General features: G+C 41.5%; 15 protein-coding genes across 15 annotated transcripts; 5 read left to right on the forward strand and 10 right to left on the reverse strand.

Annotated features, from left to right (window-relative positions):
- Positions 1–1409: 1409 nt before the first annotated feature.
- LOC121607630 (cyclic nucleotide-gated cation channel beta-1-like) lies at positions 1410–24350 on the reverse strand. Its single transcript, XM_041938541.1, has 40 exons — positions 24290–24350; positions 22393–22477; positions 22155–22176; positions 22012–22057; positions 21797–21902; positions 21280–21299; positions 21098–21197; positions 20752–20776; positions 20549–20642; positions 20140–20246; positions 19844–19907; positions 19304–19376; positions 19103–19127; positions 18696–18770; positions 16899–17244; positions 16058–16207; positions 15888–15940; positions 15129–15183; positions 12918–12985; positions 12449–12574; positions 11230–11606; positions 10883–11084; positions 9856–10039; positions 8189–8287; positions 7793–7947; positions 6022–6089; positions 5862–5931; positions 5062–5270; positions 4779–4829; positions 4570–4656; positions 4378–4442; positions 4101–4223; positions 3628–3769; positions 3309–3468; positions 3123–3220; positions 2839–2922; positions 2600–2718; positions 2199–2345; positions 1767–1965; positions 1410–1658 (listed from the first exon to the last, which is right to left on the reverse strand). Exons 2-40 carry the CDS (start codon positions 22474–22476, stop codon positions 1410–1412), a joined length of 4527 nt encoding a protein of 1508 aa, XP_041794475.1. The 5' UTR covers position 22477; positions 24290–24350.
- Positions 24351–28367: 4017 nt separating this feature from the next.
- Positions 28368–42753, reverse strand: mmp15a (matrix metallopeptidase 15a). The gene is made up of 10 exons (XM_041938515.1): positions 41950–42753; positions 40603–40751; positions 39384–39506; positions 38978–39294; positions 38076–38237; positions 34964–35376; positions 34630–34768; positions 32983–33133; positions 32770–32885; positions 28368–30977 (listed from the first exon to the last, which is right to left on the reverse strand). The coding sequence occupies exons 1-10, from the start codon at positions 42073–42075 to the stop codon at positions 30499–30501; spliced, it is 2175 nt and encodes a 724-aa protein (XP_041794449.1). The 5' UTR covers positions 42076–42753; the 3' UTR covers positions 28368–30498.
- An 886-nt stretch (positions 42754–43639) lies between these two features.
- zpd (zona pellucida glycoprotein d) lies at positions 43640–46817 on the reverse strand. Its single transcript, XM_041938542.1, has 10 exons — positions 46797–46817; positions 46590–46641; positions 46401–46508; positions 45413–45621; positions 45136–45293; positions 44732–44846; positions 44498–44625; positions 44212–44395; positions 43888–43993; positions 43640–43761 (listed from the first exon to the last, which is right to left on the reverse strand). Exons 1-10 carry the CDS (start codon positions 46815–46817, stop codon positions 43640–43642), a joined length of 1203 nt encoding a protein of 400 aa, XP_041794476.1.
- Positions 46818–51992: 5175 nt separating this feature from the next.
- nup93 (nucleoporin 93) lies at positions 51993–78884 on the reverse strand. The gene is made up of 22 exons (XM_041939068.1): positions 78761–78884; positions 77249–77431; positions 76404–76521; positions 65330–65392; positions 63268–63396; positions 62066–62140; positions 61108–61200; positions 60783–60922; positions 60478–60610; positions 59716–59873; positions 59430–59595; positions 59093–59186; positions 56555–56746; positions 56339–56465; positions 56166–56238; positions 55878–55922; positions 54529–54645; positions 54305–54423; positions 54056–54173; positions 53726–53809; positions 53487–53615; positions 51993–52360 (listed from the first exon to the last, which is right to left on the reverse strand). Exons 2-22 carry the CDS (start codon positions 77425–77427, stop codon positions 52250–52252), a joined length of 2463 nt encoding a protein of 820 aa, XP_041795002.1. The 5' UTR covers positions 77428–77431; positions 78761–78884; the 3' UTR covers positions 51993–52249.
- Positions 78885–81039: 2155 nt separating this feature from the next.
- steep1 (STING1 ER exit protein 1) lies at positions 81040–82674 on the reverse strand. Its single transcript, XM_041939328.1, has one exon. It carries the CDS (start codon positions 82573–82575, stop codon positions 81898–81900), a length of 678 nt encoding a protein of 225 aa, XP_041795262.1. The 5' UTR covers positions 82576–82674; the 3' UTR covers positions 81040–81897.
- A 7633-nt stretch (positions 82675–90307) lies between these two features.
- LOC121608157 (lathosterol oxidase-like) lies at positions 90308–94060 on the forward strand. The gene is made up of 6 exons (XM_041939323.1): positions 90308–90430; positions 91276–91493; positions 91659–91791; positions 91953–92053; positions 92307–92435; positions 92703–94060. The coding sequence occupies exons 2-6, from the start codon at positions 91284–91286 to the stop codon at positions 92928–92930; spliced, it is 801 nt and encodes a 266-aa protein (XP_041795257.1). The 5' UTR covers positions 90308–90430; positions 91276–91283; the 3' UTR covers positions 92931–94060.
- anapc13 (anaphase promoting complex subunit 13) lies at positions 92765–95465 on the reverse strand. The gene is made up of 2 exons (XM_041939325.1): positions 95151–95465; positions 92765–94281 (listed from the first exon to the last, which is right to left on the reverse strand). The coding sequence occupies exons 1-2, from the start codon at positions 95247–95249 to the stop codon at positions 94156–94158; spliced, it is 225 nt and encodes a 74-aa protein (XP_041795259.1). The 5' UTR covers positions 95250–95465; the 3' UTR covers positions 92765–94155.
- Positions 95466–101797: 6332 nt separating this feature from the next.
- On the forward strand, positions 101798–120969 carry rspry1 (ring finger and SPRY domain containing 1). Its single transcript, XM_041939773.1, has 15 exons — positions 101798–102170; positions 102685–103307; positions 106520–106572; positions 109064–109176; positions 111448–111574; positions 112758–112816; positions 113992–114058; positions 114518–114649; positions 114800–114915; positions 116019–116162; positions 116247–116358; positions 116677–116779; positions 117007–117159; positions 118230–118334; positions 118541–120969. The coding sequence occupies exons 2-15, from the start codon at positions 102910–102912 to the stop codon at positions 118635–118637; spliced, it is 1779 nt and encodes a 592-aa protein (XP_041795707.1). The 5' UTR covers positions 101798–102170; positions 102685–102909; the 3' UTR covers positions 118638–120969.
- A 354-nt stretch (positions 120970–121323) lies between these two features.
- Positions 121324–125699, forward strand: LOC121608337 (ADP-ribosylation factor-like 2 binding protein). The gene is made up of 7 exons (XM_041939592.1): positions 121324–121395; positions 121742–121811; positions 122046–122107; positions 122599–122705; positions 124267–124352; positions 124545–124641; positions 124931–125699. Exons 1-7 carry the CDS (start codon positions 121377–121379, stop codon positions 125027–125029), a joined length of 540 nt encoding a protein of 179 aa, XP_041795526.1. The 5' UTR covers positions 121324–121376; the 3' UTR covers positions 125030–125699.
- A 99-nt stretch (positions 125700–125798) lies between these two features.
- LOC121608292 (plasmolipin) lies at positions 125799–134402 on the reverse strand. Its single transcript, XM_041939515.1, has 4 exons — positions 133903–134402; positions 129813–129986; positions 129338–129454; positions 125799–128549 (listed from the first exon to the last, which is right to left on the reverse strand). The coding sequence occupies exons 1-4, from the start codon at positions 134056–134058 to the stop codon at positions 128442–128444; spliced, it is 555 nt and encodes a 184-aa protein (XP_041795449.1). The 5' UTR covers positions 134059–134402; the 3' UTR covers positions 125799–128441.
- An 8531-nt stretch (positions 134403–142933) lies between these two features.
- tgm2l (transglutaminase 2, like) lies at positions 142934–150009 on the reverse strand. The gene is made up of 15 exons (XM_041939484.1): positions 149994–150009; positions 149060–149230; positions 148316–148546; positions 147649–147767; positions 147097–147225; positions 146593–146770; positions 146365–146506; positions 146094–146197; positions 145595–145737; positions 145409–145508; positions 144937–145082; positions 144661–144790; positions 144340–144500; positions 143451–143587; positions 142934–143081 (listed from the first exon to the last, which is right to left on the reverse strand). Exons 1-15 carry the CDS (start codon positions 150007–150009, stop codon positions 142934–142936), a joined length of 2055 nt encoding a protein of 684 aa, XP_041795418.1.
- An 8205-nt stretch (positions 150010–158214) lies between these two features.
- Positions 158215–160360, reverse strand: exosc6 (exosome component 6). The gene is made up of 2 exons (XM_041939491.1): positions 160051–160360; positions 158215–159409 (listed from the first exon to the last, which is right to left on the reverse strand). Exons 1-2 carry the CDS (start codon positions 160326–160328, stop codon positions 158863–158865), a joined length of 825 nt encoding a protein of 274 aa, XP_041795425.1. The 5' UTR covers positions 160329–160360; the 3' UTR covers positions 158215–158862.
- A 528-nt stretch (positions 160361–160888) lies between these two features.
- Positions 160889–179287, forward strand: LOC121607698 (alanine--tRNA ligase, cytoplasmic-like). Its single transcript, XM_041938636.1, has 20 exons — positions 160889–160984; positions 163936–164091; positions 164276–164464; positions 165121–165266; positions 167486–167677; positions 168663–168807; positions 169590–169735; positions 170108–170216; positions 170445–170595; positions 171506–171630; positions 172714–172858; positions 172948–173126; positions 174025–174138; positions 174292–174498; positions 174659–174843; positions 176332–176440; positions 177001–177114; positions 177198–177404; positions 177874–177987; positions 178078–179287. Exons 2-20 carry the CDS (start codon positions 163948–163950, stop codon positions 178255–178257), a joined length of 2901 nt encoding a protein of 966 aa, XP_041794570.1. The 5' UTR covers positions 160889–160984; positions 163936–163947; the 3' UTR covers positions 178258–179287.
- Positions 179288–180964: 1677 nt separating this feature from the next.
- On the reverse strand, positions 180965–200731 carry st3gal2 (ST3 beta-galactoside alpha-2,3-sialyltransferase 2). Its single transcript, XM_041938544.1, has 10 exons — positions 200658–200731; positions 200549–200558; positions 199451–199579; positions 197986–198657; positions 192319–192378; positions 190798–190931; positions 188352–188531; positions 188011–188056; positions 187183–187302; positions 180965–187068 (listed from the first exon to the last, which is right to left on the reverse strand). The coding sequence occupies exons 1-10, from the start codon at positions 200729–200731 to the stop codon at positions 186895–186897; spliced, it is 1599 nt and encodes a 532-aa protein (XP_041794478.1). The 3' UTR covers positions 180965–186894.
- Positions 200732–236962: 36231 nt separating this feature from the next.
- On the forward strand, positions 236963–265077 carry sf3b3 (splicing factor 3b, subunit 3). Its single transcript, XM_041939397.1, has 27 exons — positions 236963–237074; positions 237686–237827; positions 238694–238849; positions 239011–239181; positions 239832–240004; positions 240750–240891; positions 241742–241854; positions 242190–242327; positions 242419–242522; positions 242733–242898; positions 242988–243083; positions 244557–244629; positions 245670–245821; positions 246029–246184; positions 247468–247623; positions 248364–248507; positions 248968–249090; positions 249310–249464; positions 249738–249912; positions 251636–251841; positions 253167–253323; positions 255491–255616; positions 256871–257083; positions 258539–258637; positions 261657–261800; positions 262030–262134; positions 263765–265077. The coding sequence occupies exons 2-27, from the start codon at positions 237758–237760 to the stop codon at positions 263903–263905; spliced, it is 3654 nt and encodes a 1217-aa protein (XP_041795331.1). The 5' UTR covers positions 236963–237074; positions 237686–237757; the 3' UTR covers positions 263906–265077.
- The last annotated feature ends 23281 nt before the right edge of the window (positions 265078–288358 follow it).

The raw sequence follows: 288358 nt of genomic DNA on the forward strand, positions 1-288358 counted from the left end.
GTTAGCTGGTTTATGGGCCCATCTTCTGTATCAGTACACAAACTATCCATACGAAACCTTTAATCCTTAAACCCTCACTGAGTCCTAAACACATTTACAGTACAAATGAAACATTCAGCATTATCAGAATGCATTCACATGTCTTAACACTGCAAAGCAATACAGTGATTTTACATTAACGGGACAAAGCAAGTATATTATGGTACAAAACAAAAACAGAAGAAAACATGAACATGATAGCTGTAAAACATGTACTGCAATAGTATTACATCAATGGGTAAATATTCAAGTTAGTGATTAGTGATATATTGATGGACAACATATTCAGTATGTATTAGTATGTAAAATGCAGCATTGAGGTAATTAGAGGCTATATGATGTTTGGGCTTGCTATGCTTAATGTTGTGATGGTCAAACATAGATTGAAAATCTATATCAAGTAATCTGGGATGACTTTACACTGACCTGTCAACATTGTAACATATGTAACATATATATGTATCGTATAGAAGTATAGATGATCATGTTGTTACAACCTTGAAAACAGCTGTTCTTGGTTTGTAGTGTTTTTCAAACCAAAAACATCTGCAGTGCAAGCTACTCACACCAACACAACATGAAGGTAAATGACAAAGCATGAAAGGCAAAAGAATCTGTAAACAGTTAGCAGACAACAACAGCAAAAACATTTCTGGATGTTTTACAAAGACAAGAAGCTCAGTTATGTAGAAACAATTATGAACAGCTAGCTAACTGTGATGGCTTAACTACGCCATCCCACCCACAATTCACTCACCCTCATAGCTACATTGAATTCAGGCACGTAAACTCAGTGTCAATGATGGAAATGTGCTTGAGTTCTGAGAACGTGACTAGGCGAGGAATGGCTTGCTCCTACATTAGATGATCCAATAATGAGATTACCAACGATGAATACAGAGGGTGGGGGCTGACAGAAGACTGCAAAGCAAAATGAGTAGAGAATCAGGACTTTCCACTGGTCCGCTTTGAAAAAAACAAGGACACCTACAAGACGTCAAGCTTCTAATGTAGATATTTGACTCAAAAGTGACAAAATAAAACAGCTTTTTAAGTGTGTGGGTCCATTACAGCTGCACAGCATGAAGTAGACAGTGTGTCATACAGTATTACTTTTATAGTTTTTGCAGTGAAGCTGTTCCACACAACTTTAGTAGATCAGGACATGACAGTTTTTGTACATGTTCATTCACACCTCCTGTCTGTTTCATGACATCATCCAACCAATTTATAGCAAATACCCTCAGCGTTGTTTAGTTAGTGAATGTTTCTTTATTCCCTTTGATCAATCCAATTTCCCCTCTCCTCTGCGGGATTGCCACTTGTTTTCTCTTCATGTTTCCCTCCTTCTTTTGCCCTTTATAGAGTTATCACAACTTCTTTTCCTTCCTCTTCAGACCCTCGCTCGCCTCCACCTCACTGAAGCTCTCCTCTCTTCGGTCCATGGCAGGCATCTGTGAAGCAGAGTGCGGCATCACGGAGTTGCTGTTGCTGCGCCAACGGGAAGCAGAGCGAAACGTTGCGGAGCTGGCAGACATGGGTGATGGTGTGTCCACATCTCTGTCAGGTCCAGAGCTGGAGGTGGGAGATGGAGGAGGGAGGGAGGAGGATATGGAGGGCTGGAAGAGAAGAGATCTCATATATAAAGGACATCCTCTGCCACATGTCACTGCTTCGTGTGCATATGTTTATTCTCTGGTTTGCTCAGATTTTTTGTGTATGTTCACCTGTAATGAGATACTGGACTTGTTGGTCTTTTCTTTGACTTTAGCCAGAACTCCTTTAAGTCCAGAGGATCTCTCTGTCATCTCCAGGGCTGCTCTCAGCAGTCTGGGGGTCTCTGCCCTAACAGGGGCTGATGGGACCTGAGGGGGATCCTTAGTCTCTTCTTTGGGCTCAGGTTTCTTTCCCTTATTAAGCATCTTCCTGTGGTTGAGACAGCAACTTCTATCAGACTTAAATAAGAATTGCATGCAGACAAAGCTGCAAAGCTCTTGTATAAGTCCATTTTTGGTCTGGTGGCCTCACCACAACCACACACCCACAACAGTGACATTATTTCATCACTAATACAGGACAGATACAAACCAGAGACTACGGTCATGGTTACAGTAATGGTTGTTAATGTTTGCTCATGTGTAGTGCCACTGATGTTTCACCTGGCCTTCTTGCGGAGCAGTTTCTTGGACTCGGGGTAGTGGACCAGAATCTCATTCAGGTCTTTCTTGTCCAGGATGAATAGATTGGCAAATCCATGGGCAATTACATTTGCTGTCCGCCTGTTTCCCCCGCCTACTGCAAGCAAACTGCCAATCAGAGACATTGGGGTTTAAACTCACATTTTCCACCACATTTGACAGTTCAGTTTCAGATCAGTCAGTTACAACTTTCCATACAATGTTTTTTTGGATTTCTTGCAAAATCACAATACAATGTGGAACAGATTAAGAACCAAACCTCAACCTGTGACAATCACATCACATTTTTGTCCTGTTCTGAGACATTTGTCTCAGCTTAGTTCCTAAGTGTCATTCAACAGCACCAGTAAAAATCTCTTCACCTGATCTCTCCAAAGACTGATCCTGCTCTGAGAGTGACAAACACCGTCTTCCCATCTGGTCCTCCAACCACCTGCACCTCCCCTGCCTTTATGATGTACATCTCCCGACCCACCTCACCCTGAGCGAGACAGAAGAGGGAGGCAGAGGCAGAGAATAAGAGGGAGAGAGCAACACCGACGGCAAAGACCGAAATCACAAACAGTCCTCGACAAACTCTTCCACAAATACATCTGCATACCTTTTTACAGACATAATCCCCAGGTAAGTACACAACAGAGCGTAGGCTTTTCAGCATGTCAAAGATCATCTGTCTGTCACAACCCTGTCAAGAGAGAGGACAAGGAAAGCTGTGTTTCTAAAAGTATGGTTTATGTCAACCTCTTGCTGATCTTTATATGGGGAGTGCACTAGCTATAAAACACTGACTGAATTCAGATGGGACTGACCAATGTCTGACTTTCTGCATTGAAGGAAGTCAAGTCTACTGTGCTATTCTTTTCTTGTGTTTTTAGGACTCCCTACCTGAAAAAGAGGGACTTTGCTGACGATAGAGTAGTTGACGTCTATAGCAATGTCCAGCCGCATTTTATCTGGCAACTGAGTCAGCAGCTCCTGCTCATCTGGAAGGCAGAAAATAAGAACTACAGTATGAATGAAAGGTCAGATTTATAAAATACATACAAACATTACACATAATGCCCTACTTACCCAGCATGCCCTGTGATTGCCAGGTGTAGTTGTACCAGGTTTTGACACGGTTCTGGACATCTTTGGGGATACGATAGGAGGACATGTATTTAATAGTGTTGTCCATACATGTGCGGTAGTAGGTCTGACCTGCCGTGGCTGCACCAACCACATCACGCATCTGAGAGAGAAATAAGCAAAATCAGCCAATTGAAACATGTTGTTAAAAGTTTGTTAATCTTTGCTGCATGAAAAGCCATAAGAATAATAACACACTGGAGCTTTTAATGTTAAATATCTGTGGAAGGCAAAAATGTGTGCATTGTATATATACACATACCTGTCCAATCATGATAGAGAAGGCAAAGACTCCAACGAAGTAGTTGATGAGTTGGAAGACGATCTCAAACAGGGTGGTGGGGTCTGGCAGACCACCGATGGTGATTAGGGTCTTCACAGCAAAGTAGTAACAGCGAATATAACTGAGCAGAGACAAAGACAGGAGGGATTGGAAAGAGGCAGAACAAGGAAACAGATCCAAATGAACATGATGGGCAAGAGTTAAGTAAAATGAAAGGTGCAGCTAGAATAGACCAGTGGAGATATACTAGACGGTTTGTGTGAGCAAAAGAGTACAAAATGATTTAATATCACTGGGCAGAGTGGACCTTTCTACATGGCTTGACATCTTCCTCATTTGTCCTCACTTTTCTTCTTCCCGTGTTTATCTGCAACTTATGCAATATCTCATGTGTGTGTTTTTTTTGTGTGTTTATGCATGTCTGTGTGTGTGTGCGTGTTTATCCCACCAACCTGTTGCCCTCGCCATTGTACACCCACTTGGTTGATCCTAGTCCATTGAAGGCAGAGCCCCAGTAGTATAGACAGGCGTTGCAGTGGAGACAGTAGAGGAGATAGGTGGTGGTGCGGATCACCCTGAGAGACAGACATTTGTATAAAATGAACACCTGGAACCTTCATCTGTCACTGTGGGGCATCTCAAGGAAGAAAGACAAACGAGGAGGAGGACACACTGAGAGAGACAAGAGAGAACTGCAGGGCAGGAAGATACCATCAGGTTGCAGCTGACCTGTAGATGTAGGCTTTGGTCAAGATAGCTTCAAGACGCTCGTTGAACTCAAAGAAGGAGTTGATCTGGGGAGGCATTGATAGAGAAAGGAAAAATATCTAAAGCACTGGCATGTGTTGGCTGCCAGAATGCTGATACTGGAGAAGGTTGTAATGGATTGTAAAAGGGAAATGTTTGAGTAATAAGCCTTACCTTCAGCAGCCTGGGTAAACGAAGCAGAGGGTTGATGCCAGTTTTAAGATAGAAGAGCTCCAGGGGAACAAGGCTGGCTACATCAAACTGAAAAACAGGAAGGTAGCACCTCATTGACTGAGCTGCTTCAATGACTTCCTCAACAATTAATATGTGAAACCCAAAAAAGACACTCAAAAATGGACTTTTATTCCTTTCTAGTTACTAACCTTGAAGCGAGTGGTTTTCATGTAATTCTTTCTCATTTCTTTTTTGTCACACTGTAATAAAAACCAAACAACAAACAATGGTAGGTTGAGCTTAATATACAGTATACTAATGTGATAAATGTCACTTCAGCAACTATGGCGCTTCGTTATTTTTTGTTCATATTAAACAGAGTTTCCTGTGATTTTAGCAGCCCACGTCTCCTGACGAGAGAATTTCTGTGGTTTCAGATTCTCACATGAGACAGCACTCAGTTACAGTAACGGCTTCCAGGGTCCCACTCACCACTATGTCCCCTCCACGGACAAACTGCAGCCGCGGCTGGAAGATGGTGATGTCCAGAATGTAAATGAGGTCACACAGGTAGTCGGTCAGCAGCCAGTAATAAATGTTGTCTGGAGTCTGGTAGGGGAAGGCCCAGCGGACTGGGATGAACCATGCATTCCAGTTCCAGGCCAGAGAGACCAGTAACATCCACAGCACGTACATTAGGTCTGGAAAAAGAGACAAAGATGAGAGGATGAAGGGCGATAGAGAGGTTTATGGAATTAGAGGGTAGGAGAATTGAGAGAGGTCAGAAGAAATACTGTCAGTCATTCAGTATTCACAGAACAAGCGATGGCTGCTAAGCAAGCACCAACTACCATGAAGCTGTTAACTAGAGACAGATGAGAATAGGAGCATGGCAAATAAGTAGGATCTAATCTGTATCATTAAACTAAGTTAGAGCTTGGTTTTATTCTAAAGGAGAAAGAATGCAACGGAAAATGGACTGGCTCACAAAGTCCTTATGAATGTGAAACAAAGAGAAGAGAAAAGGGGAAATATCACATGATTAGGGGACAGGTGTCTGTATTGTAACAGGATAGTACAGTAGATTCACCTTTACCAAAACCTCACAGTACTTCTCACTACTTTCATTTTGGTTGCATATAAACACAATAAGTCCAAAAATATTTGAAGAGCCCCAAGATCAGACTCTGGGTGTCTGTCGTTCATTTCTGAGTAGTTTAGGTAAAGAGGACTCTACTGTACAGAGCGGTGCTGTAGTTGGCAGTGGGTGGCGTATTCGACTGGGTTCTCACTGGTGAAAGGGTCGATGCTGGCGGGGAAGCGGTAGCGCATACAGGCTCCTATCCACCGAGGAGATTTCACCTTGCTGCAGCAGCTAGACTGCTCCTCCTCTGCCCCACTCTCCACTCCTCCTCCTTCTCCTCCTCCTCCTCCTGATGGACCGGCTTCTGCCTCTGTCTCTCCTCTGACCACTGGTGGAGCTCCAGGAGCAGGCTGAGCAGCTGGAGCATGAGGAGGAGCTGAAGGGAGGTGAGAGGGGAAGGCACAGATTTACTCAAGGTTTAGAAACTGGCGTCACCACATGGTGTGGACAAGGTGTCTCTTCAAGTCCCACATCCACTTCATTTTTGCTCCTCAGAGCAAATTCAATTATGTTTACTACTGAGGTCATAGTTAAAGGTTATATTAGAGGTGTTTCTCATTTTTTTTCCTCGCAATTTACCTGAGGGGGGCAGAACATTAGAAACACAACTCTGAATATAATGCAGCTCACTACAAACCACACCCATAATTAAATCAGCGCCTTTATGACAGCTTAACCTCTGACTCTTGATGGTGAGGAACACAGCCTTTGTCTACAACGTCTGAACCCTTGTATTTGGATGAAGGATTGAGTTTAGGTGTTTAGGCAAACCTACAGGTGTTTAAAGTGCAGGAGTTCAGCTTTAGTATGAGAGTATTTATAATTTGGTCATCAAATTCAATGAATCTGAAACTAAGTATTTAATGTGACCCAAGTCCATAATCATTATTCAATTTTGGATTCAGTTCTAGAGTACAGAGACAAAATACCAGAAATCATGCCAATGTGTAAATACATATGGACCCAACTGTAGGTGTGTATTCTCACTTCTGGAATCTCACCCTCATGAAAATACATTGGCCTTCAGTGTGTATTTACGTCCTTCAATATATTAACCTCAGCTCTGTTTCATCTTTCTTTACCCCTCCCAGTTCTCTCCAGCAGCGACAGGCTGGACTCGACTAAGGACCTGGTCTCCTCTGGGCTCTATGACATGGTCTGCTTCAAGCAGCAAAATACTTCACCAAAAATTCAAGTAACTGTAGTGTTACATGTGGTGTGGAGTTGTTTTTGCTATCACTGTCTGGATAAGAATTTGACTCTGTGATACTTGTGTATGTTTTGAGTTCATTGAGGTGTCCAGATCTCCTTTTCTGCTTACTGTTGAGGTAACAGAATGAAATGGCTAGTCTGAACAAGCTTTCTGCCATCGTTCTCTCCTGTAGGAGGTTGAGTGAGTTCTTGTCCATTTAAGAGAAAACTGCAAATGTTTCCTGGTATTTCATATGACAAGAGGACATCTAAAATGCACTGGAAAGTGTAATGAACACCCTTGACCCATGATTAATGCACCCACTTTCAACTCAGGTTGAAACCTGGGGAAAAGCTACTACAGTTACTTCTCACCTGTGTGCCGGTCATTAAATGAGTCAACATGTTCTTGGCTCAAAAAGGCTGACTCTTTTAACCTGGAAATAAGATAAACTATAACACACAGCTGCTACCAATCTAAGACCACTGTCTGCCTGTATATTTCTGACTTGTCCCATCGCCGTATGTTAAAATGGAAGGTTTTGTGCTGTATGTCCATTGTAGCCTCTCTCTCTCTGCCTTTCTCTCTCTATCTCTCTCTCTCACCTAACCGGTCGAAGCAGATGGCCGCCCACTAAAAAAACTTCCTTGTAGCAGGCAGAAACCTCAAGCAGAAGGAAGTTTTTCCTTGCCACTGTTGCCACCAAGTGCTCGCTCATGAGGGAATTGTTGGCTCTCTGTAGATAAAGAGCTTGGTCTGTACCTGCTCTATATGGAAAGTGTCCTGAGACAACTTCGCTTGTGATTTGGTAATATATAAATAAAACTGAATAGAATTAAAGACCAGGTCATTGTATGTGTGCATTGGTGAAAAAGAGAAAAACTCACAGGGGATGATGCTGTCTTCGTCTGAGCTGTCAGGGTCAACGAGTTTCTCCTTTGCCTTCTCCGTTCTCTCTTTAAACATGCGGACCAGCTCCTGAAGACGCTCATTGACCACTGTGCTGGTCTGACTGGCTGACGATGCCGGACGTTCTTTCAGTCTTTGACAAGAGTTAGAAATAAAATTAGACGATGCTGATTATTATTATTGTGAATGTCCATATATTACTACATGCTCATGCTTTCATTATCTTTGTGTATGTGTGTGTGTGTGCGTGTGTGTGTGTGTGCGTGCGTGTGTGTGTGTGTGTGTGTGTGTGTGTGTGTGTGTGTGTGCGGTCGTGTGTGCGTGTGTGTGTGTGTGTGTGTGTGTGTGTGTGTGTGTGTGCGCACAGTGCTCACATATCATCCGTGCCGTACAGGCTGGACTGGCTGGGCCAGGCTCTGACAGGGGTGTTTCCTTCATCATCGTCATCTTCACTTTGGGAGTGCAGCCTCCTACTGTCAGAAGAGACACAGCAACATCACTGGTTCAACTTTGAGACAGCGCAGACACTTATTTTTTGTTCTTCTCAAACAAAAATCTAAACTGACAACATGCTGCTACCTGCTTTCATGCTTACAGTATATTTATAAGTGTGAGGAATTAAAATAAATGAGCACTGATAATGATGATTTAATGAGTAAATGAGCAATGACTGGTCATTTAAAAGGATTAATGAATTGTGGTGGCTAAACTATGGACTGGACAGCAAGATGTGTGGATAAAGAGACAGATGGATATTAGATGACTGAATAAAGTATTTAATAAGGTTGGTTGTCTTACATCTTTGTCCAGACAGAGCTACGATCCCTTCCACTACTGTCATGGATGTCAGTGTGTGTGTTTACGAGGGAGGGATGGGGAGACAGAGGGTTTGTGTGTGGTGTGTGTGCCAAGGAAAACACAATATTAGTCCAAGATAAATAAATTATAACAAGTGAAGATAGGTGACACAGTGATGATACAAGATTGTGATCTGTTTATTGACTTTTCCTATGATATGACAATATCCATACAGCAGCCAAACTCACAAAAATGTGAAAGCAATGGAAAAGTGAACAGCACATTCACACTTGACAAAAGAGCACCACAACACAGAACGACACAAAACAAGAAACTCTCAGTAACTTTAGCTCCACAATTATTTGTGTAACAAATTGTCTGCATTCTGCATAAACACTATGTGTTGGTTTGCTGGTTTGTGGGTCATTTTGAAATTTCCCAAGCAACACACATGGTTTCTGCAGGACACTATACAGACAGACCAACATTATGCTTCTACCGACTGTGACTGTACAGCAGAGAGGAGAGGGCAGCAGATCCATTTCAAACAGCACTAAACAGAGATAAGTGAAGCATTTTACTCCAAAATTAAAACTTAAACTGAATTAAAACCATGAGTGATGATAAAACATAATTCTGCCACAGATTTTTTTTTTTTTTTTTTTTGTATTTTATCAGCAAATGTTTTATACTATAGGATCTTTGAAATTTGCCAGCTACCAATGCTTAATATGATCTCATTTTGGACAAAAACACTCCACTTGCCAACAGAGAAGTTTTGCAGCTTGGCATAACCAAAATAACATATCCTGGTGATGTTACTTTGTATTTCACGCTTGTGAAATGCTTTGCCATGAGTGCATGTAATCTATTCACATGCACTGCTTACTGCTGAAAGAAAATGAAAAGCATTATAACTATAACTGAAACCATCCATGCGACTTCCTTACTCTTTATCTCCTTTACTGTGGATGAAAAGCATGACGGGAGAGTAACACATGAAAATTACTGTAATGCACACCCAGAAAACATGGAGTATCTACACTGAGCCTCTCAAAAACATTTACAATATGATATCAATTATCTACTGCTGGTGTTTACTTATCATTCAGCATCAACCTCTTGGCAAAACATTAGACGTGAAGAAAAAGTAAAAGTAAAGTATGTCATGTAATGTAAATTATAAAATCAGTTGCTGTCCTAATAGCAGATTACAGAAACTACCAGGAGCTGCATTTCTCACCTTTGACGACCTCCAGAAGGGGTCACAGGGACAGTAAGGGTTGTAAGTTTGGGGTCCTGGGGGGTGAGGATTTGGGGGATACTGCTCTGTCCCTCCCCTCCCCCTCCACCATCCCCTCCTCTCTCATGGTCTGAGTCGACATCCTCGACATTGACCGCTGGACGAAGGCTAAGACTAGAGCTCTCTGGAGAGGCACAAAATGTTTGTAGATTAATGAAGAGCGTCACAAATAATGTGACTGTGTTGGGACAAAGTACAAGCAGCACAGCACTGCAAGGGGCAAAAGCTGGTCACAATTAAAAAGCAGAGGGAGGGAGGCACACTGTGAGAAGGAAGCAGATTCACCAGGATCCACATCTGGCTAATGTAGGAGGATCCACCTGTAAACTAGGCCATGTAAAAGAGTGCCCTGACAGCTGAGAGGACTAGCTTACTCCTATGGCAATCCATTCAGTCTGGCTAATCTGGCCCATGGTGCACTGGCACACTTCTGTCTTCTTCATTAAACACAAGAAGTGTCAGCAGTCAGTATGTGGAAATGGAGGGCATTTCTACATAGTTTTTAAACTTTTCTCTTTTTTAAAAACACTTCCTTTATCATGTTTTTCCTTGACAAAATAATGGAATAATTTGAGGATGTGCATGCACACCGCTTTTTCTTGCTTAGCAAGAGAAATTATGTCTAAGCTTACATGTGAAATGACAGAATGAGACAACACACAAACACACAGAAATACACAACCAAAACACCAAACCGCTACGTTTTTCCTGACAGCGTGTTCATGATCCTGAACACGCTGTCAGTGCATTTGCATCTGTGACATCTGAACTCAGCTGATCATTTACTGCCTGCAAATGTCTTAGTGTATGATTATTGAAAACAAAGTTAGTCGCAATCAGCTGTTTTTTTCATTTTAGTTTAATCTGATGCCACATTATGAGATAACTGTTCATTATGACTGAGTTCAGATATCTACAAGGAGTCTCACGATGGAATACTGTTAACTTTCCACAGCTGCAGATTCACCTGCGGGCCTTATTGCTGAAATATCTGAGTCATCTTCAATGAAGAATGCCGGGTTAGAGAGACCTGACAGCTGGCGGGACAGAGAGTTGAGCTGCTTTGAAGGGGGGCTGACAATAGGCGGCAGGCGTGGGTAGGATGGCACATTGGGCAATTCGAGGGTGCCACCATTGGGGGAGGATGGAGACGGGGAGCGAGAACGGAGCTGAGAATGGTGCGGAGGAGGGAGAGGGGAGTGTTGGACGAGCCGGTTAAGTTCAACATCTTGCTGATTCTTGTCTTGCTTCTGTTTTTGCTGTTGTTGTTTCTTAGGCATCTTGAGGCATAAGGCTGTTGAGGCGGTTCCGGACGTTGAGGAAGTACTGCTGCGTCCGGCTGGGGAACTGGGAGAGCTTCTGCGGGATGTCTGAAAAGCTCTGGGAAAGACTGGACAAACTGGGACCAACTGAACCCTCTGAGCTTTTGGGCAAAAGCTCAGTCAGAGTCTGGGCAAAATTTCGGGGGACCTGCGTGAGTCGGATTTGGGACAGCTCTTGGCGCAATTCAGGGGGTAGGGATGGTAAGTACTTGGTAACGTCAGACAGCTGGGTGGGTAGCTTAGGCATGGAAGGTATTTTGGGAGGGGAGATGCCGTTCTCTTTGAAGAAGGCGTTGATGTTGCCGAGGCACTCGGAGGTGTGAGGAATGCGCATCAGGCAGCTCTTAAATGCATCACAGCTGACTGGAGCTACAGAGGAGACAGGTGGATAGGCAGATTTACTGTCAGGCAGAATATAAGCAAGGTGGGAGACAGGTTCAGTAGACAGTCAGACAGCAATGTAGTCAGTCTGAATAGTAGTGTCTGTAATGGCTTCTTCTTGATGACATGACTGATGATGATCAAGGCCTACAGTCACCAGGCGACATGTTCAGTAACAGTCAGAGGTTGACAGACAGCCACTCTAACGTACATAGAGGTACTGTAATGAATGCCATGCATAGTTAGAAATGTCTGCACGTCGACAAGCACATAAAACAACAGTCAGTTTAGCAGCTTTTGAGTTCAACACAACACCATCAGTCAGTCAGGCATACAGGAATGCTGATTAGAGTGGTATGAAACAGTTTTAACCACAGTCACATGTATGGGCTGTAATTTTCCCAAGGCAAAAAAAAACAAACATAACAAAATAGAATAGTACATACCACCACAGCCATCCCCAGTCGCTTCCTCCTCCTACAAAAAACACAAAGCGTATGAACAACTGGCAGGGGCATGGTGAGCATTAGTGGGTGGGGGATGTGGATTGGTTAGAAAAAAGAACATTTCTTCACCGGAAAAGTTGCAAATATGTCTAATTTCTGACTAGAACTTGTCAGTGATGTAAGAAAATTCAGTTTGGAGTTCTTTTGATTCAAGCTTGTTTTTAAAGCAAGGACAGGACAGGCAGGAGAGGAAACAAAACTTAATGAAAGAAATCAGCAACTGGGGAAGAAGAAAGTTACCATGAGGTGAAACATTCATCACTGTGCATGTTCAACCTGTGGACATTACTTTGTCAGGAGCTTTGTCAGCTTTGGTGCTCTGACCGTCCTCCTCTGTTTTCTGTGGCTGCTGGGTTATAGGCTTTGCTTCTGCATTGGTTTCCTGGGTCTCTGGCTCTGGTTCTGGTTCTGGTGCTGGTTCGGGCTCCGGCTCCGGTTCAGAGGTCTTAACTGGTTCAGGACATGGAGGTGGAGAGGGGGAGGTCTTCGGTGGTACTGCTTCCTCCTTTAACTCTAGATTTTTTAAAATTTTATATTTTATGTGATTTTAGTTATTAGAATACCCAGTGGTCATAAACATACACCTGCCTCACGCTCATGTTACAGATATATACTATGATGGTTGGTTAAGATGTAGGGGCTTAAGAAATTTTGAAATTGTTTGTACTTGTTTGGGCTAGAGCGTGTTATGCCATCTGCTTATGGGACTCTTTCCAACTTCAATCTTTCAAGGGGACATCACAGTCAATTCAAAAGTGCATGCAGTGGTGGGTGTCTGGATTCTGATCTTTACCTGGTTCCTGAGTGATAAGTTCCTCAGTCTCTTCCTTCTGTTCCTCCTCAGCAAAGTGCTGTTCCTCTCTGTAGAACAGGACAGTAGACAAAATAGTTAGACAATTCATGTACTGTATGAGACTGTGTGCCAGTGTGCGGGTCGCCGTGTTGAGCCCACCATTCAGTCGCTCAATGTAATTAGTTCAAGTAAATGAAAGTTGTCTGCAGTAAAAGAGTACTACAGTCAGGATGGACATGCTGATATTTTTAGGGAAAACCCACCTTAACACAGAATTTACATAGAACCCTACCAAAGAGCTGCACTTAACAATGAGCATAGAATTAGGCCTGCACAATATGAGAAAACCTGCAATGTGCAAAAACATTGTTCAATACTATGATGACAACGTGACTTATGATAAATAAGTAAATGATGATGTGTGCATATTAGCTATAAAGATCTTTTAAGCCAAAATGTATGCGTATTGGGAATGACTTTCAAAAGATTCTGCAGTAATACAAGTTGAAAATGACCACAGAGGTAGTTGAGTTTGCAGATAACAATTTGATTTTTAAGTATAATTTAATTGTTAATGGTCAATCAATTGTATTGATATAGCCCTTTCTAGTATGACGACCACTCAAAGCACTTTTACAACACAAGTCTGCATTCACCCATTCACACACACATTGATACGATGGCGGCTAGGCCATCTACTCATTTCAAGCTTTTTAACCATTCACACACATTCACACACTGATGGCACAGCACAGCAATTTGGGGTTCAGTATCTTGACCAAGGATACTTTAACATGTAGCTCTACCTCCTGAACCACAGCCGCCCAATATGTAGAAATGAATAATTACGAGATATTATTGTGAGTAGCATCAAATTATTAAGAATGCTGTAATGAGAAAACAAGAGGGCAACGACAGATGTAGGCCTATGTATTTCAAAAAGGAAAAGGAGAATTTTTTTTTTTTCAATTTTAAATAACCTTTGTGACCATTTCAGTATAGATTTCTGATTTATATTAAACAGGAGGACAGTGGGGAAAAAGGGCAAAGTAAAGGAAAAACGGGATGATTGACATGTCTGGCCGGACCCCCAGGCGGGCAGTGCTCAGCTGGTGGGCTGCTATCTACGCTCTGTTGTTAGTAGGGTTCAAACTTTGTGGTTTGGGCCCAGTGGAGTACATTTCATCCCTACGGCCTTCACATTAGGTTTAAACCAACAAAGTGAGCGTGTACAAAATAGAAATAGTAGTTCCTTGAATGTGACACTAACCACTAGCCCAGCTGGCCCTGGCAGACTGTTGATGAGTTTCAATGCACTGGGTTTTATAGGGGGGGTGGTACCCTTTAATGGGCAGTGAGTACAAAATTCACTCTAGTGGGTAAACCACTAGCAAAGCCCATTAGAGAGCTACACAGCTACTCACAAAACCTGGAGTTACATCTAGGTAACTAATCACAGTGGCGATGAACATGTGATTTACTGGTTGGCACTTAATATTAATCAAATTGTATTCTCTCCTCTTCACCTATTCTTAACTGAATGAAGACAATGAAAAACAAAACACAGATGAACTGAACATCCATACATTTCACTTGATACTGCAAAATGTGGAGACATGAATATTACTCAGTATTAGTTAGTGTTTTCTCTCTGTCAGCATAAAACGACTCACTCGGTGACCACCTGTAGCAGGCAAGCTTATTTAACGCTTGCCTACCGTTATCTGTATACAGCAGGATGGTGATAAAGTTAGGGTTAAATAACGGGATACATTTATTCATTTAATCACGTATAGTAGTCCATTACCCAATCACGATGTTATCACAACATACTCACTTTATCTGTCAGCGTTCACGTGCGTTAATCGTTAACAGTCCGACGGAAAATGTCCACGAGCATCGAGACACAACAAGTCTGTCGAACTCGGCTGTGGGGTCGTATGAGCCAGATCAGGAGATTTTAGACATTTTAGAAAAACAACACGGAAAATATTCCATTAGGCTTCCGTCCATCATTTTCCAGCGTCTCCAGAAGTGAAACAGCAGCAGCAGGTGCGCGCTGTTACCGGGGGAACCGCTAAGAGGGGAGAAAGGGGGCGGGGGCGTTTGTGTGTATGTGCGTATCTGTTCCTGAGGGAAGCTGTGGTTGCTATGGCACAGCAAAATGATGCTGAGGCAGAACGCGGCAGAGATCACATAACAAGAACCCACGGGACCCGGAACCTGACAGCCAAGTGACTGTGCTGGATCAGCACGAGACTGGGAACTGGATTCACACCACAGCACTAGACTTTGGATAAAAGGGTTACTGAGGCTGTGGGGTCTGCTCGGTGATGAAGAGTTTACATTTAGGCAGGAAGTGCACTGGACAGTTTCAGGAACTTGTACTTTACGTCTTTCCATTTAATTTAATTCAATTCTAAAGTAAATACTCCAATACATCTTAGAGAGGAAAATTGTGCTTTTTCCTCCACTGGTTTTATCTGAGATATAAATAATATAAAAATATTATATTCAGATTGAACATAGAAAAAACGATGACCATATTATTCCAGTTGATGCTTTGAACTCCCCAATAGTTTATAAAGCAGTTTAAATCAGCTCTGCCTCGACCAGCATTAAAATGCTGCTTACATGTAAAAGCATACGTAACATTAAAATAATAGTATAATGCTCTCCATAATAAGGTACAAAATGAAAGCAGGTGTTTTGCTTGTAATTAAGGATATTTTACATTGTGATCATCATCAGTTCAATAAGATGCTGCAGACATTGACAACATGTGGAAACTTTTTCTTGAAATAGATCGCAGTAGTCATCAGGATCATTTCGAAGTTTAGAACATTATAAACCCTCTGTGGAATGTAATCAGCACAGCACAAGAGCAGCTAGACACAGGTGAAAGGCTAAGTGGGTTGAGGGTCCTACAAAGGATTTCAAGTAAGGAGAAGCGTCCATATTTGCATTCTTACTGTGCGTCTCTGTGGTCCACTTCACTCTCCTCTTCTTGTGGCACTGGCAGCCTGGTCACAGTGAACACACAGTGTCACATCACTTCACCAGGATGCTCCCAAAATACAGAAACCCCCAAACACAGACACACTCTCTCTTTTTCTCTCTAGTTGATCATAAAGTCTTACTCAGCTTCAGGCTCCTCCAGCAGTTCTTGACTCCCCAGTGAGAGTTTGATGGACTGCCCTTCACTGGCCATCTGTCTAATGGCCATCTCAGCTGTCTGCCTGGCCACCTCTTCAGCCATACGTGCCATCTCCATGCGCTCCTGCAGCAGACTAAAGAGAAACAGGACACACTAATATCACTGTGCGGAGATGTGGTAGATCAAATTTTGGATGTGACCAGTGTATCCTTGCTTATTGCCGAGACTTCAGATCCCAACACCAAATCAGGTTAATTTAGCCTTATCACTATGTTTCAACCACTATGTACAGGTGTGTATCTATGGCTCCAGCCAACTGAATATATCTCACATCACTCTTAAATCAAACCAAGAACACAAAGCAAGACAATCCATTCAAAGAAGGCAGAAATAACAAGTTAAAGCAAGTGAGGATGTCCTGAGTAAGACTTTGGTTTTGAATACTTTGAGCCCTGGTCTCCACATTATTTTAGTTTAACAGGGTGACTATACTCGATGACGCTATGTGACAGAGCTCTTTAATATGATGATTATGATAGAGGAATATTTCAAAATGACATTTGTTTAGGTTTGCAGTATTTGTTGCTGATAAGCATCCAGCCCAATGGCTTAACTGACAAACTCATTGAGGTTAGCCGGGGTCCAGTATTTAAACTACTCTTTTGGACTTTATAAAGTTTTTTAAATAAATAAATTAACATAGCTATTATTTGAACTATTATTTGATTTGATAAGGGACATTTACATCCAGTGGAGGTGATTTAAAAATGGCTAAGTATTGCAGCTCTGACCACTTCCACCCTCTTCTTCTCCACCCCTCTTACCGTTCCTCCATGGTAGCCAAAGCTACATCTTCAGCCTCCCTCTTGATGCTTTCAATGAACGGCGTCCAGCGGCCTGTCTGTGTCTCCGCATCTTCTTGAGATGATTTTGTCACACTCTCTAATGGCTCTACATGTAGGCTGGTGTCACTGCACTTGTGAGCCTGCAGTGAATTGGACTGTGCCTGCTGTGTGGCTTCCTGCTCTTGGTTTGCTGTTGGTGATGGTGGAATCGATGGTGTGGATGCTGGTGCTGGTGCAGCTTTGGACCGATCATCACGTTTCTGCTGGCCCTCGTTGTCTGACTCCACGTCTTCTAGTACCATGTCAGGTTTGAGTTTGGATGAAACTACGAGGGGGTAACACGAGCCCATTTGTGTGTAAGACATGTTTTTAACATTTGACATGTTGGTGATATGCAAGTATGCAAGTATACGTATGTACACACATTACAAGCTGGGGTTGCTCTAATGACAGGATTGATAAATCTACTGTTTGTACTATACTGGGTTTCAAGACAGTGTATAACATAGGTAGACAGGTGTGCCTCAAGTTTCTACATGGGGGGTTTGTCTCATGTTGGAGATTTTTGAGAGGTGGAAAACGTTCACTAAGTTTTCTATATTTAATTCATCTTTATGAGTAGAGGATGCATGGAGGTAATGGAAAGTGTTCCAGATGAGGAAAGGTCCTGGCGGGATTAAGCTGTTCTTTATATTTATAAGACCACCACATAAATAGTGTCACACAGAATCTTTATTAGTCCTGCAGTAACCTTACATTACAGTATGTAATCATGTGTACCACCACCCTGAGCAAAGGATGGTTCTGTCAATTCAAGTCAAACCCTCTGAAACAACACCACAACATTTCCCCAGGCCACATTTCACAGTTCAAGACTACAGACAAACTGTAGATCAAGTGGATCACAATTACACTGTATGTTGGACTGTTACATCTGTGTTGTGCAACCTCACTTAAACCTGTGAAAAAGCTTACATCAACTGTAACACGGTCAAGACCACGACTGGAATACTAATTAACAGATTCTTAAGGAGAAGGACTTACATGTGAAAAATAAACTATTATTATAATGTCCTTTAAATGTCAAGTACAAATACAGATATAAGTTTACTTTGTCAATAAACAAGTCAATACTGAATGAACATAGCTGCCATTTAATTATTAGTTTTGGATTTCTGTGAATTGGGAAAGGAAGATTTGACATTTTATACTGAAATTTTACTAAGCAGAAATACATTTGTGATTAGAGTAATGACCACTACATCAACTTCTATTTCAGGATAAGAAAATGGCAACATGAATATCGTGGACATTGCCATTGCCATAGGTCAAAGCACAATAAAATAGCAGAAAAACATCCTGTCTGCAATCTTTTGTGCATGAAACCTACAGGAGTTTCAAATTAATGGCAATTACTAAATGTTTCTGTGTGAAACAGAAAATGTGCAAATTCAAATCACGAAGACAAAACACATCTATTTAGCTATGAATTTACAGTACAGTACATGTCTTAGTTGCATCAGCGAACACATTTTAAGTTGTAATACATTCATATGAAACTGTACGGAGTACAGTCAGGTGAGTTGAATATATCTATATTCTTGTAGTATTTTACAGCTGCCTAGTTTCTTTACTGAGCTGCACGCTGCATAGCTCCTGTAGCTCTGCCAACAGTACAATATGTGTATTGGCATATGTCTGTCTGTCTGTCTGTCTGTGTGGGAATCAGAGCGTCCCCCAGTCGTCTCCTCCTGCTGTTTAAGGGGCTCGCAGCACCTTCCCCCCTGAAACAGAAGGAGAAGAGGTACTGAGTTAGGCTCTGGTCGTCTGACCAAAACTCCTCTTCGAAAACTATGGTGGGGAAGAACAGGAGGGAGCTTCAGCAGAAAACACATGTGCAGTGCTTTCCAAATACATAAAGATCTACAGAAGTTACTCAGAGGGCGAAATGACCGGAATATTTCACCGATAAATTAATAACAAACGCACACTATGTTATTCAAGAGATATTTTTTGCTAGTTGTAGGCATTACTCTCTGGTGACTTAGCACTTTGTGACATAAATCCATTTGATTGAACTGTGAATTGTGGCGCTCAGGAACACTGCTACTGGCAACAAAATGGCAAGCGAAGGGTTTTTTGGTTACAGGAAAGTATAATTAGTGAATAAAACCTAAACTCACCTTTCTGCAGAACTTCAGCTGCACCCTAAGAGCAAAAAAGTATTTTTAAAAAAGTTGTATAAGTTGCATTGCTCTCAATACATATATATAAGATAAGAACGTACATATAAGAAAAGACGGATGGTAAAGGAAAGACTGATCGTTTGAAAGGTGAGAGAAGGAGAAGGAAGAAATAAGCATTTATTGATTCCCAAAAGTTACCTCAACATCACTGGGTGGAATGGCAGGCTGAGGCAGCTTCAGGCCCAGCCCGGACATGAACCAGCCAACCATGCTGTCAACAGACAAACGTATGATCTGTGTGCACTTAACATTTTAGATTACATTCAAGAGGTAATTTGAAATAAAACATGAATAAAAATCTGCTGGTGTAAGACGTCTTCATATCCACGCACAGTTGAAAGACGGATGGATGGATGGATGACAAATTCACCCAGTTAAGACACTCATCTCTGAGGCTTCATGTGCTCCAGCTGGCCAGGTTGTGCACACAGTTTCTGACAATATGTTGCAGCATGTTTTGATGCTTTGCTCCACAAGCACAGGGAGGCCAAACAGCAGAGATTTATACACGGCACAGGTGTAAATCAGAAAAATGAATGGCTGAATTCCATTTAGCTTCAGTTTGAGGACCATGTATTGTGCATGCTGGCTCACTGTCACACAAATTCCACTTTTTTCCCTTAGATCATTAGTGTCATTCTGGTTTTTAGCTTGTCTCAGTGAGGGTTCAAAACATACCCTGAGGCCTTGCTATCAGTGTCCAGAGAGATTCCACTCAGAGATTCAGGTGGTGGAGACAAAACTGGGGAAAAGAGAAATACATGAAGTTCATTTTTCAAAATACTGCACAAAACAACTACACATCCAATGAAGTCAAAATATGTCCTAAGTCTAATGGAGATTTTAAGACTTGAAGGGTAAATTATGTGTTGTGAGTGTGCCAGTTTAGGTTCATTTACATGTACAATGTACACCCACTGGTGTGCATTGGGACAAATATACTTTTGTGTGTGTTTGTGAGTGTATGTATGTACTTTTGTCCAGAGAGGAGCGGGAGGACTTGGTTGGTGGTTCTACAGGTACGGCACCAGGGGGCAGTAAAACTGGCTGAGGGACCATCTGCTTGATCCAGTTCACCACGCTGCAGCAGAAAAGGACAAGGTCAGCCGCTCACATGTGTCCAGGTCATTTAATTATCTGTGTTAATGTATGCATGTGTGTGTGTGTGTGTGTGTGTGTGTGTGTGTGTGTGTGTGTGTGTGTGTGTGTGTGTTTGACTCAGACTGGCCAGCAAAAATCCAGCCGATCCTCCTACTGTACTTTGGACTGTTAAGACAAAGGAATCTATCAAATGTCAGCTGCTGCTGCTGTTTGGTATGTGTTGCTGTGTCAGTGTCAGCTTTAATCACTGTGAATGTGTAGTAAAGGGTGGTTAATACTCACTTGGGAGGGAAGTTCTGGGTCACACTCTCTACCTCTGACACCTCATCATCTGACACCATCTCCACCACTGGGATGTGTGGAAGGGGATCAAAATCTGGACAGACAGACAGACAGACCAATCAGAGGGCAACAATCAGCAGTTGGTGTGGTGAATTACTGATATTTCATTTCAAAACACATAGACAAATGATCAAGAAACACACCTGGCATTGTTGCCACTTCATACACCTAGGACAAAAGAAATGAAATGCATGTCAAGTCAAGCCAACAGAGGATGGATGATTTTCTTATGTTTCTTACATTATTCTTAGAGCACAGTAGGGAATTATGTTATTAATGAATATGTGATCAAGATACATGATCTCTTCTACTTTATATCCATTAGGTCATTTTGACCCCACACAGGTTACTGATGGTCCGTTATTTGTTCAGCACCACACAGCATAGGCCACATGTGTGTCTCCCCATGCAAGCCACCAGTGGGGTCAGGGAGGGATAGTAGTAGCAGTCTGCTGGCTAAAGCAACATAATGAAGTCCTCATCGCTCACCTCAGTGTGTTCTTCATTGTCGGCAATCTCTTTGTACTTCTCATCGGGCTGAGGCAACACCTTGGTCAGACCCTGAGTGACCCAGCCAATCACCCCAGACCTGGGAAGACAAACAGAGTGGAATTAACCTCTGAAGAATGTATTCAGCAGGAAACATTCACTCCCATATTACCACACTGTACCTGTCGCCATCCTCTCCTGACTGGTGGACAGCAAAGAAAGAAAAACAAAATTTAGATGCCAAAAAAGTCTCCTATAAATCTGAATTCCAAGTCATACTGTTGTTTACTTATTGTCATACTAATACTACACATTCAGATGCAGTAGTTCCTTTGATAAAATGGCTTCTCCTGAGAGTTTATTGCATTCATAAGGCATGTTGACCCAGGCTTTATGACCCGGCACACCTATGCAATGGCAAAATGCCAAAATATGTATTATAACATAGCAAATGTGATCACCTCTGTCTAACATCCTGGTGTTTTGACTTCATCAATTCAAAGACTGGCATGTGCAAGACAGGTTCATCTAAATTTTCACATTGAAGTTTTGCTTTGAAGTAGGATATGACTGGCTGACATCTGGCTTTTATTAAAAGCCAAATATTGGCCATCTTGGCACACCAATTTACCAATCCGATCCTGCATAGATTTATTTCTCGACCTGTCCAGTACATGTCCACTACATCTACACGCCCACCCTGGTGTCGGAGTTGGCCCTGCTGGGTCGAGGGGAGCCAGAAGGTTGAGGCAGGGCGCTGACGAACCCATTAGACAGCCAGCCTAAAACTCCAGTCTGGGCCTGGCTGGAGAGGGGGTGGAGAAAGGTGGCAAGATGTCAGTATGTTTACACAGCCACACACACACACTCAGACAATAATTCATACAGTGAAACTAGTGGACAGAGAGTTTTACCTGTCCTCTGAAACCTCGTCTGTGTTTTTCAGCGGAGGACTCTTCACTGTGGGATGAGTTAAAAACAAAATATACTCATGTTTTAAATGCATTGTTACCCATCAGCAGACAAGTAATATTAAGCAAATGGAAACAATCCTCACCCTCTCTGTGTTTGGGCTGGCCCTGCAAGGTCAGAGAGAGACAGAAAAGAGTGAGAAGTAATACTCAGAAATTGCACTGTATGTATATGTGTGTGTGTGTGTGTGTGCGTGTGTGTGCGTGTGTGCCTGTGTGTGTGTGTGTGTGTGTGTGTGTGTGTGTGTGTGTGTGTGCGTGTGTGTGTGTGTGTGCGTGTATGTGTGTGTGTATGTGTGTGTGTTTGTGTGTGTGTTGTCGTACAGCAGTAGCTACAGTAGTAGCAGCTTCATCTGTCCCGGGAGCTTCGGGGGGCTGGGGGACCACTTTCACCACCCAGTTAAACATCCTGCTGAACACACACACATAGTCAGCCCTTCAAAAGCCCTTCATCAAACATTGTTGGAAATGCTGATAACTGCTAATAACTCGACCCTCATGCCTTCATTAAAGCAGCCACTTCATCTGTCAGAGCCCTCAACCGGAGCTCATGAGGTCTGATGAAGGACATAGGCCTGCTTCGTCTTTGCTTTCATCTCAGACACATTTTTGATCCTCCCTGAAATTTCTCTCCTGTCTTTAGCTTCTCTTCAGTTACAAACTTCTACATTGGTAAGTGGTGCTTGGAATATGAATGATAATCTCTATTTCTAGCTTCTTTCATTAAAACATTAGTCAAGTACAGTTATAATCTAATATAAATTAGATTGCACTGTGCAATGTAGACTTGCCTTTTCAATCCACCAACTAACTAAAGACAAGAGACAGAAATCAGGGTCCTGTGTTTCATGCTCCTTCCATGCTCTTTCTACTCATGCACAGGAGTCAAGAGTCAGAGGAGACTAAAGGCAGAGGGGCAGAGGTCAACCTCACTCAGGCTGCAGGGCACCATACAGTAAGCTGCTTTGCCAACAGCCGTCAAAGGTGACAGAGGGCTAAATCAGTTAAATCAGTTAGACAGGGAGAATCACTCAGGAAGAAGACATTTAAACTGGTGCAGCACACTGGTTCAAAATAGAGGCTGACGGAGCCAGTAGGAGGGCCACTGGTCTGCCTTAAGATCAAATGTGAGTACTAGTCACAGTGAGTTTATTAGCCCGTTGAGATAATCCACTTCAGTGACACAAGAGCTGCTGAACCTGCAAGATGTCCTGCTAACTGACCACAGCAGACAGGTCAGGGGCAACCAGGACGGCTGGCTTAGCTGTCCTGACGAATGCAATGAATTGCAAACTGTAAATTCCCCATTGTGCAACCAAAAAGAGTCCAGGGAAGCCTATCTCAAAGGCATCAAAATCCATGCTTCTGTCTGTCCAGTGTTTTCCATTGTGTCTCATTTCATATACAATTCACTTTGAAAAGAAACCCAGACTGTCACAGTTCTCTCCAACAATCCACTGTTTTGTTATTGGATTGAACCTAAACTTCAGACCTGAAGTCTGTTGGAGCTAAATGTACATTCTGGACACAGTGATGCTCCATCATAGAGGACAAAATGATGGCTTGGAAGAGGTTTCACAGCTCTCATAAATGCCTCATTTCTCAGCTATGGGAATGTAATATAAAATCCACATACAAGGCCTCTTTAAAAGCTGTACGAGCTGTTGTTATGATTGCAGTGTGTGATTCCTGACACAATGTCCCAATCAGCAGAGATCAGAGGGGCCTCTCCTCAGGCCTAATCTCAAATTCGTAGCACTGGATTAAATCGTGCAGCTCTACTCCACAACTAATCTGCAGCCTTCCTTGCTGCTCAAGGCCTGTATCAATGCATGCCTTCATCACACTAGGTCACACTTAGCCAGCAAAAGAGCATAAATCAGAGGAAGACACCCCAAAGATATAATTATCTGTCAAGCGATCTTTGTAATCTAGGAAGGCTTTGTCCATTAAAGCCTCTCTGATATCAGATCAGATCTGGCAGCACAGACTTTGACAACAGCAAATCAGAAGCTCTAAAAAAAACATCCAATCACAACATCAACATTTCGACTCATTTAAACTTCTGCACCAGTTTCACCCACTGTCTCTTTAATACACAGATCACCACCGCACTCACCTCAAATCAGCACTCAGGTATTCATTTTACCACCCAAGTTATCTATATGTTAAATTATTGTGCATATTATCTCCATAGAGAATAACAAAGACTTTTCCTTACCTCCGTGTCTACAGGTGGCTCTGCATGCCGGTGGCGTAGAGATCCACAGTGTGGCACAGCCGGCACGGGTCTGCTGGGATTGCCCCAGCAGCTGCCTGGGGCTAACGGGATTAACCAGCACCACCTGAAGGTTAAGACACAATCCTGGACTGTGAGCCATCGCAGATTAACGGCAGAGAAAGGCATCGTCAGGACATCATACTTGTAACCTATAAACTGTTGCCACCACCCCCCCACCACAGAAGACAGCAACTAGCAGCAAGGGGTGATTTCCATCTCAGCTTACCACGCACTCCAGGGATTTGTGATAGAAAGCACACTCTTTTTTTCCACCAGTTGCAGACAAATAAAGTGCGAGATGCAAAAACAACAGTTTGCAACATCATGTGTTTCCTCATCTGGATCATGGAGAGCTTTTTATGTGTCTCAAAAAGGAGATCATTTGTTTTCACTTTCTCTTTGGGTATAATCAAGTTATAAAGTAGAACTAAAAATTCAATTAAAATTTTCCAAACATTTCTCTTTTTGATACAATATACACAATGCACCTGATGCATGTGGCAACTACACCTGCTCTCTTCTTCACCTTGTCATCTTTGTTCCCTATTATCTCCTGTCCCTTGCTAATTACAGTTTCATCCCCAGCAAGTGACGCAGGGCCACTTGCTGCCTGCTCAGCAATGAGCTTATTGAAGGCAGCCTTTTGACTAAATAGTCATAGACAGTCAGGCGAGCAGAAGAAGGAAAAGCTTATTAGTCAGTGTCAGTGTCAGGGTCTGGCCAGGACTCTGATGAGCTACTTCCTATCTTGTTCCTACGGCCATATGAAGACCACAGCTCCATCAGGAACATCAGAAAAAAAAGCTGTTCTTGCAGTCAACCACATGTGCTAACTTGTGGAAAAAAATAATACATTTGTCATTTTTTAAATATTATATCAGGTAAATGGCACAGATAACCATCAGGAGCTTGTAGTGGTAGAGCTCAAGCACACGAAAAACAATAATTATGGATGGATTATTCAGGCACGTTTTAATTTCAAGTTTTAAGTTCACTTTCCTCATAAATAACAATCTGAGCCTGTCAGTGACAAAAACAAGGGCTTTCAGTGGATGATACTGTGATGGATGCAGTTGCTGCAAATGATTATGCTGCAGCCACTGTAAACTGTTTTTCAGCTGATGACTGAGGGGATCTATTGGACCAATGTCACAACTTTTTTGTACCTATTAGTCATTCAGACCTCAAAATATGTAAAAATTGGGCTCAGGTATTAAAATTTGACATTTATTGAAATTACAGATTATTAAACACATCCATTCCAACTGAGAGGCACATATACTTATAATATAGTTGCATTTATGATATATATATATTTTTCTTTTACATAGTCCTTTGTATAAAATGTACATATATATATAGTCAGCTTTTGTTTTGCATTTTGTGTTTTTCTATTCTGCTGCTATTTTTTTCCTACTGCTATTGCTGCCTGTAACACCCACAAGTCTTATCTTATCTCTTATCTTACCACAGAATGTACAAAATACAACATTATAAAAGATCCTTTGGTTGCTCTGGGATCCTTCTTTTTGTTTCCGAGAACAGAGTGCGTTATAGTAATTGAGTCAGCTTGAAATAAAAACATGAATCAGTTTTCAACAACTTTGCAATTTATAAATGGTCCTTTATATATATTTCTAAAGTGAAAAATTAAGTTTCTGTCACCATGTTGATGTGGGAGATTTTAACTTTTTTTAATATTTATACAAATATAAAGGTACATGTTACTAAAAAGACCTAAATCTCTAATAAAGGTTACTTCCTGTAGCCAGGAATAATCAAGCTAAGGCTGATGGAAGTGCCATTAATTTCGCAGGTATTTGTTCATAAATAAAACAACTGGATGCATTATGCTACACTTTTGACCTTACTAGAGGAAGAATTAAAGAACCAACAATGCCAACACAATTCATCTGGAGGGTAACATGATTGTCTGTACAAAATTTCAATTTAATCTCTTCAACAGATTTTCAGTCTGGAGCAAAGTGATGGACAGATCTATAATCAACATCCCACATTTATCTTGTGACCCTTTGGAGGGCCCTGACCACTAAGTTGGTAACCAACCAGCTATAACAATGCTTGTGCATTGGTGCTTTAGCAATATAGTAATCAAATATATAAAAAAGTGCCAATGTGACATTTTTCTACATAATGAGTACTTTTACTTTTGATGCTTTAAGTACATTTGATTTTTAATACTGCAGTTTTTAGTTATGTAGGTATTCTTACATTGTTGCATTTGTAATTCGGTATAAGATCTTCCACAGCTGTTTAACAGTGAACACGGAGGTAGAAAGTAGTAGGGTGGATCAAAGAGCGACAAACAGTATGGAAAAGGGAGGGGGAAAAAGGGAAAATTCAAGGTAAAGATGGTCAGAGGAGAGGAAATGGGGTGAAGAGGAGGAGAGAAAGCGTGGCATGATGGCTGACAGTGATTTCCAAGGATCCAGGACTGCCCAGGATGTACCGACAGGTAAACAAGACATAGCACATTTGTTGTTATGGGATTTACTATAACAGTGAAAGAACAACTGCTGTGATGGACAAGTTTATAGGGATCCAAACAAACAACCTGTACCAGTATCAGCCATGGTAGACAAACAGCTATCAGAAAACCACAGACAAACAGAAAACTATTCACTAGGTAGGTCAGGTGGATAGGTCACCACACCCAGGGAGGCCTGTTGTTGTACTTGAGAATGGGAACTACAGATCAATTTATGGCGCTGAGGCAGGCGGCAGTGGGAAGATCCCATTATCAGCTCAGCAGAGGATAAGCTGGGAGAACAGGTCAATGACACAGACCCTTGGCTGGAATATAGCAGCACCACAGTGGCATAAATTCTGTTGAACATCTGGATAAGACACGAAACTAAGGTTTGGGAAAAGACTGGGGGGAGAGGAGGAGTGTAAAGGTGAGGGAATATAAACTGAACAAGGGTCACTAATTGGGGGGAAAGTTTGTAGGAAACCATAATTGGTCACATTATTCATATTTCTTTGAATTTGGTCATGTTCAAGCAATTGTAAAAGAGACTGAATAGAACAGTGGATATTAATGGCATAAGGAGAGAGAGAGAGGTGGAAGAAAAACAGAGGGAGGAAGAATGCGATGAAAGAGAAAGCGGCTGCAGAGGTAAAGCTGGTGGATGATCTGTGATGAAGATAATCCTGATTACCTCTGACATAAAGACATGCTGGAAGTTGCTCTCACTCACTCGCACGGACCTCATGTACAAACACACTCTTACAAACATCTGTTTATTGGTGGAAAAAGTCCTCTCAAAGCTGTGATACCACAATGTAAAAGTATTCCACTACAAAAGAAGTGCAGAAGAATGATTATAGGTGTATTTAAGTAAGTAAACATTCATATTAAGCTAAATTTGACCAGTTGGAGCGTACAATAACCTATATTATTCTATGGTTAGTGTTGCACCTGGTCCAAGTGGCTAGTTTCAATTAATTCATATTCTGTTTGGTAATGTAATCTACAAACATGCATCATTGATCACTGTATCATGTTTTTGATGAAAAAAACAACACAACACACTGCAACACAACAAATTAATGCAGATGTAAATAAGATATGAAATATATTAATTGTATTAAACATCATAAAAAAGAATGAAAGTAAAATGCATAAATTAAGTAGCATTAAATGGAAAAACTATGCAAGTAGTTACCCCAACTTGTACCTTCAGTGCACATTCAGTGAGTAAATGTACTTTAACATCATCTTTAATTTCCAGCATTGTATCTGCATATAAGCACACATACACAGACATGGTTTTGTAAAAGCTTTTTTTTGTCTTGCTGTACTTCGTGTATCATCGGTGTGTGTGTGTGTGTATTGTGCTGAAAGAGATCAACATTGTTGAGATTTAGTTTCCAACATTTTAGAAGCAATGGTTCCCTCTTGTGGCCAAAAGTAGAATCATCTCCTTGAACTTGAAATCTTTCACAGTCAGTTAAAGATGCAACATTACAAGAACATGAAGTCAAAAACTGCTTGTGTTGCTTTTACCAGTGAGGTTTATTGTGAAATCCTTAACGTACTCTACACAGGAGTGCACAGGCCTTACAGAACATGCCCTGCATGCATCAACATTGTCGTAATAATCTACTGCTGTTATTAAAGAAAACTTGAACAGAAACAAAATTTACAAAACTATGATTGATAAGTAGAGTAAAAACATTTAAAAAACCTTCCCTCATGCTGATTATAGTAAAAAAAAAAACAACAAAAACCTAATATTCACAGGAAATAGGCACAATGAAACATGTCGGACAGAATATAGGCACAATGCAAAGGCACAAAGCTTAAGTGATGACAGCATGTGAATAGTGGCTTTACGCACAGACAGGTAGATAGTGGGAGGCTCAACGGACACATTAAGATCAGAATCACCTTCTGCAGATGTTTCTGTGCGTTAACTATCTTTTAAATGCTTGAGCTAACTTTCTGGAAGAGTGGGAAAGAAAATGAATACACGTGGGAGCGCAGAAGTGGGGTAAATACAGCAATGAAACAAAACAGAGACAAAAAGTGGAGAGAAAGATACAAGGGGGGAGGGAGGAGGGGTCACAGAGGAAGTCATCTTCAGCTCATGACAGCAAGCCGAGCAAAAACAAGACTGGAAGAGGAGTGGACTTAGCGTCCCAATCTAGGTCAAGAGGCGCAACGCCAGCGCTGCCCCTCCCCGACATCCTTCCTCTCGCTCTCCCTCACTCCTCCTTTCCCACAGAAAACTGGAGAGGAAATGCTGGCAGAGCCCTCCCTCTCCCCTCCTCAATCTGTGCCTCCCCAGGTTTCTTTCTTTCTTTCTTTCTTCCCCTCACCATCTCATTCTCTCTCATTTCCCTTTTCTCCTTACTCCCCCCCACCATTTTTTATACCTCTTTCATTTTGAACCCTCCCCCCAGTGCCTGACACTACTAAATCAGCAGCATGTGGGCTTAATGGAAACCAGACCCTGACCCATTCCTCTCTCGCCGGCAGGCTTCCTTGTACACTTAATTAGCTTCATCAGCCTCTTCAGCTGTAGCGTGACAGAAGGAGACACAGGGAGACGGACACTGCAGCTACGGTTTTACTCTTAGGTTGAGTTAAGATGGTCAGAATCTGAATCTGATCCCAGCCCAGCGTTGTATATCTATATGTTTCCACTTGGATTGTGTTTTTAGCGCTGCAGTCTAAACAGTTATCGTGGCTGTGGTGGGAGGAGGGGAGGCTGGAGCCCATGTGTCTGTGTGCAAAAACCAGTATGTGCCTTTGTTTGGGCGAGTGATCCCTTTGCCTTGGTGTGTGTGTGTCTGCATATGTGGACACGCATTCACAAATGAGTGCATTTAGGGTTTTTTTTTTTTTGAGACTGTGGCATCGGTGCATGTGTGTGTGAGCAGAGATAACAAGGTGGGAGGCGGGAAGTCATGGATGCACACAGCTGTCTTTGTCTGTGTGTCTGTGTGTTTAATAACCACAGCGAGTTCTGCTTTATGCAAACTCACACACATACAGCATCTACAGAGTCAAAAGTGCAAATAAAGAAAACTGTCAAGATTGGCTGAGGCACCACAGTCAAACATATGTGTGTCTTTGTTTTAATAGCTACAAGCTGATGTTTGTGTGAATGTACAGTATGTGTGCTTCTGTTTAATGTATGTGCATTATCAACTTTGTCTGCATTTACACTACAAATAAATCAGCTGTCCCTCCTCTGTACAACTAGAATTGGTAGAAATGGGCATTCCTAGAGTGTCATGTGTCTTCTACAGTCCACATTTGATGGCTGACACATCATTTTTAATGTTGTGATGGAATAAAAGCGATTTTTTTTAAAGAATAGAGGTACTTCTGCAGATATCTGGATCGCACAAAGGGAGCCACAGGAGAAAGACTTTGAGGCCAGTAGAGGGAAACTGTAGCTCCACAGGCGCCGACTTTAACCACTTTTGTATTATTTCACATAAGCAATAAAAGTTCTCACAATGAATGGGGCCCAAAACGGTGACGCATCCCCCACTTTCTTAGACTAGTACTGTGTCAAACCTTCTTTCCACCGCGCCATAAGTAAAATCTGTGAGGGCAACGACTGTGCCAGGCAAACGATGAATACCCGTTCTATCTCTTCTAGTTCTGTACCTCACACCCAGTCCTGCAGCGAACGTTTGCAGTGCACCAAGGCCCTCGGCGTCTCTTTGTTCTGCAGAGTCCTGAGGATGGCGTAGATTAGGATGAGGATGCACAGGATGAGCACCAGAGGGACAATCACCATGATCAGGGTCATGACCTTTGATTCATTGTCAGCCACCGTCACGACCACGTTCACCTCTTTGTCCTCCTCTTCCTCTGTGCTGTCGGGTTTAGAGGTCTGGTCTTCCTCTGGGTCTGTGTCTTTGTCCCAGCCCCTGTCCGGCTCTTTCCGCTCGTCTTTGCCTCGGTCTGAAGGCTTGACCGGTTTGTCTTTTGGCTCCTGGTCGGTGTCTGTGTCAGGCTTCGGGTCAGGGACTCCCACGCAGCCCATGAAGTCCTTCAGGATGGAGCGAGGGTACCCTTTGTCTGCCTCTGTCTTGCGATTGTCAAACCTCCAGTAACTGGTGCCTTTGTAGAAATAGGTGTAAACTGCATGGGAGGAAAATAAGAGTCAGCCAACTCACGTGCAATGGATTTTATGTGAATATACTGTAGATTACGTACAGTGTTGATATTTGGCGTCCCAGACCTGACTCACTGCTGTACTGTACTGCTGTTTCCTTGTGAGGAGTGACAAAAATAACTTTCAAATAGTGGATGGTAGATTGCTAAATTACACGACCATGATTGACAGGGTGCATTTCATATCTGTTGCAGTGACAGGGGTGTGCCATGTGAGTGTGTGGCTGCCAAACTGGAGCTGACTACCTGAACCAGCACAAAGGCTTTATTTTCTTATTTCTAAAGTGAATAAAATTGTGTTTTGCTTTTGATCCTGTCCTGTATGTATTAAATCCTATTTTCAAAGGAATTGTTTAACATTTTGAGAATTGAGCTTGTTCACTTTCTCAGTGGGAGTTGGATGAGAAGATTGATACCACTCTCAAATCTGTACAGTAAAATATGCAACTACCACCAGCAGCCAGCTAACTTAGCTTAGCATAAAGACTTGAAACAGGGGGTACCAGGTCTGGCTCTGCCCAAAGGTTAAAGAAAGACCTACCAGCTTCTCTAAAGCTCACTAGTTACACAAACAAGATAAAGGGGTTAATACGTCTATAAGTGTGCAAATTACAAATGTGCAGCTTATCGGGTGTTTTTGTGTTGGACTACTTCTTTTAGCAGGAGCAACTGCCAGGCGACCAGCGGAGATTCATGACGTTTCTATATTTGGTTTTTATACATTCTGAAAAAATGACGTTGTGGTAGGTTTGTTACCTTTAGACACTACCAGGGCTGGCTGTTTCCCACTAATTCCAGTCTTTATGCTAAGCTAACCCTTGGCTGTAGCTTTGTGTTCACTATACAACTGAAAAAATGCATTTCCCTAACTGCCGAGCTATTCCTTTAATCTTTTTGGAGAAGAAGTGTTGGGCTAACGGGAGAACAGGGTTTTCCAGGGTAGTTTTCTTCTGTTTAGTTAATGAATCTTTCAGTACTTCAGTCATTGCCCATAAAACTGACATATGTGTACTGATCCTACAACATTTGTAAAGACCCCCTCATCCATTTGTTTCGACAAGTTAAATCAAGTTCAATTTTTGTGCAAACAAGGAGCAGACTCAGGAATGTTTCTTTGGGGACCAGTTGAGCCTCTTTCTTACATTCCAGTATTTGGCACTGAATGGACTTGTTCAGGGCCAGGGCTGACTGATAAGTACAGCACCAGACTATGCAAAAAATGTGTTCATATCGAACTACAAGAAAACAATACATCAGTGAGACGTGTTGCTCAGATGCACTAAGAATTGGCAATGGGATGTTTTCTTTGTCTTCTTGAGATCTTTTTCTGGGTGCAAATAAAGCTCTGTAGTGGGAACCCAGCTTGCAGAGACATTAGAGCAGTTTGGGTGGAGATGAGATTGGACTGTTACAGAGTGCATTTAGCAGCTCTGCCACAAATCTAATTTCCAAAGGAAGGACGGGCCAACCCTCAAACCAGAGCTCTAATTCCTCCCTCCTCTCTCTCCCTCATCCCCTCACCCTTCTCTCTGCTCGCTCCAGCCTACCTCGTCTGTAAAAATTTAATTTTTTCCCTCCACTCTTACACACCCCATTTCACCCCTCTAACCTTTCATTCTTTTCTTTCCCTCCACTTCATCTCACTCCTGCTGTTCTCCCACTTTCATGGCTGTATACACAGTTTTTGCTGTCAGTTGTAATTCCCATAAACAGAAGCTGTACCCTTCCTCCAAATTGAGGCCGTATTTGCTATATTTACCGGCATCATCACTGAGGAAGGCTCCTTTGGGTGAGTGAGGGATCCTGCCCCATCTGCTGTTTGGCTTGGGGAAGTCACGGTCTGTAGTCCGGGTCTCCTCATTGTATCGCCAGTATCTGCACACAGACAGTAAGATATGTAAAGACGTGTAGAAAACCAGTTTTAAACATGGACATTATTTTGAAATGTGTCTGTGTGTGTGGTATACTGTACCTGTCTCCAGAAAAGAAATATGTGTACCCGTTGGGCTCCCACCAGATTGCCGTGTCTATCTTGTGTGCAGGGACTCCTTGTCCATACTCATGCAACGGCTGTGGGTAACCTGGCAGCACATCAGCCTCCCTGAACACCCAGTATCTATCATCTGCAGGGACAAAAGGATATTTATTTCTCCGAAGAGATAGTAACACCTCCAGTACAACCTTCCAGCACAGGTAACATTTGTTACCTGGATAAAAGGGGGGAAATGAGGGAAAAGCAATGAGGGAGAGAAGGGAGAAAAGGCAGCGGCATATAGAGTGAAAGCCACAGCCAGAACATTTGGCATATTTCATGGAGTTTTTTCACTCCAGAAGAAAAGTAGAAAGGACAGGCAAGGTAGAAGTGGTAGGCACAACACTTATTTTCCAAGATTTCCTATGTGGCAGCCAATTCTTCTCTGAACCTAACCTTTGGGCACACTTTTCAGCCACTTTCCGCCTCCGCTGCCAGGACACTGCTGCAGTGTGACGTAGTAGACTCAACTATAACAGCTAAGTTTGTGCACTGGGGCTTATATTAATTGGTGCACATTTATTTTGAACATTTTGACCTGATGTTTTGTCTAATACTGTAGTTACATTATTTTGGATTCATATGGCCAACATCTCTGCAGGTTTGGATATTTGGCATATACTGTGCAGCCTACCACCTATGCAGCTCGGCTTATACCCGTCACTCTCAGTGATGTGCACAAAAAACAAGAACAACAACAGAAATCAACATTAACAGGAATTTCTTATGATGTCAGTGCCAGTAAATCCAGGATCAAACGCTCAGAAATCCTTAAAATGCATGACAAATCATCACAGGGCCTGACTGTAAAAGTGAAGCCTCCGCAGCTGTTAACATCTGGAGCAGTGCACAGCAGAGAAGGCTGATGCAATCCTCTGCCTCTCTCATGAGGCCTTTTGGGGCTCAGCTGGAGCTGAGTCTTACTGGGCCAGCAACAGCTGCCACACTGCACAGACCTCTTTTGAGACACACACACCGAAATCAGCAATACACAGTAACAGACACAAACTATGACATATGCAGAGACACAGGAACTTTACTCTCAACACTCTCTATCTGCAGCCATATTGTCAGAAAGTTTCAACAGTGAATCATTTGGATGGAGGACTTACTTTCTATTACACATAACTTCTAGCATTTGAAATATTTCTGTTTGTGTGTATGAGTGTGAGTGTGTCTGCCAGATACAGAGAGTTATTGCTGTGTTGAATTATTACCATATCCTCGTAAATCACATTATGTGAGGGACAAATATGCTGAGCTTGCACTGTTTCCTTTCAGTCTGAAGAACTCAAATCAAAGCACAGATCAGATTTGTGTTTCACTCCCCATTTTGCGTTTATAGAACACACTCTTAAATAGCTCCATGTTGGCTTCTGCTTCGCTTGGGGAAAAATAGCTGAGAAACAATGCGGAAACTGACCAGTCGTCTGTTGTGCCTTTAAGCAAGGAGATTTAACTGCACACGAGCTCAGTGTAGTCTTCCAAGAAAGCTTTGACGTAACACATGGCACAGTCTGCGCAGCATGGGGGTGCTGTGCACACAAAAATGACACCTTTTATTGCTTATAAACAGCCTTGACATACCTTTAAAGAAGACAAATTTGCCGTCGTGGCGCTCATAGGCTGCATCGATGTCGCTCGGCAGGCCGATCCAGAAGACAGATATCGGCATCGGATAGTTATCCAAGACCCGGTTCCTCCGCACACGCCAGAACCAGCGACCCTGAACAATCAAGCAAAATAATGATGCTCATCTTTGATCAAAATTAGAAGGTCATGTTAGTTAATCAATGTCCTAACATAACAACATCAGTGACCACTGACGAGCTCCTTCATCCACAAAATGTGGAGAATTAGAGATAGACGTCCAGTCTGAAGCAAACCCAAATGATTTGTTCAATGATTCTTAACTTCTCACCTTGAAAACAAACATCTCCCCCCTCAGCATGGTCACCGTGTCAAAGTTCCCGTCACAGATATTGGGGGCCTGGTGGTCCGGCAGCTTGGGAGGTCGGGGAGGAGCAGGGGGTGGTGGAGGAGGAGGAGGAGGGAGGTCGTCTTTTCTAATGTTTGGGGTGACCGGTTCAGGTTCTGGGCTGGGCTGGGAATCAGTGGGGGCGGAGGTGGGGAGGACAGGACGTGACGTAAGACTGGGGCTCGGGGGATGTGGGCTGTCGTCTGTCGGGTAGGGTGGTGCAGGTGGGGGGTCGGTGAGAGAAGTGAAGGTGGGTTCATCTTCAGGAGAAGAAGTGGGGGTGGGGAAGCCATCGTTGGGTTCATCGTCAGGGGCGGGAGGAGAGGTGGGTGGAGCATCAGTGATGAGAGGAGGACCTGGCGAAAAGATGAAGAGGTCGGTTCAGAACTAGACAGAGAAACTTCTCTGCTCTCATTTTTTCAGATTCCTTCTGAAATGAAATAAATTCCTCCAGCTGCCTGTGTGGCATTAGACATCAATAACTTCTTTTATACTCTCTCCCTTCCCCTTCACAATATCCTCTCCAATTCTCCCTCACACAAAGAAAATGTCATTTTCCATTTTGTGCAGCGGTATAAGCTCATTCAATTGGCTGCTCTTTGGAAAAATCGGTCCTGCTGGTTGCTAAGAGGAAAAAACACACAGATGCAGCCATTATGTAATATGCAACGACAGCTGATGGGCTTGAAGATGTATTAAGTTACGCCGAGCCATAAATATTGCTAGGAATATATGAAGGCTAATGCTGGCCAGAGACTCAGCTATCAGTGTGAGGAGAAATTCAGCGTCTGCAGCCTTTTCACCTGCAATGTAGTCCACAGACAGCGAAGTCTCAGTTTGTTTCTGAGGCTCTGCATTTACCAGACTTCAAACAGTATGAGAGGCAGTATGACAGTTTATTAGGCTCTTTTTCTAATCTGCGTTTTGAAATCTGTGTCTTCACATGATGCACTTCCTTATTTTCTAGTATACTTTATTTTAGAGCCTTGACAAACTCATAAGCTGATGGCTATTAGTTGACTATTTACATCACAGGCCAAAAAGGGGCTGTTCAGCTGCACAGAGTGGACCTGTATCTATGAAGGGGACGCCCCTGTACACTGGAAGGCAGTTCTGCTGCATTAACTGACTTGTTTTTGTCACTTGAAAGCAGCAGAGCAAGCAGTAAACACAACACTGACACATTATCACCTTATAAAGCCGTGTCAGCCTTTGCACACCAGCAGCAGACATGGAGCAACGTCAGCCTTCATTTGGAGCTGTGTTTCCGGCCACCTGATGAATGTTCACCCTCCTCATACTGTAAATCTGTTTCAGTCTCCAGCGAGGGAGGGGAGTTATCTCTTATTATCAGTAGCTGCTAGATGCTCCACTCAGCTCACCAGCTAGCCTTCTTTGAAAACAGGTTGATGAGAGCGAACCAGAACAGTGCAGCCACGGTCTGGAAAACCAAAACAATGTGCTGATGGAGGCCAAAATGCTCAGTACAGCTGAAAGGAACTGCAGAGCTGGTAATAATTCTCTGTGTATAGATCATCACTGCTGTATAGATCAGTAAACTAATACAGACTTTCTCTTGTTTTGTTTCACGCTGCACCTGAACACACTTAGACTGATAAACTGAAAACTGCCGGGCTGCAGAAATCCTGTACAAAGGAACCCAATGTTTATTTTTATCAACAAAGTTTATACTTTGTTAATGTCTATTTAAGCTCCACAGGTCCAATTTCTCATCCAATCAGAGCTTTTCTCTAGCTTGATCCTTAAGATCTTAGTTTAGTAAAGAAGCTACTGTACAGATTTCAGTCAAAACATCTGCCATACAGTATTTACAGCACAAAACCTGCAAGATTCTTCACATCTAGTTTGTCTATAGTTCACTGTGGAGCAGATGTCTAGTGTAGGCGCATCAATAGGCCAGAAGAGTGTGGGTATGGAAAGATTTGGGGTTTGCTGGGCAAACTAAAACCATAGACAACATTCCCCAACTGAATCAGATTTTGTTTTTATCTCTTGTATGTTGAAGAGAAGTGACGAGGGCAAAACAATAGATATGCAGGAAAAAAAGGAAGCACAAACCTTGTTTTTGTCTAAAGCAAAACAAATCACAAGTCAGTCATTCAGTGTAAATAATGTCTATAATGACTTTACATCTGCAGTTTAAGAGACAAATGAGAATTTTCTTCTGTAATTACAGCTCTTATTACAGGGCTAAAGTAGAAACACGCCAACACATACAAACACAGTACTCTAACACACACCAGCGTTTCTCTAACCAACACGCACACACACACATCGACACACACACAAAGATGTCATCTGTCAAGTAACAATGGCATCCATTCAGGCAGGGAAAGGATGAGAACATCATAACGGTATGCATGATATGCCGTTTGAGTGCGCTTACACTGGTGTTGTGTGTGTCTGTGCACATATGCACAAAGCTTCTCTCCAAGGCTTCTTGTCCTCTTTAAATAAGGGTCCAGATGTGACGCCAGTGTGATATAACCTCAAATTACAGCCTCATTCTGCACCTCAGCCCCACAGTGACTGCAGAGCCAAAGCAGTTCAAGTATGAAGCCAAAACATCAAAAATATGGAGTTCCCCGTTTTGTTTGTGTGTCCCCTCAGGTGTGGATTCAGTTCAGATTTTAATCAGTTTAGTCAGAGCTCATGAGCTAGATGTCACCGGCTCTCTTTCAGTATCATGTTTTTCATCTTAACCAAAGCTTAGCGTCGCTTGTTAACCAAACTGCTTTGTTAGCATTGCTAAGAATTGATAAATGATTTCATTAACATGCTGTGAGCGTCATATCACAGCATCTGCATCGTAGCATTTTCACATCATCTCTTTTTGCGTAAACAGACCGACGACATGTCTCTTTGCAGTTTGCACATAATGAGATCTTTGCAACAGCTCATTAGCTGAATATTGCCAGTAAAGTACTAACTGAGCCTCAAGTCATTATGGCCAAATTGTGCTGGTAAATTTAAATGAGTGCATCATGGAGGACAAAGTGATTTAAACAGGTGGATCAGTTCAGTGTTTGCTCACCGTATATGTACTGTATTCCTTTGATGTCGTCCTCGTGTAGTGTGAAGTTGTGTGTGTGAATCCACTGGTAGAAAGGAGCCATTATGGCACTGGGGTTATCTGAGTGCTCCAGGCCCAAAGCATGACCAAGCTCATGGACCGCCACCAGGAAGAGGTCTATACCTGCAAGACAGACAGTGACAAACATACAGTTTGCACATAGCAATACTGAACTTAGATCATACGTTTGTGCAAAATAACATGCAACACAGAAATGTTGTGATAACACATATGACATATTGTCATGTAGAAAAAAAGTACATTTGAGTTACTGCAAATGGAACAAAGACATTGAAAATAGAGTGGCGCTGTGCTCTCATGCTGAAAAACACCTCTGTTCACTGAAAACCACCAACTACCAGCCTCAGTGGTCTACTTCCAGACAGAGTTCATTAGCAGCTTTTGAAAAACTAGTCCCTAAACTCAAACATTGCAAGTGCTCACACAACCCCAGCTAATGATACTTACATAAAGTACCATGTAAATCCCACCTAAATGAATCGAGGGGGAATCATGGAGCACTAATCCACGAATATCTGTTGTCCGTGTGATATGCTCTCGTAATGTTGCTGAAAAAACATTTCTGAAACACACAATTTGGGCTGTTCCAGTTCCACTACAAAGATGTTGTTTACTTAGCCCAAGCTGAGGGAAACATTTTGATTAAATCAAGCTGATAAGTTATTATAAGAATAAAATTTGTTAGCATCATAGTGAGGAAATTCTGACAAATTCTTTGTCATTGACATGGACCCAGTGACCAGGAGGGACAAGACCATACACCACCAGCTAATGGTTGGAGAGATGATCCCTCCAACGGGACGTCACAGGTTCAGACCCCACAAGACAAATGAACCACAAACCTTGTGGGTTTTGGTTGTCCAGTGACCACGGCTCGTCAGCATCAAAGTGTGTGTCCCCACCTACTCCTGGTCCGGGGTAGAAAGCGTGGGCCAGTGATCCCCCCTCACCATCAAACAATGACATATCACCATGGAAACCAGAGGCAAACAACAACAGAATGTCAGCGAGCTCCGCCTGGCTGCTGTTGATGTTGTTTTCAGCAGGTAACTCTTCAAAGGTGAGCGGTGTGACCCGCCGCCACACATCAAAGGCCTTGCGGATTGCGGTGAAAGCCCGCTCCTCGCCCAGTGAGGAGGGGACGTGCTGGTTCATTATACTGGAGCCAGGAGAGAAAGCATATTGGAGTTGCTACGTTCAATATTCTGCTTTATTGTTGTCTTATTTTCATATTTCAGTGCTATGAACCTGTAGGTGATGTGGTCTTTGTCCCACTGCTGTCCAGTGAGAGCGTAGCGTTTCTTTCGTGCGCCATCATCCATCTCCACCGCCTTCCTGTCTGGGAGGCCACAGCGAGGCCGATGCATGGCCCTGCACAGCCAAACACACACACACACACAGAGCACATTATCAACTGTTAGCTGTAAATCGTGGCTGCAGAATTTCCTCAGTTCTACAAAATGCAGTTTGCACAGCTTGAATGATGATGTTTTTCTCACGGCCATAAACTCAACCTTCATACTGTAGCTTTGCTTAGTGTTACTGTGTTTTAAAAAAACAATTCCAGACTGAGGCTGAAAAGGATTTTTCTGAGCTAAGAGAAGGGAAATACACACACGTAAGATTTATACCACTCTCATTTCTGTATTGCAAATATGAGGCTACAGCCAGTAGCTGCTTAGCTTAGCACAAACACTGGAAACGGGGGAAACAGCTAGCCTGGCTCCGTCCAAAGGCACAAAAAAACCTTTCAATGTGTCTTTTTTGCACTTTGATTTTTGTACAGGTTAAACACGCAAGATACTATGAGTTAATCAGTGGTGTTGGTATGCAGATTTTGTTTCCTTGGCACAGAGGCAGGCTAGCTGTTTCCCTGTTTGTGTCACCAGTGTACAGACAGTGATGTGCTATCAAACTTCTCCTCTAACTCTGCAAGAAACTGTCAAATGATTCTTGTAAGATCTGTGATGTTTTCATAAACCTCACACACACACGCGCGAACACGCACACACACACACAGCATACACTCTGAGAACAAAGGCCTAATACAATGAATGAAGGCCACAGCTGAATGTGGGGATATGACACAACAGCTTGACCAGCCTCATTAGTCAGGATGTGATATAAGTGAAATGACACTGTAGTTCAAAAAAACCATAAACAGTTATTAAAAGCTGGCGCTGTTTCAGAAGCCGCTGATAATATTATTATGTGATGGGGGAATAGCCTCCTGAAAAAAAAGTCCTCTGAAACTAATCGCTTCAGGATGCTTGGTTGTTGAGGTTTTGAAATTTGTGACCATCATTCCATCTATACCATAAGAATGCATAAAAAATTAGAAACTTCATTATATAATAATCCCCATGTGCTTTAAAACATGCCCCAAGATCCTGGATTCAGTTTGCACATCTTTGAGGACAACACCCTGCAGAATAAAAGCACAGCTTCACAACAATCTGGAGCTTACGTGACAGTAGCAGGGTCCATCTCTCCAGTCACCTCTAGGCCATAGAAGCGCTGCATGTCGCTGATGGCTTTGGACAGAATCTGAGCCGACTGCATGGTGGACATCTGTCTGCTCGCCTGGGACAGGTAGCCGAACTTACGAAGCCACGCCTGTTGAGGAGAAAGCGACGAGTCGGTTTCACTTAGACTCGCTTGGGAGAAGTTGCTGAACACGTGTGCCTGTGTTGGTGTGTGCGATGCATGGTGTATGCTGTATATGCACATGACAGCTCCGGCTGGTGAGGAGGCACTGTGCTAATCCAGGAACAAGCCTCGGTCTAATGAGTGGAGAGAGCATCTGAGGAGTTAAAAGAAAAGAGAAAGTACAGATAGACACCAGATGGCTTCCATTAACATTACAACATTCCTGCTCTCTCATTCCTGCCCATTCTCCTCACTGACAGCCAGGATGAGGAGAGGAGAGGAAGAACTGAAAGCAGGAACACTAAAAGGACAATAGTTAAAGTCTATATCACCACTGTAGTACACAAGATACACAAAACTCTTTGTGTGTATGTCAAATGATGGTAAAAGACCATCTGGCTGACAGTCTAGTGACACACCATGAATTTTCCCTCTTTCTTTCATGTTTGCTGACATAGAAATTGAGCGTGCAGAGCCACGTAGCCAGGCAAACAGGATGATGGGTCCTGGGGGAAAAACCTCTGTCAAGATTGAAGTTCTGCCCTTTAAAAAGCCTCACCAGCACCACAGGGCCCCCTCTCACAGTTGGATCACGGGACTCATACCTTCACACATGCACAGTGTGAACGCAGGCCAGGGGCCACAAGCATGCAACATACAACCTCATCACGCCTGCACACAGAGAGCAAAAAAAATCCTCTGATAATCTCTGCAAAACGTGACAAGTCCCATCCAATGCAATGTTAGAACAGATGTGTTCACATTGGATCATCTTCATCATCATCATGAAAGAAGAGAGGCAAAGTCTCTCATACAGCAGGGCTGCAGGACACAGCTGATGATCAACATAATCATATTCTGACATTTTCATACTGAGCACTATATGGAAAATACAGACAGATGAGGAAAACTGGCGTTCACATAGACACTTAATAACACTGTAAGCAGATAGAGGGAGGGCTGAACACGTGTCAACTATTCTAACCTGCATTTATCTGTAAGCAGTGCATCAACAGTTGAAGAATGACTGTATCTTCTCAAACTCTACAATAAATTACACACAGAATTTCCTCAGAAGCTTAAACCGTGACTTCATAAAGTCTTTTCAGATGTATAATGGGACACTGTGGGCATGGACACAACCTGCTGTGTGCTGTGACTGTACCTCAGCGCTGAAGCTCTCCTCCTCTGGGACATTTTCCGCTGTGCTGCACAGGATCAGGGACAGTAAGGACGACAGTGTGATGATGATCTGAGTCCGGGGCTGTTTGGATGCCATCTTCTTCATCATGTGCTGCCCGTGCTCCCCAAATGGACGAAGTTGTGGCGTGATGAAGGTGACGGAAAACAGCCAAACAAGTTCCTCCGGCAGGCAGCAATACAGGTGCTGTACGGTTTACTCTCTTCTCTTACATTTAATTACAAATCTCCGCAACTAGTGAGCGATCTGGTCATTCTGGAGTTGGCACATCTGAAATAACAAAGTAGATACGCAAACAAAGGCGTATTTACGAACCATCGGAAAAACATGAATCGGGACACTAATCCATTCCCGGTGGGAGGCAGTCGGATTTCCCCGGAGCCAGCAGCCTCATGGCTCATCCAAGTGTTCATCAGCAGCTTCTTTCATGCAAACAGCTCAGGCTGCAGCCGGCGGCCAGATGAACTAGACCTTGCCCCCTCCCCGACGTCGACTATGGCTGATCAGCAGTCCCAAGTCCCGCAACAAGTCCCCGTCCCCCTCCTGCAAACCGAAGCGTCCGGGCCCAGAAATTAGCCCGAGAAAAGTGTCTCTGAAGTTACGCAGTTTCTCAACTTGCTGCTAAACACTGCTCACGACAAACACAACCTTCAGAAAGTCAGATTTCACCTGCACCGTTTGCACCAGCGGACCTCCTCAGCTCAGCTCTGCGCTCGGAGCTGAAACGCGTTTGGCAAATATCTGCAACACCGCCATCAAACAGTTGTGTGTCTGATAAAAGATTAGTAATGATTTCAATGTGAACAGAGGGCCCTCCTCCCTCCTCATACAGCAGACCCACAGCAAGCACAGGTCAGTGCGCCACCTGCTGCTGAAGAGCGGAGCTACAGCGAAGCGTCAGCTGCTGCTCCACAGGACCACACTGACATGGAGGAAGAGGAGAGCTTTTTAATGTGTGGAGACCTTTCATTTGATCCAGCAGCTCCTCTACAGCACAATTCACTGGAAAAAATAAAGTGTTTAATTGAACTAGTTGAAAAAGAACAGAAAAACCTTTCATTCTGAGCACAGCACGGCACGGCATGGCACTGCAGACTGAGCGATAGCTCAGGTTAATGAAGTGTGACAGAGCCAGCATGCACGATAAGCAGCACAGCAGAAGTGCAGATGCTTGCAGTCTTCATTAACGAGCTCCACCTGCAATGCTCCTGCTCTAACATGTCAGATGTCTTCTGTGAAATACGCCTATTATTCCAGCTGTTGTGTTAAATTCACCGTCTCCAGGAATGCTGTTACCTTCATTACCGGTTTTATTTGCAGAGAGGAAGGAGTGACTAAGTGGAAAAAGTCATCTCTCAGATCTCCACATGGTCTTTCCTGGGTCACACCCTGATCTTTACTGACCTTCAGTACATTCACTCACAACCCAGAACAAAATGGATTAAGCCAACATGAAGCTTACTGAGCAAGTTTAAGGAATTTCAATTACAGAATATAAAGTGTTTTTGTTGTGTCTGACACAAAACTTGAATTTTCTCGACACTTGTTTGGGGAATCATATGACGGGAAAAAAACTCCTATGTTTTATGGGTTTATTTGTTTGTTTTTTTTAATCACAGTTTTATTTAAGCCACCAACAGCAGCGATGCTATTGTCAGCGCTCCTCTATTTGTGTGAGCCTCCGGCTGCCCGCCTTGGCCACAATGATGAGGATGATGAAGAAGAAGCCGACAGTCCAGACGGCAGCTACAGGCAGCACCACCATCGTCAGTATGTCTGAAACAAACACCAAGGAGATAAAATGTGACTTCCAGTGAGACCTGCAGAGAAAACTAAAGGCAGCTGGGAGGTCCAGCACAGCATTAATCATACGGTGACAGTGACAAAGACACATGAGCTTACTGGACTGAGCTCTGTCTGGCATTTCTATCCTGATGGGTCCATACGACAGCAGGCCCTGGGACGGGTCTGCTCTCACGGCTTCTCTCTTACTGATTGAATTACAGTTCTGCACGGAAAAACAGGAGAAACGAGAGGCCGCAAAGTGAAGCCATCAAAGACAATAAATGATACACATCCTTTTGTGGGTAAGGAAGTATTTTACGTTAACTTTCACCGTATTTTCTGTGAGACTCAACCAATGTTAGGACCGATGTAGAAACAAATGAGGCCTACTGTCACTTAAGTCTCTTAAGACTACCAAGTATAAGAGTAAGACGAGCTCACAGGCGCGCAGGACTCGTGGTCGTCTGGCTCACACAGCTGCACGGAGCAGTGCAGATAGAGGTCGTGAGGCTCGGCCGTGAAGCGAAACATGTCAAAGCTGTAGCGAATGGTGGAGCTTTCTCCGTTACGGCCCGACTGTCCCGCGCTCGTGTTAAGAAAGGAAACAGTTTGGTCGTTCACACACCTGGATGAAGAGATGGAAACGACAAGTAGGAGTGAGAGGAGCGGAGTTTATAGTGAAAGGATAAAACAGAGATGAACTGTGGATGTCAGGAGCTGTTCTGACCCGTTCAGAAGCAGAAAGTGAAAGGATCCCTCTGCAGTGTTCGGCTGGGGAGTCTGTGTGGCCCAACACTCGTTGATGCGGAGCAGGAAGAAATCTGCAGGCTCCACGACCTTCACCTCCACATACACCTGGACTCAGTTTAGAGGTCATTTCAAAGCAATCATTGAAATGATACGAGCAAAAATACAAATTTGATTCCTATTTGGCTCAACTGGTGTACGAACGCTGACCCACCTTGTCTCGGAGTTCAATGGTGGGGGCGCTGGAGTAGGCCTCGGTGTAGGAGTGATCTGTGTACAACATCATCTGTATCGTGGCATCGAGTTCATCCACGCGCATCACCGTCTCGCTGACCGTGAACGGGGAAGAAGGGAAACAACACAAGATTTGTTTGGTGACACAAGGCTTAAACACTATAGCAGCAAATTCAGTCTGTGCTAAATATTGTTTTCAGATTGCAGAGCACACAGTAAAATCAGTATCAGAAGGTCATCAGGGAGCTTTCTGGTGTGGCACAACCCCTTAAATCTGCTGAAGAAAATCATTTGGGAGTCCTCGTCACAGGAGCATGCTCATGAACGGATAAGCTCTCTCTTTAACACTTGTCAGGGTATTGCTGAGTCCTTTCATTTCCTCACCTGGAGAAGGGGATGACTGGGAAAGGCAGGCTGACTGTCCTGACGTATGGATAGACACATCTGTAGTCCATCTTAATGATGGGATTTCTGATGATGTTTCCAGTAACCTGGGGGTCTGACAACAGACTCAGGGAATATGAGATGTGAGTAAAGTTTTTCTGTGTGAAGGGGAAAAAGAAGAAAATTAGCATGAGGATAACTGTTCGAATGTCCTTTTTTATGCTGAACCACAGTGACGGGTTCGTGCTCAGCATTTAAAGTGCTGCTCCTGTTGTACCTCCAGCGGTTTGCCTCCACAGGTTAGATATTTGTCTTTGGATATCTTGGACACGTAGTACGACACACCACCGACGACCGCTCTCTGACCGCGACAAGATTTGTTGGGCAAGTGCAAGGACTCCAGTGGCACGTTGTGATACTTGAAGAAATCTTCTATCACTCTGATCGCTATGTAGTTTCTGCCGCACACAACTTTGATGTGTGCATCTGTAAAAAACACAAAGGAAGAGCGTAACTTTAAGTGAGTGCTTGAGATCCATGAGGGGACAAGTGTACTGTTGTGTTAAAAACAGTAACCAGTACATGACAATGGATTTAAAGCTTTTGTCATCAGTTTCCTTCTGTCTTGTTTGTGACAATTCATCTGAGCTCGAGCAGGAGAGCCGACACTTCATCAACATGCACTGAGGTTGCAGTAGGATGTGCAGCTACACTGAAGCTTTCTGTATGACTAATGCATGTGTGAAATGTCATATGGACAAAACGACCTGTCATGTAATGACCTGCAGTCACGTGTCAAAATGTACCAAAGGGGCACTTTACATGTGATGGTCAGTGGTGGTCATGTGGAGCACAGTGCTGCTGCTCAGCCTCTCCGGAGGGGACGTCCTGAATGTTATTTATCATATTGTGATGTGATACAGGTGAGGTGATGAGGTCATAATGTCACCAGAAGAGGTCAAATGAAATGATTTGCTACTGGGTGAATTACGGGGAATGTAGGATCTGATGTTTCTGGAGCCTGACCCTCACTTGGGGCTAAACATTAAAATATCTGGGCCCTTTTGCATCAGTTTTAACAATACTAAAGGTGCTGAAGTGCCCATTTAAGCTGTTTATTAACAGTTTTCTTCTTGGATAACTCGATAGACTATTCATTGTTTCATGGTGAGACATGGCTTTTTGTGACATAATGATGCTTCAAACGTGCAGAGTGATTCATAAGAAGATCATTAAAGTACAAAAGCAGTGAGAAATGTGCCTACCTTTGTCACACTGGTCACCATAATATCCAGTGGCACATTTACAGCCTCTTTGGTCTTTGGACAGGACACATCTTGTGCGGTCAGTGCAATGCTCCACACTGCACGCTCCTGCACGGCAAAGACATCCCGCTTAATACTCCACCAAGCTACAAATACACCTTACATCTCTGTACAGGTGGACGTCATTACCGTCAACACGGTGGCGCGTGAAGCCCAGGAGTAGCACGAGGAGCCCGCTCAGCTGCGTTCAAGAACGGACATGAATCAACTTTAACTGTGCAAGCTGCTGAATGACTGTTCACCGAGTAACTGGGCTGTTTCTTCACTTCAGCCTGTCTACAGAAGCAGCCCTCTCATCACATCAATAATGTTTAGCATCCTTCACTCTGCACCCACCTTCAAGCCGGTTAGGATCATCGCTGCAGGCGACTGGCTTTGCGTTGCTTTAAACTAGGCTTTGAGTTAGTCTGCTTTATAAATGCGGTATTTAGTCTGTTCTCTGTTGTTCTCCGTCGTTTTCAATCCCTGCTGCTCTCCAATTATCAACACCTGTCTATTTGGGCGGGTGTGTGCGCCAGTAGCGCGATGACACCCAACAGGAGACTGAATTCCGCCAGTTATACTTTCTATTATTCGACTTGATGCATTACTTTTAGTGAATTGTGGTCATTGGTGAATTGAAACTATTTCAGCTGTTTGTATTACAGAAAACATTTTATAAAAGTCATATAAAACTGAAACATTTAGAATAAAACCTCCACTGAACAACATTTCACAGTAGACAGTAGTGAGTCAATTACAGGTCATGTTTAGCCTCGTTTCATCACTAAGTTTTGTCTTAAACAAAAATTAAATCCAGGGCTCTCCACTAGATGTCACTATTCTCGACAAAGTGGGTTCAGTGCTTTGCAAAGTTCAGCCCATCACCTCTTTCTGCATGTGAAACAGAAAGAAAAGCAACATAACTGTCAGGAATTACGTGCAAATATTCACTACAGCAAAAACTGAAAATCTATACTCAACTGGGACATTTTTAAGCTGACTTACTATGGATCAGTTGATACACCATACAATTAAGGTGGAGGTGCTGATCAGTCATCTGTCCCTCCAACGTCCAGTCCGCCTTGCTGCAACCCCCAACGTCTGCTGCTCCACAACCAACTATAGCTCACAGCCACCCTGTACATCCACTGCATTTCCTGCACCATACCCTACCCCACCACCCACAACCACCAACATGTGCTCACTCCTAGCTCCCTGCTTCAATCTGGCCCTTACAACAAACCAGCTAAGGAAAGAACTCAGGAGGATTGTGTGAAGAAAGTCTGTGGGGCCCAAGGACCTCAACAGCTACTGTCCAGTGGTGCTGTCACCACACCCGATAAAGACCCCGAAGAGGCTGGTCCTTATCCAGCTCCGTCCCTTGCTGAGGTCATCAACGCACCCTGGCATTGGGGTGGATGATGTTTTTCCATCTACCTCCTACATACCTCACCTGGAAAAGGCTGGGAGCACTCTGAGAATCATGTTCCTTGACTTCAGTACCATACAGCCCACACCTCAGGGGGACAAGCTGAAGCTCACGGGCTTGACCACCACCTCACAACATGGATCATGCAACGACCTCACCAGCTGACCACAGTGCAGGAAGACACAGGACTGTGAATCCAACATGGCCGTCCGCAGCATGGGCCCCCCCGCTGAGCCTGTAGACTTCATGCACAAATCAGCTAACTGAAACCTGCAAACGTTCTCTGACAACTCTGCAATCGTTAGTCACTGATGAGGATGACAGAGAATACAGAGAGCTGACACAGGGATTTATGGACAGGGGCCAGCAAAACCTCTTCAACATCAGGGCAGGGAAAACCAAAGTACTGGTGGACTTCTGCAGGTGCAAATACTCTCCTTTTACACAAGCGAACATCCAGGGAACGGACATTGAGATGGTGGAATCTTACAAGTACCTAGGTGTTCACCTGAATAGTAAACTGGACTGGACTGACAATACAAATGCACTGTATAAGAAAGGCTGCAGCCTGCTGAGCAGACCTGGGTCTTTTGGAGTGCAGGGGGCACCAACCGTCTACTATGGAGTGGTCTGCTGGGGCAGCAACATCTTAACTGCTTACAAGAAGTGACCTAACAGACTGGTTAAGTAGGCCAGCCCTGTCCTGGGATCCCCCTTCAGCCCAGTGGAGGTGGTGGGAGAAAGGAGACGGATGGCTAAGCTATCCTCCCTGATGGAGAACATGTCCCACCTCATGCAGGGCACTCCGTCACTGGCCAGCTCCTTCAGTGACCGGCTGCTTCACCCGCGGTGTGTGAAGAAGAGATACTGCAGGTCCTTCCTTCCTGCTGCTGTCAGACTTTACAATCTACACCGCTGCCAGTAGACCACACACACCCAAACTGACACTTCACTTGTATGTGTGATGACATGTAACTCAGCTATGGCAGTGTCTTACTTATATTTACTTACTTTGTTTTCTCATGTGTTATATTTTGCTTTTCTTCTCACTGATGGTTCTTACTATTACACTATCCCCTCTGCTTCCAAAACACTCCCTGCTGTAGTTCTAACCACAGATTGTTTTATTCAAAGATTTTGGTATGAGAGGAACAGAAATCAGGATTTTGTTGTCAGCAGGTCAAAACAGTGGGAGACTGTGCCATGATGGGTCTGTGGGAGGAAACTTAGCGTCTCACGGGAAATCATAAGTGGGTCACTGTATTTCATACAGTGCCAACTCAGCACGCCGAAGGCTGGACTCCATATTCTCAAGACATTTGGGTGCAGACCATCTGTTTTTGATGGGACAAATCACAGCGAGAATACGTTTTTGATGAGTGAGGCAGCATGATTGATGAGGCAGGTTTGCAGCAGTCCATCTCTGGTGGCAGATCAGACAGACGGACCAGGTTACTAATATGTGTTGTATTTTTCTTCAGAACTCTTGAAAACAGCAACTTCAGTCAGACATGAATGATGTCGTACCAGTGGAGAGTCATGAACCATGGTGCCGTGTTTCCACACTTTAAGTATTTGTCACGTACAATACTTTGACAATCTCTGCCAAAACAGGATTTGTGTGAACTGAAGTCAGTGAAAACTGGAAAAAGGAGGCTTTGTGACAATTTTTTGTTAAACGTTTCAAATACATGTGACATGTTTTTTTAAAAATCCTAATCGCTGCCCTATTCAGCTGTGTATGAGGTCAGTAAGAAGCTGAGGCAGAGGATGCAAGTGCAGATGTTGCAGTTGCAGTCAGCTTGAAATTGTGTCTTAAAATACAATCTTTAATTCTTTAAAAAATCTGGCATCTGTTCAAAAGCATTTATTATACACAAGAAAAGCATATGATGAGGAGGGCTTCTGTTCATACACCCCAACACTCCAGACTGCCACAGGATTTCATCATATCAGACAGTGAAATGACTCCATGGAAACCTCAAGACACACATTTTTGACCTTGCCCAGTGAATTTTATTTTACTGATCATTAAGTTTTTCTTTTGAAGTCTTTTTCTGAAATTAAAATTGTCTGTTAATTGTTATTTTGTTGTGCCACTACAACCTCAAGTTCACACATAATTTGGACCCAAACAGCAACAGAACAAACCTATGGAGAAAATATCAGCAATGTTATTAACAGACCAAGGGGGTTAGAAAGATTATACAAATTATTGGATGCAGATTTACAAAACATGTCAGTGTAGCACCTTTGAATGTAGCTTGATTGTTGTCTTAATGGGAATAATGTGTCTTCACGTAATTTCATTCAGAATGTAGAGTCCAAATCATGAGTTGGGGGGAAAAAAACCCAAAAATGACATTATGCATGGGTGGAAAATCCACTAAGTCAGCACAGAACATTCATGTCAGAACCAAATACCAGTATCTGTTTACAGGCGTTTTACAGTAGGCGCGTGTATTCATGTAAATATAAGACTTTTTCTCGCAGCCCTTGCATCATCATGCGGTGGTTCTTCATCTCGTCGGCAGTGGTGCGGTGCCACCCTGGTGTTGTGAAATAGCCGGCTTATAGGAGGTGTCTGTCATCGGCCTGATTCACAACACCAGCTGCAGCACCCACACCTGAGAGGAAAGTGCTGCTGCCCTGCTGCTGGACATATTAAAACACACACACACCCACTCACACACACACAATGACAGGAAAAACCAACTCCTTCCATTTACTAAAGCCTGAAGACTGGCTCACCCAACTGCGAGTGTTTAATCAGCATCCGATTTTAGTTTAGGCTAGCTAATCTGATGTATTGTATATGCCAGGAGATTTTCAGATAGCCAGACATATTAAGTGTTGGAGGGCAGTGGTGTGTCTCTGCTCCTTGCGTTGGGTAGGAGTACAACAGCATGGCTCAGCTCTGTCTGTGGCCATGAATGAACTCAATATCTCTGCAGTTATGTGGAGCAGCCAAGACAGAATGAGCCTCCATCTGTGTTCTCTCAGGCCAGACTGAAGGACAGGGAGTGTGGGCACAAATTCAACGGAGGATGTGGTGGGAGACTGTTTCTGAAGATTTGCATGAGTTTGGTGTCCAGTAAACCTCAGCTGAAATCAGAATTTGCTGCTAAAATGGGTTGATTTTCTTAGAGAATGTGTAAAAGTCACTCCTTTTTTCATACAGCAAGTTATTGTGAACACTAATGGGACTGATCAAGAAGAGTTTGTTGCTGCTTGTGTTGAAAAACTCCCTCCTGTTACCCCAGAAATCACCCCTCTGATACAGAGACAAACTGAAATTTCCCTGCAGGGAGTCCCTGTGGTCAAGTTGAAGCCAACCAACCATCTGCCAGGGGACAGGATGTGCCACAGATCTACACTACAGCCTGTGGAAGCAAGATCGCCACTTCCTGCAACACTTGCTATCAGGAATAGTAGACAGTAACTTGGTCATGTTTAACCAGAGGGAATTCAAATAAGAAAACATGACAGTCCTTAATTACATGTCAACACTTCATTCTGTGGATAGATGAACTCAAGAGGTCTCAGACAATGTCAGGAGTTTGCTGCTTGCATCATATTGACCCGAGTGCTTTCCAGTTTACGAATAATCAAATACAAAATCACTTTCAAAACAGCTGCACTCTAAATATAATGTCAGCTGTTTTAAAAAAAAAACACTGGAAGGTGTGTTCAAGTTAATGAAAACGTAACACCTTTTTTATGAGATGTTGTATAAGAAGATCACTCTCAGGACATGTGTTACTCCACAGAGCAGAGGAGCAAAATGTCTGTCCAGAGTTAATGATTAAGTGTCTAAAAGGTGGAGTGAATTGACCACTGAAGCAACCTGGGCGGAGAAAACAAGCTTCAACAGCTGCACGACAGTGTGGATAAGTGTAGAATTGAAAACTGATTTATAAATGACGGTTACAACTGTCCAATTTCAAAGATACATGGATTGGAAATTTACAACACTTTGAATTAAAAGTAGTTACAGAGCTGCTGTGTTGTCCTTCAGCACTCTATCTGATTAAAATCAAAGACTTGACTAGCTCGTCTGCACATGCAACAACTACTGTGAAAACATAATGGATATTAAAACTGAAGCTAAATGAGAAAAAGAAAATGTAATGGACATTTAAGTGATACAAAATAAAAAGACAACTGAAAAGTAAACTTATTTTTTATTCCAAATCATCAAAGATACAAATATGAAGGTTCTGTTTGTCAGAAAAGTAGTTTGTGTGTGTGTGTGTGTGTGACTTGGTTTTAAGGGTTAAGTTAAGGTTTTAAGGGAATGCGTGATGTCAATGAGGATACTCATACTGATACAAAAGTGAGTGTGTGTGTGTGTGTGTGTGTGTGTGTTGACGCTGTCTCAGTTCATCAGTAATTCCATCTGCACCAGTCTTGCGTTGGTGTCCCCGGCCATGTTGTAGGGAATCATACCAGCAAAGGTGATGAGGGCTCTGGCCTGGCTGCGGAGTTGCTGTTTGAAAAAGAAGGCGGCAGCATGTTGAGCATTAACAAACTGACTGTACATCTCAACGTGCCTCAAAATGAGCTGGACAGACACGATGGTAGAAGCTGTGGGTGCGTATAATAAGCTGCAAATGTACTAATAATAGCACCAGCTACCAGATCAAAAGACAGGTTGCCTTATCCTACACATAACATAACTACTCTTTGGTACCATGGATGTTCTGAAGACAACAGATATTGAAAACATCAATGTAAGTTATTCAGGAAGTAACGCAGGGCTCCACTAGTAGCACTGGTGCTCAATACTAAAAATTTTAGGAGCACCACTAAAATCGACATGCAAATCATTCATATTTTAACCATCTTAACTGTATTATTAAGTGTGTTGGTGATAAATAGACAACATAAAGAAATAACAATGTTCCGCTTTATTTCAAAGGAAAAAGTCACAAAGTGAAATCATGTGTTTTATGACTTTTTAAAGGAGGGCTACTGCACCCTGAACACTGGATCCAGGGTGTATTATAAAAAAAAACATACATTTGCATTATAAAAAAGGTTTAACCTGTGTTAAGATAGTGTTAAAACTATAGTGTTACCAGTGAAAATGCTGATCCTGGTGTTTCACACTTGGTATATGATGAGGATTCAAAAAAAAGAAGGAAAAAATTAGTGTATGAATTCCTGAATAATGGCCAAAAGTGTGTTGTGTGTCTAATCAATCTAATCAGTTCATCCTTAAGTCCAAGTGAATATTTGTACTAAATTTAAAGAACTTCCCTCCAGGCGTTCATGAGAATGGGACGTACGTTCATACAATCTGAACACATAATACCTCCAGCCAACAAGGAGGCATAAAAATGAAAAAATAATCAATGGTCGGCATATCTGAAAAGTGGTACTGGTGCTTCCAGTCATAACATTTAGGAGCACTGTCTCCAAAAATGGCTGCAAAAATGCGACTAAATGGATTCGGGAGCCCTGCAATGTCAAGCTTTTTTACGATGTTAGCTTACTTTTTAATTTGATGATTTGATGTTTTTGTAACAAAGTACCAATATCTATGCCAGCCTTACAAATCCAGTACTTATCATGTTCTCATCTAATATTTATCTCTGACAGAGTCTTCTCACCATGTCTCTGTCCTCTGCGGTCCTCTGCGGTCGCCCTGGTGTGCCTGCTGGCGCCCCCTTCAGGCGTTTGTGCTGAGTGAACAGGATGTTCATGGTGGCCAACAGCACTTCAGACAGGTTGTGGCGCACCTGGGGGCACAGAGGAAATTTACTAAACCTCCTCTTTTAGAAAGAATAATGTTGGTTTTGTCAGAAAGTGTGAGAGTGCCTTTCTTCAAGTGTTCAGATCCTGATCTCACCTCATCACTGAAGTTCCTAAAAGCAGCCACTCTCTCCTCCACACTGTCCTGACTGAGAGGAAGAAGCTTTAAACGCTCCATCACCTGTGACAGACACACAGAGAGGGACACACAGGAGCTTCACACATCCATTATGACCCCAATACAATAATCATCACATCACAGAGTTTGTGACAAAATCTGACTGAATGGAATTACTGGGTTACAGATTGTATTGCTGTATCTTTTTAATGGCCCTATCTCTTAGGAAGTGAATAGCATTTAAGTGGCACAACCTGTTCTAAACTGAGGGACTCTGAGACAGATCACTCCTCTCAGAGCTGTACTCACGTCGTAAGCCCTGTCAACGTGACCTGCGTGGTACTCATCAAAGAACGTCATCAGGTCTAACAGCAGGTAGAAAGTGCTATCGACGGACTTTTCTCCTGCTACACCCTGAGAACGATACCTGCAGTGGAAAAAGGACATTATTCAGTTTTAGGCATTTATATGATCCTCCTGATTAGATTTAAGCTAGTTCATACTGTGTGTGTTGGTGTGTGTGTGTGTGTGTGTGTGTGTGTGTGTGTGTGTCCTTACCTCTCTGCAATAGCCACTGCAGTGTTTTTTAGCCTCTCCTTGTTGGACTGAGGAGCGCTGACCTGGGCAATGACTGGACTCAGCAGCCTGTTCATCAACTCTAGCACCTTATCTGGATTCTACACAGACAAGTGGAAAGAGATGGAGAGACAGTGAGAGGACTCAAAGACAGCAGCTTTGCAGAAATACTGTAATGAAATGAGATCACAGAGGGTTCTGCTCACCTTGGCCAGCTCGTACAGTTTGACCGCCTCCTCAAACAAGCCCTTGTTCTCTGCCTCTAAAGCCACTTTACTGATGATAGCTCTGGTGTCCCCGGCAAACTTATCTATGACTCCTGGCTGGAGGGCAGAGGAGAGGAGATCGGTGTGAGACTGTGGGTGCTTTTCTCCATGCTTACTCTCTGGAAAACGTGAGCAATGGCCTCGTGCTGTAGCTTCTTACCACCAACAAGAGCCACTGCAAAAGTGTTAAAACATTTTTCTGCCAAACAACTAAAAACGTGCCACTGCTACGTTTTTTCTGACATACAGTGGCTGGACCCGAATGGCCAATTTTTCAGTTAAAAGCTTTCGCTGATCAGGTTATTTTCCAATAATGCTTTATACTCTTACAGTCCCATCACGGCAAGAGACTTGTATTGTCAATGTTCCTCGTTTTCTAAACACTAATTCTGACTAAATCTGACTGCTGGCATTATAAATCTAGGTTGGACCCAGTGACGTTTTAATTTCCTTCAAGTCTGAGCTACATGACCAGCATACTGGTGTTAAGCTTATGCATTTGGAAAGGTCTCATGTTCAGTATATTCTTTGTGTGAAATCTACTAAATAAAAGAATTTGGATTTGCGCTGGTAAAAACCACCTGTATTGTTAAACATGGCCACCCTGCAATCATATATAGCCTGTCCCAATTATGACATGATCATATATATAATATACGAAATATGTAATATTTCCATGTTTGAGGTTTGACTGGCGCTCGTTATGATGGCGTCTCATTGTGCCCCCACCTTCTGCAACGGTTTAAGGCACATGAGTGGAGAAAATTTGGGCAACATGCGGATGGAAACCTGGCTAATGTTAGAAATGTTGCAACAAATAGACACATGCTGGTTGAGGCTAACAAAGTACCTGAGCATAAGGTTCCAATGTCAGGAAAAAAACATTGTGGGTGGGGAAAGAGCTATTAATGTACAGCATGATATACCATGAGCCCAATGGTTAATATAGTGTAACAAGAAAAATGTGGAAGTGAAGGCTACAATGAAGCACTGTGAAGAGTTTTTGATCCATGACAGTTCCAGTGTCAACACATGTCAGAGACGTGTTGAAGGAAGGCGTCTGTCCTTGTCTGACTGACTGAAACCCCCACATAGAAAGAGACAAAGAGTTACAGAAGAAAACTGTGATGCAGTGAAAGAAGAAGAAAAAGGCACAGCTAGAGAACAGGTGTGAGAACAGAAAAAAAACAACCACAGAGGAGATAAGAGGGGGACACAGAGGGGGAGACAGAGAGATAACACACACACACACGCACGCACGCACGCACACACACACACAATCTTCCTACCTTCCTACTGCCGTCCTTTTCTAATCTCCCCAACAGCATGTCAAACTGTAAAAAAGACAAAGTCAAAAATACCACATCAAAAACATGGAAACTGTAAACCCAGAGAAATACTGTAGGTACACCTTTATAATCAGGTGTACTTCAGGTGAGAGAGGTGTAATCCATGTCCATTTCAAGTGTCCGAAACCAAGGGAAAGGGACAGTTTTTTGAATTGGTATTTTTATTGTGTGCAACAGCTGTGCAGGTGTTCTTTCCCGAGGGTCTCTATGTAAATGTGAGTCACTCACCTCTCGACTCTCGATAACGAGTTCACTGACACAGCGCATGAACATGTTTTCTCCCTGGCTGTCTTTCTCATTGCTGCAGAAAGACACACAGAATAATCATTAGAAACAGAGGCAACAGTTACATCCTCCCCTCCCTTCAGCAGCTATCAGCGTTACCCTGTGAATGTACTGACCGTAAGAAGTAGAAGTACTGCAGGGCTTCGCGTGGATCAGTGGACTCAAACTTGCGAGTGTACAGCATGAGCAGACGGATGAAGTTGAGGCGTCGTGCCATGGGAGGGTCACCGGGCTCCTGACTCACTGCAGAGACGGGTCAGACGTTCTGTTCAACTAAAATTTCTCTCTCGAGTGGACACACCCTACAAAATAATGGCGACTGTTACACTCACACAGCTGAGCGCTTTGGCCAGACGACTTCAGCAACAGCCGCAGCTCATACAGGACCAGTGCCACGTGGACAGCGTGACTCCGAAGCCTCTCGACACGAAACAAGAACGCCACCGCCGCCTCAAACTGAGCTGTCAGGAACAACACCTGGAAATACAGGAAAGGCTGCTGGCTCGCGGAGAAATGGGACTCTCCTGTTGGAAAGAAGATCAGAGATACAGTTGGTTTGGATGAGACGGTAAAAAATACTTTCTACCTGCATGTTATGTCAGGAGGAAAGAGGTCACACCTCTACTGGCAGATGTGTCCCAACACACTTCACGTGTGAGAGTCATTTTAGACTCTGGTGTCTTATCATGCTCATCTTTGACTACCAAGCGCAAACATTTATTTTGTTGTTTTGCATAATTGAGAAACTGAAACTACTGTTTCGAATGCAACCGTGACAAACAAACTAAAAACAGCACTCCTTTTAGAGAAAAGACAAAGCAAAGTGTCTGATTAGTCACAAAGGGAAACGGAAGTGATGTTTTAATTTAATTTCATGCCTTAATTAGCGTGGTCACAAGCTATCACAATGGCCATACCATCAATATTTCTTTAATTCTGTAATAAATTAGCTATTAACTTCCGTAAATATTCAATACTTTCACAAAATTAATGCTGATGAAATGGAGGGAGACGGGAAATAAGGGGGAGAAAGAGGAAGGTTGACTTCCAGCAAGGGTAATCAGCCGAACTGGGATCTTACATCTTACATCCCAAGACCACCAGGACACTCCTCTAATAAAAAGATAATAATAAGAAGAGAGAAAGAGAGACAGGGGAGAGGGAGAGAGAGAGAGAGACAGATAAAGACAGAGTGGCAAAGAAAGAGGAGGAAGCTGTCAATCAAGCACTTCATAGAATTACACTCCTGAGTGGAGCTTTCCTTTAGGAAAATGACTGAAGTTACCTCTGTGGATGTCTCAGTGTTCATGACTATGTGACAGATACTAAAGGGACTCTTCCACTGTCATTACTGAGTTTATTTTAACGGTTTAAACAGTAACAGTCAGTTTAACTCTGGATCTATATGTGCAAAGTCAAGGTTTACAGTTGCTATGGCAACTAACGTAAGAATTGAATTTGAAGTTGAATTCGAAAACATTTTGTCAAGCGCAGATTCTTAGTCATCAAGTTTACTTTTTAATTAGAATCCTTAATCCCCTCGCTGGCTAAAATGTTAAGGAACAGAACAGGGTGGACCATGTCAGGCACTTTATAGCCTTATCTCAGACTTACAGCACTTTAGTTCAAAAAGCATAAGAGCATGAGAGATGAAGAGAGAGAGAGAGTGATGAAGGGAAAAAAAGGAAGAGATATAAGAGCGTGGGTGGGGGTGGGGCTGCAGCAGAGTGTGCAAACAAGAAATGAGAAAGAGCAAATGCACATGCAAGGAGACTACATGTGACAGAGGAAACTCAGTGGGAGGACAGAGGGAAGTGCAGTGCAGGTGTAAGGAATGAGAGAGAGAGGGATGAAGGACAACAGGAGAGGACGGAGACGCAGTGAATGAAGGACGGAGAAGCAGAGAGCAGACGAGGCTGGCGAGCGCCGGCACTATGTGAGAGAAATGAAGAGAGGCTTTGGGTTTTACATCCCGCTGTGAAGCAAGATGGAGGACAACAAGGAACGCTGTGCCAGACAACCGAGGGAGCCGAGCGACACAGAGAGAACAGAATGAGGCTTCAGGCTGTACTTCGAGCAGGGGGGGTGGGAGAAGGGAAACGGTGAGGGTGATGGCTACTGAGAGAGGAAAGGGCTGCAGCGTTATCTGAGCGGAGCAGGATCGGCCCGTGGAAAAGGCAGCACCCAGGGGAGAAAACTGAGCTTTCTCAATCTGTGAAGTGAAGGCCTAATGCCCTTATACTCCCCTTTCTGTGGATCAGGGGCATGTGGTTGTTTTAAGAGGGCTGTTTTATTGTGAAATGAGTTTGGTTGGAAAATCAAAGTCAAAGTCTAATAGATCGTGGCTTCAGTTGAGTTTACAGATATTTTAATCTTCTATTTGCAGCCTCCTTTAACATAAAGTCTAATGATAAACACTATTAGTAAGATTAGAAGAACAACAGTTCTGTATGCATATTGAAAGCACAGGTGAAAAGAGGAGACATTAAAAAATACAGTTCAGAATGTCTAAAGTTGGTAATATGGAAAGAAAATAAGAGATCAAAATGTTCGGAAAACAGATATACATCAATCCATCAGTACTGGCAACAACACTGACCTAATTAAGTGAATCAGGTTATGAGCTACGATGTGGCTGATCCACAGTAATACAGTTTCTAGTACCGTCAATATAAAATTCAGTGTTTCCGTTGCATTCCTTCAGTCATGGCGGGCCACCAACGCGTGCCACAGATATCCCTGGTCTAATGTTACTTTACATGACAATGATTCAACATACTAAGGTACTCAGATTTTATAGTTGAGAAAAAGAGAGGCCTCATTTCAGAGAGCTTTTCTTGAGCTGATATACAAATGTGAAAGTTTCATACCATAGTCCTCCAGCAGCTGTTTCTGTAGCTGTGGCAGGGTCAGTCTGTCCTGAGGAGAGCTGCTGCTGTCGTCATCAAAACACACCTGGTTCAGCTGCAGGAACAACACATGCACAACACCGTGTGGAAAAATGTTTGCTTCAAGGAGGACTGCTTTACAAAAAATGACAACAAAAAAAACAGTAAATGACCACAGAAGTCCAAGGAGTGAAGCTTTGGAACTAACTATGCCTTTAATGATGTTCATTAACTGGTTGGCCTCTGCTCCCACTGTGCTAATGTTTGAACTTCACAATATAAACCAAAAGGAAAAACAGCAAAATGAAGTACACGATACCTTCAGCCAGAGGTAGTCTTCAGTCTTGTCTGCCACCTCTCCGTGGTTATCAGTGATGTCACATTTCCCGATCAGGCAGTAGACAGCTCTCTTGTAGGGGTCAGCGCTGTTCCTCAGCACTCTGCGGTAGTGGAGGCGAAGCTTGTTCTCTGATGTCGGGGAGAGGCTGCAGCGCAGGGATGAAAGGACAGGGGGAGAGATTACTATACAAACTGACTTTCCTTGATCTATGTGGGCATCCAATCATATAGAAATCCATGAAGACAAGGAGCTGAGATGTCCTCACCGTCTGTCAGGGCTGTTCATGTACTCCTGAAACCAGGTCTTGAAGTCTCCTAGCTGATGTTGCACTCTGTTCACAACCTGCATGGCTGCATTCAGATCTCCACAACGCAGACAGTAGTAAATCACAGCCCACACTGGGTGGCCCTCTATCTCACCATCCTATTGCACAAACACACATTTAATATCATCCACTGACTCATTTCTTAGTTTTTCAACATGAATTTCAAGTAAAGATTCTGTCCACTTAGTGTGCTTTAGGCTGTTTGACAAGGATTATCAGTTACACAATTTGTCCAATTACTGGCCTCCACAGGGATTCAGCAGGAAGATGCAAGCAACTATGCCTTGGTAAACCACATGACCATATGACCAAAATACAGACACCTAAAGTGACTTTTTCCAGTAGCTGTCGATCAGTCACTGAACACGCCAGAAGAGGCCATGTGAAAAACTGGGCCCCACAGTCTGCTGCTGATTTCTACATTTCTACCCATTGTAACGCAGCAGAGGTTGAATACATTTTGGACATTATCAGTGTACATGTGCATCTTCACTTATACAATGATTAGCCTTTAAACAAGCCCTGCGTGGTGATTTTGTAGATGAAACAATTTAATCTTATTGTTTTTTGCATGAAGATAAATTCAGCTTTTACTGTACAAATATTAGTGAGCTGGGATATGAATGGAGGTTATGATACTAATATTTGGCACCCTTGGGCATGTTCACATTCCAACATCAAGTCTGTGTTGGTGTGTGTTACCTGCATGCCAGGGAGGGGCCCTGGTAGTTTAATGTTGAGGAAGCTGCGGACCAGTTGGTACGTTCCTGGCACTCCTCCTAGCTGGGCCTGATGGAGGTTCCCAAACACTGTCACCATGGTGTAGTTTTTATAACTGGGAGAGTAGAGAGACAAAGACATACTGTAAACACTGAGTTCATCACCATGGTGCAGGTGTATAAATGTATACTATTGTACATCTGGTGGTAACTTAGACACACCAAAAGCTTAACCTCTTCAAAACCAAGACTAACCACCACTGTACTTCAGAAAAAACAAGCATTCACCTGTTCTCAAGGAAGCTGAGCGCCTGGCGTACGAAGGCCATCTGCATTTCAACAGATGTGCGACTTTTCAGAGTGTCTTTGGCTGGAACCAGCAACACATCTGTCATCTGCTTTACCATCAGCCACATGTCCAATACATTCTGCAGGGAGGAGAGAGGCCACAGTTACATAAAGCTGTGCACAGAGAAAATAGAATGCACACTAACTGTCAGAGTAAAACTAACTTGCAGAATATTTTAGCACAGAACAAAAGAATTCCATTTGAAAATAACTCATTTTCACTCAATTCATGGAGATACCAGATGTGAAAGAACAATGTTCTCACCTTGTCATCCAGGCTTTCTGCTACAGAGGCACACAAATCTCCCAGATTAGGCTGAATGTGACCATTCACTATCTTCTCATTGAAAATGTAAATCTTGAGGAGGAGGTGATAAAGGGAGAGAAAGCCAAAAACGAATTAAAGGTTATAGTTGATAAGACGCCCAAATTGTCAAAAGCTCAATTTCCAGGTTTAATTGCTACATTTGCAGGTTAATTGGTAAAAAGAAATGGAAATCAACCTACAGCTCCACCCTCAGCTTCAAAAGTAAAAGCAAACACTAGGCCCATCGAGTGAAGCGATTAACAACAAAAAACAAGAAAAAAAGAATCAGAATATTCAAAAGGTCATCAAAGAGGATGACAAAAACGAGACAAATGACACCGCATGCAATGTGTCGACACATGGTCGGAGGAAAAGCCGCGTTTAACGTGTCCCGTTAGAGACACAGAGAGAGAGCAAGAGACAGAGAGTCAATCGATATGTTTGATCTGCCACTTCCTGTGACCTCATTTTAACTCAACGATCGGGCCGAGTGCATCACAGACTCCGACCACAGTACAGCTACAGTTTACATGTCTGTGTTTAACTCAACTGCACTACAATTTTCTTTAGATTTAAATATCAACACGGTTATAATGATATGAAATGTATGGGTGGTTTACAGCTAATAAAATTCCAGGAAGCTATCACAGCCAGATAGATCTTCTCTTTTACAGTATTGACTATGGCAATGGTTTCCCTTAATTTCCGTCTTTTATCAGAGGTAATTCTTTTTCTTTCTTTTTCAAAATAACTAACTGGTGAATCCAGGGTTAACAGCGGTTTATCACAGATCTATTGGTATGAGCTTATATATATATATCGGCTGATGAGTAACAAGGAAATTTGCTACAGATATGTTTTAGAAAGTGTCACCATTACATAGATCATCCATTAGCTGACACTGAAGGCAACTTACTTGTCTTCCATAGGCCACCTCCACGCTGTCCAACGCACTTCTTCCTGGAGCTGTCACTTCACTCACAAAGCTGGGCTACAATAAACAGAGAGGCACCAGATGACTTAACACACTGCACACAAGCAAGTAGCATTTCTAGAAGGAATAAAGAGAAGAAACAGGCACATCAATCATGCTCCAATGGAGCTGTCAATGGTGTCTAATGTGACATCATCACTTAGCATATTAAAAGAATCCTCTTTTTTCATGCAGCATATTTCCAGCCCAGATAGAAGGACAACCTGTCCACAGTGTTTCCATGCCTGTTGCCCAATGCATGCTGGGATAGGCTCCCACAGGAGAGAAGGGAGAAGACAAAAATAGTAGCTCTGAGTCTCCGATCAAAACAGTTGTTCTGGTTCGTTTAGAGTGGGAAGATGGCTGTGAGTGCACATCAGCCAATCAGTTTGTGAGGCTTGAGACTGTTAAGTAGACATTCAGTCCAAGAAGTTAAAATATATTACAATATATATGTTTTTCTATGATTGTGTGACTAAATTCATAGGAAAATAAATGTCGCTCATTGATTTAAACAATGTAATATTGATAACAAATATTAAAAAGATTTTCTACAGTCACAAAATTAAGGTCAGTATTATTTTTTTTTAAATGTACTATATTGCAGACACACTGAGATACAAACAGAGAATGATTTATTCTAAATGAGAAATTAGCTCTTTAATTCCAGAATATTAGACAGTTGAATACCACCTCACTCTGGAATTGAAACCTGTAATCTCAATCCCACAAAACACAAAGAAAGGCCAAAACTAGACAATTCGTGATCATCATTACAAAGCAACATGGGTGGACCTGCACCTTCTTTTAGGAAACATGTTCATTTTCTTTGACGGATCTTGTCGAACAAAGGAGGGCCCTGCAGGGCCGGGCTCCATGAGGCAGTGAACTCTACAACCTCACATTTGCCAGTTTAATATTTTCTCAGCAACACTGAGAATATCAGCCTTCAGCAAGGCATTTTAAAGCTCAATAGTTAATAAGTGTTCTGCAACCTCAAAATGAGCTCTCCCATCAGGTAAACATGTTATCCAGCAGACTGAGACTGTTCGTCTCTCTTGGTAAAGATACATTTTTCCCTTTCCTTACACTTTTCCCTTGAACAGCGTTCCTCATAAACCAGCCCTGCGCTGTGTGACCTGTACCTCCACATCCTGACTGAAGTCCAGTGCGTCCTCTCCTGCTCCAAGTAGTGTGTGCAACACTCTCTGCTTCACCTGCTCCCACTGGACCAACATGGACTCCCGGTGGTACTCTTCAGCCAGCAGGAATGTCTGAAACATATGAAATTTGGAAACAGGTACCCAATCATCCTGTGATACATGATGGCACACAGGTCAGGACATGTTTCTGCATGTATAGGATGCAAATAAATCATGTCAGACTAGGAATGGTACTCAAATGCTGAGATAATTTTGAAGCAGCAGGTTTGACTCTAAAGACACACTATTACCGTGCCTCATGTGCCTCATGCTAAATACCGTGGTTATTTTATGTACCTTCAGTATTTTTTGGGGTGTGCAAAATTTCCCTGGTGATCTTAACCTACTGAAATTCTATATGAATGACATCCCATGTTGTGTCCTAAACAGACTCAAAACACATACACACACATACAAACACACACCCTAAGCATAACCCCTGCCACTACTTGCCTAATACTAACCCCTACCTTACCCTGACCTTACCCCAAGTCGGTGGAGTAAATTAAAGAATTTTCTAATGATGCAGGCTAATTATACTAATTATTATACCACATATATATAGCTGCAAGAAAGTTATAGCAGCTACACAACCTGGAGGACACACAAGCAGCACACAGAAACATACATGTACATTATGTCAATTGGTTTTACCTATGACACACACACAAGCGCGTGCACGTACACACACACACACACACACACACACACACACACACACACACACACACACACACACACACACACACACACACACACACACACACACACACACACACACACACACACACACACACACACCAAATTTAGCAGCAGATTCCTGTCCAGATTGCACTGGTCCTTCAGGACATGGTGCCGTCTATTTTAACTCTCCGCAGAGACTTGAAGTGAGATAATGGGAACGTGAGATAATTGAATCTTCCGATCTTCAGCTCAGGGAGACACAAATGTAGACTTGAGCTTGAACTACGTAGAGCTATCCTTTGCTTGGTTAACTTGGTCACTGTCAGAGTGTCAAAGCATTTACTTGTAACATTTATTTGCACGACACCAGTTTAGAAAAAACAACGATGGAATCAAGAGACTGCTGTGCAAAAACTCCAAAGATAAATGTGAGATAAAATAAAAACAATCTGTCCACTGGAGAGAACTGAACTGGTTTAGTTTAACTGTAAACTGGTACGTCAGCATATAATAATCATAATAAACAGTGTTTGAATATTATGTGTTTCTGAAAGAAAGTTCAAATCAGCTGATGTACTGTTTTTGCAAACCTCAAGTATCGATATCAGTATCTACCTAAAAAAATGGAGAGTGGGCAGTGGTAAACAGGCTTAAAATTTAAATCAGATAATATTCAATGGTTACTGCGAGACTGAACAACTCAGACTAAATATGTAATTTAACAGCCCAACAGCATAGATTTCATGTGATGTATAAGGCACAGGCAGAAATCTGCAAGAACATCTTGAACATCCACTTCTTTCTAATCTTCGGTGCATTTGAGTTTTTCTCCCGTGCACACAAGTCCCTCCTTCCTCTCTCAGGGAGCAGAGAGAGATAATGGGAACGGCAGCTAATTAAACGCAGGGCCCATTAGCTCTGCACATCAGGGAAGCCATTCCCTAAAGGTTCACACCACAAGGACTTTTAGATCACAGTAGAAATTACTAACAAAAATGGCTTTAAGTGTTCCTTTATTGTGATTGTGATTGTGTAATGTTCATACACACTGAAGAGCTGAAACTCATCTGATCTTGTAAAACTAAATATGAGGCGAAGAGAGAACCACTACTGTCTCTGGTTATGGAGTCTAATGACTGTATGCGGTCCTTAAAAAAAGAATAAAAAATAAAGAAAATAAAAGTGGAATGTGGGTCTTGTAGGCCTGTCTGAATCTGGAGGGGCCTTTGAACTGGTTTCCACACTAAGGGATTCAGATTCTGTCACCGATCTGTAGTTCTTCTTCGACCTGAGAAGCATCAGACACTGGGCAGATACTGACCCTGCGGCGAGAATCCTCGATGGCTGACAGTAGGGCGTTGTCCCTCTCGTTCTTCAAGAAGCCCTGTGGACGAGGTAGAGACAGACAGACGAGAGACAGAGGGAGAGGACGTGATGCGTGACAAACGCAGGGAGAACGAGGGAGAGAGAGAGAGAGCAGAAGATATTAGCTTGAACGTTCAGAAGAAAATGAAGCAGAGATAAAATGAATGCAGCGAGTTCTAGGGGGACAGATTTAGCAGACTCTACGGGAGATAGAAGCTGCTTCTCAATTCTCTGTCCTATTTTTCTCTGTCCTTCCTGTGCAGTTCTACGCACCGTCAGGATTTTTGAAGCGTCTGGTCGCTGTTCTAGACAGGTGTATAGGCAGGACAGAGAGGTGCCCATGCTTTCCACACACCATTTTGCTATGAGGCAGCACTAAAGATGGCTACCCCACACACACCGCTCCTCTGGCCCTTCCTTTGAAAATGGTAATCATTCCCATCCTACTCAGCTTTGAATAAAACTACGTATCTGACACACAAGATCTGAGCTATCAAGTGAGTAAGTCGTACTTATCTAACAACTGGAGAGAACAAAACAGCTCTTCAGAAGGAAGGTCAGTGAACGTGGACATGCATGAGGGACAGACATCTGGAGAAAACACCAAAACGGTGGCGATGCTGTAAGCACTTTGTGACTGTCCTCTCAAAGCAGACATAACAGTCAGTCACTGGCAGGGTTACAGTATCATAAAAGCACCTCTCTAAACAAAATGATTAATAGAATTCTACATTATTTTTTTCAATTGATCATCAACACCACAAGACGTTTAAGGACATCTACATTTATCAACAGGACTGCAGCTGATGATTAGCTTCATTGTCTATTAATCTGCTGATTCTTTCTCCATTTATCAAATTAAGACAAAATGTACGAAAAAAAAGGTAAAAATGGGCATCAAAATTTCAAAAGTCTTCAAATGTCTTGTTTGGTCAAATCAACAGACTAAAATGTGACGATATTCCACCTGTCAACACAAACACACACAGCATTTCCTCTACAGTATGAGATCAAGAAAACCAGCACATCCAAAAAGTGTAGAAGCTGACAGCAGAAAATAACAGCTCATCAGCTAAAAATGATCTCCTTTCTGTCATCTTACAGTCCCATAATATTTGAGAACAAACTAGCCGAATACTGTATGTGAAGAGCTGTGCCACAACCAAAAAATCCCAAACACCAAAATGCATCATTATCAAAAAAAACAAAAAAAGACTTTGTTAGTTAGCTATCGAAAAAGGAAAATGACTGATTGATGATCATTCAGAAGATCAGAAATATATCTGTAAAGCAGAACATGCTGATTTATATGAGGTCTAATGAAGCTGCCATTAGCAGATCTTCAGTCAATAACACTAACTGCAAAACTGAGGAAATAAAGAGAACACACAGAATCAAAGTTCACTTTCTACAATGCCTCACTCTTTGCTTGTATTATAAAGCTGAACCTAGAGTCTTTATCAGCTTTCTTGACTCGGAGGTCAACACACCATCTGAAATTGATATTCCTGAGATGTAAATGAAAACGAAATGAAAATACTGCCTTTCCTTCCTCTGCAAGAGAGCGAGAGACCCAACCATAGACTTCCACCTCTGACATAGTACTCTCTTAAGCTGGTGGAAAGTAGTTTCCTTTGACAAATAACAGCATTGTAATTCACTGATGACATTTATGCCACCGTCTGTCGTTGAGTCTGAAGTATGTAGGATTATTTTAGCTTGAAGGCCGAGCACCTGGTGAGAGACACGGCTTTTCTCTGAGCCGATTACAGATCATTCTGCTCTACAGGGACGTGGGTGCTCTTGGCTTTCCTCCTCCTCCTGTCTCTCCTTTCCCATCACCTCTCTCTTGTGTCCCTCTCCCTCCACCTGCTCACTGCTCTGCCTACTTCACTCTCATTTCCTCCCCTCCCTTTCTTTCCGAGCTCTCATCCTTCACCTCTGTCTGTCATTGCATTCGTCTGTCCTGACAAATGAGAGCAAAGTGGAAGCACAAAGGTTCATTGTGAGAATAAATAACAATATCGACAAACCCATAATTGACACTACATAGAAAAGTAAACCTTACTCACGCTAGAAAAGAGACAATGTATGATATGTCTGGGCTAATTAACCTGGTGCTATGCTATCAATATGCAACTAAACTGGATCACCAGCACTGAAGCTGATGATGTAATCAAAAGCTTTTACAGCTTTCCAGAAAAAAAAAAAAAAACATCTTTTGAATTGCAGGAAGTGATGTGTTCGGTCTAAACCACACTGCTGCTGCAGTGGTAGGACTGATGAACAGAATATTAAGTAGAATGTGTAGCATATTAAGTCAATCTGGGGTGGTATTTAGATTTTTTCTGTTTTATTTCACTTGCAAGAACAGACAACTTGGCTTACACAGTCGTTTTAATAAATTGCTTTATAATAGGTGATGATTTTCTCTCTCAGTTAGGAGTTTAAGCATGTCTATTGTTACATTTACAAAACCACAGAAGGCTATCATCTGACATGACAATAGACAAACACAAAGCATTTCCTCTACAATATGAGACAGCAGATCCAAAAAGTGTAGAAGCTGACACCAGAAAATAATGGCTCATCAGTTAATGATCAAAATTGTCATTTCCTTACTGTCATCTTATGGTCCAATGATATTTGAGAACAAACTAACCAAATACTGTATGTGAAGAGCTGTGCCACAACTATGAGGCTATCATCTGACACGACAAGAATTCAAAGTACAGTAGCCTGGATGTGATACACAAAGTCCAACAATCTCTCATGTTCTACAGAGAGAAATGTGTATGTTTTCTGTCGCTGCAGGTGTGTGGTTCGACATAGAAAATAACTGCTGGCTGATTTCATCTTATACTGCACTGTATTGTGGGTTTTACTTTACTTTTTAACTCACATTTCCAGCAGCAGCAAGAGCAGTTTCTTTAATGGCATATGTGTATATATGTGTGTACACACAGACAGTTTTTTTTATTGAGGTCTTTATTAGAAGGAAACCATGGTCTAAACAGGTCACAAAGTAACACTGAAAGAGAAAGACAAGAAGACCAGTCAAGCTTCTTTACATTTTTGCTTGAAAACTACCAATTTCGAGGGGCAAAGAGTTCGTTTTTCTGTAGCGGGACAATTCTACTGGTGTCCTAACACAGCGTTCGTTAACTTGGAAACTGCTGACATCATGGCAGAAATCATGTCTGTGAAACGCAGTTTACTTTCATGTTGCTTTTGCACTGTGTGCCAGTATCTGGCATTACGATGGCTAAAACTCAAAGGTGAAACTTGAATCAATTAAGAAAATAACTGTTTCTCTCTTTCCTCTACCCATCTTGTCCATTCCTCATACCCTTGGTTTACCTCCACCCGCTCCCTCCCTCCCTCCCTCCCTTCCTTCCTTTCTCCATCTCACTTTAGGAGAGGCTAAGAATAGGTCTATATTTAATCACTCTAACCAGAAGAGAGCTCAGGTCAATGCTCACTGGAGAGCTGCACTGGAAAAAGAATAGAATAGAATAGAATAGAATAGAATAGAAAAGTTGTAACGGAGGCTTATGGGACATGAAGTACAACGGCAGTCAAAGACCTTTTCAATGCTCTCATTCTGTTGTCTGTTGCCAGCTGCACTTGTACTGCCAATGTCTTTGCCTATACAAGACTTTTGGTGCCAAATGTAAATTCACAACTAAGCCAATGGCTGTAGCCAAAATTCCCATTTGTCTGAGATTCAAAAGCTACTATGAGGATTTGTGTCAGTGGTAGGATATTACTTATGCACAAGAAATGTCCCTAATATTAGCTATCACTTAATAGAGAAATGGGTCTTTTTTTTTTAGACTGTTGCAAATTTTGGATGGTTCCCTCTTTAGGACAGAGTTTGACGAGGGAATGAGTAACATAGTGAAGAAGCTAACCAGTTTTACTACATTCTGAGAAGATTTCAAAGCCTTAATCACAGAAAGGCACAACATCATTGTTCCTAACGTCACAACTGCTGTGTATTTCTGATTTGCACTAACCAGTGTAAAGACCTGGCATGTTATTTAGTCTGAGCACATTGTATCCAGCATCTCACACTGACAACATTTCAATTCCTCCTTGCATTCAATGAAAAATGGCCAAAGATATCATTACTTTCAACGATCAATTCAGTGCTGGGCCATAGGTGTATTTAAAGATGAACGTTTTCCGTTGCCCCACCCCTGTATTGTATATCCTCAGAGATCTGCAGCCCACTGTGAACACCCACAGCCTGCTGACCAGACAGCCCAGAAGCTTCTACAGGAACAGGAACACAGTCACAGAAACAAATGGAATAATTACAGATAATTCAGGAAATACAAATACCAGATGTGCATCGAGAAATAAAAGCTGAACGGGTAAAGAAGGCAGAACCGAGAGCTATTTTGCCTTCAGTTGAAAATATAACTGATTTCAAGTTTCAATCTTTGTCTTTAATTTCTGCTACAATGTGCAGACATTATGAAACATCAGTGGATGTCTGGCTGTGTCTCGAAAATTGCGCTTTACTGTAACTCAAGGGACAAACGTGACCAGATTTTAGGAAATTGCATCAAATCAATCTTTTAAAATGAATGTATTTGGTGGGTTTGTCTCTTCAAAAATGCATGTTAACATACACACACACACTCTCATTCTCTGTGCCAGCACAAACAGGCCCTCATTCTCGTGGCCTTGGTCAAGATAGCCACATTGTCTGAGCCTGAATGCAATCTTACAGAATGTTCGTTTAAATCAACCAGTCTGACTTTTCATCTCTTTCAGTCTGGCTTCATGCTTAGCACACACTCTGAGCTGTGGTGTAGAGACACGTAGTCTGGAGGAATCTAAAGGCTACGTAAGGACACAGTCACAAAGCAGTTAAAGGGGAAATAAAGAGCAGGAGCCCTTCTCTCTGCTCATCATTGTGTATGTAAGAGTGGGAGGCTTTCTTTCCTCATTTGACATGACATAATGAGCCGACCAGTCCAGTGCCTCTGTGTGTGTGTGTGTGTGTGTGTGTGTGTGTGTGTGTGAGAGAGAGAGAGAAACCCCACCCTTCACTCCTTCACTTCCTGTGTAGCAATAATATAAATGTAAAGTACAACAGCATATCTGTTAATCTATATATTGCGACAGTGATGTTTGCCTCATCGTCATCATTTTATACAATCATCAGCGTCATCTCCATGGGTGCCATGCAGCCACAGACAGCGCAGCATAACCAGGAAAGAGATGGACAAAGACAGAGGTGACGAAAAAGTGTGACAGACAAAGCACATGCCTGTCTGTGAGTGTGTGTGCATGTGTATAGGCAATACTCACTCATGCTGAGCGCCTGCCTGCCTGGCAGACTGACAGATGAAAAGACAGGATGAGACAAGAAAGAGGAAAAAAGAGTTTTTTCTTTCTTTGTCTGTGCCCAGGTATCTGGGTTTTGACAGCACAGGAGACCTGCATCGCCCCCTCCGCCTCTCCATCCCTCTGTGTTGCGGTGCCAGGGCAGCAGCCGTGGCCGCCATTCTGGGGCGTGTTCCTTGTGCCCTTTTTCGAGCCGGCATGGCGGTCCGCTTGCAGTCTGTTCAAAAGCAGGCCAGTGACTCTTAAGCATGAGCCAGAGTACCGAGTGGAAGTGCCACATCAAGACTCATTGGAGGTGGTTTTATTGTCGGAGGGCCGTACCAACTGAGTGCACAGACACAGGGGGGATCCACGAGAAGGAACTATGGATTCATATAGGATATCAATTCCTACCATCAGCTGACACCCCCCTCCCTCAGCCCTCATCCTCGCTCTCTCTCTCCCTCCTTCACTTCATCCCAGCATCTCTGGCGGCCCTCTGCCTCCTCCCTCCCTCAGCCCCACTCATTTTCTTCCTTTTTTATCCATCTATGCATCCTTCCTTTCCTCCCTCCCTCAGCTCAATGCAATTATAGTAATGGATTTTTCCCCCTTCGTTGATGGCTTCCGACATCCTGTTTTGAAATTTGGCTAATCATGCTCTTAAGGGTCATGTTTAGTTAATGAAGGGTTTGGGAGGCACATGTGGGAAGGGGGGTGGGGGGGTGTTCCTATATGCAGGCTGACTATAACAGCACACACACAATCAGGCATGTTAATACACACGCCTCCACTTGTAGTCTTGTGCACATGGCACAGGCTCATTCACACGGTACGTACATTCATATGTACGTGCCAGCACAGGCAGGATGAAAATGCACATGCCCACGTGCAGCCAAATCTACACTAGACAGGCACATTCATTCATAAGCATACACAGAGAGACTTCATACGCCAGCGATCGATCGACTGACACAGACACAGGCGTGCAAACACAGCACAAGGAGCCTGTGCAGGACACACATCCTGTGAAGCTATGTCAGTCGTGTTCGTCTATCTCAGCAGATGCTTTGGGCTTAGCCAACTGCATCCGCTGAATGCATGCCATCACTGCTGAGGGGTGTGTGTGTGTGTGTGTGTGTAAGGAGTTAGGGAGGGCAGAAGAAGAGAAAAGGGGAGAGAGAAAGGATGTAAATGGGTGAGGGAGGAAAAGAAGGAAAATCAGAGAGGAAAGAAGGTAAAGTGAAAGAGAAAAGAGGAGTAACTGGAGGGAGCTGCTGAAAGGGAGAGAGAGAGAGGGAGAAAGAGAGAGAGAGACAGAGAGACAGAAAGAGAGAGAGAGACGGAGAGAGAGAGACAGAGAGAGGGAGAGAGAGACAGAGAGAGAGAGACAGAGAGAGGGAGAGAGAGACAGAGAGAGAGACAGAGAGAGGGAGAGAGAGACAGAGAGAGAGCGACAGAGAGAGAGAGAGAGAGAGACAGAGAGAGAAAGAGAGAGAGAGAGAGAGAAAGGGAGAGAGAGCGAGAGAGAGAGAGCGCCCTGGCAGAGAAAGACAGTGAAAAGTGAGCCGAGGACACAGAGACTGAAAAAATTACAGCCGGTCGCCATTTTTCTACCAGCACTGCTCTCCGCCTTCCACTTCTCCAGTTTAATTTTTCTGTTCTAGTTTCCCTCATTTACCCCTTGTTTTCTTAATATTTCTATTCGTTTTGTTTACCATTACAGATTATTTTATGACATAGATGGCAGATAACCCAGACGCGCTGAATACCGACCCACAGCGATTCATCCAGGACAACTACCAACACACAGAACATTTGCTACAAATGCAAAACCGGTAGAGCGTAGAACAGGGATTTAACTGCACAGACATAATTCTATATGCAGATGTGTTGGTAGCATTTTGTGAAAAAATCTCAGGGATTTGTTAAGAAACTTGCTTTCTGTTTACATTTTCAGATCCAAGGCGATCAAGATTGCAATGGTGCGATTTGTTCATGGTGCGATCTTAAATATCATGGTATGTATGGCATGGCAATGACTTCCATCAATCAAATCCAAATGATAGTACCAAACCCTATATGTGATAATGTACAGATAACAGTGACTAGGACAATGGGAAAAAACTCTGACAACCATATAAATATATGCAAAAATATGAATAGCTGATGTCCATCCATTTTGACTACTATGTAATATAAATATATACAACATAATTCTGGACAAAATTTAGCAGATATATGAATATCTGATGAAGGGGTGAAACAAATGTATCCATAGTTTACCTATACACTGAGAGAACCAAGATGAAAACTGAAATTAATGAAGGGCATCCATCATTAAAACTGAAAAATCTGTCTAGAAGCATGGTCCAGACATAACTAGCTACTCCAACATCCCTCTGTGTCTATATCGCCTTCTATAGTAAGATCCTCACTAATTTGCTTTCAGCCATATATACAGACACATCATTCATGCACCAATTCCCTGGGCGTGTGTGTGTGTGTATGTGTGTGTATGTGTGTGTGTGTGTGTGTGCGCTCCACACAGGAACTGCAGCGGGACGAATCAGCTCACTCATGCAAAACACGTACACACACTGACAACATGTTTGCATTTTCACTGTTTCTTGTCTATCAACCTCCCGTTGTCCCATTTGCATCATTTAAAGCAATATTCAACCATTATAGTATTTTTTTGCATCATTCCAATGATTGTGGGCAGTTCAACAATGCTGGTGATCTCAACATACCTCTCATAAACCTGGAAACCAGAGTCTCTTCTGTCATTTCCTCATCAAACACACCCTGGAGTTGCTACACACTGATGTCAAGTCTTTCTACAGTCCAGTTCAACTGGAGACACAGAGACACATATTGAGCTCAGGGAAATGCCGCAGCTTTCATAAACCAGGACAGAGGAAAAGAGAGAGAGCAAATAAGAGAAGCAGCACCAGATGGAAGAAAAAGGTAAAGACAGGATACAGATCACTGCTGAATGGTTACAATGTGCAGCAATGTAAAGGATTACCACAAATTAATAAATGCTTAAACCATGTCAGTAATGGGTAACTTGATGATAAAAGAGCACTTCCACAGACAGGATGTTTTAGTATTGCTCTTCTACCACATTGTCAGACTCATGAGACATTACCCACAATGCAACTTGGCCACCAAATGCTCAGTCAGTGTTATGTTAAAAGCTGTTTATGTAGCCTTGAGCAGCTAGCCTCAGGCAGAGAAGGAGACCGGGCTAAGGAGGTCCAGTAAGCTCACTTTCTAACTGCACACACCCACGTTTTTATTGTCAATTTTTGTAGTCTTTAGCTTCAGAATTACACACTGTATGATAAGCATACACAGAGACACTTCATACGCCAGTCCAGTGGCCCAAACATCTGAAACCAGAATAATTGGCATGATGCAGTCGATTCAGATGTCGATTCCTTTTAAAATCTAACATTTAACTACTAGACCGATGCCTTTAAAGTCTAATCCATCTTGCCACATGTAAGACAGAGTACATATGTTAAGAATACTGTAACACTGAAGGTGATGCCATAGTATGTCATTCCTGTAGTCTGTCGCTGTCTTGTAACATCTCAGCACCAATTAACGTCTTTTCTCCTCAGTGTACTTTGTGGCGTGAAGTGACTGCAACTCGGATGCTAAATGGAGATCTGAAGGAGGAAACAAGTGTGCTGCAGTATGACTTGGTGATGATCAGAACTTGGCTCGTTTTTCTTTCAGAGGTCTTACTTTCAAACAGAATTCCCCACAATCTTTCCATGTTGCTTTATTTCTTGCTGAACAGGCCTCCTGAGTCCAATTAACCTTTGGCTCCTTGTCAACACCAAGTTCAGTTGAACAATCTGTCAACTGTTTGTATGTGATCTCATGAACTTAATTAAAAGAGAATTCCCAAAGTGGCAGCAGCCAGCTTATTTGATGACTACTCACCTCTGTTTTGGCCAGCTAGTCAAATACACTGAGAGATGAGAAAAGTAGAAAGCCCTATACTTTGTAATACAACCTCCCACAAACACCACCTCTGTGAAACTCTTTTTTCAATTTGTTGACACTGTTCCTCATTTAAATTACAGCATCACAAATTTCTGACATTGGCCGAGGTTCAAAATATTGTCATTTCACCACTGAAAATTAGATGTGAAGGAGATGCTGGAGGCTTTATTAAGCCCCATTACTGATCTAGTCTATGGCCATGTTTTTATGGGGGATGCACCGGGGGGCGCGATGGTGGCAAGTGGGGACCGACAGTGACCAGTTGGAAAATATGAATTCATCACCAAACCCTAGATGTAGTTGTTATTGTGTTTATGTCTGAATGAGGCAAAAAGAAAAAAGAAAGAGACTATAGCATGCAATTAATTTGATTTCAGAAAGAAATGTCATTTGTTTTAATAGTAATTCCCATGAAATATTTCTGAGTAAATGGGCCTTAACATGAATGTCAATAGAATGCTACTTTCTCAGCTGACTGACTGTCGTCAAGCCTTTCATTCCTATCACCTATTACTCAAATGGAGCTTTGGTTTGGTCTGTGACACAGAGGAGGAATTCTTACAAAATGAAGCTTTGCAATGTGCTGACTTATCACAACCAGAGAGAGAGAGAGAGAGAGAGAGAGAGAGAGAGAGAGAGAGAGAGAGAGAGAGAGAGAGAGAGAGAGAGAGAGAGAGAATGAGGCTAAGTGCTCTTTCAGTCAGTCAGTCAGTCAGACCCACCCAGGCTAGCATACATCCAGCTGACCAAGAGGAACATCTATGCCTCTATCATATGAGGGTCTAAGGATAGAGGGTGTTGCATGCTGTGCAGTTTGTGGAACCCCTTCAGGCAAAGTTATGATATTGGGCTAGCAGGTCCATAACACTGTTGGACTCAGCTTTGTTTTTTTGTTTTGTTTTGTTTTTTTTTAAACATCAAAATCAATGCAGCAGAACCATAGATATTGTCATTTTTAGTCCACTCATTCTTCTTGCCTGTCAAAACCCGGCACCTATACTACCCACAATGTTACTCAACCATTCAACGGTTTGGTTGAAGGGTATGTTGTGCCAGGGGCATCTAATGTAGCCTAAAGCCACTTGCCTTAAGCAGAGATGAGGAATGGGCTAGAGGTTTGTTCGGTGCAGTGTAACTCCTGGAATTCAGTGTTACATGCCTACACATAGTAACCAAATTAGACTGGTGAAAAACTGAGATCTGCTCATCAGTACATCTTCTATAACTACAATCATCTTTCTCCACTGTCCACAAAAACAGAGCAATCAGCTCACTGAGGTGCATCTGTTACTCCTTGGACCTCCACCTATCCCAGCTCCTCGGGAGAAAGTTCAAATTTACAGATATTTTTTTCTGACACACTTTGCAGGGAATTTTTGGTCTATCCAAGGGACAGCCAACAGATTTTAATCATCTGTAGTTATCAAAATAACTTCCATATGTTGGCCCAAAAAATATTTTAATTCTTGGTTATCTGGTTAGTGTAATCTCTTTGTAAACCAGTGTTTGAACTATTAACAGTATGAAACTATATAAATCAAAATGTCTTTTTGCATTTAAAAAAAAACAAACACAGGTGAGCCTTTCTCTATTGAAACATAAGTGAAACAAGTCCACAAAGCTAGCAGCTAGCCCAACTCTAGCCTGGCCTGGTAGATAATTCATACCTGTATGTCAGTGTCTTTGACCGGCTCCAGTGGCTCAAAAGTGGTGGCAGCACTTAGACTTTCCAACCTCTGAGAAATGTGGAAGATGTCTAAACCTCTGGAACCAAGGAGGATTGACCTGAGAATAAGACAGAGCAGTGGTGAGAATGAATGAACGTAATGGAAGGAATTAACTGAGACTGACAATGAATTGTAGTTTTTCTTGACAACCAGCAGAGGGCAAAAGAGGTTTAGCTACTACTGCAGTACTATTCATTGGTTACAGAAAAATCAAGTCGGATTCAAACAAATTACACAGGGTTCATGTTAAGGCATTTATGAGGAAAATTAAACAAATGACAAAATAAATGTTTATAAAAGTCTGAATCTCAATGAAACTTTACATATTTCTTTCAACAAGAAGACTTACTTTAATAAGTGCTGCTGGAGTTTACATTTCATCAGCTATTTGGCAGTCAATTGTTCGAAATACTAGATTATCCATGTCCACTTTAAGATTCTAAATATAGGATTTTCAAAGTCAAAATCAAAGCCAGGACAACTATGGGCCTCCAAGATATTTGGAATTCCAGGGTTAGAAAGGGTGATTCAGTCTGGAACACATGCTATGAAAAGGCCTTGAAAGCAATCCATTGATAAAAACTCTAAACAAATAATTACCAGAATGAAGAGGGCACATGAAAGTGGCAGATGAGAAGCATGTAAAATGACTGACAACTGTTTATCTTATAGAATCTCAGTGTATGTATAGGTTCTGTATAGAGCACTATATACAAGAAAATCCTGGAATAACAGATTTTCTGACTGTATGGCATGACCCTGTGTGCATGGGACATATTTCTTACGCTTTTACGTCGGCAGCATCTTGCGAGGTGCGGGTCAGGGTGCGGGATCGAAGCCTCTCCCCTGCCTGCTGGATCTCCTGTAGGTTTCTCTCAACATGCGGCAGCTCTGACACTGCTTCTGTCTCAGCAGCTAGCTGCTCTGCCTGTTGCAGCAGCTCCCCGAAGCCCTCTGCATCCATACCACTAGACAGAGAGAGTGTTTCATAGTATTTAAATGAGTAAATACAGAGACAGTATATTTAGATTACATCCAAATTCACTGAGAGAGAGTACAAAGTGAGGTCTGTAAACAGTGATGCAGTCTTTCTTTCCTGTTTAAGTTCTATGCTCCAGCACATTTGATCTGAAGGAAAATTGCAAACTTACAGCTTCAATTTGAGGGTATTCACATCTCTAATAGGTGAGCAGTGTTTTATGGATTCTAGTCCAAACTTTAAGGGATCACAAATAATTGGACTACTGGCTTAGTAAAAGATCCAAGAGTTGATTCTACTAGGTTGATAGCTCCAATAAAAAAAAAGAAAAATAATAACAAAACAAAGCCAGCATTTTACATTAGGCTTCGAAAATATGACTACAAATACCATACAGCATTACTGCCATTACTTCTATAATGGTAGTTATCTCTTTAATACTTAATAATTTAAGATGGCCTGACAAAACATGCCAAGTGTCTACTGATGTTTGTGGGTTGTAGACTTCAGGCAGTCTTTGAGTTGAGAATTCAGCAGGAAGGATTTCTAACCATGTGAACAACCTCATATTCAAACAAAAATGTTGCACTTTAACCAAGATCATAGCTCTATTCCAAAAAGCATACTACATACGTTGTTAACGCACATGGACACATTTGATATAAAACCGCTTCACTTTGAGCTACTTTATCACACGGATTATTGATTAATCCGCGCAAGTTGCTCCTCTTTGTATCTAAACTCCCTCTCTGTTGACAGAGACTGAGTATAAGACACATACAATTCGCCGTTTGTATGGCATGTGAGCTATACTTCATACGTTCATTGTGAGGGTTTAGGGCAGTGGTCGTATCATGGACTGTATATTTTAACGATACATTTTTTATTCAAATATTGTATTCATACAGGTACCAGATCATATTTTGACAGCTCATATAAATCCGCAGCGCACACTCAGTCCCTTGGTTGCCCGATTAATCTATCATTAGCACAATGCTAACACTACGCCTAGCTAGTTTAGAAACACACCTGACTTGTGACAACAAAAAGGGACAGTCTGAGAGGTAATTTCAGTTATTAGGAATGGCAAAACAGATATCTAAGTTAAAACTATGATGACAACCTCAGATCTAGACAGTTATCCTAGCTTTGCTAGCATGCTCCACTAGTTAGCTTTATGTCAAAATGAATCGCGCTCAACAGTTAGCCAGAAGGCTAAATGACTAACGGCTAACGTTTCCTCGCATGCTCGCGGTTGTATCAACTTTAACATCTTAATATATGATTACACACCGTTGCAGGCAGAAAAGCTTCATACCTGTTGTGTGGGACAGATGAGATTCTGGTCCTGTCTGTATTTCTCGAGTGAATGTTTACAGATATTGCCTCAAATGTGGTCAGCAGTAGAACAACATGCAGGAAAGTACATTATTTGGCCCGGCACTTCTGGAGCGCATGCTGATTGGACGCTTCTCGATTCGTACCGGATATGTTACTTCTTTGCCTTCTTCAGGATGTGACTGACTCTGCTACGCTACCTGCTGGACGGGAGGACGTTAACGAACAGTCAAACGGCAAATTGTAAACTTACTGAGCAGAAACACCCGTCAAACCTAAAACCATGTCAGAAAACAGAAACAGGCTCATGACACTGCATAACACCGTCCAGGATATTAACACGACTGTAGTGTCTGATTATAGCTTATAATAACTCATTCAAAAATAATGTCAACAGCATTTACATGTTTTCAACCTAAATATTTCACTATTTCTCTAATTCCACTTAAAAAAGCATAATACACCATGAAACTCATTTTTTTCTTTGGTGGCAAATATATCAGAAAATGTTGATTCAGTCAGTGTTTTTCTTTGATGAATGACTAGATTGTTAGAATTTTCCAAATATTTCTCATATTCTTGTGTATCTCATTTAAAAGATGCAATTGTTACAGCTTGAAATTTTATAGACATTTATTTAAAATATATAAAGACTAGTCATTATATAGTGGCATCTTACTATTAGTGCTTCCATTCTGCCCAAATGCTACGGCTTTTTCTTCTTTCTCAAACACATGTAAGACTGCTTTCCACTCTAAAGTCACTGCTTCACTCCTGAAAACAAAAGTGTGCAGATTAGCTGAGGTGTCTTTGTGAACAACCGTCTGGTGGGTCTCCAATCTAGAGAAAAGACTCATCATACCATTGTCAGACATGAATTTAAGAATTCTGAAATCCTCATGAAAGGAAACCACTGGCTGTGGCTGTAATCACAAAGCCCAGATGGCCTTAAAGTCCAGGCTGCAGTCTGTTGTTTTTAGGACAGATCTGGCCATGTGAACTCCCAGAGCTACTTCATTATATAATACAACTGTTTTCTCTGTTATAAAACACAGAGGGCAGACATGGACTATCACAGCAATGCTAGTATTACTGTTTACTACAAAACACAGAGATATTTAACCTGAAAGCTGAAAGGGTCTCTAATTACAGTAAACATCCAATTCAGTATTTGTATGGATGAAATACAAGCAACAAATCTAAGAACATATCTCCTAAAGAAGTAAATATGTGGATTTACATGCCTGTCAATTTGGAATGACATCATTCACTGTGGATGTCTCATAAGAAAACCTCACAGGTGATAAAAACACAATCACAAAAAAAATGAAAATAAGAATTTTGCTCTTACGATTTTTTCCTCACAGCAGACATTTTGACAAGTCACAGGGAGAAAAGCACAGCTGTGATTAAGAGCATCACTATTGCTGCACTCCATTTTAGAGCACTGGTATTGTGCATGATGACTGACTGGTCAGTGGACATTTAAATGGAACTGAACCAGCATTAATTACATTAGCTCCACCTGGACCTTTCCTGACAATTTTAAATCTCAAGAGAGAAATAAAGGTTGTACTTTCACTTTTTATAGTCTGTATTCATGGGTTTGAACTTTTACATTTGCTTAAATATATAATGCATATTCTTTGTTGACTTTATATGAATTTTTTACTTAAATTTAATTTTTTTTAGAATTATTTTCCCCCCTCATTTGTTAGCATTTCTCTGCAATATGCAGTAAAATTCTTATAAACATTACATTTTGGAGTTGGATTTGTGTATACCAATTAAACATTTTTCGACAAAGTTCTGTCCTTTACCAAGAGATAGAAAAGCCTAGCCCGAAATACTCTGCAGCTGTGGCCAAGTTGTGATCCAGTCTACAAAACACATTGTTCTCTGAATTTGTCTGGTACTGTGACCCACATTAAGGACACTGATGGGGAAATGTAGGCCAGTTAGAGACTGGCCTACATTTCCCTGTTTTCTCAATCACCAATTATAATCAAACCAAAATCTCAAACATGTGCTTATACTGTACAAATATTACAAATACTATTTTTATACCAAATGGTAAGACCACACAGACTTTTTCAGTACTCTTAGTAGTAAGTATTGCTCTTGTTGTTCTTATTTGCACCTCCATTTGCTGTGGTTTATTCACATATAGTTTTAGAAGTTTGCCTTTCTGATGAAAAATCTGAATTTGGTGCTTTCATTTACTGATGTTAACAAACTGACACACATTCAGCTGCTGGCTACTGTGTAATACCATTAACACTGGCTTTATTCTATTTACTAAGAAACTGAAGTCACAACATGGAATTCAGCAAACATTACTCTGATCATTTACACTGGTGTTTGGTGTTGATAAAGGTGCAGCAAATTAATATCTTTAATGTTGATTAAGTATCAAGTATTTTTTCTATTTATGAATTAAACATTCAGTCCAAAACCCAAACACATTCAATTTAGAATGATATAAAACAAAGAAAAGCTGCAAAGCTTCACATTTGATGGAACCAGAGAAGCTCTGACGATTTTTCTTGAAAAATGACCTAAATGATTAATTATCAGGATTGTTGCTGAGTATTGTTCTTGAATTAATTACTTCAGCTTTATTGAGTGTACATACCAATTTTCATTAGAATGGTGTTTCACTGATTTATCTGTCAGCAACATATTTAAGAGGTGTACAATAGTGACTTGCAAGAGCTCCATGCAAAATGTGACAGTATTTAAGATCAGTGACCCTGAAGTCACAATTTCAAACACCTGAAGACTTTACTGGGACTTGCAGACACCACTGTGAATATTCCACCAAGAACACATGCCTTAAAAATAGCAAAACAGGTTTATTTGGTCTACTCACTTGTGTACAAAATAACATGTTAAACAAACTTAAAGGTCTACAACCTTAACTCAAGACCACCATCTTAATATGCAACACATAATCAGTCCTGGACTGATGTCCAAATGTTACATCTATGTACGGGAGTGCTGTGTCACCCCTGACAAACTGCTGGCCACGACTGGACACATCATACACGGATCCACTTTGGACGAGGCTCTCCAGAGGATAACTAGTGTCACAGTGTGTCCCTCATTGAAGACCCTCTACTTGAACTGATTATCAATGAGGGTGCCCTTCATCTTCGCCTTCTTGGCCTCCAGCTCAGCCAGCTCCTGCAGCCTCCTCTTGCTCATGCCCTTCCTCTCCAGCTGCTTCTCGATCACTTTGGCGTTTTGGGCGTACGAGTCCGCCACCTCCCTCGCTTCGATCTCCTCCTCCTCCTCGTCGATGGTGGACACTGTGACGGAGCTGAACTTGCCCATATCTTTGGTCCGCTTGGTCATCATCACGCGGACTTTCTTGGGGGCCTCCGGTTGCTTCTGGCTGTAGACACTGGTGTTGCCGAAGCCTTGCCCGAACTTCACCACGGCTCCGTCCACGATGAAGGTGGCCGTGTTGTTCTTCTCCTGGTGCTGGTAGAAGAGCCGCAGGCCGCACTTGCCGCACTTCTTGCGGTACTGCCTCTCGATGCCCTCGGCTCTCTTGATGTACGCGTTTTCGTCGACTTCCACGTTGCAGAACTTGTGGGCATGCTTGGCCGCGTCGATCACCCTGGCTCGGTCCCGTGGCCTCATGGGCAGCTTCTCCAGCTGGCAGTCCAGCACCAAAACCATCTGACCGCACAGGCAGTAGTAGACATGAAGAGGCTTCTCTCCGTCGTCGTACTCCTCTCTGTCTCTGGTGTCCGAGCACACGACACTTCTAGACACGACCTTCGGCATGTTCAGCCACTTATAACAGTACTGTCCAATAAAATGCTATTGCTGAAACGACATGACGACGACTTGCTCTGAACACAAAACAACGCCACACTTCCTCACTTCCTGTGTACGTCACTGTTACGGTCCCCACCAGAAACCAATGTGCCTTCTTATTGTTCCGAATGATTACAACCTTCCGCGGAGGGCCAGTTAAAAGTTCATGCAGAGCCTCGTACGATTGTCAAAAATAAGTGAGGGTTCATAAGTTGACCGAAAGGACGAGACATTGCTTCAAACTTGTTTGAAATGTTTGTACGTTTTCTCGTAAAATATTCAAGCCTGGGGGAAAAAAAAAATCCTTCAGATTAAAAATCTGAGAAAGCGAGATCGGTTCTTTGCTGATCTTATACCTTTTTCTGGACAAGCCTTTGACTTCTGCTCTAACGAAGGGTACAGCTTTGTTTTGATGACATGTGAGTGTTAGTAATTTTTGTTAAACATCGAGTTTTGAATGCCTACGCTTGACCCTCCACCTATGAGTCAATTCCCGTCGATCTTGACATGTGACCCTGCAGCCTACAACAGCTGAAGAGTTTCGGCTTTGTATACCGCCTGACTTTTGTTAGAGTCACACAGCAGCGGACCTCAGGCTCATGTTATTCTAGAGCTTGAAACCTACTGCGCCGACAATTTTAAGACACACCAAGACAACGCATCCACAGTAAGGGTAACGCGTTTATTTCAACATGACAGAATTGCAACGACAATTTATTGAAAATGTTGCAGACGCCATCACAAGGGAAGTGGACTCATGTTGCACTCCTCACTGACAGCAGTTGGTGTCGCACGTCTTCCCTTTGCACACGCAGCCAGAGGCGCACTTACTGCAGGTGGGTGGGCAGCATGAGCAGCAGCCTGCAATAAGAAAGTGAAGTGGTTTAACTTTATATGCCCTCCTTAAACTGAAGTTCAGCCCTCCACTACACAATTCACATTGTAGGGTAAGCAACTGAAAAAGGATGCAAGTTGAACTTAGATGTCAGGAGGATGCCATCGTCTTATTTTCTGATCATTCAACTTTACTTCACATTTGGAGCATGCCATGGATAATGGCTGATTAATCAGAGCACCTAACCCTAACCCATGACTAGAGGTTAACTTGGTGAGTGGGTTAGAATTTAAACATTTACACAACAGTGCAGCTAATTAAGTCAATTAAAGCTACATGGCAGCCAGTTAAATTTCAGTTTTAGAAGTTATTTTAGAGAAGCACTACACAAAACACAGAGTGCTGGATTTAAAGATGTGATTACTTGTTGGCTACCTGAACAGAGTCAGGCAATACGAAATTTGCCAATATACAAGACAGGAAAGGAAAAAAAAAACTGAAGATAGTGTAGTCACTCGAACTGGATTAAGATTAAAACAGCAAGCTATTCCTGACATGTTATCGATGTAAAGTGAGCTGACTTACTCTTCTTGCAGGTGGTGCAGGAACAGTTGGTGCAAGTGCAGGATCCACCGCAGCTGCAGGTTCCACCTTAAAAAAACAAAGTCAGCCAGGTGAGTTTCTTATTGTTTGCTTTTGACAAACGGTCGAAAACACTACAATCACGACAAATACCGAGACCAGACATATCCATGATAAGGCAAAACTTACTCTTTGAGCAGTCGCAAGGGTCCATTTTTAAGTTTCTGATGAGACGCAGATAACTCCTTGTTGTAATCATCAGTGAAGGGGCAGCTTTATATAGCGGCCTGATCAACAGAACCGGGTGCAAAATGCGCATGTCACGCTGCGAGCAGGTGCGACAAATAGATTTGTGCACACGACATGTTGGTTAACAAGCCGGGAGCGGGAACCTAGATTGCCAGGCGAGGACAATTGAGCATGCTGTGTGAACATTACGCAAGACCTCCAGACCCCTTTTCTGTCCCGGGGGAAACTAACTAAACTAACTAACAAGCATCATTATATATGGCAGTAGAAAGACACTGTTTCGTTTGCAGGTGTTTGAGGACACTAAATGCCAGGTGTCTTTCATTAGGACATAATTCCCTGTTTACTTGTGTGGTTGACAGTGTGCAACCCAGACGGTTATAATGGAGAGCACTGACGTTTTTGATGTGGAAATCCGTGAGCACAAAATGCGCTGTGCACAGATACAAAGTCGTGCGCTCCCATTGCGCAAGGATTTAGGAAATGAGGGATGAATGTACTAAGTTCAGACGAGGTTATGGGTCCCATAAAGACTTCACATGCAATGCTCTTGAAATAAATGGCTTGTGGGATGGGGAGCAGAATATTGAAAGGAAAGGAATCAGGTATTTTTTCACTTAAGAACAGCTCAGACTGGGGCCAGCTGGAACTGGTGTCATAGAAAAATATTCTACATAATGGACAATCAGACAATAAAAATTAGATTAGAATTAAATTAGGAGCTGCTCTGTTTGTTTTCTTTTTAGTCGAGTTGAAATGATTTCACACATAACTTCATTAATCAGAATCAAAGAGAAGTTTTACAAGTGACAAGATATACATTGTCTGGATCATTGTGCAGCAGAATATAATAGACTATTTTTACAATTCACATTTCTAATGCCAATGATGAGCCAGTGCATTAAACATATATAAAATGTGTCCTTGTCTGACCTGTAGGGTCTCAGTAAATGTACAATTACACTGACATTAGTTTCAAGGTTCTGTTATTTCGATAATATGAACGTCAATGTCATGAACTATTGGAAATAAACATTGCAGACTTGTAGATTCACCTCAGGCACAGTTTTATTTCCCCATCACATGTAAGCCATGGCTTTATGCGTCTCAGTGTGTGCACACGGTACTAACAAGCTTCCGCTTCCTCCAGCGCTCGTGAGCAAAGCAAAGTGAATCAGCTGTTGTGATGCGCTGTCTGTATCTACCGCGTGCTGGAGGAAATATCATTCAAGTGAAGCGCGCGTGACGACTGGAGCGTTTTGTTTTTGTCGATGCTCCATAGGCGAAGGGATTGTTCAATTCAAATGTGTGAGGATGATCACAGTGTCACCCTGAAAGTGAACAGCCTGCTGTGTTGATTCATGTGAAGATAACCGGAACGCTCACTCTAGCAGTGGACGCTACTCTTATGTGAATGACTGCATGTTTATATGTTTATTCATCACGTTAGCTAGTACACACTTCCCGGCCGTGTGTCTGTTCACATCCACAGCTCTAGATGTTGGATAATAGGAGCTTGTGGTCGCTTTTGCGCTCGTCACCGTCTCGCTGTGTTTTGAGCGTCAGTTCCCTGTCATGTCATGACCTGAGTCATGAGGGTATGTAGCCAGTGAAGCAAAAGACATGTAGAGCGGAGTGCAACTACAGTAGCAATAAAATGCAAATAATCACATGAAATGAGAAAACTATGAAATATGTTTGTTATATTTAGAATATATTGTTAATGTTGTTGTCCAGTAGAACCTAATTAATGTCATTGTTGCCTTAAATATCTGCTTATTATGAATTTCATGCCAGCAACATGTATCAGAGCAGTTGGAACAACTAAAGACTGGGAAAGTTGTGGAACGCTCCAAAAACACCTGTTTGGAACACTCCACAGGTAAACGGGTTCATTGGTAACAGGTGATAGTATCATGGTTGGGTATGAACGGGGCATTCTGGAAAGGCTCAGTCGTTCACAAGCCAGGATGGAGCAAGGTTCACCACTTTGTGGACACATGATTGGATAAAGGAGATTACTACATGGGCTCAGGGACTCTTTGTAAAACTAGAGTCAGTAAACACAGTATATTTGCAAATGACTGACTTTTGTTTTTATTGACATTTCAAACAGCATCCCAAATTTTATGGATTCAGATTGTAACACACATATAAAATATGTATTCCTGGATTTTGAGATTCATTCAGCTTAAGTGCAGTTTACAGAATATGTGATGCTGTGGTGAGGAGCCTTTGTAAGTCTGGGTCAAGGTTGGTGTTAGAGCCATTTCTGTGCATGTGTTTCATTTTTATTTTTGTTTATTTATTTTTGCTGAGAGCTTCCCACCACTGAGGGCCTCCCTGCTGTGAAGTGTGAGAGGTCATACAATCAGCCAGGTGAGGCACTCAGGTGTGGCTGATGGAAGGGAAGCAAGCAGTTTTAGACAGTGTCGAGGCGTGATGTGGCTTGTGGTGTCATTTTGGTGTTCGTTTTATTCTGATTTGGTAATCTGCATCTGCATTGGTAAGCAGACAGCTGTTGGTTTTGGAAACAGTGGAACTGAAGAATGTGAACAATAAACAGCACCATGATTATTTTGGATCAAAGCTGTGGAGTGGACATGCCATTTACACACGTCCAAACATCCTCACCATCAGCAACCAGGTGCCCTTGATCCATTGGCGAAAGGGGTCACTACAGTCAGGGTAAAAACAACAGATGTTGAAACATAAGGCGTCCATTCGGTGACAACAACAATGCTGGGAACATTCAGAAGGAGTTGATGTGACTGGACTTCTGTCATTCTGATTGCTCAATCAGCTGTTTGATGTTGTGAACAGACACAATTACAGATGGTGTGATTATTCACCGAGATTAATCTGGAATGATTATAATGAATTATTTGAAACGGTGTTGGAGAGTACAGGTGATTAGTGAAGTATTGTAAGTATAATGCATGCAAAAACGCTTCAGAGTCTTAATTAAGATCAATGAGCCCTGCATGATTCCTTTGTCTGATAAGACTCAGTTTGGTTTCTGCCTTGGAAACTTAGAGTACAAAAGGTATTCATTTGATTCCTATGTGACTGCTTGGTTAAGACATTTACACATGTGTGTTTGATTTGGTAGGGACTCATAATGCTACATTTTGTCCAGATGATGATGGTTAACTCTGTTGTTGAGGGGCACTGGGGGTGACAACTATGAACATCGAGCAAACCTATAATGATGGAGAAAAACATAAGAGCACTGCACATCGCATAGAGAGTGCTGTTTGTGTCAGTGAGCACTAGAGGGAGACATCCCAACATTCATACAGAAAGCTTTGTAGGAGAGCTTTGAACTGTTTTGTTATAAATGTCCTCATCAAAAGAAAAAAGAAAAAAAAATTTGAGCCATTTGTGTTTCAGGTGCCCATTGTAAGAAGATAAAATACACTAGACTTTGTCTCACAACAACAACTTTCCTTGTTAAACAGCTAAGCTATGAATAGAAGCATATAGGGATAACTGGTCGAGAAGTGATTAGGATGGCACTTGCCATGGGGTGTCGATCACAACACGCTAGACAGGAAACAGGATGAAGCTTTGACCGACACTGATAGAGTTACTAACAATGTGAACACTAACAATAATGTTAATGATCAAACTAATAGTTCTATTAATACAAGTACTACTATCAATAGGGGCACTAACACTAATATCAAAGCAGTAATGCCAACCAAGACCCTCCGACTGTGTGGCTAACATATGAGTTTCCTAGGCTACTGCAATTAACACCAACACAAAATATTCATGAACGGAAACAGGATTACAGAATACACACATGTAATCAGGTATCTTGATGTGTCTTATTAATTCCTATTAACCAGTAACAGAATTAATCAAACAGAGGTACGGCCAGCCAAAGGTTCCACATGTCCGGTGAGAGCCAGACTTCTCTGTCATTGGAGAGTGCTTCCTCGGGGAGATGGCTTGTCTAGTAACTGTCATGCATCTTTTGTCGATGGAAGGGACAGTTATCAATGTAGAAACATTTATCTACTGAGAATCTGAGGCCTTCATCTGTGCCACTGTGTCAATAATGTGCCGTAGGAGGGTGATGGTGTCACAACAAGGTGAGCAGGTGCCAAAAGGTATAGCACTTCCCACTCACTAGATGTAAGGGATCTTTGTTCAAGTTGTGCCACACAAACCTCAGGAGGAGCATGTCTTCTGGCAGGAGCTGGACCTGATGAAACATGACCTTTATATCCCCCTAATGACCACGCTGTGTTGGAGAAAGGGTCGCAGCAGCCCTGCGACTGAGGGCCCAAGCATAGGTCCAGGGAGGAGAACACTGCTTACGTTGAGTCCTGTACTTATAGGAGCCGCTAAAAATGATGGGGTGTAAACCATGACTCCCCACACTCTGCCCTTTCTGGAGTGGACATTTTAAAAACAGAGCCTATGACTTCAAGCTTTTCGATCGCAGAAATCAATGAACGACTGCAGAGAAAATGAAATTACATTTCTGTATGCAACAAAAACAGTTTGAACTCAGAAAAAATGACGTTGGGTTAAAGGTTCTTTCAAGTAAAATACTCACTGTCTATTTGAGTCCTTCTTGTATTTATGAAAAAAATAACTGAACTTAATTTCTCCACCGGCAGCAAACTAAAAATGCCGACTTCTGCAGTCAGCTGTCAACCTGAATAATAAAAGGATTATTTCACTAAACAATGAAAAACTATGAAAATATGCAGAATGAAGAGGGATGAAAGAGCCGGAGCTGCATGTTGCTGACCCCCGGTCTAGTTTATGCACTCTTCTGGTATATGGGGGGTTTCAGATATGGGCTTGGCTCACTTACATGCTTGCTCATTGCCCGTATGCTGCAAATAGAAAAGTCCCCCAGACTATTTATTACAAACAGTGTAAGCATAAATGGCGACCTTTACTCTAATATTTCAAAGTTTGAAGAGAAAAAGTGAAGGATAGCAAAAAGACACATTCAGCACAATTTGTATTTTTAATATGAAGAAGCACATAACAAAACATGATCCACGTACATCACATACACTCACATACAGCATATTGTATAATAAAGTCAAAATGAAGAGATAATGTCAGTGAGGCGGCTGTGTTGTTCAGATTGTCTGTGCAGGCAAGGTCTTTATTCTGAGAGGAGATGGCATAACATCGTCTCTGTGACAGTACACATGGCGTTGCTTGTGAGATGTTTGTGTGTGACAGGTTGGAAGTGTTGATATACAGTCTGAGACGCCACAAGACAGATCTCATGGGATGTTTTTACGATTATGAGGTAATAAATATCTTTTTTCTGCTTTTGAGAGAGAGAGAGAGAGAGAGAGAGAGAGAGAGAGAGAGAGAGAGAGAGAGAGAGAGAGAGAGAGAGAGAGAGAGAGAGAGAGAGAGAGAGAGAGAGAGAGAGAGAGAGAGAGAGAGAGAGAGAGAGAGAGAGAGAGAGAGAGAGAGAGAGGGCAGACAGTTCAGGGGGAATTTGATCCTAAAGCCCAGCAGCATGGGGCAGGGTACATGTGTCACAAAAAAATCTCATGCTTACCCTTGCAAGTGATTTTATTTTGCATTTAAACAGATCGAGGGTGGCTCAAAATGGGCAATCTAAGATTTAATGGCTATGATGCCAATTCTGATAACTCATGAGGTGAAAATATATAGAAATGCATCAGATTGAAGGTTATTTCACTTGTTTCATACAAAGGATCTGATAAATAGTTTTCTTCACTTGGAATCAAATTAACTATTACTCATGAATGTTTTAAGCCAGTACGGGAAGATAACTTCACTCAAACTCTTCTGAAATGAGCAGATGTGATTAGAAGATCTAGCCTTGCTGTCACTGAGCTCCTTGTTATTTGCTGAGCATGCTGGGATCTTGTTCTGCCAGGACTCACATATCTGTATCTTCCAGGATCCCTTCAACATACTTACTGTTTCCCATTGAATCTCTAGCAGCAGAAAGAATAGCTATTTACATGTTAGGTTTACAAAGCTTATTGGAATGCATGGTAAATTCATGCCAGAAGCCTGTGATTCATCTGCTACATTCGGCACATGTTTTCTGAAAAAACCATCTGGTGGCGGACACACTGGGCCGGAGGAAGGAAGGTTCGCACACTTCTGACATCTGGACCTGGTGGTCAAAAGCAGGTCAGTTCAGCAGCAATGATTAATTCAGCCATGAGATCTGTAGTAAAACCTGACAAAATAATGCTTGAAAAGCATGAAACAGCTTTTTGGTTATTTTTAAAGTGACCACAGAGATTGACACCGGAACAGTATACATATCAGTAACTGTCCTGCATGCACATAATCTCTGTTATGGTCTGTTGCTGCTCCTTGTTTCTAATTCATGCCACTAATGTTTGTAGGCTATGTTTTACTGTACATGCTATTGGTAATTACTCTGGAATCATTTGGGTTAAGATAATTAGATTATTATGTATAAAAGGTGAAAAGTCTGGCGTAAACAATTAATACAATTAGGATATAAACAAAGACTGGTCACAATGGTCACAGATCTACTCACTGTGAACTCCACATGTTCAGTATGTGGCTCTTATTTACAGCTTCTCTGTTATCACACTGATTAGAACTGTATGGTAAATCCACAACAGAGAGCAGCTTATGATAACCACACACTCAGGACTTTGGTCTAATCATCAGTAAAGTGATGTGATTGCTTATAAACAGTCTGCATTAGTGGAGGACCAACCACAGCAGCCAGGGTGAAGGGGTGCTGCTGTCATTTGTAGTATAATTTTTAACAAGTGCTGTTGTTTTAAATGTGTGCCAGATTTGAGTGTTTTGAGCTATAGTGCACAGATATAGTGGCTTGCATTCGGGCAGTGGTCGTTTGCACACGTATGGTTCTTGAATTCGATTGTCTTGTAAATATGTGTATTTTTTCTCCTGCTTTGCTGTTTCATGGGCTCTCTGTTTGTTCTTTAGTAAGCTGAGTCATGGTGGTTGAAAACATTTCCCCCTCTTCACAGACTGAGCCATGGATCATGTGCTGAGCACTGCCGACAGTTACATCTTCACTCCGTACGTGTACCCGGCCTCGTGGCCTGCCGACGGGGCTCTGCGTCAGATACTCAGCCTGTGGGTGGTGACCACCCTGGGAGCAGAGCTGATTTACCTGGGCTTTGGTGCCCTTAGCTTCTACTATGTGTTTGACCACAAGCTCATGAAACATCCACACTTTATTAAGGTAAGCTGGCTAATGGACTGAACCCTGCAGTCACATTTGTAGACCAGTTAATGGTTAGTGAACTATTCAGGATTTTTCTTTTAATTTAAGACAAATCAGAAGTGGTAATAATTCCAAAGCAAACTTCTCCCAGAAGCTAACTGTGTGTCTTTGATCCGACAACAGAACCAGGTGAGAAAAGAGATTCACCTAGGATCTGCCTCCATCTTCTGGATGAGCTTCCCCACAGTGGCCCTCTTCTTCTGGGAGATCAGGGGGCACAGCAAACTTTATGACAATATCAGCGACTCTTCACTGGGTGAGATGTTTACCTGAAACCTTAAAACCCAGGCATGTTTGCGTCAATCATCTCAAAATTGAAATGAAAGTTATTTTCCATAATAGGCATCAGAGAAGTGACTCGTTAAAACAGGCAGTTGAATAATTAGTCCTAATGAGATCCTTTTGTTTCCGTTTCAGGCTGGTTTGGGGTGATCCTGAGCATTGCAGGTTTCTTGTTCTTTACTGACATGTGTATCTACTGGATACACCGGTCTATGCACCATAAGAGCATTTACAAAGTGAGCTTCAGCAACTTACTTACTAACCTGTTCAATACAATATTTTGAGCCAAATTACTATGTGTAATATGAAAGGGGTCACATGCAGTGATGAGCCCAGTGGAGCATTCTACCATCTCTTAGCTCACTGTTTTGGTTTTACAGACAACAACTTGACTGTTTCGGCTCTGACTGACCTGTTTCCAGCAGCAGCAGCAGTGTTTTTCACTGAAACAGTCCCAACATTGAAACTATTTGTGTTTCTCCCCCTCAGCACTTACATAAGCAGCACCATATATTCAAGATCCCTACGCCTTTTGCCAGCCATGCCTTCCACCCACTTGACGGCTTCCTGCAGAGCCTACCCTATCACATCTACCCTTTCATCTTCCCCCTCCACAAGGTACTGGTCTACTTGTTAATCTTTACTAAACATTTTGACATTAGATCAGACCAATAACAGTTTTGCACTAGGACCAAACAAGCTTCACTGCACATTTCACAATGCTGATGTTCTTAAAATTTGACTGCAGCTGCATGTGGAAAACTTTTGATGACATTTGTTTGAAATGTGTGAAAGAGCAAAAAGTACATTATTAACACAATGTAAACTCTGTCACTTAAGTGTAAAATGTTCTTTTAAATGACATTTGGAAAATTTACATTGCAGGTGGTTTACCTCTCACTCTTTGTCTTTGTCAATATCTGGACCATTTCCATACATGATGGGGAAAACTGCATCCCAGCCCCCCTGATATGTCTGATCAATGGTGCTGCTCACCATGTCGACCATCACCTCTTCTTCAATTACAACTACGGACAATACTTCACGCTCTGGGATCGTCTGGGGGGCTCTTACCGACATCCCTCAGTATCGCTGCAGAAGGGGCCACGTTAGCAAGCTCATGGCAGAGGATGCACAAGCACAGTGATGGTGGGCTTTTTTTCTGGTTGAAACCACGAAGTTCAGCAAGGTTTCCACAGAGCTCGGGTCATGATTGGATTAAGAAAATGCCAAATACAGCAGGTATAAGAGGGACTGACATTTTCGTTAAAGATTTCTGTGTAAAATGGTGAAATGCACTGCTGAGAGAGTGAATAAAAAACCAGCAAAGTTGAGGTCTACATGATCCATATACCATATAACATAGGTAAAGTACAGGTGTTTATATCAATGCGGGTAAACTAGTTTTAGAAACGCCACTAAATATAACACTATATAGCAGCACTACAAATGACAGCGTCTAAAATGACCATAAAGCTCAACACCCTCAAGAACATCTCAATTTTTGACAGTTTTGACAAAAATTGATGGTTTCAACCTTCATGAAAGAAGGATTTATTGAAGGGCTGTTGACTAGACAGCATTAGTTTTAGTTTTTCAAGTATACATAGTTAAATTGAAAACTTTTAGCCACAGTCCGCCCTCTTGCAGTGACTTGGAAGAGCCTTTTTCCAGTTGCTTTGACCATCTCTTTGGTGAAAATGATCTTGTATAGAAAGAAGAATTCAATAGGTGCTATTCCTTAACAGTTGTAACTTTGTGAGCAATTTGCAGGCCAGAGAAAACTGTGAGGAATTCTTGATGCATTTATGTCTAGGACTGTATTCATCTAACTGGCAACATGATTTCATGATTCATGATCACAACTTCACAAAATTAGGTCAGAGTTTCTATGCTTTATGATAGGAGTGACAGAAAGTTGACAGACTGATCTTTCAGTATGCAAAGAATACTTTTACACAGAGCCTCGTACAGGCACGTCTTGTATCTTCCAGAGTGCTCCCTGTCATCCTGGCTTTTTGGATTCAATACAAAATAAACAAAAAGTTGAAGGTGTTGCTGTTAACACATACAGGGACTGTCTCCTAGACTAGAGCTGATGCTGTCAAGATTAAGACAGTTTGTTGTAAATGTTACAATATATGTCATACAACAAAGTTGTTTTGTATTTAAAGACAATGTAAATCCAATACCAATGAAAAATACATGTTTCTGCTTAGCTGGAACATAATGGAAATCCTTCAAAAGACACAATAAAATACAAAAAGACAGTGAATTTAGGTTTATGAATCCATGTGTGTTTTTGTCCTAAAATCTGATTCCATTCCAGATTAGTCTTTTAGCTTCCAGTGCTCGGTGTGTTTTCATGCAGGCTCTGCAAAGCGAGGTCTGTCCACTTCATCTCTTGTTCTTTCACAGACTCTGTAGATCCTCCATTGTCCTGCTCAGCCTCAGGCAGTTCACTCTGACAGAACAGGGGAGCAGTTCAGTTTACTCTATATCAACCGTGTGATGGTATCAAGACAAAAACTGAACATTTGAGGGAAACAAGCATGAACCTCAAAGTTAGAAAGGAATGTTTTCTGTCTTATATTTAGGCAGGAGCTTATGGTTGTTAACTATTATTAATACAAAGCAAGTCTGGTAATATGCCAGTATTTGTAAGAACACCATATGAAAATATGTAAGGTCAGAAATGCAAGTGTCACGCATGTTTTGAACCTGAAAGAGGACAACTGTCACTAGATTTTAGCAAGAAAGTGGGGATTCCTTTATCATCCTCTCTTCAACCGTTTGCTCTCAGTTTTGGCTGTTTGTGAGCTTTGAATATCAACTGAGAGCAGTTGAAATCACTGTGGACTTCACCTCAGCTGAAGTGTCACTCAATTTGAACATACTGACTACATTAACTTGAAGCTGCTTCCTAGTGTGCTTCATCAGATTTGTCATTTATCGAAACTACAGCAAGTTACTGTGTCCTGTTACGGCCTGTTAGCCCTCAGATCTTCTGAGGGGGGAGAAGTGCCCTCTCATGACCTCTACTGTTCAGCAGCTGTCACACCCGCTGGAAAACAGTACCTGGATCCCTGCACTCTCAATTGGTTCACTATTGGTTGGTAAGATTGGGTTTGTTTTGTGCTCACTAGACATGTGTCACTGTCATTAATAAACTCCCGTGAAGTCTGAATTAAAAACAGTCTTTGAGAAACATGTTCCACGTGAAATCGTTACTTTGTGGCAAAAAGTCGATGACAATCTTCTGCACCCAACAATAAATAAACTAAAAACTGGCTGTTGCTAATGCTAACGTTAATTTGTTTGTACGGCATTTACCAGCGGGATGGTGACATCTTCATACGGCAGCCTGTCTTCCCTCCAGGCATCATCAGTGAGGTCCAGGACTCTCCCATCTCGCTGGATTTCACTGTCCATCCTCTGAGCTCGACTCCGTCAAGCTGCTCAGACCTTCCCTGACCGAGTTGCGAGTTAGCCTAAAGCTAGCTGCACCCTTTAGCACACTGTGGCAGAAGGTGGGAAAAGTCCACCAAAGTCAACCCTTATAAATATACCAGTTACTACACCAAACAATAAAAAGCACAGGACCACACGGCTTGGCCAAGTCTGAGTAGGGCTCTTTTAGCTGTTTGAGAACAGTACGCGCAGTAATTGTACGTAACAGGTGACGCTTGGTGATGATGCAGAACTTCTTCTTCTCTGATTAAATGGCGGATGGTAAACCCACCGATATAGATCCAAACCGCCTATTGCACCGGAGTGTGCAACATCAGGACTTTACATTGTGTGATATAAGGAGGCGTAAAAACTAACTACATTCATTTTTCATCCGTTTTTATGTCCATTCTGTCTTTTCATTGGTGGCAATTCCTGTATGAAAGGTGCTATGCAAATAAAGTTGTTTATTATTCTTATTCTTATTATCCTGGATCTTTAAGACACATAAAGAGAGCCTTACTGCATTCCTTCATTTTCCCACTCATCCTCCATCCTCATCCAAGCTCATACAACTGATCATGGAAGACGTTCCTCTGGGTTGTATTACTACACATCAGGACGACATGCTCATTATCTTTAGGAACGTCACAAACATCCCATCTATGTGACATGCACATGTTGAGCAGACTGATTTTTGCAAACTTAAATTTGAACTTCCTTATAAAATTTCAGAGCAGCATTTTAAACCTAAAATAATTATCACCAAAATGAGTGTTTGTTGTCAAGGAGGGGAGCAGCACTTGATATCTGTCTGTTAAAGGAGGGTGAAAATCGTTTTTTTTTCTCTTCTTGTTATTTTTCTTTCTTTACAGTAGCTTGCTGTTTATATACTGTTCGTCAGAGGCATGGACATTTCTGTATTCACAAAGAACAGTGCAGAACAGTTTGAGCACAGGCAAATAAAACCAATAAAATGAAGTGAATAAGATCAAACAGGAATAAAAACAGCATGAATAAAACATATACCAGACATTTCCCAAACCTTTCACAAAAGGTTTTAATATGACATTTAAAAGAAGTCTGAGGTCAGTAGGCAGAGAGTTTCATATTATGGGGGCACTAATTAGTAAAAGCCCAATCACCCTTTGTCACAAACAAAGACCTGGGAGAAACAAGCAGGGCTCCATCCATGGATCTTAATGGCTGAAATGGGACATACCCGGTCAGATCAGAAATGTTTTTAGATGCAAGACCATTTACGGCCTTAAAAAGCAATGACAATCGATGTATGACTCTATGAACAACTATGAACAATTTTTTTTCCATCTATTTCCACACACGAGATGTTAAGGCTATAGGCCTGTGCTTTGCTGCATTAGCTGGATCTTTACCAGGCTTATCAAAAAGTATCATGTATTAGAGCATCATCCAACTGCCAGGCGTTACACCTTCCCTCCATATCTCATCAAACAGGTTTCGTGTCTAAACGCAGCATCACACAGTCAGTCTTGTCTTGGAGCTATATACCCACTTCCTTTTAAAACCCTTTTCAACTCATGTAATGTAAATCACATCATCACTATCCATTTTCTTTGTCACATTCATATTTTATCTTTAAATACCATCTATTCATTATTTATATGATCTAACTGACTTCCACTGTGTACGCCTGAAACTTCTTACCCAGCAGATCAGCTTTCTCCTTAGCTGTAATTGCCAGATATTTTCCGTCCATCAGCACTGGCATTTTAACAGATTTTCTTTTCCCATTCATCTTTTTAATCATCAACCAACTATCACTCAATTTGATTTCTCTGCCAACGGAGGAGCAGAACTGCCTCCATGCTTTCTTCTTAGATGACTTCAATATCGCCCATGCCATAGCGCTCCTCATTTCATAATCAACCATATTATCTTGACACAAATGATTCCTTCCTGTACATACATATGTACACAAAATTCATAGAGGATAATGTGGGAAAGTGATCACTCTCTATGTTAGCATCAATCTTTACATCACATTTACGTAAATTACTCACATTCCAGCGATGAAAGTAGGATGTAAACATGAAACTAAATTTCTTGTAGCAACTACCCTGGTACCTCTCCCATCATCCAAACAAGTGATCTCTCCCTGATTAATTCTTCTACTTCCCCACAGAGCATTGTGAGCAGTAAAACCTCTACGCCACATCTTCTCACACGTTCTGAGATCTCTTGACACATTTGTACCTTCTTACAGAGATTGTAAAATTGACTAATATGATATCTCCACTGGGGCTACAAGTTTCATATCATATCATATCATATATCATATCATATCATATCATATCATACCATATCAGATCAGATCAGATCAGATCAGATCAGATCAGATCAGATCATATCATATCATATCATCCATCCATCCATTATCTATTCACCGCTGAATCCTTTGCAGGGTCACGGGGGGGCTGGAGCCTATCCCAGCCGGCGAAGGCAGGGGACACCCTGGGCAGGTCGCCAGCCTACCACAGGGCTACACATATAGACAGACAACCATGCACACCACTCATTCACACCTACGGACAATTTAGAATTATCAATTAACCTCAGCATGTTTTTGGACTGTGGGAGGAAGCCGGAGAACCCGGTGAAAACCCACGCTGCACAGGGAGAACATGCAAACTCCACACAGAAAGATCCCAGGCGGGACCGAACCGGGGATCTTCTAGCTGATATCATATCATATCATATCATATCATATACTTACTTGAGACATTTACTCTTCTAAATGCTAGGTTATCCTGACTGAATGCTACTGAATGCGATGGCATCAAACAGAGCTGTAGCCTGACATGACAGAGTCCAAGTGCGGTCTCCACTGTCTTTCTTGTGTAAAAAAAACAAATAACAGGTAAAACTTCCAGTTTAGCAACAACCTTCTTGAATTTATGTCCATTGGCAATTAAACTTCTGTCATTCCATTTGGGGATATGAAATACCATGAAGACACTAATCACCTTGAGATAGTCCATCATAACTTGAAGGGTTCAACATCTTACGAAGCCATAATTTCTTTAATTCCTAGAATAGCTTCCTCAACAATGGTCTTGATTCTATTACTTTTCCTATCATTGCGTTGCCACAGAAACAGTTTTCCAGATGAACGCAGAAAAGCTGGTTTTATCCACAGACAGTGTATCCTCAGAAATCTCCTTTGCTGTACACATTGGTTTGTTTGTTCTCCTCTGACTTGATGTGGGAAACGATACCTCAGTTAATCGTCTAATGGTTTCAAACTCAATGACTACAGACAAGCTAACCTTCTCAACCATCGTCATTGTCAAAGGTACATCATAAATAACATCTCAGCTTCGCTGCTTTTCCTGATCCTTTCTCCATTCAACACTGTGATAGACAGTAATGTTCAGTTCATCAAATTCAGTTCACCATGTTTCCTATTACTGCTCCGGAGCAGGAACTGCGTGAGCGCAGTTTCCATGGAAACGCAGCTTCAGTCATACGGAATATCGTCATGCGGAGGTGGGCGTGGTTTTCTTCGCGCTAGATAAACTGTAGACGCGGACACGCCACATAATGTTTCGTGGTTTCCATGGCAACCATATGCCTCGTCTTCGAGCGGAGCTGTAACGCAACCAGATAAGGACATTGCAAATTGTTGCGCTGGTTTAGTGCATTTGAGGGTAACTATGATACGTTTCATACAGATAGCGTTAGTTTTCAGTCAGCGACACAGCTAGCTTGAAGCTATTGTAGATATGACTTTGACAAGCAAGCTAGCAAACAGGTTACGTTGGCGTTGACAAACATTATTTTCGCATCCAAGCTTGCCTCCGTTTCACTAATCTCCTTATACCGTTAGACAAGATAAGATAAGATAAGATAAGATAAGATCAGATAAAACTTTATTTATGCCCAGTCGGGGAAATTTGGGCATTACAGCAGGATGTGATAGCAGTTGGAAGGAAAATAGCAACAGAGATAGAGAAATTCAAAAAACAAAATACAAAATAAAACAGCAGACTATATATATGTACATATTATACAAGCAAAATGAAATTTGACTATATAAAAGAAAAATAAGGTATGTAGAAAAAATATATAAAAAATATGTAAAAAGTATGTACTGCACCAATAGCTGTGGAAAAAGAACAATCTAAGCTGCCTTCAGATTAAAAATAATATTAATAGTGTTACTACTATTGCACAGAAGCAGAAAATATACAAAGAATACATGATATGTAATATTGCACAGAATGTAAAAGGAAATATGTAATAATGCACAAAATGTATGGAAATGATCGCAATTTGTCAAACAACATCAACACAGTCTTATGTTAAGTGGTGCTGGAGTTGAATAATCTGACATCTAATGGAACGAAGGACCTGTGGTAGCCTTCCTTCTTACAAACTGGATGCAACAGTCTGTTTCTAAAGGAGCTGCTAAGGGTGTCATGCAGGGAGTGGGAGGGGTTGTCACTGATAGATGTCAGCTTGGCTAACATCCTCCTCTCACCTTCATCCTCAGTGGTGTCCAGAGGGCAGTCCAAATGTCTTTTTTAGAATGTCTTCTGAAGTATCACATACTTTTGAAATAGATAGTCAAAAATCAAAGTAGCCGGCAAGCGCTGTGCTTGCAAATTCTGTCTTTGTCAACTACTTGTAGCCTACAGGGTTAAGGAGTAGTCAGATCTCAATATAAATAATATAAATCTAAATATTCATTCTCATCAAACACATGAATTTCATGCATTTAGCCTTTGATGTTAATGGGGAAACCTCTGCATCAGTCAGTTTTATTGCAGACATCTACCAAAAATGAGCTTGGTATAATGTGTAATCTTGTACTAAAGCTGAGGTTCATGAATTCTGATATCAATTTCTTTTTATAGGTGCTGCAATGATGTCAAACTCTCAAGAACAGCATGTAGAAAATACAAAAAGATGTGCCAAGCCTGGAAACCCCGTTTCCTCATGCACGATGACACCAGCAGTTAAAGATGTTCTGCCAGCACTGCGGACAAATGCCCTGAATCTATTGTACAGGACCACCTCCAGTGACTATGGTCTTCATGCTCCAACCTTTGAAAGCTCACCATGTACTTTCCACCCTAAATCACAAAGATTCTCTTTAGACCTGGCCAAGAGTGGGATGTATCGTGACAGCTCCTTCAATACAGCCTTAGACCGAAGCAGGGTGTATGACTGTCCCAATTTACAGCACACCATCTGAATACATGGTTGACTTAATGTAAGACCATTCTATGATGTTTTTAATTCTTGTGAAGTCCAAGTTTAGTATAGACCATCTAAAGCAAACTAAATAAAAAAAGAATGCCTATGCAACACATGCAGTGTTTATTCCCTCACTGTAGAGTAGGAACAAAACTAGATTTTATTTTGACCTGGTCTGCTACATTTGTACATTTTGTTGTGGATGCTTTCATTTACCCAATTCTGTCTTTCAATAATTGAAGTAACTATAACATCACATATGTGATTGGGAGTTCAGATGCCCAAATTCTGGGACATCATGCTGGCCTGGAGATGTCAAACCACAGAGGGACATTTAATGGACTGCAGCCTGGAACATGGACCTGGACCCTGCTGCATGGAGTCACCTTGCCCACCTTCAGTTCCTCTCTATCGTATTGACCTATTCTCTGACTTAAAGTTGAAAAGTTAGAGTTGATAAATGCAACTTTTTTCATGACATATAAACTGATTCTCAAAGCATTTTCATCATCAGTTCATTCAGTTCAATCATTTAATATCTTGATTTATGTGTGTTCACCCATTAAATTCATTTTAAGTAGCTGTAAAGTTATAAAAAAAAATTGCCACTGCAAGACAATGTCACCTTATTATCAGTGAGACTGTGGGATTCTTATACACTGCAGAATACTCAAATGTTGTGACACCATGTATTTTAGGTACACTTTAAAATTTCAGATTGACATGTTATACTTGTCTTGTGCATGATTTTATACAGTAGACATTCGAGATTTGTTGGGGGGGGGTTGTAAAACGTGTGAGGTCTGTTGATTTTGCTCCTGTACCATGTAACTTTAGCTGAATGACATCTTATCGCCTTCTAGCATTCACTTGCAAGCCTTGCTTTTGTTGACGTTTCAAATAAACAATTGTAATATCATACTTGTTTGTTGTGTATTGTAGTCTAATGTAGCTACTATATGCAACTTTACTTTGTGCATTTTTATGTGATGTATTTTATTGCTGTGACTTGTTGCTTTTATTCCTGCTTCTCACTTTCGTTCTTTTGTCATGAAACAATATATACATGGTGCAGAAATATAGAAAACAACGATTTCCAAACAGAGTCAATAGGATTCACAATACATCGTCGATAATCACAGAAAGAGAGAGAGAAAAATGTGTTTTATTCAGAACAAAGAAAGAAAGAAAAAACGCGATCTCTGTTGTATGTTGACGTTGTATTGAGCAGAAAATCCTCCTCCCCCTCCATCAGCCGCGCCTCCGCAGCCACAGCTGATGATGGCCAACCTTTTAGCTGCCAACGCTACGGAACTTAGCAAGCAGCTGGCGGTGTAGCGTAGTTTAAATATGTACGAGGTCTTAGCTAACCGTTATAGTATGTGCTCCTTACTTTAGGAAAGGCGCGTTCCGGAATATATGCGGGTCATATAAATGTGCCTCTATACTTCATCGGCGTTTGAGTACCACGCGTAGTTCATTGCTACTCTCGTTAGCTAACTTGTGTAGTTTGACAGTAGAATCAGAGGAGTGTCTAGCTAACCGGGCTAGCAGCTAGCCAGTTAGCTACAACACAACGTTGCTAGCTAGCTGTTTCTGTAAACTATTTCGGTCTGGCTCGACTGAGTTTGAGTTCTGCGGTTGATGCTCAAGTGGTAGCACGTAAGTATGCGTCTTGGTCAAAACTGAACCATTATAGTTCACTGACGAAATAATAAGTGCGAGTTTGTGAGACTTGGTTTTCATTTGAAACTGCTAATGTTACAATGCTTGCTCGGTGGGTGGCTAGCTTGCTATCCAGCTAACTGTATAGCCCTTGTTTGTCAACAATACTAAAACGTCTCAAGAAGTTATTGCCGGATGAGCTCACTGTTGATGGACTACGACTGTCTACTTAAAAAGCTCACCTGAAACAGCGAGGTTACACATCGTATAGTTGCTACTTGCTTGAGATGTACGGCTAAATTGTTAATGCTGATTTACTTTTGTAGTTTTCAGTATTTTATTTCGTTCAGACTTGACAATTATCCTATTGGGTGTGTCACATAAGCTGGTTTTCAAGTTCGCCCCTGGCTTAACATGATCGGCTGTTAATCAGTTAGATATACAGCTCTGGCAGACGCAACTTTGGGACAGTGTTTGACGTTTTCTGTTTCTGTTTGTATTGCTTCCACAGTTATGCGAGCCCTGCATGAGAACTGGACCTGAGCCTTGGGTTGTCTATGATGTTACGAGCTTTTTTCATTGAGTCACCTGACCCCTCCTGGTCCATGTAACCAGCCATATATTATTACTCCCAAACAAATCCCACATCTTTGCTTGGCAACAGTATGATCATATACTCTGATCCCACCCAGCCCACTGGGATAAGAATCCCCCAAAACCAACCTCTCCAAATGATATGATAGTAGCCGCCTGGATCACTTTCTGTGCCTGCAGGAGCCTTGCACAGGTTCTGCTCTTCCTTTCCTCCTCAAACTCCCTTCCTCCATTCTGGGAGACCCTTGTGAGTGTGGTCTCTGGCACTGGAACCATGGGTAACAGCTGTGTGTGTCGGGAAGATAGTGACTTGGAGGATCATCACCAAGGGCCGTCGAGGGCGACCCGAGGACCAGCAAGGCGGGTGGATCATGGTACAGGTGCAGGTGTTGATGCTGGAGAGGCTCGGAGTAGTCGACCAAGGGACCCAGTAAGGCCACCACGCCGAGGGCGAGGGCCCCATGAGCCAAGACGGAAGAAGCAGAATGTGGATGGCCTGGTGCTGGACACGTTGGCTGTCATCAGGACACTTGTAGACAAGTAAGTCTAATAAGACTAATGATATTAATAAGCTAAAGATGAGAGGAAGAGTCAGTTACTCTTATTTTCAAGCAATTACATTGATCAATGAAAAATTATCAACATTAAATTAAATTTCTGCCATATTCTGCCAATAGAGCCCCCTAAATCTTCCACACTTGTCCTTTAAAGTAGTAGTGATTTGATGTGGAGCAGTAACAGGGTAGTTGCAGTGCACTGGAAAGGTAATCAGTGTGTACTAGCATATTTCCTAGGTGTGTTGACTTGGCACATTTGGGCCTTCTTTGTCCAGTATTCCTTTTTTCATACGAAGACATACATATTAACATGAGGGCTGCCATTTTTTCAACTAGAGCAGTGAGGGCCAAATACCATGATCACTTACTTTACAGTAGCTGCTCATGAAACTTGAGGTCAGTCAGAGCTAAATTTAATTAAAAGAAAAAAAAAAAACAACATTGACAAGGATGTTTGAAGGAGTAGTGGGTGTAAAGTAAAGTTATGCCTTTGGAAAAAGAAACTGTCCCCGTATTTAGTGCTCATAAGAAGTATATAAACATTAAGCCAATGGTTTATAACACACTACAATGTATTTTTAAGCAGTAGTAAGTGTTAAATAATGTATTCTGTAAACGACTAATAACCCCTTTTTAAAGCCTTAAAGTTTCACAGAATTCTCCCAGGGGAAATCCTTGAGGTGTTCTGCTTTCTCTTTGATTATTAGTGTTGTTTAGGAAACTGCCAATAATATAGTATGTGAAGCAAATTCATTAAAACTGAAATATCAAATGTTTTTCAAATGCATATATCTTCATGTACTGTGTTGTGGGGTGTGTTAGAAACACTGCGTTGAATGTTGTTAGAAATGCTCTCCATACTGTGTAAAATGTCTGCGTGGGCTGCTTGGCACCTTTGTGGTTGACAATGCCAGTGCCATCAAACTTCACTGCATCATCTAACAATATGTCTTTCATAGCATCATGTTCATAGCATCTTGTCACTCTTTGACATTTTTATTATAGATCACCAGCATCAAGGTGACTAACATCATCTGTCTGCTCTAAACTTTGTTTTCCTGGTGTATTAAAAGTGTCAAAAAGTGCACTCTGCAGTTAGCTTGCAGTTTTAGTTCTGTATATTGGTGATTTCCTGTCAGCAGCCTGAAAAACCTTGCTTATTCTCCACAGAGGTGACTTGAGTGGTGCTAAGTGCTCCAAGCAGCTGCTGCAGGTAGTCTGTGGCTTCAGACTCTTAAGACGTGGTCAATTTCCTGTATGCACTGTGTCTCCTCTCTTGTTGTAACGATGACTTGCGGCAATGATATAGCAAGATTTGGTTCCCTGCGTAGATTCTGGCGCGCTCTCTTCCTTATCCTCCTCTTGCACTGACATATTCGTCCCTTCGGAGGAAAACTGTTCATAGTGACCCTTTGGGATTTTCGTTGCATGAGTTTAGTTGGCTTTGAGAACAAAATATGAGCACGATGACTTTTGAGTGTGGCACGGTTTAGGAGAGATCTAATTCCCATGAAAATTGAAAATATGAACGTTGAAATAGGTCCATATAAATCAAAAGCAGTGTTGTCTATTTTGTTTGTCGGGTTATTTGTGTTTTATTGTGCTTGTATTTATCCTGTGTTATTTGTGTTTTACCCGCTCTGTAAAGTGTCCTTGAGTGTTCTGAAAGGCGCTTCCAAATAAAATGTATTATTATTATTATTATTATTAGTCTGGTCCTAATAGAAGCAGTAGCAGCAAATTAGTAGTATACCACATTTTTCTTGAGTCAGAAACCGTTTCCATGAACCTGGCCATGAGAGCATCTCTCATGTCCTGGCATAGTGTGGAGTCGAATTTCTTGAGTTCATGCATTAAGAAGTGAAAGTAACCTGCAAAGAGACTCATCTTTAGCAGCATTAGGCATAAATATAGACTTTCATTTTAAATAATGCTGATTTATGTCCTTTGTCTCTGTGCAGCCTCATGCACCTTTTTACCATATCTAAATGACTGTTCGTTTGTGTACGACAATCCAAACTCTTACATACGCCTGTGGCTTTTCACTGATTTCACCGTTTCACTGACATTTATGGTAGCACAATATTTCCACACAGACAATGTGAAGCATTTTTAACATAAGAACAAATGACAGCTGTGGACTGAGAAGTTGGCTCAACTTTGTTAATCAACAGCTACATTTCAACGTTAAGGGTCAGTATTTGTGGCAGTTGTAACATTGATATGGTGGAAAAGATGTCGATTCAGTGGTCTTCAGCACATATAAACACACAGCAGAAGTGTGCAAAAAATGCTGGGTTCCTGTAGTTAGTCGTGAGCTCCATGGGGAATGAAAAGGAGTTGTAGCACAAGAAAAAGAAATCGTGCTAAATGCTAACTCCTCAATTTCTGGTCTCCTCCCTTAATGTGAACTAAGGGAAAGCTTTAAAGTTTAATCTTATCTTTGATGTGGAACTGAATTTAGTTATTTTGTGTATTTAAACTGCATGGTACTGTATATTTTTCCGTCTTGTGACAGTCATGTCCTTGTCTTACTAATAACAGGACTGGATTATTTCAAAGCTGGTCCTGTTGTACGGTACACCACCTGTGTACCAAGCTACTAGAATCAGTGGCTGCAAGATAGAGCAAAGTGGCACATTATTAGAATCATGATACACATTGCAGCTTGAACCACTGTCTTTTGAACGCTTATGTAGCCCTATAGGAAACATACAGATATCTACACTGCCAAGAATTTGTTCACAGTGACGTCTAAACAAAAAAGAAACTTTAGTGACAATATTACTCAGTTGCAAAATTGTAGGATTGAGCTGACTGAAGTTACACATGGCTGTCAAATGAAAGCAGTTTAAGGCTGGGATGAGGCAAAGCAGGCAATCAAAAGCATCATCAAAAACAAACCCACTGAAGTATGTAAACCCATCTCAATTAGAAAATTGCCTTAACCTCTCCATTACTGTCCATAGCCAACCGTGATGAATCATAGTTTGATGTTATTTCAGATGCAGCGATCACAGGGTCATTAAAACATGAGATGAATTTGCTGGTTGCATGCTCTTACTGAATTGCACCACCTCCATTTGTGTAAAGCATGCACATAAATAAACACAAAAGCAGAGGTTGGGATGTATAGCATTCAGGTAAAGTGGAAAAGATAAACTTTCCTTAACCAGACTCTGCTTTGTTTTTCAGTGACCAAGAGCCCCCTTACTCCATGATCACTTTGCACGAGATGGCAGAGACAGGTAAGGAAACAATGAGATCACACAATCACACTGAGCAATGATTTATCAGATAGCGCTGTGTCCACAAAGCAAATGAAATGCCACTTTTTAAAAAGCTGGTACAGAATACACTAAACAATGTGACGGAACACATGTGTGATGCAAAAGCACTTTTCATGTGTGTTCAAATGATAGAAACAGAGGTTAGAAATGAGGAAAAGGTAGGAACATACCTCTACTCAGAAACAGTAATTTGACAAGGTGGCTGACGTCTCAATCAACAAAACCATTTCTTGGCTGACTTTTAGTCACGTGCACAACTCCTCAGACATGGAGTTAAGATTGCATTTTGTTCAGGTGGAAATGAAACTATCCACTGGATTGTAGCTGTACAGTTAAGGTGTTTCAGATTTTATGCAGGGGATTTATCATTTTTCCTGACTGATAAGGAGTCTGTTCTGAATATGCTTTCCCATCCCCCTCAGCCGGTGCTGCTGAGTTGTTTCTTAGAACCGCTGAGGCAGCAATATTGTAGTAGCTTTGTTAAGCAGCAGACAGCCATAGCTCTCTCTCTGTTGAGTGACGTCTTTTATTTTACATTCATATGTGTTGTTGTTTGTTTTTTTTGTTTCATTTTACAAAGTCATTTTTTACTTACCTGTCAACATTTATTTAATTCCTGCTTTTTTTTAGATGTAAAATAAGTGCACTGCAGACAGAGATTATTATTGAATTATTGTATTTTATCAGATGCAAAAATTACATGATATTGGCATTATATATTGGCTATTGACTAACCTGCTCTCTAAATGTCTGCTCAACGCTTCTTCCTGTTAAAGGAAGTTTTTCCTCGCTGCTGTCGCCAAGTGTGTGCTCAGGGGAGAGTATGGTTCTGACCTGCTCTACATGAAAAGTGTCCTGAGACAACGTCTGCTGTAATTTGGGGCTATATGAGATAAAAGACAAAGAAAAATAATGAGGCATTTTAAAGGAAGTTTTTCAAATGTCCCACTGAATCCAAGTAACAGACGTTAGAGTCAGACAGACCCCTGCAGAGATTTCATAATGTAACTCCTATTACTGCTGGGGTGTAGTCAGTCCTCTCCTTGGTGGAGGGAGCAAACCGGGTCTCTTGGGTAACAAACCACATCGCACAGCAACAGTAAATGCATGTGTATTAAGGAAGAGGATCAATCAATGATATATGATGATATTTTTAAAAAACAAAAATGGGTAATATTTGCAAGGCCCACTGGTGGTCCTAGTTCTAAACTTTAGTTGCACTATTTCGAAAAAACATGATGCTCCATCACGTGGGGAAGGGACGTAGTCATAAGTAACGCTGCAGACATTATGTATTAGCTGGTGCTTCGGTGCTTCCCTGATCATGTGAACTAAATGTCTCAATAATATTGACATATTTTTCTCTTTTGAATGGTCCACGTGGATATTTTTGCTAGTTTGTACAGCAAGTCAATAAAATCTAGTAGAATTGCTGTATTCTTAGTTGGACAGTAACTGACAGGTCTGATTCTTATTCAGGTTTGTGTACATTTGAAGCTTCACTCAGTGTTTGTGTTTGTTTGAGTGTGTTTTTTGGTGCATATGGTAAATGATACTCTCATGCTGTCTCTGTTTGTGTATGTTTATGCGGTAGCCTTTCAATCCTTGTGTTTGTCTCATGCACATATGGTGTTTGATGCTCACATAGCGTGGTGTTGTGTGGTTTGACAACAGCCAAGTTGCCGATAGAGAACCCTGAAAGCAGCCAAGCAGCAAGTCAGCCAGCCAGTCGTTTTCTGTTTGACATGTGTTACGATGTTAAATTATTCATCAGGCAGTTGGCTGGAGCTTTCTGAAGTGATAGTCTTAGAGAGGGAGAGTTTCTTACTGAGCCATGTAATGGACAACAAATGGATGTTTCAGTATTTGTGCTGTCTATACTCATAATCCAGGGACCTGTCTGATTATGTGATTTCAGCACAGTTCAATTATCTTTGAGTTATCTGGTTTTATTGGACCTAATAATGACATGTATTGTGTTTTTGCATGAAGAAGTGTATTCTGACCATAAAAAATAGGGTCCAAACTGGACCAAGGAGGAGAAACAGCTTCTTTTCGATTAATATGCCTGAAGAAAACAGAAATATGACATAAGATATCATTCAGTCTGAAGCCACAACTGTGGCAAGCAGTAACAGAAAACATAAAACATTCTTGCCATGTATTTTTCTTTTCATCAGTGGGGAAAAATGTATCTGTTAGAAATGACTGTTTCAAGCGTTCCATTCGTCGTTGCATAGGAGAAAACAGACTTAAAGGAATTTAAATTTTGAAATGCACCGAAGGATGCAACCTTATTTATTATTAAGGTAACAGGTAAGTAAAATATTCTCTTAAATTGTTTAACGCAATCAGGCAGGGTTGTCATGTGTATATGTAGTTGGATTTAGAGTGAATGGTCAGATAAATTCAGTTAGTTGAGTCTGTCTGTTCCTCTCTTCTCCCTCAGATGATGGTTGGCTGGAGGTTGTCCAGTCTCTGATTCGAGTGATCCCATTGGACGATCCACTTGGCCCTGCAGTTATCACCCTTCTATTGGATGAGTGTCCCCTGCCCACCAAGGTGAGTGCGGTCAAAGTTGGCCAAAAATGTGGTCCATTAGGTCCATAAGAGTTGGGGCTATGGACATAATGCAACGAGAGACATACTACTTGTGCATTGTTTTTAACATGAAGAAGAAAGCCACATACCTACACATTACAAAATAAATAAATGAAAATGTGTTGTACATATGTCCTGTATGTATCAGCTTGACCTACATTTCATTTTCAATCAATGAAAGTGACGTTGTGTGCAGAGTTTCCACTTGTTGTCGGTTCACCTGTCCAAGTGACTAATGGAGACAACTTTTTTTTTTTTGTTACTAATGAATGAGTGGAAGCTGACATCCACAAAATCCCTCCAGGTGTTTGCACACCGTCAATGTACGTCCATTTAAAGTGTTTGTTTCTGCATCTGACAGGCTCAGATTGTTATAATAAATAACAATCTGAGTCATATTGCTGTCACCAAGGCCACCAGACTCCTCTCACAGGAACAGTCATTTTATTCTCCTAAAACACACTGCATTCAAACCCAACAGAAATGAGATAAAACTCACCAAAACCCTCTTGGTTCATCGTTCCAGCGATCACCACCTACTCGGGTTTAGTTGAAATAAACTCTTAATTCACCAAACTGGGAGAGGAGTGAGAGAAAAGGCGGACATCAGAGATGCAGCAAAAACAAGTCTGAATATTTTCACATCCAACTCTGCATTTTTTTTCACCTTATGGAGCGACTGGACCGATTTAAATATGTCGGACTTTCTGTTTAAAAAAACAAAACAAAACAAAATGAATTACTGGACAGCAGAAACTCTGGTTTTGTGACCTCTGTCTGTCATGCAGTGCATTCAGTGCAGCCGCCACAGTGGTGCTGCTTTCTTTCCACGATCGAACGTTCATTTTCACAATCAAATGTGTGGATTTGTTTGCAACTTGAATATAAATTTGAATTTAGAATTTTGGTTGACAGCCTGTGTGCATGCGGTGGGACACCTTTGCGACACAAAGGGAGATTTATTTGAGGTAATAAAGTTTAAATAATCTGATGCTCAACCTACAAAGTTCTTTCCCTAAACCTGGACCAAAGCTGTGGGTAAAAAAAAAGGAAAGACTTGCGACTACAGCTCTAAACAGTAAACCCTCCCTCTTCCCTGTGATTTCTTCTGCATTTTTCAGTTTGTGTATTTGTATACGAGGACATAGTTAGAAATCATCCCCCTTGTGATCATTGAATTGCTGTGGACCCCAAATGATTTACACTAGAGCCATCTACAGGCAAAGGCATTACAGCGGCAGGTACGTCTTTGTGTGCATATATTTTTGAAGCTTTACATTTATGAGATCGGTTGCATAAAATGAAATGATTAGTGAATTATTGAACATTGCTGTGTTAAACTAACTTCCAGTGGATATTAAATACTTTTCTACAAATAGATCCTCAGTTTGTTCAGCTTCAAAGACAGATCTCAGTCAGCTACTTTCCTTTTATTGTTTACTTCTGGCCTCTGCTTTCCACCCCCTCTCTCTCACCCCACCTCTTTTTTTCCCTTTGAACAAATAAAATCTGGTTTGGACCCCCTGCTTCCTTGTCCAAAGTAACCTGAGGACAGAGGACGTACTATGACACTCTGAACAGTATGAACTCTGTACTTTTTGCAGTTTACATCAGAAATATGCTCCACCTAACAAAACATAGTTGCCAGTTTAGAAATCTAAAATTTCAAGCTTTAAACAGGCACACACAAACTGCAGCGGTAAAAAAGATATAACTGCTCAGGAACCTCTTCTTGCCTGCAGGTGTTGCAAGTTTCATAAATGCAGAAGGTGTTCCCTTTCTTGCCTGTAGATGGTATCTTCAATGGTATGGGATCTGCCCGCCTAAACTGCTGGCACAGGCACAGGCTAGACTTGACCTGCAGGTCTGAAGGCGTTGGCACTGCAGCTCAGCAGCTGCATAATATTAGCTGATCCTGGCTTCTGGTGCATCAGTGACACAGTGGATCCTTGTTAATAAAGTCAGTTTAGTTTACTTGGTGTGGTGTGCTGTCCTGCAGCTGTTTGTCAAGAGAATCACCTCCGTCTCTCTGTCTTCCGTGTGTGTGCTCTCACCACTGTATTTTATCTCTTTTGCAGCATTATCCATCACAATCATCTGTGGATTTGGGAACGTTGTGACTTCAAGTCTAATACATCATCTCTGCATTCTCTTCACGTTTGGATTGTTTGATAGAAGCTGTGTTTGTGTGTGACCGTGTGTGACACTAACTGCACCATCTCCTCTCTCCAGGATGCTCTCCAGAAACTCTCCGACATGTTGAGTCTGAGTTCAGCTGTGGCACGACAGGACGCTCTAAACCCTGCTAAACACAGAAACACCACAGCTGTCCTAGGATGCCTGGCAGAGAAACTGGCTGGTACAGTCCACACTTGATATTTCAATCCTTGAGTCAATAATGACATGTTACTTGCTTGCATTGAACCCTTGAAAGTCTGTGTTGGTCAACTTAACATTGACTTGGGCTAATTTGTTTGATTTATTTTTCGAGTCTAAATGACGTTTTATTTTGAAAAGTGGCTGGATTCTCTCTGTTACATCCGTCTCGCTTGACGACACCATAAGTCACTTGATATATCCCGCTAAATTAAATCCCAAGCTAACAAAATGAACAACAATCACCACACACATTCCAATATGGAAATATTAAAGAATATAAATAAAAATAAAATAAAGTGTAGGAATTTTTAACTGTACACAGTACAGAATAATATATACATCCATCTAATGAATGCATTAATGAGAAAAGCGATGCTACCGGAAGTGCCCTCGCAATTTTATTTTGAAATGTATCACGTGATTTCCCGTACTGACAGTGGAGGTGCCTGACAGTGCCAGTCTGCAGCCAGGTCCTCTTGACATGATTAAAAAGTGGATTTACTTTCATTATTATTGTTATTATTATTATTAAAGAGAAAATACCACAGTTTTTAATGCCGATCTTATCATTTTATTTTGTTTTTATCTGCTACACCTTTAGACTGGGCCGTGAAAATATTGTCAGACATTAAACTGGGCCATGGTCAGTGGTTGGGGACCACTGATTTACAAGACATTAAATTGAACTCAGTTCACCTGCTGTGGCCTAGCTGCAATTCAAACCATGTTCATGTTGGCAGTGCTGCATGTAAATTACTTCATGTTACAGAAAATATCACTCATTGTTCAATCATGTCAAAATGGTGGATGGCCTTCAGATTTTCCATCATTGTTAAAAGAATTCTGTCAGCGACAGAAATTATTCAGTTAATGTGACCCCTGCTCCTTCCTGAACACCAGTGTTTAAATAAAAATTAATTTTTTCTCTCACTATTAACACAATTTGATTTGAAAAAACAAGACAAAGCAAGTAAAAGCTGAAATAGAAGAAAGTTGATTTATTAGGTTCTTCTTTTGTTGCCATTTCATAGATAGATAGATAGATATACTTTATTTATCCCAAGCTGGGAAATTGCAGTCATTGTAAAACATAAGAAACAGCATCCATTTTTAATTTTTCAGCTCTAAGATTTCTTTTTTCTTTCTTTTTCTTTCCTTTTAAGGTCCGGCCAGTATTGGATTGTTAAGTCCTGGAACCCTGGAGTACCTTCTAGAGAGTCTGGTGAGCAAACACACTGACACTTTCTCTCACACACCTGTGGCAGCAGTCTGCATGTCTGTTTAATTTTGTGGCAAAGCACAACTTTAAATTGCTTTTCTTTAATTTATGGGATGTCATTGATGGATGTTGTGTGGAGGGTCGTCACCTTTGATGCGATAGATCAACAACCAAGCTACTTTTTGTTTTAACAAAAAGACTAAACCCAAAGAAAAACATGTTTTAATATCCTGCTGCATGCTATTCTTCTGTTTAATTTTTTTTTAAACCACCATTTTAATTATATATGTGCATATTGTAGATAAAGTCTAACATTTTGAGAAACAATATTGCCAAATCTCTGCTGCTGGACACGTTTGTGCAATTGCGTTGTACATTGCCATCGTCATGCCGCCTAACCCCTAGCGGTGAGAATAGAAAATTTTGGATGAGATACTGACTGTATGCCTGAATGCAGAATTGAGACATTGATGTGCTTCAGATGAATGTGTGAACATGTCAGACAGCCACAGGCATCAGTTGATGCCCAGTAAAGACAGCAGCGAAAGCTGTACATACAGGAGTTTCTTTTTTTTGCACTATTTCTCAGATTTTGTTATTCATCAGACAGGAAGCCCAGTTTTCTTTGTCAGAGCTTTCTGTAAAGTTCTGCGGTTGAAGCTTTTCGTACTGATCCAACTAGAAGAAACAAAAAAACATCCGATTCCAACTTTAGTGGAAAAACACTATGTAGCCACTTCTCAGGGAAATCCCTTCAGTTTTACCTTTGAGTCTGTGTTTTAATATGAAGTAGTGAAAGCAAGTTCTGAGGAGGAGAGACCGAACAAGAGTCAGGAAAATATTTTTTGTAGATACATTTTTATGTACATGACTGTCAGTGACTTCTAGGTCCTGGTGGAGCTAACAGATGTACATAAGCAAGTTTATCCTGAAAGTAGATGTTGTGATGGTCGGACAGCCGATAAAGAAAAGTGAGAGTGAAACTGTGCTATGGCTGTTACAAAACTCTCAACCACCTTTGTTTCATCTAACATCTGTCCACAGAAGCACACTGTGAATGACTAGCATGATTATATGAGACCATGTGCATTGTTCTTGTATGTTTGTGAGAAAGCAAATCAGAGTAACAACATGAAACACAAACTGATGTCCATTTTTTCCTGTAAATCTCCCTCCAGAGCTCTGAGGCCCATCCTACTGTCATGCTGTTTGCTCTCATCGCTTTGGAGAAGTTCTCCCAGACCAGTAGGTTCAATCACTAGATTTTAAGGCCAGTTCATTGTTCATATCTTAATTCAAGAGTATTACTTGATTACTTTGATTTCACCATCAGACCAAAGCAGACCAAATCTAAGTGCGAGCAGGGCCTTTCTGAGCATGAGGCAGGGTTTTCAGGGCAGGCATTACAAAATCCAAAACAGAAATGGAAAGAGCATGCTCTTGAATAAGATTGGGAAAATGCTCCATAGCTCATATTAAGGATTTATGATGAGACATGTGAAAACTAGCGACCTCCTTCAATACCCCAGTACCAATACCACAAAGGCCAAAATTATTTCTCAATTTTTGAACTGGCCTTTACACTTAATCCTAACATTGCCTCTCCCACATGCATTTCACTGACGCCTCTTTCTTTACAGAGATTTATTTTGGGATTTGTTTGGTGGTTTAACACACTTGCCTGGTGCATCTTGTGTCCCTCAGGTGAGAACAAACTGACAGTATCTCAGTCGTGTATCAGCAATCGACTTGCTGTCCTGGAGTCGTGGGCAGAGCAGCCTGACTACCTGAAGAGACAGGTTGGATTCTGCTCACAGTGGAGCCTTGACAACCTGTGTGAGTAGCCCCATTCTTTCAACATTATTTGTTCATGTAGGATCACATGTTGAAGATACAGGCCAATCAGAGTCTCAGTTAAGCATCTGTGTTGCTTGAGTCACTGAAGAAAGAATTGTGATCATGTTACCTCTGTTGCCCTCTGTCCAGTCCTAAAGGAGGGCCGTCAGTTCACCTATGAGAAGGTCAACCTCACCAATATCAACGCTATGCTCAACAGCAACGACGTCAGCGAGTATCTCAAGATCTCTCCCACTGGACTAGAGGTTAGTCTGCTTATGAAGTCTGAGAATAGCCACGTACATTTCTTAATCAAGGTTTTTTATTAATAGTGCAAAAAAGAGAAGTAATTATACAAATACAGATTCAGTAAAACCAACCCCACCCCCCCATCCAGTATGTATGAAAAGTAGAAAGGCTAGAAGGGTAAAAAAAGAAACAATTTGCATTCTTAGACATGGGCTATGATCGGATACAATCCATAGTCACATTTTATTACTGACAAGAGGACGCTTGTGTGCACAAAAATATAATCTACTCATGAATAGGAGTCATGCACTGGAGAAAAGAATGATTAACTGTGAGTGGTGTGGGTTGCAAAACTGCCACACATCAGCTGTTCCATTGGTTTTTGAGGAAAGCTACTGGCTGGTGAAGTGCTTCCTCTATTTCTCACCAACAGTTGTCTTTTTTGAAACGTCAAACAGGCAGGGCTGCTGTTGCCACAGCCAGCAAACTTTTCCACTCTTTCGTTGTTCCACCTGACAGCAGCAACCTCAGCATCCTTCCTCCTCCTCCTCTTTGCATTGGCTACCTGACCGTGCTCTGGAAAGAGCAGCTGATTGGTGAATGCTCAGAAACATGTTGTGGAGATGTTACACTAGGCGTGTCAAGACGAAAAAAAATCTTTTCGTCGGGTGTCATGGCGTGTCCCAGATGCTGCACAACAGGTCGTTTAGCGTGTCACGTGACACAGGTATAGCCCCCAATTGTCGTTAAAGACAAAATTGTCTCAAAATCGGGCTATTTTAGTGTAGTCTGATCCTGGCATTAGACTAGTCTAAGTTTAAACTTCCCTTTAATTGTCAGGGAAATTAGTCTTGCATAAACAAGATGATGGAAACCCCTATAACTGTCCAAGTACAATTTAAAAAGTGGTCAGAAACTCTTTGTTCTATGGTTCTATGATATAAGACCCTGATATGAGCGATTCTCAACTACGTCCTTTGGCAGTTCAAGTTTTTAGACACGGACTCTGTGAAACTTGGCCCAGGCCCCTCTTTAGCCTAATAAGAATGTTTTTCACAAGAATATATAAAAACTGCATGATTTCTGAATGTTTGCTCTCCCTTTTTGCTCCCCTCCTCAGGCACGATGTGATGCCTCATCCTTTGAGAGTGTGCGTTGTACGTTCTGCGTTGATTCCGGCATCTGGTACTATGAGGTGACGGTCATTACATCAGGAGTGATGCAAATCGGATGGGCCACCAAGGACAGCAAGTTCCTCAACCATGTACTCATCTTTTCTGTCTTTACTGTTTAGCTTTTCCACATTTTGTTTTTCTGCAGTTTAGCATGTTGTATATGTGTGTTACAGGAGGGTTATGGGATAGGAGACGATGAATACTCATGTGCGTATGATGGCTGCAGGCAGCTCATCTGGTACAATGCTCGCAGTAAACCTCACTCTCACCCCTGCTGGAAGGAGGGTATGCACTACAACACAGACACACACACGGTTATGACTTAGAAGTACCATTTTTTGTATTTCTTAAACATGCACTTCAAAGAAACTTTAAATCATTGTCACCTTGAGCAGCAGAATAGAGGGGACGCCACGCTTTAAATGTCTGACTCATTTGTTTAGAAATCACTTTATTGTTTTTAGTGCCTCTGGAGTGTTTTGTGATTTTAGCACCCACACGCTGCTGTCACCACCAGCATTCAGGCTCTGCTTTACCTCCCACATGGACAGATAATACTAATAATAGCATAGCCAAGACTTTATTCTGCTGCATCCTGTTTAGGAGATGCCATCGGCTTCCTGTTGGACCTCAGCAAGAAGCAGATGATCTTCTATCTAAATGGACATCAGCTGCCGCCAGAGAAACAGGTCTTCTCCTCGGCCACGTAAGTCTGCGCACACAGTCTCACCCACCTCTGGTTTCAATGATTAGCTTCCTTAGTTCACTTCTTCCTCTCTCTCTCTCTCTCTCTCTCTCTCTCTCTCTCTCTCTCTCTCTCTCTCTCTCTCTCTCTCCCCCCCTTCTTTCCTGTGCATTTTCCTCTCCTCCTTGTGCCCCTCCTTCTGTTCTTAAACGAACCCCTTTCTTTCCTTTGCCTCTGTGCCTGGTCAGGTCTGGTTTCTTTGCGGCAGCCAGCTTTATGTCATACCAGCAGTGTGAGTTTAACTTTGGGTCCAAGCCTTTCCGTCACCCACCTTCTGTCAAGTTCAGCACCTTCAACGACTTTGCTTCACTGCTCCCCAGTGAAAAGATCATCCTACCCAGGTGAGAAATGAAGCTGCTCTGCACTCTGAGAATTTGGGAAAGCAGTATGCAATCTGCAGTCTTACCCAACCATCCTGACTATTGAATCATTTCCTTGCTCACAGCATCCAACACGTAGGTTTGGCATCATACAAACATGGCTCATCTTTTGAGGTTGCTCCAGTATACATGAAGCATTTTCATCCCTCATTGATGTGTTGACTTTATTTCAGCAGCTTTTTAGACTTTTTGTAAATGTAATGACTGGTTAAAGCACTTTATTCACACCAATTGAATATAGTGATATATCTTTACAGGAGATGGTCATTTACCACCTTAACTGTCTAATGTTCTTGTATGCAACAGAGCTGTTTCATGACAGGCACTTAGTCATGGCTCTTCTCTAGAAATGGAACACCAAAGAGTCTGAAGTTGCAACTGCTCTCTAATAAATAACCATTTTGTTGAGTCTGTCAGAAAAAAAAGGTCATTGACACACATTTTTTCTTATAGTTTTCATTTACAAAATTAACACTAATTCAAGTGTGATTTTGAGCTGCTGCTGTCAATGTTACTGCCATATTTCACTTATGGTTCCTAAATTTCAATACATGCTCAAGATGTTTAAATTGCTATTGCCTTCAAAAGGAGGTCTTAACTCAGATATCATTACTTGCCACCGTGTAAGTCCTTCAAAACTGTATCCATCTCATACCTTGCTTACCTGAACTGTAAATCTATGACACACAGTAAAAGCATTGTAATAAAATGTGACATACCCTGCCACAGCAAATGTAGTTAAGCCCATTGTCTTACTGTTCGTCATACTATACACCTTGTGATTTTTGTTAACCGTGTAGCAAACACATGGTGTATTAATGAAACTGCACTGAAACAGTTATTTTACTTGCCATATTTTTGTCAAGTATGAGGCCAGTTCAATATGTTTAGCAAAATTCATTACGTATGGACTTTCCACAGTGCAAGTACATCATATTGATGTGCCAAGTTGTCATCAATGTACACAGGAGAAAAGTTTGAAATGCATGTCTGTAAATGGAAACATTTTTCTGCTTTTGTGTGTTTCCCAGACACCGGCGTCTGGCCTTACTAAAGCAGGTTAGCATCCGCGACAACTGCTGCACGCTGTGTTGTGACGTCATGGCTGACACGGAGCTGCGGCCATGTGGACATGGGTATGTATGCTTCTGGTGTGGTGCTTGAAAAACCCAAACTGTTCAGACTGTTCAAATAAAGATACTATAGGTCAGAAATACTTGGATTTGTTTTAGTGCAGCTTGTTTTATTTAATAATTTAAAACTAATGTCAAAGCATTTTTTCTGTCTGAATCGTGAATGGATAATCAAATCTTCCTCCATGTTTTCCGCCATCTTCCTCCAGTGGTATGTGTATGGAGTGTGCCTTACAGTTAGAGACGTGCCCCCTGTGCCGCCAGGACATCCAGACGCGTGTCAGACTCATCGCACATGTCTCCTGACACACTTCCTGCTCCTCGTCCAATAAGGAGAGACACACAAGTCCCACAGCCTCCTGGTCCTCCTCTAATCCCCTCTCACCCAACAGGGCTGTGAGGACGGTGCCACAATGTTGTGATGATACCAGAGCTGTGACTTCTGGGAAGAGGAGGCGACAATAATGAGGTGGAGAGAAGAAAGAGAGGAGATGAGAGGAGGGGTGTTCATACCACAGCCGAATCAACACGATCTTTCCCTCATTTACCTACATCTCCTCTTTTCTATCCTTCTGACAACTCACTGCAGAAGCTGGGCCAAGAATCGTCAACTTTCTACCAGCAGTGAGTGAGGAGCAGAAACATTTTAACCAGATTACAGACAGAACCAACCTCTCATCTGCAAGCCCCTGCATAGAGTCACAGACATCCTCTCTGTGACGTGAGGATCCAACTGCACTTTCAGCCCAGAGCCTACTACTATTTAATCCCATCACCTGTCATGCACATGTCTGCAGATCTGAAAGGGCCGGGTAGCAGAGTAGAACACAGCCTGTAGTGATGTATTAAACCCAAGGTGCAGATAATTTTGAGATGTATCTCACTTTCAAGTTTTTGGGTGTATAAATGCGAATTATGGTGTTCTCAAGGTAGCATTTTCATTCTCCTTTCTCAAGGTTGTACCAACACCTATTCTTTGGTTACCTCGGTGTCGGAAAAAGTTGCAGAATTATTCAGAGTTCAGTTTTCTGATTCAGTTTACAAAAGCAAATGTTAAAAATAAGATCAGCTGTTACACAACAGAGAATTTTAATGACATAATTCTTGTTTTTACGAGTAAAAGAAATACTTGAATCTGTATTAGATCTAATTGATTTTCAGCACGGCTGACCCTGCTGCTTTTTGTGCTTTTTTTGTCTTTGCTGAGATGTTGGTATTTCCTCAGTCTCTGTCATGTATGTAACAACCACAACAAATAAATACACAGATTAGAATTTACAGACGGTTAATCTGTAAATGAAGTCATGTTTTGTTTCCCCCTCCGATTATAATTGCGTATGTTTGAAGGGTCAGTGAGGAGGTTGTATACAATTAAAAAATCCACCACCACCTTCTGAATTTATCTGGGATTGCTTGATTGGTGCTAACAATTTGGAAACATCTTGTAATGCAGCTCCACCATAACTCAAGCTCATGTGAGGGGCAGCATCACTAAATATGTCTTACTCTTTGTTTGTGATGAGAAACACATGCATCTGTATCAAGATGACTATTTTCAATCCACAAGATGTGATTTAATTTTGTATTATAAATGATGTTGAACACCGATGTAGAAACTTGGTTGAGAGGTACAACAGGTTTTGTTAATTTACAGTGTTGTATTTGCCAATCAGTAAATTGTTTAAAACAATGTGAAATGTTTAAGTGAATCATTTTTCCTCTATCAGTTCTCCAAATATCCCAGGGTCATTCTTAAGAAAAGCTATCATTTTGGGGTTTGATTTGGTAGTGAAATACTTGACATGCATTAGCAAAGAAACTACCCACCGTGCAGTGACATGACCTAGAGAGCGTGGGCTTCAGTGCAGAAATAAATGTGTATTTATGTTTCACTTGCAACAAATCCTAGCAGTCCCTCTGGCATTTCTTGCATACAAAATTGATTTTTTCAAAACAAGTTTGTCAGATTGGAAGTGTATCTTCCAGGTGACTGACTAAAATGTGGTTTCCCTCTTTGTGCTATATATAACATAGCACATCTCCCTGCTCTCATTTTGCCATTTGTCTATCTTTCTCCCTCTGTCCTGACAAGAACCTCATGTCTTCTGTCTGTCTTTCTGTCCATCCTTTACTTGAAGCATCTCTGAGTTGACTGACATTTGTATTTTGGAAACAGGTGATGAAATGAACAAATGAGAGATTGTGATTCAAGAAAAATTCTATTGTACAATTTTAAAAAATCCAGTATTTCAAATTGTCACATTAATAATGAATTTATTTTGGTCAAATTCTTAATAAAAGAGTTACTACTCCACCAAATTGCATGAACAGGACCTAAAACGTCGTTCAGACTGTACTGGAATGATTTCTAAGAAATAACATGCATCTCTCAGTGTGACAAAAGACTGGTCTGGTCACTGCTATCTTGTATTTCCTGATGCACCTTATACATGCAGGTGAGACAAATATGATTGTCTCTACAGTTGGAGATAGAGTTTGGGATTGTAAAGAATAAATTGTGAGTTGTATTTAAAACATCTGTAAAGGAATTTTGCCCCAGAATTCCCAAAGATATGATTGATTGAAGAGTTGTTGTTTCCTGGGTTGTGATATTTGTAATAAATGTATGTATATGTGATTGTTGTATGACTGACTTTTTTCTCAATTTTCCTTTTGTCTCAAAGTCGAGTGATAATCTCATTATTCAAAACTGTTTTGCCAGTTTTTGCAGAAACACGTGGCCTTAGCATGTGTCAGTAAGCAAAATGTGTAGATCTTAATATAAATGCGTTTACACAGATATTAATTCTTAAACATAACAGTCGACCACAACCAAGGAAACGTTAGAAAACCATACTTAAACTGTTGGAGTGATAGCAAAGACTAGTCCCACCTACGTGTGCCGTATGATATTAGACGGGAACTAACATTCACAGATTTTGTTCCACCGGACGAGACGCAAAGGCGCACACATGTTCGGCGTTTCCTTGGAAACGACGTTACGTTTGGTTTTTACTATCCACGTTAACGATTTATTTGAATAACATGGACATCCAGGAAAAAAGTAAGTAATTTATATTCACTTAACTAACATTAATGTAGCTCAGTGAAGGTGTAAAGGCAAACGTCTAGTTCGCGAACATGCGAAATGTAGCTAACAAACCCTGACAGTTCGTATTCCTGTTCGCTACATGTGTTCAGCTAATGTTAGCTAAGCTTCACTTAGCCAGACAGCTAACGTTATTGTTCATTAACGGCCAAAACCAATCACGCCTGACAGGAAGCTTTGTAACTGAATATCAAGGGGGGGGGGGGCGATTTTGGCATTTGCTTGTTAGCGGAGCTGTTTACCATAGCGGCGAAAACGCAAAAATTAAAAACATTCAGTGTTGCTGTCCCTCATTCTCCAGATATCCGGAGCTGTGGAGAGAACAGCGTAGAGATGGTTGACGTGGACGAAGAAAACTTTGCTATTTCCAGGTGGGTTGTCTCCAGCTGCTTCTATGCCCTGTGAGGCAAGCAAAAATCGAGTCTTAACACTGTCAGGAGAAGTTTTAAGTCAGACCTTGATTACTGTCTTGATTGTATTGTTGATCGGCTCACAGCAGGCCCTCCTTGACTCTGCTGTAACGTTATGTTAAACTAATAGTTCTGACTGCCTCATATCATTTAAGTCTACGTTTAACTTTAACTCACTTCCTTTTCTTCCTCCAGTTCCTCAGCTGCAGACGCAGCTTTTGATGCTGTCATTGGCTGCATAGAGGACATCATCATGGGTAGGATTTTTTCAATGCTTTATAGTACTTTGTCTTGAATGATGACCTTTTCAGCAACCTGACAATAAGCTTGACATTGTCTTTTATTGTAAAACATATCTCATCAGTCTTTGTACTAAATGGACGGTCATGAAAATGAAGGCCTCTGCATCTTTTGAGGCCTATTACAAATAAATTAGGATTTAGGTTCTTAAAGTGTTTCAAGCAATGTAGTCAAGTCTTTTTTTTTGTTTTGTTTTTTTGTTCAGTGAAAGAACTATGAATTCAAGCTCAAATACTTAAATAAAACAATCAGAGAGCCCAGTGTTTGCAAAACAAGAAAACTATTTTTATCCTATGTGTATGACAGAAAAGTGTACAGTTTCCATATTTTATCCTGACATTTTCTCAAAGGCCAGTCTGCTAAGCTATCTGAAGAATAGAAATCTTAAGTGCCTACCCAAGTAATGGTGAAGATTTGTGATGATCTGCATGTCCATCACTTTTTTTAGAGGAGGACTTTCAGCAGCTTCAGCAAAGCTTCTTGGAGAAGCACTATGTGGAGTTTGAGGACTCTGATGAGAACAAGCTCAGCTACACGCCCATCTTTAATGAATATGTGAGTTCCTGGGCATCTTGCTGTGATCAAATAACTCCCATTCCTGTTGTTAAGTGCAGTCTCTGCAGATTTGTGTCATGTTGATGGGCAAACACAAAATCACAGGTTTATTTAAAAGCAAACATAACAGACAACAAATACCTTGTCTGTTTTTAGCTCAAATAGTGGCATGTCCAGCTAGCAGTGGCACTTCAGGTGGCCACTGGCCTGCCATGGCAGCTGCCACAGTTTGAGACAGCTGCCACTGATTTGACACTGTTTGTGGTGTAGTGCAAAGCTTTCTGGCTGAAAGGCTTCAGGAAAGTAGGTGACATATATCCCATTATAGTTTGTATAAAATAATTTCAACCCAGTCTACAGTAAAGTTTTGTGGTTAAATTTGACTGAACAGCATTAGTTTGTTCTAAGAATGCTGTTTAACTGAGATTCCTTTGAAAATGTCTATGAAGTCTGTCACAAGGAAACCATTTGGGCCCAAGTCTATTTTATTAAAGAAAATAAAACAGAAAATGGTTTCTGTGCAATTGGAAAGACTGCAGTCACTGATGGCAATCAGCAGTCCATCTTTGTTGTCGTGTAACACATAAAGCTTCTGTTTCATCCCAACATGACATACTCTTCACAACAGCTGGAAGGCCTGAAGCCTCTCCCACCATCTTTCTATTTTGCACTATGCAGCTAATGTACCTGTAGATGGTGCTGCAGATTGTAGCCCTGGACCTGCTGGTGCTGTGCTGATCAGGGTCACAAAAAAAAAACAAACGTTTTTTCAGTTCAAGTGAAGGTTGAAAATATTAACATTAACATTAATATATATACCTTAATGTGATCATGCTTTAAACTCTGATAAGTAAAACATCATTTCAGTGCCAAGTAATCACAGTAGTGTTGCTCTGCATTTTTCAGAAAAAAAGACATCAATTGATTCTTATGACACATATTTATTTCCTCAGCATCAAGTCATAGCAAACTGCCATATGAATCAAACGGTGGTCAGAACACACTTGATTTGATCGACTTTGACTTGAATGAATTTGACAGCCGAGATTCATCATCTTGGCATATTAAAACTAATTGTAGTAGAAATATATTGTAATAAACATGGGTTTTGTAGATTTGGCAGGAAAGCGCTGCCACTAAGTCAGAACCGTCAATGAACCACAGAATGCAGATATAACCAAAAAATTCAATACAATACAATACCATTTTTTAAATTCTTACCCCGGAGACAAAGCATCTACATCATGTGAGCTACACAAGGCGTGGCATTGGCGGGCTTACTGCCCCCATCTCAGGAGATGTTGACACAGTGCAGGCCATACATAATAACATAGACCCAACAACTCAGTGATGAAATTTGTTACTATTTTTAGAATCAATTTAATCAATCAGTTGTTTCAGCCCTAGCATAGTTACCTTCAGGAATATGACGGTTGTAACACCTTTTCTATCATTTCAGCCGACAACTCCATCAAAGATTCTGACTTTTTGCTGACTGCCTGTGATAGCCAGGAAGGTAAACTAAGCCCAAGTCATAATAATGCTCATGGCTGTTGTGTAGGTGGATCTGCTGGAGAAATACCTGGAGCAGCAGCTGGTGGAGAGGCTCCCTGGCTTCAACATGAACACTTTCATAGAGCTGCTCATGTAAGATGTGACATCACACTCTGTTTTCTTTCCTCTACAGCAACTTAGCCACTTTAATTCAATTGTTGCTCATGCAGGAGTTTGTTTAGTGCACCGGTTTTCCTCATGTTATTTTGCAACAAACAACTGGGTGGCACAAAATTACAATAAAAATGTGATGAGAATTACCACATGTCTTTCTTCCATCTGAAGGCAACACAAAGAGGAGGTGCCAGGTGACATCTTTGACATGCTGCTGACATTCACTGACTTTATGGCCTTCAAGGAGATGTTTCTGGAATACAGAACTGTGAGTTGTCTGCAACCTGGAGTACATCTTTAAACCCCTTTTTAGTGAGAGTCTCAACAAGAAAAAAAATATTTAAATTCATTGATTTTCTGCTTCCTGGTAGGCATATTGACAATTGGTGCCATATTCCAAAACTATAAACTGGTTTCTTTGTAGATGAGCCCCAGCCTATGTTCAAGTACTTTGAATCTTGACTCATTTGTGTTGGTTAATCAGAAACGTGTAGTTAGGACTCCTGTTTATAATACTTTGCTTTAATACCAGCTGCATGAATCTTCTGTGTTTCTAGGAGAAAGAGGGACGAGGTTTGGACCTGAGCCAAGGACTGGTGGTCACATCTCTGATCCCTGCAGGCTCCAAACACACCAGCTCCACTGAATCGCAGTGACACTCAAAAGAAAAAAAACACCTCACTTGCCTCCTCATCCATGTGTTTATGTAAAATTTTCTTCAGACTTGAGAAAGTAGTTTTCAGTGGTTTTTGGGAGTTTTGTACTTGATGCTGACAAGGGTGCCCCCAGAAATTTTGCATAGGGATGGCCAGGTGTTGCTACTGAAAATCTTGAGATGACACACCCAGATGCTGGTGATTGGGCAGCACCTGAGACAGTTGTTATACATAATTGATGGGAGTTAGGGCAGCAATTGTATTGGGGTGGCCATGGCCCCCCTCAGCGGCACCCCTGGATGGTGAACTGCTGGATGCACTTCCCATAAATCTACAATCTGTGTACAAATGGCCCCTAACAGCAAATTCACGTATGTTATGTGTGTTTGAGAGCCTCTATGTGAAGATGGTGTATGTTTTATAACGTTTTAAATTATTTTGTCAGTTTGAAAGTCATGGGATTGAGTTTAATCACTGAGTTTAATGTCCCTAGTGTGTGTGTGTGTGTGTGTGTGTGTGTGTGCGCGCGCGTGCGCGTCCGTGCGTGTGTGCGCGCGTGCCTGCTAAGTGTTTTCCATTAGTCTTAACATGACAGCTGTACAAAAAAAGTATATAGTATATTTATGTCCCTGGTGAAATTGTTGATTTGTTAGTAAAAATGTATTTTCAAATAAATGGGTGAAAGCCTTACATTGAAAACACCAAGTGCTTTATTTGAACACTTGTATGGTTGAGCCACAGGACTCACCACATATCTAATGAAGGCACATACAACAGGAATTCAGCGCTGTATTGTATAGATCAAAAAATATGCTCCACACTCTTTCTCAGTGGATGATATTCATTAAGTCATTAATGTCCTACAGCATGTTTAAATACATTTGATTACAACAGTCAATTTTTGCATGTACATTTTTCAATTTTTGGCTTGGATCATGGGCTCATGAGTTTCTATGGGAGCCTGAATATTCAGCACAGGAAATCAAAGTGGATTCCTGCAGACACTGCTTACAGGCATTCTTCACAGCATCTTCACTGCAGTGTCAGGTTATCAGTGCCACCAGACAGAAAGCTAACACAGGAGACACACACGTTAGGACATGGAGTTGTTCTGGTACAGACTTCAGTACTGTACTCACCAGACTAACCAATGCAAGAACAACCACACTCTGTAAACAAGATGTATTCAAATTTATTCTAAATTCTGAATAATTATAATACATTATTATTATTGATGATAAAAAAATTATCAAGATTTGTGAGAGTGGCAGAATGTGTTATTCAGAATATGAACACATAACTGCATTTACTCTGCAGTTCAAATCACTTTTTTGGTTTTGTTTTGCATTTTAACATCTTGTTGCATTGTTGGGTGAGCTTACTTTAAAGGAATAGTTTAACATGTTGGAAATGTTATCTGCTGCCACTTTGCACGTTGAGTTTGAAGCTGCATCCAGCAGCCATTAGTTTAGCTTCCAGCTTCCAGCAAGCAAAACTTACACAGCACGTTTCATTCCAGGCTGAGGCACAATGTGAGTGGAGTGTAAAGACAGAACATTAGACATAAGCAGAGACGAATAAAACAAACAAATAATACATGTGACTTAAAATAAGATAATTAAAACCAGGAACTGACCAGTAAAAAGCAAAAAGAAAGCTGACAACTGAAAAATGAGACACATGAGTCAAAACCAATGAAAGAAGTAATATGACCTGCACACCAGACTACTGAAAGGTGCAGCTAAAAAGGGATGTTTTCAGTTTAGTTCTGAAAGATGAAGCATACCTAACATGAACTGGGAGGATGTTCCAGTCGCCCTGAGCATAAAAGCTAAAAGCAGTGTCAGCAGTTTTCGTGGAGGCCCGGGGAATAACTGGATGGTCTGGTCCAGATGACCCGAGGGCTCATAGCTCAGCAGCATGTCAGAGAGACACTGGGGTGCCAGGCTGTGTAGGGCCTTAAAAACAAGCATTAGAATTTGAAAATTAATTCTAAAGTGTGCTGTGAAGGCAGCATGACGACCTCACCACAGCTGTGGTCATATTTCCTTTGTCTAGTTCAAACTCTGGCAGCTGCGTTCTGGAGCAGCCGCAGTGGATTGACACGCTTTTTAAATATTGCTGTGATCTTCCTGAGCTAAAAAGCTCCTCACCTTCACAAGATTTCTGAAATGATCAAATCCAGTCTGGACTCTGCTGTTAATGCGACTCTGGAAATGAGGTCAGCGTCCAGAATGACCGCAAGGTTTCTGACCCGTGTGACGCTTTCCAGAGACTGCTGGGACTATTTAAAGCACGTATCCTGTCTGCTGGCTATGCACCCAATTTTAGTCCAATCCAGCTGAAATTCCCAAGACGAGCACTAACATCAAAACTTTTGAGGTGTGATGAAAACCAGCCCAGTGCTGACCCAGATAGGCCAGCCCAGACAAATCTCCCCAGTAAAATACCATGATCGATATTGTCAAATACCACACTTCTATCCAGTAATACTAAAATAGAAACTACCAGTGTCAATATTTAGTCTTAAATCATTAATAATTTTGACCAACGCTGTTACTGCACTAAAATTGGGGCAAAAGCCAGACTGGCAGAGATCCTGCGCTTTGGTCCGTTAACTGCTTGTGGACGGCTTTTTAAATCATTTTGCTTTGGGAACAGGAGGTGAGAGATTGGTCAGTTGTTATTAATAATAGGTGGGTCTAGCGTGAGCTTCTTTTAAAGTGATTTAACAATTGAAGATTTGAGAGAGATGGTAAAAACAGCAGATTGTAAAGAGGTGTTTACTATGATTAAAGTAGCCTTAACCTCTGTGTAAACACTGTGTGAAACTTTAATAAAACAGGATGTGATCATTTGCTAGTCCTTTATGACAGATACTCAACTGAAAACAGCACAAAGACAACATGTTTCATGTTTTACCTCATTAACTTCATTGACTTTTGTAAATATGTTTATTCTGAACCCATGGTCTCACCAAGAAGTTAACTGTTGACACTATTGGCTTTATTTGTATGATTAATGTACTGTTATTGGGAAGGCCTGATTTTGTGGACAGTTGACCAGATCCCCTTCATAAAAGTGTTGTGTTGTTGAGATACAGTATCAATAGTCCAGTCCTGATACACTGTGAAATTCATTTTCAGAATGTGAAAATCAAAGTTTATTGAGTTTGACTGAAGAGCAATGTATAGATATCATCTGTCTGAATTAGGTTTCATCTTATTGTTAATGCTGGGGTTAAGCTCAGGTCAGGATTTGGGTTACCACAGTCAGCAGTAATAGTCAAATGACACTGTGCTGGCAGTTGAGTATCAACACTGGACTATTCAAAAAAACATAATATTTAAGGGAAAGAGAGGGAAGGAGTTTGTTTTTTTTCTCCCAGGATCAGCATCACAGAGTTTGAGTCCTAGGTCGGCACTGTGTTGGTGGCACTGTTTCCTCCATCTCCCCTCCAGTCCAGATAGGAGAAGAAAGCACTGGCCCCGTACAGCACCGTCACCACAGCACCAAAAAACTGAACAGACAGACAGACAGACAGACAGACAGACAGACAGAGACATTGAGATAGAAAATGGAAAAAAAGAGAAAATTACACAACTTTAATGACTTCGGGAGGCAAAGCAAAGGTCTCAGCTCTTCAACATCTGACATCAACGCCTGTATCAAAGATTTACATCTTTACTTATTCACATCTATAGAGTCCAGGTTCTTGTGAATTACGAGCTTTAACAAGGCCTCAACCTGCCATTCTACCTGCGAAACACGAAGGTATCTCCACTGGTATGCCTCAAAGTCAGTAAAATGCAGCTGATAAGAGTTTGTGGCAGAACATAAGTTAGGGCCGTGTGTGTGTGTTAAATCATGTAAATGCTCGCAGAGCTGTAAACCAGCTTGGACTTTAGCCTGCAGAATAGACTATACTGGTGAGATTTCTATTTGCTCCCCAACATCCGCCTCCCTCTCTTTTTTTTCCTTGATTGAACATTGACTTCAAACAGCGGAGGGAGGAGTGAGCGGCCGCTGTGGTGCAAAGGTAAGTAGGCCTCGCCCTGCATCTTACTGTGCCTCTCTCACAGGTGTGTGTACCTGCCACAGCCTGATAAGTAAACACGCTATGTGAAACACACCTACTCAAACAGTGATGGCAGTGAGAGGAGGGAGGGAAAACAGCCAAAGTGTGCCCAGTGTTCAAACTTTAGATGACTGAATGAATGTATGGCGGAAGACTCTCCAGGCCTAGCTTTTTGGGTGATCTCGCAGTGTTTCTTGCATGTTTAGTGTTGGTGGTGTCAGGCATCTTACAGCGGCGGCTGCCAAATGTCCATAGAAATAGCTGTGGAAAAAGGGCTGCACAGACGCCGCGTTGGTCAGGAAGGCGGTCAGATAGAGGACCGTGGCTACGCCGTGGTACACCATCACCTAGCAGAAGACGAGAAACATTAGCCACATTTCCTCAGAGCTTCTTCTGGCTGTGCCGTTCTGTTGTGTTTTTCCTTGAATCACAGCCCCAGCATTCTCATTTCATAACCTACTTCACTGTGCTATTTTGACCTCAACCTCAAATCGTCCTTGACTCTTCACATTTCAGTCCAAATCCTGTTGCCTCCTTCTTTTCTCTATTTCTCTCGACTTATTGCTGTCGTTGTGCTGCTGTGATGACTGAATATTCTCTTATCTTATCAAAACACATTTGATCTAGTTACCCTGGAATCTTTGAATAGCAGTGAAGCACCCCTTCATGACTGACTCATCACTCCCTCCCCTCCTCCTTCCCTACCGTCAGCAGCCAGGGGACAGCGGTGAGCTTTTGCTGGGCGCCGAACAGGATCATGAAGAAGAGGATGGTGGTGAGGATCCACAGAGTGACAGCCACAAACATCACCCAACCATACGCTGGCACCACAGAGTAGTAGGTGCTGGCTATCAGCGCCCAGTGGAGCAGCCCCAGAAACTAGAGGGGAGACAGAGAGAAAGCAAGATGCACCAGCGAGATGAAGAGAGAGATAAAGTGCATTCAAACCAAAAAAATGGAACTGTAAAAAAAAAGTGGACTATACAAAAGGACAAGTTCAAATTTTGTATCATATGTCTGGCTTTAGCTGCTAAACTCTCCACTATGTTCACTAGCTACTTGCTAGCTAGCTTTGTCTGTCTGGTGCTGGGCAGGTAGTGTAACCTGGGTTTTTAGAGCTTTTCAGCTAAAAGTTAAGTTCATCCTCAGAGGAACCTGAACATATGAAACCGATTTTTTGGCAATCCATCCAGTAGTTGTTGAGACATTGCAGTCAAAACCACGAGTGTCAACCTGCTGGTGGCGCTAGAGGAAAAGTCAGGGCATCACCAATGTCAGCAGGTTTCATCCTCTGGGGACCATTAATATCTGTTCACAATTTCACATCAATCCGTCCAATAGTTGTTCAGATATTTCAGTCGAGTGTAAAACGTGACGGACGCCGTCACAAACAAAGATCTTGTTTGTTTAAAGTACATTAATGTCTGAGATTTAGGCCACCAAAATCCACCATATAGTCATCCAGACAGGAACCACACAGGCCTCCTCTCTTTGCCTCTGTGTCTCTCTGCTTCTGTCCCACGAGAAAGGACACAAAAAGACAGTCTATTAAATGTGCAGAGATCAGGTTTCACGTTTTACGCACCTGATACACACAGCAGGTACTCTGATGGTGCTGACCTTTACAAAGCACTGATCTGTTCTGAACGAGCGACAGAAGAAAACCCTAACTTCCTGACTATAACTAAAATGTTACTGTGATCCACAGCTGGGAGCAAGTTGGTTGTCTAACATCACGTGTTTAATATCACCACACTGCCATGACACCAAGGGTTGTAAAACAATTAGTAGTATTAGAAAAGCATCTTTTCATTGCTCGTGTTCAGATATCAAGTTACACCACGCACTCTGCAACAAGTTTCAGTATTCAGACATTGTGCAGATGTGTTTTTTAATGCAATATACATGGAGCATGTTATTTATTGCACTGATGTGTGATTTATCATAGACCTAGTACCTTGAAATAATACTTTTTTCCACTCTCATTGAGTACTCTACATATCAGCAAATAATAGTTTCTACTGTGACATATACATATTTTATTTCTGTGCAACATCATTAATGCTGTAGTCACTTTATGCATTCATTGTGCAATCTGTGTATCGTCTGTGAAAGTCAACAGAATTCTTGACAGTACATTTTTATGGCAATTTTTCTTACAGTTCTTGGCAATATATACTTTTTATTATATATTTTTAACATATTTTTATTTCTTTTAATAGTCCTGTGTATAAAATGTACATATATATAGTTCAGCTTCTATTTCGTATTTTGTATTTCTCTATTTCTGTTGCTATTTTTTTTTCCAACTGCCATTACCTGCTGCTGTAACAACTGAATTTCCCCTGCTGGGGATTAATAAAGTGTGTCTTGTCTTATCTTATCTTATCTTATCTTATGTTAACACTTTCTGCAGATGAATGAATGCAGTGTCAGAGAAAGAAAGATGTTTGGTTTGGATAAAATGTTTCAAACAACTACTCCATCTAATCCCTTTTTTGCTCCTTTTACTTTTTATATTGTTGTTGCTCTGTATGCGTATAGGGAGAATGGAAAATTATATTGCCAAACACACTCACTCACACACACACAGTCCATTCAGTGGTGAGTTTGTGACGGTCACCTTAAGTGAAGTTTAGCCATTAGCTCAATGAAGAATCCACCTGGGAACCACCTCACTTTATTCTCAGCTCTGTGATAAAAGCACAGTGGCACCACCACTGCATAATAACTTTCAGAGTAATGAGTATGCATAATTTGCCTCTATCTAATATTCTACACAGAGCTTTATTATCTGTCAGTCATTTAAAGCTACATGAAAGATTTAATTCAGACGTATAAATTGTGCTCTTGCTCAATTCAATACACTCTGCATTTGGTGCTATAGTCTTGCTTGGCCTGGTGTGCCCAGTAGTTAGTGGTGGCTAATGTTAACAGACCTACAACTACTGAATCAGTTTTCTGACTTCATGACATTTCAGTGGTTTTAAGACAGGTGTAAAAGTAAGCAGGGGTGGTCTTGCTTTAAAGCTTCAATAGTTTGTTATTAACAATGGATGAAAATGCTACGTGAAATAAAGGTGGAAGTGCAGTGACAATCCACCAGATCATCATCACCTGATCATCACCAGTTCCACCCTTTAAACTTAACGTGTGTCATAATTGCGAGACTGTGTTGGCAGCCTATTAACCTTTGAACATCATAACAAAAGCCATTTAAACATTAAGCAAACAACACAATGACATCTGCCACAGTGGCAACTAACAATAAGTTAGCTCACATTAGCTAAGTAACACTTGAAACATTCTCACCTCCACACTTACCTGCCACACCTCACAAACTTTACACTACTAAAGAAACTGGCCCTACTACTACAATACCATCAATAACCAGTAAAGCCTGCAACTCATGAAGCATGGAGAGGTGAAAATGTTTAACAGTCAGATCATATACAGAATAAACACTGTCCTTCTATCCCTTACGACAAAGCTATAGGTTCAGTGGAATAAAGTTAAACAACTTAAAGGCGATGCTACCAAATGGTAAGTGTATGTACGCTAAATATCTGACCCACTGGGAATGCGATGTCAGAGGGGTGTGACAGCAGGGCCTTCAAGGGACAAAGTTCTCCTCGGCCCGTCATTATGCAGCCAGTCACATGTCCTCTGTGTGGACAGAGCTTAGCACTCATAAACCACTCTGACCAGCGGTTTGAGCTGAAGCTCAATTCAACCTTGGAACCAAATATTAGAGCAACCATAACAAACCTGTCCTGCTGCCTCTCACAATCAAATTTCACCTCACTAGAGTACATAAAGACAAATCCTTATCAGTTTCGTTTTCAGCTCTCACCTCTTGACCAGGCATGGCTGCGTAACTAACCTGGCGCACACTGCCGAGCAAAACAGCAGAAGCTTTGAAGTGTAACAATCCTGCTTTTTGTTGAAAGATGGTCATTCGTGGTGCATAAACCGAAGCTTGTTGACATGCATTCAAATCCCTTTGGCATCAGATAAAGAGTGGAGGTATACAAATATCTTTATCTAAAGCAGCTGCAATGTTCACTGCAACTTGGATAGTTTATCACAAAGTGTGGTTTGCCTTTAAGTCCTCTCCTCAACAGTGAATATAACGGGTTTCATGTTTAACAAACTCATCTATGACTGGTCCCAGATTACCTGCTGTCTATACACACACTGGCTCTTTACTTTAACACACTGGTGCCTCCGTTACATGAGAGTAAGACATGACAGGCAGTTTTTAGTTCATTGTTGAGTCTATTATATTGGACCAAGTCAACTTCCAAATTGCAAAATTGTTTATATTTTCTTACCCTCAACAAAGACTACAAAAAGACCAAAATCAACAATATATTGATCCTAAAGTATTGCCTGTATATCTGAGGCCTGTTGTGTCTCATTCCTCTGCATCATAGAGCTCCATTATTGTCAAAAAAAACATGTCACACTGTTGCGGTGGGTGACATGTTCCTTCATGATGAACATGGGCCCTGTAGTTTACTGTGACTTATCACACACACACTGGCCTGCTTCCATAAATACTCTCCACAGCTCCAAATGTGTATCAATGTGCAGCTGAAACGAATCCCCAACAAATTCTCTCTTTACTTTGATTTTAGTAACGTTTCCTAAAAGCTGCAGAGGCCTGCTGTTTTAGGAAAGTACTTTCTAAAAAATTAAACTATATATTTCCACAGATGGGTTAAGAAAGTGTTTGGAGCTGCACCAACACGCAGATTAGAGTAGAACAGAATAAAAACAGTTTGATACGTACTATTTCTGCCATCATGAGGATGGCTGGGATGCTTCGGATGAAGGATATGTCCATCATAGTGGTGACCTGTGTAGCCAGTCCTCCGAGGCTGTTGCCCCCCTGCTGAGAGTGGGGCGAGCTGGTCTCCGTGGTAACCTTGGATGGGAAGTCTTCCATGATCGCTCAGCTTATGTGAAGATGGGTGTGTCAAAACAAATTCCTTAAGAATGAAGATTCAGTCTCAGAATAACGTCTGTGAAGCAAGTTTTCCTCCTCCAACAGTTTTCACTCCTCAAAAAATACCTGAATGTTGGGATTCAGTAAGCACTGACCACATCCACTGGTGGCAGAAGCAAAAGTAAAGCTTCAAATTATTGTTCAGTTATGTTAAAAAGCAACCATTAAATCTAGAGCATTATATTAAAACCAATCTGCAAAGTCTTGATTGTTAAAAAAGATAAGAAAAAGAATAGAAAAGGTCCAATGAGTTAAAGAGGAGCCCTCCAGTGAAGTCTCATGGCTCAGATATCCAACAGTCACTCTCTCCACCTGCGCTGACAGGTGTCTAATGGAGGAGGTGTGAGTCTCTCTGCACTTTGCCCTCTCTCTCTCTCTCTCTCTCTCTCTCTCTCTCTCCCTCTCTTTCTCTCTCTCTCTCTCTTTCTCTCTCTCCCTCTCTCTCTCTCCCACACACACACACACACACACACACACACACACACAATGAGTGTTCTCTCTATCTGCTTTGGTCTGTCCCTCTTTTGCCATCTCTAGCTCCTCCTGACACCCCCCATATGGCTTTCAGAGGCCTCTCGCCTGAGTGACTCATTAATGTGTTTGAAAAGCTGGAGGAGGGGGACAATAAGAAAAGAAAGAACGGACTCTGACGCCCTCTTGCTGTGGATGTTTTTGGACGTGGATCTCTATCCTTGACGTATATCTTGATGAGACAAAGGGGTGAGGTTGGATCCTGCTGTGCTGAGTTTAATAAATGACACATGATCATTTTTTTAATCAAAAGCAAAATCCTTTTACTTCTCTCCCTGGCTGTACTTTCCTTTAGTTCTTTCTCTGTCACCTGTCCACCCTATAGACTGATGCATAGCTCCCTGTTAAATCTAAATCTTATCTAAACAGCTCTAAATGGTAAAGCACCATCTTATCATAAAGAGCTCATAGCACCCTATTACACCACTAGAACAATGTGTTCCAGAGCCTTTAACTACCTGCTCTCCTGTGGAACCATCTTTCAGTCTCTGTACAGTCTCTATGTTTAAGACTATAGGCTTAAAACTTTCCTTTTTTATAAAGCTTACAGGTAGGGCTGGCTCAGGCTTGCCTTGGACCAGGTTTAGACTGTGCAGCATACACTGAGCTCCTCTCACTGCTGTGGCCTGACCCCCATGCATATAGAAGTGTGTGTGTCTGTTATTATGATAGCTGTTATTCATATTATTGCCACTGCTGTGAATAAAACCACTGCCTCTATAGGATTGACTATGACGTTCTTCATAGTATTCTTCACATTCTTATAACACATATGTGGTCAGCGTTAGTCTGTTTCATGGCTCAGCAGCAACAGCAACTCATCTTAAAACATGGCTCTCTTGCTCCCTCTGCTGGTGTTTAAACTTAAAGTAGCACAAAATGTGCACCCACCAGGCAATTGTTTGCTAGGACTCTGCTGTGTACTCAGAGACTGTAAAATTGTTTTTCTTCTTCACTCATCAGTTCTTAAGCATAATACTTGCAGTTAGGATTTAACTCAATGTCCTGAACTGATATGTTCAAGATAGTGTCTACACTGTCAGGAATACTTTTGAAGAAATGACTTTACACATTACTCACAATCAAGCATCAATTTGCAACTCACATCTGGACGGTAGTGTGGTGATTTTGTCATGAGTGGTGGTGATCAGCAATGACCTTCTGTGTGTGTGTTGTTGATGTGGAGTCAGGCATGTCCTGATGCTTTCCGACAACTGCTAATGCATTTTGCACATCTGTCACATACAACAAAGAAGCAGACTTTTCTTGTGTACTTGTATATGTGTCTGAGATTAGCATCTGATTTCATTGATTTTTCATATGTGAATGTTTACCTCTTGACCATGCACTTCTCCTACACCCTAACAACATAATAACTGAGTTTATTTTTTCCACTAATCATTTTGAGCAATTACTAGTTACAGACCGTACAAACTGTTGTGACATCATGATCAAGCTAAGGGACAGAAGAAAAACGTTTGTGTTGGTGTCGTAGATACATGAGTCATCTCACTATGCTACTGCTTCCTCCCAGTGGTGATCAATAGAGGCGTCATTTCACAGGAATCTGACAAAATTCTCACTAACAGTGCAGGGCGGTGTCTACTTCCTAAATTCTGTTCTTGCTGCCGGTCGATAAGAAAGCTACGCTCTGGAAATGCTACAGGTTTGACCAATGTGTTGATGATGAACAGTAACAGTAGGCCTAACCCTACTGACTGCTGTTTATTCAGTAAAAACTCAATCAATTCCAGATTTAAGGGGCAGTTCATATATGTATGGACAATATACAATAATGTGTTTTTTAAATTATTAAAATGAGCCTGTGTTAACTGAATAAATGGTTTCATAAGGTTCCTTAAATCCTTGTGGAGAAAGACAAGCATCATCAGACTGTAACAGCTGAATTTGACTGAAGGGCACTTGTGACTTGAATTTCTTCTCAAGTCTACAGGGAAAAGATAGAAATTGTTTTTCTTGTTGATTTCTAGCCAACCATGGACAGTCAGGATTAGTGCTTCTCTCCTCTGTGTCATGGAATTATATTTGAGCCCACCAAGCATCTGTATACTGTACAGAAGCAGGGGAGGGTCCAAAAATATTGTCCAAGGTAATTTTTGCATACAAGATTTGGTCTTTATATTAAAACATGTATTTACAAAGATTGTATTTGTACAAACAGATGATATTCATAGATTATGAACATACCTGTTAGTAATGCTGTTTTATTTTCGTGTGCAGTTTTTTATGTGTATAAATGTATTTTTTCATTGCCTTTTTTGCAATAGCAAGGCAATGGAAAATAAAAAAATAAGAAGTTGACTATATATATGTACATCTTCATATATGTACATCTTCTGTGAAAAATATATTTCAATGGAAAATATTGAGAAATATTGAAAAATTGCACAACGATATATACATGAGAAATGTAGGATGGAAAACAGTGTAGACTTAGATGTAAATAACGTGGAAAGACTAGAGAAATGTATTGCTAGTATAAAGTGGTTCAACCAAACACACACACACACACACACACCACATACATCCTCAGAGGACTGTAGGTTTTTGTTTGCTGATGTCAGAGGTCAGAGGTGAGCTGAGGTGAGGTGGAGTAAGTGACTGTTTTGGGCTACGTGTGTGTGTGTGTGTGTGTGTGTCAGAAAGGTGGGAGGGCCATCCTTTTGCTGTATAAATACAAAATGTGCTGACGTATGACTTGAAGCTTGGATGTGATATATGACCCATCCTAATTCCTGCAAGTGCAAGTCTAGCTAGAACAGGGATCAGGCCAAATAAAAAAAAAAATCAATACAATAATGAAATAATTTCTTTCATCTTTCTTTATTGTCCGTCTGGATATATCATAGTTATGTTCAGTACTACACTGAGTTATTCTTTTGCAGTTGTGTTTCTGGTAATCTAGATGAAAGCAAGTCTAATATTCTCTCTCTGTTAGTTCTGAGCTCCTGAGGGAAATATCTGGCTCTAAATGCTAAAGCTGCTAAATGCTCCACTACATTAACCAGCTTGTCTGCTGTTTGCTGCTGAGCAGGTACGGTAGTGTCCAATGGGTTTTTAGAGATGTCTCACTGGAAACAGCTGCTGGCTGCCGACTGCACTTGAAAACAACACTGATGAGAGCGGTGAGAATAAACCAAATCATTTTCATGCCGTAAAATCACAAAGCTGATAGTTGCTAAAGCTTCATAGAGTTAAGGGGAAGTGCAGAATCTGGCAGAAATTCTCCAATGGTTTGTTGCTACGAGCAGGCCCATTAGTAAAACCTATAGTTTGTCATTTAACCCAGAGTTAATATGAAAATATGAATTCATTTCTTGTCTTCGTTCCAAAATGTTTCCAAGACATCATGCCAAATTCTTTTTTGAGGGAAAACGCTGACTTTGTGATGCCACCCAGACAAACAAAAAGAATATGAAATGATGGTACAACAACCCATTTTATAAATTCTATTCTACCAGCAGCACCGGAGCAACCTGCTCCGTAGATGTAGGTGTTTTTGTACTGTGGGTGCACTCAACAGATGATGTCAGTTTCCCTTGTACCGCCCCCCTGAGCCATGTCCACCACATAAGAGCTAGGAGTGGAACAGGCTCCTCAGACAATACCTGGTGTTCTCCATTGTTTCATTTATCTGGTTCAGCAAAGGTAGATTTCTCTCCCTGTTCCTGTAGTTGTAGGGGTATGCTCGTCGCTGCTTGCCTGATTTGTTCCTTGTTTGGTCAGTTTGAGTCAAGGTTCTTAGACAGGGTGCGCAAAGTTGTCTGAATTTTCCGACCCATCCACAGGACTGATTCTGGTAGAGGAAGACGAGTGGCCCTGTATGTGGAAGTAGATGGCCGCCCACCCAGAGCCTGGTTCTGCTCGAGGCTTCTGCCCAATAAAAGGAAGTTTTTCCTCGCCACTGTTGCAAAGTGCTTGCTCATGAGGGAACTGTTGGATCTCCGTAGCTAAAAAGTTTGGTCTGTACCTGCTCTATATGTGTCAGAAAGTGGGGTTTCAGGGAAACGAGGTTTGAACCTAGATGCAGACACGAGGGAGGGATGGAGCAATTCAAAGGAGTTTATTAACTAAGGTGATGAACACAGGTAGGCAAGTAATAGTCCAAACAAAAGTCCAAAGTCCCAAAAGGTTAACAAAAGGAAATCCACTATGGGGTCTAACAACTTGAGTCCAAAAACGAGAAAATGAAGCAAAAGACCAAAACCAAAAATTACTGGAAAACACGTGGGTAGTCAGACATAACATAGGGAAGGAAGAACACAGGGAAACACTGAACAAACACTTACAAAGAACGTGGCATGGCTCACAGACAAAGACAACACTAGAAGAACACTAACAACGGACGTGGCTTGGCTAAAGACACTAAAGAAACACATGAAACCTGGCCTGGCATGGGAACAAAGACAATACTAGAAAGCACTTACAAGGAGCATGACAATATGGAAAGTGTCCTGAGACAACTTCAGTTGTGATTTGGCGCTAAATAAATAAAACTGAATTGAACTGAATTGTATATCATCAAATCAATCAAAAGCCTAAATTTTTGTATTTTCAAGATATTTTCCATTTTCATTTTAATATAGTCATTGAACACCCATATGAGTACGTGAAAAATGGAAATGCAATTTGGATTATTGCTTTTTTCATTTCAATTTGTACCAAGATAATTATAATTAGATTTTAATTTTCAAGTTGGCATTTTCATTTTAATTTAGTCCCCTACAGACCTCCATACAACATTGCATGGTTTAGAGCCCTCTTTTCTATTACGCTTTAGAACAGGGACAGCAGCACAGTGCCACTGTCACTAACTGCATTAACATACTGCAGTGTTTAAATTTCATCATGCAGCTCCTGACATTTTTAGTTTGTACTCTGTGTCACATCCAGGCAGTCAGCAAAAGCAGCATGAGTGTGTGTATGTGCATGAGTGTGTAATGCACTGCATTTTTAGTCCCTGCCCATCAGTGTGTCAGTCTGTTGTGTCTCACACTTTGGTGTGATATAGAGCCTGAGGTCAGCCAAAGACCTCGTTTTCCTGAAACATGACCTGTGGGTGTGTACGTGTGTATGCATATCTGTGTGTGTGTGTGTGTGTGTGTGTGTGCGCGTGCCAGATGATGTGGTGTACCTCCCTGATGAGAAGCTCCTCCAGGAGTATGTAATGAATGAAGATGGAGTAATTTACATGGGGACCTGGGATTACATCAATAGTATTCCCTGGAACTATGGACAGGTAACACACACACACGGGTTGGCTATGTCTGTGCCTGTGAGTTGTCACAGCAGTGTGACAGTGGAGACTCGGGGCTTCAGTATCAGGACAGTTTGTTGGACAGAGGAAACTTGTGGATGGGAGGTGTCAGAATGTAACCAAACCACACAAACAAGGGCTTGTTCCTTCACAACTCGCTGGGAGGGCAGAGAGGAAGACAAACAGACAGACGGCAGATGAACAGGCAGAAAGTGGTCCAACAGACACTCACGCACACAGACTGACCGATGGGAAACAAATGTGATGGAAATCTGTTTTCTAAAAGCTTGAGAAGCCTCTCCTGGGTTTCATGTTTCTCTGAGTTTGAGGACCACATGATGGACATCTGTTTTGAAGTCTTGGACAACTCAAAGGGTGCCCTGAAAAACTCGGAGCTGGACACTGAGAACAGATCTGATCCTGTCTATGTCAGCAGGATGATCACTGCGATGGTGATGATCTCTTCTACTCTGTTCAAACAAGTGACGGTTTAACAGCAGAGCAAGAAATAAGCATCTGCATTTAGTTTTCTCTTCTTTCTTTCGCACGTTTGATTCTTTAGTGATCTGAAATGTCACAAATATAAAGGCGGCAGCGACCTGTCCTGAGAACTACACTACAGAGAGGAGATATGCCAGCTCACCCAGTGGTATTCAGCCAACAACCTGGTGCTGAACACAGGGAAGACCAAGGAGGTCATTGTGGATTTCAGGAGGTCCAGAAAGACGGATCACGCCCCACTCCTCATGGACGGAGAAGTGGTGGAGCGTGTGGACAACATCAAGTTCCTGGGCCTCCACATCACATCTGACCTCTCCTGGTCCATGAACACCTCCCGCCTGGTGAAGAAGGCACAACAAAGGCTCTTCTTCCTCAGGAAACTGAAACCGGCTGGACTCTCCTCTTCTTGCTCGTCAACTTCTACAGGGCCACAATTGAAAGCATCTTCTGCCTCAGTGTGACAGTGTGGTATGGCAGCTGCATGTCACAGGAGAGGAAACAACTGGCACGGGTGGTTAAAACTGCACAGGGCATCGTGGGCTGCCCCCTTCCTGACCTGGACTCTATATATGAAGGCCGGGTCAGGAAGAGGGCAAGATCCATCGCCACGGACCCCAGCCATCCGGGCCACAGACTGTTTGTACCACTTCCATCAGGAAAGCGGTACAGGAACATCACTACAGACTGAGGGACAGCTTCTTCCCCAGAGCTGTTAGAGCTATCACCCCCAGCAGCCCCTCACTGCAGTGAGAGACTGTGAGAACTGTGAACCACTGCACACCGCACTTTACACCTACACCTTCACCTCCACCTCCACCTTCTGTGTACGTAACATTTAAGTACACACACGCTTACCTAATTGTCAGCTGCATTTCAGTATATACATTTTAGTATATATTCAGCTGTTTTTAGTATATTTTATTGTGTTAGTATATTTTTATTGTCTTAGTATATGTTCATTTCTGGTATATTTTTATTTCATTTACGAATACTTTTACTGCATGTTGGTTTATTTTATTCTAGTATCTTAATTTTACTTTCATATCTTTCTTATTATTTTGTTTCTAACATGGGGGTTGCAATGCAAATTTCATTGACATGTCATGCTCAATGACAATAAAGAATCTTGAAATCTTGAATCTTGAGAACAGTTTCTAGGCTCGTTTCCTGTCACTGCATCAACTATCTAATGGGTCAGGACATGTGAAACAAAGTCTTACAATCAGGAGATTAAACAGTATATCCTATATAGTGTTGTTGAATGCTGTATACTGAGCTTACTGTGATTATAATGAATGAGGGTTTTCCAGCTAACCGCAGGATATTTGTAGTGTAGAGTGACATCTTCTCTGTAGTCACCGTAAGAAGCTTGGCTTTGTTTCATGTGATCTCTGCTCGTAGTCATCTGTTCAGACTCATGCTTAGCATTGGTCATCATGGATCAACATGGCTCCAAGAAGGAGAGGGAGGTGTAGGAAAAGGCAGGACGCCGGGTCACAGAGCCGACCAGTGAGAACCAGGACAGCTGCAGCTGTCAATCAAGCATGCGAAGCCTGTGTGTGGGACAGACTTTGATGAGACTGTGGAGGTGTGGAGTGCTCAGACTGCAGCTGAATGGATGACCGGACCGCTGTATGCAAGAAATCTGTAATTCATTCACTGACAGTACATCTCATGTAGAATACTTTGCTCTGTGCAGTTTAAAATAATGTTGCCAATAGCCAACCCATACCTTCGTCAATGTTAACAACATGTCAGATCGAATGAATACTTGTGAAAAAAATCTTTATTGACAGGTCTGTACATATGCTTCATATCAGCTTAAACTTAGAATTAGTATACAAATGCATACATATTAGGATTAACAGGCAAACAGTGCAAAAAGGCAATGAAGTAACAAAAACATACAAAATTTGTGTAATCAAGTATACAAAACAGACCATATAGCACAATGAGTTTCCACCGGCACCTCATGGCACAGGGCCTTGGTGGCCCTTCATTTCATTTAATTATCAGGGACAAAAACCAGTGGTGATGTAGACCAGGAGAAGGGAACGGCGGTGAGTCAAGAACGTAAATAGAAGAAATGAAATGGTACATAAATAAAAAGCACGTACAGTATTTGCCATCGAGAGGTCGTCACCATGGTGTTTCTGTGCATTTCCAAGAAAGCAGCTGGTACCAGGTATGAAGCAAAGTCAGAAATGTTCACATCTGACGTACAGTGGCTTCAAGGTAGTTAAACTTATGATGTGGACTGGGACATGGTCGTCCTAGAAGACTCTGCTATCATTTCAGTAGAACTTATTTGCGTATACAGAGCACTGAGAAATACTTAGTGGTCAATTTCATTTTGGCGGTAAGCTTGTATATTGTGTTTGTTTACGCTGAAACAGGGAATCTCCTGCTCTCACATCCAGTAAATGTCACATTATCCCACAATATAAAAAATGGCGGTTTCAGTCAGCTCAAAGATTTTCAATAAAGCCAAGAAACTACAGACGTTTATTTCTTGCGGACAACCACAGTGGCTACTCCCTTCACATCCTTCAGTCTGTCAGAGTCAAAGTCCACCAAGAGCTTCCTCACCCCGGTCCGCATGGGTGAGAATGAGAGCTTGACGGCCACGTTCTGGCCTGGAGCTATATTGCCGCTGAAAAGGAAAAGAGAGAGTGAGTTTTATTTTCTAACATGGTTGAGGTCCCTTCATGAACTGAACAGTTGAACATGTGGGGATCTGTTGTAATAGCTACACGAGTCATCCTCTGGGGAGCATGAATGGCAATCAATACAGTTTATTGAGTTACTGAGTTGAGTTGAATACCCATATTTAATGGCCAGACAGACAGTTTGTGTCAGTCTAGTCCTCATTTTAAATTGATGTTGGATGTTAGGATATTGAGACATCCCATCCACCAACGTTTATTCTAGTGTGATAGATACAGCAAGGCAGGGAGTTTGCATATTGCCTGTAAATTTTCTGCATGTGCCTCATGCTGAATGTGGCTGACTCATTACTTACTCAACGTGGATCTCAGTGGCCGACAATAGGCCGCCCCCCTCCACAGTGAAAACACCACCCTTCAGAGGAACTGGAAGAGGATTGGTGAAGGAGATATAGGCAGTCACTTGTTCCCATACAACAGCTTTCCCCGGCACCTGGAGAAAGAGGAGACATGTGCTCTATAGAAGTATGAGGGTACAAATCACTGTGTAGAATATCACTTGTCTCTTTTTGGTCCCAAAAGAGACATTTAGGCAAATTTTACTAATACTACCCCAGAGCAGGATTTTTTTGGGATCAGGAACTATGGCAGAGGAAATACATGCAGCCCCTTCCTTTCTTCAAAAAGCAAGCAAAGTTCCTAAAATGGTGTCTGGACTCCCCTGAATGTTCCTGTTGTGGAAAGTGGCCACAAGAAATCCAAAGAGCTTTCAGCTGATTGTACAGCCTGGTGTGGTTCTACACATAATCTCAAACCAGACATAGTCATGGAGGAACATTTTTGATATTAGATATCAAAACCACCATCAACTGTGGTGATTTTAAATTACAAATGTAGTTTTTTTTGTTGAATCTGTGAATTTAATGAATTCCTTGAGTAGCCTTAAAAAAAACCTACGGAGGCCACAAAAAACATGGAAAGCCCTCTAGAGCAAATGTTTGGTGTGTCCCTTCTGGGCTACTGTACACACATGGCAGTACAACACGGTGGTCTCCACTCCTGTAGATGACCTGTATGACCTTTAGTTTTGAGATTAACTGAGACCTGCATGCTAAAGAAGTTCACAATTCAATTCTAATTAGTCATGTTTTCATTTAGACAGTGCAAAAAAATCAAAGCTGTCCCATCATATAAATACTTTCATGGTAGAAGTATGACCTGTGTGTGTGCTGGGTGTGTGCTCACCTGTACGAGGAGTTCAGGCGTGCTCAGTGGGATGTTGGCCATTGTCATGATGGGTTCGTTCTCGCCCGGAGCCTCTACGAGCGCTTTCACCCGGATCAGGTGATGCTCAGAAACACACCTGACATAGTCGTCATAGTGCAGACGCAGAGCTTCCTTGTGGGCTGAACACACACACATACACACAAACACACAGTATTAAAAAGGAAAGTGGTACTAATAATAATTCACTAGCTCTGCAAAATAGAATCAACAGGAAAACGCAGCATCGTTGTTTGACAGTACAGCACCAGAGCCCTCTGTGTGTTTATTTGAGCTACTGACCTTTGTGAGCTGGAACAGTCACACTGATTGTTTGTCTCTGGCACTCCCCCCGGTGGAGAGAATTGTAAGTTACAGCCATGGCCAGCATTGTCAGCTGAGCATGAACGTCTGTGCCTCCTTCATTCTTCACCTGTGGACAGATTAGATTCATCAGTCAGACCTTGATTCACTAACAAAACACAAGCAAAATACAAAAAGATTCCCAGATTCACTGTGTGTATTAATTTACTCATTTTATCATTTCATCCATTCAGCTACAGTCTGAGCACTCCATACCTCCACAATCACATCAAAGTCTGTCCCAAACACAGGCTTTGCATGCTTGATTGACAGCTGCAGTTGTCCTGGTTCTGGCCTCCCACTGGTCGGCTCTGTGACCCGGCGTCCCGCCTTCTCGTACACTTCCCTCTCCTTCTTGGAGCCTGTGGATATGATGTTGATCCATGACCATAAATCCTAAGCATGAGTCTGGACAGATGACTACAGGCGTACATCATACACATTAAACAGTGGAGGAGCATTACAGCCTTTCAGCTTCAGAGCATCCATCAGTTACATCCTCAATCAATTTCTTTTGATTCACATGAACCACATGAGTCTTATAATGAGATGATTAAAGTTTTGGTGAATGCTGTATACTGAGCTCAGTGTGGTTATAGTCTATAATAGTTTATCAGCATGCCTGCTGTATTTTTCTGCAGTCTGACTCTATTCTGTGTACTCTTCTGTGCACGACTTTCCAGCTAACCTTCAGGATATTTGTAGTGTAGAGTGACATCTTCTCTGTAGTCACCGTAAACACTTTTGGTGCTGATGTTCCTGCCCACACTCCCCTGGTCCTCTCTGATCTGTAACAGTCACAACAATCATGATTGTCTTCACTGCTTTTTAACTTGAGAAAACATGAAAGATATTCAGAACAATCGCCAGTCACCTTCTGCCTTTGTCCATCTTGTTGGATGATCCAGTAGACGATGTCAGCGTTCACCTCGGCGAATACAAATGGAGCATCGTACTTTACTGCCAGATTTCCCTCCTTGATGGCTGTCACTGGACACGGACCACAGCAAAACTCACCTGGGGAGCAAAAATGTATTCTGTTGTGGATTTCTGAATTTTTTGACTCATTACATAGTTGATGCAGTGACAGGAAACGAGCCTCTGACGTTCTGAAGTTGGTAACTGAAGTTGGGATTATCAGGCCGACCAGCTTTGAATCCGAAATGTCACAAATATACGATACCAAAGAAACCAAGCAGTGACTGTTCTGGGAACAGTTTGTTGTAATGACAGACAACAATCAACAGGTAGTGAAATGTACATCTTTTAGTTTTGAAGGTGGATAAGGTGAGAAATGTCTTGTAAAACACTCATGGACAGATGCGCAGAAAAGAGAGAGGTGACCAACAGAGATTTAAAATTTCTAAATGTACCATCACTCAGTTCTTGAGGGGTGGGGTCCAAAACCTGCCAGCCGTCATTTCCTTTGAGCAGATCATCTCTCCTCATCCACGACTCAACCCAACAGTGGAAGTTCCTAAAATCATGAGAGAGGAGGGAAGGCGATAATTCATTATACTGCAAGATGTGAGGTCTTTTACCAAAACATTTTATTCAAAATCTGTGGTTGGTGTGTGTGCGTGTGTGTGTGTGTGTGTGTGTGTGTGTGTGTGTGTGCGTGCGTGTGCGTGTGTGTGTTTCTACCAGCTGCTGTCTTTTCTGTCTCTCCTGTCAAAGCTCTCCAGTCTTTCATTCAGCAGGAAGTCTACAGAGAGGTTTCCATCAACGTCATGCGCTGAAGAGAAGTTGGTGATGAGGCGTGTTGGGATTCCCAGACAGCGCAGCACTGTGGCGATAACACACATCAGACGGCTACAATTCAATCCTTTCTTTCTTCCTGCTGTCCTTTCCTTCAGCCCTTTCCTTTCTCACCTGTGCAGGCGACACCAGCAAACACCCAGCACTGGCCATATTTAACTGGCCTCATCCTGGTGTTGCTCCACTGCCGGAGGATGGGCACGCTGCCGGTCCACCGATACGGTGCAACTCCGCCAGAGTACGGCTCGTCCCAGCGACCGGTCAACACACCCCTGTCACCGTTAGAGTTCACCTGGACAGGTAGAGACACCATGTAGAGGCTGAGAATCATTGCATCAACATATATCTGTAGGATCGTGTGCAGAAATAATTTGTCTACTGAACACTGAGAAACACATGATAAGACATATCTAGTGATGAAGGTTCACTTTCTAATTTAAGGGTGTAAAGACTCTAGTTGTTCAAAACATTGAATGTAAAGCTTTCATGAACAGCATAATGGTTGGATCACTAAGTATCAAACGTGCTACGTCTCACACAGAGAAAACTAAATGCAGATGCTTATATGCTCTGCTGTTAAACCGTCACTTGTTTGAACAGAGTAGAAGAGATCATCACCATCGCAGTGATCATCCTGCTGACATAGACAGGATCAGATCTGTTCTCAGTGTCCAGCTCCGAGTTTTTCAGGGCACCCTTTGAGTTGTCCAAGACTTCAAAACAGATGTCCATCACGTGGTCCTCAAACTGAGAGAGAGCAACAGGAGATCGAGAGGAAACATGAAAGACAGGAGAGGCTTCTCAAGCTTTTAGAAAACAGATTTCCATCACATTTGTTTCCCATCGGTCAGTCTGTGTGCGTGAGTGTCTGTTGGACCACTTTCTGCCTGTTCATCTGCCGTCTGTCTGTTTGTCTTCCTCTCTGCCCTCCCAGCGAGTTGTGAAGGAACAAGCCCTTGTTTGTGTGGTTTGGTTACATTCTGACACCTCCCATCCACAAGTTTCCTCTGTCCAACAAACTGTCCTGATACTGAAGCCCCGAGTCTCCACTGTCACACTGCTGTGACAACTCACAGGCACAGACATAGCCAACCCGTGTGTGTGTGTGTGTGTGTGTGTGTGTGTGTGCACGCGTGTGTGTGTGCGCGTGTGTATGTGTGTGTGTGTTACCTGTCCATAGTTCCAGGGAATACTATTGATGTAATCCCAGGTCCCCATGTAAATTACTCCATCTTCATTCATTACATACTCTTGGAGGAGGGTCTCATCAGGGAGGTACACCACATCATCTGGCGAATATATATTCATCACAGATCAAAATTGATGTAGAAGTTTTGTTTCCCTATCAAAACGTCTGTAGACTGAGACACATTCACAGGAAACAATGCAGCCAACAAGCAGAAACAGCATCATAAATTCTAAATATAAATTATAATATAATATAATATAATATAAATTATCTGAACATTTCAAAGGTGCCACTATTGTTCCTTGAGAAATTCCATCGCTTGCTGTAATAATGCTGACAGAAGGGACTGTCTCAGAGTGACAATGCTTGAGTCGCCCATGAATATTCTGTCAGGTTGATATGTGTTGGCGGGCATCCACCATATGGCCTATATCTTTGTCCTGAGTGCACCAGACAGGTGAGAGGATGAGGGTACAAACCCCACATCCAGTTTATTTTGTTTGTTGTTTCTGCTGAGCAGCCAAATCAAGACACATTCTTGTAGCCCATGATGAGAGAATTTAAAAGCTGCAGTATGTGAATGCAGTTCGTCTGACCGCTTGGAGAAAGCAGCTGGCAGAGAGTGTATGCAGTTGACTTCATGTTCACCTTTACACCACGGGTTAAAAAGGAGGTGGAATGTCATTTTATCTGCCATCTCTACAATGCGTCCATCTGGTGACATCATCAACACAGCCAGTTGGTATTGGCCAATGACAGCATTCGCTGGACTGTGCAGAGTCAGCAGCATTTCATCCTGCGCTCCCTGCTGGTTAAACCACCACTTGTCTCCAGCTCCACGCTCCTTCTGGACCCTGATCACCACCTCGTCTCTCTTACCTGAAGAAACATACAAAAAGCTGATAGAATTAGAAAATGGATTGTTGTGCCTTCAATTCATTTTGCTGTTTTTTCTGAGTCAGCATAAAAAGAATAGTTGAGAACAGCACAGGGTGTTAGAATGAAAGTAGTGCTCTGGGTAACAAGAGAAATGCATATGTCTATTGAATAAAGAAGGATGGAAATACTATTTTCTTGTCAGCAGATCCCAACAGATGCTACTAACAGCTAGTAAGTAACTAACATGCATTCATAATTAAAACCTGATACACTGTAGCTTATTTCTGTGCAGATTTGAGCTTCATTGTTGTCCATAAACTGTTAAAACACATCAGTGATTTTATTTCTTCTTATTATTTGTCAGAATGTGAGTACAAAGACAAAACAGAGCAGTTTATAATGGTACGCCATGCCTTTGTAAATGCCGAATAGTTTGCATTAGATTAGAAAAGCAAGCACACCATCAGACTAAATACTTAATGATATATATTTTCTAAGTCAGGCTGAACTCACCGAGGTGCAGGACCAGTTCCAGGTGGTGTTTAGGTGACAGAGAGTCAGAGCACTGCAAACTTATGGTGAAAGGTTGACCCCTGCGGACAATCAGGCGCTCCAAATCAATCTCCCTGGTGTGGTGAGCCAAGTTGTTTTCATGACTTCTCAGATCCACATCAATAATCAAACCTAGCAGGACCAGCAGAGGTAAAGTTCAACAAGTAGTCTGCAAGAGACTCCATAGACCGATGAAATATCAGCAGTGATGGAAGAGTTTCACGGATGTTGGGACCTGTCCTCACAGCTTCTCTTTAAGGGAAAAGTTCAATGTTTTGGGAAATACTCTTATTCATGTTCTTGCCAGAATCTGATAAGAATATCAGAACAACTCTCTCAACATCTCTTATAAAGACTGGAAAGAGGAGGAATTATCTTGCCTGGCTCGGTACAAAGGAACCCTACCAACACCTCTGAAAGTCACTAATTAACATTTTAAACATTTGGACATGACACATCTCCTCTAACTCCCTGCAAGAAAGTGAACAAAACTGAAAGTGCATTTCCCACAATGTCACACTTCTCCTTTAAATTAAATAAATGTGCTAGTTAGTGAAATTAAATGTGTTTGAAGCAAAAACGTAGTTCACCCAATGTACCGTAACAAAGCTATGGTATATCCAGGCTGCCAATAAATAAATGCATGACAGAAATAATATAAATTACGGCTTTTAGCCTCGTTTGGCCAGCCTGATCCCTGTCCTTTAGGAGTTTGGATGTGCCAAATCCCACCTAAGTGTTGAGTCGTACATCAGCACATTTTTCACACATGTCATAATCTCCCAGAAAGTTTGTAAAATGGACTACCGAGAGAAAGGGAATGAGATAGATAGATAGATAGATAGATAGATAGATAGATAGATAGATAGATAGATAGATAGATAGAATCTCTTACCCTTGTGGTTGGCCATTTCAGATCCTCTTCCTCTGTTAAAATGTTGCTCTGATTGTCCTCAAGTGTCTTTACACTCTTCGTGTGTCCGTCAGTGTTCACAGTCCTGTATTTATACAGCACAACACCGGCCCTCCCACCTCTCACACACACTCACCCCAAAACACTTCACCCCAGTGACCTCTGACATCACCAAATCTGCAGTCCTGTGTGGGTGTGTCTGCGTGTGTCTGCGTGTGTGTGTTTGCATTGAGTGAGTGATAGTTTAAAGTGAGTTTCTCATCCCTTCCTAGACACTGGGGTCTTTGTCACAGCATGTTGACGGGTGGGTGCTGAGGGTGTATGTGCATGCACGTCTGTCTGTTTGTGTGTATGTTTGGGAGTGAGCACGTTAAGAATTGAGACACAGAGAGGCCAACTGTCAGATTTCACTCACAGATTATCACTAACTACTGTTACTACTGCTCCATGTCCACTGTACGTGTAGATAAGCATTTTTCACCATAGCAACTTTGTATGATTACAACAACGTTGTTCCTCAGCTGGTTTTGCTGCCACCCATGCAGCTTTAAATTGAAATGACATAAAGAATGGAAATCACACAGCATTCTGAGGTGGCTAAAACATTTTTGGAGGATAACATACCTGCCGTCATTTTCCCACTGTCACCGGTCATACGTCACCTGAATGCTCATCATCAGAAATGTATGAAGTACTGGAGAAAAAGAAATGATGATGAGAGAAACTCATAACATTAGCCTGCCATTGTGACCGACTGTATACTGTGATATTTGGTGTTTTAAACCTTATTTATTGTGTGGTATGATTTGTGTTGGCTGGGCACAAAGTGCCTGGCAACAAGCAGCTTTTTTCAGCTGAGACACTTTGCTTGCTATGATACGGAATATCTGTGGAAGAAGGTTACTTTGTGTTGTGAGTACCTCATTTCTCAGATAATCTGTTAACAACAAATACTGAACATAAAGATATCAGCAGAAGGTAGAGTACTCGCTCCGAACATTGCTCTGGATGAAGTCTGAGGCAGAGAGGACGGACCGGCCAGTCTCTGTGGGTTCATGAGGCTTTGTGGGTGAAGACACATCTCAGTGAATACGACTGTTTGGGTGAAGAGCTGAAGTTGGATGGAGCGCAGCTGAAGGAGTAGCCTGCTTTGGCATGAGCAGAACGCAGTTTGAAGTATTGCTGTCTTTGTTGCACCCCTCCTCCACTGTGATTGGAAGGTGTGTAGAACGTGACCGTGAGTGCAGCATTCAAACAATACGCTGGCCTCAAGAGGTGCTGGACCTGGCCCCTTACACTTATAGATAACGTTACAGTTATGCCAAGATCCTGACTAACTATCTTTCTATCCAGCCTCTCACTGTGTAACACAAAACAAAGACATAACATTTCTAAAAATCTAATGTCCTATATGTCCCCATATATGTAAAACAGAGAAAATGCACTCACAGCCTCAGCATGATCTAATTTTTCTGTTCGCTGGTTGTGTCTTTGGCTGTTACAGCCCACTATTCAACAGTGTTTACCAACCATGTTGAAATTGAAGTTTAACAAAATTACACCAAGTTGAATGAGTTGCGACTACCTAGCTGGTGGATGGTGATGACGTACATGTGACGACTGGTATCCTCCAGAAATGGCCAATTTGCTGTTGATGACGTCACATTACTAATCTCTATTAAAACTACATTTTGAAGAAAAAAAACAAGAAACCCGAGCAATAGTCATTCACAGTGGGAATTCACTTTTCGAGTGAATGTAGTTAGCTTGGCTTGCCAGCTTCCACTTTGCAGTGAAATACAAACTCAATGATGGTTCATCCCAGATGCCTTAAATTAACAATGCATAGTCAGCGCCGTGTGGTAGGCAGCAAATGACTCCAGGTTGCTGCAAAATAACCACACACAGACATCAGCCAGTCTGGTTTAACTCAATATTCTGTCTTTTGGTGCAGGAGATGTTGGCTACTGGGGATTATTCATCCTGTCCAAAAACATTCAGAGGTTCATGTTTTATCCTTGAATTGCATCATAGTGCAAACATTGCTCTGTCACATTTTAAGATATGAAGTAACCGTTTACAACATGAAAAGTATTGGATGGAAGTGAATATATAAAGTGGTTCACAAAATTTTTAACTATATATTTCTGTCATTGTTGCACTAATTTACAGTAAACACACCATCTGCCTTTGGCTGCAGATTTGTGGTGTCCTGTGTTCACATCGTGCTGCACTGCACCATCCAGATGACAATAACAGACTTTGGCTAACATGACGCATTCATGTTTGCATGATTTTCAGGCACTTCTGCATTAGTTGGATATATCAGGGTTTCAGAAGAGACTGACTTTCCCAGTTGTAATTATTAAGTCAATGTTATTAATACAGCCCAATATCACAAATCACAACCCTCAGTTGTTGCAAACACGGAGGAGGACCCAAATGCAGGACACGGTACATCCCATTTCTCAAAATTGCATCCTCGTTTCCCTCACTTGCGTCTTTTCCTTGCGTCTTAGTCCCTCCCACCAGGGATGCATGAGAGGACGCAAGGAAACCACGCAAGGAGAGAAGAAACGAGGAAACATGTTTTATGAGAATTGAGACGTCCTTTCCTCTGAAGCGTCACGTGAAGCGACGTCTGTTTCTGATGACGCGACACAGCTGGAGCTGCTGCAGTTACCGTTATATTCACACCCCCACCGCCCCCCGCCCTCGATATATTTACATTTTATACTTATATTTACATTGTTAAAAAGTCTCCAGCACTAGCAAGTAAATATGAAACACTTTTATTAACACACATGAGAATTAATGAGTTCATTCTTGACTGGACGCCTCTTCCAGGTGAACAGGTGGTCATTTTCTGACCTGAACTTTATCAGCCTCGCTGTGTCTTCTGTCCCGTTCAATGAGACACATTTCAGACCTGTTAGTGAAGAGAAACCTACGAGCCATGAAACACATTATTTCACTCAGATAACACGCAGAAAAAGTGACGAGAGGCCGATGTGTTAGTGTTAGAACAGGTTGTAGATTAAAGACTGCTGAGTGGAGACAAAACTGGAGACAGATGTTTTAATGTCTGACACTGAACGCAGAAATCAGCTGCTGCGGGACTTTTATCCATCAGTAGAAATAATAGCGGTAAACCAAACTCTGTCTCCAGCTACGTCTCTCTCAGGTCTGGGATATTCCGTCTCTTCTCCACATTTGACATGATTTCTCTGAATATCTGTAAAGAAATAAGTTTCCCCGCCTGCCGACCTGCGCACATTGAGAGGCGGTTGTTACGCAACGTAAGTGTTTTGCTTTCAGAGCCGCTGCGCAGTGAGAGCGATGACAGACGAGAGTAGACTCATTTTAAATCAATAAATATGTTTTAATCACTATTTTGTGTCACTTTATATTGAATGCTTTAGTAGTGAGCAGAGTTCAAAGCGGGATAATAGTGAGCAGGTTCCTATGGTCCCTGCTCACTATACATCATCTCTTACGTGATTGAAACATGACGGATCCTCATGTTCTTGTATTATCGAACTTTGGAGAACGTAACTTTAAGTTAGGCTCATCTGAATTACAGCCATTCACTGCAGGATATTTACACTAGCGCACTTTCTCCACCTCGTTCAAACGTGCCAGCTGTGGGGGCGGAGTCTTCATACCGTTCAGTTGACAGACTTCCGGATAGGATGCACTGATGTATCCTCGCTCATAGCTCCACCGAGAGCCCTCCTCGCTCCTCGATCCTCGCTCCTCAGAGCCGCAATTTTCGCTTTGGGACGGCCGGCAATATGGCGGACCAGAAGTACTTCCGGTTCGAGCGAGGATCGAGGAGCGAGGAAACGACAATTTTGAGAAATGAGATCCACCCACAGACTCAAAAGGAGAGTGCAAAAAGGGGTTTATTACAAAGATGATGAATGTGGCAGAGGGGGAAAATCCGGGGAATGGAGACTGAGGGAGTGGGTTGAAGGCAGGGAAGCTAACCAGGCTGGAGGGGTTTGAGTTGGCTGGAAGTGATGGCAGGCAGGCAGGCAGGTGGTGATCCTGAGACAGGGAAAAAGACAAAGTCAGTTCTCACAAACACAACAAGCTGAAGGGGAATACACAATTCCAAGGCGGCCTCTAACGTGACGTTACCACACAGGTAGACACAACGATCAGGCGAAGACTGGAGAGGAGAGCCGGTGTTTTATACTGCAGGGTTGATTACTGGATGGATGTCAGGTGAGCAGCAGGGAGCAGGTGAGTTGAATCACAGCGATCAGGGACCCAGGAGAGTGAGGGAGTTGCCACGCCCACAGCACAAACACACAGACCCAGACAGGGGGAGGGGGAGAAACAGAGGACAAGAAAAAAGGAAACACAAGGAAACCTGTGACACGGCCAGGGCCGTGACATCAGTGGGCTTTACAATCTGTACATCATAGACAGCCTCTGTCCAGAGACCCTCAATTTGAGTAATTCTCAGATTTCTCTCGGGACACACAGATATACATTAGATATGTGTGCAGAATAGACCAACAAAGTAAAATTACAGTGTGGACAATCAGGATGAAATGAGGATGTTAAGCAACCACACGTGTTGCCAAACAGATTGGACCTCAGCCACATGACCTCCTCTCCACCATGGTAACTTGGAAGAGGACAGACGACACAATTACACAAGAGGCTAGGCTCAATTGTGACTTGGACATTGACTTTGATGCTTAAACAACAATCAAGGCTGTAACCATGTAGTCAACATTGGGGACAAACCTGTTGTGGGATGAGGGGCTCCTTACAAAGTTTAGAAATTCACTAACACATGAGACAAAGTTTTTACTCATTTATATTTTTTTATTTTTTACAATAATGCTTAATAGTGTATTGTATTACGTTGCTCTGTTCTTTCCTCCTTTTCTTGTTTCATAGTATGTATTGGCAGAGATCAGGGATCAGTAAAGTATGCTCAGAATGAATAGAATATATGCTGTCGTAACTTTATGACAAGAATTTAGTGTAAAATTCCAAGACAGTTACTTTAATAAAATTATAATTTTCATAACACTTAACAAAAACATCACAATCAACAGTGACATAATAACATATAACGAGATAATAACATATGAACCAGTGATAAACAGTGATATAGTCAATAATAAGTAATGAAATGGAGAGACAGAGAAAGAGAGACAGTGTTTGACATTGATTGTGCGTACAGTACTCGCAGCCGTCGAGCAACTGCTTCTGCTGGGGTACGGCAACACCGTGTGGACAAACTAGACACCAGAACTGCAGTATACTGAAACATGACAACCAGTAATAAGTTTAGTTTAGTTAGTTTAGTGAAGTTTAGTTCTGATTATAATTCTGATTAAATTTGCTAGTGACTATTTTGTCAGATACACAGTCAGAGAGAATTTTTGGTGCCCACATTCGTTTTCATTTGGCAGGTGTGTAAACTGGACTGAGGAACTGCAGGCTGAGGGGAAACAGAATTATTTGGTCAGATCGAGAGCTCACTGCACTGTGTAACACATCTCTGTGCCCACAGGTAGCTGCTGATGGCAGCTGTATTGTCTGGCTGAGGGCAGTGACAGACTGATAGAACTAAGCATAAACACACAATGGATAATGCACAATACACAGCAGAGATGATGAACACAGGCACCCAGTCCACACATAAACGACCTGGAGAAAAACCTTGAGAATTGTCACCTCTGTGCTATAATGATCACTCACACTGGCACATTAGGCGTTTTATTTACACTCACGAACACACTAAGACTCAAAAAGTGAGTAGCATATACATGCCCCCGTTAGTGACTCAGCTGGAGATACACAGCCTCATGACCTCATCATGGCTTTTCGGCATGAACGCGTTCTAATTGAATGAGACATCTACAGGATATCGTTCACCTGTTTTGTCACTGATACTCACTCTCAGCTGTGCACAGGGCACCAGGGGCAACCTGCTGCCTTCATGTGCTCTCTGAGGCATTCAGCAGTCCCCTTCATGTGAGCATTTTGTTCAGTAAAGTTACTGAAGGCAACACCAAAATGCATAAATTAACTAAAATGTATGTTTAGATGTCAGCTTTCTAGACAGTGTCGCTGACTGACATGAGTAACGAAGCAGAAGAGCAAACATTTTGCAGAGTAAATATATGCCTTGCTGAGATTGTATCTGCCTGACTGGAAATCAGTGTTTGTTAATCAGCGTGATGCTGAGCTGTGGAATGCTGGGATGGTCATGTTTCGGGAAAACGAGGTCTGTGACTGACCTCAGCCTCCCTATCACACCAGAGTGTCAACAGATTGACACAGTGATGGGTAGGGACTAAAAATGCAATGCAATTCATTCACCCTCTTTCTGTGGCTTCACTATCAGCTACACCATCAAATTACTGTAATCAAGCAATAAACAGCTGCTGTTACTGTGTTGAACTGTGACTTTACAGTAAACTCGTCCATTGGATTACTGTGATGTAGCAGGATGCTGCTGAAGAATCACTGCAAATGTAATGTGACTCAGTAGTAGTTGGATTTACAACATTGTAAATTTGACCTTTTCACCATTCTTACCTGTTAACCAGTAACAAACCTACAGGAAGCTAGATACTGCAGCAAAGATGCACAGTATATATATGGTCACTGTGATTTCTGAAAACAATCAAGGAAATACCATGCAAACTTTGATAGACCAGAGGTCATGCTGGGTCTCTCAATGACTGCCATATATACTGCATGTGGTCTCTTAGGTGTGTCCGAACCTGTTTGTATATTGACAGGCACATGCATGATAGTGCAGACTGTGAATATAAGACATTTAATGAGATTAGTTGTTCACTTGGAGGGTCGGCAAAGCCACCGAGTGCTGGGACCAAAACCAGGTAAAATGGAGGGACAAAACACCAGCTGAGAACCACAGTTCTAAAACAAAACATGACGTGCCAAAGGCAGACTTCATAACCTGATTTTTTACCACCCTGAAGCTAAATCTGAGAGCAATGAACATGTGCAATGACAGGCATTTCTGAGCCGGCTAAAACTGATGCTGCATCCTGATCGGGAGAGAAGTGAAACTCTGCAACACTCATTTTTTACAAAGAGACACCCGACAGATAAAGATAAAGATGACACATCAACCTCTATCCCAAATGAGGAAGCACCAGTGGTCCTACAAGAACTCTACCAGATGACCCTGGTTCTTTGCAACACACCAATGTGTCAGACACAATTTTTTAATATGTGTTGGAAAAAACAGGAACAGCTGGTTCATCATACATAGTTGGTTCATTAAAACAAAACAGGTAAAGAAATGTCCAGGAGTTGAGTGAAACTGAATGAAGTTTGAGTGAAAAGAATAAAGCACAATTATGAGAACATTCATAATATATTGTAATGAGGACAGGTGGAGTGTGTGAAATATTACCAAAGCCTGTAACATCCTTTCCATCACCAATAGTCTGTACAGAATATCATTAAATATGTTGTTTCAGTACAAAGGTATCATGAAATACTGATGGATATTTAAGATCATAGGAGCTTGCTTTGAAACAGCAGAACGCAGTGACTCCAGGAGCTTTGCCTTACTGCCACCCTGAGGCCAAAGGCTCCACTTGCAGGTATCTCAAATTCTCATGGGCACATGAAATTAAACTCAATAAACAAAATATAGTCGACCTGTACGTCACAATTTTATTCATTTCTGTGAAGGTTACTAAATGAAAGTGCTTTTTAAGGATTTGATTATTATCTAACATGAACTTCACTGAGTGAGATGTGAAATATCGCGAGCTTTACTCACAGAGCGTTCACTGTCTGCTACACACAGAAACAACAGCCTTGTCCTGCATTAGACAAACTGGAAAAAGCATCACATTGTGTAAGAAGTTCAGAAGTATCAGAAAAATTCATCTCTGATGCAACATTCACAGGAAATAATCGGTTCAAAAGTGGCTTGTTTTACACAAACGTCCTGCAGTTATTGCATTCACCATTTGGCTTAATCGTACAGTTTATCAGTCGTTCTGTTATTGTTATAAACTGAATATAATCTGAAATATTACTAATATAGGCTTCCTGTCATATTTTAACTTTATACTTGTTGAGCCTGCATGTTTTCAATGTTTTTTAGAGAATAATAAAACAGAGGATGTGTTTTTCAGTTTTGTAACTGATTGCTATAAATAAAAGTAATTATTAGGAAAGAGAATGTTTTTGTTCCATTTTATTCAGATGACAGAGTGAAATCACAACCTTTGTGGTGTAAATGATTACATAAAAATGAAAAACTAACTGTGCTTAGCCAACAACCATCCCAAAACAGATTTGCAGCTGCTGCCCTGTCACGACAACAAAACCATTAACAGAAGGTAATTATTAGTAAAAAGTGTATTGTTGTTCCATTTCATTTAGCTAAAGAGGAGAAATCTCCATGGAAGAACTCAATTCAGGATGGTTTTTTTTCCACAGTGCTTGAGGTTAGTTTTGTAACACCAGATTTGACAGAGCACATATATTAAATATATATATATATATATATATATATATATAAATCCATCCATATATGCCCATTTGCAAAAGAGTGCATCAGCTGTTATTTTGCATTCAGTAGCTTGCATCTCGACAGTACAATCAGGACCCGTCTCAATCTGATGAATCAAATCTTAGTTTGTTTGCCTGTATTTTATTATCGAATGTCAGGAAAGTGTGAAGCTTCAAGCACAAAGTCAGCCTTTTTAATTTTCATCCCAAAAACACCACAACAAACATAGAAAAATGGGTTCTGTTGTCAGAGAAAGGACTCAAAATTGTTAACTAGAAAAACTATGAACTGAGCAGTTACTGTTTAATGAGTCTCTCAGCTCTCTGATGGTGGGGGAGCAGCTCTGCGCACAGCCCTGGCCAGGGCTTGTTGTATGACGGGGTACAGTTTATAGCATCCCTCAATGCAGGTCCGGACCCCAGCTGTCAGAGTCTCTTCAGTCATTTCTCCATCTGACTGGAGCCCAGAAATCTGGTTCAGGCTGGGGAGGAACGCAACAGTTAGACCGCCTTGGTTCTCGCTGCTGACTGAGCTGCAGCTGTTTTCCTCCATGTAGGAAGGGTCAACCACAAAAGAGCCACCATCCTGACGGATGGAACAACCAAGCACCAGGTCATACATTTCAATCCCTGCATCCGCGAGAGCGAGAGAAGCGCATGTGACAGCATGGGCAAGAACTGAACCACTGTTCTCAAGAACCATCACGTTAACCTCGATCTGAGAGCGGGGATACTTGTGGAGGCGCACGGCTGGCTGCAGACTCTCATGCAGCATCAGAGAAAGATCCTTGTCCTGGCTGCCCTGAATCCAGGAACCCCTCTCCGGGCAGGAAAATGGAGCAAAACGCATGTCAGTAGTCAATCTGGAGAGATGGAAAAAGACAAAAGACAGAGTTTTATTGTCTTCATAAACTCTTCCTACAGTGCCGATCACAGACACACAAACATCAGTGTCCACTTCAAACACAGAACAGCAAATAGTGATGTGGAGTTTACAGGATTATAAGATTGACTGTACAATAGTAGAGATGTTACAAGTTATTAACATTTTTAAAAGACACACAAGCACACTTATATATATATATATATATATGTAAACTTTTGTTAGATCAAATTTTACCTGGGCCATCAATCTATTTCTGTTTAGGTGTATTATATGGATAATAATTACTTTAGTTTGCACTAATGTAACATTGGTCTTTAAACTCCTGTTGTCCAGTTTTGTGTGGCATGTGCCAGTCTGTATTTTCAAATCCTGGGATTAAAGCAAGCCTTAAACTGCCCGACTATCTATCTTTTGTTTGCTAAATGTGAGCTAACATTTAGCCAAAATAAGATAAATTACTGGTCAGATAAGACCAAATGAGGCTGCCGGTAGATGCTTATGAGTTCAACTTGTTCTTTGTTAGAAGCAGTTACACACTCATCCCATTTGTGTATTTATTGCGCTGTAGATCAACAAATAAGTCAAATAAACTAATATATTGTATAAGTCACAACACACCTTCCACATTTCATATCGGTTTCATCTTTCCGCTCTGTTTCTCTGGGGCCATAAACGCAGCACATCAACTTGGTGTTTCCGGCCTCAATGTATGCGGACCCTTTAGCCTGGCTCACCAGCCCGCACCGGACAAAAACAGGCCGGACGTCCACTTGATCCCGCTTTCGACCGTCCGCTCTGAGGCCGTGCGAGGGAAGAACATCCGTTGGTTTGCACAAGTACAGAAACGGGCTTTGGGACACTTCAGGGCCGCGTACACGTTTGGTGTCAGTCGGCATGGTGCAATGACATGAAATGAACTAAGCAACGCGTGAACTGGTCCACCACAAAACCTGTCCCATAGAAACACAGCAAGGAGAGAAATGGTTCCGTTATTGCGTGGCGCTGAGGGAAATTACATCAGTGATTGAAAAGCTCGAATATATGCGGTTGCAATAATAAGCAATACTTTTTAATCATGATTATTATGTCACAAAATTAAAAAAATCACAAAATTGGTGATACATCTCATGCTGACTGGGTTGGAGGCTAAAAACCCAAACCAATAAATATAACTATACATTATTATTGACCCAGCATTTGTCTCAACTTTATTTTATGTCAACTTTGTTGACGAATATGTGCACAGCCACCCTTCTTTATCAAACAGAGCAAAATATATCTATTCACACCGGTGTCTTTTCCATTGCATCAGCCAACTCAGGGAAGTTCATACCATTGATGTGGCGGGCTCTGCTAAGATTGACAGTAGGCTTCTCCAATCCAGACTGACACTAGCTCATGCACCGTTGCGGCCCTACCAATGGGCAGAGGCCATGGGCGTGTTTGCTGGCCCGGTGCTGTCTTTACCGTCTTTGTGGTTGAGCAGCAACGTGGGCTAAAGGAGTGTGTTGCGGAGTAGCAGCTGATTCATTCTGCGAGAATAGTGATTTCTGTAAGTATTACCATCTGCTTAGGTGCTGTTAGACAAAAATAACGTTGCATTCTGTTAAGTAGGTTTTTGGTTAGAGTTGTGTGCCTCTCTCATGCTGAACATATAGACTTACTCTGTCCCGCTAAGATTTAGCTAGCTAACGTCAGCTTGTCAGGCATTTGCCCAACATAGCAGTTTACAATCGGGTGACGATGTAAAAATGCAGCATTCCGGTTTCTTAGAAGCAGTTTGAGAGGAGTGATGCCTGCCATGACTGGTACTTTTTTATGACACCACTCCCTTTGCTGTTGTTTGCACCAGAGGTGTAAAGGTAGCATGGGACAACTGATTTTAGCCAGCATGAGAAAAGCCAATGAACCCTCTGAGACTTCGTGTGAGGGAATAAGTAATTTCAGTCTGGATTTGTGGGTACAAACAGCCCTACCAATCGTAAGAATCAACAAGCTAGTTTTGTAGTCAAAACAGGGCTGTTACACTGACTGACCCAGAGACTGACTCGGTGGACGTGTATTTCAGGATTTATCACCCACCTGAGGTCTTCGCCTTTGGTGGTGATTACAACTGAGGACCAACACAATTTGTGTTGATCCTTATTTGCGTCCTTGAAAGTACATAGTTTTCCCTTTTGTTACTGTAGACTGTTGTTGTCAGATATGGGATCCTGATGTCTTTAGTGAATTCTGCCTCTCAATAAGTCTTTCTAACGCACTATTTTTTCAAGCAGTCTGCTCTTCACTATGGCTAAAATTTCCATCCCATCACCCCAATGTCTTCCTCTGGTTGCCAGCCGGGTGGTTTGGTAGTCAGGATGGGGGTGGCAGCTGTTTACCGTCCGCTTGCAGACTCCAGAGAGCTGAAGGCACCAGCTGTGTGGTTTCCTTTGCCAGCTAGTTTATGAATGAGTACACCAATGGGAATTCAACTCTGCTGCCTTTTAATTATGGACATCATACTGATGTTTGTGATACTATAGTTATGGCTCATGGTTATGAGTTAAAAATATTTTAATTGAATTAATGGAATTCAGATCCTTCAAGGGTATTTAAAGGCTTTACTTATGCTTCATGCAATTTCAAGTGACTTTAAGAAATGATTTCTTACTAGCCTTACACTGGTGTTGATCTTCACTTCTTAGCAGGGATTTGGTTGTCTCTAGTCGAACTCAGCAGCTCTTAGCAATTCTCTGAGCAAGTTTGTTCCTGCCTTCTTTCACGACCGCTGCTGTAATTTCCCCAAGGTACTGCATGGCAGCCAGGAGTGTTAAACATTACTGAACCTCCATCTTACCAAACTGTGCTGCTTGGTATTACGTTCTGTATTCCTGTGTCAGCAACCACTGCAGCGATGGGTGCCCTGATTGCATTCAAGCCGTCGTGGTTGTTGTTTAGATGTATTTTGGCTTAAAAAATGATGAGCGCAAAGCACCTGACAAAAGCTGAAGTATCTGTAAGCTGAGCGATTCACAGATGACAAACTGCAGTAATATGACAGTGCTACATTAGAACACATTTAGATTCAAAACTGCCCTGTCAGAAAGTGTTCTACGTTTCTTAGCAGTGCCCTGCAGCATGAACAGCCTCGCCTGCCTCACCGGATTCCTGAGTCGCCGTTGGTTGAAATGAGCCGAAGGCCAATTTGTTGGAGGAAAATGACAGAGTAGAAAATCTGAGTTTAGGCTGCTTGTTAGGACACACCATGCAAGCAGACTTGACTGTTGTGGTGCTGGGGATATGGAAAAAAAAATGATGACATTTACTTAGTAGTAGTAGTAGTAGTATTTAGTAAGCAAAAAATATTTGTTCTTTCCACCTTCCTTCAGATTTGCTGCCTTTCTCTGTTTTATCTTTGGAAATTGTTGCTTGTTGAAACCAAGACATTTGAAGATGCCAACCTTTGGTTTTTGGGAAAATGCCTTACTTTAACTCCTCTAATTAGCACATATAAGAAATATATAAATGTTCAATTATTGGTTTGTAACACACTAATATAGTTATAAACAGATATAATAGTTGATAAAAATAACCTGTCACCTGTAAGTGGAGACTGGTATATAAACAGATAATGACAGTGTAGTTAAACACAGTTGTCCTAATCTCACATATCTCTGCACACAAATAGTTTTATTTGTTGACAAATACTGTATATTAATAAAACACTTAAAGACATAAAAATGACTTTATAACTGCATACAGTAATCACAGCATGTTGTAAATCATGTATTAGTTGTTTGTGTACAAATGCTAAGGGCTCAAAATTAAATATTACCTAGAAATCTTCTGAAAAAATCACTTGAGAAATTAAAATGAAGTGTCTGTGACTTATCCAGAAAATTAAATACCTGATATATCAAGGTTCTTCATCATATTGATACAGAAAACAAGCAGTCCGGCTCTTGTTGGCACCATTTCCCACAATGCCCTAATACAAATAGAGATACTGAAATGATAGCTACCATGATGACAAAGCCTGTGATGGTTGGTAATCTCTGTCATCATCACAGAGCACCGTGACAGAAGAGCACCAACCACTGGTCTCAGCAGCTTACTCAGCTCCTGTCGTATTGTTTTTTTTTTAGGGTGAAGCTCGACTACAGTTAGTTGTTGCCAGTTATCACACTAGAAGAATTCAACATCAACCTTTCAGACAAATGTAGCTTTTTGTAAATTAGTTTTAATCTGACCAAATAGCCCCATCACTGGGCCCAGTTGCTGGGAGCTTCAGTTGCCATATGTTCAGACCAGTTTCAGTTTTTCCATTACCGTGCTGTCAGCTGTACTAGTAATTTACATAGAAATGTTCATGATGTCACAGTGAAACACAGTCAGGGACTCAGAACAATTTAACTGGACATGGAGCTAAATTAAAAATGGCTGCCACTCTTGAGGGCTGCCTTTTCAAACATGCTTGATGGTTACAGTATTCATTTTTCTTCTTTGTGTATTTTTGTTCAGAGCTGATTCGGGATGGACTCCTCTTTGAGTGCAGCTCAAATCCGTGAGAAGTTCATTGACTTCTTCCGTCGGCATGAACACAATTATGTCCACTCATCATCCACCATCCCGCTGGATGACCCCACGCTCCTTTTCGCTAACGCCGGCATGAATCAGGTACACTATCCATGCTTCTCCACGTCTTTCCCCAATATCTGTGCCACTCTTCTTCAGGCCAGCTCATTTATACATACCCACTGGTTTGCAAAATCTGACTCTGTGCTGAAATTTTGTGATTCTTGTAGCAATACTTTGATAGAACACGGCTTACAAATTTGCTTCTTGTACCCCTTCCTCTTAGTTCAAGCCCATCTTCCTCAATACCATCGATCCGTCTCATCCTATGGCCAAACTGAATCGTGCCGCCAACACCCAAAAGTGTATCCGTGCAGGAGGCAAACACAACGATCTGGATGATGTGGGTAAAGATGTCTACCACCACACATTCTTCGAAATGCTGGGGTCCTGGTCCTTTGGGGACTACTTTAAGGTACTACGCTGTTTTTTTCAGCTGTCACTTTTTTCTCACCATACTGTCTATAACTAGGCACCATGAGGCTCTATGTAGAGCAATAACCGGTATCTCAGGGGTTTAGCAAGTAGCATCTTTTTTGTAGTCTTTCAAAAACCTAAAACGTAAGAGCAAACAAATGAGGAATGGATTAAACTTTGTCTTGATCTGCGCTAACGTAAGATGCAAACGTTAGCAGGTCTGCTGACTACCTACAATAGTAAGCAAGCATTACAGTATGTTCTAAGGCAATGGGGATGCTATTTGCTTTCAACAGTATTTTGTGGGGTAACAGATTGTTTTGGAAAAATAATCAGAATTTAGAGGAATGAAAGCAGCTCAGTCCGGCTCTTTGTTTTGGGGAAGTTCACACTCCGTCGACTCCAGTCGAGACACCATTGCTTTTGCCAGACTCATGGCTTTAATTTTAAGTTGTACATTTTGTACAAAAGATATTTATATCTAGTGTATCAGAAGGGTTGTGCAGAGTTGAAGTGTTACATACGGAGTTAAATGTTCTGATTAAATAATCTTGCAGTTTTTCAGCATCTTACTGATACACACCTCTTTTACCGATGTGTGTACGTCTCATTCTTCCCTCCGCTCATTCTGAGTCTTCCCACCTCTCTCTGCAGCACCTGGCCTGTGAGATGGCCTTGGAGCTGCTGACCCAGGAGTTTGGTATTTCCAAAGACCGTCTGTATGTCACCTACTTCGGGGGTCACGCTGATGCAGGCCTGGAGCCAGACCTGGAGTGCAGACAGATCTGGATCGACCTAGGGTGAGTCTAGCTTGGGACTGAGATGTACTGGTGGATACACCAGATAAAAGCATTCGCTTTAGGGATTTTTTGAGCATCTTTAATTAAGTAGTGCCGCTGTGAATAATTTTTATCACCTGCATTATTTCATGGGAGTAACTCCTCCTTCTCCTTCACTGATCATCTACAGACCTTTTTTTTTTTTAACATTGTATCTCTACATACGCTGCAAAATGGCTACTGTCTCTCTGCTCCTGTTTAAAGTAATTGCATGATGTTGTGTGATCATTCCCTGAGGATCTGCCTCTCTTCTCCTCCTCCTACTCCAGTCCCACTGAGCCACCACACTGCCTACAACAACAGCCTAGAAAATTCTTGCTCTCTCCCCATTTGTCCGCCTCTTTTCAAGTGTAATTCATGAAATCTTTTTTTCCCTCAGTGTTTCAACAGTGTAGTTATCTACTATTTATTTATTTATTAATTCATCCAAAGCTTTTAGTTGACATTTGCCCTTAGTATCTGACTTTCTGTGATCCCTTTTTCTCTCTTTTTAAAACACAGTTGTCTTAATCCTGATTGACTTTTCATTGGAATGTTTGTTCCACTTTCTGCTCCATTCAACTTTTGTCTCCATGCAATGTACGAATGCAATGTAATGTCTTATTAAGTTTATTATATTTTTCCTATAGTACATAGGTGAAGTTTTCAGATCCTTTCACATGCCTCGAGACGAAAGGCGTCGCACTGCCTTCGGGGCAAAATGGATTTATGAACGTCTGTTTAACTGTCGTTTAGCAAATGACAAACTTAACTGAGCGCTGACTTCAACCAAAGATGTTCTATAAGAAAAGATCCACAACAAGCTGTGCCGGTGGTATGAAATGGTAGACACTTCCTGTTTCCTAAGTGTTGCCTCTCCCCCGTATTCCCACACTAACACATTACCATTGCTTCTCCATGTCAAAACGATACAACTGTAGGTACTTATTTTACCGCTAATTTTTATGTGCTTATTTAATATCCTCACTCCAGATCTCATGACAATGCGTTGTGGTGGCTGAGAGAGCTTGAATACAGTCATTTTCTCCTGATTTGTCTGTCTGAATGATGCCATTCTAGTGTGACAGACTTTTTCGGACAACATAGCTTGTGAAAAATGGGTCCAATATTTACTTAACTGTTTTTGGGGCGAAAGAATCGGTCATAATCTGTGCTCATGTTTACTTCTCCCGTTGAGTGAATCGACTCAGGACCAAGTCTCCTGAATGGGCAGGTCAGTAACCTGCCCATTGCCGCACAGGCAGGGAATGACTCCTAAGTGTGCTGTCTTGTTTCTGAACTGTCTGCTACACCATAGTGCATCTTCTCAGGCTGTCACTGTAGTTGCTATCATATATTATTAGGGTTCCAAGTCCGAGGGTACTCGAGGCAACGCTTTTGAAGCAGTACGTGCCCCCCAGCACCTTGTTGTAATCGGTCAGGTTTGTAGGGTACAAGCAGCAAAGCTTCGGAGCCCTATTGTGTTTGTTATTATTATTCATTTTAATTTTTCTCTGCCAGATGTTTTTGTGCAGTGGAAACAATAAGAAAACTGAGAGGAAGAGAGGGGGGGTTGTTGAAAGTGAGCTGTCTCACATGATCCTCCACAGGTTCAATTCAATCCAGTTCAATTTTATTTGTATAGCACCAAATCACAACCGAGGTTGAATGTGCATGGGCACGCATACACGCATTTTTCTGTATGAAGTTGCTGTATTGCAGCAGTCTGTCAGTATTTATAGTAATTTACGTGAAATAACAGGAAACAACATAAACAGAACAGAAATATAGGGGTTATTTGCTCAGCCTGTATACACCATGTATATGCAGATAGAACCTTTTCTCATATCATAAAATGAAACAATTGAACACCCTTCACCCCCAAATGCATTGACGAAGGAATGGAAATCCGTTAATTAAATTCCTCAGCATGCTCAATCAAGCTACATGTCACATGGTAACAGCTAGATGGCAAAAACTAGCAGACACTAACTTTGCTTTATGTGCGTGAACATAAAGTTACCTCAGCCACAAGTAAAGCACAATATTAATATGCCAAAACACTTGTCACAGTAATGACAGAATTGCTATCCATGTTGAATGTGACACTGGTGACGAAACTGGTATACCGACCACCCCTTCCTTCAGACAGAGTTGATTGAATTAGATTCTCTCCCCCTGTTCGCGTGTGTTTCTCTCAGGTTGGACGAGGCTCGCATCCTGCCAGGCAGCATGAAGGATAACTTCTGGGAGATGGGAGACACCGGCCCCTGCGGTCCCTGCAGCGAGATCCACTACGACCGCATTGGAGGAAGGGATGCCTCTCACCTGGTGAACATGGACGATCCCAACGTCCTGGAGATCTGGAACCTGGTGTTCATCCAGTTCAACAGGCATGACATTTACGTAGATGAATTAAGTAGTAATAATTAAGTAGATGAGTAGATTATATATGTTTTTACCATTTTAAAATTTCATTAAGATTATGGCCCATCAACCTGTTCAAATACCTTTAAAGGCACAAGATAACCCATTCAAATGACTTCTCCACTTCATGCGCTGCAGTGTAGCAGTCAGGCCATGCAAGAGCAACTGTGGTACTGCTTTTTTCCACAACTGAATATTTCCACTATATATGTCTGGTTACATTTCCAAAGCAATTAGAATTATGTGAAAATATGGTTTTGCCTAGTATAAGCCTCATCATTTTAGTGTGTACCTCTAAATTGGGAATTTTTCACACACTTAACATACATTTTTGAAAACCAGAAATGACTTTTCCATAGCCACACCTTGGTTTGAGAAAAAAGCGTTGTTGTACCGGCACTCCCTCTGTTCCCCAAGTGCTCCAAAACGACTGCTTTCTATATGAAGTTTGAGCAACTACATGTGTGGGCTATCCCAGAGGATTACTGATACCTGTGAATGTTGAATGTGATATGGAGTCATTCTATTTCTACAGTTGGCTATGTTTTGTCATTATTGAGCTTTACTGCCATCTGCTGGATTTTTAAGATGCATGGCCAATCTCGCACTGTTAGCGACAGTGAAAAAAAAAAAAAAATACAAGACCCACCATAAAGCATGACAGAAGACCCAGGACAGAAATGATGTTGTGATTTAAAGGAGAATATCCAAATATGAATTGAACAAAACTGTATGGTTCTCCACTAATGAACTGAAAAGCCAAACTACTGAATAATTTCAGTAATTTCCTCAGTGGAACAGTAGGTTATTTTGTAATATTCAAACACACACAGAAAGGAAAACCTCTGTGCTCTCCCTCGTCAAGACTGCCTCATCAAAAGTGCCTGCACTTATTTATTGATCAAAAAAATCTGTGTTTGTAACTATTGTTTCCCGTCCCACCTTGCACAGAGAGTCTGAGACTGAGCTGAAGCCACTGCCGAAGAAGAGCATTGACACAGGGATGGGTCTGGAGCGCCTGGTGTCCGTACTGCAGAACAAGATGTCTAATTACGACACTGACCTCTTCATCCCGTACTTTGAAGCCATTCAGAAGGTACTGAAATGCCTCAGATGTGTGTAACTGAATCTAAGTGGAACATAATAGAAAAAACGAGTTGGTCAGCTAATGCAGACACAGGTTTAATGAGGTCACTGTCAATTTTCTTTACTGTCTGATGAGTTGGTTCTTCAGCACTGGAACATGGCAGCCCTAAATGTAACATCAAACAAATGTCGCATCAAGATTTTTGGCTGAAATTTGATTTTGTCCAAGAATCTGATGAGTAGGATTTGGTATGTGGTTTTCCCCATTAGACAGTTAGGGTTAGGGGGTTTTTTTAGCTGTAATTACTATTCAGCTTTCATGGGCTAGTGAAGAAATTCAACACCCAAGCCTGCCAAACAGCTTTTCAATCATTTATGTTTTATCCTACAATTCAAGGCACAGACAAGTACAAGCACACAGCTGAGCACATTATGGCATTTGTAGAACTGAAATGCGATATTGGTAAAAGCAATATGCCTGCCGGGCTTCTGTGGCAGCAATGTGCTCCAAATTCCCTCCTGGGGTGATGCAAGAGACACAGTAATCTAATACTGTGATTCCAAACCACGGTTATGTGTATAAAGTATGGTTTCATTTTATTCGTATATCCTGTGGTCTACAACCACAAGATATATGAAAAAACAATTCCAGGATCAACATGTCTTCTCTTCTCCTTGTATAATAAATACTGTTAAATACCACTCAGCTGAACACATTTGGTACATGACAGACGGTGTTATGGTTGGGATCCACTGATCTAATACGCAATTTAAACATTATTTTGTTTTCAGGGTACAGGTGCTCGACCTTACACCGGAAAAGTAGGTGCTGAGGATGCTGACGGCCTTGACATGGCCTACCGTGTGCTGGCTGACCACGCCCGCACCATCACCATTGCCCTATCAGACGGCGGTCGCCCTGACAACACAGGAAGAGGGTGAGACATGAACATTTCAGAGCTGAAACGGAAGCGAATTACAAAGCTAAAACAAATAAGAGCCGAGACACCATCTGTAGAAAGTGGAGCACATACAATACCGTGTGTGTGCAACAAAGCTTTACTTTACTGTTTCGGGTTTGAGAAATTGAAAGTGTTGTACATGCTTGACAAACTAGTGTGCTGAAGGTGCTCTGTATGTCCAAAACTGTCATCTTTCGTAGTTTTGTCTTTACTGACTAACAGACCAGAAAGTTTGTACAACACATGTTCATACTGCAAACCTACTCAAAATTTCAGACAGTGTGCCTGTGAAAGCAATGTTTCACAGTTAATTTTTAATACTTCATTGTAATGTTTTGTTGTTTTTAGCTACGTGTTGAGGAGGATTCTGCGTCGTGCAGTCCGTTATTCCCACGAGAAGCTGGGAGCTCAGAGAGGCTTTTTTGCCTCTCTGGTGGATGTGGTGGTTGATTCCCTGGTGAGATGCATTAAATTAGATTCAAAGAGGGGAAAATACCCTGCACTCTCTTTTACTTACTTTACTTTTAAACTGTGCACACCTGTCACTATTACACACAATATTTATATCCAGTTCATGACTTCTGCTATAAATGGTGACATCTGTGTTTTTTTCCTTTCCAATCTAATCTCTCTGCTCCACCCTCTCCATCCTTCTCTCACATCTTCTTTCACTCTCACTCTCCAGGGTGATGCATTCCCAGAGTTGAAGAAAGATCCAGAAATGGTGAAGGACATTATTAATGAGGAGGAAGTGCAGTTCCTCAAAACCCTCAGCAGGGGCCGCCGTATCCTCGACAGGAAGATCATGAGTCTGGGAGACTGCAAGACCATCCCAGGTGAGACAGGCTTAAGGAGAAGCGTTGCTACTTGCATATGTACACATTACATGTCCTACGCTGATCATTTTAGTGGAGAGAGCTTCGGTTCATTTCTAGATATAATCTGCAGGTAAACTGCTTCTAAACAACAGTTGTTATATCGATATAATTTGAACAAGTTCAGTATGCCTTTTTGTTTCTGCTCTCCATCACTCTCTTTAAATCTCTCTCCACATCATACACCCACATTCTCTCTCCGCTGTCACTCCCTCCCTCCCTCCCTCCATTGCTCTGTTTTTTCTTTTAGTTCAGTCAGAATGCATCTGTTGCCACTATGAATCAGTCTCTCTTCCTTCATCTATCCACCTGTCTGACCATCAGATGTCATGTCTCAAATGTTTATTATTCAATATTTAAACATTGACAGATTTTGTCTACATCAGAACTGTGTATGTATTTCTCCTTTGTTCCAGCGGGTGAAAGCATCATTGTGTTCTGAGCCAAAATGAGATGCAAACATACAATTATAACGCAGAGTTTTTGCAGTTTTGGAAATGGATCAAAATGATGCCTGCATGATTTTTTGGGAACATTGATTATTGTTTGACTTGAGGAGTCTTTGAGCATTACCTACAAATGATAATTTATATTCCCTGCAAATGATAAATTCTGAATTTTACACACATATTGTCATCACTGTCAAGTATAAATCTAAGCATGTTATATATACAGTATAAACATGCATACATGTATATTCTGTACATGTTCACATACATATAGCCTGTTATAGAAATCAGCACACTTTGCACTAATGTGTTTGTTTACATTTCTATCAGTTTGGCCAATAGAGCTGATCTGATTGTTGCTTCAGACAGACACCTCTCCTGCATATCAAGCAACTGTTTTCTCCTGCTGTCTGTGTATCCAGGTGATACAGCATGGCTGCTGTATGACACATACGGCTTCCCTCTGGACCTGACTGCCCTCATCGCAGAGGAGAAAGGAATGGCCGTGGACAGGGCTGCCTTTGAAGAGGAGAAGAAGGCAGCACAGGTGAGAGGAACGTGAAGAAAAACCAGGGAGTGAACAATATTTACTCATTCTTTGAATTTTCTTTGACTGTTCTGTGAAGAGAAGCTCCACCAAACAGTGTTTTGTGTCCATTCCCATGGGTACATTATTTAGCCTTGTATCAGCGTTATGTAGTGTTGCACTGTAAGTCAGAAGCAGGAGCTATACATCTGTTTAAAATAAACCCTCGTTGACTTTGCAGCCCTGTGCTAATCCCTTGAAGCTGATTTTGCAAAAAAAGTTTACTGCAGCTTCAGACTGCCGTCACACTGCCGTCCAGCACATCAGTGAACTAACGTCTATATACACGCTGGCTCTGTCTGCTCCCTGCCAGATGGGGGTTTGATGCTTTATGCCTTTATATTTCCTCCTACCTCATAATGTACGCTCAGTTTATCAGGCACAATCTAATACAATACAATAAAAAAAATCCCAACTTTAGATCCTAACTTTGTGAATCTTGTAAAGTTAGTTTTTTGATGTTTGTTGATGTCACAGTATGTATGTAAGAAAATGAACATCAGAATATCAATACAGAGTGAACACTATCAGCTTTACAGGATCAGATGTACTCCAGGGTTGAGGTGTTCATCACATTAGATCGTACAGGTGCACCTCGTGAAATAAACTTCAGTTTATTTTACAGTCAACAAAGTTTTTTTGTGAAAGTGCGCACAGTTTTATCATTAGACACGTAGGCTGGAGTGTTGTTGTCTGTGCACTTCAGAGAAACAAATACATATTAAGGAAACCAGCAAATTTAGATGTTTGTTGATTGGCTATAATCAGGTTCAGATTTGCAATGAGAAAGCTCTATAGCTCTTATTTACCCAGTTTAAAATATCCAGTTAGAAAAACAAATTGCAGATTAGGTCAACAAAAGTATGGTTGGCTTTGGTTATCAATAATAATTCTGTTGTGTCAATTTTTCATTTAATGTTTCTCTCTTCTCTCTCTCTTGAGTTTGCGTCCACTGAACTGAGTGTGTGTGTATTTAAGTGTCTTGTGTTTGTGTTTATAACTGAATAACAACACACGTGTGTGTGTGTGTCTGTGTGTGTGTAGTTAAGGTCCCAGGGTAAGGGCGCAGGAGATGAAGACCACATCATGTTGGACATCTATGCCATTGAAGAGCTGAGAAGCAAAAACGTACCCACCACAGATGACTCTCCCAAATACAAATACAGTGCAGATGAAACCGGCAAATACGGTGAGTGATCCTGATCCCTGAAGTTCAGCTCCAGCCGCTGTATTTTCAGGACATTCATGCACTAACTGTCATCCTGTTTGCATGTGTAGAGTTTGAGCCGGCCTCAGCCACAGTGCTGGCCCTGCGCCGTGACCGTACCTTCTGCGATGAAGTGACCACAGGTCAGGAGTGCGGTGTGCTGCTGGACCAGACGTCCTTTTACGCCGAGCAGGGTGGACAGACATTTGACGAGGGCTACATGCTTCGAGAAGACGACAGCACAGGGGATGTAAGTGCTGAAAAGTGGGTGTTTGTAATGAACTCCAGTGATGCTGTTTGAGCGAGTTTTGAGGTCTGAGGCATTAGAAAGCCCTCGTTAAGTTTGCAGTATGTGGTGCTGTTTTTCCAAACTGCACAGTGCTCACATAGCAGGTAAAATAACAATCCAGCTTTCTGCCAAAGCTAAATGAAGTCACCTTTTGTTGACTTTTAATTGTGGAGAAATGGCAATGGCATCAATCACACTTCAACATTTATCACAGTTTAAACAGGACTGGTGGGTCTGATAGCTGGTGGAAATAATGGCTGCAGGTAACAAAGGCTGCCAAATGAAACATCACAATTTTGACAGGAGAATAGATGAGGGGATTCAAATTGTTTCAATTCAGTTTTTTTTTTTTTTCAAAGTTATATAGCGCCAAATCGCAGCCAAAGTCGTCTCAGGACACTTTCCATGTAGAGCAGGTACAGACCAAACTTTATCTACAGAGAGCCAACAATTCCCTAATGAGCGAGCACTTGGCGAAAGTGGCGAGGAAAAAAGACAATAAATTGTTCTCATCTCTCTCAGTGTGAATGAAAATACATTCATATCACAGTTTGCAGAAGACCATCTAAAACAATCCATTCAGACGTTGATTGTTTTTCTATTAATTGTCATTTTTGCTAAGAATGTGAAAGCTTGCTAAAGGAAACTCTTCTGCCTTGATGAGTCTTTATTTTCTCTTCTGTGTCAAAGACCATTTCTTAAAGCAAAAAAATGTATGTTTGATCTCCAAATGCTACAACAAAACACACACACACACACACAGTGCATCGGACAGTTTTGTAATTAAACTAACAGGATTTCTCCTGTGTTTTCTGCAGAACAAAAACATGTCTAACCATGCCGCCTTTCTTTCTTTCAGCGGATGGAGTTCACAGTCAAGAATACGCAGGTCCGAGGAGGTTATGTTCTCCATGTGGGGACAGTCTACGGCACCCTGAAGGTTGGAGACCACGTTACCTTAAGCGTAGACGAGGTGAGGACATATGCATAGAATTGAGGTGACCGTCATACATGATATTGTTGACATATTTTCAGGGTCTTTGTCCGAGCTCTGTCTGTTTTACTTCCTGTGGCTGAAGCTCTAATTTGTTTAACTGACAAATATCCGTTTGTATTTGCTTTCCAGGCTCGCCGCAGGCCCATCATGAGCAACCACACCGCCACACACATATTAAACTTCGCTCTGCGGGGGGTTTTAGGGGAGGCAGACCAGAGGGGCTCCCTGGTCGCTGCTGACCGCCTGCGCTTTGACTTCACTGCTAAAGGTGCCCTGAGCACAGGGGAGGTCCGGCGGACTGAGGAGATCGCTTGTGCCTTGATAAGAGAAGCTAAGGTCAGTGGGGGAAGGCACATGAAATAATCACACTCCAGATAGTAGTTTTTGGATATGTTTTCACTCTGACTGATGAACCTCAGCTGTTTACACTAACCTAACATCCTGTGGGATGCCATCAGTTGACACTGCTTTTTCTTACACTCTTTGCTCTCTCCAGACGGTGTACGCCATGGAAGCCCCGCTAGCAAAAGCCAAGGCCATTCAGGGTCTGCGTGCCGTGTTTGACGAGACCTATCCCGACCCTGTGCGAGTCGTGTCTATTGGTGTCCCCGTTGAGGACCTGCTGAATGACCCCAACAGTGCTGCTGGTTCTCTCACCTCTATTGAGTTTTGTGGTGGAACGTGAGTGTGACGCTTGATTTCTGCTTACGTGTGACAGGGCACACAAACCAGCTCGTCATGGTACATGTAGTTGGCATCTTAGTTTGCTCGGCTTCACTGAGTTAGTACTAGGGATGGAACAGTATATTGAATCTTAGATAGCTATGGCTAACCTTAGCTAGAGCTGAAACTAAGTTAATTCAATGCTCTTTTTTTCCCCCGTAGCTGTTGGTTCATGTGATATGTGATTAAACAAAATCCCTTTTGATGAACTGTAAGCTTGACTAGTTTTTAGCGAGTTTCCTCCACATGAGTAAATGAAGCAGCAGTTAAATCTTGATGGAGAATGAAACACGGCTAAACTACTGCTAAAACTAGCTTAGCAGAAAAATAGTAGTAATAGTAGATGCACAAACAGACACATTTAAACCCTTTGAACAATGGAAATAGTCAAAGTAATGTTTTGATTCTTGAACTAGTTTGTGTTGTTCCTCTCTTTCCAAAGGACTGTCCAAAGGCACAACATGACATCTGCATTCTGTAGCTTATAGGTTTTATGGGCATTACTTAATAAAATCGTTTTATTTAACTCTTGTAATAAGTGAAATTATATATTATATATATTATTGTCTCTCTGTTACATAGTTTGCAAACTGAACGCGTGTAGCTTCTGTTGTACTTTGCTGCCACGTGGCTTCATCCTGATTCAGCCTCACAGCTTCTTTACTCACACGCTCCATTAAATAACTGTGTGTCATTACACATAATGATTTTGTTTGTTTTTGTTGATTGTGTTTCTGTGAAGGTAAAAACACAATGGAAATGTTTCCGCTTTTGGTACATGAGCTCCTGCTTTAAGTGTGTGTTAACCATTACCTCTGAAGGTTGTTGCTGCTTATGACTGCGTATGCTCCTGCTGGAGTCCATCGATCACCAGAGATGTAGAGTTGTCTTTGAATAAATGTCTGCATGAAGCGTCCAGCTGTGAGACGTGTCAGACCTGCCCAGTGGTGGTAGCCATGAACTGAATGTGTGGGCCTTTGCGGTGAAGTGAAGGGGCCGTGTCCCTGTGCAGATGAACATTTTGTAGAGCTCAATCCAGCGATTAGACTTGCTTCACTGACTTTTACAGCGTCTGCTCCCTTATTGTAAAATTCACCTGAATGCTGAGATGCCCCGCTCTTACCTAGATTATAGCAAGACTTTTCATTTCATTTGATGACTGTCAAAGTCTAAATGATTTCCTGCCATATTTATTGTGAACAGCACTGAAGCAGGCTTTTTATGCCGCCATAGGTTTGAAAATATTCCACTTCAGTAAACCCATGTTGTCTTTGATGCTGTTTTAATCTGCAGTCACTTCAAAGAATCCTCTTCTCCTGCTGCTGTTGTTTTGTACTGTTTTCTCCTCTGCTTGTGTGTCTTCTTCTCCTCCCCTCTCCCTCTCAGCTGCCTCCCACAGCCGTGTAATGCTGTTCATAATGTTCTGTTGGTTTTTATTATCTGCAGCCATCTGCAGAACTCAGGTCACGCTGCACCGTTTGTCATCGTCTCAGAGGAGGCCATCGCTAAGGGCATCCGCCGCATTGTTGCTTTGACAGGAGCAGAGGCCCAGAAGGTCAGGACACACACAAACACACACTCAAACTCAGACACTTGCCTCCAGCATTACGCTCATATAGGCTCATCCACCCACACTCACATAGAACGGAGTTGAGGCAACATTTTAATGGAAGTAGATTGATTTAATATTCCTACGGTGCGTGCCTTTGTCTAAAATGAAATGACTACTTGTTGTGGTGTGTTGATGGTCAAATAGACATTTTCTTGACAGAAGAACCCAGCTAATTAAATGAGAATGTGTCTTAGATTGGGGGACTACGTGTCTTATTTGGGTCCCTGGGGAGAAAAGCAGCCTGGTGATGAAACTTTAATGAAGCTTGTTTTTAGCTTATGGTGAACTTGGAGGTAGAAAGTATCATTTTTGCATTTTTCCCTTTATCCAGGCCCAGAGGACAAATTAGTCTTTACTATTTTTAGACAACAAAATTGCTGTATGAGCCTCCTCTTTTTGTCTTTTCCTTATCCTTCTCACTTCCACCGCTCTGCTTCTCTTTCGCACTTCTAACCCTATGCCCTTGTCCCTTGTCTCATGCCTCTGGGTCTCACGTTCACCAGGCCCAGAGGAAAGCTGATTCTCTGCACCAGTCTTTGTCTGCACTGGCAGACAAGGTGAAGCAGCAGACGGCTCCAAACAAGGACATTCAGAAAGAGATCGCTGACATGACGGAGGTAAATGGCGTTTTTGTGCTTTAACAAAAGTCCCAGCAGAACAGCTCTGTGCTTTGGTATCAAAAAGTCCGTCCTCTCTGCAGTCAATAGGCACAGCTGTGATCTCCCAGTGGCGGAAGGATGAGATGAGGGAAACCCTCAAGGGCCTGAAGAAGGTCATGGACGACCTGGACCGCACCTACAAGGCCGACATCCAGAAGAGAGTCCTGGAAAAGACCAGCGAGGTTATTGAAAGCAGCCCCAACCAACCGCTACTCATCATGGAGATGGAGACCGGAGCCTCAGCTAAAGTGAGAGTCCAAACAGGGTTTTTAACAACCTCGGAAGTTAAATGTATTGAAAAACAGACTGAAATGATGTGACTGAATTCGTAGAAAGCCATTTCTACCCATTTTCATTTTTTAAATTTACTTTGAATTTACATATCAGCCTAAAATAAGCCCCCACATATACAAACAAAAGGGAAGTCTATAATCCAAACCCCAAGACTTCATATACATCGGGAACAAAAATACATGAGAAGTGCAAACAGTATTAGAATTTGGTTTATCTCTACTGTATTGCACATTTTCTCAGGCAGTCACAGGGCTTATCTCACTGTTATTGCCATGGGACCAACTCAGCTCTGTGGCCCATTAATTCTGACCTTGAGACATTAATAGTGCTGATTAGGATACTTTTTTCTTTCTTCCCTCCCTGTTTCTACTCTCCCCTTCCTCCTCTCCTCCTTCGCCTCTTCTCTCCTTGCATCTTTCTCAGGCGCTGAATGAGTCACTGAAGCTGCTGAAGTCTCAGTCCCCTCAGACTGCTGCGATGCTCTTCACCGTTGACCCAGACGCCGGCAAGATCACCTGCCTGTGTCAAGTCCCACAGGTAGCGTGGGACATTCACTCAGTCGTACAGTCTACCCTTCAGGTCAACACCTTTGACACATCTAACCTTAATCACCCCTCCTCTCTCCAGGATGTGGCCAAACGCGGTCTGAAGGCCAATGAGTGGGTGCAGGAGTTGTGCCAACTGCTGGACGGCAAAGGGGGCGGCAAGGACACATCAGCTCAGGCCACGGGCAGGAACATGCAATGCCTGAAGGAGGCGCTAGAGATGGCTAACGAGTTTGCACGGCTTAAACTGGGAGAGAACTAGGAGGAGAGAGGAAGAGGAGGAAATGAAGTTGCATTCGGAAGTTAGGGAGTAAAGTGGAAATAAGGTGCTGGTTGACGAGTCTAAGTTGCACATCACCAACCCCCAAACTGTCCTGCCTCCATTTCCTTTTCTCTTTTCTTCTCCCCTTGAGTCAGAGATTAGAAACACACAGAACATGTTGACAGATAACCACTGACACTCAGCCAGCTGTAAATGAGACACTTCTATATTTATGTCAACAATGATAGCTGACTTTCCCCAGTAAATATCATTTCTGTGAAAGTTGCTTGTATATAGAGACAGATCCTGTCATGCAGTTAAGAGAAAGAGATCGGCAGATTATTAGAGAAATTCAATTTAGTGTGTCCACATCGTTATTGCATGCTCATGTACAGAGGAAAAGAAAAGGGGTGTACTTTTGATTGATTGAGCCTCCTACAAGTACTGTACAGCTTAGATGAAGCGACAAAAAGTGCAGTTTCTGCATCAGACTGGTTGTGAGCATGATGTTGACTCTTCATGAACTTCCATCTTTCCTCTGTGTCTGTGTGTCTCCTCACTGTACTCCTGTGTATTGTCATTTAAAGCATTTAGTCTCTGGTTCAGGGCTGCTTTAAACTTAAACAGTTTAAACTTTTGGCTTCTTGGACCACTTAAGCTGAGCCTCAGAAAGAAAAGTGAAATGATTTAGGTGCAGTATACACAGTATGTCCTTTTTGGCTGAAGGTTTATGTCCTGATCTCTGAGCAGTGGCTCTGTCCATCTGTGTGAGTTAACTCCCACTGGACGTGATTCATAGTCTTTCTTTACAAATAACAAGCCATTACATGGTATAAGTCAACGGGTTTAATTTAGTACATTAACAGTTCATTAACTGTGTAAAATAATCATGAATGTGTCTAAAATGAATCTGTGTTGTTTCATTTTGCTGACATTTAATATCGATTGAATGCAGAGTGTTGAAATGTCATTGTAGCTGTTCATGTCAGAGAAATGTCACATTATGGGAATTGAATAAATACGACAGGCAAGTGCCACGTGTCTCTGTTGTTCTTTTCAAATGTGTGATATCTTTAAGGTTATTTCAGTGTGGCAGGTACAGGCACTGTTTACTCTGAACTTGGCTTCAGGCTACTTCAGTCGTGAACAATTACACCGCATGTTTCGATGGATCACTAGCTGTGGATCGCTGGACACGAATGATTGAGGTATAAACACATTAGCGAGTTCTAGAGCCGTCTATTTTCAACACTGTTGGTTTAAAGAGAGGAGCTGTATGTACTTTGCTCAGGCCTGATGTTGCCCCTACAGTAGCAGCATGGGTGAATTATCTTCACCTGCAATAAATTATATAAAATATTTATATATATATTGCCAGCAGACACAAGCTGTTAAGACAACACTGAGATATCAAATTGAAGTAGATATGTAACAACCAGCAGCCTATTTACAAGTCCAATATCCACTGCTTTCAGCCTTCAGCTTTAATCTTAACTCCATCCTGACCAGAATCAATGGCTCTGAAGCTCAACACCACACAGTGTTAACCAGGTAGTTCATCAGCCATTTGGTGCTGAGCAGGGAGGGTTCAGCTGATTGTTATAACGTTTTTTATGTCGTGGCTGGAGGCATTATGTTTTTGGTTTGTTTGTCCATCCTCCCACTCTTGTGAACGCAACATCTCAAGAACACCTGAAGTTCATTACATGCACGCACACATAGCTGCATCCTTACCACAACTGTCCGGGCTCGATTCAAATCCGCAGCCCTCCACCCCACCAAACCACTGTGACCTCACAAAGCACATTTTAGGCCAACTCCAGAATTCATACGCTATTATTATAATATCATTTAATAAGATCAAATTTCACATGGGTCTCAATGACACAATTAGGATAGAATGACACTAACACTAATCTTGAGTGTCCACCTTGAAACTGCTGATTGTATAGATCAATGTGTGAAGCGTCCACGTTTTACAATTTGCAGCATCTTTGCAGCAGCATCCATATTTGAGTCATTGTAGCTCACCACAGGCTCATTGGTTCTGCTGATACTGAACTTCAAGTGATTGTTGTTGCACCATGTGATGAAGCTCTCCATCAGTCCTCTGCACTCTGTGAAAGTGAAGACAGCATGTTTCACACTGAAGGTTCACTGGAACCATACGTGTCAATGTGATGATAACTTCCATTTCAGACAAAAAATACAGTTAATATCCTTCATTAAGTTCCTTCACAGTCTTCACTACATATGTGTGTCTGAACAGACACATACAAATATATGTATGTATGTATATATATACATACGTACATACACATATATACATATATATACGGTTTATGATATATGTATAGAAATAAAAAACAATAAATGGAATATTATTACTGATTAATTACTGCGTAAGGTGCATTTTAATGTTGTCAAGGTAGAGCTAGATAAACTTTGTATACTGCTGGTTAGTTTATTTGTATGTATACTTTAGAAACTGATCACATTTTCAAATCTTCCTCTCAGTACAGTACTTGAGTACTGGGCAACATTCCACCAGCACCAACTTGATGCTTTTTTAAATCTTTTATCTGCATATTGTTCTCCACAGTCTGGACCACATTATTTCTGTAGCTCAGTGTAAATCAAGGCTCTAACTAACAAACACAACATCACACTTAAAGGTCACGTTTCATGAAGCTTTTAATAAGATACAAAGAGTAGGATCACATATCATACATATATTTCAATGTAGTAAATACACATGTACCACCTTGTCCATAAGGTAGTCCTACTGAAGAATGAGACATTAAAGCTGTGACTAGATGGTGACAGATCCGGACAGCAGGAAACCACCTCTGAGAGACTAAACTGTGGAAATTCCAGCGTCTGTTTCTTATGATCCACCTGTACATTTGCTGTTATGGCAGATGTATTCATTAAGCAGCCTTTACTCCTACTTGATATTTCATAGTTGATTGCAGAGTGCTAGCACAATAGCTGATGGAGGTATGAATGTTAGCATTACAATCCACAGAGACGGTCTGATACGTGCAGGCTGCAGCTCAGCGGCTGCTGCTAAAGAGTTGTTTCTGCTCAGTGCAGCCCGGTGAAGTGGTGAGGAAAGAGCTGCCCGAGGCTGCAAGCTGGCAGCAGTCGCAGGCCATGTCACAGGGTCAACAGCCGGGACCAGCCGTGTTTCCACCAAGATCTGTCTGCTCCAGTCAGTGGAACTTCTCTCCCTGCTGCAGAAACCTTTTCTCCATCACCTCAGAACACCCTGAGCTGCAGCCACGTTAACCATGGCAACTGGAAGGAAACAGGCTAAGTGGTGTTTGAGTGGTCTAAGTATTTTTCTCTGACACAGACTCTCTTGATGTTAAAGCTGGAGACACTGTCTAGTGACTCCTGCCAGATTACCACAAATCAACCCAGTTTTCTGATTTGGTGTTAACACTAGCTCAGTGATGAGGCTCTCTAATATTTTAGAGTAATAAAGCCTAAAGCACATCTAGAAAAAACCCAGCAAGTATATAGTTTGACACTTTGGGAAAAATGCTTATTTTGCTTTCCTGTGAAAGTTTGATGAGAAGATTTTGTACCTCGTATTGGCTTAGCTTGAACTGGAGACAACTTGCCTTGCTCTTTACACATACTGCTATATCTTGTTTGTGTAAAAACAATTTGTGGTTTTGCTGTGATTGTGTGCCAAACAGCGGATCTCTGCCTGGAGCGGTTACCTCCAGGCTCGCCCGCCATTTCCCCGTTTCCTGTCTTAATTATGCTAACTGTCTCCTGGCCGAAGCCTCATAACAAACATGCAGACATTTGTACGTTGGTGGCAATCTTCTCATCCTACTCTTAGTCAAAAATTGAGGAATATTTCCCAAAATGTTGAACTATTCCTTTAAAGTAGACGCCTGTAAGGGATTGAGATGTTGCACAGATGTATTGTGACTGTTTCCCCAGCTGAACAGGTGTGCTTTCAGACTGGGTTCATTTCCAGGCTCATTCTCTTTAATTATGCCGTAAAAACGTAAATGTAATGAGTTTAATGTGGCTCTTTTTCCGTCCACAAAATGGAAACTGTGGTGTGTGTCGGCTGCTTTGTGCAGTTATACAAAGCTTGATAACACGCTTTCAGGCAGTCAGTGATTAGGTGTGTTACTGAAATGTGCCTCAAACCATACTGAGACAACATGGTGTAACAGCAGTCGTGGGTGAGAGCGGTGCCTCTGACAGCAAAGTAGAAGACAGCTCATATTAGTACGGGATGTTTTGGAGAGTCTAGTGTGGGATTCTCAAAATCTGTCCAGCTGAGCTGTGACACAGACTCAGCACACAAGTCAGCTTCATTTGACTTGTTTCTGTCACCGTTACCAGCGTTCACTCAGGAAAACATGCTGCTGCCTGGACATTTGGCCATCACAAAGGCCACATTTCCAAAAATGCTCTCAACCAACGCAGCTCTGTACTTCTTCAGACACTTACCTGAAAACTGGTGCTTGTTCCAGCTATTTTAGGCTTCAACTCCAGAGGAAAAAGAATGGGTGTACTGGGTCAGCGGCAGGAGGAAAGACCTACTTTAGGTTGGAACACTCTCTGATCTGTGTCATGTACTGGAGGTGGAACAAAAACCCGACTCTAATTCAGGCTGGCACACAGCAGAGAGGGATCACCCTGCTCCCCTCGCTATCTGATCACAATGTTCTGGTCTACCACTGCAAGAAATTGAGGAAGCGGATAACAGTTTCCACCCTGGAACAGGGTCTCAGTGAACTATGAAGACTTTACTACGCACTGCAGGCTGCAACAATGTGATAGGAATGTGTTGACCTCCTGCCAGAGAGCCCAGAGCTGTTCTGACATTATCTCTCAAACAATTTACATTCATTCTGAGGCTGGAAGGAGCATCTTGGGAAACAAACATCAAGAACACGGGCCCACGGTGGCTGACAACTCCAAGAAAACACTTAATCATGACAGCAACACTACACACTGATATGTCTAAACCTTCAGACGCTTTGTCATCCTCACCAGCTGTTATTTCTAGTTCGAATCTGATACAGAGAGAGGAGACAGGCACATCTTTACAGGCACACGATCCAGTGCATGGTCCTCTCTGTCTGCCATTTTCCTGCCATTCCTCACTATATGTTATCATGAAAAGCAGAAATGCCTCAAAGGTATAAACTACATGTTCCAAAAAGTAGCAAATGGCCTAATATGAATTCACGGCAAGTCACACTGCATCAGTTTACATCCTCTCCTTTGGCCTCCGGCGATCTTTACAAAACAATGGAAGTGTATGAAGCAGTAAGAAGTGAAGAACGGGAGGCGTCTGCCCCCCAAGCAGAAGGCAGGGTGTGTGTTTTCATGTAGGTGTGTGTGTGTGTACAGCTCAGAAGGCACAGCTCTCAGCCTGAAGAAGTGTGTGTGTGTGTGTGTGTGTGTGTAATAGAGAGAGAGACTAAAAAATGCAAAGGTAGCAGGTGTGTGTTGCAGATGGTGCAGCTGTAGGCGAGAGATGTCCAGCAGCAGGAAAAGGCACAAAAGCATTAATGTGTGTATATATATATGTGTGTGTGTGTGTGTGTGTGTGTGAAAGTGAGAGAAAACACAAACAATATGTCCAGATTTAGCCACACCAACAGTTAAAATGAGCCCAGCTCAACACTAAAGCATCCTATAAAATCTGTTATGTGCAAAGGAGGATAAGAACATTGAAAGCAGATAAAGTACAGTGGTGATATATGAGAATCACATGTGGTTACACAATATCATCCAAAGATAACACAACAATGCACAAACACAACTGGAATCAGCGGAGGAGGCACAGTTCTTCACATCACCTGCTGGGGGCGGTATGACACCCTGACTATCCTCATTTATGTGTGCGTCTACCTCAAACCTTTCTTAGCGAGAGCAACGGTCAAACTGCACGAAACACTAAGAATGAGCTTCATCATGTCATGTGTCGAAATCCTTTCAACTTTTAACGTCTCTGAGCTTCTGTTCTCACACACACACACACACACACACAGGTGGCTGTTATTTCTTGCACTCACGGTTCCTACACAGTTTATATTCCCACGTCTATCTTTCTTTACCATTTTGGAGGTGGCAGATTTGTTTTTTTAGCCCACTGTCTCGCATCTTATTAGTCACTAAAACAATATACTGACTCACTCTGAGGGGAACAAAGTTGTATCGTCTTCTAGTTTGAAAGGAACATTAACGACCCTGAAAACTTCTTACTGAGTCATGAAAACACTGGTTTGATCGGTTTTACATTCACTGTTGCTCATTAAAACCAAGGTGTGTGTAGAGATCTAACAAATGTGTTCAATGCGTTTCCTTGCCCATTATATCCACAAAGCCAACTTCTGAATATTTGAAATCCCACATTTCTTATGTCCGTGTTTACTTGCAGCAGTCTTCTTCCTCCCTGCCTTTCCTGACACATTAGCCAAAGGTGGAGAACGAACAAACCAGGGACCCGCTTATAAAAACATGGCCCCACAGTGCCACAAGTGGTCAAAAGCTCCACAGCGTACCTTTAACTTGAAATGTTGCTTATTTATTCATGAATATTTAACCCTATCGAGAAATACTTCATTTGAATTCAAATTTTCAGGAGCTTTAAGTAACGTATGAATTGTCTTTTGATGTTTATCAAATTCTAATTTGACTTTTAAAAGCCAGAGCTCTCTGAACAACATGAAGTAACTGTTCTGAGTCATTAATACGTAATAATACATTACTTTGAGAAATGGGGCAGTAAAATATGACTTATCACACCTTGAAAGACTTACTCAGTCACCACTTCTCCATATTTTCCAGACCTGCATAGGAACCTTGACTACTCTTCCTTGTCAGCCACCTGCTGCTTCTAGATAAACAAATCTTTGGATGGATGTACAGCCTCAGCTCCAACCAAATACTTTTACTTTCCTCCCTCTCTGTGTCGCCCATTTTCTGTTTTCCATTGATATTTCTGTTTTTTGATAGAGTCTCGCAGCACTCCCGTGACTGCTATTTGTTTGGAGGCTAAAAATGTTTAAATGGGTATTATCTGAGGAGACCAAATCATGAAAAAACCATTGATGTGCCACCTGGATGGAAAAGAAAATCTAATCTGAGCCAACAGTATAAATCCAGCAAAGGTGTAAACAGTACATTAAACTAATACATGAAATGTGCAGTCAGCAGTGGGATATGCCATGATCATGAAAATCAGAAAAGGAGGTGAAGTCTAAGGCGTCTGGTGGCTCCAGCCCCTCCAGACACAGCTGAAGTCTGGATTGGCTGGGCAGGGTCCAGGGCTAGTGGTTAATGAAGCCGAGCTGTTAAAGAATCCCAGATCCGGTGGGGTTTTAGTGAATATGGGCCTTAATCTGGGACAAAATGCCCCTGACAGTCTAACTCCACCAGGATACAGGAGTCAGGTTTGAGTTGAAAGGAAAAGAAGCCCTTTCAGAGCCAAAGCGGTGAAGCCGAAGCGTGAGTGTGCTGCACATCAACGACAGTGAACCCACGTGCACACACAAGCAAATGATGTGTTTCACACGCTGGTTTTGTCGGACTGGTTCTTCATGTTCCAGCTCTCTCTCTCCAGTCCTCCCCCCTCAAAACAGACCCTCAAACTCTGGTCCGGATACCAGCGTGCCTCCATCCAAACATGAAATCCCAGGAGATGGACTTTTGGCCTCATTGGAGTCTCATGCAGAGCATTTCTCCCTGTGTCTGGGTTTGAATAAAGACTGTAGCAGCAACTGCAGCTGCTGTGGTGCTTCATGCCAGGCTAGCTGGCTCTGCAGCTGAAGCTCATGCTAGTGCTGTACTGATCACTGTGAGTCACAATGACCAAAAGGCAAACATCCTGACCATGTTTCTGTGAGTCTGCTGCAAGGTGTCGAGGCCTTGCTGCGCCTAGTAAGGGGGAAAAGTCGTACGATATAAGCAGTCACATATCGTCTTATAGGCTGTAGAACAACAGTCTTCTACATGCCGACGGTGCGGTCCTCTGCCTTTTCAGTGTGTAGAATAGTGTATTTCTGTGAATGAGTGAGGATCAGACACCAGAGTCCAGAAGTGGGGCGTTGCATGCGAGAGCTTCCCCTCTCTGTGCTGTTCACAGCTGGTATTTGTGGTGAAGGGTTGAGCCGTCCTGCAGTCCAGGCCTCACTTGTTTTTTGAAGCTGTCCTAGGGAAGAGATATGTGGTCCATCCTGGCACCGGCCGCTAGTGGGAAAATCTTGAAAACAGTCAATTACTTCATTGTCAGATTTAAGGCTTAACTCCCACTTTAAGGTCAGTCTTATGTGAGGAGAACTACATCTGGATCTGGATGTTCCCAGTTCCTGGTTCCTACACACTCCTAACACCATGTTCTCTATCAAAGCCTGGGTTGGTGGGCAACCTCCCAAATATGAGGAAAAAAGAACAGAGCAACGCTGTTTGGTAGCATTCTATCACCACTATTTCTTCTCACCTTCTGTAAGCATTTGATTTTACTTTACTTTATTTTTTTTTTACTGGTGCAGGTAGGTGAAAGTGAGACTATCTAACACACTGTAAGCTACCTCTCTAGTGTCTGTTGCCATACCAGCATTGGAACATTAGATACACAGGCTGATTTACTGGTTATTTCCCAGGAAATACAGTGATTTTGCCGGCCTTGGCCAGCCGTTGGATGATCTGGGCTTCATAGTCTGCGTCATGGACACCAGTCTTCCTGAACTCTCCGGAGTAGCGGTTCTGTTCCCAGTAGTGGTGCCAGTTTCCCCGGCTGTCTGCCCCGAAACCAAACACATTCACCTAGAGGAGAGTCGGAGAGTGGGTCGTCAGGATGCATGCGATAGTTTCAGCATGATGCAAAGACTTACAGTATGTTGTTATGTGAAAGCAGAGACAAAAAGAGAAGGAACTAACCTCGTCACAGACATGCAGCGCAAAGAACAGGACTAGCATGCCAGTGGAGGGGTAGCGGCCATGATGTCTGGTCCAGTGGTCATGGATGTACTTAAAAAATGCTGGGTTGAAGATCTGGACCTGCGTGGTGGACAGAGATACTTAACAAAGCAAAACTGGCTTTCTACAGTTTGTCAGCACTGCCCCACAGTCTGATACCTTCCAAACATTCCTACTTTATGTACAGTTAAATCCAAGCTCCCCTGAATTCAGATTTAAAGCTTTCACCCAGGTGATTTCTACAGTAATACAGGAAAGATACTTCATGCAAATCATAGCCAGTGGACATTCAAAAGATCCAGCCAAACGAGAAAAGATTTTGCCAAGACACATTTTTAGAGAGGTTGTGATTGTTGTGAAAGATTGGAAACCCTGTTAACCAAATGAATAGTAATTACACATTTATCATGTGCCTCCAGGTGATGTTCAGTCCCAACAAACAGGGCTTTAGGCTGCTTAAAGCTCTGCAGTGGAGGAAATCTTATAAATCTATATTTCTGGGCCGCCTCCAAAGACACTGTAAAAACTGAATCTCTGACCAGCCGAAGACATTCCCAAAGTCTTCACATGGTGGGGATTAGTACGAGTTTATCCATTTTCAGGGATTAAAGAGCGAGCAGAAGATTATTTAAAACAAAGGAAAGGTTTATAATCGAACTGTAATCCTCCATCAACAATGGGGACAGGATGACATAAAGCGGGGTCACTCAGTGACCACACAGTACAGTATGTGTGTGTGTTGGCATATTGCTGCTCAAAGTAAGTGTGGTGAACACTGAAAATACACACCTTGTCTTTATCTACCCGGAGAAACTGCTTCACTGGAGCGTACGTACTGAGGGAGAGAGAAACTGATTAAACACACTCAATCAGCACACTTGATTGCTGCAGCTATGAATTCTGGATGATTGACAGCTGACAGATTGTTTCAGGCCAGTGACTCACACCTCTACTGAATGTGTGTGTGTGTGTGCCTTAGAGTCAAATGGTAGATGCCAACATTTAAGTGTCTCTAAACTGTGTGCACTATATTTCCAGAATTCATTCAATTTTATGTTTGTGTGCCCTCACATATGTGTTAATCCGTGCTTATGAATATCTGCGTGTGTGTGTGTGTGTGTGTGTCTTACAATCGAATCTGGCCGTTGGACAGAGCACTGGTGATCCAGACGAGGTCAAGCGTTTTGAAGGGAACCAGCACGAAGCTGACGTTGGCCGCCAGGTTCTTGGCGCTCTCCGGGTACATGAAGTGGTGAGTGGTGTGGCTGCCGGCGTCTTCTTCATAGCCCACCGTGGGAGCCAGGTTTATTCTAGGTGCATGGGAGGAACAGCGTAAGAGATGTACTGCAGGTCTTCAGGTCACACTTTGTCTGCAGTAAAATAGGTGCCATAGCGGTAGCACAGGGATCTCCTTTGATGCTGACTGTTAGCACTTCCTGTTTTAAAGGCTTTTAAAGGAGTAGTTCAACATTTTAGGAAATTAGAAGATCGCTAGTTTCAACTTGCTAAACCCACATTCATTTTTTTTATTTTTGTCCATGTGAACACAAAACTGACATTTTCGTCTTAGCTGTTAAATGCTTCAGTATGTTGCCATACGATGCTTAACAGGTAGCATGAAAACCGCTGCTTACTGGGAACAGTGCACGTGAGAGTGAACCCAAGCAGTCAAGTAAAACCAAAACCATGAGCTAAAAGATGGTTAACAACATGTAAATTGACAAATTGTGATCTTACATGCTGGAACTATTTCTTAACAAAAAATAGGCATGTGCAGGGACTGTGCTTCCCAAGGACATCACAGTGAGGTTGCCAGGTTTGGTACCAACATGCCAGTAGAGAGACCAAAACCAGAATTTGTGCCCACCTACCATATCTGGCAACCTGCACTATAGCTGTGTTTCTCACTTTGTTTTGGAAGTGAACTGCTAAACTAAGCGAGGCAAAGACAACATGGCATGTTAATCAGTGAGGTTTAGAGGTATTGGAGGACTGATTGTTCCACTTTGGACAGAGTCAGGCTAGTTGTTATTTCCTCTCTTTGAGCTTTATGTTCATTCCCAAAAGGAAAAACTATTGCATTATAGCCAGATTACACTGTAGCCACAAGTAACAACCACAGGTGAGACACAGTAATGCTAAATGTTACACATCATATAACACTGACTCAGCAATGTCAGTTACACAGCACTATCTATCGAAAGGCAAGGTTCATTAATTTAACTTTTCATTTGTAAGTGGCTGATTACGTAGTCTTGCTTGAAGCGATGCTCTGTGTTTATTAGGGGGCCTGATAAACCCCATTCCCCACAGTACTACACAACAACAGGCTGCTGTGGCCACGCAGGGCGGATCTTACAGTCATGTGGTTTAGACTTACCTCTAAACATTAAACAAAACCACATTTGTCAAAACAGGAATAGTTTGCTCCCCTTTCAGTTTAGTTTCTTTCTCCTGTACAGTGCAGACTTTTTGCTACAGAGACCATCTGCTTCAAGGTTGGACAAGCTGATGTTCTTACATACATGACACTGTTGTGAGTCGTTTGTCTACTTGTGCTTTGCCTCAAAGTATAGTATATTTTGTCCACTGTAACCTTCAGTCAGACAGTAACTGAACCGCTCAGCTGTGTCTGTGTACTTCAGACTTTGCTGTATTTACAGTAGATGTGACTCACTGTCTGGAGGAGTGAGCTGTTTATGTAAACAGGAAGGTGCCCCTGAAGAAAAAGGCCAGTGTGAGCACCTACCCATATGTCAGTGAGGCAGATGTTTGTTTAGATAGGGCGAGTGAAAAGGCAGACAGACGGGAGGTGGGTGGGGGTGAGCGGCGCTGTTGCGGTCCATGCTGATTTTAAAAACAAATGAGAATCAAACCACATCAATGAGAAAGCACAAAAGGAGATGGAAGTCGGAGGCTGCCCACACAGGTCTACTGAGAGAGCGGATGCTCGTGCTTTTAGCACACAGAAACAAAATACTAGCCTCTCCCTGCAGACGCTTTCATGTCACCAGCATGTGACACATACACGTTTGCAACATATTTGAAGCAGCATAAAGCTGTGTGTTCATGCCAACTGACAACAATCAGCTTCTGTGATTCATCACTGCTGAACACAAACAGGACTAGATGGAGACAAAAGGATTTGTGTGCCTCTCTGCATGGGTGTGTATGTGAAAGACACAGTCGCAGTGTTTGTGAATCTTAGCACATAAAGCGCTCTGTGGTGACCTCACACAAGTCAGGTGACCTCTCTGCTGAACAGAGGACAGTGTTCAACATTGAAATTAAACATAGTATTAGAAACACACATCTGCTTTCAGCTTCTTTAAGTACTTATCCTTTTGTACACACACAATCCTGCATGACATAATCTTCAGGTAATATGTTGTGATGGTATAGTGCTCCCTGACAAGAACTCTCTCCTCCCTCCATCTCTCCAGCTGTCTCCCATTTACTCCCCCTCCTTTCTTTGTCATCTTGGCCTCTATCTCCATATCTTTCAGTCTTGCTGTATTTAATGCAGCCCCGCATCTGCTCTCTGGTCTCATCTATCTATTGCATCCACCCCCTCACCTCATGATATAGTTGTGTCCGTCAATGGTCGCCCCATATCCAGCCCCACGGAGGTTTCCGGAGTTCCCCACCACGGCACAGCGCAAGCAGCGTCCAGGATCCCACGAGCCGTACGGCGACCTTCCGGGAATCACCTGCGATAGACAGCCGTGATCGAATCAAGCTAGCCGGACTCAAGTCACACAGGAAATTACATATGACACTAGAAGAGACATAGAACAACCTAACCTGCATCTCAGACCTGATCGTAAAAATACATCCTGCTCTCAATACTGGGGCAAACTCTTCATGAGACCCTGCATGAAAAATACATGACCCCCGTTGCGTCATCTTGTGTTTGCTGTGTGAGTCTCCTCTCTCTGCAGGCGGCTCATTAGTGTAACCTGGAACACCTCAGGGCCTCAGTGTGATCCCAGGGTATTTACTGGCTGCAGAGCAGTTCTGCCTTCTCGCTGCTGCTGCAGCAGCTCTTTGCTCTCTGTTCTCATTTGGGTTGGTTATGTTTTCTTAGGTTACCTTTATGTTTTGTTCGGCACTTCACAGCACCCACACACACAATCGGTGCTCATGCACACTTATACCACTGAATATGCTGTCATCCAAACCCCACATCTAAACAATCTTTAGTTGTCATTTTGATTTACTTCATGTAGCTTAATAAATATTAATATCTTTTTGTTGAAGCTTAATCATGGTGTGTCTCTTTTTCTGTTGTGACTTGGGCTCGTCTAAAAGGTTAGATGGTTTGGTGCCACAGTTAGTGGTGCGCAGTGTCGACTGCACATGCTGAAGAGTTTAGTCAGTCAAACTGTGCACTGTGTGAATAAAGTTTAGTTGGACTTTTGTGTCAGCTCTGGTTTTTGGTCTTCAGGGAGAATCATGTTTTCCTGCAGGAAGCGTTTGCTTCTCTCCTGGGTTGCGCGTTCTGCCGTGGCCTTGCTTAACACCCACTGCAACTGTTATTATTATTATTAGTCATATTTCTATTATTACTAGATAGTCTTAGTCTTTCACCCCTATACCCAGGTTGGACAACCGATTTGCACGTCAGACCGCTACATATATGTACATATACTATCACATTAATATGGTCTCGACCTGCTTTATATGGAAAGTTCTGTTGTGAATTGGTGCTATAAAAATGAATTGAATTCTCTCCAACTGGCACCTGTTTGTTGTGGTTTCTTTATGCTTTATGTTTTTTTTGGCAGTCCACAACACCCTCGATCATTTTGTGCCTCCCTTTGTGTTGTGACTTCCTGGCCTTGGTCATGACAAGCCCCCTCTGCTCTGAGGGAGCCAGGCTGAGATATCTAAACATACAGCCTTATTTCAATGCACTTTGCTATGTTGAAAAAAAAACCAGATACATTAAAATGAAATGAGCTGGGCCCCTGATAGACCTAATGTCTAATAAAGACAATCTGTTCCCCTCAGCCTTTGCCCTAGAGTGTGAAGTAAGGACTTGGCTGATTTGAAAGTACCAGAGTAATGGGAATATTAATTAATAATATGAAATACCTGGAACAACCTCAGCAGCACCTGCTGGATGCTGTGGGGTTTAAACTGGGGCTGCAACATCTAGAGAGAAACAGAAAGTATGGTTAGGATGTGCAGTTTCTCCTCTGCAGACAAATAGGATGTGACAACAGACTTTATATTTAGTTACGTTCTGTGCACCCATGTACGTGTGTGCATGCACTTTGTGTTCGTGTGGAAATAAGCAGGTGCTTGCGTCTGTGTGTGTTTTTAGTTAACAGCCATGTGTAAGACTGACAGGATGCAGTCAGACTGGGCGAGCTGGGGTCAGAGGAGCAGAGACATTACTGTCCACATTTCAAAGACAAGCTGAAACAAGACGGATGGCAGTAGAAGAAGAATGAAAGGTGTCCAAAAAAAAAAGCAAGAAGTCTCAGAGGATTCAAACCCCCACTGAACTTCACTCCCAGCAAATGGTTTGGCTTTTTTCAGAATACTTAGATCTGGTTGTCTGCACATACACCGCTTATTTCACCTGAAGTGTGCAAAGGTTTCTTTGTGTCTGTCCAGGCAAGTTTTCTTCTCTTTTAATCACCAACAACAGGGAGATGTCACAATGTCCTGCTCTACTTTGAGGGACACAAGTGACAGCAGAGATAACAATAAGCCTCTACTGTCTGGCGACCAAAAGAATAAATAGGGGCTGGTTAAAAAAGTCAAATTAAGTATCGAATGTAAAGAGGAAGGAAGCAGAAAGGATCAGGGCTGAGATGTGAATGGAGTTGAAGGAAACATGAAGAGGGGAGGATGATGAAACTGCCAGTGATTCTGCCCTTTAAGTACCTGACTGTCAAAGACTTCATGAATAACTAACACTGTGAATGTGAAGCTATTCATTTTCTATGCAAGAAAACCTTTATTCAGGATTTGCTCTTTGGCTTCTTTGAAGATGGCCTTAATGCACTCGTGAATTTCGTGAAGTCTTTATTAAAGTGGATATTAAAGCAATATACAGAAAAAAAATCTGGTAAGCCAATAAATAAATTAACATTAAATAATAAACCAAATTTGACCAAACAAAGTCTTGATATGATATTATTATTTTACAGTACAATATCAACGTAACAACAGCATTGGAAACCTGGCACTCCTCATTGTTTACACATAAAGCACCTGAAAGCACATAAAAGTGGCTACTAACTCAATAATTTTTGAATAATGTGATAATAAAAATTTGAATATTTTTAAATCACAGTGGATATTAAATATGTTACAAATAGAATTCAGCTTACTGGTGTTAACTGTCCAGAGACATTGTCACAATTACCTAATTTTAATTGTCCAATATTTATATCTGCTGACCTAATCACATTCCCACCAGCCTCAGCTGTACCTTGTTTTACTAGTATTTAGAAAACCTTAGTATGTTAACAATAAACTAGGATGGTGAACATGGTAAGAATTATACCTGCTGAAAATCAGTATGCTAGCTTGCTAACATTAGCATTTAGCTCAAAGAACCGCTGCACCCCTCATGGCTGCAAGCATAGCTGTGGACTTTGGTTTTACTGGTCATTTTTTTAGCTTTTCGTGAGGTTTCTATTGACTTTTTCAAACCCCCACTAGATAACTTGCTAAAATAAAATAATAAAGGTGGGCTTTACAACGGGGAATTTTTACTAGAAGACTTAAGTCTATCAAGAAGACTGGAACTTTGGAACGCACCTGTGCCTATATCTTGAGGGATGGAATAAATGTGTAGCCACATGTTCAAAATCAAGAGCAAAACTACCGGAATATTTCATCTGTTCATTTAAGTTTTTTATTTTATTGGATTGTAAAGAGAATGACACACTAGCAGTGCAAAAAAGATTTAAAAAACACACGCAGGTAAATCAGTATCCATGTGTATAAAGCCTCCACACACATGAAAAAAATCCCTCGAAACAAAAAAGCACAGACATAAAAGTTTCATCAGGATATTGGCAGCCACAGCATGGCTGTTCCTCTCCATAGCTCTCTTTCTCTGTCTCTTCCACACCAATCTTCATTTTCACACCCCTTTGCCACCACCTCCATTGGCCTTAATTCGCTTTTCCCAACACAGATCTCATTCACTTACAATTTCATTCACACATCGTCTCGAACAGCCTCCTTTCCCTCATGTCTAATTCCTTCTCTTTAATTTCCCTTGCTTCCTCTTTGTTTCTCCTCCTGCTCCTCTTGTCTTTCTCCATCTTTTTGTCTCTGTGGGATGCCCGTGCACCCTGCAGCTCTTCAGGGCTGATCAGAGACCACTAAGTCTTTCTTTTACTCTCCCTGACTTTGTTTCTCATACTGTTACTTCTTTGCATTTTTCTCTCTTTCTACTTCCCTCTCTGTTTTTCCATTCTCCTTGATCCCGCCATCCTTCGCCTTCTCCTGTCTCTGACTCCCTGCATGGTGCGAGAGCCAGCTTGGCACACTGCATCACTGTTGTTCAGGAGCTACTCATTTTTGGCAGATGTTTTTTGGCATCCATGCCAAATGCTGTTTGCTTTCTTCCTCGCAGCTGTCCTCTGACATCTGAAGTATAAGCTCCCTGGCATCTACTTTAAAGTAAGTACAACATATCATTTTCACTTAAACTAATATTTTACTTCAGCAGAAAACTGCTACTTTAAGGAGCCATTGCACTGGCTTTTGACTTCTACACTGGATTTACTGACTTTTGTCAGTAAATCCAGTGTACTGAACCTGTGCCTTTACTCCTATACTATCTGCCATTGACACTAGCATAACCTGATTTGTTCCTGAAACCTGACTGCGGACTTGGTTTTCTCGTGAGTGAGTGATCCTTTGCTTGGCTAGCTTAGCTACCACTAGGTTTGTTTTAAGCCTGGTTGCTGGATCTGAAACAGCTAAACTTCATAATGGCTGTTTGTGGATAATCCCTGCCAGCATACTCATTGTTACAAGGTGACATCACACGGCTGAAGTGGGATCTCAAAGACAAGGAAGAGCTAATTCTGGGGTTTTCCTTTCAGCTGAGGTTCTGGGTTTGGGTGCAAACAAGCGGCCCCTCCTCTGGGCTAAACCCAAGTCCCAAGCCTGCTCCATTCCCTGCAACTCGGAGCCCTTGTGTGCAGGGGTCATGCTAAATGATTCTTCCCACCGTCCTCATCTGAACCTCTTCAGATGAACAATAAATTCAAAGCACTAGACAGTGGGGCTGGACCACACTATTGATCAAGGCACCAGCTGGTTGACCTTCCATGGTCTGCCCTGGTTTCCCCTCCTGAGGTTGGTCACATCCTGGCTGCCACGGACCTCACCTTGAACGGGCGACACTCTGCTTCCAGCAGCACCAGGGGTCGGCTCAGCTCCTACAATCACACCCCTGCCTGCCACCCTGTTGCCACTTTTTTGAGCCGTCTGCCGACTCCTCCTCTGGGGGGTCTCTGGGGGTGTGGCTGCTTCTGTTGCTTGCCAGGACTCTGCTGCTCCACATGATTGACTGCCTTCTGCCATCATTTCAGCGGAACGTCAATCTGTGGTCCCCGTTTTTAGTAACTCTATGGTCCCGCATGTAGCAGTACATGGTGGCCAAATCTTCTGCTATTCAGGTGCCTGCATGAAGGACCCACCACTCTGCTGCTACGCTATTAACTAGAACTCGCTAGATAGATAGATAGTCCACATTGCCAATGTTCTTGCTTCGTTCCCTTGGCTTCCTGTAAAATCCAGAATAAACTACAAGATCCTGTTGATTACCTATGAGGCTCTGCATGGCCTTGCCCCAGTTACATTTCTGATCCGCTCGTCCCTTATGTCACTTCTGTATTTCACTTTCCAACTGCAAAAAAAAAAAGGGTTTTTGCAACCCAACCCTGGAATCATCTACCCCCATCTATCAGATTTGCTGAATCTTTGGACTCTCCTTAAAACTTTTATATATAATTTATATATATATATAAATATATTATATGTATTATTATATTTATATATATAATTTATAATTTTTATAGGCAAGCCTTTTTATAGATCTCCATTCTGGGCGTCTGGTCTGTTTCTCATTGTGCTGTGTTTTATATTGTGCTGTATTTTTACCTTATTTGTTTAATCATTTTTATCTTTGCATGTGTGTAAAGTACTTTGCAACTGTGTTTAAAAAAAGTGCTATATAAAAAAAACTAACCCTTACTTAACAGCTGTGCCTAAGTTCAAACTTAGTCTAATTACAGTAAGCGTTAACTGAGTAGAGATTTACACATCACTAAACTTAAGTGTTGCGCCAAACAATTCATTGCATAAAGATTTGCTTTATCTAAACATGTGCAGGTATAACTGCCACCTAGCTAACTGAGCCAAATGACAAAATGAATGTTAGCTTACTAATATATGAGGCTGAAGAGTAACAGAGATAGAGCCTCCGATTCCGAAATGAACTGTGTTTGCCGAAGGGGTTTTAAGTGTTTCCGAGCCCATGCGGAATTACCCTTTATACAATCATGTGTTTCACCTCACCCCATCCTTGCTTGTGAACAACTGAGCCTTTCAAGGACGCCCCTTTAATACCAAATCATTTTCTTCTCTTTGTTCTGGGGTTTGTTTCATTGTTTTCTTCTGCATGCTATATATATTTTTCCTTTCTTTCCTTTTCAGTTCTCCTTCCCCTCCCCATTTCTCTGGTTTATTTGCACATCTGTTTCATGCCTCACACCCCTCTTTAGCCATTTCACCACTCCTACTTTCCTATTGTCCATGTTTGCTTTGTTCTATGTGATCATCTCTGTTTCTTCCCTATCCAGTCCCCCCGTTCTATCTTTTCTTCCTCTCATTTATTTCTCTTTCTCTCTCTCTCCCTGTTCATCACCTCCCTTTTGCAGTGTGACCTAATGACTTGGCAGCTGTTGGCCTGTGTTTGCAGTTTTCTGCCATTTCATAGCTAGACTGAGGCTATAGCTCTGAAACAGAACTCTAGAGCAGCCAATGAAGGACAGCATACAACACTGAAGATAACACTGGAAACACACACGCACGCACAAACGCACGCAGGCACGCACGCACGCACACACACACACACACGACATATGACTCCTCGTGTGTCAAGTATGTACTACTTGTAAGCAGGGATTGGTGGGCTCAGTGATGACGGAGGATGAGGAGGATGGAGAGATCTGCGATTTTGTAATTTGTACTTCCCCTTTGCTGCGTCCTAGAAACTTTTCTCTCCCATGTAACTGACTTGTCATGCACACAAATGAAGTGCAATGAAAGAGTTTGATGATGCTGCACGCACAGTAAAAAAACTAAAATACAAAAAAAAAAATGTGTTTTTAGAGAGTTTAGAGAGTTTGATGATCAGATGAGAGAAGATCAAAACGACTCTCATGATTGCACGTTAGATATGGAGCTGGAGCAACATGTTCAAAAACAGTACAGAGGGCAAAAACAACTTGTTTCCAGTCTTTGTGCTAAGGTAAGCTAAGTGGCTTCATAGCTTCATATTTACTGTACTGTACTGACTCTCGAAAAAAAGTGCTTTTTCCAAAATGATGAACTATTTCTTCAACTTCATATCATGTTTGAATTCTGAAATTATCTTGAACATCACTAAAAATGGAGTGTTTTGCACAAGACACATTATACTCATACATTCACAGCAAAATGATTGTACCCTAACTGTGTCACAACTAGCATATGAAGTGAAATCACATTGTTACTTACCACCCACCAGTAGTAAACATCAGAAGGCAGCTGGACGTTGTCTCTGGTCCAAACCGGTGAGATATCGGGGTCATAGTTCTCATCGAACCAATCAGAAACACCGGGGTCTCCGACGCAGCGTGGGCAGGCACACGTCTTCTGCTGTGGGGTGTCAGACGGTGACAGCTTGTGTGCACCCACATAGCTGGGCACCAGCTTCACCCGCCTCGACTCCTCCCACCCAGGCGGCTCCAGGTAGTTGAAGCCGACGCCCCCCCGGAGCGAGACGGAGAAGAAGAGTGAGGTGAGAAAGACGAGAGCCAGTGACCCCAGGAGAACCCAGAGTCTGCGGGAACATCTCACCCTGCCTCCTTTCTCTGGCCCGCCTCCTCCCACAGTACTACCTCCCACCGCTCCAGCCGTCCCCGCGCTTAGCCACGGCCTGAGCTCGGAGAGTCTGGGTGCTCCCCTGGATGGACCCCCGCCCCAGGACCCCCAGCCCCACCTCCTGTCCCGGTGCAGGGTGGAGGACGGGATGCGGCCCCCCCATGGCCATGCCCCCACCCCTGGGCCTGCCACTGTCCCCAGCCCACCACTACTGCCTTCTCCTCCGCCGCTGCTGCCTTCACGCAACAACCACCAAGGTCTGGTCAGTGTGACTGGGATGACCCCTGACTCGCACAATACCACCCACTATATGAGACACACACACACACACACTGATGGAAGACAGTGTGTCAGAGTCAATTTGTCTCACAGTCAAGCTGTGCGCTCAACGATGCTCCTACGCTTTCTCTCTGTCTCCTGCTGGATTTTCTCTCTCTCTCCTTCACAGCTATGTGCTTGTCTCATACACAGAAATGTTTCCACACACACACACACACACACACACACACACACACACACAGGAGTCACAGCTGAATCACACAAAGCTGCAGCCTGACGTCCTTTGCTTCTTCAACTTCGATTTTTCCACCTTTCTATCCTCTGTTCATTCCCTCCTTCTTCACCCTCCAACTTTCCCCTCTCTGGCCTCCACTGTCTTTACGTCCACCCTTCTCTTTTCCCTCAGTGTCGGTTTTCAGTAAAATCCAGCACACGGTGTGAACGGATGCAGCAGGTCCCTCTCGTTTTCTCTGCCATCTGTGTGAATATTCTGCTCGGCTTCAGCACTCTGCCTTCTCTCTTTTCCTGTCTCTCGTGTTGCACTGAAGCGATGTAGCCAAGGAAAGCTGGCAGACTAGTTGAGAGCAGTGGAGACAGGGAGGGAAGAAGGGAGGAGGAGGAGAGGGAGGAGGAGCAGTAGAAGGGAGGAGGTCTGGCCTGAAGGGTGTTCCATCATGTCTCTAGCCATCTTAGATCAAAAAATACCTATTCCGCTCCTCTTTTTTCTCCTTTTCTGCTTAGTTCCTCTTTCATCTGCTCAGTATTCGCTCTTCTGTTTTTTTAACTCCTCTTTTTGCTTTTCTCTTGAGGTTCATCTCACCTGGTTTCTCTTTGTCTCAAGGTCTTTCCTCTCCTCTTTCACCCCTTCAGTCCACTTTCTGTATCTGCCTGTTTCACTGATGCTCTGAGAGCTTCTCCGTGAATGGCAGCTGCACTCCTCAGACACTAACTTTAAAAAGTTGGGAGAGAGTCTCAAGTCTTTGAGTTGAATGATGAAATCTTAATGCGATGAGAAAAATTCAACACACTAGCAGAGTAGCATAAGATTTCATGCTGTTCCAATGAGAGTGCAGAACTCTCTGCGATCATCTTCTAGTGTCAGCTCTGTAGTTGAGGGGCTCTGGGACATGAAAAAAAATACAAAGATAAAAGTAAAAATTACTTTGGGAGAAGTAACCAAAGCACTGCAAGCGGATTGTTCAATGTTCAAAGATTTCTACGATGATGATTCATCCATAGGATAAGCTGCTCCCAGAAATGGCCAAAGTGGTGCTGCGCAGAGGGTGCAATGGGAAAAAAGACAAAACCAATCAGCCCCAAATCTCATCTTCTCTCCAGCTGGCTTTGAGAGGACGATGGGAGGAAGGGCAGGGGCAGTGTCTACCCTGCAGCCCAGAGTGCATGTATGTGTGTGTGTGCCTGTGATTTAATGTGTGTATGGTGCTAAGCTAGGGTTGCGCACTGTCTGCCAGCTGCACTTATTTAATTGTGTTCTACAGCTGTGCTGCTGTGGGTGTGTGTTTGTTTGTGTGCACCCTACTGGGGGGGTGGCGTACGTTTCATGAGGCTGGTGAACTTGAGGTGACTGCTGCTTAGCGCTAATCTGCCAAACTGTAATCCAAGGGTAAAGCCCCAGCAGTGCCCACCACTTTATACCAGCTGTCAGCCCTGCTCTCGTTCATCTGATGCCCTATAAACACCTGCTTAACTCACCTCCACACAAACACAAGATTCAAGGTACACTGGTGTCTTTCTGCGGCAATAACAACCAGTTTTGATGTGTGTTTCTGTGTAACCTGGACCCCTAAGGCACTGCTGCTCCCAGTGTTTTTATTTCATGATCAAATGTCTGTGTGTGTTTGTGTGTCGTCCACGGATTCGCCTGTCACGTCTGGCCTGAAGTATGGCTTCCTGTTACCGAGCAGCACCTGTGGAGACACAGAGAGAGAAAGAGATGAAAGACAGACGAGAGTCATTCACTGCCACAGCCTCATTGACCATATTGACATATTTAATCCTCATCTCGCCTTCCAATTTGTTCCTCTTCCCCTCTTCTCATCCTCACTCCCTCTTTGCTCAGTTTAGCTTTCAGGCTGTCCATCACAAGGGACAAGGCTCTGTCCTGATTGTCTGTCTGCTGATTGGTGCTGAATCATTTCAAAATGTCACTATGCTAAATTGGAAATGTTGAGGCAGGCTGGCAGGATACAGAGCGGAAGAGTTGGGGCAGAATATGAAGCAAATGAACAGGCCTACACAAAGCCCTCTCAGAGCTGGTAGCTGCAGTGTTTTTGGTGGATCATGCGTCTGTCGGAGACGGAGAGTAAGGTGCACACACAGTGACTCGAGACATGACTTGAGACTGAAAGATTTGAGACTGAAAGGAAATGTCTGATGAGCTCCCTTACTATCATGCGTACTTGAGTTGCTACCAGCCCTGTACGATGTGGAATTTCCCATACTGAAAAACAGAATGCACCGTCCCTTGCTGCCCTTCATGAGACATAGTGAAGAAGCATTATATCAGAATTTGCGGAAGAGAGTGACGCCTTGAATGACAGACAAGTGGTCTGTTGTCACTGAATGTCATTGCTGAAGGAGACTCAGACGTGTGTTTTTTAAAAGTCTTGACCAATACCCTTAGCTCAAGTCTGCCCATGAAAAAAGAGGGTGAATGGCAGACGGACCATGAGTGGATCAGTCCTGTCAGGAGCAGTGAGTACAAGGCAAACTGGACAGTTTGCTGTAGACTTTTCTGTCCAACCTGAGGCAACACTCTGCAGGGGACCTGGACCTTAATATTTGGTCTAAACTGCAGCTGTACGCTCATGTTACTACAGCTACTAACTTTAAAAGAAACCTTTCATTGTGTATTTTTTCATATTGCACTGCATTAGTCTGTTAAAGCCATCATATATCAAACAACTAATCAATGCTGATACTGTATGATAATAGATAATAGAGGGATGATAATGCAGTACGTGCTTTGAATTCCTCAGATATAGCTATGCATCGTTCTAAGCAGACCAGATGGCATGCGGCCGATGATACAAAGCTCATTACAGCCATATCAGACTCGAGACTTGACATGGACATGCACAAAATGACTTGTGAGCATCACCGACATCTGTGGGGGATATTTGCTAAGATCACACTGAACTGCTATCAGGCTGCAGTGTAGCCAGGTTTTGTTATGGTTATGGTTTTAGTTATTTCCTGTTTTTGTTGAAAGCTTCTCTCCTCATGTATCATGTTTTCCTGTCTGTGTGTGTTTTGTCATTATTTTATGTCTCCAGTGTTCATTAGTTATTAGCCTCTTGTGTATTTAGTCCAGGTCTTCTATGCTTGTGTTACTAGTGACAACACGTGTTTGTGCTGGTGTCTAGCTCAGTTTTTGTATTTCTGCTGTGCTGTCTTTATTAAGACTACAGATGTAAATGATCTTAATGAAGTTAATCTCATTTCCAAGTGTTTGTTGCTGCTATACCATTGGTAATTTATTTAAATAAGTGTACGTCATTTCTAAACAACTACAATGAAGAGGAGAGAAGAGTCTGAAAGTGACTGTGAGGTTGTGTGTTTCAGACAAACATTTAATGTCTCAGTTCCAATATCGGTTTTATTCCAGTCGTGGCGTTGGATTATTTTTCCTTTAAATCCCATTTAAATCAATTTTGTCGTCGTCTTCTGCAAAAGAACTTTGATCCCCTTAAATGTCTTGGCCTTAGTTTTGGTATCTGCTCAGAGCTGGCCCCAAGACCTTATACAGCTGCAGGCCTTGGCATCTGGAGGGGTTTCTGACTTTTTTAGCATGCCACGTTAAGTAATCACGGTATTTTGCTGAAGAATATCCCACAAGGTGCTGCTTTTCTTTGTCTTATTCAGTGGTAATTATTATCATTATTATTATTGTGGTTTTGGAGCATTGATCAGAGGAAACAAGCAATCCTGAGCTTTAGTTAATTGGATGGATATTTTTTCACTACTTTCCCACAATAAATAGACTAAACAATTGGTTGAGTCAATGAGAAAACAGTTGGCAGAATAAGCAATAATGAAAATAATAACCCCTACTATTAAGACTTTACGTATCTCACCATCACTCTTTCCTCCATTTCACAAGCCCAAACCTTGGATCAGTCTTTTAGTAAAAAGGCCAAAGGCAATTTAACTTTTTTGACCTTGTGTGTTCTTCTCAATGAAACAACACTTAGTTGTGTAAGATAAGATAAGATAAGATCAATTTATTAATCCCCAGCTGGGGAAAACAGAATTGTCCTGCTCTTTGTCCCCTCCACGTATGAGGATGATAACTAATTACATTGTGACGACAGTCTGCCTCTTTTCTTGCTACCAAGCCACCCACCCGGCAGCTATTATTTTCCACTACTCTAAATTTGATGCATTGCCATGGTAGCCAGCAAACCAGGCAGGGTTGTTACGGCAACAAAAACCACAGAGTCCCCAACCTTGGCCCATGCAATCGATGTTAGAGCACAGACAGACGTTGCTTTCCTCTAGTATTTCTGCATTTGCTGTGTTTATCGTGCTGTCTGCGAAAGGGAGCTGCACACGTTCCCACCTGGAGCCACAGCCGGGCTGCATGTGAGAGTGCAGGGACAAACAGCCGTCTTCTGAGTCCTAACAAGCTACCAACTCAAGCTGGTTGGTTTCCCACTGTCATTTATCAGATGGTGTATTCCTTCTGCTTATCAATGCTGCTGAGGGTTATAATTAAGTGGAGCATGAAGCTCATCTCTGCCCCTTTGGTTTTACTAAGAAATGCTCCCAATACAACTGAGAGCATTCTTTATTGTATTCATTAGTTATTTTTGTGAAACTGAAGGACAAACATTGTAGATACTGGCAACTGTTGAAGGGAACAGTCAGTACCTTCTACTGTAATCCTCACTGTTGTCTATGATGTCCTTCAGAGTGCACACAGCTGTCAATGAAATCTTCTGTTGGATGATTCATCACATCAGGTTTTCCCTGAACAAATGCAAAGTTGATCTATATTGAATTGATTTTAGCAATCCTACATGTTCTGCAGCTCAAATGTAACATCTTTTTCATGAGCCTGTCTCGGCAGTATAGACAGTTCAAAAGCAGTTCTCAGTATGTGAGCTTGCCGTCTGTTTTGTATTCTGTCTAGTTTTTGTCCGCTGCTCTGCATCTGAATGGCAACATTTCTCTTGCATTGATTTCAGCCGAACAAGCTCACCACTTCAAACTCTCAGTCACCGCCTCCTTGTTCCCCGATCTTGGCTCTCTTTAGGACCATCTATTGTCCTGTTATATTCCTGGAATTTTGATGCATTACATTTTTACAGCTAGCAGTTATCACCCAGGACCTTTCTGTAACTGTGCAGGGAAATTTCAGTCTTTTCTTACTCTGCCTCCTGTTGAATGATCTTGTAAATGACACCCTCAGTCACCCCCTCTCTATGGTGAGGCGGTCTAATAATTCAAGTACAGGTCCATTCCCATGCAAGCGGGTGTCAGGCACCAAGTCAAGACCACATGTTCCACAGTATATATATGCTGCAAAAACAGTTTTACTCCACGCACATGGTGTGCTTGTGCAGAAAAGCGAGCACCAGCTTTGTTATTTATTGAAATGAATACTTGCCCTGGGCAATTCTGCTCTCAGTCTTAAGATCATTCGTTTGATTCATAATATATGATGACCATAAAAAACTTAAGCAGATCTCCCATTTGTAACTTGTGCAACTGTGATCTATAAATTTCACATCAACTTCAATTGACAGGACCTGCCTTGTGATTTCCCCTTATATGATGCCAGCACAAATGAGGGTTTAGTCAGGAATTGCCATGGACCACAAGCGAAAAGCAAACTTTTTTGAAGGCAAGATCACAGGGATGCCAGAGGAGAAAGAAGCAAGGCAACACTAAACCGTGGGTAGACAAACAAAGCCAACATGCTGCTTGGGAGTGTGCTGCAGTGAATGAGGTGGACAGAAAGACAGAACTGGGGCTAATATTCAAAAGACATGGTCTGACCTTAAACTAGAAGGGCAAAAAATCACTAATCACTAATTGATGTGATGTATCTGAAAACAATGACTATATGTCTGCTAATTCAGGCTTTAACTGATCATTCCTAGCACATTGTTCATGCTCAGGCAGTTTACCACAGGACACACACGCTTCTAAACTGCAATGCTGCTTCATAAGCAAAAGCATCAAGTCTAGACTTTGCTTAGAGATAAGATCATTTCCATTTCAAAGCAAAGTTTTATAAAGAGCTACTTAAATGTGCTTTTCTGCTTAAGTCATACTTAATTTAAAGCAACATACACATACACCATTTAAAGCATAAGTCTCCATCATGATTGTGCAAGCGGGCTAGCAAGGAACACAGGGAATAGGACCCAAATGCTTACGCCAGAGGCAGAGCTTGTGCAGTTCAAATGATTTATTCACACAAAAAAGGTGCAAAGCCTTCAGAATGATGAGGCAAGCAAAGGTGAAATCCAGAGATGGCAGTCGGGCAAACTAATCCAACAAGCAGCAGGCAAGAACCAAAAGTCCAGTAGACGGGCAGAGAAACACATAGCAAATATCCAAAAACACGAGGAGGACAATAGGAAAGGCTGGAACGCTCGACACAAGGCTCTTCTCATTTCTCTATTTTATGCCTCCCGTGCTCCTCTCTCCTCCCTGTGCCTCTGACCCTGAAATCTATCGCAGCTCGTTGTCCTGGAGGATGTCTCAAATTCCCAAAATGCATACTGAGGAGAGAAGAGTGCAGAGGTTTGCTGCAGGGTGCACAGCTGTATCTGCTGTACTGTATGAAAGGGCCGTGCCACACAGCTGGAACATACAAACCGCTCCTTTAAACATGTGCTATTAATGCTCATTACAACCTTGTCATGTTTCTATATGTCATAATGTTGCAGAGACATTTTTCTGGATTGTGAAGATATTATCTACAGTTTTTACGTACAGGTGAGAGAGAGAGAAATATTTACATATATACTTTGTGTCGAGATGAGTGTGTGTGTGTATATATCACTCAGTCGTAAACATATGCAATTATATTTGTGGAGTATTTCTCATCCAAACATCTGTAGTGCTTTGCATAATGAAATATATACGTATGTCTCTGTGGGTTAAGTAAAAAGAAGTATGACATCTTTACATTCTTGTCACATAATGGCATGTTGTGACTTGAATTAAAAGTCAGTGTAAGTGTCATAAACAGTGTTCCGCTCATCTGACAGACATCATAACAAACAGTCGAAGGCGATGACAAAACAACGGACAGAGGAGCTGCTGTGCCACGTCATGTGTTATTGACTGCTCTGAAGCAAGGATGTCTCATATTGTTAAATGCCTCATGTCTCTTACTTGCCTCCTCCGCTCCCATCTCAGGTACAAACTGAGAAATGAGAAGAAGGGCAGGCAGAAGGACGAAAATAAATTAAGGGTAAATTAAGAGTATATGAGTATTTTACGAATGAATGAAAAACACTGGGAGTAGGACGGGATATGTCGGTTACACCTCCTCCATCCAAGACACATTTATTTCCTCCGAATCCGTCACTTGTTATGCTGTTTTCAAGTTCACTCTTTTTGGTAATGGTAGTATTACATCAATGGTGTTACTGCGCCCTCTACTGATTGTTTGCAGCCTTGCTGCGTTATTTCCAGTCTCTTGTGAGTCTGCATTGAATTTGACTGTGAGCGGAATATATTTTAAGGCAGCATGATTATAAAGTGCTAATTTTAAGTTGAAATGTCAAAGTAACCACACAGGGCAGTTTATTCATTCATAATATCAGTAAGGTAGATGGCCTGTGTAGTTTTCTGTTGTACATTGTACTGGTAAAGGTAGTTTTGACAGGTTGAGTAAACAAGCTACACACGTGTTTGTATTCGTATGTGTGCCTGGCATTTTATCTTCTCCTTGAATACAAGTTTAAGTTTGTCTTTTTTCATGGTGTGTTGCTGTGAAGACATAATTCATATGACAGCATTTTGTTATCTCTGGACTCAAACAGGCATGTGCCGTACACCTCTTACCACATTCAGCCAATCTATGACTCATTTCAGGTCTACTGTAGCAGGTGATTGTGGTACAGGATATGCTGTACCTCATGACAACCTGCGAAATCTGTTTTTCTTCCATGAAATGTGGCAATTTGCATCTCACCGTGACGTCTTTGTACCTTCACCCACAAATTAAAATAACGCAAATAACTTCCATAACTTTGAATGTGGCAACAAAAGCAACAGGGAAATACAATAATTGCAAAACTATAACAATACATATACAACAAAAAAAGTTTTAAAAATTAGTTAATATGCAACTCTGTAACTCGTTACCGCCAACACTGCTCACTGGTTGCCAAAGCAACACACCACCACTAACCTGGCGTTTTTTACCATTGGGGTTTAGCATTAGACTAGCACCTACATGACCTTTTCTAAGTCACTGGCTCCTCTTCTTACTTCTCTGGAGATGCTGTGACCAGAAAAGCTTGAGCCTACTTGTTTGGGAGCACTTCTGTATCTGTGTGACTCCCATGTTTAATTAATGACTTTAATTACTCTCCTTAACTGTTACTGTCAATAAGCATGTTGTTCCCAGCCTGCCATTAACCTACCATGTCAACAGAATTTTGTGGAAACATGTTATTAAGCTGTTATTGAGGTGCTGATTCATTTTCACTTGTCCCCATCACCCTTTTCATAATCTACTCCCCCACACCACCCATTTTCCTCCTACAGTCTCCTACAGTTACCATTTGGTTCTGTTTATTTCCTTGCCCTTTCATGCATCCTCCTCCAATCATGACTAGAACTACAGAGCGTTAATAACGATAAATGACAGACACTGAGGTGCATAGTGCCCCCTGTGACATGCCACCACCAACACCATCTACACCTCTCCTGTCCTCCTTTGCTGCTTCTCTTTCTCTCCTCTCCCAGTTCAGTGAGTTAAGAGTTTATTTCAACCAATCCCGAGTTGGTGATGATTGTTGGATCAGTGTAAGGATGAACCAAGGTTTTGGTTGAAGTGTGTTTTATGTCCAGTGGCTTTGGTGAGAACAGATACAACAGCTGTTTCTTATTAAACCAAAAAGGATCTTACCCTTTCACAAAAAGGTATCCCATTCTTCCCTATTTATTATAACAATCTGAGCCTATCAGTGGCAGAAACAAACACTTTCAGTGGACGTACACTGATGAAGCACAAGCAGCTGGAGGGATTATATTGCAGCCTGTTTCATGTCTGCCAGATGCAGCGCTCTTATTCAACACTGGAAAAAACCTCAAAACGTGGTGGCATGGGGGTGTAGGGACTAATCCCAGGGCCAGGTGGTGGAGAACACATACAGTCGCCACAGAGGGAAAAAATAGATGTAACAAGGTAACAACAGCAACAACTGCATGCTTACCGTTAGTTAGCAAGCTTGTAAGCTCGGCCTGTAACAGGACAATAAGATCACAGTTAATTCAAAACATGTATTTGTACTATTAACTAATGAATATGTAGCAATCTCATTGACAAACTGATTTGAATCAACTTCACAGTGAATCAATCAATGAGGAACTGATTTTGTTGCAAAATTACAAAGTTTTAAATGCTGTGGTGGCCTGGTCTTTAGTCCTATATTATCTGATATGACTTTGCAGCCTTTTGTTTGACATGGTGTGAAGACCTTTCTGGGTTTGTCTTCAAGAAAACCACTTTAAGAAACACCCGCAGCAACAATCTGGATCTTATTTTCGATGTATCTGAGACAAACACCCTGACTTTGATGGTACCTGTCATCTGGAAACACAGAAAGTCAAGACTAGCATCAAGTGAAGAGAGAAAATGAAAACATGAAATGAAAGAAAGGACGATGGGAAACTAATCCCAGACACAGGCTATTTGAAAAGATAATGGGTTATTTATCATCAAATTCAAGTGTCTCCTTTTTCATAAACTGCAAGCGGAAAGCCTCACTCTGCAACTGGGCTGTAGCTATGGAAACCCACTATCTGTATCATATGGAGAGAGATTATTCTTCCATTCCTGCCTTCAGTTAATTGTGTCATGGCACCACTCTAATTACACAAAATTACTGTAAAAATCAAGTCCTTAAAATTTAACTGGCAAAGACACTGACTGATGTGGAAGTAAAATCATTAGTTATAATTTTACTTTGGTATTAATAGCCTCTTATTTTATTTTCTGTGTCACAGTGACTTGGAAAAGAGGCCCTGCTCTCCCACAGTAAAAGACACGGAGTGGGAGCTGTTGATGGCTAAAAGAAAGGCAGAGATGGCAAAGCCTACTGGGGACACAAACCCTTAAAAGAAATGGCAATGAGGAACACAGACAATGTTCAAACAGTTCAAGGCACGGTCCAAACAGAAGTCACAGCAGTAGTGGAGGACCTTGGACTTACACATCTGGCTGGAGAAGGCTTCTGAAGGTGCTAAGGGAAAGGCTGTAGCCCATAGTGACCTATGGAGGAACTTGCTTGGACTGAAGACTGAATATGGGTGGGAGTGGTGCACCACACGGTGCACACCACACAAGGACCTCAGTGGCGAGGTAACACAGAAGTTGACCAATATGTCCAGGAACGTGAGGTCATACTAGCGGGATGCTGGGGAGACTCACCAAAGGGTAGAGCTGTTAACCCAGAGATATGCCTGAAGGAGGTTGCCAGAGAAATGCATCACACAAGTCCTGAAACAATGCCAAGTGTGTGGGATGCACAATCCAGGCAAGAAAGGACAAAGAATAGGCCAGACAATCAGGAGTGTTATTCCATGGGGGTTGGTCTACATTGATGTCCCAGGTCCAATGGGAGTGAAAGTGAAAAAGGGAGAAAAATACCTGGCTGTCATGGCAGATTCAATGTCAATGGTTATGCAATAATCAGCCAGTTCAAAGAGTCACACGCAACACTGTGGTGAGTCTCTTGGAGCAAGCGAATCCTCCAGGAGTCATTCAAGGAGTGTACAAACTTGTCCTGAAAGTCAGATTGCTATCTGCATGCCAACTGAATCCCCCTCTGGCAGCTGAAGGCATCAGTGATCAACCTGGAGAGGAAAGGAGGTGGGGGTGGAAGAAGTTTCTCACCTGCATGAAGAACCTGTGAGGCCACAGGAACGTGAAGGCAACATCCATATAAAACTGGACACAAATCCCAGCAGTAAATGGACTGCCTGGGCTGAGGAAACACATCTCCGGACAACAACACCAGAAGATTTGACGTACGTCTCCAAACCCCTCATGTTGCAGTGCGTCTATTCGAGTATAACGTGGGACGCCAAGGAATAGAAATTTAGACGTGCGTTGCCATGGCCCCGCTTTGTAATATTACTGAGACCCTGGTTAATGGAATGGATGGGTTTTGTGTGATTTCTCCTTTTTGTCTGTGCCAAGGCCTTGAATAATCTGAATGGGTAGTATTTCTTATTTTGGTACTGTCAGCATCACTATAAATAGCCTGGGTCCTATGGCAAAAGATCACTTCAGAATTATGTCCGTTGACCTGAACAAATAACACTGCACTACTATAAGACTTGATTCCCAGTGCTTAGACAAAATAGAGAGTTCTGTAAATATCAAACGTTATATTTGTTTTACCTAGCTAAAACTAATGCAGTCTAATACAACAGTCCTGCAATTAATTCTCCTACATGAAGGTTATAATGTTCAGTTTTTCTGAAAACTGTTTCAGTTTCAATTGCCAATTTTATTTTGGATTATCAAAACATGAGAGGGGAAGACTTCATCTCACACAGGATTCAGTCGTCACAGTTCTTACCAGTACAAGAAAACATTACTACATTACTCCAAGATCATTTCATTTGATTCCCATTCAACAGAGAATTCACTTACAAATCCTCCTCATTGGTTTTTGAGACACTCCATGGCTTAGCTTCCCAGTATACTGTATCTCTGCTGACTATACCCTCATCAGACCTCTCAGGTCTTCAGACAGAGGCTTTCTGGTTGTACTCAGAATATCTGGAGCTGGTAAAGGTACTTTTATAGCTGTGGAAATGCCTTCTGGAATGCTTTGCTTGCATGAGCTGCAATCTATTAAAACTGTGCCTACGTTAAAGCTAAACTGAAAACCTTCCTGTTTTCTCACGCACATGAACAATGTTAGTGTGTATAAATATATGTTGTTTTTCCTTATTTTCATGGTTGTACCATTGTGTCAACGTAACCCAGGTCCTGTGGGTAGAATATTATGAAATGTTACACACTTGTGGAATGTGGCTGTATGTACAACAGTTCCCAATTTGGTTGCCAGTTCAGCATTGAAGAGTTATGACTCATGAAGTGCATCAGGCCACATCTTCAACTTTTTTTTTGTTTGGGTTCATCCAAGTAAGGTAAGTGGGAATAATGAAGAGTGAGAACAATTGTGTCAATGCTGAATCAGCATTCACACCAATAATAATAATAATAATAAAGTACTCCGTGCCTAAAGGAACATATGTATAATAATATTAATAATAAAGAATTTGGGTAATTTTGGTACAGTTCGGTTGCCTAATTCAGGTGTTTAGAGGTTAACAAAGGTTGTTGGAAACTTTTTTGCACTGGCACTGATGAAAGAAGCAATGGGTCGGAGAAACTGAAAAAGAGTTAGAGAGATAATCGTGCCAGATGGGAATTTGCATAAAGGAACGACACTGTCACAGACATTTTCTAATGGGGGTCAAGGGAGCATTCACTATGGTTCATTAGGTAAAATTTTGTTCCCTAAGATTAAAGTCAATAGCTAAAATTGTGCTGCCCTTTGAACTGTTGACATTACTGTTGTTCCTTGGCAAAGAGGTATTATTTCCTTATTATTATCCACGTTTCTGGACCCATCCTGAGCATCACAAACAGTAAACCCTCACAGGCAGGCAAGTGATTAGCTTCACTTTGTCCAGGCATCACTGAGCAAAGCCCTTTAAAAGTCCCATGAGCTACTCTGACCTCTGGCAAAAGATGCATCCACTTGTATATTGGTGAGACTCACCTAACGTGAAACAAACTTAAAACAACAGTTTTAATCTAATCTAATTTAATCTAATCTAATGTGTCCATGTGTCACTGGGAATGGGAATGCACAAATGACTTTTCAAATACAATCCAATAATCGTCCAAGTGACATATTTAGAGGAGGAAGTCAAAGAGAAATTCACCCACGGAAATCATTTTTTCATATAAACCTGTCTTGAATGAAGTGACTGAGATTCATCGTATTCTGCCTGAGTATTGTCTGTGGTGAGTCTGAATTACGAATCTTTGTTTTCAGCTAGTTTTGGCTTTCATCAGCAGTCAAACGGAGGGATGGGGGCAGACTGACTGCTACACATGAGGCTGTGAGGAGCAGAGAGAGGAAGAGTATGAAACAACAATAGAGAGAGAGGGAGAGAGAAAGAGAGAGAGAGAGCATCAGCCAATGGCCAATTCAACACATCAGACATTCTGCTGGAGGAATTCAGATGAGCAGTGTGTGGCTGTGGTGTGTGTGTGTGCTGGTGTGTCATATAAGCTTGCTTCATCTGTAATTTTGTCAGAATGAATTGGGCAGGGAAAGATGAGCAAGTGAGAAAATGTGAGATCTAACTCTTGACGAGACTGAGAGTGATGAACAAACACCCCTACTGAGCTGCTAGCAGATGCCAAACAGGTCACAAATATGTTTTTCCTGCTGGCAAGAGGCCAAAACTCACTGGCTCTATCACCCCTGCTTTTCTTTTAGAAATCAAGTGAACTTGTAATATTTACAGTCAGATGTCAGCAAAAATAATGACGCTGTTAATTAACAATTTGAAAGGTTAAAAGTCTATGGATTAATACAAAGACCAAAAGTGGTGCTGAACGGTGCACTAATGAGAGCAGGGCGGGCTTGTCAGCACTAGGACTGGTGAATCAACTTGCCTGGATGCTGAACTCTGCAATTGTGATTCCTAGCTTTGTTTGGATTTACTTACAAGCTGCTAGAGCTGCACAGAAGAATACAATATGACCCTCAAGTCCATGTCATTGTTATGATGTGTAGGATGATAATGAGCCCCACATGTCACTTTAACTGTACCCTTAAAGCAGGGCTAAACTAAACAGCATTAATAACAGATTAATTTAAAACTGCACTGATCAATACTTTTCATTGAACAATGGCTCAAACAACTTAATGTATGCAGCGTATCATAGCTCTGCAGTTCTTCTTGGCTCTGTGGAGCCGCTAAACATCTTTCGGCTCATTGTTTGGGATTTACGGCCCCACAACTTTACTGTTTTTGTTCAGTCTTACCGTTTTAATGCTAGAAGGCTAGTTTTATCACAATCACCCTGATAGATTCACTAAAAACCAAAGGAGTTTTGGTGGAGACCAAAACAAAGCTAAAGGGAGAGTGAATACTGGATTTATATCAATGTGTCAATGTGGCAGTATACTGGACTCCAGATGAAAGCTAATGCTGCTAACATGTCTGCAGGGTGTGTAAATAGACAACTGCTTGTTAACACATTTGCTACTAAAAAAATTATGATATGATAAAATGTCAATGGTCTTGTCCAAAGTCACTCTCTCATTCTCTCCTCGTTATATTATAGACAGATGATTCCACTAGAGTAAACTTTATCAACATTTTGTGTCTTCACAGAGAGGTGTTGACTCGCTTGATTCTTAATTATTGCATCTTTAAAATAACACTGCATTGTTGAATTATTAGCAGAAAGTCGCGTACATGCCACACACACTACTTCTTTCATTCGACTGTGGAATTTTTAAATGCATTACAAAGCAGTTTCAAAGCGATCCAAAAAAATCAATTCATACAAACAAACAAACTCGTGCTTTTGTGCACTTGCAAAACATGAGAGACCAGCTTGTGGCTGCCGAATACATACAGACAGCATAATAACAGAAGCCATTATCTCACTAAGCTTTCATTTCAGCCACAATGACAGCTCATTCTGACTAGGAGATGTTCCTTCTAAAGCCACGTGCCATTCACCAAACATAATGAACACCTTAATGCCAGAACGGTTGACACGCTGTAGGATGAGTTATCACAGGATAGCACATTACACTGCACTTTATTTGCAGGTACAAATGCTTTACTTCCGGCCTGATCTCACTCTACTATTATCATAATCTCTACCACACATACTGCACCACTGGAACTCCACTGGCTGACCCTCTCACACCACAGCAGTGATGAGGCCCTGCTCAATCCACACTCTTTCAGCTGAACCTGAAACTTCAAGCCACTTAGTGTGCAGGCATCAGCACTAAACTGTGGTGGTGGTATGATGAGGGACACATGCCTTCTTTTTAGTCAGGAGCACAAAGGTCTCATGGCTAGGCAACACAGAGACGTCAGACACTCACCCATTAATACAGTATTTAGGGACCATTCTAGCAGATGGCAGATAGGAAGTCTCCTAATAAATCAAGCCTCTCATGAATACTTTTCCACCACAGAGGCTATTAAAGGAACATTTTACAGCTATGGCAGCATTCTCTTAACCTGTGCAATGTATGCAGCACTGCATCCCACAGCACGTTCATGCCTTTTGCAGATTTTATCTAATTTAATAAGGTCTAATTATTATCTGTTGATTTCAGTACAGTAATATGGTAAATTGTCCATCCATTAGAGGGTGAAGTGTTGGTTTAAAATTATCTGCTGTTGTGGTGTTATACATGGTTGCATCATGCCTCATTTGGCTTAACTCATCAAAGGTAACAAATCACAGCAAATGAGCCTAATGGGAATCAAACCAGCCACTAATGGAGTTTTCTTTATTTTGGAGCTCATCAGTTTCCTTTACTCAGACATTATTATAGAGATACACTATTATTAAAATAATGATAACGTGTGAGGGGCTAAAAGCAACAGAGCTACTGGGTCAGGAAAGGAAATATGGGTTCATGTTTAAAAGGTCTAAACATCTTGCTTCCAGCTTCCTTATTTTGCATGTATGTCGATATACTGTAGCTGCAATTAAAAGTGACCGCAGGTACTTCACACAATCCTGTTTTTTGGCATTTGACGCTGAACACATGACGGTATAACTAACGGGAAGTGCTACTGGGAAGATTAGCTGGCATAAACAGGCTTAACCATATATATTCCATGACCACCTGGTTTGTACACTAGATTTCCAGAACTCAGTGAGCACTTCTCTGGTGATGATTAGCAAATATGATTGCTTTTTCAAAAAGTTGTCAAATGCAGTCAAACAAAAAGATTTGACTCAAATTTAGGCTTTACCAACACAGGAAAATGGTAGAGAAAACAGAGTTATTACCTTACTGAAACTAAGACAATATAGCACACTTAGCACAAGACAAATCACAGGATTAATGTATGCAAGCAGGCAAATAATCCTAAAAAAAAATCAGCATAGCCACAGGTGAGTAGCGGGAACATTGTAAATGGACTAGCCCAGTAGGAGCTAAAATGAAGCATTGATCAGTACATTTTAATGTAACCTGTAGTTTTTAAATAAACAAGTAAAAGTTACGTTAATGGTTAGATCCATGCTTGCTAGCAAACAGTCTTCTCTGCCCATTACCACCAACTATCAAGCAGCAGATCAGTGTGAAGCAGGTGGCACAAATTCAGATTGTGTCACATCCAAAATGCAAACAGAACAGGAACTTGCAAAAAAAACATTACTTGACAAACCACCAAAAAGAACGACTAGACAAATCACATGATTTAGGCACAGAGACAAATAATGGCACGTCACGTTGACAACAGCCTGCCAAGACGTTCCTGCATGCACAGTGAAAACAAAAAGTGAACACATCATCATCTAGGCAAGATGAACATCTTTGTCCACCACTTATGCTGTGTGTCCTATCTTATTTCACTGACTGTGCTGAGCAATGCTACTAAATGTGAGGTTTCCAGCTGAGAGATTCTGGTCTTCATAAACATGTAGTAATGCCTTGAATCTACAGTCAAGAATGAATAATAATAATAAGTGTAAGGCAGAGCTGGTAATGAAACGAATGAGGAGAAATTGAGAACTGTGGCAGGCAGTTGAGCTGTGGCCAGGTCAGTGGAAGTCCTGCACCATGTAAATAACTTTTCAAGGAATAATGATTTTACATTTCCATGACTGTAACAACACTGATGTACAAAGTCTGTAAAACACTGAGTGACACAAAAAATATGTGATTTGCAGACTGACTATCAGCACTGTGTTAGCTGTGGACCTACTAAATTACACTGCATTGATATAAGCTCTTGCTTTGTTTTAACACTAAAAAATTTAATCTAGCTCCGTCTATTTCACGGTGCCGCCCTCTCACCCTCCCCCTCCCTTCTTATTCGACAGTCTGCCTTCTCTCATCACCAGTGATCAATAATCATCTTTCTCTCTGTCCTAAAAGTTTGCATGCAACTGTAATTTGTCTGACTGTCCCTCCTCCCGCTCCTCTCCTCAGTATTTGTTTTTTACTCATTTTCATCCTTCTCTGCTCCCTCTCAGTGCGTCTTTACACACACAGAAGACTCTTCAGTTGTTCACTCAGCTTTCTTTTTTGCTTGGATTTATGAGTTGTTGCAATCTGTATCTGAATTACACAGCATCGAGTTTGTCCAATCACTGGAAAAATGGGTGCACTTAAAGAGTGCTTACAATATTTCTTCCCTGACAGATGAATAAAGGTAGCGGTGAAGTGGCTCATCACCAAAAACAATCACCTCTTTCTTCTGCTTTCATCTCCCTGCTTGAATTTTCCTCCCTCATCTTTTTCTCCCTCCTCCTTTTAACATCTTCCCCTACTTTGCATACTTTCACCCATTTCTGTCTTCCCATAACCATCTTTCTGTTGTCTTTAGGCATCCCCAGTGGAAGGGGTTTGTATATGAAATCTTCCAAAAATGGGATTTTCATAGGTACTGTATAGGAATTCAATTCAGCCATCACCTGAGTTTAAGAAGGGTTATTGCTGTAAAGATTGACACGAACATAAAGTGTCAGTGAGTCTATTCTTTTTTTCTTTTTGTCCTTCCATAGTTTGATCTATGCTGCCATTCCTTGCACGTTTCTGTGAATCTCAATTATTTCATTTTAACACTGATCACTTTTAAATCCTTCTCTCACACACAAGTCTTATGCCAGTGCTTTGTCTTACACACACAAGCAAATGCTCTCTTGTCCTATCGGCCATACTGCCTCCATTTGGGTCTCCATTAGCTCCTGCATCTCAGTACCTTCACCTCTTCTCTCTTCCCTCACTTATTTTGGAGCCTCTGATCATTAAAGCTGCTCCTACACATTTTTTCCTCACACTCCCTCCCAGCTCCTCTTGTCATCTTTGTTGTAATTTTCTCTGTGAATTGCATTTAGGTGAGTGCTGCGCGACTTCCATGCACCTTACAAAAAGACTGATCACTTCCATTTGTTTCAAACTGACCTGTTTGTGGCTTTCATGCCATCGAGGACCAGTTTTTCTACATTTGCAGAAACTGTATTTCACTGTGAACGTGAAATCGGTTGGTGATATTATGTGACTGTTAAGCAGCTGGGACATTTAGTGCTTAACATGCCTGATGTCCAACAGAAATAGCTGTTAACTAAATTCAGATAAACTGTTTTTGACGATGTAGAAAATGGAAACAGCTCTTACACTGCAGCCCCATGAGACTATGGACCATCTGAGCCTTGAAAAATTATTTAAAAAAGGTTGCAGTTAACTTGACATGGAATCATAGTAACCATAGGCTAGGCCAGCTTCAATATATAAAAATGCAATTCTAATATGTAATATGCAATGTAATATATATTATTTTAAATACTTAATGTTGAGCATAATGCTAGTTGCTCTTTCAAAACAAACATGTCTCATCTACCTTACTCTACCATTGATTTAATGGATCACCTGGCAAGCACATTTAGTAGGGTTGGGTGGTATGAAGGTATACAACGCGTGATGGCAGAGCTGCGCCCACAACTAGAGATTTGGCAATACCGTTCCTAATATCGCTCACCACATACATGTAGTTGGTCATTTGTGTTTAATTGTCTGAGTTTTGTTCTTTTTCTGGTTAACTCTAGTGAGGCTGTACAGAAGAAGGCCATTATATATTTCTAATCGTTGATCAGTGATACGCACTGGCTTCAAAATCTGTCCATACAAATGAAATTTATTGTTGGTTTGAACATCAGGGCTCGGGGACAAGATGATAGCGTGTGTTAAATGTTAGATTTTTATGTCATATTTTGGAAGGAGAAAGAAAAAAGAACCAGTGGATTAACATGTTTTACCACATTTTTCCTTTTGCTGTAAACTTATGATTTGTGCTTCTTCACTGACTACAACAGTACAAGAAGACAAGATGTTGACCAACCTTTGGTTGCATCAGTTGGACACATAACCCTCGCCTTACAGGTCGTAGTGACCAAGAGACTCCTTAAGTGACAATTTGTCACAGTGATTATCCAATCATTACCCGAGACTCCGTTACATTTGCCAAACACATCAGTTAGCACTCATCCTAACAGCCTTTTCAGTAATAACATTAAAAGTGAAAATTACTGTTTGAAAGTACTAGTATATAAGGGGTATGTTAGAATAAAGTAACAGGCTGATCTTATTTCTTTATTTCTTATAATACTGACTTAAGTCAGTCAGAGACAACATTTTCAAGCAACTGACAGAGTTAACTTAATTACAGCTGATAAAAACCTCCAGCAACAGTTGACATTTCAGGGAGCAAAAACTGGCCAAAAATGAGAAGCCTGCTTTTGTCTACAACTGTCTGAAACCCTGACCCCTTGTTTCAAAAAATACAAATTGTTTGTAAGAACAGAAATCTTGACAGCTCCATCAGCTGTAGCTGCTGGGGTGGGGCTGAGAGAATGGTCAATTCTGGAGCATTTTTTTTCATTTGCTGGTTCTGGTTTAATTTCATTTTCATACAGCATCTAGGATTTATTCAAGTTTTCAGGTGCTCAGTCATCAGTTGAGAAAGTAACGACTGTAAACGTACTCAGATGGCATGTCTGCCTTCATTTTTAGCTGCACAGAAAGCATGAACCAACCACTTGTCTCTCTTCCCCCTCGTCTCCCTGCCAGCCCTGCAAGTGTCTCTGGGCTTTTCCTTCACCCCCCATCCCTTCCTTTTCTTTCCATTAGTCTTCACTCCAGAGAGAGGCGAGAGGAATATAAAAGGGAAGACGAGGAGGAGAGTCCTTCATCCTGAGGCCCGCTGCCAGCAGCTCCTGCTGCAGAGACTATCCATCCAAACACAGGCAGGCAGCCCTGATGCAAACTCTGTGGGTAAGCCTGCCTCGATAACACCCTGGGCCCGCTCTGACTTGACAGTGATGACAGAAGTTACCCGTGTCTGCGCTCTATAAACAATGCTACATTACAACTTTACCCATCCCTCGTCTGGCATGAACACAGATTACACATCTTTCCTTCACTCATCCACATTACTGTATATAGTAGACACACACACACACACACAAATATCTGATACTTAATGACACCCAAGTTAGAGCTGCACTACACTCAACACTAGACTGACCAAATCCAAAAAAAAAAAGTCCACCTATGCTTACCCCTTACTGTGCTACCTTTGAATGCAATTACTGTCTGACCTGAGATATCCATATTTTGAATGTTGTTTTACAAATCAAGCTCCAAAAAAGCTGGTTCTTACTGATCCAGTTCGATGGTTGTTACATTCCTGCATGGTATCTTCAAATGTATTTTAAACTTCATGCCCTCAGTTTGTAACGCATGCATTGTGTTATATTTTTGTAGACTCCAAACACAAGCTGGAAATAACCCTGGTGACATCATCAGGGGATATCTGGTTTAATGGCCCTTTAACATTTTTGAGCTAATTTACTGTTGAAGAATGTACGTCACCAAATTGCTCCGTTATCTATGTAAGATACCTCCGTGTTGTATAAGTAGGTGATAAAATATTTCTGTCTGTCAATATATAACAGGAGGCCTCAGTAATTCAAGAGTCAGTGGCACAGCTGTTCTGTCACATTTATCACAATGTATATACACCACCCACATAAGCAATACTGTCCACATAAATAACAGAGCAGATCTGTCCAAACAACAATGGAGCCACCTACATCTGACATTCTGTCATTCTAAAGAGACAGACGATATTAAAGTAATATCACTGTTTATCATTACATGATAACAGTCGTTCATAATTAGTCAGCTTTCTTTTAGCTGCACCGTGAACAGAAAAGTGCTTCATCAGTTCAATGTAAAGTTAATAGGACTACAGAAGAGTAAAGCTGCTTTAGATTAACAGCTGTAATTAACAAGCATGAGCTCTGTGAGCCGGCAGCAGTGTCAGCCTGTGAGGGAGTAATGTCAGCATTGTGTGATGTGGATGCACTGACTGAACATGGAGTCTCAACAGACAAACAAATTCTGCACTCCAGGCAAACTGCAGTAATATACACTGAGGCATGTCTGACATTTTGTTACAGCTTAAGCAAAGAAAGAAAACATTATGTCCCAACTGGCAAAACATTTCTATTAACAATTCTGTTCAGGTGAATTAGTAATAAAGAATGGAACTTAAGTGCACAATAGGGGTTGAATATATGAACACCATATGCTCTAATTACTATAATAAAATGAGAAACTTTGCAACCAGCATTAGTTGCTACTGTATAATATTTAATTTGCCTCAAAGAGCAAAAAGATACTTCAAATACTTTATTTGTCATATTCAGATGTATTGAAATTACCCAGTCAGAATTGAGAAATATTTACTTTTGCCATGACAATACACATCTAGTCCTACTTGATTTTCATAATAATTTATTAATTGGTGGAAGCAATTTTGCAAGAATTCAAAAGTGTAGAAGTTGCAACAGCTACACCAGTGAGAGAGTGTTAGGAGGGTGATTACCATTGGTTATAAGGAGCACATCCACTTATGTGAACTAGAGGGCATATAAATTCAATCCAGCCTCTCTCCATTCACATAAACCATGGCTGAAATCACTACAGCTTTCATGTAATACATTCAGTCAACTAATGAGTACATGTTAGATTCAAATCAGGCGGTGGTTCAGAGGAAGCCGCGTCTCTGATTTCAGGGGAGAGTCGATTACCTAGGCCCCAGCCCACACGTTTCTTGAAAAGGGAGCAGGAAGGATCCCTTTGCTGCTCCTCGCTCTCTCCCTTGGGTGTTCTTCATCACTCCACAGAGAGGTGAGCGGGTGAGAAGAGACAAAAGGATGAGGAGGTATCTGGGAGACAGATGAGATGAAGTGAACACTTGACAGACAGAAGCTCTGGGAATTGCTTCTGTCTGTGTTGCTGTACAACAGACGGGCTGAGAGAAAAGAGCCTTGCTTTTTTTAAACTTGAGGAAAAGAGCCAGCAGCTTCTTCTTTATGAGTCAGATTAACTGAAAAACACTGTACAGGAAGGCACGGACATCAGCGGCACTGTGTGCCAACAAAGTGGTCAGGTCATACCACTCAGATCAGTGATCTTCATGGTGCCGGTAATGATTGTGACTGCAGAGCTGTTACCAAAATAGCAACAGATGCGTCAAATGCTTGCTAGCTGGAGCTCCAGCGTTTTCAAAGCTCTAAATCTGATCATCAGTGAGGCGACATAGTTGCGATGGCTGTCTGTACATGTGCTTCCTGGTGAGGATGGGACATTTAAAGAAGGAAGGATAATCCTGAGACAACAAAGCCCTCAGTAATCTGATGTGATGGATGGGTCCGTCTACGTTCCATGTGAACAAAGCGGAGGCTATAATAGGCGTGACATGCAGATACTCATGGACTGACCTGAGCTTGGAGACAGGTACACAGGCATACACGACTGGGGAAAACCAGATGGGGAGGGGGGATTTGCTTAATGAAAACCAACAACATTACTGCAGAAGAACACCGACTATACTGTATGACCACACAAGACTGCGCTGCCTGTGTGACGGCCCACGCGTCTGGCTTCCTGTGCTGCTGTTTGCTTCCTGTCGGAGCCTGGATGAGCTGTCAGGAGGTGCAAAAGGCACAAAAGGACTGCTCTCCCTGGCTGTGCTGTGGGTACATCTCAAGTCTCTTATTTGCTATTTCCTTGCTCCTTGCTTGAACCAGAAGTTGTTCTGGTCCGCCATCTGTCTCAGAGCTCTTCTTTCTGCTCTGAGTGAGGATACACAAGAGTGGCCTACACTGAAGTCTTTTAAAGGCTGACACGCACCCTTATTGGATGTCAGTTATTGATTGGGATATGCAACTGACCGGACTAATCTAATACATCACTAGAGTTTCGTACCAGAGTGAAGAAAGATAACAAATTCTTTTTCTGAGTCACCATCTAATTTCAAATCTGTGTTATTTGTAGGTCTGAACAACAAAACCAGCACAGAAAACATTCTTCATTTATGAGAAAGCATTCTATATTCTATTCATGACTGTTATTTCCCCCATTAACTTTTATTGAAATCAGAGACAGTGAACAGTCTGATTGTCAGCAAGAAACACATCATTTCCATTCAGTCACATGTAAGGCTGATCATTTCTGGCCACTGGGTGTGACATGGGTTATGTAATTTCTATTTTCCCTAAAATATTTAGCCTAATAAATGATTCCCAGTGTTCAAAAGACACAATAATCATATTCTGGGTTATTAAATAAAGAATTCCCAATCATAATATCAATAAATACAGATGCAGATAATAAAGAAATAATATAAATGCATTCTGCCAGTAGAAATGCCTCCTGCACCTCTGAGCAGGACACACTGCACAGTGTAAATACAGAATGCAGGTTGATATTCATGTGCAGGTGTTTGTTGAACAGGTAATAGGCTACAGAGAAAACACTGCTGCTCTGGCACTGATTACTGTGTGTCTTTATTAGCCCTGTGCATGTGTGCAGACACAAATTCCTCAAAACGCTCTACCGCACCTCAATACATATTTCCTCATTTCCTCTCTCCTCACATGGTCTCCTTGCGTCTCTCCATGCATCCTTGGTGGAAGGGACTAAAACCAAGGAAAAGATGCAAGTGAAGGAGACATGATGCAAATTACTGTTCCTCTTGTTGGGCAACCTATCCTCATAGCCTCCACACATTTTTTAGAAGACTCATTCTCACTTTCAAACTCCCTTTACCATGAGCAGAGCAATTACCACTCAACTGTTAAAACCCAGTAAAGACCCCACTGCTTCATCTAGTTATGGTCACCACTCAACACAGACATTAAAATTAGACTCTAGCTGCTAGGATTGAAACAATTATTAAATTCCTCATACATTGTGACCAATAGGAAGGCACTCATTCAACAGTCGCAAACCACAGAGTTCTTGTAACATAGCACTAAAATTGCATAATTAAGATTGAGTGATGTGCATAAACATTTTCCTGGAACAAGGGTCAAACACATAAAAAAGGAATATGGGGACAGAGTAACCATTGGGGCATGGTTTTTAGATCCATCTGTCCTACTCACACAGCTCAACATGCACCTGGTGGACCACACCTCTTTATTGATCAACATATCCAATATCATTTTTGTCTATTTCCATCTATGGACTCCTCCTCCCTATTCCTGACTGTAAGCAAGTGCATCTGTCACCAGGCCCATTTGTCTTATACCCAGCATGTCTGTTACCAAAGTGAAGGGAATATCAGTTTGACCCCTCGAAGCTGTGTGTCTACTCATTTATTCAGTGACCTCTACTTATAAGTGTCTTGTGCAATTGAACCATTTCCTGTTGAGTAATACATGTGGAGAGCAGCACACAGAGAGAAAGTAACCTTTGTGAGGCTGTATCATATAATGACCTGAGTGTTAACCCAGTTTGAAATCCCTCTCCACCAAAAGTGACAGGATCTGTGTCATCAAAACAATCAGAGAGGAAAGATACAGAGGAGAAAAGTGAAGAGGTGAGAAGAAAAAGGCTAACCCAGTTTAGCTTTGTGTGGCTCTATTAAAACTCAACTCCCTAGGTATCAGATTAACCTAGTTAAAGCTTTTCCTGCTGAGTTAATTAGACAGATTGGAAAGGGCTTCTGCAGACATCTAATGATATGATGTACATTAACAGCTCTAGCCTCAGAACTGAGTGTGTGAGCAGGATGTTGATCTATAATTATACAATTCAGCTGTGTTCAAAATACCCTTTGCAGTGCAAAGCACATGACCGCCCGGAAATCTAATCTGGTATTTGGGCACTGACTTCATAAAGTTGGAAACTTAAGAATGCTCATGATGTTCTGCTGAGTATATCAGCACTGTTTGGTCTTGGGGGTGGGAGGGGCAGCAGGGGCAGCTGCAAAATAACTGAATTTTAGTAGTACTTACTGGTACTTTTGGTCCACTTGCTTTACACCTTCTTGAATTATATCAGACGGTAACTATTTCAGTTGCCTCCTGTCTGCTTTTAAGAAGCATAGAGAGCGAGACAAAAAGGACGAGAGCAGAGAGTCAAAAAATTACATATCACACTTATACAATACTCCATAAAACCAGCTGTTTGGAAAAATACAGAACTATAAACCTGGTGACAGCAATGAAAACAGCAAATTCCATCAATTTCAATGGAATAGCCACAATCTGAAGATTTGATTTGATTTGATCTGATTTGCTTGCAGGTCAAGGCAGGGTTCAATCTTTGGGAAACTTTGACCTGTAATTGACAGTGTTAAGCTTTGAAGGGACAGAGGACTGGAGACTCAAAAATGGGGAAAGCTATCGTAGCTTATTAGCTCTTCCATGAAACTCATTACTGAATGAAATGTACAGTTCTGATACAAAATGCCCGGAGGAGTCAGTGACACAGTGAGAAGAAAGCTCAGGGAGCTATGGTGACTGACAAACACAGGCAAGTTCCCAGCTGGTAGGCTTGATAGCAGTTAGCTCATCAGCAACGGTAATTCATTCATCAGCTAGAAGTTTTTGTTGAAGATGAGCAGATGAATTTTGCTGTGTCATTTATGGTGTGACCTGGCCATAATAAGAAAGTCAGAAAGAGACAGAGGGAGAGACTCTCCTCAATAAATTAGGTTGACTGTTTGCTGACTATACTTTTTAATCAACATAATAACAAAACTTTAATACTCAGCACACAATCTGCAATTTTTTCCCTATGATATCCATTCCTGTCAACTAAAGCATTATTAATGTTTTCATGGGGAGGTGCTGACAGAGAGATTTTCAGAAAAAGCCAAGGTACCGGTTTTTCCCTTCTCCAAGCTATCTGCTTAGCAACACCACCATGGGAAGCAAGAGTTCATCAGCAGAGCCATCTGAACATCATCAGAACAACAGACTGAAGAAACAGACATCAGATGAATCGGAGAACTCCGGTCACACAGGTAACCAGGCGATGAACCCAAAAAAACAAGTGCCAACAAAAAACACAAAAAAACAATACTCTGTGTTTGCTTGGCAAAGGTTAGCTTAGCAGAGAGCTAACATATTATATAGAGACATGTCATACAGATACAGAAGGCTATGTCCTTCTGTGTAGACTGCCCAAACAGAAGCGACAGCTGATATAGCTTTATCTGATGCATTCGAGAAGATACACATTTCTGTGTACTGTGGCCAGAAACAGGCCCTGCCCTGAATCCTGATTGGCGTTGAAAGGATGTCTCTTCTAGTGAATGTCTTTTCCTCATCAGACACGCAGAAAAAGTGGGTGAACTGGAGTCTCATCCTGCTTTTGTTCCCCACCTTTATCTTCTCGAGTAGTAAAGCTCACTGGTTTCCATAACGCTGGCCCTGGGTGAAGCGCTGATGGATGCCTGTTGTTGTTGCAGTTGCGATGCAGATTTGTCACACTCCTTGGCGAGGTGACTTCTTGAGGCACATTTCTCTTTGAGGTAAGCTTTTTCCTCTCAGGTCATTTTCTAAAATGATGGGGGTTATTATGTAATGGACACTGTCTGGATCCCTAAGCTTTCTCTCAACATTGTTTTGCTTGTCTCCACATACCCTCAGTCTTCCTGGTGATGGTTGGTGAGATGGATGGATGGACAGATGGTTAGGAATGTGTTTCAGACATTGATCTGTTCTGATTGAACCCCCAAACAGTATGTTCAGCAAAAGCTGGTCCACCTTGGGTCTTTGCTTGGTCTCAGATGAACTTTACAAGGATGCAAAGGGGAGGATATTGAACCTAACAGTTCTTTTTATATTTAAAGCAAAAAGATCTGCTTCTCCAGAAGGTTGTAGGGAAGTTTCTGTGATGGGGTGTGTTGAGGTAAATGTCCAGGTAAGAATACCTTTTTTCTATCTGCCTCCAGCACCAGCAGCACATCTCTGAGCGAGGTATGGGAAAATATGAAAATTTCCCGTCATGAAAAAAATATATGTGAAATAATTATGTTTCACAATATTATCCCAATATATTCAGTTCTCTGGTCTATCATCAAACCTTAGAAGTACATTTCTTTGTGCATTATGTATTTGGCTAAGTCTTTAATGCCTGACTAATCATGTCTGGGGCACTCTAGAGGGCATGAAGTGTGTTGTACCTTCAAAGGTTGCAATGTGAGCCTACAAGGGGACGGCATTCTTCTTGGAGGAACCTCAAAGGACTCACATGGCTTTGCTGATCATAGGCTGTGCTCGGGCTCTGGAGTTGTGCAGGTATTTCTTAGAATGTGTGGTCGCTGATTTCTTCCAAACAGTGTTTCCAAATACTGTGATCTTCTGTATCATGATTGTCCACGTTTAGCTCGTGCACCTCCTTCCTCATAAGCTGTTTGTGGGATTTCATCCTCTGTGTGAGCTGCTTTAGCTGATCCTGATTCTTCAGTGCATGCAGCTCAGACTGTAACTCAGCTGCCCTTTGTTGCTGTTCAGCTCCAAGCTTGGTTTCCCTGCAAAGTACAACTGTGGCAAAGTGTCAGCTTGTCTCAAATAATTCATGGAGATAAAGGGAAAACCTGTCATGGAACTCATCAAATGCCTCACCAAAGAGAAGTAGTTCTAGCCATTGCAGAGGTTAATTTGATATACGTGTTCAATAATTTAGAATGGCCTGAAGGATGTTACAATTAAAGGAGAGAGACAGAGATAGAGATAGATAGACAGATAGACAGATAGACAGATAGATCACACTAATAGTAACCAGCAGCAAAACACAGACATCGTGCTTTCAGCAGAACAGCAGCTATCTTCAGTCTAGTGCAATAATAATGCTGTACTGTAACCAGCAAATGCATCATGTTCAGATTTTTACAAATAAAGCTGTCTTATATAAAGTTATATTCCAATTAAATGTAAATGATCTCAGTTACACAATGACACTAGCTTGACTTCCATGTAAAATGGTGATGTACTTCCCAATATCACTGGTGGACGCTGCACAGCCATTTGACAATATCAGAACCAAGTTCTACTGAGAACGTCCTATCAGCGCAAATTAATTGGCCAAACCGATGAATCAGTTGACTGCTAGTGAACAGTTCATAGTAACTGCAGAATGTCCTCTCAGTACAGCCAGAAGAGAAAGAAGAGGCCAAAAAGGAAAATGTAAGAAAACAAATTTCATACCACTAGGTGTTTCTACTGCAAAATATGGGGGCAGAACAAACAGCAAAGCTGTCTGCTCACTGGGGGACTGGTGGGGAGTCCCAGACATTCATCCTCTTGCAGGATTGTTCACACCTTGGGAGTCAATGGGTGAATGGGTGTTAACGGGTGAGTCGTGTTGTGAACGTGTCGGCCATTGAGACATTTGACAGTTGAGATAAACTGCAAAACCAGAGAACCATCAATGTTGTCACAAAATGAATGAAGATTAACACAAAAGTCAGACTGAATGTACTTCCAGAGATTCATATAAATAACAGTACAGTACACTGCAAAGCACAAAGCCTGCTTTGGTTTTCAGCATTCATTCAAATACCTGTGTATATACAGGAGTTACATGTGTGCAAGCATTTTACAATGATAGTATAGAGCTGGCATGTCTAAATTATTCCATAAAGGGCCGTGTGGCTGCAGGTTTTCATTCCAGCCAAGGGGGAGCACAACAGGCCAACCAATCAACGTCAAGGGATCACTTAGTTATCAGCTGAAGACTGAGATCAGCTGATGAAATGAGTCCAGGTGCCTGGTATAGAGTGTGTGCAGCTGTGTGAGAAAGCGAGCCAAAGAAACAGTTTCTGTAGGTAGTTTAAAATCAAAATGATTGTGTGTGTGTTTGTGTGTGCATGTACAGAGCCTTTCATTTCCACCACACATTCCACATCATGTCACATCGCTTTCATTTTTTTCCTGTGCTGCTGCATGTGGGTTCACAAGCTGGAGGGGTTTCACATTATACCCACAACAATGTGAAGTCAGCCAGGTGCCTTTTGGTATCACAAGCCTGTCTTGAAGGCCAATGAACTTTACTTCACTGGAGGCTTTTTACCTCTCGGCAGTGTTTAAACTGGATGCACATCAGACAGTTTCTTCAGCTCATTCAGCACTCAGTTTGCTGTCACAGCCAAATTTGCACAAACACAGTGCCCAGAGATACTTTTCATGATTTTGTAAAGTCTGTTTTGAATTTTTAAACTCACAATCCTGATTGTAAACTGTTGTGCATATTCCTAATTCAACCAACCAAAGAATTTCACCACATAACCAAATTTTTGCGGTATTCTTTCTGAGCCGTTACGGTACGAGAGTCAGGGTCTGGTGCACCGTATGTAGATTTATGCACACAATGCAGAACCAAAGTTCACAAGCTCAAGTTCTGCCAAGGACCATGCGTGAGCCGTATTCCTCTAGAAACATGTGCTGAGGTTAATACAACAAGCTCATTGCCGTGCCAGTCAGTCATACTAACACCACAGCTTGAGGACCCACCTGCCTCCTTTAAATCAGTTGTGTGAAAGACAAGGATACTGTTAATGAGTTGCGGGGTACGTGAATGGAAACTCAACATGCTAATGTATGTTAGATAGCATCACCCAGATGAAAAGAAACCAAACCAACTAAACCCTGACTCCTATACTGGGGTAGGTAACTGTTGTATATATTTAGCATACATGTACTCACTGATTACATCATTATGATTTATGAAAATCAAAATGATTTACTGTCATTAAGCATTTATGTTGTCTTTCATTCATGCAACTATGCAGTTTCTTGTAACTTTGCATTTTATTTCTTGTTACAGCAAATGTGCTTCAAAACACAGTGGTGACAGACTGTGGGACAAAGGACAGAGGTGCCAGGTGTCCCATCTCACATGTCAAGTAGCAAAGGAAATGGACACAATTAGTTCTGTGAGAATATGTAAAGCTGGGGGGGAAACCCAGAGAGATAATGCTGTATAAAATGACATGTGAAGATGTGAAGAGGTCTGAGTTTAAGTCCTCCATTAGGAGGAGTTTTGGATAAGTGTAAAAGAGTATGCTTTCAGAAGTTTGCTGTAGTTGCTCCCAGGACCAGCTCAGTTTATTGGATGCTGTTTGAATTTGCATAATGAATCTATCACATCAGACTCAGTTGACTGCTGGTGATTATTAATGTATTACTAAACTGCATGGAGGGGGATCAGAGACCGTCTGCCCCAGGCTAGAGTCTTTTATCCAACAGAACCAAACCACAACACCACTACACCCCTATCGATCACACATCTCTCGCTGCATTTAGCAGATGCCTAACTGGCAAAGGTAAACACACCAACCAGAGGAACGATTTGAAATTAGCAGCAGCCAGTTTGTATTCTCTGATAGTGCTCTAATGTCCAGCCAGTATTCAGTCTGCAGTAGTATGTATTGGTGGGTCTGGCCCTGAAATATTGTCACAGTATTTTCTTGACAATACGACAAAATACAGACTACAATCTGCCAAAGCGATGCTATGCTGAGCCAGTGCAGTTTGTCTACTTGGGCTGGAACTCAGAATAGTGGTTGAGCCCTCCTTGCAGGAGTTTTGGCTGTACTCGTACTCAGCTGGGTGCTTCTGTCTGAGGCAGTGATATAAGTTTTTTGTTTTGCTCCCTTTTGTTGTTACAGTCTTCCTGCATCTCTTACATATTACAGTGGTTTGTTGTACTTCGGATATGTGTAACCAAATCACTTCCACGCTGCTGAAATCGCTCCCCGTTTTGAGCCAATTTCTTCACCATGGAGCTGTTAGCAATGTTACCGTCGCTTTGTTGTTGCTGTGCAACCATATCACATCATTACATCAAAAATGACACCAATATCACTGGGAATGATATAAAATGGCACACCCTTGATAGTAAGCAATCACAGATAATCTACCACAATTCTAAAAAAGTGATATTGAACACATGATGCAGCAAACAGCAGCGCCTACGCTCTGAGTAGGCATCGCTCTGCCCTCGAATCAGAGCTGGGACTAATCCAAAACAACACTGCTAAAAATGATATATGTGTGAATATATCAGCATCTGTTCAGAGGTGAAACACTTTTCTTGTGTGTCTGTGTGTGTGTGTGTCTGTGTGTGTGTGTATGTGTGTGTGTATGTATGTATGTGTGTGTGTATGTATGTGTGTGTGTGTGTGTGTGTGTGCATAGTTTAAAGCAAGGGTTCTCAGTTTTATTACTCAATGGTCCACATCAGAATTTGACTCAAGGTCAGAGGTCCGGAATGATTGCCGATCACATAATAACATTTAATCAGTTAATTAACATCACATCTCTTGTGATTGGGCCAGCACGAAACCAAGACAGACAAGACTCGGACAGTTGGTCCATATTCATTTCTGTCTTGGACATATTCTATGAACTACATTTGCACTAGTTGTAAAACTTGTGTACCAGAAAAAACAAGACACATTCTTCTGTATCTACGATTTAGGAGCTGATAGCAAACTCTCAGGTATAACATGAACGTGTGACCTCAGCAGCAACAACACACAACACTCTCCAGCAGTTACCTGCATGAAAACACTGTCAACCATAGAGAGATCAGTCCCAACCACATTCATCTGTGAACGGGATCACTGTGAATGATCTCCCGCTACACCGTATATTCAACATCACTAACAATAACAAAAAAGTTCACTCGAAACAACATCAGCATGCTAACATGCTCACAATGCAATGTTTAGCATGGGGGGCAGCCGTGGCCTAGAGGTTGGCTGGCTTGTCGCCAGTTCAATTCCCCCACCGGACTGGCAGAAAATTTAGTGTGTGGTGGAGTATCCCCTCCCCCCTCCATTAGCTGGCTGATGTGCCCTTGAGCAAGGCACTTAACCCCCGCAATATGCTCCCTGGGCGCCTGATGCAGCAGCCCACTGCTCCTGTGTGTTTCACTGCATGTTGTATGTGTGTGTTTCAAAAACAGTGATGGGTGAAATGCAGAGGAGAATTTTTCCAGTTTGTGATCAATAAAGTGAATAAAATTAAATTAATTAATTAATGTTTGCAATACTAGTTTAGCATGTTAGCATGCTAACATTTGCTAATGAACACCAAACACAGAGTACAGCTGAGGCTGGGGCCCTAAGAAATCCATTTAAGTTTTTTCCAAATTCTGTTTCATTTCCATGTTTTCTCTTTCACTTGCTCTGAATTCTGTGTTTTATGGTTTAAGCACATTTTGTCATCGAGTGTCTAATCACATGGTGGACGAATAAAATTCAACAAACAAATGTTCAGAATTTCATGAATATCAATTAATTTGATGGATCTTCTGTGGACCCTCTTTGACATGACTGTGGGTACATCCCAGTTCTTTTAAACTGCTTCTACGTTTCCCTCACTTCTTAGTCCCTCCCACCGGGGATGCATGGAGAGACGCAAGGAAACCACGCAAGGAGAGAAGAAACGAGGAAATTTGTTTTAAGAGAACTGAGACGTCCTTTCCTCTGAAGCGTCACGTGAAGTGATGTCTGTTTCTGATGACGCGGCACAGCTGGATCTGCTGCGTTTACCATCATATTCACACTGACACAAACACCCCCCACCCCCCGCCCACTGCACTCCGTTTAGAACATTTGCTTATATTTACATCGTTAGCACTAGAAAATAAGTATGTAGCACGCAGCCTCTCTTCCAAACACACACTGGACTCAACATAGCAATTGAGGAGAGAAGTGTTTGCAGACACTTTAAACTTCGCTTCACAAGCGTGTTTGAACATAGTCTCCAGCCGTCTGCTTGGTCAAGTGAGGCATGTCACATATAACAGAGCAACAGCTGTGCTGACCACCAAACAGAGGTCTCAACCTGCCAGTGCTTGAACTGATCTTGGGTGTGGTCACACGATGCAACAGCTCTGACTGCTCCACTGTTTTGGTTTTGAAATTGTACATGATGATGAACAGGCATAAATTGTCTTTGGCGACATTTTTTTTGCTCATGCTTAGTTCTTGGCTGGGTACTTTTAGCAGAAGCACTTCATTTTAATGAATAATAATTATTCTTTTTTTTTTTTAATGTAGCAATAGATATCATATCATGGCCTTAATATCAAGGAAACTGACAAATGTATCCTAAGTTTATTGTTCTGCTCCCACAGTCCAGTAGGTGGCAGTAAACCTTCATGGAACAATATGGCTGGAGTCCATATGAAAAACTCCCCTGCTCTGAACCAGCCACACCAGAGCCAGTGTGTAGGTGAGCATAAATCCTGTGAGCAAAATCCTCCTTTTAGCTCTCTGGAGCTAGCTATGCTAAAGCTAATGTTGTAAATGTCTAAAAAGCAAAATTAGCATTTGTACATTACATTTCTAGCAGCTTCTGCTTTGATTTTTCTTTGCCATCATGATTTTAATGTACTTGCAGCATCAGTCTCAGGTGGCCAGCTGGAAGATGCTGGGTTACCCAGTGCAAAATACAGGATCATGGGAGCACACACAAACAACTAATTACCATAGTTTGAACATTTTTTTCCAAAATGTTGACGTGTGGGAAAAGACCCAGAATGAAGACTGTAAGTGGACTACACGACATTTAGTTCAACCAGTTTTGGATATTTCACTTGAGAGATTCCTGTATTTCTTTTTTCTCTGTGTTCTTCTCACTGGTTGAAAATGGACGAGGCTTCATTTAAAAAAAACACACAATGTCACAGTTTTTGATGTTTCTGAACTTATGGAAAAAATATGTAGTGATTAATATTTAATATTGCAGAGAAATGCTTAATATTTGAAGCTGGGTTTTCAGGGGCTTTAATGGAGCTCTCATTCCACTCCAATCTCATTGATTATGTTTTTTCAGTATTTCCAACACATGTTCCACTGTGCATGCAACTTATTCTAGCCTATTGTCACTGGTTATCAAAATTATTTTGTCTGGGTATACAAAAAAAAAAAAAACCCTGCCGAAAATCAAGTCTGCCTTATTAAAAAACCTTCTTACACCCACTCTCTTACATGGAAACTAAATCTATAAAATCAACTGGTGAGCACAAAGAGGAACTGTAACAGCACTTCAGGTCATACTGTGTTAAAGGCTGTAACTCCTGGGTACAGTATGTCTGCTTACTTTATCTAAGTGTTCGAGATTTGCATCCTCCATCTTCTGGTTGGCCTTACCTACAGTATGTTAGATAGTGAAGTACGTTCAACACTAGGACTGAAACGATTAGTCCATCAGCTGATTATTCAATGACAGAAAATAAATAGACAACCATTTTGATTACATTAATCATTTAAAGTCATTTTTTGAACGAAAATTGGTGAACATTTGCTGCTTCTAGCTTCTTTCTGTTCCATATCATTATAAATTTAATATCTTTCGATTTTCTACAGTTGGTCAGACAAAACAATAGATTTAAAAGATGTCAGCTTGGGCTCTGGGAAACTGTGATGTCACTGTTTTCTCATATTACATTCTCAAAGTGAGAAACAGACTCAAGCTGTCTGTGCTGCCTCTATTTTTTGTTTCAGTTCCTTGCTGGGCATTGTCTAACGTATGCAACTGCACAACCAACCAGCACTGTTCAACATATGGGGCCAGACATGACATCCCTCTCTGCATACCTATGGAAAGTCATACATTTTGCAGATGTAAGTTTCAGCATAATGTCAACACCTTCTCATTTCCTACAGGATAGACAATTTCCAACTTCTCTACCTTCCCTCTCTATGGAAGAATGGAATCTCATCAAACAGTCTAGAAGGGATCTGTTAGGATCTGCATCTGTGTCCATTTGCAACAAACAGAGAAGAGATCTTATTGCATTTTACTGAGCAGGAGAAGCTGCCAGCACATCTACTCTATCTGTCACGGCACTCCGACTGCTGCCGTCTCTTAGCAGTGACTCCAGGGAAATCGATGGAGGGGAAACGAGGGCGACCGAGAGATGAATGAAGGGGGTGAGACGACACAGGGGGAGGAAAATGTGGAGAGAAGTGGGTAGAAGGGCAAATGGGTGTCAAGTGTGTCAGGAACAGGGGAGAGAGGAGGAGGAGGAGGAGGAGGAAGTAGGACGCGAGGAGAGGAGTGGAGAAAAAAGACTGGGGGAAGACTGGAGGAAGGGAGGGGGGTGAAGAGAGGGAGAAAGACAGGAAACACTGGAGGAAAGAAAATCCAGAGGAGTGCTTATCGAGCTCTGCTAAATCACTGCATGTACTGTCATTAGGGACCAAAATATCAAAGCCATGAATGAAATGAAATACTTTACAAAGAGTTTGGTTGTTAAATATATTCACTTGTCACTAGTATGAATCTGACTTTAAAGTAGATGTCAGACATTTCACTTTTTCCACAATATATATATAAACCAACAAGATCAAAATGTGCGACTCACACCAGGCCAGGACATGACAGCCCCTCAGCTGATGCTCATGGCGACAAAGGAGGCGGACACTGAGAGGCAGGTCACAGACAACAACACGTCTCCGGCCGGGCGGCGGGCGATGCGCGGAGCCGACGGCCTCCGACAGCAGCAGCGGAGCCCGCCCGCCTCTCCATCACCAGCAGCACGGTTTAACCGAGCTGCGTCTGTCTGTCCCCACACACCCCGAGTACAGCTGCAAAAAACAACGGCTTTCAGAGCTTACCTCGCTGTGCCAGCTGCGTTTCTGGGTGCGATCCTACACCAGCGTCGTTTCAGCTGCGGCTTGTTTCAGGCTTACAGCGCTTCTCATCGCTCGTGGCTTAAAGTCACGTTGTCCGAACCGAAATCTGCGTTTTGCTCCACAAAGCAAAGCGAGCAACGGAACTGAGATGGACCTCGATGAACAAAAAAAAAAAAAGAAAATGCATCAGCGGTTCAGCCTAGCTGCACAGCCGGCGGGTACCGGACAGATAAGGAGGCTAAACCTGCTAACAGGCTCGCTGGAGAAAGAGTGATGAGGCTGCGTCCCACACCACAATGAGGACCGAGCTCTCCAGAACCGGACGAACACTAACCCGTATCCACACACATGTGCTGGCCTGGCTCGGCTCGGTTTGACTCGGCCAAATGTGCCGATGGAAAAGCTGCACAGGAGGCGGCGTCGGTTGGTGTGTTCCCGGGAGGGAAGGTCCTCTTAAACCCCGGCGACCACCGCCGTCACGCGGACTGCCATCAGCTACCACTTCCTGTTACACCTGGTCCCGCTTTTCACATTATAACACTCTGCGTGCTGTAAACCTGGAAATGATCTCATTTAAGAAATGAAAGAAAACATCTCAAAAATTAATAAATAAAAAAAACATCATACAGTTGTTTTTGTGACCATTTTACTTTTTTTTAGGATCCATTTTTGAATAATTTTGCTGTATAAACCAATACAGAAGTGTGTGTGTGTGTGTGTGTGTGTGTGTGTGTGTGTGTGTGTGTGTGTGTGTGTGTGTGATTCCAGTCCACGTCAATCCACGGGTGCTGATGTCCTTCACAAATCCAGTGTATTCAGTCACATCTCTCATTCTGACTGATATTTCTGAATGCAGGCACATGTTTCGTCCTATCTGAAGAATCCATTCATGAAAGTTCTCCATGAGCCTTTCAGCCCCTTAACAACCCCCCCACATACCATGGGTTGCACCGACTTGGCTGAAAAACTAACCACTGTCTGTGTGATAGACATGATTCACACCGATCATGAGGATATGAACCCACTTGAACTCACTTTATCCTCACTGTATTTTCAGATTGCCCCATCACTGAGCCATGTTGTGATAGTTTATTACAATATTAGGGAATGATTGAAAAGTTACAAACCTCTCAAAATGTGATGCAAAGACATCTTCTCTCACAACTCATACTGAAAAAGTGAGAGGTGAAAAATGTCAATGCTCCTCTCCAAATACCATACTGAGAAGACATTAATGCTAATGACCAGAGAACGAGAGTAAGAAACAAGTTATTCTTTCTGCCTACGGAACAAATGGCCCCTTACTTTCCTGTAATCAAATTCTGGCACTAAAATAAGTTCCTAAATAAAACACTTCTGTCCATAAAACCACACAAGTTACAAAGTTCATCATGGCACTGCCACAGAGCTCATTTTTCAGTGTGATATTTTAAAGTGTGGGAGACCCTATCATTCACAGGGTTTCCAAAAAAGTTCTGCTCAGTTTTCATTTTCTGGTTCACTCAGCACATTAGCTGGACCATGGAACTGAAAATCCATCAGGGCTGATATTAAGCATTGTCAAAATGATGGGTAGTCTCCTCTCAGAGAATAACCAATCCAAACCGAAAGCCAGCATAGCAATAAAAGTCAAAGGAGTGTGTCAGTAGTCAATAGTCCACTAGTCTTTTGAGTGTGTGTGTGTGTGTGTGTGTGTGTGTGTGTGTGTGTGTGTGTGTGTGTGTGTGTACCTGAGAAACAGAGGAAGAGAGAGCAGCACAGTGACTACATATTTCCAGACATCAACATCAGCTGTGGTTTTGCACCATCACAACTACCTCACCACCCTGGGGATGGATGACCCTGTCAGAAAAAAAAACCTTGTGTTCTGGTGTGAATCACACTATATGACTACTGATTCAATGCATTTTAGGTTGTGTTAACCCCATGAACCCCCTGTGATTAAATGAACAATAAAATCCACAACAAACACAACACAACACAACATAGACACAACAAATGTTTAGTATCTTCTTGTTCTAACATTTCCGTGAAGCTTCAGTGATGCTTGCACTGACCGTAATACTATATTATGGTGTTTTGGGCTGAAGTGTATAAAATAAAGATAAGCAAAAAAAACATTATCCGTATTGGTGTTGAGGTCTATGTCCAAGGAAACACAAATTGAAAGAATTGGATTTGGGCGGCATTTGAGTCCCTGCACTACATCAGGGACAAAGCAAGTAGTATACGTGCTGCCTTCTACTCATCTTGAGAACTTTGTTGACACCTGCTGGAGATTTTGCGCTACTACAGCATGTCTCAGATTTCTGTCAGGCGCGTGTGGGCCACCTCACATGACGGCGTTTTGGCTGATGAAGGACCCAGAAACGGCGGCTTATCGTCGGCTTCCCGGAGATGTATGGAAATTGTTTGTGTAAATGAAACGTTATCCATCTGAAATCAGAATCATCTTATCAAATACGCCGGTAAATATTTTATTCTACAAATCTAAAGCTTCTCCGCAGTCAAATGGACGTTGTATGCATATAAAGCGTGCACGTCGTGAGTAATATAGCAAGAGAATAACACTGACGGGCAAAAGTGGCGCTTTCAATGAATGGGCTCTCAGTCCGCTGAATACAAGTTAAGTGAGCTGTATAGGCTAACTGTGAGCACAGTTCTTACCAACGAAAAGTGGTAAGGCTAAGGATCGGTAGCGTTGTACTACATTGACTTTGCAATTAAGGAGCTAAGTTAGCTAACAGAAGTGATTTATGGATATCCAGACTTGCTAAGCGTAAAGTTCGTCTTCGAACTGCTAAGCTAACGCTAGCAGTTCTCGTCGGTCATTCGCATGTAAACATAACACCACGAGTTCAGTCCAGACCAACTGTGTGTCCAGCAGGTATTTTAATTTAACTACACTGTTACTCCCCGGAAAGTGCAGCTCAGCTCAGTTTGAATGGTATTTTTAAACAGTCAGCACGCTTTTAAACACGGACACAATGTAAAAGACCGCTCGTGTTCACAGCATTAACAGAAATATTACTGTCCGTGCACACAACCCCCCTCTTTGTGTTCCATCATCCCTTTATAGTTTTGAGCCGGGCTACGTGCTCCGTTTGCAGCTCCTGAACAACCTTGAGGGGAAGCCTCCGAAAAGGGAGCCATGTTTCTGTACAACATCACCCTACAACGTGCCACAGGCATCACTCATGCCATCCATGGAAACTTCTCAGGTGAGATCGCTGCCTGTCTTCGTTCCCTGTTTGGTTGGGTCTGTCCAGTCAAATTTCCAGTAAGGGTTAAGACCAGTGTGTGGGGGTCAGGTGGTCACTGTGATCACTGGGGCGGCTGTAACTCAGGTGTCCATCAATTCTAGAGTTGGTGGTACAAAACCTGGCTTTTCAGCTCCACATGCTGAAGTGTCCTTGAGTGAAACACAGAGCCCTAAATGGCTCCAAATGTGTGTATGTGTGAGAAAATGAATGTTGCTTTGTTGTTTGCTAAATGAATGTAATTTTAGGATATGTAATATTGGCCTGTCTGTTCACCAGTCTGTGTTTGCATTTTGTAAAATGATTTTCTTCTGTTTTGTTTTCTTCTGTTCGTTGGTTTAATTGTCTTACATTTTAAGTGGTTATGAGTTTCCATAATCATGTTGCTTATTTCTCTGACCACAGTCAGTGTAGGGAATGGAACTGCTGCAACTTTAAGACCAAAACAAGTGTACAATGTTGCTTTTTTGTTGGTTTGAAATAATTACATGCTGCAAATATCACTGAACTAAAGGTCTCACTATAACTGAAGTTTGATTGATAAAACAGAAAACTGCAAAAATCATTTAGAAGAGGATATACTTACATTTGTTGTCACCCTTTTGACACATCTAAATGAAAATAATTTTATTTGTTAGATTAAAAAATCGAATAGTTCATAACTTAGACACGCATACTAATGATCCTGGATTTCCAAAGCAATTTTATTGACCATTTCTATTCCTGGTGTTGAAACATAATACATATCTATCTTCGAGAAGGGCCATGCAGCATGTCCTTACAGTTCACAAGCTGAATGCTGAAAAGAGATGTTTATGTCTTGATAGGAACCAAGATGCAGGAGATTGTCGTCTCCAGGGGAAAGATCTTGGAGTTACTGCGGCCAGATGCTAACACAGGAAAGGTCCACACTCTGCTCACAGTGGAGGTGTTTGGAATTGTTAGGTCTCTGATGGCCTTCAGACTCACTGGAGGAACCAAAGGTATGTAGCCAAGGGTGCATGCGCGAGGACACACATGTTCAAACATAATTTTATGACCTCACAAGAATTATTTTTAAAGCTTAAGGGGGTTAAGCATTGTCATCTCATTCTGTGTGCCACCTTTATGTTTTGTATTAATACACATTCATGTGTGTTTATAGATTACATTGTTGTTGGAAGTGACAGTGGTCGTATTGTCATCCTGGAATATCATCCATCAAAAAACATGTTTGAGAAGATCCACCAGGAAACATTTGGGAAGAGTGGCTGCCGGCGCATTGTCCCTGGACAGTTCCTGGCTGTTGACCCAAAAGGCAGAGCTGTTATGATAGGTATGGATGATATCAAAGAGTTACAATGTATGTACGACTCAAATAGATGCAAGTTAGTGTACCTCCAGGACACAGTAAAATGTGTTAGTTTTATTGTTGTCTTTTGTCTGACACCTTTTACTAACATATATTAGAAACGGTCTACTCCATGTATTGTGCTAACACAATTAAGCAGTTTAAATTGTGCAAAGGTTTGTAGTTCTTATAAGCATTAGTATATAGTATATTAAAGTGCCAGTGTGTAAGGGTTAGAGTTCAGGCAGAATATTGCAGAAATGGAATATAATATTCACATGTATTTTTTCATTAGCATATATTCACATGGAAATAAGACTTGTTGTGTTTTGGTTACCTTAGAATGAGCTCTTTATATCTACAGAGGGAGCTGGTCCTCTATGACAGATTCTGCTGTATTGCACTGCCATGTTTCTACACTAGCCCAGAATGGACAAACCAAACACAGGCTCTAGAGAGCAAGATTGCAAGATTCATGGTCACTGTAGGTTCTACTACACACTTGGAAGGAGAGGGATGAGGAAACCTCATTGCAAGATGCCACTCAATCCTACACACTGGCCCTTTAAAACTGGATAACTGTAAATTGAATCAAATTAAGCATTTTGGATGCCTTTTGTCTTTCCCCTGTCAAGGAGCGATAGAGAAACAGAAGCTGGTTTACATTCTGAATAGAGATGCTGCTGCAAGACTGACTATCTCCTCTCCACTGGAAGCCCATAAAGCAAACACACTGGTCTACCATGTTGTAGGAGTTGATGTTGGCTTTGAAAATCCCATGTTTGCCTGCCTTGAAATGGACTATGAGGTAAGGTCCTGAAAACTTAAGATTATGCCTTTAAGATAATGCACACTGGCTTGGCTTGTAGGTGTGATGACTTTGTTTGACTGTTGTTGGAGAAAAATGTAACATCTCTGATATTTATTTTCAAATGCCATTCATAACAGGTGTGATTAAATTCCCTTTTGTTGCTGTTTAAAGCTGTCATTGAGCAAGAATTCTGTAATAACCTGTTCAGCATATTTATTATATATTTAATTCATGTGGTCTGATAGAAAAATAGACTTCTGCACCTCCTCTTGGCTCTGTGTTCAAGTTTTGGAAAATCTAGCATGCGACAGGAGACTTTGGCCAATCACAGGTCATTTCAGAGAGTCACCTTCAGATGGTGAAAGCCTGATTCAGTGGCGAAAAATGCTGCAAATTGTGATAAATTTCCAGTACCTCCTTTGCCTACAGTGTATAGTATAAAACACGCTATGTGCGCGTGTGCGCGTGCGTGTGCATGTGTGTGTGTGTGTGCGCCTCTTATCCTGCTCTCATGGCTGCCATTTGAACTCGTGGGTTTGGCGAGAGGGACTATGTGGAGTGATGCGAGGCAACAGAGAGAGGTGGAATGTTTTGCTTTGGCTTGCGCAGGTTTTGCCTGCTGCAGCTTTAATTAGTTCGAAGGTGCCACCACTGCCGTAGTGTCTGTCTGCACTGCCTGTGGCTAACGACGGAGTCATTTTGCGATCTGCTGATTCTGTATGTTGATATTTGCTCCTTTCAGGAAGCTGACAATGACCCGACGGGAGAAGCTGCTGCCAACACGCAACAGACGCTCACCTTTTACGAGCTCGACCTCGGTTTGAATCATGTGGTCCGCAAGTACAGTGAGGCTTTGGAAGAGCATGGAAATTTCCTCATCACTGGTAAGCATATGGATATGTGTGGTTGCACACACCAGGGAATAATAGGGCTGAACAGTTCATCAAAATATCGCAATACCCTAATTGCAGGAGCTACAATTTTTTGATACAGGTAAAACGTGTCAGAGCATACTATTGTAAATGAAGCATAGTGATGCTGCACAGATGCCCACAGATAACCTAACTGTACCACACTTTATCACATTTGATTTTTTTTCTCTCTTGCTCGCGGTGTAGCACTGCAGGCACTGTGAATGACAGTGTTGAAAAATGGCTTCAGGGATGGCTCCCGTGGTGGAAACAATATCGCTAAAACTCTACTGGTGGACACAAGGGCTATAAACAAATATTCTAAATTCAAATGTATATTTGATTTGCAACACTACTGTGGTGGCTGTGCTGAAAGCACTGCATAATGGACAGGAGTCACAAACCCAGAGTTTCACTTGTGCTGTAACTATTGTTTTTTTTATCTGGAAATCATTCAGCCGTAACTAATGGAAAAGAAGAGGCTATAATATGCAGTTTTTAAAGATGTGTTTTCAGAAGAACCTGTGTTTGGGCATGTTTGTAAGACATCAAACACTGGCTTGTTAGATTTGTGTTTTCATTATCAAAGTGATTTTTTCCTGTCTCTTCTCTGACTAACACTGGAGAAAGTGGACAAAGATTTTCCATCTATGATCTCAGTACAGATTTATCAACACAGTAGCACTGAGTAAAGAGCAAGTCAAAGTAGTAAAGGGGAACTTTGAATTGAGAAACAGAGCAGCCATCCTGCTTTTCGATTGCAGCTGTTTTCAAGTAATCATCATTAATAAACAAGTCCCACTAAATGCTTCTCTCTGTCTAGTCCCTGGTGGTTCTGATGGGCCCAGTGGAGTTCTGATCTGCTCTGAAAACTACATCACTTACAAGAATTTTGGAGACCAGCCTGATATTCGCTGTCCCATCCCACGGCGCAGGGTGAGTCAAACATATTGAAAAACTAAGCTTGATGTGCTGGCTTTGGAGTATTTTTACTGCAGCTTCCTGTGACTGAGTATGGCATCAGAATATGACCCTTTTCTTGACTGTATGGATTTAAGATATAATTTAATGAGTAGTAATGTAATCCAGCACGATGGTTTCAAATGGAAGGACACCCCCCCCACCACCACCATTTGGAATCTGTTACAATTCAAGTCATTACACCCACTCCACTTGTTTTTTTATGTGTGTCTGTTTTGGGTCACTTTTTGTCTCTGTATGCACATTTATTTTTATTCTGCTCCCTTTTCTTTCTCTGCCCCATCCTACAGAACGACCTCGATGACCCGGAGCGTGGCATGATATTTGTCTGCTCGGCCACCCACAAGACCAAGTCCATGTTCTTCTTCCTGGCCCAGACTGAGCAGGGAGACATCTTTAAGGTTACCCTGGAAACGGATGATGAAATGGTGAGTAAAGATGAAGGAAGGATAAAGTCAGTTCTACAGAACGTTAGAGCACAAGAATGCATGTTTAAAAAGGGTCTGTGTTGTTTCTCAGGTCACAGAAATCAGGCTGAAATACTTTGACACGATCCCCGTGGCAACGGCCATGTGTGTCCTGAAGACTGGCTTCTTGTTTGTGTCTTCAGAGTTTGGAAACCAGTAAGTCCTTTGTTTTGGATTACTTTTGGTTGAGCACAACTTTCATCCTTTATGTACTTTTCTTTAAACCTTCAGATTGGTATGAACATATCCCCAAAACTCAGCTTGGGGCCATAATTCTTGTCCATTTAGATTTTGCTTTATTTCTGTTGTGCTGTTTTTCCTCCCAAACCTTTTCCTTCTGTTGTTCCACCTTTTTGTTTTCTTTAGTTACCTTTACCAGATTGCCCACTTGGGTGATGATGATGAGGAGCCTGAGTTTTCCTCTGCAATGCCGCTGGAGGAAGGAGACACCTTCTTCTTCCAACCCCGCCCCCTAAAGAACCTTGTGCTTGTGGATGAACAGGAGAACTTATCACCCATCATGTCCTGTCAGGTCAGTATGTGCGTTGGTTTGCACTTGTGGCCATAAACTGGGCCTCCCATTTCCTTGCTGGCTTACACTTCCCTTCCTGATTTTGTCAGATTGCTGATTTGGCCAATGAAGATACTCCACAGTTGTATGTTGCCTGTGGACGAGGACCACGGTCTACTCTGAGGGTCCTAAGACATGGACTGGAGGTACACACACACACACACACACAGACACACACACAGACACACGTAACAACATAACATGCATGCAGGCACCCACAGGCGCCCACACACAGCTGACTGAAAGGTGATGAGTTTCTTCTCTGAATAAAAGCTTAAGAGTCTGTAAATCACACACACATGATTTCAGCACAAACACAAAATCCGGTGTTATGAGGCCGTTTTTTTATTTCGGCGTCTGTCTGTCCTGTATATTTTTTTAGAAATCTTAATTTTTAAATGGTTCACCTTATTCCCATGGTCACCTCCTACTGCAATAGAGTAGCTAGCCAATGGAGGCTGGTAGGGAGTTAAGGCAACAAAATCCAAAATTTGTATTCTTTCTTAAAAAAAAACCCCACACAAGTTCGAACCATGCAAATATCTGTCTTTGCGCATTTGTCCATAAGAGGGAAAGTGACACGAGAGACATACTACTAGTGTATTATTTCAACCTAAAGATCTACATACCCACACACTGCAAAATAAACAAATAAAATAATGTCTTATGCCGTGTTATTGAATTATGTGCTCATTTCAGTTTTGACCCACTTCTCATTTCCAATCAATGAAAGTGACGTGTGCAGAGTTTCCAGTTGGTGCCGGTCCACATGTCTTAGAAGATTTCAGTGTCCCAGACAAATGGGAGAAATTCCACTTATCTGATTATCGTATATTCCTATGTTTTGTGTGACTAATGGAGACAACATTTTTGAAGTTTTGTCAGTAGAGAATGGGATTGCTGCAGTCGGCAGACTGGAAACAGGCTGCAATGTAATCCCTCCATGTGTTTTTGCTCTGTCCATGTATGTCCACTGAAAGTGTTTTGCCACTGACAGGCACAGATTGTTACAATAATGTCTGACAATGTTATGGAAAGGATCCTTGCAGAGCGGGACCATTTTGTTGAAGTGTAAGATCTGTTTTGTTAAACCAAAAACAGCTGTTGTATCGCTCTCACTAAAGCCACCAGACTCCGTTAACAAATGTCACTTTATCATCATAAAACGCACTTCATTCAAACAAGAAACATTCTTGGATAATCTTTTCAGAGTTCCAGCAATTAACCACTAAAATATAATTCAATAAAAAAACAAAACAAAACACTAAGCAAAAATAACTTCTGTCTGTCATTCAGTGCAGCTGCTATGGCAGTGCTGTTGAATATTATGTTATGTTTACAAAAAAATCAGTACATTCAAATTTAGAATATTAGTTGACAGCCCGACTGCAAAGTCATTTGAACTGGTAATGAATGTCAATTGTACCCTTACCTACCAGACAAAGGGCAGATGTGGTGGGTCAGTGGGTGTTAGTGGGTTTTTTGTCCGGTCATAACTCATTAACAAGCCCTTAGTTTGTCCTAATAAGATGTCCTATGTGATAAATATTAAATCCTTTTTGCCTCCTTTTTTGTCATTTGTTCTTTCTCTACTATCTTCCCTATCTGTCTCTTATCAGGTATCAGAGATGGCTGTGTCCGAGCTGCCTGGTAACCCCAACGCTGTGTGGACAGTACGCAGACATGTGGAAGGTAATACACTTCCTGTCTCAGACACCTTTTATCCAACCTCTCATGAACCAAATGTACAATGTCAGTTTACAGTCAGTAAAAGACAGACACCTGTAGAGACTGCGGTTTATGAGATGATTCGTGACGTTTGACCTTCTGACAGTCCACCCTAAGGCTGTCAAAATGAATGAATTTCACTGTAAGGATTTCTTAAAGGATTTCCTCACACTGAAGGCAAATCAGATTTGTTTCTCAAATCAGATTTTTTGGACATATTAGCAATATAAGGGAACACATCTTACATATATCTTAACATATATCTTAATAACAAAACCAACTGAGCTTGTGTTGCAGTATAAAGTGTGAAAGCAATGTGAAAAATCAAATGGGTGGGGTAGAAGACTTTTTTGTTGGTTCTTGGAGCCAACAAAGCCAAGGAATATGGTAGTTACTGCATGTAACTCTATTTCTATGAGTATGTGCGTCAGCTGCTATCTTCGTGTTATCACATCCACAGTAAAGCACATTTTTAAAATGTTAAATAAAATTGAAATGTTGATAGTCTACATGTCAAAGTATCCTTGGGCAAGATACTGAACCCCAAATTCTCCCAATGCTGTGCCATTAGTGTGTGTGAATGGTTAAAGCTCATAATAGCTACCATGGTATGATTGTGTGTGTAAATGAATCAATTTGTGTGGTAAAAGCGATTTGAGTGGTTGTCAGACTAGAAGAGCTACATACAATCCATTTACCATTTACAATTTCACATTTCCTTCCTAGAATAATATAGAAGAATCACAAAAACCCATTAAAAAAGGGGGCTATTCTTTTGGTCCAGTGTAGTAATACAATTTGGTATTGATTTGAAGTCACTGAGTAACATGAAACTAAAGCTGTTGAAAAAAAATTTGCTCTTCAAATGTTTTTGTAAAGTAAATAACTTGGTAAATAACCGGGTTAAGTCTTTCCTATTTGTGTGTCCGGGCATTTGCCATTGCTGTTCAACCTGTTTTCCTAATCAGTACTCCTCTGTTTGTCTCTATTCCTTTTTTCATTAGATGAGTTTGATGCATACATCATTGTATCTTTTGTGAACGCTACTCTGGTTCTGTCCATCGGGGAGACTGTAGAGGAAGTGACAGATTCTGGATTTCTGGGAACAACTCCCACTCTCTCGTGCTCACTGCTCGGTGAAGACGCCCTGGTGCAGGTTGGTGCGATGTATTACTAAGGGCATTATCTCTAAGAGAGTTTTAGATGTTTGAATGTGATTTTTTACCTTGAGGCATCAGTGACAGTTAAAGTGTGCAGAATATCGTTTGCAAATAAGAACATGTTAAATACAAAGTGATACCAACAATTAAGCCTCTTTGAATTTTATTTCTTCTGCTCTTTCCCTCCCTGCTTTTCTATACAGGTGTACCCAGATGGTATCCGCCACATCCGAGCAGACAAGCGTGTGAATGAATGGAAGACTCCTGGCAAAAAAACTATTGTCCGCTGTGCTGTGAACCAGAGACAGGTTGTTATCGCGCTCACTGGAGGCGAGCTGGTCTACTTTGAGATGGACCCGGTAAGAAAGTCAATGTTTCTGTGTGTGTAGGAGCCATGAATGAGTTTGAAGGGATTTTTCTAGGTGTGTTGGTTGAAATATTTTTGAGCGCTGTTTCCTTTGATCACTGTGATCACTTTGATTGTGAGTTTGTGCACGGTATCATAAGTTGATTGTTCTTTTTTGTAAATAAAAACCAAATTCATATTCACTGCAGAGAAAGTGACAAATTTAAATCTGATTTAAACTAATATTGAAGACTAAAACTAAATTCATCTCAGGTACCATAATAAACATAGGAAGGGACTGAGATGACTGAAAATCTGTTTACAAATCTGATTCCAAAAAAGTTGGGACACTACGTGAAGTGTAAATAAAAACATAATGCATTCATTTGCAAATTAAGTCTGTTTATGATGATTTTGCAAAGTCTTCCTGAGCCCATGTAGTAATATCCTTTATACAATTGTGTTTCACAAAGCAGTGAACCTCACCTGGTCCTTGCTTGTGAATAGTTTAGCCTTTTGAGCATGCCCCCTTTCATACCTATTCCATACCATGGTACTTTTGTCTGTTGCCAGTTGACCCTTTGCTAAACCCCTTGTGTCAGGAATGACCCATTCACTGCGCTGTGTCGATCTTTGAGCCAAGACGCACCTATGTCACAATATAAAGCAGTAATAGCAGCTCAGTCCTGCTCTTTGTTTTGGGGATGTTCACACTTTAGAAACTGAAGCCAAACTTGCCTTGGATACCATTACGTTTGCCAAACTCATGGCTTATTCCTCATATCCTAAGAAAATGAGGAACACTGTTTGAAAATACGAACAGCTACCTTCTACACATTACATGGATCAAAAACTGCCAGTGAGGATGCTGATGTTATGCTTGGGATTTGTAGCACTCGTCTCAGTCTTGTAGCATAATATCATGTGCGCAGCCATCAAGTACTTAAGATTCTTTTACAGGGTTGTTGTTTTAATATTAATACTCACAGAGTTTAAGCATTAGCATACATTAGCTAGTTAAATTATTATAAAATCTGCTAGCAAGATCCTTTTAGCTGACAAAATCCATGATCATCAGCCAGAAATAAGAAATTCAGAATAAGCATATATTTAGAAAAATCAATAAAGCTGATCAAGTAAAACATTAAATATATTGGTTTTGTACTTTTTTCAAATTGAGTATGTTTCAAAAAGAATAAGCAAATTATCACAACCTGTTATTTATGTCTTACGCAGCGTCCCAGCGGGGCTGTAGTAATGCTGTTTCTCTTTTTCTCTTGCTCTTGCTCTTGCTAGTCTGGTCAGCTGAATGAGTACACAGAGCGGAAAGAGATGTCCGCAGACGTGGTTTGTATGAGCCTGGCAAACGTACCACCTGGTGAGCAACGGTCACGATTCCTGGCCGTGGGACTGGTTGACAACACCGTCCGAATCATCTCCCTGGACCCTTCGGTATGAACAGAAGCACTTGTTTGTTTCAGAGATAGACCCTTCAGTAGAGAAACTGGCACCTCTGTGTGTTTGAGTAACCCAGTCTAAAAGAAAATGGTCACAACATTTTAGTACTTCAGTATTATCATTGATCAGAACTTGTCATTCCAGTCACGCGTTGAAAACCTTGTTCCTAACTTTCTTCCCCACAAATATATTTGATTTCGTCAATGTTTTTACCTTTACTGGACATACACATACTCTTTACATATATGTGTAAAAACCAATACCAATTTAACTTGCGCTCTCACAATAGTCTACATGTTGGTCAGAATCAGGCAAATAAGCTTTTAGATATGTTCTTCCATCCTGGAATAATATACAAAAGGATCTGAAATTGTAAAATGTAATTGCTTGTCAATTTTCACTGAAGTCACTTTGAAAATTTCACTTGTGTATGTGTCAGTTTGTGCTTATGTCTTTTTCTGTTCTTGAGTTACATTTCGTGTGTAGTGTAGTAGTTGTAGTTGTATGTAGATATCTACATGTTAATTTCCCACCCTGCAATCTCTAGTTATTGATTGTTCCCAGAAGCAAGTTGCTTGCAAAGTGCTTTAGAATGTGCATACAAGTAAACACTTTTAAGGAAGAGGGTCTGTATCTAAATATTTGTATGTACACTTTACTGAGACTGTTTTGTATGTTGGCTACCTTCATTATCATGAAATGGTCTTAACCCTCTGAATCTTTCTCGTGTTCAGGACTGCCTACAGCCATTGAGTATGCAGGCTCTTCCAGCCCAGCCAGAGAGTCTGTGTATTGTCGAGATGGGAGGGGTTGAGAAACAGGATGACCTTGGAGAAAAGGGAACCATCGGCTTCCTTTACCTTAACATTGGTCTTCAGGTGTTCTTTCTTACTCACCAAAGTCATTCCAGAAATGTTGCTTTTAAACATGTAACCTGTAAATTTACTGTATATGTTTGCAGTGGCTCAGATTGATCTTGTGCTAAGTGGTAGATTCAAGAATACAACTCTGAATATGACGTTTTGTATATGCCATGAATTACAAGTAAAGAAACATAAAACAGTATGCTTGGTCATATCAGTGAATCTGAAGAATATTATGGCCAAGAATGTCTGGGACAACCTGTGATACCTTACCAGAAGTCCAACCAAGAGATGTAAAGTTTTAATTAGTAATTATGAATTGATATTATGGGCTGTCATTGATAAACGTAAAAAGGTTATTGTCTGGTTACAGTTTTTGAGGGCTAATGTGACAGTTTATCGGGATGCTACATTTAGATCGTGTGCGTATGTGTATACGTGTGAGTGTAAATGTTTGATTGATCCCCTTTCTCAGAACGGTGTGCTGCTGAGAACTGTGCTGGACCCAGTGACAGGTGACCTGTCAGATACCAGAACACGCTACCTGGGGTCACGGCCTGTCAAACTCTTCAGAGTCAGGATGCAGGGACAAGAAGCTGTATGTGGCTCAAACACGTACTTATAATCAATATACAAAAAGATACGAACAATGCTAATATAACTCCAACTTATTACAAAATGATACATTTGTTTGCTTTCATATGAGTATTTTAATTTTAATAAATTGAATGTCTTTTGGCTGTTGATCAGAGTGAGGAATCTTAAAGCTTTAAGCTCTAAGCTCTCATCAACTGTCTGTATCTCTTCTAATTGACAGGTTCTGGCAATGTCCAGTCGCTCTTGGCTCAGCTACTCTTACCAGTCTCGCTTCCATCTGACCCCACTGTCATATGAGACTCTGGAGTACGCCTCTGGCTTCGCCTCCGAGCAGTGCCCTGAAGGCATAGTGGCCATTTCCACCAACACACTGAGGTGCGGCAGCTCTTTTGTCTTGTTAATTTGAAAGTTTTGAAGAGTTTTTGGAAGGTCATAAGAAGTCTCACATAAAGAATGAAAATGCTTCATTATTCAGCCCTGAGACAGTTATTTGTACAGATATCCTAGACTGACCTGTAAATGAAGTGTCTGTGGCAGGACATACAGACAGCTCTCCACTGAGGCACAAAATCCATCATCTGTACCACTCAAGTTAAAAATGATTTGTAACTGTGCCTCCTATGTCTCTTCTCACTATCTGTATGGCAGAATCTTGGCTTTGGAGAAATTAGGAGCTGTCTTCAATCAGGTGGCCTTTCCTCTGCAGTACACTCCCAGGAAATTTGTAATCCATCCGGAGACCAACAACCTCATTTTGATCGAGACTGACCACAATGCCTACACTGAGGCAACCAAAGCTCAAAGAAAGCAACAGATGGCTGAGGTATGAAATGCACTGTCAATGAGATGTTGGTGTAAAGATCCTATAGGCAAAGCTAAAATCTGCTCCTGGTCCCTGACAATAATATATTCATTAGCACAGCAAGATGATCTGTCACATAAACTGTATAAAACAATGGACAAAGTGTCCGTAGTGTGAAGGACAGTGACAATGGCCTGTTGTTGCTATCTGGGCAGTCCCTGACTCTGCCAAACTCCCAGCTAATCCAAAAAGTAAGAGAAAGAGGTGGAGCGTAGGTGAAGCTCATGTGGGCCAAATGAAGCCCAGTTAATAAAACCTAGCAGCTACCTGTGTCTCACACCAGCTATGCCTATAATTATGCAGACCTAAACAAGTAAGCTACATAAAAATTAATTCCCTGTACAGTTGGGGAAATTCACTATAGAGAATGAAACCCTTTTTTTTAATAGCTGGCTGTAAACATGTTTATTTCTGCTGTAACGTTGTGTATTTTAATATAGGGGTCAGTTAGGACAGACTCACTTTCGAATCCAGCCTCAAGTGGCCTTTCGAGGACCGGCAGTTATTTACACTCCTGATAGGCCTTAATAGGCTTCAAATGAGTAAAGTGATTAGCGCACACAAATAGGGAGAGAGTTTTCCAGCTGTTGTGGGGACACTTCCTCAGATGGTGGGAGTAGATGGAGACTTTTGTGTTGGTTCTTGGAGTCAACAACAGAGAAAATGGTGTGTGTTGCTTATAATGTTACCTTACACATCTTTGTATTTCCAGAGTCGAGGAAAATAGTAGTTAGAGGGATCAGCTCCAGTTCTATGAGTATATACATAGCCCTCTACTTGCATATTATCGCAGTCATAGTAAAGTATGTTAATCTTAATATGCTAAAACATTTGTCACACAAATGAACAGCATCTGCTGATGGTGATGAAACTGCCATACCTCCCTCTTACAATAGATGGCAAATTCATTTTCAAGGAAATCAGTTAAATTGAATTTGGCCTTATATTGCTATAGCTACAGGATATTAGTGAAATATGCTGAAGTTTTGATGAAACACAGTGTAGGAACTTTTCAGATTTTCGAATAATTTTTGCAACTCAAATGAGTCAGATTTGGCCCAGATGAGGCCATTTGCAAGTTGTCACTTGATAGCATGCGTAAACATTAGGGCTGCAATTAACAATTATTTCCGTTATTGATTAATCTGCTGTTCATTTTCTGATTAGTGAAAAAATGGGCATCACAGTTTCTCAGAGGATAGAGTGTCGTCTTTTTAAACTGACAGACCCAAAAATCTTCAGTTAAAACAACAGAGAAATTTGACAGGTCATTTGACTAGCTGAAACCAGTAAATGTCATTTGTACTTGAGAAATGAATCAAAATAGTTGCAGATGAATTTTCTATTGATCAACGAATTGTTTCATATCAGCAGGGAAGAGTCCCCTGTAATCAGAGGGCACCATCGCTGCAAGCTAAATAAAACGATGTGAATGAGGTGGAATCAGGTGAAAAGTTTGGTGTATTATGTTGATTAAAAAACATGAAACTTGAATTTACAAAGTTGATAACGCCACAACATTACAACTCTCTCAGAGCCTCCACGAAGATGTGAAACCACTCTCTGTATTGGTGGCAGTCCCGTTGAATGTGTCAGCCACTTGGCAATGGGGAAAAATGGCTCAAAATGCTGTGGTATCCCTGCAGCTGACCTGCTTTGTTCTTTGTTGCCCTTTCTTCTGCAGGAGATGGTGGAGGCTGCTGGCGAGGATGAACGAGAACTGGCTGCTGAGATGGCTGCTGCCTTCCTCAACGAGAATCTCCCAGAGGCCATTTTCGGTGCACCTAAAGCTGGAGCAGGACAGTGGGCCTCACTGGTGCGTCTTGTCAACCCTATACAGGGTTCAACACTGGACCAGGTGCAGCTGGAACAGAACGAAGCTGCATTCAGGTGAGCAGGTTCTGGTCGAGTCCACATGCATCCTTATGAGGGATGGAAAAGAAGTTGTTGGAATGGTATGATTATTCTGTAACATAAGCTTTAAGTGTAAGCTTTCTCTTTAGTGAGTGGGGGTGCTTGCATGGTTGTAGTGAAACTTTAAGTGAGGAAAGGATTCATGAATGGGAAGGAAGAGAATTGAATAGAGTGGAATGATGAGCTGGAATTGGAAAGGATCAGTGACAAATTGAGGTTATCTAGTCCAGAGTCTGACCCCTGACTGTTTCCTGGTTATCACACCCTTCACATTGACAGTCGGCCTCCAGAACTCCCAGTGTCTCACAAAATCTGTGTAGTGTGTTCCCTAACTAACTGAATGGAACCGACAGCTGCCATAGAGAAATTTTGTGTGCTGCCAAAACAGAACAGAGGAACCTTTAAAATGTCACATTTTCTTTTCTGCAGTGATTGATTGCACAATTCAGCAGAGATAATTAGTTTTGTCTCTGTTTTTAAGAAGGAGAAATTGTTTAATAGTGTTGGATTATCATCTTTCTTTCCTGCAGTAACTGCCTCTTTGTTCCGACAGCAAGTAAACAAAGTTACAACAGAAATGGTGAAGCTTTTGGTTTGACTTGTATTAATGGTTAGATAGCAAACCCTTTAGTCTTTTAATCATGTTTTTTTTTAGCCTTTGTCTGTATTTTCCTCATGTTACCAGTTTTATTTGTTTGAATTACTTAGACCAGTCTGTCTATGTATTTAAAGCTCTTAAGCCTAAACATTTTCAACAAGTTCAGTTGTATTTAAATAATATTATTACTTATAACATATTTTTAAATCAGGACAGTTGTTAAGTATTTGGTAATTAGTCACCCACTAGTTATACTGATATGTGTTTTCCACTTTCAAAAAGCAAGTGGAATCCATAGGAAACACTAATAAGCATCAGGGCCATAGATAACAAACGGTGTATTTGTATATGTAACATAGACTTATACATGTATGGTCAACAGTGTGTATTTCTCAGTTAACCCAGGTAGTTTTATATTTCCCTTCCTTTTTGCAAGAGTCTCTATGGTCTATGCATGGTTACTAAGCAGGCAACTTGCATAGATATGGTCGTATATACTGTAATTTTGCTTCTCCTGCAGCAGCCTCAGATGCATCATGTGTAGTGGGATGGGTGCTTTGAGGAAAAGTTGCTGTAGTTTTATTTCTGTGTAGGACATCCTTTATCATTTGTTGTTCATTTTTTATCTTGTTGAACTCTTGACACATGATCCCATATCTCACATCTCTTTCCTTTCCCTTTTCCCATTTTTCATATTTTTCAGTGTTGCAGTGTGTCGCTTCCCCAACACAGGAGATGATTGGTATGTTCTTGTCGGCGTTGCCAGAGACATGATTCTCAACCCCAGATCAGTGGGCGGCGGCTTTATCTACACCTATCGGCTCATCGGTGGAGCGGAGAAGCTGGAGTTTGTGCACAAGGTGGATATGAAACGTAACTTTACTTAAATGAAATGTTATTTAGATTGCTTTTTTTTCTATTTTCCTTGGATATTTATTTTCATATGCAAAGCACTTTAAGGAACTGGACTGGAACTATGCAACACATGATGCAAGTTCAAGAAATTGCAAGTGCTGTTTTTTCTCCTCCTTTATGTGGCGAGACCAACATGTTTACACATTGTGCAGGTCCAAAATGCAGCTGCTGTTGCTTTTAGTGCTAATAGGTGATGCAGATTTGACTAGAACTACAGACCTGCAGCTGGGTAAATTCAGCTAAGTCGGGTTTCAAAGGCAATTTACAGCTCTGAAATTAAAGCCAGACTAAGCAAGAAAAAAACAAAACAAAAAAAAGCCTGGTGCAACAAAGTGAAAATGAAATGTAGACTGTCTTTGACACCTCCATATACATTTTTCTTTGGGGGAAATGGGGTCACATCACATTTAGTTTGGGGCAAAGGGTGTCAATTGTGTGGGAAAGCTGCTCTGTTATTGAAAATGACAGCACATATGTTACTGCTGCTGGCGCCAAGCATTGGTCCCTGGGCAATTCCCCAGAAACTCAAGCAGGGTGGAGGCCATCAGGGTGAATCAGCCCACATGCGTTTGTTACCTGATGTGGAATTGAAGGGAAGTGAGTCATGAGTTTTGTATTGCACAGTGGTGTCAGCCACTTCTTTTCAGGAGTTTCCCAACCACTTACGCAGATCAGATATTTTAGATGAGTCTATCTGGTCTAGATACATTTTAACTGATGCACATGCATGTGGATACCCAGGTGGAAGACAGATTATACATATTCAAGTTGACATACTTGGGATAACATGTTTAAACTGCAGACCATCATCTGACCACAAAGCCTGTCATGAGCGTACTGCTGTTCATAGGATTTTGAGCGCACATTACAACATCAACATTGCCAGTAAGACACTGTGGTTACTTGTAGATATTTGTTTCAACAACATACCTCATGAGATCTGATCTGATCTGTTGACTTATTGATAATAACTTCAATTGGATGAGAACAGTTGTTTTCAAACTTTTTGTCCCCAAGGCACACCAAAGGGCAAGCAAAATCTAAAGGCACCTGCGTTCATGTCCCTACAAAATAGCCCCTATAACATGTCACTGTTATCGCTCCAGAAATGTTTTAAACAACTGTATTACTCATGAAATAGTTATTAAGAAAATAATTCTTTTGAAAATTTGTAAAATTACATGAAATCAGCAACACGCCCTTTCAAACCAGACACGTCACAAAACAAAAAATTAGGTAATGGAGCTGAAAAGAGGGAGAGGCAAAAAAAAGTGTCTGTCTGTGTGACTCATCCCACAATCCTAGAGTTCAATCCCTTTGGTAAAGACTCCATTTTCTTCTCCCCACAACCCCAAAACAGTTCAGTTCCAATCCAGCTCACAACCACAAAAAGAGACAGCTCAGAAGTCAACTCCAGGTTATACCGGAAATACCCACAAAGACTGGGAAATCCACACATCCACCAGATTATTCCTCCTCCTGTCTCGGCACAGACTCTTGAGACAAGGGTTATGTTTTGCCCCGAGTTGTATATTGCAATAATAATGTGTGGTTGTCACAAAATCCCAAGCACACTTGCCTTTTGGCACACCATTTTGGAACCACAATGGAAGAGCCGTTTTTCAGACCCCTCAAAGATGACTCAGAAAATGATCAAGCAAGGTCTAAATTTAATGTTGCAGTCCTGAAGAATGTCATCTTCTTCTACACTTCTACACTTCTTCTACACAGACTTACTCTAAGAGGTTAATGCAGCAGTCCAAAAAACCCTCTAGCCTAGAGTGAGTTGTACTGGAGCAGCTACACATCTTTTTTCAAACATACCATCCTTTCTGGTTTGCAGTTCTGTGACAGGATTCATGTTCAGGATTGTAGGACTTAGCAGAACAGTTATCCTTAAAGGTACAGCATCATATTTTGAGGCCATAGAAAAACAAGTGCTGACTTGAATGAGCTTCTGATCACTTTTGATAAAAAGCAAGGACATCACACATTTTGACATGTGACCATATTTGGGAAATATAATTGACCAAAATGCTTCCTAATGTTTGTAAGAGGAAATGACTTTTTCATTAGCTGCCGCTTATTAATTCTTTGTGTTTTGTTTGGCAGACCCCGGTAGAGGATGTCCCTCTGGCCATTGCACCATTCCAGGGACGAGTCCTGGTGGGAGTTGGAAAACTGCTGAGAATCTATGACCTGGGCAAAAAGAAGCTGCTTCGCAAGTGTGAAAATAAGGTAGACAGCGCAAATCATGCGCATCTATGCACCTAATGTATAAACTGTTAATGTGAATTTGTTAGACAGTCACATTGTGTGTGACACAATTTAGGAATTAGTAGTTATATCATTGACACTTGCCAAAATATACACTTTAGAGTTGCAAGTGGTGCTGAAGAACAATGTTTTGATGGGTTTTCAGTGGGTTTCTGTGTCATTTTCTATCTGGTTTTGTGTGTATGCACCAGCGTGCAGTAAAAGTGTGCTACTGCAAATCAACAGCTGACAGTGAACACATGCTGTTAAAAAAAGACTGCCGTGCAATTTTCACAATTAAAAACTGCACAGAGAACCTATAAAGCTCTAGTTCAGGGGTCGGCAACCTTTACGACTTAAAGAGCCATTTGGACCCATTTCCCACGGTAAAGAAAACACTGGGAGCCACAACCCCACCCCCCCCCCCCCCCCCAAATTTTAAATGAAATAACACCACATATAGCCTTAGGCTAAAGATTACTTCCAAGTAAAATACTCAATGTCTATTTGAGTCCTTCTTGAATTTATGAAAAAAAAAACAAAAAAAAACACTGAACTTAAATTATCCACCGGCAGCAAACTAAAAATGCCATCCTCTCTCCGTTTACCGTCATCCTTTTACTGGCGCGTGCAGTCAACTGTCAACCTGAATAATAAAAGGACTATTTCACTGAACAATGAAAAGGTATGAATATATGCAAAATAATAGGCAACTGAAATATTTATCATACTTGGTTAATGTGATTTCTGCTGCTGAGCCTCAACACACAGTATCTGCACATCAGGGCTGTATGCCGTCACTTTCGTCTTTACACAGGATCGTAAGCTGTCATCTGTGAGGCGTGCACGATGTTTGGTTTAAAAACAAACATACTAAAATTTTAATTAAATACTCATTAATTATCAGAGGGATGAAAGAGCCACATGCAGCTCCGGAGCCGCGGGTTGCAAATTACAGTACTCTTTCTGTCCAGCTGTTGTATTGTAGACCAGTGGTCCCCCAACCCCAGTCCCGATACCGGTGCGTGGGTCAATTACCAGGCCGCACAAGAAATGATTAATTATTTCCATTCAATTTATTATATGAGTCTGAATGATGTTTTATTTTAATAAACAGTGCTGCACACCGAGTAGCAGTGCTACATCACATCAGTAAAGGAGTATTTCCTCCACAGTATACATGTTGTGTGTTTTGAGTGTATTTTAATGAGTGTACTTTATTGCTCTCCTCTTTAGCACGTTCCCAACCTGGTGACTGGCATCCATACCATCGGCCAGCGTGTGATTGTGACTGACGTTCAGGAGAGCCTGTTCTGGGTTCGATACAGACGCAATGAGAACCAGCTCATCATCTTCGCTGATGACACATATCCCCGCTGGGTGACCACCGCCTGTCTGCTGGACTACGACACCATGGCCTCTGCTGACAAGTTTGGGAACATCAGCATCGTAAGTATGGGGACAGTGACGCGCTGGATTTGTGTATAGTGGGATGAAAAAGTTTGAGTACCTCTGATCAGAATTACTGCTACCATGAATAGTTCAGTGAGTAGAAGATCGACTCTTTTCAACATTCTTGTCAACATTTTAAGTAAGATTGGTGAATAATTTTTAATGTGCAATTACAAGGAAAGGAGCACTATACAAAAGTTTGGGCAAGAGATTTGAGCATTCAGATAGCTTTAAAGATCTCAGACCTTAATCAGCTTGTTAGGTTTATGGCTTGTTCACAATCATCATTAGGAACGGCCAGGTGATGCAAATGTAAAAGTTTTAATTCAAGATCTTTTTTATTGAAGTTTTGTCAATATAATAAATGTGCAGCACTACATAGGTGTTACAAAGACAGAAAATGAATCAAGGTGTACATCAATCACGGCATGCACAAATAACATATATAAGAATAAAATAACAATAAATAAATCCCTCCCCTGTCACTGCCAGTTCACTAGTCACTGTATCAGATCACTGTATTACCATATGTAATCAGAGAGTAAAAAGTGTAAAAAGTTGAGCTGTATTCAAGGGCCAAGTCATTACAGGTTCTGGAATGCTTCTAGAAAGGGACCCCATGTCTTCTGGAACTTCTTATTAGATTGTTGAAGTGAGTATCTAAATTTCTCCAATTTAAGGCAGGACATGATGTCCTCTAACCATTGTTCATGAGTGGGAGGGGAGGTATCCTTCCACCTGAGCAGAATTGCTCGTCGAGCCAAAAGGGAGGCGAAGGAAAAAGTTTTATAAATACTGTGAGACTCCACACCCTGTCTGAACATCAGCAGCCATGGGCTCCTCTAAGCAGCTGCTGAGCACTGATGATCATGATCATGCTTTGGACTTGTGTTGCAGCCAGTGGCTTGGGGAACACTGTCACTGAATTAAATACCAGCAGATTCTGGTAGAATGTCACACCATCTGTCTAAAAGGCTGAAAATGAAAAGAGGATGGCTTCTACAACGGGGTAGTGATCAAAACACACCTCAAAATCGACAATGGACTACCCCAAGAGGCACTTTTCCTGTTTTGTTATTTGAAACCGAAAGAAAATTATTTGAAACGGAAATAAAAAAGCAATATTGCTTAAAGTATTAAAGAAATGTGTCATCTTTAGCTTTATGCTGTTTGGAAATCACTTAGCTATTCACAGTAACAGAAATTGTGACCAAGGCCACCCAAACTTTTGCGTTATACTGGATATCTGACTTGTATTCAAGGGTAGAGAAAGAACACCCTGCAGTATGAAATATACAGCACATGATGCGTCAGATCAGTCACAGTGGCCTCTTCGTGGAATTCAACTCAAAAACATCAATGTGGTGATCATGACAAAACAAATGTCTGGAGCACAGCAGGACTGACAAGCTAAAGAAATACATTTCCTCATTTTGTATTTTATATTCTCAGGTGCGTCTGCCCCCCAACACCAGTGATGATGTGGATGAAGACCCCACAGGGAACAAAGCTTTATGGGACAGAGGCCTTCTTAATGGAGCATCACAGAAGGTAAACTCATCTTTCTACAAACCATTCGACCTATAAGGCTTCTGAAAGAGTCACTGTCACTGTTGCATTTATCTTGATTGATCCTTTTTGTTTGTCTGTCAGCATATGTCATCACGATTATACCATGAATTGAAGGCAAATGGAAGATTTTTGCTGTTTCTGTCACTGGTTATGCCAGCAGATGTTGCAGAGGTCTTCAACTTTACATAAGCCTGACTGAACAAGCTGCCTTACCATGTTTTGTCTGGGCGAGGATTTGGACCTAAAATTTGGAAATTACCATCAAAATCAGTATAGATGAAAAAGTAAGGGCACATTGATTACAAAGCAGATTACGTAACAGAAATAGTGCGAGGCTAGGCAAGTTTAAATGATCCAGTCTAGCTCCTGCTATGGCTAAATTGTCAGGCCTGTGCTGGACACTGGTCTGATTCACTAATCTGCTTCTTCCACTGTTCTGACCTTTAACCACTAACATGCACAGACGCTATGCACACGCACACGCACACACACACACACACACACACACTGTATAACACTGTCAACCACAAGTTCAACCTTCTCAGAAATGCAAATGTGTAGAAACACATATGCACACACGCAGATTGGAGAAACACGCAGAGTATCACTCATCCCATATTTAAATTCTGGTCAAGAACTGTTTAGGTAGCAGACTGGGAAAGTCCCTCCAATTTAGACATAATGACTTGGTCCCAGCTGTCTTTGTGACACAGTGTTTGTCAGCTATTTCTGCCTCTCTGCACATTGATTGAGAATTTAGTTTTTCAAGTTTGGAAATGTACTGTGTCTGTTTTTAGATATGGTCGCGGATGCCTGAATTTACGTAACCTTATCCAAAATGTTGGTGTGTGTGCGTGTGCGTGTGCGTGTGTGCGTTCGCTTGGATGAATTTAATTATCCATACATGGTTTGGCTCTCTTACATTAAATTAAATGCATTCCACTTTGATTTAATTAAGGTACCTCAAAAGATCAATGTCAGGGACACAGCAGTCTTTTGAGCAAAATGAAAGGATGGACTGTCTTAGCTCTAAATTTCATATAAGCCCCATTTCCACCCAAAGTACCCACAACTTTCAGTACACGGAACTACTTTTCAAGCAACAAAAAGGTTCCTTTTGGGATAAATCTCTCACAACAAAAGATATAAAATTTCATCTTTGTGTCTAAATTATAAAATCTTGACAGGGCCCTACAATCATTGTGTCTTGCCATGACAGTCAGCATCGGCTACCTGAGCTACACTGGGGCGGTTGTGGTTCAAGACGTAAAGTGGATTATGCACTAATTAAAAGGTCGACCCCCCCACCAGCACTTACAGTCTGCATGTTGCCCATTAGCATTTAGCTTAAAAACACTGCTGTGTCTAACAGCAGCCTCACAGAGATGCTAGCTTGGCTATAGACTCTTACAGCATGCAATTTTTTGTTTGTTTGTTTGTTTTTTTCAGAAATGATTCATTTCAAAGTACTGACACCATTGTGAGAAGGGCTCATATATTCCATCTCAGGAGACATTGTTGGTGGTCTCTTTCAGACCTGTAGTTTCCCATCAGAGAGAAGCTGTATGCTGCACATGTCCAGCTTAGTTTGGCCTGGGGCACAGAGTTTATTTCATTGGGCCTCTGCTATTTTGGTCTCATGGCATCAGTGTCATGTATATCCTGTATGCAGTTGGCTCAGACTAAATACCGAGGTTTTATTGCTTCCCAATGCTGCCTTTGTATCCCAGGCATATCCTGATTATTGCCTCTAATTGATGGCAAAGCATTTTTTGATGGTTATTGGATTAGATCTGACCATCTGAACCAATTTCCTCTAAGCAGTGGATGACAGTAAATGTCTTCTGTCTGACCTTGTTTCAGGGTCTACTGTTAATGTACTTAGCATTTACATTCTGTTGTCAGGACGGAAAATCTTTTGGCCTGGAATGGCTTCGGACACTGAGTAATGATTTGAAATTTCTTTTCAACCTATATATAACTACATCCATTTTAATCCAAAACAAAGACAAGATGCTTAATGTTCAAACTGATAAGCTGTTGTTTTTTGTAAATATACACTCAGTCTGAATTTTTAGCGGTAATAGTGTCTTCAGATGTGCAAGTTACCCATGCAATGGGTATGACATCCATGAAAGCGGCACACTTTTCCACTTTGCATCAGTCCAGCTCAGATGAGTGCGAGCCCAAGGAAGTCGGCTGCGTTTCTGAATGTTGTTGATATGTGCCTTTCGCTTTGTGTGGTAGAGTCTTCACTTGCATTTGTAACAGCTACAAATTGTTTTTACAAGCAGTAGTGTTGTGAAATTATGGATAGCAGATGGCGAAAACCCTAAATTCCTTGCAGTTGCATGTCGAGGAATGTTGTGATTGAACTGTTGGACCATTCACCTGCAGCTTTTCACAAAGTGAAAACGACTGAGCCTTTGGAGGGGTCCACTTTCATATCCAATTCAAACCCCCAAACTTGTTTGAAATGTGTTGTAGACATCAAATTCAGATTGAGTGTATATTTACAGTAGTGCATATATTTCTATTTAAAAACAAAGTTTCAGTTTGAATATTAAATTTCTTGTCTTTGCACTGTAAATATAGGTCAAAAAGATTTCATTCTGTTTTTATTTACATTTTATTCATTTTAGGAATCAGGGTTGTATGATCTGTTTTCTCATATGTTAACATGAGCTCCTTTCTGTGGGTGGAAGTTACCAGCTGTAGTCATAAACACTGACAGGAAGTCAAGAGGTAATCGAAATCAGCTCCACCACCAAGTTAATAATTAAAATAGACGATAACCACATTACACCCCTAAATTTTGTTAATATTCTCCTGTCACAAAAATAGCAGAATTATTTCACCAAGAGCACAAGTGACCTAATTTTAAGGCATTTAGATATTATTCTCTGCTGTTCAAGAACCACTCAGAGGGGGGAACAGGTGAGTCCTGCCAGTCAGCAATTACACAACTGTCTTTTTCCTCCCCCCATTGTCTCTCCAGGCTGAGGTGGTTGTGAACTACCATGTAGGAGAGACGGTGTTATCTCTACAGAAAACCACTCTGATCCCTGGAGGTTCCGAGTCATTGGTCTACACCACTCTGTCTGGAGGCATCGGCATACTGGTCCCATTCACCTCACATGAGGTGTTACACAAACATCCACACACCTCACGCCAGACAAGGCTAAAGCGTCACTGTGGCCCTCAAAACACTCACTTTTTGTCTTTGCTCCATTCAGTCATACATTTGATTAAACAAAACATGTTTTCTCAACCTTATTTGTCCCATTGTACTTTTTATTGCCCTTTGTGTGGTCTCCCATTTCACTTACTCTTCTTTTTATAAGACCTCTAAACTTTGTCTTTTTGTCCAGGACCATGACTTCTTCCAGCATTTAGAGATGCATATGCGCTCTGAGTTCCCTCCACTGTGTGGCAGAGACCATCTCAGCTTTAGATCCTACTACTTCCCAGTCAAGGTTGGTATCTGTTGGTTCAGTAATATGCCAAAGTTTGGTTAAAATGTGTTATTATGATTAATTAGGTGAGAAGTAGCTGGACTAATTTCCAAAGGTCATAAAGTTAACAATGAAACATTCTTTTCAACATTTTAAGCAAGATTAGTCAATTATTTTGATTTTGTACTATTTTAGAATGAAAAGGAAAGCAGCACCATGCATAAGGTTCGGCACCATCTCTGACCTTAGTTAGCTAGCAAAGGTTTGTTCTCACTCCCCATTAGGAAAGGCCAGGTGATGCAAATTTAAGAACTTAATTGAGACTCTGACTCGTCAAACCTTCTCCCAACAATCAGCAGCCATGAGCTCCTCTAAGCAGCTGCCTAGCACTCTGAAAATTAAAATAAATGATGCCCACAAAGCAGGACAATGCTAACGATGGATAGCAAAGTGTTTTCATGTAGTTGTTTCTTCAGTTTGTAATATAATGAAGAATAGTCAGTTAACAGGAACAGTGGAGCTCAAGTTGAGGTCTGAAAGACCAAGAAAACTTTCAGAGAGAACTGCTTGTAGGACTTCTAGAAAGGCAAATCAAATCCCCCTGTTTGACTGCAAAAGACCTTAGGAAGATTTAGCAGACTCTGGAGTGGTGGTGTTTCTACTGTGCAGTGCACAAATATGACGTTCATGGAACAGTCATTAGAAGAAGATCTTTTCCTGCATCCTCACCACAAAATTCACCATCAGAAGTTTGCAAAGGATCTTCTAAACAAATCTGATGCATTTTGGAAACACTGATGAAGTTGAAATAGAACTTTCTGGACACAATGAGCATAGGTACGTTTGGAGAATAAAGGGTGCAGCATTTCATGAAGAGAACACCTCTCCAACTGTCAAGCACAGGGGCGGATCGATCATGCTTTGGGCTTGTCGCAGCCAGTGGCAAAAGGAACATTTCCCTGGTAGAGGGAAGAATGGATTTAGTTACATAGCAGCAAATTCTGGAAGCAAAGACGAAAATAGGATGGCTTCTACAGCAGGGTAATGGTCCTAAACACACCTCAAAATCCACAATGGATTACCTCAAGAGGCGCAAGCTGAAGGTTTTGCCATGGCCCTCACAGTCCCCTAACCTAAACATCATTGAAAATCTGTGAATAGACCTCAAATAAACAGTGCATGCAAATTGCCCAAGAATCTCACAGAACTAGAAGCCTTTTACAAGAAGGAAATGGAAAAATCCCCCAAACAAGAACTGAAAGCTGGCTACAAAAGTCTTTACAAGCTGTGGTCCTTACCAGAGGGGCTATTACTGACCATGCTGGGTGCCCAAACTCTTTCTTTTTGACCCTTTTCCATTTTATGTAGTTCAGTTATTTTAAAACTGTAAAAGATGGAAATAAGAGCATTTCCCTGAAAATATTAAAGAAATGTGTCATCTTTAAGTTTAGGCTGATTGGAAATCAGGTAATCTCTTACTCACTCAGATATTCACAGAAATTTTAAGAAGGGCCACCCAAACTTTTGTATGGCACTGTGTTCTTTCTACATGTCTGTTCATCTCTTTCAGATGTGCATTTCAGCAACATGGACAATTAGAAACCTGCATGTTCTGAGTCCTCCTCTCTGTCTTCTCTGTTTTTCTCTCCAGAATGTGATTGACGGAGATCTCTGCGAGCAGTTTAATAGTATGGACCCTCACAAGCAGAAGAGTGTGGCAGAAGAGCTGGACAGAACGCCACCCGAGGTCTCTAAGAAACTGGAGGACATTCGTACTCGCTACGCCTTCTAAATTGTACACCTTCATAGGTTGCCATTGCACACACAAATCCTGCTGTGCCACAGTATGTCCCTTTGGGCACACATTCACAGACATATATGCTTTGTTATATGACTGACTGTGAACAGACAAACATGGAGACATACTGCAAGCTGTCACATGCATTCTCATACATTGTTCAATTAGGATGCAACTCATCTGCACCTATTCCAAAACAAATACCTGCACTCAGCAAAGTGTGTGAACATTCACCCACATGGCTGTGTCAACTGTACTTACAACACACACACACACACACACACACACACACCATTATGTGTAATCATGACAGGAAGCCTCGGTCTGCAGCCCTCTTACATTTCTAGATTTTGTTCCCAGAGTTTCCTCCATTCACACGTACAGCTGTGTGAACAGCACTGTCACACAAACACCGCTGTGTGAACAGAATTGACACACACCCGACAGCGTAAAGACCAACTGCACTGTCATCTGCATCCACAGAGCACATACACACTGAACCCAAACCATCTGTCGTCTTCTGTGAAAAAATGAATACATTTTATTTAAAAACGTTTAGCTCATGCCAAGCAGTCACATGGACACGATGTGAAGAGATTGATGTTGTTGCTGCTTGGACAGAAGATCCGTAAAAGACATTAATATGTTTAGTGTCTGTTATTTAGCAAGAAGGTGTTTTTCAGTTTGTGTCTTCTATCTGTGATCTCAGCAAAATGAAATGTGTTTTTGTAGGTTTTTTTTAAATGTGCATTGATTGGATGATTCTGTTCTCTTGCATATACCATAGTCCAAGATGGTATTATTAAATCTTTCTTAGCCCCTTGTGTACCTGTCTATTTGATAACATGTCCACCCCAAGCTCATAGAAGCATATTGCTTACTTGCAATAGGGAAATAAACAGAAGCCGACCTCTAACCCACTCAAGCCTCAGGCCACAGTTCAAGAAGTGTTGCCATACTGTGGCATTAGACGACGGCTGAATTCAGACTAAATAAGTGGGTGGAAGAATACTGAAGGTTTGCACTGGGTGTTGTTCTTCTCAGTCCTGTAAATTCCCAACCTCAGCCACAGGCACAGACATAGCATTCCTCAGTAGTCACTGAATTTATGGGTTTGTGGGATGGGGGCAGTGGTCTGTTTTTGTAAATAAAGTTTTTTGTGCTTTATAATACCATGTGTTTGTATGTCATTTCCTGCCACTGTGTGGAGAACCATCTCTCAGCCAAATAATTTGTCTCCATTAACACATTAGAGGTCCATATTACGTTGTGTGGTATAGTGCCATGGCTCTGGGTATTGATGATATTTATGCTGTTTTTCAGTTAAATTGTTAAAATTTGATCAAATGATTTAGACCGCACAGGTAGAACAGTCATTTTCTTGTTCACTCATTCGGTGACAACACCACATCCTCCGAATTCATGCGTTAAATCTGTACCGACTCAACAGTATACATGGGCCAAACTGGACAGATGGGAAACATTTTAGCTGCTTCAGTGAGGAAGCTCCACCTCTGAGGCTTTCTAACACATGAGCCTATAGCTGGGGGTTGCATAGGTTATGGTTACATTACTGCTGACATGTCTTCACTTTTTTTTTTTTTTTTTAACGAAGCTGCCCATACTTAGGTCTGTTCCCAAAGGCCCACATGTGCCAACTCTGCTCGAGTTTCTCAGTCTTCTCTTTTTGGCACCACTCTCATATCTGTTTATTCAATAGGAAGCTGGAGCCAGGAGATACAGTTATCTTAAAGTTAACTAAATCTGCTTGCCAGTATCTATAAAAGCTTACATCATATCTCATTTGTTTTACAGTAACTTGAGTCACATCTTCTTCCTCTTCTCATCTAACTCTCAGCAAGCAGCTGAATAGGCATGTTTCCCACATTTAGTGAAGGTGAAAAAATGGCCAGATTTTAAGTCAGATGTTTTAATTAGCTATTGTTTTTAAATAAAAAAAATCAATACAACAAAAACAAGAAAACAAGATATTCAGTAATAACTGCTAATTACATTGAATGTTATCCTATTCAGCTCCTTAAGTCAAGTGCCAGTACCAATACCACATATTCAGTGACATTTTTATCTTCTTGTTTAATAATAATAATAATAATTAATTTAATATGCAGGAAAGAATAGATATGGTTCAATAAAGGTTTCTGAAGAAAGAAATGTTATCTGTCAAAATCTGTCAGGCTGAAGTATTCATGAATTTGTTGGTAGTGTGGTGTGTTTTTCTTTCCCCTCAACAGCTGGACACAATATAGTCCCACATGGAGTACGAGTTTGGCAGCTCTTTATTTCAATCTGCAGTGGCTTGTATGTACCAACTGTGCTGAAGTTGGTTCTTTGTTGTCAGCAGCGTGTTTAACTTACACAATAAGATAATCATTTGCCAAAGTTATTATTATTAGTTATTAAATAAGAAACACTCAATGCTACAGCAAGGTTCCCACATCTGATCCAGTGCTTCTGCACATGTGATGGATTTTGTTGCAGAGGGAGAAAATCAAAAAACTTGGCCAGACTAAACTTTTCCACTCAGAACAATGGCACTGTGGAGTTTTATAGAACTATAACCACATGGGTAGTTTTTTTAAAATATCTCAAGGACAACAAAACGGTGCCCTGTGGTAATTTTTATGCAGAGGACATGTGCTCCTAATTTGAGGAGAAAAGTCTACAGGACACTGGAAAGAAACATCTGGTGAACATTTTGTAGAAAATGTTTTATATTTTATTCACTAGTTAATTGTTAAATACATTAAAAAAAAAAAAAAAAAAAAAAAACATGCCTAAAACACTTTCACATTATATTCAGTAATTTGCATACTTGGTCATACATAAATACATCAATAATGATTTATCGCTGATCAGCTATTGGCTGGGTGCAATTCCTTGTCAAAACGTTAGCAAATTGTAATAATAATGATACCCCTTATAAAACTTTCATACAGGAATTACAGCTCAAAGTGCTTTACAACAAAGAAATCACATGCACCAAGTGCTTCAGAAAAAAAAGGGCTCAAAGAAAAGACGTCAAATAAAAAAATAACAATTAAAATCATTTTAGATAAGTAATGCTGTATAACAGTCAGTGTGCTGACACTTCTCTAATTGTGCTGCTGTTCAACTTTGTATCCTGTATAGCATTTATCATAAATGTTCCTTATGGCCACAGTGGCTGCGGTTCTATTAAACTTATGTGTATAACATAGTGTCGCTTTAAAGTGTTTCCAACCAAATGAATCACTCTTAACCTCACATAAAAAGACATGTTTAAACTGCGTGTCGATGACACTGCGTACACTTTGAATGTTCAAGCTACTTCCTTCATGCTTATTTACAAGTTATGATTCCAACCAACAATCTGGTTCGGCCTACTGCGCTAAACTAAACACGTTTAGCTTGACTTCAGAACAGGAGGATTTCAGTGTAGAAACAGGCTGCAGCAGTTGCCTTTTCAAAGAGATGCACTGTCAGATTGTTGTACAGCACATCCCAGTGTGAGAATGGGGTTGGATCTGGACTGACTTTGCTCTGCAATGATGTGTGTGAGGTTAAATTACACACACACACACAAAAAAACAGTCTATAGTATAACAGACTGATATTACGGTTTTTGTATGTGCTAAAAGGGACTTTTTGGATTGCGTCATGATGACGTTGAGGAAAAGACTCTGGCACAACAGTTGGTCATATATCACACTGCGTTCCTCCGCCACCTCGACATCTCCCTGTGCAGCTCTTTCTTACAGATGTTCAAAAGCTTCATTTTGGCTATAAGTTGGAAAGTTTCTGTGCGTCAGTGCTTACTGTGCACAGTTTTGGTTGGTGAAATCTTGGTTCTACTTTGGTCCTTGCTTTTAATTGCAAACTATGTCACAGCAGAGGCCAAGAGCGATTTATTAAAAGATGAATTAGTGGTGCAAATCTGGAGTGATGGAGTGGGGCTGAACAGAGGCAAACAGCAGGGCAGGGCAGGCAGGGGTTTGGAAGCTCCCAAAAGAACACTGGAGACTGACAAGGATCAGGGTGTAGCAGCCAAATCAGGGCGGCAGGAGACAATGGATCTGAAGCACTGGTAAAATAGGATTAGGCATGTTCAAAGACAGCAAGAGGAAAATGCAGAGAACTGGGAGAGTCGGCCAAATGTAGTAACACTATGCCACACGAGCGATCTGACGAAGAGTAAAGACCCAGGGTGTCTGTACAACAGGCTGAATGTGAACACATTAACACACACATTAACAGCCTCAGAGAATAACAGACACTGCAAACATTAGTGATAAGTGTCTCACATGTGTGTGAATGAAGTAGAAAAGAAACAAACAGCTGTCTTTATGACTACAACAGGACTCACACACGATGCAAGAAAAACCAGTACAGGCACAGATTTTCTACATCTTATTAACTCAGCAAGCAACATTTGAGAGTGACAGGATTCTGATTCATCCAACCATTCACCAGCCTCGTGGATCTGTCGGAAGAGGAGCGTTCTGTTTACTACAGCATGGCACGAACATGTTGTTTCAGGGTTTTGCATGTGAGGTGCCCCACTGAGACGTGCCGATGTGTCTGGACCTCGTCTGGCCCCTGAGCGTGACCCTTGACCATAACCTTCCCTCACTCTAATGCCTCCCTTTTGTGCTTTCCCATGTGCAGGCTGATGTAGTACACAGCGATGGGCTGTAACTTAGCACATTTACTTAAGAACTGTGTGTTAAGTACACGTTTGAGAGTCTTTTCTTGCCATGCTACTTTCTGCTTCGACTGCAACACATCTCAGAGGGAAATGTGCTTTTTACTTCAGTACATTTATGTGACAGCTTAAGTAACTCGTTCCTTTCCAAATTAAGAATTTACACACAAAACATATAAAGAGCTTATAAGAGATTTGATGTTTTGTTAGAAATGAAATTCTGCAACAATTTATACAGCTAAAAAAAATCAGTTGATCAGTCAGTTGACAGAAAATTGGCAATTTTGAAAGACGATGATACACTGATGCATATTTTGAACACTCCATGGTACCAGCTTTTTACAGTTTTGTATTATTAGAATGATTATTTTGGGTTTGGACTGTTGGTTGGACAACACAAGCATTGTGAAGGTGTTCTTTTAGGCTGTGGGTAATCGTAACAGTATTTATGTCTTTTTAAATTTTTACAAACCAAACAACCAATTGATTCTTGGAAAAAACAGATTTATCCATTCTGACTCCAACAGTAAAATCCTGTTTTTACATTCATGCATGAGTAATAATAATCTAATGATATAATAGCACATTTTTCTGTATTGATTTATTTCACTTTTACATACTTAAGTAACATTTTCAATGCAGGACATTTACTTGTAACAGTACTTTTACAGTATGACAGTACTTTTACTTCATAAAGGATCTAAATACTTCCTCCACCACTGACAGGATGCAAAAAAATGAACAGACTCTAACTGCTCCATTTCAGGAGGAATGAATAGTTATCTGAATTAATTAAATTTCTACAAAATAAAACTACTTTTATGTAAATTAGAAGACAGGATTACATAATTATTCAAGCACCTGTTATTCTGAAACATGATGGCATTTCATTGCTACTGCTTTTTTAATGAATGAATTTGTCACCTCCACGTATACCCAGTGGTGTATTTGTCAGGATTTCTGCCACAACTTCACCTACTCCCATGGTGCATTAAGGGAAAAAGCCTGAACGTGTAAGAACTGCAGTAACATCCTGTGGACAACCCAAATAAAGGTCACAAGCCAAAACATGTTGGTCTGACAATAAAGTTGTTCTTTATATTAAAGGCTTCAATAAAAAATATGAACAAAAGACTGGTACTGATATATGGAGCCCACAAGTGTTAAATATTAACATAAATAAATAAATTATGGAATAAATAATCACATAGAAATTAAACAGTACTTTGAGAACTCATTGAAGCAATCACCCTGTTAAAACTCAGCTCATTATATGACATGTTATTTCATAATTCCTCATTTTAAAATGAAGGGTTTTATCTTTTGAAAAATGTCATTATAGAAGCTTCAAAATGTTCCTTTTAAAAAGTTTCTTTTACATGTTTCCCAATGATGCGTTTATTTCATGTCACGTTCAATTTACTTTTCATAATGTTAGTTTGCATTTCAGGATGTTACAGATAAGACTTCATTAATCTCACAGTGAAGAAATTCACTGTTACAGAAGCTCTTTTGTTAGAATGTCACTTTTATTCCATCATGCTACTCTTGCACGTTAATTCAGACTTAGCTTGGCGCTGTGTGTTCTGAGGCAACAATAATGAAGTGCTTCAAAGTAGTGAAGTACCAATAGCTGCTTCTGTAAGTAAATCCACCACAAAGACAAAGTGACTTTTTACTTTGTCAAGCCAGAGACACTTCTCCTGCCTGCTCCCTGCTTTGCTTCCAATAGTTTGCTGATATTGTTGTTTTTCTCTCTCAAAAGCTTTAGAAAGTGGATTCTGGATACTTATACATGACAGAGACTTGAATTAATGAAAAAAAACAGAAGGCTGCCATCATATTTTTTATCATTTTTTTTTTATTTCTTAGTCCTGTGTGAGTGTGACCTCCGGACAGCACAAGCCCTTTTGCTGTGTCTGTGACTGGAAACCTGGGATCAGGATGGAGAGGATATGGGAAAACCTGTGAGCGACTGACTGGACTGACAGCGAGAAAACACAGCTTGAAAAGAAGACTGAAACGCTGCATCAAATAGCAGCCTCTATACATATTGCTGAAAATGCACAGACTTTTATACACAGGATCACTTCAAAAACTGGATCTGAGGTCCTGAAAAAAGACCTTTGTCTGCTACTCGAGAAAATGACTGACTTAATCAAAACATATATTCATATCAGGCCCCATTCCATCCTTGGGGAAAGGCATTGAATCTTTTAGCAGACTGCCTGCCCTGGATGGCTGCCATCAGAATGCCTCAATCAAGATATAAGGCTTATTGAAAATGTCTCTGTCTTTTGGAACTGTAATGAATGCTTTAGGCCTGATGGGGTACGTCCAAGCATCACTGGTTGCAGACTGCTCGGCACCAACCTGCATCATGTTGCTGTCATCGGACCTGTTGGCATGCTGTACCAAAAGAAAAATATGCAGATAGGTGTCAAGGTCAGCCTGCACAGACAGAAAGCCTCCCCAGACCCTCTGCCTCACATCACACAAGGCATCCAAAGGATGTCTCTAACCCAGTCCTCATCACATTCTGCAAGGACCCAGCCTCCACAATCACCCATCAACGAGTTAGTTAAAGCTGCCACTCTAAAGCCCATATTGGTGAACTTTTAAACAACAGTAACCACAGACATCATCACTCAGGTGTTCATCAGATCTTATCTTGATCTTAAACAGCCGGTGGCATGATCAAACAGATCGTAGGAATCACAGACCATCTGGTTTCTGTCTCAGTAATTTTAAATCTGTCAATGTTGACCCACAGTCAGTCTTCTCTCCTGTCTCAGAATCCCTACAGCTGAAATGAGCTCTTTTTAATGTCAGCTCATTGGCTAACAAATCATTTTCTGTTAACGATCTGATAAGTGAAAATAAATTGCATTTTATGTCCTTACTTGAGACCTGGCTAAACGGCACTGATAGAGCCTTTTCCTCTAAATTATACTTTTTATCAGTCAGACAGACAAGACAGGAATGGAGGAGGCACTGCAGCCACTTTTTCTATGGAGTTTGTGTGTAATGACATTGACCTAGGTGAATTTACAATTTAAACATCTTGCTATTGAGCTTAAAGCAGAATTATCAGTGGTCATCATTACACTGTATCAGCAACCAAGATATCGACAGTGTTTCAGGATTAGAATGACCTATTTCTGACCATTACTGTGTGTTTTTTGATGCCAAACTTATCTTAACAAGACTAAAAGGGATTTTGGTTCAAAGACGATTCCCTGATGGCAAGGCTGAAGAAAAGTTGTGTAATATTATGAGATCATTTGAGTCACACAGCTACGACAGTCCTTTAGATGACATGGTTGACCATTTCAACAATACCATGTCATCTGCTTTAAATGCTGTTGCTCCATTAAAGGTTAAAAGGATGTCGACTGACAGAATGGTTAAACAATAACAGTGTTAATGAGAGGAAGAGACAACAAAAAGAAAACAAAAGTTAAAACCGTGCCATGAAATCCTTATTACTGGTGACAGATAATCACTCATAAAACCCATTCACACACACACACACACACACACACATTCACACCCCATAACCAATCACACCGCCCCCCCCCCCATAAAATACTAATTCAATGTATATAATCCAAAGTAACCAAACAAACTTAACAATTAACTCAAAAGGAAAACAATATTAAAGCAGATATAAAGTAATCAAGTAGATTTAACAATTTACCCACAATAAAGCAATATTAAAGCAGATTAATCCAACAAAATAATAAACAATTGTAATGCAACAACCAGTTGATATATTTTAAAATAGTTCGTGCAGCCGATTTTACAGCGGGCAAAAAATTACGCCAAACCGTACAAACAGCCGGCAGCGAGTACACGAAAGGACGCAGGGGAGTCACAATGAATAAAACCAGAACCTGGGCCACAGTAAAGGCCCATTGATCCCGGGTAGGGGCAGCCACAGTGTATTTACTAAACACAAGGAATTCCAGCTTCATTGAGCTGTAGTTTGTCATGTTCCGCTCAGTGGGCCGAAGACCCCTGCTGGCATAAGCCACAGGTCTAACACCACTGCCTGTCTCCTGTGAGAGGACGGCCCCCAGTCCATTTTGTCTGGCATCGTTCTCTCAAATGAACGGGTGCGAAAAGTCGGCGTAGGTCAGCACAGGACCTGAAACCAACCTCGCTTTTAAAGCCTTGAAACTTTCCTCACACTGAGGTGTCCATGCAGCACCAAGAGCCTGACCTGACCCCTTTTTAGACTTGGTGCCTGCAGCTCGGCCACCAACAGGTGCAGAGGGCCGGCCAGCTTGGCAAAACCCTCTACAAAGCGTATTTGGCAAAACCCAAAAAGGAGCGCAGCTCTGAGACATGGTGGGGATGCTGCCACTTAGCCACTGCTTCGATTTTCGTGGGGTCTGTGGAGACCCCCTCACTGAAAATTACGTGCCCTAAATAGCCAGCTGCTGCAGGTGCTGTTGGACTGAGGACGAAACGACAATGATGTCATCAAGATAAAGCAGCAAGGACTGACCCTGCTGATCACAGAACATCCTCTGCATCAGATGCTGGAAGGTGCTTGGGGTATTACACAAGCCAAAAGGGGAGGGAGGTGATGGCTGGTTACAAATATTCTCCACTATTGACCAGCTACTCAGCACTGCCCCCATGCGTCCACAGTTCTCTACATCAAATTGTGAAGAACTTTTATTGTTCTTCACTAACAAAAAAAATCATTATCAGCGTTGCTGCTGATGTCAACATCCTAGATGAGCTCAGTAAAAAGGATGTAACCGCTGGAAAGTTAACCTGCATTACATTAGCTGAGCTCAAGTCTAACTTGTCTACTTCCTGTGTTGGCCCTGTAACTACAGCATTTTTAAAGCGGTTGTTTGACAGTGTTTCAAGTCATGACCAGAACATTATAAATACATCTCTGCAAACAGACATCTTTCCCAACACGTTTAAAACAGCGGCTAGAAATTCATCATCCATTCATTTAAGCGCAAATTAATGCCTTTCTTAAAGAAAATAACATTCTTTAGAACACGTCACAACATTGAAACTGCTCTGACAAAAATAATCAGCGACCTCAGACTAAATTTTAATGAAAATAAGATATCTTAATCAATCGTCTTGAACAGTTGGTTGGTCTTTCTGACTGTATGTTAAACTGGTTCCAAAAATAGGGAAGGGAGAAAGTCTGACGTCAGTCTTGGAGATCATGAGGCTGAGGAACATGACATTTCTTTTGGGGTTGCAGGGAGCTGCCATGGTCCATTACTGTTCTCACAATACATGCTGCCACTAGGTGACATTTGGTTTACATAGTTATGCAGGTGACACACAACTGTACATCCAAAACCAAACCAAATGATGCAGCTATAGACTTACTAACTGGCTTTTGGAAATAAATAAATGGATAAGCAATAACTTCTTGAATCTTATTGGTCAGCCCTAAAACAAAAAGAAAAAGTCCTCCATCAACAAGGTGACAAAAACTTCATTTTTTCACCTTAGAAACAGCTAAAGTACAAGCATTTTTATATCAAAAAGATACTAAAAAGCTGATTCATGCCTTTATTTCAAGCCAGCTCGATTACTATAATGCACTATTTAAAGAACTACTGAAAGGCACTGCGGTCATCTGCTGCTGGTCTACTGGAGGTTTCCAGCACAGTTGAAAGAAAACTGGGGATGCAGCCTTTGTCTATTACGCCCCAAAGCTCTGGAACAAACTACCTATGGATATCAGGGAAGCAGCTCGCTTAATATTTTCAAAAAATAATTCCTCACTTTAGTCTTTAACTAGCTATTGGTTCCTGATACAGGTCTGAAATTGTGCTTTGCCTCGCACTTTTAAAATGTTGTATTTTACTTGATTTTATGCATTCTATGTAATCTATTGTTTTACCTATATTATATTCCTTTATTTTATGCTGTGATTTGATACTTTATCCTTCTTTTTATTTGCATCCTTAATCCACTTTATTTTATACTTAGATTTGATTATTCTATTGTGTGGTTTTATGTGGCATTGTCTTTATTTTTATTTTCATCGTTATTATCATTATCAAGTGGGTTTTATTCTCCATCTTATTTTGCATTCATTTTTTAGCTGTCCACTGTCTACACTATGTAAAGCACTCACTTGGTGCATGTGATTTCTTTCTTGTAAAGCACTTTGAGCTGCAATTCCTGTATGAAAGATAAGATAAGATAAGATATACTTTATTGATCCCCAGCTGGGGAAATTCAGATGTTACAAGCAGCAGGTAATGGCAGTTGGAAAAAATAGCGACAGAAATAGAGAAATACAAATAACAAATAAAAGCTGACTACATATATGAACATTTTATACAAAGGGCTGTGTCAGGAAAAAATATTAAAAAAACATATATATATATATATATATATATATATATATATAGATTGCACATGGAATGGATAAAGTGACTATAAATGTATATGTCACAGTAGAATACTATTATGTATTGATATGTACAGTACTCAATGAGAATGGAAAAGAGCAGTAAGGTAATATGTGAATGATAGATCACAGACCACTGCAAAAAACAGTGCAAATATGGAAATATGGAAACCAGTGCAAGTTAGGCTATGCTGGAGTTGAACACTCTGACAGGTTTTGGTATGAAGGACCTGCGGTAGCGTTCCTTCTTACAGGGTGGATGCAGCAGTCTGTTACTGAAGGAGCTGCTGAGGGCCCCCACTGTGTCATGCAGGGGGTGGGAGGGGTTGTCAATGATGGATAGATAAGATAAGATAAGATAAGATAAGATAAGATAAGATACTTTATTAATCCCCAGCTGGGGAAATTTGGTTGTTACAAGCAGCAGGTAATGGCAGTTAAAAAAAATAGTAATAGAAATAGATAAAATACAAGATACATAATACAAAATAAAAGCGGACTATAAATATGTACAATTATACACAGGATATCATCTTGGCTAACATCCTCCTTTTACCTACAAACTCAGTGGTGTCCAGAGGGCAGTCCAGGACAGAGCCAGCTCTCCTGACCAGTCTGTTCAATCTCTTTCTGTCCCTCTCAGAGCTTCCACAGCCCCAGCAGACCACTGCGTAAAATATTACAGATGCAACCACAGAGTCATCGAAAGTCCGCAGTAATGTCCTACATACTCCTACATACTCTAAGGACCTCAGTCTTCTCAGGAGATGGAGACGACTTTGGCCCTTTCTATACAGGGCATCAGTATTCGTGGACCAGTCCAGGTTATTGTTTAGGTGTACACCCAGGTATTTGTACTCCTCCACGATCTCAATGTCCAAACCCTGGATGCACACTGGTGTAGTCTGTGGTGCTTTCCTGCGGAAGTCAATCACTATCTCCTTAGTCTTGCTGGCCTTTATGTGCAGGTGGTTTAGTCAACACACTAGTCAACAAAGATAGTGATGACATGTTTGTCTGAAGTCCGATGTGTAGAGGGTGAAGAGGAAAGGAGAGAGCACAGTACCCTGCGGAGCCCCCGGTGCTGCAAACTGCCACATCCAACACACAGTTGCGAAGCCTCACATACTGTGGTCTGTTGGTGAGGTAGTTGATGGTCCATGCAGCCAGGTGACAGTCTACTCCGGCAGTGATGGCTGCATAGTGTTGAAAGGACTGGAGAAGTCAAAAAACACAATCCTCACTGTGCTCCCAGTGCTCTCCAGGTGGAAAAGGGAGCGAGGAAGCAGGTAGATGATGGCGTCTTCAACACCAACACCAAAACCAGGTTGTGATCAGATCGGCCCAGAGGGGGGAGGGGTGAAGAGCTGTAAGCATCCTTTGTGTTTGCATACAGTAAGTCCACGCTTTTATTGTCTCTGGTGAGGCACATACTGGGTAAAGGTGGGGAGAGTTGAAGACAGGGAGGCATGGTGGAAATCACCAGAGATGAAGAGGAAGGCCTGGGGGTGCGATGTCTGTGGCTGTGAGACCACAGTGTGTAAGAGCTTGCATGCTGCTGCTGCATCGGCCGATGGGGGGATGTATACAGTTATCGCGATGACATGCAAGAATTCTCTTGGCAGGTAATACGGTCAAATGCCAACAGCTAGCAGCTCAATGTTTCTTGTGCAGCGCTGCTCCTTTACACTGATATGTGCTGAATTAGACCATCTCTTGTTAAATTATTATTATTATTATTATTATTATTATTATTATTATTATTATTTCTTTCACTCTATTTATTAACCTTAAAAAGGCTGCAAGTGTTACTTGCTTAGCCTAGCCTAACTAGCTGGGCAGAGTTGTGAGCCTAGATTACTAGGGTACTGGCAATCAATATGAAGAATCAGTGTTTCTACTCTTGACTAGAGTGACCATGGAGTTGTGTATCTTTCTTTAGGAATAATTTTCATAATCACAACCCTGCAGAAGTCAGTTTGAATTAACCTGCAAACTGCAGCTAACGCTGGCTCCTCAATTTGATGCTGTGTGTGCAGCCTTGTTTAGTTAAATAAAAGAAAAGTTAGTTATTGTGACTGTGTAGCTTTTTTCATTTACTATTTCTATTATTGCTCCGGCTATCAGGAGTAACTAACAGGTTGTAGAGGCTGGAAGCATGTGATTGGCTGAAACGAGAGGAGTAGCAACAACACCACTGTGAAAAATGACATTATAAACTGAAAGTGTCACAGGAGGAATTACATTATTATTTACATATTTTACACAATGTATTCATTATACTATTTATTTCATAATGTCTTTTTTATTTATCTAATATTGAACACTTGGGACTCCATATTTAGACGCTATCAGTGACTTGCACTACTAGAATCTGGGAGACGTTATAAATATACTTCAGAATGTTGTCAGGTGACTCTGAGACTTTTAACCTTACCGTTGGCCCTGTGTATGCTGGGAATGGACCCAATCTCCAAGTAAAGACAATAAATACTTTAAGGTGGATTTCTTTCCAAGAAATTAAACCATGTCCTGTTTAAACCTTTCTGTCTTTTCCTTGTTGTTTCCTAGTCTCTGTGTGTGAGTCTTTCCTTTATTAAATCATGTTCATGATGTTTTCACAGAGACCTTGTAGCTGTGCACTCCATGAACTATGTAACCTCACCTATTTAAATAGAATGTATGCAACTTCCATATTCAACTTGCATAAGGGCACAATCTTATATCATCAGCTCTATGTTTTGAATGAGCCACCAAAGTCTTGAAAAGTTAAACAAATTGAACAACAACGCATCTAAGTAAACATGGCAAAGTTTATTCTGTCAGTCTTTAAAATTTTTGCCTCTTTCTTGTTGCCCACCATGCCACTGATCAGTGTGATGACTGACTTTGTTTCAATACACAACAGGCAAATGGGTCCTAAAATGTTTCTCTTCCACGCACATGACAAACCTCACCCAGCATTTGGCAGAAGAACATTTCATAAGTGCCAGAGGGAATAATAATAATGAATCTAGCCTGAATGAAACTATAAGCAGATCTATGGAATCTGCTACAGATTAAAACAGATATGGTCAGATGTAGAGTGTAGGAAAACTATGAAAGCAATTCATTGTGAGATGTTTCTGTGCTTTAACTGCAGTGAAGTTATTAGACTTTGTGTCATGCAGATGGGGAAATTGAATTCAAGTTCAAGGGTTTAAATATGGACTGAGTTTTCTGGATGAAGGTCATTGTGGGTTGAACTCTCTCTGTCTCAGACTTTGTGTCTCTGTGTCTTATCTGTCTCTGTCTGGCCCAACGAGCTACACAAGACACAAGAGCCTTCTCTACATTAAAAATTGATATTTTTTGATGTAAGCATAAACATTTGAATGCCATTAATGACTCAATTTTAATTTATCTTAATTTTGGTGTGGTCTAAGTAGAAGCTTTACAATGCTGCATGTTTCCTTATTTTAAGAAAATATCTATGTCTGTGTAAATCATTCATTTACCACATGGTTGCATTGGTCCATTATCATTTTCACTAGAGCACACTTTCCTCCAGGCTTCCTGTAATATTAAGAATTGATTTTAAGGTCCTCCAAGCTACACTGCTAACTCCCATGCTCACTATTTTTCTTCAAGAACACTATGATCATCAGCTGCTGGTCTACTGGAGGTTTTTCTTGCAACAGCTGAAAGAATATCTGGGATGCAGCCTTTGTCAATTCCACCCAAAGGCTACGGAGCACACTCCCTATAGATATCAGGGAAGGAAGCTCACTAAGTATTTTTAAAAGACAGCCTTTAACTAGTAAAGGTTTTCCTGGTACAGACTTCAAACTTTTGCGGTTTGCCTCACGTTTATGCACTGCAGTGTTTCTTTTCATTTTACTTGATTTCATGCTTCTATGCATTCTTCATTTTTAACTTTTTTCTATCATTATTATTTCCCACCTTGTGCATTCCCCTTATAAAAGACATGTATGTGTTTTTTAACCCCCACAGCACCACAACAGGGTGCTTTTTGCAGGGCGACTTATTTCGGTTAATCAAGACACGGCTGAATCTGTATCCGTCGAAAAATTGTTAGGCTCTGGTATGCTTGTTTGCCTCAGAGGCCGAGGCGCCGCCACTGTAGTAAAGGTTTAGAACCTGGAACTTTAGAGGTATGAGTAATCCAATCAAGAGGTCAAAAGCCTACACATAATTAAAATGGCTATACGCTGATATTTTCCTCTTCCATGAGACACACTTAAAAACCAAGTATATCATCATAGGCTAAAAGTGTCCATGGAGCAACCAGGTTTTTCATTCAAAATTTAATTCTAAGGCCAGAGGAGTTACAGTCCTTGCTGGAAATAAATTGCACTTCTCCTGACTAAAGTTATAGCTAAAAAAAAAAAAAAAAGTTCAGTATGTTATTGTAGCTGGTGTTATTTAGCAAATTCCAGTGTTATTGGTCAACATATATGCCCATCATTTTAAAGGTGTCAACTTTGCTCACATATTGAATTCGACCTCATGTCTACTGATGCAAATTAGATAGTCATAAAATTGTGTAGCTCTTATTATGAACATAGCAACAAGCCAGGATGTGTACTAGCCCATTAAACCACTGACAATCTTATTTCTGATCTTATACATATTGATACTTTCAAATCATTTTATTCATCTGTTTATAAATTTGATTTTCATTTAGATACTTCTAATATGACAACATTTATGGACGAACTTGAGACTCTAAAGCTTGACCCTTCCTCTGTTCAGACCCTTGATGCCCCTCTTTCTATTGATGATTGATAACATCTAAGATGTTCAGTTAGAGCAATGCAAACGAAAAAGCCCCTGGCCCAGACAGCTTTTCTGTTGAGCTTTACAAGAACTTTGTGAACAAGCTGGCCCTGATCCTTATGACTATGTATAATGAAAGTAGTACTTTATCTACCTACTTTAACCTAGGCATCAATAATGCTGCTTCTAAAAAAGATAAGGATCCAACCGCCTGTAACTCCTTTTGACCTTTATCTGTTCTTAAGGTTTTATGGACTGATGAGACGAGAGTTACTCTTGACGGACCAGATGGAGGGGCCTGTGCCTGGATCAGTAATGGGCACAGAGCTCCACTTAGATCAGATGCCAGCAAGGTGGGGGTGGGGTACTGGGATGGGCTGGTATTATTAAAGATCAGATAGTTGGACCTTTTTGGATTGAAGATGGACTCAAAATCTACTCCCAAACCTAATGCCAGATTTTAGAAGACACTTTCTTCAAGCAGTGGTGCAGGAAAAAGTATTTCGAGAAGACTAGGATTTCTATGCAGGACAATGCTAACTAATAATTGTGCACACAGTGTAGTTTTTTTTTAATCTGTCATGTACATTTGGACAACCTCCATCTCATATTTTCTGATATTTTCAAATGAGATACTATACTTCTAACATTTTTTCCGTTTTTCCATCACTTCCCCCAGAACTAGACATAGGCGGCTTTAAGTTTAAACCAAAGAGCATCCATTTCTAAAATATGTAACTCCCTTTTGTTGTTTAAGGATAGGGCACACTTAAAACTTAAACTAAACTGGGAACAGGAACTGGGGATGATCTGGGGAGTTAAATATCGTGTGGTGGGAAGTTGCCACAACACACTGTCGCATCAATGGGCTCATCTTTCCAAATCTAGACTTTCATAAAGGTATTCAGATGTTGAAGACACATGCAGTAGATGTCATAATACACCCTGCAATCTAAGTCATGTGTATTTTTTCTTTGTCCAGAACTGTATACTTATTGGGATGGGTTTTTTCAAAGTATGTCCATAGTACTCAACTTCAACCTACAACTTCAACCTAAGGAAACAATTGCTCTTAACTTTTAACAAAAACAAATATGTCATGTCTTTTCTTAAACTTGTGAAAATAAAATATAAACTGAGAGGCTCTCAGTGATCTTACACCACTTAGCTTCTGGGTAACAGCGTGTATGCTTGCTTGTTCAGCTTTTGCTCCTCTTTTCTTGTTGAGGCTCTTTTTCTTCAGGTGTGTGATCACACACCACAGTTGGTCACAGTGGAGAGTTAGGTGAAAGTGTGTGTTAGTGTAACGTGGGGGTTTGTGTTCTTATTGTGTTATAGTTTTTGTTTTATATCTACCGTAACTGTTACTCATATATTGGTTTTGGTTTTGGTTCAGTTCCAGGGTCATTATTACTCTTTGCTGTAAATTCCATTTTATTTTCTTTGTACACATCTGAGTAATTTTGGAAAATCTCCAAAGTATATTGTCACTTTTGAGCTACATCCCCTTTGGAAACAGAATGGATGGAAAAAGAATAAGAAGAATTATATATAAACAAAACAAATTTTCCCTCTACTTAAAATAATCAAACCTACCCACACATTGCTCTTAGCTGTTGCCTTATATCATCTACTAACAACAATTTAACTTGTTTGTGTTTAGTGACGTTAGTCTTCATAAATGGAAACTGAAGACAGGTTGAAGGGATGCTAACTACTCACCCAGGTTACAGATCACAGGCAGCAGACCTTATTAGCATGGGGCCTTGTTTCATGAATGATTGCAGCCACACTTACAGACTAGCTGGTCTTGCTGGCACTGCTGAGGTCGCTCTGTGATGGTGGGTGTACAACTGCTGCTGCTGGATGCTGAGATAGAGCGGTCCAAGCAGGTGTCTGGTTTGTGATGCGCTGCTACTGTCTGTCTTTGTCACGTCTGAGGCGATCTACAAATGAAAGTGTTGTGCTACTATGCAAAATCACACAAAGCTTAGTTTAAGAGCTTTATGAAAACTTGCACCATTGCATATAAATACAGGGGTAATGACCTATGTTGTAAGTTAAGTGCAAGGTAAATCTGTAAATCCAGAGCAGGACCATTTGTTTGCATATCAGCAGACCTGATTTTACTGTACTTAATAACAAAGAATGAAGTCAACCATTGCTAAAATAAACAAGGCATGGAAAGCTAAACAAGACACATTTTCAAGTAAATAATGATGCACCATATTTATGCTAATAAGAAATGCAACTAACAGATGATGTCATGTTTAAACTGTGAATGAGAGGATGGCCTTAGATTGTAGCCAGCAGAGAAACTACCCAGAATAACAATATGAAACACATCTGGCTCCATCACACTGATGGTAATTTGGATTGATTTAGCACAAATGCAGTTTGCAAAGGTACAGGCAGGTCAAGGCAGAATTGACCATTAAAAGTGAAATGTGGTAGATGAAAGAAGATTTCGATATATATTATCTTCACAAAATTTAGATATTTAATTAGATAGGCCTACATTTACTGTAGGCAGATCTATTTTTTTATCTATGACATTACACCTATGATATTTGTGCTACGATTTGGAATGTGGACCCAAACTGTAAAGTACGGGCACAAAGGAAAGGTGAAGTGATGGAGTTAATTAAAGTACTGGCGAATGGAGGTAAAGATGAAGAAGCTGGCGTGGGCAGAGAGAATAAGAAAGGAAGTGCGGCTGGCAGGGGTGGCTTGAAAGCTAGGAAGCTGCTGGCAGGTTGGTAGAAATGCAGACAGGAGGACAGGCATGGAGACATGATCCTGAGAACTAAGAGAGAACTAAGGGTAGCAAACTGAGTTGGCCTGCAGCGTAACTACTGCTGTGGTTGAAAAAAGGATGCAGCGATGAGTTTGAGTCGAGTTGGGCCTGAAATCATGCTCGGCTAAGGAGCTCATGGACTGCAGGTGAGCAGGGTTCAGCAGGTGTGCCTCATCAACATAGATCCATGAGCAGGGAGAGTGAGACAAAGGGAGGGACAGACAGGAGCACAGGAGACACAAGGAAAGGGGAAACATAAGGAAACGTGAATGTATGGTATGGTAGTCCTAGTTTTCAGTTTGTCACAAAAAAAGACCAAACACTAAGATCAAAAGCTGCTGGAGGGATTGTTCAACACAGGGATGGTTTGACAAATCATTTTTTTCGAATGGCTGCACCCTACAGAACTCAATAATTCCTCTGTTTTGGACCCGCCTAATGTTTTGCGCATGGATCTTGGTCACAAGTTCGGCTGGCCAACAAATTAAGCGATATATGGTGTGTGTGTGTGTGTGCTAAATATGCTCTGCATGGGGATGAGCTAATAAAATTTATTTTTAACTTGAAACAATCAGATTTTTTGAATAATCCAATGCTCCTCAGCAGTAACCACTTAGCGGGTAATCAGTAGCTGAAAAAACACATCAGCCTTTGAGAAGAGAATACTGCAGCATTTTGTTCACTTCTTTTGGTTGATGGAATGAAAGGTTGACCACCAGTATTTGCTGATCTGCAGGAACTTGTGGTCACAACTTTTTTCAAAACCAGAGTCTAAAAATCAAACTTGTTGATGCATGAAATGTTTTTCTGCAGTCTTTTCCATAAATGAATTAGGCTGCCCCTCCCTGAATAATGCAAGTGAAGACAGCAGGCCCTGTAGTTGTGTGCATGTGTGTGAATAGCTACATGTGTTCTTTGTTATATCAAGTTGAAGTAGAAACAACCAAGTTCAAATGTTATGATAAAAATGTCTGGCATCAGGGAGAGGGAAAACAAGCTAAATCACAAGCTGAATATACAGAAGTTATGTAGTTAGAGCCATGGGGATGGAGAAAATGCTATACCTACTGTATATCTATACCATCAGAAAACCTGGGGACTTTACAGCCTGGAACTCAAGCTTCTCTGTTGGCACATCTTGACTCGAGGGAGAGCCTGGCCTCTTCGTTCCGCTTTTATGTGGTTAACATTCTTTTCATTTTCTGTCCATCATCATTACGACGGTATGGCCCCCCCCCAGCTGCTGTCAGGGGAAGTATCCATTTTACTAGATTACACTCACAACAGTTTGACTCACTGATTAGGGAATCCTGCAACTGTCTCAGGATTAAGCACCCTGTTTATTGGGACATGTCTTTTATTCAGGTGACCTTAGACTCTAACAGCATATCATAATGTCCATTTTGCAAGTTTACTGATCTTATCCTTGAAGAAAACACATTGTAAGTTTTCAACATCTGTTGCCTGTGAATTGGAAAAGCATTTTTTTTTTTTGGTTCTGAAAAGAGTTAGAGACAGCACCACCTACCAGTATCCACCATCCTTGTGGTCCCCTTAAATGTCCCCATTTAATTGATTGGGGTATCAACAGCATTAACATCAGATCTGGAATTGTTGGAACACACGCAAAATGTATGTACAATTTAAACTTACATTTAAGCACAGTAAAGCTACAGATGTAAACTATTACAGAGCCTTCGCACATCTTTATCAAGGGAACCCTTTGCCTAGTAATTCTGGTATTATTTTACAATATGGACATAGGACACTCTCTGCTTAGCCACCTATAATTTCAACAGCATTAGACCTATGCTTGGCTACAGAAACAATGCCAAATAGCTTAATGAAGATTATTTGGGTCATCAGCAGTAGACGACCCCTTGTCATGGCAGAGTCATGTCATTATCATCACTGTCATCATGGCATGGCACCACTACCTCCCTGCTTACCGCTTTAACTACACTCTCCTCCTGCTCACTCTGTTCCTTTGCCTAGTCTGATTACAGAAAATTAACCAATGGGCCGCTGCTCCTGCCTTATGGGTCAATCGTTAGTAATAATTATTTTTCTTATTGCTAAAGACCGATCCCCATGGTGCGGCGGCTCACAGGGAAACTGTCCGGTTTGCCAGACCTTAGCTGTACTTTTAATACTAACACACAAAGCTAAGTTAGGAAACGTGGTGAATGCCTTTTAAACATCAGCACGTTATCATTGTCACAGTGAGTATGTTGGAATGCTGAACATGTAGCTTAAAGTACACTTTAACAGAGCGGCTAGCATGGCTGGAAACTCTTTACCTTGTTGAACTTTTTCAAAAAAAAAGTTCTTTCTCTCTACAATATCTGTGCATGACAACTGTGGTTTAGAATATGGCAAAATACACTGTGGTTAAGGTTAGGCAACAAAAAACACTTATGGTTAGGGGACAATTATGGAAAAATCCCTGCACTGTAGCCTATTTTGAAGACTCAACACACTATCTTTTTAGGTATGACCACATGAATCAACACATACACAACTGCAGTTTACAATTTGGATAATGATATGTAGAACGCATGAGTTACCTAGTGTCTTTGTGTTAGAAACTACAAGTTTTATTTCCAAAACTATTTCAACCTGTGCTCCACGAGTTGGTTTGAAGGGCAGACAATCAACCTGTCAATCACTGCCTACCCTGTAAGTTCAGGGATGGATGGGCGGAACTTCCTCTCTTTGTCCTTAAACAAATGCAGCTGGAAGTTTGTTTGATGCGCCATGTGTCTTTGGAATTATTTCATTGTAAGTCAAGTTTCATTTATTGATCAGGATTGTATGTATTGATTAAGATATTAAGTTAAATGGATGATGATTTGATTTTACTTGTTTATTGTGATGTTAAGTTTGACTAAATATTATTTGAATCATATACATTTAAAGATATTTTGTGTATGGATGCATGTATGACAAATCATAAAGAATTACTCTTTGCTTAATATTTAGATAATTTATCAATGCACACTCCACTAATTAAAGAGCCCATCCATTTAATTTTATGTTGTACAAATAAAAGGTGTGAATACTACGAAAGCCGAGAACGGCCAGGTCCGCATCATTTTTGTGTGTTTCTCCGGTCCGGAGTTGTTCATTGTAAACGTGCTGTTTGTTATGATGTCTTACTGTTAGCTGCTAATTTGACAAGATGTTTGCACACGCAGCATACTCAAAATACTATTAACATTGTCTAAAAAGCAGCTGTCACAAAACAAAACTTGGTCGACGTGAGTGAACACAGCACAGAGCAGTGGGAACAGCGCTCGTTAGGTCTGCTGACAGCAAGGTTTGCTTTGCTAGTTACTGTGATTTTAAACACAAGTTGTTGTTCACAATGTATCGTTCATCATAAACAATCGATGCTTAGCCTGGCGGGGGGGCCAGAAAAGCCTGGCGGCCTGCCAGGCCTATAAAGCACTGGGGGAAACCCTGAACTTTAAATACAAAGGGGCATATTCCTCTGATTATAGACACATTTTAAGTTGATCACTGTAAGGCATTGTGCCGCACTAACCATAATGTAAACACACTCATCACATCACTGCTAATAAACACGTTATCAAGCTACATCGTGCTAAATTAGCACTAGTCTTCATTAGGGATTTGTCTGTGTAGAAACCCCAAAATCGAGAACCAGTCTATATGCTGAGAACCAAATAATTTAATTCGTTATCACGGGAAAACGGTCTTTGTTATTATTTGATTTTACTTGTTTATTGTGATGTTAAGTTTGACTAAATATTATTTGAATCATATACATTTAACAAGTTATTGCTGGAAGGTTATTTCTGTATATATTTTACATTAGACAAGATGTTGTAATTCTGTTTTCAGCCTTTAATAGAACCATGTGTAGTCACCATTGGCTCTCATCCAGTTGTCACCAATTCCCAATTCCTGCAACAGAAACTGAACTAAAGATTGAGTGCAACTTCGTTCCGGTGTGGTCTGTGTGGCTCCAGTTAGAACCTTAAATCCCCTGAAAAATTGCCCCTTTAGTCAACCACACATCCATGACTTTTGTGGGAAATGGCGATTAACCTGGGAGAAAGAGGATGTCTGATGAAGAGGCGACGTGGGAAACACCAAAGGGAGGGTGCGAAAAGAGTAATGAGAGGAAAACAAGAGTGATTTGTAGAAGACAAAGAGTGGACAAAGAATGAGGACAAAATGCCTGCTCAAAGACAACCCGTGCTGTGGTTCACAGTCTACTGTATGTTTTTGCTACTATACTCTGAACTGGTCTGACTTTATGAACAGCAGCTGTGAAGACATCTTTACTGTCTCTATAATCATGAACTGTGAAATCTACTACTGGTTTACATTTATCTCATCACCCCAGTTCACTCTCCCTCCCAGCCCAAACAGGCATCTGTGACTACCTCTCTGCCACGGCTGTAACAATTGATGTGCAACAGCTTTCGGCAAAATGAGGACCAGAAAGTTCAAACAGTCATAAAACAAGAATTATTTGGAAATCAATCCAGCACAGATTTCTGTAATTGTGGATTATGAACTCTGGTAGTTCTCTGCAGATGCTCTGCCTCACCCAGCTGTTCTGCTTACCTCCATTTCAAACAGTAAAAATCCCACGATGTCCTTCAGGGTGACACATACAAATTAAATTAATGGATCACACTCTTTTCACTGTGTGGTCTTCGTAAACATTAGCTGTAATGTACTTAATGATATCAATGGGATATTCCATAAAAACAGGAGTAATTAATTTCCTGTGGCCTCTTGCCAGTTAGTGTGCAGCGGATTTATTGGAGCTTCTTTGCTAGAAACAGCTGCCTGCAGAGTCTGGTGCAATGCTGATGAGAGCGGCGAGGCTAAACTCAAACATGAAAGTTGCAGGCTGTGAAATCAAAACTAATATAGAGGAGAACTGTAGAGTTCTTCATCACTAGAGGTGACCCCTTACACATCACGTTTTAATTTGATCCATTGTTGTCCACAAAAATAATATTGATTAGTGCCATTCTCCAAATGACAATAAAGTTTTGTATTTTACCAGTATAAGAGTCAGTCTCCATCTTGGCTGACAGACCTGAGTTTGTGTCCTGAACTCTCAATCTAAATCTCAGCACCATCTTAAATTCAGACATTTGAAATGTCCTATTAATCACATAAAGAAAATTGTGCTACTTCAAGCTCAACATGGCTCTTCAGGTACCAAGGAACAGCCAATTTGGGCTTGAAATTGTACTATTGTTAACGTAATAAAATACATTTCAATAGAGCAGCATACAGCATACATGCACATGTATGGGTAAGAGATAGGTATTCAACCACATTTCTATCCTTGTGGTCAGATAATAGAAATAATGCCAGGGAAGACACCTCTTACAAATAATATTTAGGGAGAAGGTATCCTGAGGCATCACCTTTAACTCTTTCACACTGTTTGAAAAAAAAAAATCCAAATGGTTTAAAACAGATGGTGTCAACAAATGACCATGGCATCCTAACAATGTTCCAACTCAGCTTTGTAGTTACCATGACTTTTTAGCTTTATTAGGCAACTCATATAAATTAATGGGTTGCAGACGCTTTTTACAACTCTTTTTATGGTCTCACACCTCTTAACCTCATTGGAAGTGAGTTGCAAGTCATCCAGGTCTTTATGACATAAGACATGCTTTAAGACATGCTTTGAGTTTAGTCAACTGATTGGTTTTACATTTATTTATTTATTTACTTACTTACTTACTTACTTACTTAAAA

Source organism: Chelmon rostratus, chromosome 6, assembly GCF_017976325.1.
Source record: "Chelmon rostratus isolate fCheRos1 chromosome 6, fCheRos1.pri, whole genome shotgun sequence".
Classification (NCBI taxonomy): domain Eukaryota; kingdom Metazoa; phylum Chordata; class Actinopteri; order Chaetodontiformes; family Chaetodontidae; genus Chelmon; species Chelmon rostratus.

Coding starts and splice junctions, on each gene's coding strand:
- LOC121607630 (XM_041938541.1), bottom strand. CDS start 22,476: ATGTTTAACTGGGTGGTGAAAGTGGTCCCCCAGCCCCCCGAAGCTCCC. Junction 19,908..20,139: donor CCGCTCCTCTCTGGACAAAA/GTACATACATAC, acceptor TCTTTTCCCCAG/TTTTGTCTCCACCACCTGAA. Junction 1,659..1,766: donor AGTCCAGTATCTCATTACAG/GTGAACATACAC, acceptor CTTCTCTTCCAG/CCCTCCATATCCTCCTCCCT.
- mmp15a (XM_041938515.1), bottom strand. CDS start 42,075: ATGATGAAGAAGATGGCATCCAAACAGCCCCGGACTCAGATCATCATC. Junction 38,238..38,977: donor GGACAACCAAAACCCACAAG/GTTTGTGGTTCA, acceptor TCTGTCTTGCAG/GTATAGACCTCTTCCTGGTG. Junction 30,978..32,769: donor CTTCCTCAGTGATGATGCCG/GTAAATATAGCA, acceptor CCTCCCATGCAG/TTTACACCTATTTCTACAAA.
- zpd (XM_041938542.1), bottom strand. CDS start 46,817: ATGATCCTAACCGGCTTGAAG. Junction 46,509..46,589: donor CACGCGCCACCGTGTTGACG/GTAATGACGTCC, acceptor TTTGCCGTGCAG/GAGCGTGCAGTGTGGAGCAT. Junction 43,994..44,211: donor ACCACGAGTCCTGCGCGCCT/GTGAGCTCGTCT, acceptor TTTTCCGTGCAG/AACTGTAATTCAATCAGTAA.
- nup93 (XM_041939068.1), bottom strand. CDS start 77,427: ATGGATGCAGAGGGCTTCGGGGAGCTGCTGCAACAGGCAGAGCAGCTA. Junction 56,747..59,092: donor ACAGCTGCTGGAGGACTATG/GTATGAAACTTT, acceptor TCTTTCCAACAG/GAGAGTCCCATTTCTCCGCG. Junction 56,466..56,554: donor TGGCCAAAGCGCTCAGCTGT/GTGAGTGTAACA, acceptor CCGTCTCTGCAG/TGAGTCAGGAGCCCGGTGAC.
- steep1 (XM_041939328.1), bottom strand. CDS start 82,575: ATGCCGAAGGTCGTGTCTAGAAGTGTCGTGTGCTCGGACACCAGAGAC.
- LOC121608157 (XM_041939323.1), top strand. CDS start 91,284: ATGGATCATGTGCTGAGCACTGCCGACAGTTACATCTTCACTCCGTAC. Junction 92,054..92,306: donor ACCATAAGAGCATTTACAAA/GTGAGCTTCAGC, acceptor TCTCCCCCTCAG/CACTTACATAAGCAGCACCA. Junction 92,436..92,702: donor TCATCTTCCCCCTCCACAAG/GTACTGGTCTAC, acceptor TTTACATTGCAG/GTGGTTTACCTCTCACTCTT.
- anapc13 (XM_041939325.1), bottom strand. CDS start 95,249: ATGGACAGTGAAATCCAGCGAGATGGGAGAGTCCTGGACCTCACTGAT. Junction 94,282..95,150: donor AAGATGTCACCATCCCGCTG/GTAAATGCCGTA, acceptor CTGTTCTGTCAG/AGTGAACTGCCTGAGGCTGA.
- rspry1 (XM_041939773.1), top strand. CDS start 102,910: ATGATAGTAGCCGCCTGGATCACTTTCTGTGCCTGCAGGAGCCTTGCA. Junction 103,308..106,519: donor ATCAGGACACTTGTAGACAA/GTAAGTCTAATA, acceptor TTTGTTTTTCAG/TGACCAAGAGCCCCCTTACT. Junction 114,916..116,018: donor TCTCTCCCACTGGACTAGAG/GTTAGTCTGCTT, acceptor TCCCCTCCTCAG/GCACGATGTGATGCCTCATC.
- LOC121608337 (XM_041939592.1), top strand. Junction 124,353..124,544: donor ACTTTCATAGAGCTGCTCAT/GTAAGATGTGAC, acceptor TTCCATCTGAAG/GCAACACAAAGAGGAGGTGC. Junction 124,642..124,930: donor TGTTTCTGGAATACAGAACT/GTGAGTTGTCTG, acceptor CTGTGTTTCTAG/GAGAAAGAGGGACGAGGTTT.
- LOC121608292 (XM_041939515.1), bottom strand. CDS start 134,058: ATGGAAGACTTCCCATCCAAGGTTACCACGGAGACCAGCTCGCCCCAC. Junction 129,455..129,812: donor CTGTCCCCTGGCTGCTGACG/GTAGGGAAGGAG, acceptor GTCTTCTGCTAG/GTGATGGTGTACCACGGCGT. Junction 128,550..129,337: donor GACATTTGGCAGCCGCCGCT/GTAAGATGCCTG, acceptor CTGTCTGTTCAG/TTTTTTGGTGCTGTGGTGAC.
- tgm2l (XM_041939484.1), bottom strand. Junction 146,771..147,096: donor GCAGGATGATCACTGCGATG/GTGATGATCTCT, acceptor CTACCTGTCCAG/GTGAACTCTAACGGTGACAG. Junction 145,509..145,594: donor AAGATGGACAAAGGCAGAAG/GTGACTGGCGAT, acceptor TGACTGTTACAG/ATCAGAGAGGACCAGGGGAG.
- exosc6 (XM_041939491.1), bottom strand. CDS start 160,328: ATGCCGACTGACACCAAACGTGTACGCGGCCCTGAAGTGTCCCAAAGC. Junction 159,410..160,050: donor ACCGATATGAAATGTGGAAG/GTGTGTTGTGAC, acceptor CCATCTCTCCAG/ATTGACTACTGACATGCGTT.
- LOC121607698 (XM_041938636.1), top strand. CDS start 163,948: ATGGACTCCTCTTTGAGTGCAGCTCAAATCCGTGAGAAGTTCATTGAC. Junction 165,267..167,485: donor CAGATCTGGATCGACCTAGG/GTGAGTCTAGCT, acceptor TGTTTCTCTCAG/GTTGGACGAGGCTCGCATCC. Junction 177,115..177,197: donor AGATCGCTGACATGACGGAG/GTAAATGGCGTT, acceptor TCCTCTCTGCAG/TCAATAGGCACAGCTGTGAT.
- st3gal2 (XM_041938544.1), bottom strand. CDS start 200,731: ATGGACAGCCTGAAAGCTAAACTGAGCAAAGAGGGAGTGAGGATGAGA. Junction 198,658..199,450: donor TTGAGACAAAGAGAAACCAG/GTGAGATGAACC, acceptor TGTCTCATATAG/TGGGTGGTATTGTGCGAGTC. Junction 187,303..188,010: donor TCCGGGTAGATAAAGACAAG/GTGTGTATTTTC, acceptor TCCACCACGCAG/GTCCAGATCTTCAACCCAGC.
- sf3b3 (XM_041939397.1), top strand. CDS start 237,758: ATGTTTCTGTACAACATCACCCTACAACGTGCCACAGGCATCACTCAT. Junction 239,182..239,831: donor AGGCAGAGCTGTTATGATAG/GTATGGATGATA, acceptor TCCCCTGTCAAG/GAGCGATAGAGAAACAGAAG. Junction 262,135..263,764: donor CCTACTACTTCCCAGTCAAG/GTTGGTATCTGT, acceptor TTTTCTCTCCAG/AATGTGATTGACGGAGATCT.